The sequence below is a fragment of the Phyllostomus hastatus genome, unplaced genomic scaffold, assembly GCF_019186645.2.
Source record: "Phyllostomus hastatus isolate PE091 unplaced genomic scaffold, TTU_PhHast_1.1 phas_scaffold_1066, whole genome shotgun sequence".
Lineage (NCBI taxonomy): Eukaryota > Metazoa > Chordata > Mammalia > Chiroptera > Phyllostomidae > Phyllostomus > Phyllostomus hastatus.
The window spans coordinates 2,818,964-3,107,321 of NW_025334004.1; the positions used below are offsets into that span (position 1 = coordinate 2,818,964).

Here is a 288,358-nt window from a genome sequence, read left to right on the forward strand (position 1 = left end):
GCTGGGGACCATGCCAACAAGTCTGGCAGTTTGAAGCCTCCTTGTCCTTAACCAAATAACCTCTCAGGTCCCAGAGTCAGGAAGACTTCCTTGAAGAAGCACGGGGTGCAGTGGGAGGTGGGGGATGCTCTGGGACCAGCTGGAAGTGGGCAAGGAGAGGCCGAATTTGACCCCGGGCTGCACGCCGGGCCTGCGGGTCTGCCCTGCGGGCTTGCGGGGCGCAGCCTGGGACCCCGGCGGGCTGAGCCGCTCCCACGAACGGGAGCCGGGCTGGACCCCGCCCAGGCGGCGGCCGGGTCCCCTGGGCTGGGCGCCTCTGGCGGAGCCGACTGGGCGGAGAGGAGCGCTGCGGGAGGAGGAGTAGGAGGAGGGGGCTGGTCAAGGGAAGTGCGACGTGTCTGCGGAGCCCTTTTATACCTCCTTCTCGGGAGTCCGGCAGCCGCAGCCGCAGCCGCAGCCGCCGCCACCGTGCACCCCAGCGTCTTAGCTCCGGGAGCCGGCTCCGAGTTCCAGCGCGCCGGGCGCCGCCGCCGCCAGCCAGCATGTCGGGGGTCAAGAAGCAGAAGACGGTAGGCTTCCAGTCGCCTGCCTTCCTCCTCCCCGCCAACCGGGTGGCGCCGAGCCTCCCGGGGCACCGAGATCCCACCCGTCCCGGGAGGCGGCGAGCAGCCGAGGCTCGGAGGCTCGGGCGAACGCCGGGAGGAGGACGAGGGCGCGGAGGAGGGCGAGCCGGGGGCCGAGGCTCCGCCGGGATTCTCGGGGCAGCCCTCGCCCGCCGGTCCGCCTCCGCCTCCGCCTCCGCCTCGCGCTTCTAGGGACCTACGCTCCTTGCCGTGGTCGTCCCGGGCTAGACCTCCGGAGCTCGCAGAGTAGTTCCCAAGCAAAAGAAAGGACCACAACGAGGAAATTTCCTTTCTTCCCCGAGAGCTTTTCCAGACCCGCCTTTTCTTCTGTTCGGTACCCGAGTGGGTGGCGGGCTCAGCTGACTCTGGTTCTGCCAGGTCTGGTCGCCGGGTACACGTCAGCGACAGTCATTGGAATTTTGTCTATTGAACCTCCTCGTAGTGGACTTTAATGACAGACTTTCATAGAGGAAACTGCAATTATCAGGACTTACAGGAGGAAATTGCTTTTCTACCCTGGCAGGATTTAACCCTTAGCTCAATTCAGTTCCCTGTTGGCAGCTGGTGGCCCCTCAACTTCAGCCTTGGGAGGCTCCTCGCGGGGGGGTAGGATGAGGGGATTGTTTCGAGGAGGTTCAGTTTTATGCAGAATTAATCTGAGACATCCCCTTTATGGGAAATAGTGGGCTTGTCAAAGACAAAAGTTCCTTATCCACGTAGCAACAGAGGCTTCTACAAATTACCCATCCTTAAATATGTTAGCAGTGATCAGAGAGTCTTAAGAGTTGGAAGGAGCCTTGTAGACGGCACCTGGACCACAGAGGTGGCCTGCAACCCAACCAGCAGACCTGATTGCTCAGCACTCACCTTTACTGCACTGCAAGCCTCAGGTGTTTATGGTGTTTACTCAATGCATGCACCTCTCTTAAGTAGTTAAACTTGTGCTTGGCGCATAGTAGGTGATCAGTACATGTTTATTAGTGCGAGTAGTAGTAATGTGTTATTAATGCAACATATTAGTAATGTATCACAGTTTTATTATTATTATATAATGCTTATTACTGAAATATCTCTAGGTTGTATTTGTGGTGGGCCAGGGGAGACATGAAAAAGCAAGAACTGGGGAAGGAGAGTGACAGGGCCATGCAGGGGCTGGAAGTGTGGGCTTCAGCAGCAAGGGAAAGGGTGTGGGGGCTCTGTGGTTTCCGGGGGCCACAGGACCAGCAAAGGAAGGTCCAGTGGGGAGCTAGCATCAGTTTGAAAAGGGAGAATGGTCAGGATTTACCTGCCTTCTGTAGGAATGATTTTAAAGTGGGGAGACTCCCAGTATTGTAATGTATTGTCAAGTGAAAATCACTTGCGCTTTATGTCTATTTAAGTTGATTAAATTCTGTAAAATTCTAAAGAGTATCTTCTAAATAACAAGCTACTATGGCATTTAGTAGATTTTTATGTCAGCGGAGTTTTAATGCTTCCTCACTGCTTGAGTCAAGAATTCCTTCCCAGGCCTAGTTAAAGAACAAGTACAAATGACCCATGAACATGGACCAGAGGATGGGAATAGACTGTGGGAGTAGGGCAGAGGGTGGGGACAGGGGAGAACAATGGGGGGAAATTGGGACAACTGTAATAGAACAACAGTTTTTAAAAGTTTAAAAGAAATGAATTCCTTCCCAGTTGGGGGGCGGGGGGGGGGCGCTTTTTTCAAGCATTAGTATTGAAAGGGCAGGTGGTCTTTCCCCTTCCTGCCCCTGGTTAGCGTGAACTGGGAGGAGGAGGGCTTGCGAAGAGGGCTTTAAGAGCCGATCATGGGAACTGCACAGTCAGTTCTCAGTGAGAAATTTGAGGGCCAGAGGCTTTGGGTTTTGTATTTACACATTTTAAATCTTCTAGTTTTTTTGGGGGGTGGTGTTTGGGGATATGTTTGTTATAGGATTAAATTAACACATTCTTTGTAGGATTAAATTAACACCTGATATAGCTAACAGGACTTCTGAACTTTTGTTTTAGCCCGCACAGTTATAATCCAGGCATCATCACAAGTTCCCATAAGGGTCAGAGAGATACTAGTGGATAGAGCAAGCCAGCCATAAATGTATATGAAATCTCTGAAGCTTTAAATGTTCATTCAAAATGTATTTTAAAACCTTGCAGGCCAAAACAAAAACTGTCCACCTGCAGGACCTCTCAACTATTCAATTATTTGACAAGTGAATCTTGCTGAGCTAGGAAACTACCCCAGAAGGGAGGACAATGCTCTAGTTTCTTTGTGCATTGCCAAGAGAGGACACACTACAGTCACTGCAGTAGCTTCAAATATTTGTCGAGTCCCTACTGTGTGCCAGGGAGTATACTGGGGCAAATATATCTTTCCTGGGATTTTTCACCACACTGATGAATCCTTTCAATCCAGATCACTGTAAGAAGAGTAAGTAAGAGAAAGTGGGATGGTTGTGTCAAAAACCTGAGGGAAAATAAATGAAATGTTCTTTTATAAGGGAAGGTGGTACATTCCTTCTGTGTTAGGCATCTTTATCATGGAAACCCAGGACACCTAGGTGTCACATCCTTCCCTTGAGTTACTTCCAACACTAGCCACCCCCCACACCCCTTACTCACACACAAAGACACCTAGGAGAAGAGAGGAGGCATTGCCTCCAGAGGACTGGAAAGAAAGGAAAAGTCCTGGTCCTTTCTTGTTGCATAATTTCCTGGATTAGCATTTGTTAAGGCTGACAGTTATATTATGTCTTGAAGACAGCAAATCTAAAATGTCAACTAAGGTATTAAAGTCTTTTCCAAAGGATCAAACAGCCAATGGTTGGGAAGGAGGGAAGGGGTATTGAAAGGGTTAAACTCTTCGTAAATGTAAGAGATTGTCTACCTATTTGAAGATGCTGCCTAAAGCAAGACATGAATTTCATGATGAGTAACCGTTTCAAGAAAGAAGAAACAAGTACTTCCCAGAGGCCAGGACTCTGCCGCACTGCATTTCATTTCATTCACAGCAGCCTCCACCCGGAACACTGAGCCCCGTCTCTGAGCGGGGAGAAGGGACAAGAGCAGGGCAGGATTTGAGTACAGGTCTGTCCAACTTTGAGCACAAAGTTGGGGTAACAATGACTTCCCCTTATAACTGTGAGGAGTAAAAAGTGTTTTGCATAGTTCCAAACCCAGAGTAAGTAGCCATTGCTAGTATTAGTGCACTGGACTGTTGGGGTTTGGCAAACATGGAGAAGAAAGACCAAGTCATACCATTCTGCAGGCTCAGTAAGTGACAACCACCATAATATTTACATAACGTATAATAACAGCAAACAGATGCAGACGTGGACGGGTTGGCTATTTGAATCCTTACTCTGAAAAGTTAGAGGATAAAGGTTGATCATTAGTGTAAATGCACCAGAGTAACCCAAATTTCAGCAAGAGTTTGCCAACCACCTTGGTCAAGAAAGGCGATCTATATGTCTAAGTACATTTTGGACTAAACTCTTTCCACCCTTCCTATGGCTTCAGGTGTTTCCACATCTACCGTAAAATTAATGTCTGATTCATGCTATTCTCCTAAGATCATCTGTTTGGACTTTTACAGTTAAAGATAAATGTACTTAACTCTGAGTTTTATGTCTCCGATATGGCTCTCTTGGCCTTTCATCACTTTTCTGTTAATGCACGTGGCTCTGCGGTTTGCTTAGGGGATAATTAGGCTTAAACGTGGAACCTTTAGAGTCTGGGAAAGGAATCAATGATGTCAACCTTAGTCCTTGGAGATTATTGTTTATTTCAAAATCTGTCACTAAATAGTAATGGACACTCATCGGTCCTTGTGTTTGAAAGTCTTAGGAAAACACAGAAACTAAAGGTAAATAAACATAAATATAAAGGCAGTTCAACTAACCTTTCATCCCCTGTGTGATTTGTTCACATGACAGCTGACATGGCATATTTGCCCACAGCCTGGCATGGAGCCTGGCACAGGGTAGGTGCTCAGTAAATATTTGTTGCATAAATGGCTACAGAATTCATTAGCAGACAAATTTGCTTTTAGGATCTAGAGTTTTCTTTGCTTCTTCCCTCTCCTCTCTTATCTGCCTATTCTTGTGGGCTTGCTTATTTTTGCCGGGTCTTTGTCATCACCCCTGAAAAATTACTTTCAGGGATTCTTTGAAGCTTAAGTTGAATGGCCTTTCCCCCCACTAAAGATTTGCTTTTGTTTCTGCCAGGTGCCTAGCAGCATTACCAGTCTAGGACCGCTTTAACCTAAATGTACCATTTGAAGTTTTTTTAAACCACCCAGGTGATGTAAATTTGAGTTGCAATTTTGCACACAAGGGCCAGCCTGTGAGTACAACATCTCAGGGACCCCACAGCCCTAGCCCTGCATGTACTTTTGATGCTGAGGCAACTGTCCTTACAGCCTCTCACAGTGGGAGGTGGGGTCATTCTGGCTCACTCTTGATTTTCGTTTGAGACTCTTCAGCGCCTCAGTTTAATGTGAGAAGGCCTTTTTATTCACCCCTCTTGGGTGGGTTCTGGACCCTGATTTGTTTCACCTCCCCGGTAAGGCCGTCAAATTTTAGTTCAGATCTGCCGTTACCAGGATAAAAAGCAACTCCCTGTTTGCTTACCTCTTAGGCTCCTGCTTTCCTGAAGATTTTGTCCTGGCAGTTTCTTACTTACTGTCATGTCAGCTTTTTGACTTTTGAAGGAGATGATATTATAACTAGCCATTTCTTCTTTGTTTTCATAGAAGAATGGGTTTGTATAACCTAGGCCATCATTGCTGGAAACAAAAATTTCTGCCTCCTCTCGATTCCTATGACCCATTAATGTTTCCTATCACACCTATATCATCCTTATTAAGGAAGCACTTTAAGAACAAGTAAACTTAAGTCACATATATTAAATTATTTAATTTAATCCTCCCCTGCACCCAAAGTTGCTGAGGCCTGGAGTGGGGGATGCTCACCTTGCCCTGGTGGCCTCTGCCTGTGCAGGTACCCTTAGGGATGTACCCTGTCCTGTCTTGTCCTTAGTGTTGGTCCAGGACAAGCACAATACTGTTTAAAAGTCCCCTCCAGTTTCAGCACCTCTTCTTCTCCTGTGCTTTCCTTAGAGTCCCCAGGGTCACTGTGCTGCTCCAGCATGATACTTGGGAGAAACCCAGTGAGGCTAGACACTTCCTCCACACTCCCAGCATCATGCTGACTTCTGAAACCATGCTGGGACTTTTAGGGGCTGTGTGGGCTGTGGGGAATCTAATGCCTCCTTTCCTCTGGGGTCTATCTGAGATAAAAAAACACACCCAGTTCCCCTGCTTGCAGAGTCTCCGAAGCCCTTTGGCCCCTCTGTCCCCAAGCCCAGCAGCAGATGCAGGAGCAATCCCTTTCTCAGATTCATCGCGCATCTAAGCTCCCTTTGCTTCTCTTCTGATAACGATTAAATAAAGCTTTTCATGAAGGTTAATTGGTTGATCATAAAACATGGCATTTGTTAAAATTTGGTCTTTATTTTCTTCTCTTCTGCCTTTTTGATTACCAATGCTTGTTTTAAATTTAGAATAAATGGGTGCACAAGATGGAAATTTTTTTCTCTCTGCAAAAGAGCCACTGTATTAAAACTTGAAATATAACTTGCCTCTGATAGCACATGGTGTGTAAAATGACTTCCATCAGTTGGCTGGAGTGACTTCCTTTAAAATCTTATCAGCAACTCATTCTGCATTTTAGATTTACTCCTCAAGTTGATTTTGCTGTAACTGGCACCATGGAAACACAACTGTAACATAAACATGACAAACTCAATCTTTTGAGCACCAAATATTAAATTTTGGCAATAAAAGTATAGATAACCCATGCCTATTATAAAGCTTTTCTAAGGCATTTGCATATCAAAATGTGCATCATTAAAGATTATTTCTATGCTGGGTTAATGTTTGCTTTAATTATCTAGTTAACATTTGCCCTATATGTTTTGTTATTAAAAACAGTTTTTTATCCGCTAAACTTCTACATCCACTCTAATATTACTACAATTACTTTTTTTTAGTTTATTTATGCCCCATGTGTGCTGTAAAAATCATTTGCAGACTTTGTAGCGAGTTAAACTGCTTCAGTGAAGTCTGAAATGTATCCCCATTACCTCATTCATGTACACCTTTCCCCAGCCACTGCTATGGGTGATTCATGCCTTCCCAACTTCTAAGCAAAATCAGCAACTCAAGACATTGGTGATGATTTTTATTTGCATATTTTTTCTTCTGCTAAAATCCTGAATTAACTTTTTGGTCCCCTGCTGGTGGTCCCATTGTGTATTACTTTGTTTTCCTAACATCTCTAAAATCCTTTCCCTTTTTAGTTCCTGCCACATCTCACTTCTGTGTTTGTTCACTTCACCTGCTCAACGTCTGTTTACTGAATGACCCAACCAGGACCTCTGCTTGCCATAATCAACTATAGCTGCTGAAGCCTTATATTTTTTAATTATAGTTTTTTAGTTCTTTCAAACTCTGCCTTTAAGTCTATTTTAAACAAAGCACTTGCCTTTTCTAATTGTAACACCCCACCCAAAACCTTGATATTCTTTCAATCTTCTGCCCAGTCAGTCTCACAGTGCCCTTGGGCCCACCAATAAAATTTCCAACTGACTTTTTATGCATTTTTAATCCACTAAGTATAAAATTTTAAATTACTTGGTATTCAGGCTGTTCCCTCTTTGAAAATGTATTTTTAGCATTTAATATGTAGAAGGAAAATTAAGAGCTCATCTTCACGCTCTTCATATTACAGTTGATACCCAGCATTTACGAGCTTTGCTAAAGCTCATGGCCACCTTTCTGGCCACAAGCTGGTGATACAGCTGCTGAGCTGGAACTCCCATCAGCTAATTGCTCTCTCAGCACTCTCCTCTGCATCACATGCCCTCAGAGAGAGGCCCTGTACGTTTTACTACATCTGCTACAGCTTTGTTTCCTCTTTTTCTTTTCTTCTTTTTTTAACTGGGAAATATTTCCTATACAAAGAAAAAACACCCTAAACACACCCACTTCCAGGTTCATTGTCAGTGAGTCACAATTATATTCTGACTTAGCTTTAGCATTTGTTTTGACATTCTGGAGATAGAATATACAGGTCAAAGAACAGTGTTTGGAAAATGTAACTTTACCCTTTTGAAATATTGTGTAGTTGGCTAGCCTGTTTCTCTTTAGAAAATTCAAACCCTGTCCCCAGCTTCACTCAGTCTTCCTTAAGCCTTCTTGAACTGTTTAATCATTTTATCAAAAAAAAAAAGATGCCAGTGATTACAGAATGTGCAGTACAGATAGCACAGATAAAACTGTATTAGGTAAAAGTTAGACCACGTTCAATTACACACTAAAGCCTCTCAGTCCTGCCCTGACTGATGTGGCTCAGTGGGTTGGGTGTTGTCACACAGACTGAAAGGTTGCCAGTTCCTTTCCTCATCAGGGCGCATGCCTGGGTTGTGGGGCATGTCCCTGGTTGGAAGCAACTGATTGATGTTACTTTCCCATATCAATGTTTCTCTCCCATCCCCTCTTTCTAAAACTTAATAAATAAAATCTGAAAAATTTATTTAAATACATTAAATTCTAAACTAACTTTTTATTTCTAAAAAGTTATAAAAAGTGGCTACACTTTTTTTATTTATTTATAAATACATTATAATAATAATAAATGTATAAATACATTTATAAATACATTAAATAAATGTATTTAAATAAATGTATTAAAATACATTAAAATGTATTTTTTATTTAAAAAATAAAATAAGAAAATAAATAAAGCAAGCCTCTCAGTCTTTGTTGTAGGCCTCAGAATTCCCACTTTTATTTCTAAATCCATCCATTTCCATTGTTTCCTAAGTTCATGAAGTACCATAAAGTTGATGACAGTAACTTTGCGACCTTGCCAGATAAATCTGCCGAGATCGCTGAGTCCTAATAGACAGTCTTTTCCTAAATTATATGAGTAACTACTGTTCTTGGCCCATTGGGTCACTAATACAATGTTTTGAGTAGTTATTAAAATTTTTTAAAATGAGCGTTTTTCCATTGTGTTTAAGTTAGCCATACGAATAAGAAGAGAACTAATGAAACCCATACCTTAATATTGCAACTATGGAATTTGCATGTTTCTCATCAGTTTTGATTTTTAGAGTATGTTGTGTTAGAAAATTCCTACTCTGTTGTGACTTGTTTATCACCAGCACTGAGCATTTATGATGTGGCAGGCACTGTTCCAGGGGTTCCTGCACCTTCACTCATTTAGTCCTCACCCTCTCGTGAAGCAAGTTTATGAGCTGGGAAGGAAACTCATTTAACTGAAATGTCTTTAGAGAGTTACCCACAGGAGAAGCTAAAATCTTATCAGCTCCTCTGTAGTTAATAAGTTGTTTATTTCACAGAGGGAGTGAGATTTAATGCCAAGTAGCAAACACAGCTGGATTAGGTAACTAGTAAAGTATTACTGCTTCATTTGTAAAATATTTTGGCAGCTGCCTACTGGTAATATATCTCAAGATAATAATAATGAATTCTATTTAGAGACATTCCCCAACACTTTTTTTTTAAGAATAAATGGCATACACTGGGAAATGCATATTACCCTCACCATCACACACATTTTATTCCTTATGGTGACATAAAGTATGTAATTGGAAAATAAATATTTTTTTGTTCTCAGACTCAAAAAGTATGGGTAATAGTTTTTATTGCTTAGCCTTACAACCATGTCAGTGATTGCAATGATTTGTTTCCACCGAAGCTGCTAATACTGGAGCCAAGCGTAACTGTGATTTGTGGCTGATAAAAAGAAACTGGGCCACCCATGTATGTGTAATGTAATAAAAATTTGACCCAATTGGAAAACAAGGCTTAAGGATGTCGGCCACCGAATAATGCTTCCCTTTCATTAGTAACCAATGAGGAGTGCCTAGAAAGTGTGAGATTGTAAGAGGCACCTTCGTGCAGTTTGGAAGAAACATCATGGTGAATCGTCTGCTTCTGCCATCACAGGTCAGGCGGTCCGCCTTCTCAGCCATCCTGGGCCACAGCCTCAGTGTTGGGCACCTTGAAGGCCTGGATTCCCATTCTGAAGAGACCTCAGTGTAAGAGGCATGAGCACGGGCTGAATGTAAATGTAAGGCATGAGATTGAAGTCCTTTACTGGAAAGAGGTTGCATTATTTTTTTAAAGATTTTATTTATTTATTTTTAGAGAGGGAAGGGAGGGCGAAAGAGAGAGAGAAACATCAATGTGCGGTTGCTGGGGCTCATGGCCTGCAACCCAGGCATGTACCCTGACTGGGAATCGAACCTGCAACACTTTGGTTCGCAGCCCATGCTCAATCCACTGAGCTACGCCAGCCAGGGAGGGATGCCTTATTTAAATGAAGAGAGGATTGGTGACAATATAGAAATCAAATCACAGATCCCATGTGCAAAGGTGTCTTCACAGTGCAAGACCTTGCAAACAAAATCATGTCAAAAAGGAAATACTGTCTCGGCATTTAGCCACATTTATTGCATGGAAAAACCTGGGCCATCATAAATACCTGGTTTCTTCTATTTTCTTCTCAGTGTGGAGGTTGTTATTTAATAAACCTTTTAAACATCACACTGTGATATTCTTGATGACATTATAAGTCTGCGTTGGCATTCAGGAAGGTACCTTGTTGATCCTACTGGGTTCCCTAAACAGGGGAAAGGAGCAGGAATTTATTCAGGGACTGCCCATACAGTGTCTAATCTCATCCTCATAATAACCTATGAAGTAGTTGATGTTCTTATCCCCATTTTATATTTGGGGCCTGTAAGGCTTATGAAGGTTAAGTAACTTGCTTTAGGATACATAATCATTAGTGGCAGATTTGGAAGGGACTACTTCTTAAGTATGAATGCCATGTTTTCAATCATTCTGCTTTTTCTTCTGTTAATGTAAGGGCATATATATTGATATGAAGACTGCCAGAATAAATGAAGATTATTCTGATCATTTAAACATACATTCAAATTTTTCTTTGTGGATGCAGATTAATGCAGTGAAGAATCTAAAAAGATGATGTGGTTGATTTGCAAGTAATTTTCTTCAGGGGCTTTTTGGAATGTATAATCTTTAGAAGATGTAGGTTTTAGCAAATGCTGTTAAAAGGCAGTAAATGTTAGTTTGGATGAGGCTCTGTGGCCAGTTTTAGGAACAGTGGTGTTTGGAATAGAACCCAGCGTTTCACCTTAGTAATACAAAGCTTCAGTGTTCTTGTGGGTGAATGCATACACTCAAGAATAAGTGTCCTTAGAAATAATTTCAGTGACTTACATGTAACTCTAGACCTTGCCTTGTTCATTATGCAAGCACTGCACAGTCGAGCATTCATGAGTTACAAGTTTCCAAAGCCCCACAAGCTCCAGGCCTGTTCTCTCTGGATGTACTTACTAGAGGTTTCATTGGCATTTCCACAGCTCAGCACAGAATTTGAATCTTTCTGGGTTCGAGAAGCCTGTGTCATATGTAGCTTCGTTTGTGGAACCAATTGCAGAAGTGTAAGAAAATACACAGAGGTAACAAAATGCAGCCTCCACTGGACCACTTACAGGGCTAGCGTTTGGAAGGGTGCCTAAGACCTGTGTTGACGCTAGAATTGTGAGGTTTGGAGCATCTTTTGGAGGTAGTTACACGTTTCTAGGAAACTCAATTTGATACGTATGTGTTCCCTTGAGGGTAATTGCCACCTCCCTGAATTATAGCACAGTTCCTCTGGGTGTGCACAATACCTTTCTTTCATCATGCTCATCCAAGCTTATTCATAAATTCTTCTTAATTATCCTAGCAGCTCCCCAATATGGGTAGTTATAAGAATCTAAATCAGAGATGAGGACAGTAAAGTACAGATGAGGTAAATTTTCTAGGGCCTTCTTGTGAACTAACATAATAGCTGAGGCAACCCAAGTTTGCCAATTTCAGCGGCTTAGCACTGTGTTTTGTCTCGGAACAGACAGAAACTCAGGGACATCTGAATGATGTTTGGAATGAAGAGTTTCTTATCGGGATTTTATCACGTTAATTGCGTGCTGCAAAACACAACATGGCTTCACTGACATCAGGAGATCTAGTCCTGCAAATGCTGTAACACATGAATTAAGTGATTCAGCTAATTACACATATTTTTATATGCTTCCAAAAACAAACACTTGGGCTTTGAAATAGAAAAAGCTCTACATTCGACTTTCTCTCTCTTTTTTTTTTTGTGAGTGTACATTTATTTTAATGAGGAAACTGGGAACTAAACCATTTCTTTGCTGCTCATTCATCCTGATCACCTCCTTATTTCCGTGGAACAAAAAACTCTGAGGCCGTGTCTGCCTTCAAGATCTCATCCTGGTCAGCCTTGTGTATAGTTACATATGAAATGTAGAAACAGTTATTACCCTAAAAAGTTGGTATAGAAAGAGCTTGAGGCAAGAGAATGACACCAGAGTCAAAGAGATGTCTGAGTGGAACTTGATCCTGTAGACCCGCAGTTAAATTGCGTGCAGGGAGCCCAATTCAGGCCCCCGCCAGTTTTGGTATGGCCTGTAGGCTAAATATGGTTTTTACATTTTTTAAATAGTTAGGCTTAAAAACAATCAAAGGAAGAATTATATTTCATGACTTGTGAAAAGTATATAAAATTCAAATTTCAGTATCTATAAATAAAACTTATTAGAACACAGCGATGTCCCTTCATTTCCACATGTCCGTGGCTGCTTTCACAGCTGAGTGTTTGTGATAGACCCGATGGCCTAGAAAGCTGAAAATATTTACTATCTAGCCCTTTATGAAAACTTCGCCACCTCCTGTTGTTGACAGTGAGGGCCCAGTTGTCATTTCTGAGTTACTTGGGTGGCTGTCCTGTCCGCATGTCGCTCACATTTGAATTCAAAGAGCTGAGTACCTAGTTTTACTTCATGAGCCCCCATTGAATTGTGTTTGGTGTATGGCCATTGTTCTGTTTATAAAATGCATTTTTAAAAAAGTTTGATGGAACTCATTGTTATATCTCCTGTAATGATATTATTGAGGTTATTTTCATTGGTTACAAAACATGATATTCTCTTTATAAAGATCCATGGGGGCTCTGGCTGGTGTGGCTCAGTGTATTGAACACCGGCCTGTGAACCAAAGGGTCGCAGGTTCTATTCCCAGTCAAGGCACATGCCTGAGTTGCAGGCCAAGACCCTGGTGGGGGGCACATGAGAGGCAACCACACATTGACGTTTCTCTCCATCTCTTTCTCCCTCCCTTTCCTTCTCTCTAAAAATAAATAAATAAAATCTTTTAAAAAATCCATGGGAGAAATTTCTATCTGGGCTTTGAGCCAGAGGGTTATACTTTCTGAGTTTTGTTTTTGTTTTTATTTGCTTAGTATAATAGTCTGTAAATTGTGAACTCTTAGACTGCCCAGGTTTTCTGCTCCAAGATGCCTGCCAGAATGCTCAAAAGCAAATTTTGCAGCTTACTTTCCATTTATCACACCAGCATCATGCTCGATGCCATTTCACTTTATGTCCCTACATTGTTTTCTCTTTTATTTTTCTCTACTTCTAATTCGTGAACTTTTGCTATAGTGCATGACTCCTGTAAGTCACTGTACATTTTTCAGGAATGATGCAGAAATTAAGAAACATTAAGTTATTTTGTGACTGTCCAAGGGCCTGTGTCCACAGGGCCTTACAGAAACCAGCCCTCGAAAAGCCCGCTGAGTGCTCTCCTGGAGGCTTATAAACAAATGCCCCCGTGATGGATAAAGACACAGGTCAGAGGTTCTTCATGCGGAGTCCGGAGAACTCAGTAGGTTGTGAACATGGATGAGGAAAATATTTTTATAACCTATAACAGAAATTTATCACCTTCTTTCATGATGCACCTAGACAACAAACCACAGTAGTATTAGCAATAGTTGTGACTATGTCACCAAAGGAAATCACAGATTTTTTATATCACTTTGTTGTTGACATCACAAAAATATCTGTGCTCTTTAATACTACCAAATTAACGTAGCTATTATAGCTGTCTACCTAAGTTGCTAGACCCTGTTATTTAATATATTGATAAAGAAGCATATTTATTACTGTGCTATAATTTTTTAAAACTATTTTGATAACTGTAACTTGGTTGTTTTTCTTTACAGTCCCTTGTGCTTTATTTTATGCATTAAAAATGTTTTCTTCTGAGAAGGGGTTCACAGGCTCCCAAAGACCATTTTGACTCACAAAGGATAAGAAACCTCTGTGCATGGGCACGTCCACCCTCGCGCACACACAGTGTTTACATGCATGGGCACCCCACACACACACACAGTATTACATGCATGGGCACACCTCTGCACACACACAGTGTTTACATGCACTTTCAGAGGGTTCACACACTACCCCCAATCCACACCAAGTCCTGTGTCTAACATCTGCAGTTTAAGAACTCATGCCCTGTTGGCCACATGAGGGAGGATTTTTGTTTTGTTTTTTTAAATCCCCATCCAAATCAATCACTTATAGGAATTGACCTACGATTCCTTCTCAAGTTGTGCTATTGGTTCTGGCTGTCATGAATTAGTATTTATCTCTTTCTTCCGTAAATAAGGAGTGTATATATCCTCATAAAATAATTCTCTTGGCTTTTGCCATAGTCACTCTTGATATTTTTAGGTGAGAAAGACCCCAGCTTTTACACTCTTTGATTTGTGTTTGTGTTAGAGATTCGCATCTTTGAATTTTCAGAGCTTGATATGCATACATTTCCTAAATTTGGAATTGGATAACAAGTAAAAATGCCACCAGAGATTAATGATATAATACCTTACATATTACTCTGTTCCATGCATGGTTTTATTGTTGTTTTTACTAATCAAGAGTATTAATTATTCACGTGTAGGGAAGCCAAGGTTCATTTGAGAGTATCATTCACTGTTCATATCTTTGTGTTGTGAATCTCTAGTTAGGATTTGCTTTATACTTGTGTGGGTTTTATGCTCTCTTGTATTCCACACATCCCATAAGTTCTGAATGCTTCCCTCAATTTACTGAGGCCTTAGTGGGACCTTAGAGATTATTGAGCCTAGCTGTTCTCAACATTGCTAAGTTTCACAGAATGTTGGTGCCTACATCCCATTCCCAGAGAATCTGATTGAATTGGTGTATGTCATGTTCTTTAAAAGCTGTCTAGAAGTGCCTCAGATCAGTGTGGCTTGAGAACCATGGCCTAGCCTAATTCCTCCTCGTACAAAATATGTGCACTGCGATATGCCCAGGGTCTTCCAGCTAGCTAGTAACAGACAGGGCTTCTCTTCTTCGGGATGCCATTTGCTCTTTTCAGGTTTTTCCTCCCCAAAAATGTTAGGCCATTTACCAGTTACTGCAGACTTCAGTAATTGCTACATTCCTCATGGAATATTTAAAATTAAATATTCCAGCTGGAATGTTTTAAAGCTTGCCATTCTTGTCCTGTTTTACCATTACCTAATGAGCAGACAGCTTTCTGGAAAAATCTGGAGATCATTCTTTCTTAGTCAGCTGTTCTTGGCTGTGGTGACTATTTATTCCTGGAAATTTGCCCCATTCCCAATCGCAATCAAGAGAGTGGCCCAGTTTTTAAAAGTAGCTTATGCTTCTTGATAATATAAGTCTCCAGATGTCACTACTGAACCTGGTATGTTCCAATGGGAATAAATCTAAAATGATTCCCTTGTCCCATTGATGGAGTTGCGTGTTAAGAACCCACATTGGTGGAGCCCTCCAAAAATGGGCCTTTCTTTTCCTTGTAAGTTGTCGGTGTGGTTCTAGCATTTCTGAGGAAAATATGTAAGTACCTCACAAGCAGAAATGCTGTCCATTTATGTATTTCATAGCTATCATCTAAAGTTACTTACAATAAATCAAATTAAGTAATTATATCTTTTCTATCCAAACTAATAGATTTCTGATTATATATAATAGATTATCTGATTATAGGTTTTGATTATCTTATTAGGTTATAAAAATAATATGTTGTCTTATATTCACAGAGATTATTCAGCAGTAATGTAGTAAAAGCAAAAGACAGACATTTAATGATGATATTTAGACTTGAAAAGATTAGATGACTCAAGCCAATGACAGTTCTTGAATTAACAGCGGGCTTGCTGATTTACCATTGGTTTCTTTAGGACAGCAACTTTCTTTTTACTTTCTTTTTCCTTCTATCTTATTTTAGAGTGAATTTGGTTATAGCTATTTTGAAAACTATGTGACTGTATACATTAAATCTAAAATAAATAAATTTTTTTTCTTTTCCTATAATTCTCCTACCCAACTGTTAGGATGGGAAATAAATTTCACCTACAGCAGGTCAGGATAAGTAGGGACCAAAAATGTCACAGAGAAAATGGCTTGGCGTCTAGTAACCGGCGTAGGTAAGGAAAAGGAATCCGTGCCAAGCCCCCTCACCAGCCCTGTGCAGAACCGGACAGAGAACTGTCAAGTGAATTGCCTTCCCAGAGAAGCAATGTTTGCCTCCTTTGGACCATCTTCATCTTCCTAAGCAATTTAGTTTCAAACTTTTGGAGAGCAAAATCCCTATAGCAAGTTACTACTGAAAAGCTGGCTACTATCTCTATAGGATAACAACATTAACTATACAAGGTTCATGTTATGTGCTTACATGTGGACTGTACTTTGAACCACTCTATGTCTAAATCCATGTCTAGGTGTGCACCTGCCAAAGGATGGAGATTTAAAAAAATTATATGATTACAGACTTAAGAAAATCATCTTTTAAAAAAAGCTATGTTTAACCTTATGAATAAAGATAATCATTTTTTTTATTCTCACCCAAGGACATGCTTATTGACTTTAAAGAGAGAGGAAGGGAGGGAGGGAGAGAAACACTGATGCAAGAGAGAAACATGGATCAGTTGCCTCTCATACGCATCCCAGCCTAGGGGGTGAACCCACAACCTAGGTATATGCCCCGACTGGGAATCAAACCTGAGACCTTTTGGTTTATGGGATGATGCTCCAACCAACTGAGCCATTCCAGCCAGGGCAAAGATAAACATTTTAATGTATATTTTAATAATTGATTTTGAAAAGAAGAGATTTGATGGAGCAAAGAGTTAAGCAGTAAAAAAACAAAACAAAACCCCATAATACTACAAAAAGAAAACAAGGATCATTTATAAACTTAGAATTGGGAAGACTTTTTTAAGTATCTCACAAACTCAGATACCACAAAAAAATACTGTTGAATATAAAAACACTTCTTAAATTACATTCAAAATATCACTTTTAAAAATTAAAACAAAGTCAAAAGACAAACAGCAACAACAACCTGGGAGACATTTGTAACTTACAGAAGACACAGCGCTGCTTTCCAAATTACACAGAGCTCCCAAAACTCAGCGTCAAAAACAGTCAGCGGTCTGGCAAGAAAAAAATGTGGGGAGGGAATGTGAAATTCACAGAAAAGGAAATACAAATGGCTCTTCAACATAAGAAAAATGCTCAACCTCATTCATTTTAGGAAATTCAGCGCATGAGATTTAACTTTTCACCGCTCAGATTGGCGCAGGTAAAAACTCAGGACATCCTGTTGTGCTCAGCATGAGAGACCATGCACTCTCATGCATTGCCAGTGGAGGTGCACTTTAGTACAATCTCCATAGAGATCTTTTAAAATAGCAAAATTAAAATGAATATATTCAAATTCTAGGACTTTTTTTTCTGTGCAAGTCTTGCAAATGGTAAGATGATGTATGTACAAGGATACTCTTGGCAGCGTTTTTTTACAAAAAAGGATTGAAAACAACCTAAATATCAATCAGTAGGAGGATTGTTTAAGTACATATTCTGTACTATTTTATCATTCTAATGTTTCCATTGTAAGGACTAATTTGCAACTGTTTAAAAAGCATGAGCTATTTCCTAAATATACGAACATGGAAAGAACTCCAAGAATTTTGTTAATTAAGAAAAGACAAAGTGCAAAAAATTAAAATAAAAAAAATTAAAAAGACAAAGTGCAAACAGTATCTACAGCATGGTAACTTTTGGGAGGAAAAAGAAAAAATACATATATTCATTAATGCACAGACTATCTCTGGAACTATACTTGGTAAACTAAGAGAACTATGTGGCTGGGTAGATTTACTTTTTCTGTCTATCTATCTATCTATCTATCTATCTATCTATTAATTATAGATAGATAACTCTATCATCTATCTATCAATTATATAGTCAAGAACTCTAAAGGGTCTGTGATTTTTCACTTGCAATCTAATAAATTAGCTTGCTGTAGTTTCATGGGTGCTGGCAGAAAACACAAGGCTCCTGAGTCAGAGGTGAAGACTGCATTGCTCACAGCACAGCAAGCAGTAAGAACATAGTATGGGTGTTTGTTTCTCTTGCGCCGGATCTCCCCTGGGGGTGACATGGATGTGTTCAGATTACTGTCACACAAGCAGTGAGTTACAGAAAGAACTCTAAGCTGAGGGAACCTGAAACTTTTAAAAAAGGTTTTATGTATGTATTTTTAGAGAGAGGGGAAGGGAAGGAGAAAGAGAGGGAGAGAAACATCCAGGTGAGAGAGAAACATCAACCAGTTGCCTCTCGTATCTGTCCAACTGGGGACCAAACCTGCAAGCCAGGCATGTGCCTTGACCAGGAATCAGAATGGCAACCTTTCACTCTGCCAGGTGACACCAACCCAACTGAGCCACACCAATCAGGGTAGGAACATGAATCTTTTTTTTTATTTTTTTAAAGATTTTATTTATTTGTTTTTAGAGAGAAACGGGAGGGAGAGAGAGAGAGAGAGAGAAACATCAATGTGCGGTTGTTGGGGGGTTATGGCCTGTAACCCAGGCATGTACCCTGGCTGGAAATCAAACCTGCGACACTTTGGTTTGCAGCCCGTGCTCAATCCACTGAGCTACGCCAGCCAGGGCTGGAACCTGAGTCTTTTATAAAGGACAGTAGGAATCCTATACTCTGGAAGGAGACATTATCTCTTTTGTCCAATGTTGTTCACAATACAAAAATCCTTGAAAGTTCGTCTGGAATGAATGGCAGTTAGTAACCACCTCACAAGATGTGCAGAACATAAAGGACTCATGGAAGATTGTCTCTTATGTCTTTATCTATAAACACGCGCACATATGTGCACACACACACGCACACACACAAGGTTTGAAGGCTAACAGTAACTCCTGGTACTTCGAAGCTTTCAGCTAAATTGTTTGGAGCCTGGACTCATGAGTCATTGGGTGATTGGGCCTGGATCTGCAGTCATCTAACTCCACCTAGATCAAAGGTCATTATGGCAAGTACTGCACTCTTGAACCCAGTCCACTATCTGCAAGGGCACCTTATTGGTCACGAGGAGCCCCGTGAGACTGAAAACATGGCTGAGTTGGCACGATTCATTCTCCTCTATTGTACCTGACAACAGCAGTTGCCACCTTGGGCACTGGTAGTGTTCTCAGGTTCGGGGATGAGACCCATATTTTCCTTAGCACTGGTGTAAGCCTTAATTTGTTTGGCTTCATTTAGGTCAGTTTCATACTGAAATCAATTATCAGCATACATTTGGCAAGTGTGCATTGAAAATGGGCTGGGTGGGGGTTTCTCAGCTTTGGCACAGGGGTAACAAAGTTCCTCAGGAACAAGCTTTCATTCATCACTGGAACACACTGGATTTCTGTCCTACACTTCGGGTGGGTCTGTGGAGGGATGAATGAGCATCCTGTTAGAAAGGTGCTGGGCCAGTTCTGAATCACCTTGAATGTCCTCTTTTTGCAATAGCAGCAATTGTCCGTGTTTTTAAACTTTTTATTAAAGTATAATGTATACGTATAAAATTACATAAATCTTAAATGTTCTGCCTAATGAATTTTCATAAAGTTCACACACTTGTGGAACCACTACCTCACTTAAGAAACAGAATAGTCCCTGAGCCCCAGAAGCCCCTTCCAGTCACTAAGACTGTCTCCCAAGGTAACTGTGTGATGAGTTTTGCCTGGTTTTGAACTTCATGTAAATGGTATTGTACATTATACACTCTTCTTTTGCCCCAAGTTATATTGAGAGCCATCCATGCTATCCATAGTGTTTGTGTTTGGTTACAACTTGCTCATTCTCAATGCTGCACAGCAGTGATTGCCAACCAGGGGTCATTTTGCCCCTCAGGGGACATTTGGTAATCTTTAGAGACATTTTTTTGGTTGTCACAAGGAGGTGGGGGGAAAGTTGCTGCTAACCATCTTAACAATGCACTGGACAGCCCCACAGCAAGACCCAATATGTCAATAGTGCCGAGGTTCAGAAACTCTGCTATATAGTAGCATTCCATTGTGTGAATATGCCAAAATTTACATACTCACGCATTTCTTAGAGCCTCAACTTCAGCAATCATTAGCATTACCCAGCTCAGCCCTAGCTTTGAAATTCTTGAAATCATGCTCACCACAGTCTTATTGAAATAAAGGAACTACCAACCAGGGGGTGTTTTAACATGTATGATAAATGTTAGAATTAAAATGAATCAGTATGTATAGTTTTGGTCATAGACAAAAATTGTGTATTTTAGAACTGCTACAAGAATTTGAAGAGATTCTGAATGAGAAAATGAAATGGGCTAACTCAGGTTTTTCATCAAAGGATAAAAACTTGAAGGACTGTTCTTAAAATGGCTTTGTTGAAGTATACTTTGCATATTGTGAAATTTACCCAATTTAAGTGTGCCATTTAAAGATTCCTAGTGAGTTTAGAGGTATGCAACCATCACCAGAATTTAACTTTAGAACGTCTCCATCGCACCAGAAAGATTCCTTGTACATTCACTCCTGTTCCTACCCTGAGTCCCAAAAACCTGGCAGTTTACTTTCTGTCTCTAAATATTTTCCTTTTATGGATGTTTCCTACAAATAGAATCACAAAACATATGATCTTTTGTGTCTGACTTCTTTCAGTTAGCATAATGCTTTCAAGCTTCAGCCATGTTGCAACGGTCTCATTACCTCCTTCCTTTGAACAGCCGAATACTATTCCGTTGTATGGGTATTTCACAGTTTGTTCATCCATTCACAAGCTGATCCACGTCCGTTGTTTCCAGTTCGGGACTGTCGTGGAAATGGATATGGAGGATTTTGAAGCATGGCTGGGTAAATGGCTAACACAAGTAGGCTTTTGAAGAAGGGATATGATCCCGGACCAGATAGTCTATATCATTTTCAAGGATAATTTGAGTGATTAAAAAAAAGAATAAGAAAGGGAAAAGACTAGAGATGACATAAAGAACATTAGACTTACAAGGAAAGGAGACGTCTGGTACCTACCCATCCAGACCCTCACATTTTTTAAGGCATTTTATAACCACGAAGGCTAAACTACAGGGCAGCAAAGCTCTGCCTTAAAGGGAAGGATAATAGGTAATTGTTTGGTTGCACTAAGAGAAGTCATTAAACATGCCACATGTTGGTAACTTATGATAAAATAAATAACTCGAAAGGACAGATCGCTGCAAGAACAGACACATGTGGAGCCAATATACCCATCGCTGAAGGATGGGGGTAGCGGAAGCACCACCAGGGCTTGTTCCTCACAGGACTGTGGAGATCAGGTACAAGAGGGGTGTGGAAGTACATTCTCTTTAAATCATAAGGCATTCTGCACAGATAGAAGGGCTCGCTGTTACTGAACAAAATCAGGTCCTGGGCCTCTCCTGTGGAAAGTGGACACTGAGAGCCAAAGGAGTTACCTAACGGCAGAATTGCCTCCACAGGAGGTGAATTTGAGTCAAACACCAGTGGAATGGGCTGCTCCAAAAGTAGTGAACCCCAGACCCAACCTTCGCCACCTGTATAGTGAGGATGTTCAAACAGTGGGAACCTATTCTTTAACCTCGTAGGATCATGGGGCTTCATGGGATGAATGTATCTCATTTTATTAGACCCGAATAACTATGTTGTCATTGTGGGTATGAGGTGCTGGGGGAGAATGGAGAAGGTCAAAACACTTTATACTGACTACTTTGTCCTTTGCTCCTCTTTTCCTCACTTTTCCCTTCCAAGGGAAAACTTCTTATATAACTAAGCAAAAATCTTAACATAGTAACTAAATCTCTCTCTCTTTTTGTGATAGAGTAAACAAGGTAAAGAACTTTTCACATTGCAAAACGATATCATTTTCAAGAATTTGTTTATACAGCATATATAACATTCTCAATATTACATATATAACATTCTCAATATGACAAAATGAAGCCAAACTATTTTAAAAAATAAGATAAAGCAAATCTGCTGTTATAATAAGTTTTTTTTTCATTTTACTGGAAAGGAAACTTATCTGTACCAGAAGGTCAAGCCCACATTGTTGGCAACCCTCTTAGAGTTTCCCAAGTTTATTTAGCCATTGCCCCCACTTTTTTTTTTCCACAGAAAACCATATTATATCAAGGGACAGCCTGAGGACAGTTTTTGAAATGTCGATACAGCCAAATTTCATCACGTATGGTTAGCTCCTTATTCCCATTATAGAGTGACCTCTCAGATGAGTCAGACTGGTTAGTTTAGAAGAGAAATGGAGTGGCACCTCCCTCCCACTCAGCGAACTGTCGGATCTCTGCAGTGCCTCCAGTGCAGTGGGTTGCCCCTGCTGTTAGAGAGCCTAACGAATGTGGCATCTGGCACAATTCAACAGCCAACAGCACTGCACCCGAATGTGTTATATGTCGTAAAGTCTTATCTTCAACAGTTGAATTGCTTGATTTAGTTGAATATTTTTTTGTCTTTAGTGTGTCTATATTCAGACTTTATCTGGCACTCTGGCTGCCATAAAAAATGAAGTCCATTTAAGTAACAGAGAAAAAGTAAAGTGTAATATTGGAAAATGTAAATGACATCCATGTTTTTAAATCTTATTTTTATTGTGTCAATTCAAAGAAATTCAAGTTTACATTTCTATTCAAGTTCAACAAATGCCCTATACAAGAAAGAATGGGAAAAAAAGAAAAGGAAGGAAGAAAGGAAGAAGGAAGGAAGGAAGGAAGGAAGGAAGGAAGGAAGGAAGGAAGGGAGGGAGGGAGGGAGGGAGGGAGGGAGGGAGGGAGGGAAGGAGGAAGAAGAAAGAAAGAAAGAAAGAGAAAGAAAGAAAGAAAGAAAGAAAGAAAGAAAGAAAGAAAGAAAGAAAGAAAGAGAAAGAAAGAAAGAAAAAATGAAGGGAGGGAGGGGAGGGGAAGGGGAGGGGAGGGGAAGAGTGGGGAGAGGAATCCTGACCTGGTTTCCATTCTGATAGCCATGTCCATAACTGATCTCTGCGTAAGGTTTGCTAGGTTAGCTCTTCCTGCAGGCCTGCAGAAGAGCAAAGCAGGACCCTCCACCTCCCTCCCCTAGTCTTGCTGGCACAAGTCAACAAAGGGAGAGCTGTTAGGTAGGTCCACAGGATCCAATTGGCATAGCCTTGAGGCTTGTATTTCCAGTTGAACCAAGAAGACTCTTTATTTTATTTTCGGCAGATTTAATAACTAAATTCAAACAAGGCACTTTTACAGTGTACGCTCTGACAGGATTTCCTAGGGCCATAAAACAGCTTTAACTCAATGGGAGTTGTTCTCTGTTCTTGAGTTGGAGCTTTAAGACTGAGTCCTTAAGATGGAAAGCACATGTGTGATTGTCACACAGAATATTTGTGTTTGAAGAAAAGATATGAAATTTAAAAGATGTTAGAAAAAGAAAATTTCACTTAAAACAGGCAGGGAATGATAAAGAATAGCCCCACCATCAATGTCAAACCATCTGCACCAAATGGAGCTATCACTGACAGGGCACTAAAGTGGGGTGGCTGCCACGCTCGCTCCCCGTTTAGGGAGCTGGGTACCATCAGGAAGAGGAGCACAGAGGAAAATGTGGTCAGGTGGACAGGTTCAGATGTGGAGCCGACTGTGCTGAGGGGAAAGGTAAGGCATGTGGAAGCCTCTCTTCTCCATCCCAGGAATGGGGATAGAAGGTAAAGAGGGTTTTAAGCCCTGAGATGCAGTTGTGCTTTCCCCAGAGATTCCGAGGGCAGTGTGGATTATTTCAAATTGTGTAGCTTCTCACATGCAAACTAGGCTCAGAACCACATTAGAGCAACAGTGGAGACCCTTGCGGGTGGCTGAGGAGAGATGCCTGCATTCACCTTGCTACTGTCACCTGACAGGAACAGAGCTCTCTGGGTGTAAATTCGCGTTCGTGTGTCAGGTTGTTTCATGACCATCCTGCATAATTGCGTTCAGAAATATTTTGTCTGTGTGTGGATTCATGAAGGTTTAAACACGTGGTCTGAGAATCAGGCTCACTAATAACTATTTTAAACTTCTTCCATTTAATTAGATGAAGTGTCTTGCATATACTACATAGCTTTAAAAAAGATAGGCCTGGCAGGTGGTTCAGTTGGTTGGGAAATTGTCCTATAAACCTAAAGGTCACCAGTTTGATTCCCAGTCAGGGCACATGCCTGGGTTGTGGGCCAGGTCCCCAGCTGTGTCATGTGAGAGGCAACCTATCAATCTAGCTATCTCACATTAATGTTTCTCTCCCTGTTCCTCCCTCCCTTTGATGGATGGAAGGAAGGAAGGAAGGAAAGAAGGAAGGAAGGAAGGAAGGAAGGAAGGAAGGAAGGAAGGAAGGAAGGAAGGAAGGAATATGTCACCTGCACAGCTATTTTGAATCTATTTACAGCCCCTTTGTGTCAATTCATGTTAACAACAAAATACAGCAAATACAGAGTTGCACAGTAACATTAGTGTGTGATCAGTGAAGACTGAAGTCAGACCACCAGGTTAATTCTGTTTAAAAAAAGGTACAGAGAATAAGTGGCATAAATGGTAAGTAGAAAATAGACAGGGGGTGCTTAGGAATAGTATAGGAAATGGAGAAGCCAAAGAACTTACATGTATGACCCATGGACATGAACTAAAGGGGGGGAATGTGGGTAGGAGGGGGTATGCAGGGCAGAGGGGAATAAAAGGGGGAAAGGGACAACTGTAATAGCATAGTCAATAAAATATATTTAAAAAACAAAAAAACAAATCCTGCCTTTCCCAGCAGAACCCAGGGTTTTTACTTGACTAGATGAATAATTGGTGCAGGAGTCTCCTTGTGTTTGTGGGAAAGTCGCTATGGCTATGTGATTAAACGTAGACCATATTGCCATTCCAGTTGTAGTTCAAAGGTACGCCATGTTCGTCAGGCTCTCTCCCAGCCTTCAGAAGCTTGGTCTAAGTCCTCAGGAAGCGGTTCACATGTGCTCGTGACAGGGGCAGTTTATGGTGTGAGATGTCAGATGTTTGCCCTGCCTTTGAACACTATAGATTTTCTGCTTGCCTGTGTTTGAGTTTTCAATAAATGGGATCATACAGCATGTTCTCCTTTCATGTCTGGCCTCTTTCTGTCACCGAAAGCAGGTACGGCTGCCTGCCACTACGAAAGGCTACACCTGAGAGGCAGGTGCTGATGTGAAGGAAAGTGGTTTATTTTCAGGTGCTGGCCATCTGGAAGATGGGGGGTGGATTCCCATCTCAAAACCCATCTCACTGGGAAGATGGGGACTCATGTCTCAAAGCCCATCCCCGCATCTCAGTGGAGGCAGAGGTTTTTATAAGGAGGGAGAGGGGAACAGAACAAAGAGATCAAGGGGAGGGGTTGGAAAGTTCTCTATGTGCAGACGAGCACAGTCCATTCTGATAAAGACAGTGATGGTCCAATGTGCATCATGCTGGTTTAGTCATCCTGGATCCACAGCTGAAGGTCAGCAAATCTCCCGGAGCTGGGATGCCTGAGGGTCCCAGTCTGTATCTTTCGAAGTTAGTTCCTAAGATTCTTATACAAACATGCTGTCCATCTATAAGCTACATATTAGTCAGAGTCCCCACTTACAGAAACAATGTCAAAAGAATGGTGGGGTGGGTTACAATCCCCTGTTATAGTTTTCCAACGTTACATTTGGACATTGTGTCTGTAAGACCTGTTCTTGTTGTGTGTTGTAGTAATTTGTTCATTCTCATTGTCGTGTAGTATTCCTTTATGTAAAGACACTGATTTATCTGCCAGACTGCTATTGAATGGCAGTCAGGTGTCTTTCAACATTTGTAACAACCCCATGAGGTAGGTAGTGTTATTTTGTCCACTTGGGGATGGATAAAAAGCAGCTTTAAAATTCATTTACCTCAAGTCACGCAGGTCGTTGTGGTCTAGCCAGGCCTCGAGCCCAGGTAACCTAACTAAAGGGTGCGCTCTCTCTGCCTTACTCTATTATGCCTCAGTGCGGGACTGGGCTCTTTAGTGAGGTGGGTCTTTGATCTGTTTCTGTCTTTCTTCTCTCCCTTTAAAGGATTCAATAGTTGAGGCTGCAGGAGCTGGACCAGCAGACAAGCATCGCTGTCACCAGGCTATATACGGATTCATCCCTCCCCAGAGATTTGTTTCTAGGTCAAGTTTACTGTGCTGAGAGTGAGGGTTCTGCTGGGTGGTCCCATTAGCTCACCTGACTCGTCTAAATCCTGTGTAGGCTTAAGCGCTGCCCCTGCTCCATTTCGAAACATGTTTAAAAGCTAAATTGACTCTTGAGAGGAGAATTTAACATGTTATTTTGTTAGTGTATCTTCAGCTTTAACTGGTTAGGTGCTACTTTCATCACATGGAATGTGAAGAAAGCTAAAGACTATTTCGAGTTTTTTATTTTATTTTATTTTTGTTTTTCCTGTACTAGAAATTTTTTCCTATATTTGAGCATTAACTGGCTGTCTGTAAGAAATGAAATATCAACTCACTTTCTGTTTTTTAGAAAATATTAACGAATTCATTTTTCTGTCATTTGCTTCCTGAAAGCCATTCAAGTAGAGGCTACTGATTAACAGGAAAAAGAAAAATCAATTTCCTAGCCCTGAGTCAGCAACCCAATACCAAGAAGTTGATAGGAGGTCAGTGCTGGGTCTCTCCCTGCATGGAAGTGGAGGGCCGCCCACTCCCAAACCCCATTATCAGTAATATGAGGCATTCTGCTCCTGCATGCTTCCCTGACCTTCTTAGGACAGTGCCGGAGTTGCTGCGATCTTGGCTGTGATGCAGAGGGAGAGAGTGTGGAGGAAGCCTACATCTCCTCTCAGAAGCTAGGGAGTTTCTCCCCAGTAGGGTGCATCCTACACTGTGTTTCCTGCTCTGGATAATAAGTAATGTTAACAGTCTTCAAATCTGAATGGAAGATTTCTTTCCTTTTCTTTTTAAATGACAGAGTTGGTTGTGTACATGTGGGCAGAAAGGTTAAAAATTGTTTTCTAAAAGCATTTTAGAAAAGTTAAATGTGCAGACGGTCCTCTGTAGAACTTCATTCTTTTTTTCCAGACACTCCTTTCCACTGTGGAATCTGTGAGACTTGCCAGCCAGGAGAGTGGCAGTTTTCCAACAAAAAGGCTTTTTTGCTCATTGGTTGATAGGGGGGAGGGTGCAGCTAGCTATTTAGGAATGTCTGAGTTCAGTCTTCTTTGATTCTGAAACTGCCTTCTCTTCCTGCTCTGTCTTTATATCACCCTCACGCCCCATGGCACCAACCACCCACCCCCACACCCTGATTCTGTGTCCCGCCCCAGCCACTCCCTGGCCAGTGAACCAGCTCACTGCTAATTTCAAGGTAATGTGTGAAAACAGCATGTGCTTAATACAGGGTATTTGGTCTTGCTGGAAAAATTACATAAACTTTGAAAAGTTATTATGTCTGAACTTTTAGAACTTGCAAAACTTTTGTCTTTTGAGATGACTCCTACTATTCTCCTCTAATGTAGTTGTTTTTAGTTGTTCTGAGAAGTAAACACCTAGTAGGGTGCCAGATAAAATAAGATATCCAGTTAAGTTTGAATTTCAGATAAACAACCAATTAGTGGATATAAGTATATCCTAAATAGTGCATGGATACACTACTATATTTTTTATTGGTTGAACTGGGAAGCTTTAACAAGCTTTTCATTATGGCTTCAGATAATTCAAATCAATTACTATTTTCCGAGTGCTTTCTGTGTCACGATGAGGCCTGGGCCTGGCCTCGGGAGCCCCGGAGCTGGTCTGTGTGCATCGCTTTCCCCATGGTACCCAGAGCACAGTGTTTGGCAATGAATATTTTTTGAAAAAATTAAAAGAATTAAAAAAGTATAGAAAATAATGAACTTGTGATACTATAACCTAGATGGGAACATAAACTCACATATATAAAAAGATCATGTGACTAATGCTCTTATTTTGGACCTTAGTTAGTTAATTTCCTTACTAGACTAACCCGCTTAAGTAAAGGATCCAAATTCTAAATACATGAAAGCTTCTCCCCACTTTACAAAGAAGCGATCATTGAACAGGAAATTGAACATTAGTCTTATCAGAATTTTTTAAAAGTTCACTTATTTAATCTTATTGGAATTTGATGTCATCTTTTTAATTATCTGATTTACAATGGATCTGCGTGACCAGCTGTGTGACCTTGGCAAAACACTTAACATCTTTGAACCTCAGTTTTGCCATCTGTGAAATGGACGTGATGAAACATGCCATGCACAGCTGAGCTCTGTGAGGCCCAAGCATGGCTTTAGTTTCTGTGACAGGTAAGACACTGACCACTGCAGCTGCCTGTGCGCATGCTTTAGTTGGTAGACACAGCTGCGTGCTGTGCGTGTGGGCAGAGGGCCATAAGCTGTTTGCTCTGTGCGGAGCTAGAAATTGCCAGACATGAGCAGCTTTTACAGCTGCATGATAAAAAAGAATGCCCCTGAGTTTTGAGGGAAATCATGAGATTTCTTTCTATATTACACATTGCATGGCAGGAGAAGGCTGAGCAGAGGGAAGCACTGAGGATGTCAATAATTTTAACTATTACCTTCACTTAATTATTATTATTATTATTATTCTTTTATTAGTAATAACAAATATTTTAATGAGCATAAATAACCACCTTTTTTTACTCTAGCTAATGTTTAGTGATGGCTTTGGTGATGGTGCTGTTTTATGTGCATTTTTAAATTTAATCCTCCTAAGAGTTCAGTAAGGCAGCAACTGTCATAAAAATCATTTTACAGTTGAAGGAGCTAAGAGGTTAAATGCTTTGCTCGAGGGCACAAAGCCAGCAGTTGGAATAACCAGGATGCACAACCAGTCACGCTCACCCTGTTGCTCATGCCCTTTACTTGCTCTTCCTCACAGAGGGAGAAGCTTCTCAGGGTCCAGTCTTGCCGATGGAATGGAAAACTGTGTCTGCTAATCTCATTTTCATTTCCTGAGTTCTCCTAACTGAATAATCAAAATATTTTGCATAAAAGGAGGTCTTTGAACTAGGCAGGAATGTCCACACGATTCTGTTTATTCCAGAGCACGATGGCTTTAGTAACCTTTCTTACTTTAAGAATCTGCCTCACGGTGCATGGAGTCTCGGCTGCATAGCAGATAGGTTTTTAATTTAGTTGTACTTGAATAGAGAATAAGCAGTGTTTGTCGGCATTTTGATGTAAACTTTTCAGAATGGTGATTTCAGACTATTTCAAGCTGCAGGGCTCTCTTGGTTCACAATAACACATGTTTTAGTTGGCTATCTTTGGATTCTTTATGTCATATTTGTGGAGGAAAAAGCAATGGAATAATTCATGTAAGGATGTGCTCAGAGAGTATATGACTCATTTAACTGATGCAAGCCGTGTACTACATATGTCCAGTTTAATATATAAATGGTGACTTGAACTTCAGCACTAACTGAAATGCATTGGGGTCACATCAGTTTAATTAATTCTCAAAAAATATGGGAAATACCAGAAACTATAACCACAAATTATTATGCATAGTTCCTTCGTGCAGATTTCAAAGAATATTGTACAAATGCATTTGTGAATGGGAGCTGTGTTTATTTTAACGTTTGGACTGCTTTGGCTGTGTTCTGTCATGCCATCTGTGAGAAGACTTGGGACACAGCAGGTCTCGCTTTGAGAAGACTTTAGCACGTAACACAAAGGTGCCTATAACCAAAGTTGGGAAGATGCTATTCTACTGAGTACTGACACTAAAGCATATGTGCTGATGAGGACCAGAGGTTGTTTAAGGATATCCTAAGAATCAGGACTTTATTCTGTAGTTAAAGGAAGCCATTGAAAGGTTTTTTATATTTAATCTTTATTGTATTTCTTTCCATTACCATTTAGTCCCCTTATAATATTCTCCATGTCCATCCAAACTGTTGCAAAGGGTAAAATTTTCTTCTTTTTATGGTTGAGTACTATTCCATTGTGTAAATGGTGCAGTTGTTTATCCTCTCATCTACTGATGGACATTTGGGCAGCTTCCATATCTTGGCAATTGTAAATAATGCTGCAATGAACATAGGGGTACTTATATTCTTTCCAATTAGTGTTTTGGGTTCTTTTGGATAGATTCCCAAAAGTGGGATCTCTGAGTCAAAAAGCAGATCCATGGTTAACTTTTTGAGGTATCTCAATACTGCTTTCCACAGTGGCTGCCCCAGTCTGATTCCCACTAACAGTACAAAGGGATTCTCCTTTCTCCACATCCTCACCAGCACTTGTTTGTTGATTTATTGATGATAGTTGTCCTGACAGGTGTGAGATGATATCTAATTTTGGTTTTAATTTGCATTTCTCTGATGATTAGTGACATTGAGCATCTCTTCATATGTCTATTGGCCATCCGTATGTCCTCTTTGGAGAAGTGTCTATTCAGGGCCTTTGCCCATGTTTTAATCGGGTTGTTTGGTTTTTTGGTGTTGAGTTTTCTAAGTTCTTCATAAGTTTTGGATATTAACCCCTTATTAGATGTATCTGCAAATATTTTCTCCCATTCTGTGGGTTGTCTTTTTATTTTGTTGATGATATACTTTGCTGTGCAAAAACTTTATAGTTTGATGTAGTCCCGTTTGTTTATTTTTTTTCTTTTGTTTACCTTTCCTGGGGAGATATATCCAATAAAATATTGCTATGAGCCATGTCTGAGGTTATGAACATAAAAGTAACCTGATTATAGAGTGTTTCGGAAAGTTAATCTGATTGTCAGTTGAGGGAGGAAGTGATAGGACTGGAGATCACTAACGGAGTTCTGAGCTGAGGGAGAGATAACATTTGATGGATGCTTTACAACCCAGAGCAAGCTCAGGACAGGGGGTCATGGGGGCTGTGCTCAGGAATAGCAGCAAAGGACAGTGCAGCCAGGAGGAGCCTCCAAATCCTGGTCAAGAAGACAAAGTATCAGAAGGGTCTGAGTGGCGAGACGTGGCTCTAAGTGAAAAATGAACCGGGAGGACTCAGAACAAGCTCTGTTGGAGAGCGTGATACAGAGGAGGCACCTGGTGCTGGACCAAGACTGAGACCACTGGAGGCCTGCTCACCATATAATGTGGACATAGAACTGAATACGCAAGTGGAAATCACAAGAATCAAAACAGTATCCAGGTCAGGGTGTTAACAATGGGAACCGGGGAAAGATCTTTATGTGAGCGACACTATGAGGCAAAACAACACTTGTGGATCAATGATACATGATCAGAGAGGAATGAGGTCAGTGGGTTCTGTAAGCCCGCACAGCCATTTTAAGAGCAAATCATGTTCCAAACGTTGATTCAGAAATTAGTTATTGGGCCTTGGAAAGTTTAATTGTTAAAAACTTTTTTTCATAAGGGAACGTTTATAAAATATCAATCTAACACACCACGAATATTGCCTCTCCCAGTGTAACCATGAAATCTAGATTTCCCCTGTCCTTTCCTCACTGTCTTTCCACCCACTTCTCAGTGTGAGTGTGAGTGTGAGCTCTTCCCATCCACATCAGCAAAGGAGGCTTCTGGCTCCAGGGCTGAGATGGAGGAGCGCCTGTGGGTGTGTGCACACCCTTTAGATCCTAAGAAGTAACTCCACACACATGCACCCCCAACTTTTCCAGCCATGTAGTGTTCCATCCTGGGTGCACTGTAGGGCAGTGTGCAATTTTAGGATTATTTGATCCAAAAGTATTTCCTCCTTTACCCTTCAATAAACTTCATCCAGTAGCTTCTCTTCTACTTTCCTGTTTTTGAAACACAAAACAGCCCTGTTGAGGTTTTTTTCCGCTAAAGAGTTTCAGATCTCATTTTTCGGTCCTCCTCCTTTTTCCCTCTGTACTGAAATTTAAGAACCTCTCTCTGAGTCCTGGGTGATGAAGTCCCAGCTGGGCCAGACACAGACCCCTGACCAGCACGGTGCCCAAGAGCCGCAGTGTGCTGATGCTTTGGAAGCTCTGGGAGAGGCTGGGGTCTGGGTGTGTCGCCAACAGCATGGCAGAGGCTAGAGCCAGAGGAAGAGCCTGGTGGGCTTTCGAGTGAGTTCACCCAGAGGCTGCAGTCCAAGAAAAACCTGGCAGATCCTGGGGTACATAAACAGAAGCAAGAACGAAAGCACAGAAGTATTTCAATAGTCTCCCCGCCCCCACCTTTTATCAGCGGCTCTACATTCTGTGGTTTCAATTACTGCAGTCTGAAAATGTTAAATGAAAAATTCTAGAAATAAACAATTCATACAATTAAAAATTGCACACAGTTCTGAGTAGTACGTGGAAACCTCCCACCGTCCTGCTCCACAGGCACGGAATCTAGAGGACCTCCAACACCACGGACGGTGCCTGGCGGAGAGGGGCTGCTTCACTCACGGTGGCAAACGTTGAATGCTGCATGCACACTATCTGAATGTGCCACCCCGGGTTTTCCAACAATTTTCACGTTTTTAAGATGCTTCAAAACACAGTAAATACTGTAAATATTTTAATAAGCAAAGCCATGTGGAATTTTTTAAGGGTGTCTTAAGTACGCCCTGCTCTTATATTTTTTGTTGTCTTTTTTTCACAGCATTCACATTCTTGTCCATGTGACATCAGCCTGTGCTTTATTTCGTGGTGGTGACTTCCACAGTCAAATCAACTCAATTATTGGGTATATTTTGCCCTTAAGTTATTTGCTTACTTATAGTTTTAGCCTCTTCATTAAATCTTTCTGTGGTAGGAATTGGTGGAAAATGATCATTTTTGGTCTTAAAGAAATTTTATACCCATCCCAAAACTTTTTCATGATCTCACACTTTTCATTTATAAATTCCAGATTTGGTCATTTCTGTATTGTCCAATAACTGTTTTGACAAATGATTTAATTTGTTCTTTTCAGGAATCTGTCAACTCATTTGTCTCAGTTCTCACAACTGGTATTTTCTCACTGGCTACTTGATATGGTTCCTTCCCTTTTAACTCAAGAGTAGTTTAACACAAAGTATGTTCCCTTGAAGCTAGTGGTTTTTAGGGAGGAGTGGTTGGCATGATAAGAAGTATATACAGCTTATAATGAAAACTGTATTTGTGAAATTCGCTTTAGCTCTCTCAAATAATCTATAATCTCTCTTTATGTATAATACCTCAGAACCTCCTTTTCCTCAGCAGAAACCCATTTTTAAAAGTTTTCACTTCAATGACACTTCTTCAGTTAAAACTTCCATATCTACTGCCCTGGCTGGCGTAGCTCAGTGGATGGAGCGCAGGCTGCGAACCAAAGCATTACAGGTTCGATTCCCAGTCAGGGCACATGCCTGGGTTGTAGGCCATGTCCCTATTGGGGGCCACGTGAGAGACAACCACACATTGATATTTCTCTCTCTCTCCTTCCCTTCCCCTCTCTAAAAATAAATAAATAAAATCTTAAAAAAAAGTTAAAAAAACCTTCCATATCTACCAATAACCACAGGACTGGAGTTGAACCTCAAATGTCCAGTGGGTAGTGATTGCATCAAAGTTGAGTAAGATACCCTTCCTGCTGTTCAGCTGTTTACATATTTTACTAAGATTGGTAGAATATGTTTCCCTAAGAGGTTCTTTCCTATGAGGTGACTCCAGCCGACTCAGGCTCCGGCTTCCTAAACACACTGTGTGTAATTAGAGTGAACAGAGGTTCTCATTTATGATACCTACTTCCAAAAGCCACCAAAGCTTCTCCACAGGGCATTTCTGCTCTACATGAAATGACTAAGCACCAAAAACAACCACCACTGTGATCAAGTGGCATGGATTGTACTTTAAAGGTCATCTGCTAGAGTTCACTGTACTTCACTGTGTATTATAGAGGGACTAGCTGTCTCAAAGGTTTATTTCAAGATATAGAGTGAATGGTTTTTTAATTTGTTGCTGCGATCTGGTCGTTGTTCTCTTGGTGGCATTGTGCCTCACGACTCACTTCTGTTTGCGTATCTGTTACCCTTCGAGTCTCAGACCACTGGGCTCCTCATTTTCTGTTTGAGAAATTCTTCATATTTAAAAATATATATTTACTTTCAAGTTTAATACAGAAAAATCAGAATATAGAGACAGAAGAAAAATAATTACCTAGAATTACCTAACCCTCAAGATAATTGCTATTAGCATGCTGTCCTTTATTTTTCAGCTTCCTTTCTTTTTAGCCTTATACATAGAAATACACATATTTGTACATAAAAATACATATACTGAAGAATGGAGTTAACATTGATTTACTCTGTAACCTAGTTTCTATTTTCTCATCATGATATATTCAGGATATATTTTTACATCAATAATTATAGGCATGCATATTCATAAAATGGATGAGCCATAATCTATTTAATTAATGGACATTCTGATTGTTTCTGCTTTCACTATTTTAAATAATATTACCATGAACACCTTTAGTTAATGATTCCTTTTTCTGTATTATAATGTTGAGGTTCTTTGAGAATTAGCAAGACTAGCAGGGAAAAATCATAGTGAGGCATTGCATGTTCTCAACAAAACTTGAATAATTTTGCTTCCATGGGAGAATGAGTTTAAGAATAAACTAAAATTGGAAAAAATTATAAAAGAGCTTTTTATTTTCAGAATTTTAAAACATACTACAGAATAAGATCAGAACCATACATAAGAATTCTAGCCCTCACTGGTGTGGCCAGTGGGTTGAGCATGGTCCTGCGAATTGAAGGGTCACAGGTGGGTTTCCAGGTGTGGGCCAGGTCCCCAGCTGCAGGCATGCAAGAGGCAGACGGTCAATGTTTCCCTCACACAGCAGTGTTTTTGTCCTTCTCATTCTCCCTCCTTTCCCCTCTCTCTAAAAAAATGAATGAATAAATAAAACCTAAAAAAATAATTCTAGAAGTAGATCCAAACTATTAAAAAATTTTAAATAGGGAAATGAATTATAATATAACATATTTTGAAGTCACCGGATATAATGATGGAAAACAAATGAAGTTGATCTATATAACCACATGACTCATTATGAAAAGGTCAGATGTATCACAAAGTTAATAAAGTTTAATCATATCAAAACAGAAAGTTTGAGGAGCATATTTGGACCAGCTATATTGAATGATCAAATGGGGAGACATCAAAGACAACGGGAATATTTTATATATTCTTAAAATAACCTTTAATATGATATATATTGATATATAATAAAGTACATATCAAAAGAAAAGCAAGTGAACAAATATAATGAGTTAAAATTTTGCTATACAAAATACAGAAAAAGAATCAAAAGATATTTTTAAATAGTAGCTGAGGTAAAAAGAATACACACAAAAAAGAAACAAGTGTCTGAGGTCATTGTCCTCCTGGTTGCAGTTAGTTAATATCAAAAGAGACAAACACAAATTCATAAGTAACTTATTGCAGGGAAAATGCATATTCTTACTAGTAATTAAGTAAGTACAAAGTAATCTAGGGAGGAAACAGTAAAATTACAAATACAATAAATTAGTTGGAATGTTTAGAAACAGGTATATTACGGGAGCCTGGTAAGTTGGCTTTGTCCTTTGGAAAGAGAACTGGAGATGCATAGTGAGATCTCTTAAATAGTTTATAATTTTAAATACTTAATTATTTCACTTTAGGTTACACACCCCAAGGAAATACTCTGAAAGGAAAGAAAAATAAATAAAGATTGATAACTATAAAAGATTTGAAACTACTCACATTAATGAAAATGGAGAATGGTTTTTTGTTTACATGTTTACATAGTATCCAAAGCCTTAATGATCTCATTTGGTCCACAAGAGGAAGCTGTGACACAGAGGTCACACAGCAGGGCCTGGAAACTAGGAGTTGTGCCTAGGCAGGAGTAAGACCTGCACTTAAGAGCCAGGAAGCCTGGCTGCACATCCTCCGTCTTCCAGGTGTGGGACGTCAGCCAGCAGTGTTTGATCTGTATACAGGCCACCATGCCCAGCCTCCTGAGCTCCCAGGTTTTGAACAATAAGCAAGATAAAGCATCTGAAAGTGGAGCTTCTACTAGGAGCCCAAAAGAGCAATTACTGAAGTTGCTTCTTCCTGGAAATGCATCTTTAAATGAATTTTCAACCTGAACACTGAAGACATGGAGGTTTGGAACTCTTTTAATCAGCAGCAATCAGGGCCAAGCTCAAAGGAGACAGTGTCCCTGCATAGGAGCCAGCAGACTATAAATTCAAGTCAGCTTACTCAATTTTCATTGATTGGGAGCCCCACAGACTTGTCCGCAGGCTTGCCTTAGAGTGGACCCAAATCCCTAGAACACTTCAAAGTCTGGGTGGCTTAGAGTTCAAACTATCATGATTTCTCTAGAGCAGATTAAATGCCACCTGGGCCTCATCAGATTCAACCTCTTACTGTGTGTTACATTTTCTTTGATATTTCATACAGATCATTTTATTTCATCCTTATAGCAACCCTGTGAGGAAACTATTCTTAGCCCACTTGACATGAGAAACATCCAAACCTATAAAAAATTATGAGTTTATTTGGGCTAAACTGACAATAACTGCCAGGAAGTAAAATCTCAATGGAATGAGAAAATGATCTGGAGGATGATGGTTCTGCAGCTTATTTTATATGTTAAAATCAAAGGAGGGGACTAAAGGGTGTTGCATGGAATTCACTGGTGATAGATTAGGGAGGCAGAAGAAAGCAAAGCGGGGAAATCCCTGAGACTAGATAAAGAGTAAAATGGAGAGATAAATACTTTTACACTGGTGGGTATAGGATAGTTAACAATGAACATTTATAGCACAGAGAGGTGGCACTCAGGAAACGAGATAACAATGAGAGGCTGCTTTGATGCAGTGGGTGTATCCTGAGCAGTCTGAAAAAAAATTAATTACTCTGGCATTCTGAAGATATATGGCTTACTTAAGGTGAAGATTGACCTTTTTTGAGCTCCTACCCTTTCGACAGCCTAGATAGAACAGGAAAGCATTATGCTAAGCGAAATAAGCCAGGTGGTGAAAGACAAATACCATATGATCTCACCTTTAACAGGAACCTAATCAACAAAACAAACAAGCAAAATATAACCAATGATACAAATTGAGAACAGGCTGACAGTGACCAGAAGGGAGAGGAGAGGGAATTTCAGGGGAAAAGGGTGAAGGGTTTGTAGGAACAAGTATAAAGGACACATGGACAATAACAAGGGGGTGTGAAAATGGGAGGGAGGTGGGGAGGGCTGGGGGAGTGGGCTGGGATGGGGGGAGAGGGCAGAAAACTGTACTTGAACAACAATTAAAATTTTTAAAAAATTAGGCCCTGGCTGGAGTAGCTCAGTGGATTGAGCGCGGGCTGTGAACCAAAGTGTCGCAGATTCAATTCCCAGTCAGGGTACATACCTGGGTTGCAGGCCAGGACCCCCAGCAACCGCACATTGAAGTTTCTCTCTCTCTCTCTTTCTCCCTCCCTTCCCTCTCTAAAAATAAATAAAATCTTTAAAAAATTTTTAAATTAAAAATTAAAAAAAGATTGACCTTTTAAAAAAAGTTTATTTTTTAAAGATTTTATTTATTTTTTAGTGAGGTGAAGGGAGGGAGAAAGAGAGGGAGAGAAACATCAATGTGTGGTTGCCTCTTGTGCGCCCCTCAGCAGGCACCTGGCCCACAACCCAGGCATGTGCCCTGACTGGGAATCGAATCAGTGACCCTTTGTTTCATAGGCCAGCACTCAACTGCTGAGCCACACCAGCCAGGGCTAAAAAATTTTTTATTGTGTTTTTTCATTTATCCCCCTTATACCTCCCTTCCTCCAGCAATGACCACACTGATGTCAGTGTCCATGAGTCCTTTTTCCTTTTTGCTCCATCCTTCCACCCCCTAACTCCCACCCCCACAGAGCTGTCATCCTGCTCTCTATCTGTGAGTCTGTCTCTATTTTGCTTGTTAGTTTAGTTGGTTCATTAGATTCCAAAAATGAGTGAAACCATATGGTATTTTTCTTCCTCTGACTGGCTTATTTTACTTAACATAGTGTTCTCCAGGTCCATCCATGCTGTCACAAAGTCTAAAATTATCTTCTTTTTATGGCCAAGTAGTATTCCATTTTGCCAATGTCCCATAGTTGTTTTATCCACTCACCTACTGATGGACATTTGGGCTGCTTCCAAATCTTGGCAATTGTAAAAAATGCTGCAAATAACACAGGGGTGCTTATTGCTTATGTTCTCAGTTTTCAAACAGCAAAGGAAACCATCAACAAAATAAAAGACAACCCACTGAATGGGGAGCATATTCACCAATACACCTGATAAAGGGTTAATATGCAAAATTTATAAAGAACATATAAAACTCAACACCAAAAACAAACAATCCAGTTAAAAATAGGCAAAGGACCTGAATAGACACTTCTCCAAACAGGACATACAGATGGCCAACAGACATATGAAAAGATGCTCAACAGCACTATTCATCTAAGAAATGCAAATTAAGACCACAATGAGGTATCAGACACTATCAACAACTGAATCTAAAAAGCAAAAGCAAACTAAGCAAACAACCAGAACAGGAGCAGAATCATAGATATAGAGATCATTTGGAGAATTATCAGCTGTGAGAGGGAAAGGGGAGAATGGGGAAAAGGTATAAGGATTTAGAAGCATAACTGGTTAGGTACAAAATAGGCAGGGGGATGTTAGGAACAGTATGGGCAATGGAGAAACCAAAGAACTTATATGCAGGACCCATGGACATGAACTAAAGGGGGGCTCTCAGGAGGGAAAGGGGGAACCCAGTGAAGGGGGACAAAGGGAGAAAATTGGGACGACTGTAATAGCATAATCAATAAAATATACTTTAAACAAACAAACAAACAAATAACCAGTGCTGGCAAGGATGTGGACCAAGGGAAAGCACTGTGCACTGTTGATAGGAATGCAGATGGTGCAGCCACTGTGGAAAGCAGTATGGAGATACCTCAAAAAATTAAAAATGGATCTACCTTCTGACCCAGCAATTTCACTTCCTGGAATTTATCCAAAGAAACCCTAATTTAGAAGACTGACCTTTGTCAAGGATGATACATGCCTGGAATGTGACCACCTGCCATGTCTTGCTTTTAGTTGGGAATTTTTAAGTTCAGACCATCCTATGTGGTTACTGTAAGTCTCTGAGTTTGTAAGACCGCCATGCAGGCCTCCCCGAGTTGTCTGGTTTAGCATGTGGCCCCCTTTTCATCCACAGCCCCATTTCACAGAGCAGGAAACAGGGGTTCTGCAGTTTAATGATTTGCCCAGGGTCCCAGAGCAAGTAGGCTGCAAAGTAGTTTTAAACTCAGGTTTGCTTGACTGCAAGACCCATCTCATCCTGCTCCTGCACGTGCTGAAGGGAGTTTTTCTGAGCCAGTAAGCTGGGAAAAGGTAGGGATTTGCAAAATTGTCCTTAGGGACCTGGAATGGGAGTATAGCACCAACTTCGTGGTTTGGGGGCCACTTCCTGCTAAGTGACAGTTTTAGACGAGGTGCCTGGAAATGTCTGTGTGCTCTGTTTCGACACACAGGGAGGCAAGGATTTTTTCTTTAACATGTGTTGTGTTTTTCATAGATAGCATCCCTTTTCCACTTTCCTTTCAAAGCTTGGGAGACTGTATGCTCTTTCAAAGGGAGTAGAGGGCTCAGCAAGGAGAAATTTTCAGCTACCTGGTCCCTTGGCAGTTCAAATATCATTCAGAACATCTGCTTCTATTTTATCTGTTTGCCTTATGAAGTAAGTCAAGGGTAAATTTGACATAAGAAGCAAAATATCTTCCTGAACCAAAAATCCCAGTACTTGGCCATCTGAAAAAATTTCTTTAGTTGTTTACACATTGCAGGAATGACAGAAAATCTATACAAACCCCCATAATTAAGATTCAGCTAATAAGACCCCAAAATTGAGAAATTAACTACTGAATACTTTTAAAAATATTTATTTGTTTGTTTGTTCATTAGAGAGAGGGTAAGGAAGGGGGAAAGAGAGGGAGAGAAACATCAATCGTTTGCCCTTTGTACACGTCCCAGACCAGGGACCAAACCCCCAGCCTAGGCATGGACCCTGACCTGAAATCGAACTGGTGACCTCTCGCTTTTGTGGAACGATGCCCAGCCCACTGAGCCATGTTGTTCAGGGCTACTGTTAAATGCTTTTAGAGTAATTCCTTCCGGTCGTTTCTGAACTGTTTTTAAAAACCAAGCACTCGTTGGGGAGGTGATTAACAAGATCATAACAAAGTTTCCACAGAAGACTAACAAAGCTTGGAATTTATTCTAGATGTCTCCCTTTAGGGAGAAGATCTAGAACTTTTCCTCAACAGCCAAAGTTGAGGAAAATTAAGCTCTGGAGCACATGCATGTGCACAGGTGGGTAGCAGCCCCTTAAGTAAATATGCTGTGTTGCGCGTGGGTCACCGGCCAGCAGTGACCATGGAACGCTGTGGATGGCTCGATGAAAACACACGAGAAAAAACAACACATGCACAGAGACAAACTAGTTTCTGTAGAGAAGTAGGGACGAAATGGCCACCCCTTCTAGTGAGGAGCGCACCGATTTACAGTCCATACCTGCTTTTATTGGGCTCATGCTGCATAATAATTCAGGTAAAGTACAGTACTCATTAGGGGAAGTAAGGAACTATAGAAAACAAAGAACTCTGCCGGTCTATTGAGTTGGGGGTCAAAGAGCTGTAAGACTGAGGAACAAACTAACTTCCTCCTAAGACCCTTCTCATTCAACTGAGAGCATTCTAAACAAAGAAGGTTTCACGGTAATTTACATATTCTTTCTTAGGCCTGATCACCCTGGGGAATCCGCACTTCTCAGTACCGAGCTGCACCACCCTGTCATTGTTTCAGGCTTAGGTGGAGCAAGGGAACTAGGTAACCAAGAGATAAGGAGATTTTCTTCCAGACGCTGAGAACTCAGGCTATGTCAAAGCCGAGGAGTGAGGGTCCATCACCCCCCTTTTGCTGCAGCCCCCCAAGTCCTTCTTTTGGGGGGCCTCCCAAAGTGATCGTGCCTGGCTTAGGTCGCTTTCCCCCGTGGGGAATCTTACCCGTCTTTGGCTAACCGACCAAGCTTTTGGGGGTTCAGTCATGAATAAAGCAGCAGAAGCAGCATTCCTGCCAGGGAGATAAGCTTTTGTCTCCTTGCTGGCTCACGGTTCCAAGGGCGTTCCTTTAGCTTTAGCCTAGGCGGGGGTTTCAGCCTCTGATACCAGTCAGGGCGGTTCCCAACAATGCTGTGACTGGGGCCACAGCCCTTCTCCAGAAAAGCAACAATAGTGACCAGTATAGTTCCACCATGTGAATCTTATCTGTTTTCTGGTTTGCTTACTTTCTTAAGTGGCTCTTTTCTTTTTCCCATGTGTTGAAATTTACATACAAGGAAATGTCCCTCTGAAACGGAGTGTCTACACGGTGTTCTTTAAGCCCAGCATTGTCACCTCAAGGCGACTGCTGTTCTGACTTAGTAAATTAGTTTTCCCTTTTCAGGGACTTCACATAAATGGAATCATATGTAGGTTGTTTCTTTTTTTATGTAAGACTTCTTTGACTCAGCAAAATGTTTTTATTTATTAGCCATGGTGCATGTATCAGGAGTCCATTCCTTTATATTGCTGAGTATGTTCCATTATATAAGGATTCTACAGTTTTGGGTTTTGTAAGTTATTTTTGGTGTACATTTTATTTGTTTGTTTGTTATCTATTTTCTTGTTGATGGACACTTGGTTATTTTCAGTTTTTGTCCAAATACAGTTGCTAAGAATATTTTTCTACAAGTCTTTTTGTGGACACGTTTTCACTTCTCTTGAGTAAACATCTATGAATGCAATTGCTGAGTCATAGGGCTGGTAAATGTTTATTTTTATAAGAAACTGACGGGTTTTTTTTCCGAGATGGTTGGATCATTTTACACCCCCACTGCCAACATGTGAGAACTTTTAATGCCATTGGACATTATCAGTCACATCTGGTTTGGTCTTAATTTGCATTTCTCTCATGACTAAGAACGTTGAGTGCTTCTTCACATGCTTACTGACCCTTTGTGTATCTTGCTTTGTCAAGTGATTGTTGAAACCTTTTGCCCATTTTTAAAGATTGAATTGTATTTTTACTATTGAGTTGCAGGTGTTCCTTGCACTTGCATATCTTCATATGGTATACAGATGTATGTATGAGATCCTCCACCTCCTCCGAGGAGCGGGGGTCCAGTTACTTGATCTTTTTGGCTGTATTTGCCCTCAAAATGATGCCAGGGGTTCTGCTTTGTTTAGTAGTACTATATTCCCAGTGCCTACGATGCCCCCACCGACACATAGTAGTAGCTGTTAAAAGACTGGAATACTTTCAGAAAGAAAGGGTTTATTGAGCATCTGCTAGCCAGAAAAAGGACCAGGTCCTGGGACATGCGGTCTAAAGCACCATTAGCAGGGCTACATGGAGACTATGAATGTGTCCTTTGTCCCGGAGCGGATGGGCTCTTCTGTACAGTGGGTTTGGGGAAGAAAGATGTAAGTTGTTTTGAAAGAATTTAATTTGGCTGTGGGATGGCAGGTAAAGGTGAGGTGAGGGCAGTCCTAGGATACATGTGTAGTCCCTAAGGAAGAAATAGTTCCTACTTCTGATGGGCTGTGGCAACAGTCTGGAAAGTTCATACATAAGCAGGATGTGGTGGCATCTGGTGGTTGGCTTTTTTTTTTTTTAAAAAAAAGCAGCCTGGAAGTTGATTCAAAATTTCAACACATATTCAGGAATGTGAGCAGTCTTTTGTTGATTTTGGCCTGTGGCTCTTACCTGATTAGTTCCCATCCTCTGGCCTGCTGTGATTTAATTTAGGACATCTCAGAATTATTTTCTTGTTAGAGATCATTTACATAAACATTCCCTGAAGCAGTGAATGAATGAGCTGCTGAGCTGACTTTTGCGCCTGATATCCAGATTCAAAGTTCTTGAATTTAGTGGCAGTGATTAACAAGGAAATAGAGAAAAAGAAAGGAAAGCTTCCCTTGAGCTATAAAGTACACTTGACACAAAAGACTGAGATACCTTCAGGGGATTTGTTCACCAGGGGAAATACTGCTAGGATATCTTAAGAAATAGCCTATTTTGCCCCATTTATGTACCCACAAGTGAAAGCCACCTCTGCTGACTTGCTGTGTTCTGCGACTATATCCCACCTCTTCCTAGTCTTGGGATCTCATCCGGCTTGCTTGATGGATGATCAGAGAGCATCTAGCTTTGGAAGGTATTAGACAATCCAGCTGATCCCAGCTTTCAACATCTTCCTATTGGCTCCCTCTGACGCTGCCCATTCCGGGCCTGCCTGGCTCCGTCGCAGGACACAGGGAGCTCTGTGCCTCACCAGCAGGTCTGCCCCCACTGGTGTGCACTGCCTTTCTCAGCGCCTAGGGCCAGCAGTGGGCTCCTTCCCCTGCGGTCTGCAAGTGATTTTCCTGGTCCTGATCCAGCTGGCTCCAGCCTTTCCTGTTGGGGATACACATGCAATAATCATCGTCAGCATCCACATCTATAGAGAACTTCGCCATTTACAGAGCACATTCACACCCTTTATTCACAGACTCCAAAGAGTCCTATTTGTATCCCCTTTTGTTTGTTTGTTTGTTTGTTTTTCCCAAATGAGGTGGCATGAAGGTGATTTCATTTGCTCCAGAATGGAAAAGTTGCCATTACGCAGCCTAGAGTTCCCTAAGACTCTCTGGGGCTTGCTCAAAGAATATTGGTGCTTTCTTATCTCTGATGGGTGAACGAGTGTAGTGTTTAAAGGGTTCCATAGATTTTTATAGTTCAGCAGCTTGGATTACTTCTGTCATAAGAAATTCAGTTACCACAGCAAAAACATATGCGGGTAGTTCCCAACCTTTTTCTTGAACCACCATTATGGGTTCCCTGTACCCCACCCTCCCTGGATCACACGTCACCAAAAAAATTTTCACCAACAGCTGTACATTTTAAATGTCCCCCCAAATGTCATGGAACCAGAACTTTTACAGTGTATCAGTAATAGTCTCATTCAAATTATGCTTTCAAAGAGTCATGATGGGTATTCTAGTAGAATTAATGTTACTCCGTGTGCCAATTATACATACTATACATATTATGTTTATTATCTTATTAACTAGTGTACTCGATCTTGCATTTTCTGTAGGAGATCCAGCAGAAATCCACCAACGTCATCTATCAGGCCCACCATGTGAGCAGGAATAAGAGAGGGCAGGTTGTCGGAACAAGGGGCGGATTCCGAGGATGTACTGTGTGGCTGACAGGTATGCCATGTTGAGAGATTTTTTTTTTTTTTATCAAAAATTGATGTGTGGCCCTGGCTGGTGTGGCTCAGTACATTGAGTGCCGGCCTGCCAACCAAAGTGTCACTGGTTCCATTCCCAGTCAGGGCACATGCCTGGGTTGCGGGCCAGGTCCCCAGGAGGGCGTGCGTGAGAGGCAACCACCCATTGATGTCTCTCTCCCTCTCTCCCTCCTTTCCCCTCTCTCTAAAAATAAATAAATAAAATATTTTAAAAATCGTGTGACAAAAAATTTAAGGAAAAATGGATGTAACATAATTACGTGCTTAACATTAGAGGGAGGCTGAAAGCTGCCCAGGCGTTACTCCTGACTTGACCCTCGGTGAGAACTAGGACTTTGATCACGTCACGAAATGTCACGAGTTCTCAGTTTTCTCCTCTTCATCAGGAGAAGATAGGACAAGCTGATGATGACATTCCCTTTGGCCTAAGAAATTCCACAATACTCAACTTCATGCCTAAGCACAGTTACCGGAAGTTATGCACGGGGCTTTCCTTATTTGACATCAAGCATTTGGCATCAAGCATAACATTTTGGATGTTTAGAGATATTCCCTATTGTTTTCTGATACTTTAGCATTCTGAGAAACTCTTGTACTTAGTGTAAAAAAATTAAACCCCTTGTAAGAAGGAAAACTAGTGATTTCTATTTAGCTGAGGATTGCCCCTCGTGTATAGAAATAACTCACTCCCATTGAGGTAACCAAATGAATCTCCCTTTTCTTGTGTTTTTATAGCCACAGAATGTCAACGCTAAGGGTTAGTGACAGAACTGGAACCACTCATGGGCTGTGACCTTATACTTTGAGTACAATGTAGAAGTAGTTGATTCCTGGGAAAATTCTGAGATAGCCTGGATTCAAAAGAAAAAATTAGATTCATTTTATAGTTTTCAAATAGAGATGACTGCAGATGCAAAGATATGTTTATACAGGTTATGAAATCAACTTCTGTGTTACTGTCCATTCACAAATGCTGAAGTATTCTTACCTGAAGATAATTCTAAGGAATACGCCAGGCAGGGGCCTGCCTTGCCTCTTATCTTAATATCCCCTGTGTTTCCCATTTGTATCTAAATCGGCTTCGTTCTTCTTTTTCAAGTTTTTTTTCTAGTGACTTTGGCACTTGCTTTTGGTCTTCTGGTTTCGTTCATCCCTGGTCCACCAACTTTTCCCAGCTTCCAGGGGGAGGATAGACAGTGAGCAAGGGGCCTGCCCTTTTCCGAAAGGCAGCATTTGCCTGTCGTGATTCCTGAAATGTTTCCCCCGACTCCCTCTCGGAGACATAATGGGCAGCAGTAGATAAAACGCAGCTGTGTTCCCAATGTTTCTCTCTTGTTATGTACTTGTCTTCATGAGGTGTTTGCCTTCATGTATTTGCCCACTTTCGTGTTGGGACATCCACACGGTGCCCACTTTTTCTAATGTGGGACACCCTTGAAAAGGGAAAAGAACTGGTGGAAGAGGGGGAAAATTTTCAAGAGCATACTTCCTTTGGCTTTTCCTACTTTTAAAAAATAATCTTTTTGTACTTTATTTTTTTATTCTAATATTGCAGGTAAGATATTGACCAGGCTGTCCAGAAGAAATTAAATACTTCTAAAACAGAGACTTGAATGTGGGCCCCAGCTGCACCTCCACTGACTGTGTGACTTTGGCCAAGCCAATGAACCTCTCTCTGAGGAATAAACACAGTGCCTTTCTCATAGACGTGTAGGTAGAACTGAGTGAAACAGAGTAAATATGCACTTGGCACAGTGCCTAGTCCTTGGTAACTCTCTTGACAAATGTAATTAGTATTACTCAAGTTTTAAAAAAATAAATATGGCATTAATCTAGTTTTATACAGTTACTGTTATTTAGTTCTTAGTTTCCTGCATGCTGAAACAGAAACAAAGGAAACATCTATTATTTCTCTCATTTTCTGATGGGAGAGAATATCCCAGAGATTCAGGAGTCGCATTTCTCCTACCCCACAACCAGACAGAACTGCTAAGAGACACTGAGTTACATAATTAATAGACAAAGTTGCCTAACAGGCCGTGTTTTCAGCAATGATTTATAGAGATGGCCAACACACTCTTCATGTAAACACTTCTTCTAATGACCCTATGTTAAGGCCAGGGGCACGACTTTAAATTCTGAAATATGGAAAATATTTGTTTGCCTTTCATATGTCACCTTTGTTCCCAAGTCTCCTTTTCTCTCTGTCCTTGTCCCTGCTTTTCTCATATTTTTCTTTTTCCCTCTTTTCACCTGCTGTCTTCACTGTAGAAACCTCTCAACCTCCTTTTCTTTGCCCCCGACTCTTCCTCTTCTACACGCGGGTGCTGACAGCGGCTTGACCCAATGGAGCATTCTTCAGGTTCTGAGATCTTTAGGACAACTGAACTTTTAGAGTGCTACTTTTCCAGGGCAGTTTAGATTTTGAGCTCTTCAGTAATTTTGGAAGATAGCATTTCTTTCCCTTTCTCTTTATATTCTCCTACATAGAGACATTACAAAGCGTGCTCCCAACCATTGTGCTTTGAAACCACAGTGAAAGGTACTTGGTAAGTACCTTTCTTGGTACCTTACTTGGTAAGTCTGCTCTATGTAAAGACCCGAACACCGAAGGGTGCGTGGCAGTGCCGCACACGTCCACAGCCCAGCTCAAGACGCTTCTCTGCCTTCGTGTTTGAGAATCATTTTGGAAAAAGTTTGAAAACAAAGGGCAGGATCTGAGTTCTGTTGTAGATGATCGTGATGTGGGCCACCCAGCCTGGCTGTCCTCTCTACTAGAGCTGATCGTTGTCGCAAGAGGATATGAGAACCCTTTTACCAGATCTTCTGTGGGTTTTCTTTTTTCCAGTTTCAAGAGAACCAAAATCTGGATTTCTGTGTGCAACTTTCTAATGTCTAAAACACTCTGCAGGCAAAATAGCACGTAGCAGGGACCAAACGCAGCCCCACAAGGTTTCCCCATTTATGAACCTCTCTTGCTTTGAAGGCTATAGTCCCAATCAGGCACAAATAGTTATTTCAAGATCTGAAAGAAATGCAAGTACTTGACTTGTAGTAAACCATGGTTTTTCTAGATTGTAAGGGTTTTGATTTGAGATCAATCAAATGATTGTAATAAGGTGTAATTACACTTCAATTGGGTAAAAACTAGGATCAGGCCACAAATAGCATCAGGTTCCAATTTGTCGTGTCAGACAACCAGGGACGATGCCTGTCTTGTCCTGCCTGTCCTGAACAGGTCTCTCCGGTGCCGGGAAGACCACGATAAGCTTCGCTCTGGAAGAGTACCTGGTCTCCCACTCCATCCCTTGCTACTCCATGGACGGAGACAATGTGCGTCATGGCCTTAACAGAAACCTCGGATTCTCGCCCGGAGACAGAGAGGAAAACATCCGCCGGGTTGCCGAGGTGGCCAAGCTGTTTGCGGACGCCGGACTGGTCTGCATCACCAGCTTCATTTCTCCTTTCGCGAAGGTAAACTCACTCGGTGCCGCACTCGGTGTGTTCCCACACACACACCGCCTGGGCCCTCAGACTGTCAGGGAAGGGGTGGGGAAGGTGTGGAGGAATGTTAAACTTTCTGTTTCCCGCACTGTTTCTTCCTCCCCTCACTTGCTCCCTCATTTCCTCTATTTAATGTTAGTTATATAAAGAGAGTTCCTTCATTTCCAGATGCCAGGGCACCAGATGGCATAACCCCTTCCACATTCACAATTGTGAGGTACACTTGGCCAGAGCTGAAAGGAAGAACATGTTAAGCAAGAAAAACTCTAAAGCTCTATAATTTCATTTCTCCCAAAACTCAGAATGCTTGGATCACTTAAAGGAAACAGCAGTTCACTTCCAAAAGCCCCAGGTGCTGTGTGTTTAATACAGAAATCGCTGAGGTCGAGTGTCACTCTGTTTGTTTTACAACAGGGAATTTCTGGGAGCTTCAGATAAGATACCTATACTTTGAATATGTCTGTTGAATGACATGCTCCCAGGTTGCCAGCCCTGAACTTTAGCAGAGACTTCCTGCTGTGGTTTTTTCTGAGAGTTCTTGAGAGAGCTGCGTTTACTGGAGCAAAGTTTCTGGACTTTCTCTGGGGGAAAAGTTTCTTGCCTCTGCGAGCACAGACACCTGCTGTTATCTGCAGGTATCAGAGGACACAGTGTTTTCTGATAAAGAATTTAATTGTGAAACCTCTTCTTACATTCATTTTTATTTTTATTTTATTTATTGATTTTTAGAAAGTGAGAGGAAGGGGGAGTGGGGTAGAGAAAGAGAGGGAGAGAGAGAGAGAGAGAGAGAGAGAGAGAGACATCAGTTTGTTGTTACACTCATTTATCCATTCGTTGCGTGATTCTTGTGTGTGCCCTGACCAGGAATCAAACCTGCAACCTTGGCGTATAGGCAGGAGGGCCTAATCAACTGAGCAATCCGCCAGGGCCTCTTCTTACATCCTTAAGCATAACTTTTTTTTTCCAGGATCGTGAGAATGCCCGAAAAATCCATGAATCAGCTGGACTGCGGTTCTTTGAAATATTTGTAGACGCGCCTCTAAACATTTGCGAAAGCAGGGATGTAAAAGGCCTGTACAAACGAGCCCGAGCAGGGGAGATCAAAGGTAGGAGGGACAGCTCAGCAGCACCATTGCCATTTACTTTGGCCCCCGACCCTTCCTGTCTGTCCCCAGAAACCTGCTGGAAGTTTCAAAAGCTGTTTTACAAAATTGCATATAGCATACACAACTTTTTATCCCACCATAATACTTTCAGTATGTCCGTGGGCTTAATAAAACGTGGGCTCATATTTTTCAAGAATAAACAACAGAGTTCAGGGAACTAATATGGGTGAGTATACGTGAGCGTGTGAGTAGGAGGAGTATGTCTGAGTCTTTCCATATTCTTGTCTTCTTTTTTGATTCTAACCAGCTGCAGGGAGCTTGGACTTTGCTAGCCAGATTTTGTGGATAATTTGGGGCTTTCTCTATTGAAAATACAGCTGTATATTTTCTCATGTACGGCTAGAGGTCAAGGATGGCTGGTTGACCTTTTCTGTTATAATCCGAATTCTCAGTTTAACACATTATTCCAACATCTGTTTTGCCTTATTGATTTAAAAAGATGATTCTGTCAGAGCAGATGTGATTTTCACCCATCTGCCTTGCAGGGTTTACAGGCATCGATTCTGATTATGAGAAACCTGAAATGCCTGAGCTTGTGCTTAAAACCAACTTGTCCTCAGTGAGTGACTGTGTCCAGCAGGTAGTGGAACTTCTGCAAGAGCAGGTGGGTACACTGGTCATCTTTTCATTTTCTTTTTTTGTTTTAATTTAATAAGATTATGAAAGAACATATATTTGCTGAAGCATTCTTTTTTAAGTTTTCATTTTAAATTGTTACCAATTCTGCCTCATTGCAGAACATTGTACCCCACACTATAATCAATGGCATCCATGAGCTCTTCGTGCCAGAAAACAAACTGGACCAAGTCCGAGCCGAGGCTGAAACTCTCCCTTCACTGTCAATCACCAAGGTAATAGGGTGCAGACTGGCCAGTGGGTATTAGGCTTAATATTAGTTGTTATAATCCATTTATAATTGCTCTTAATAATATGGGTGGTATGAATAAGGGAAATGCAATGTTCATAAAGAAAAGTGCTTCATTTTGTCAGTTTTTAAAAACCTCTTCTGTAATCAGATTTGCCACCAAGAGTTGCCATAGGGCAAGTGATCACTGCTGGGTACAGAGGCAGACTGGGAAGGTAACATCTATATTCCCATAGGACAATTTTACAGGGCTGCCTTCACACCTTCAGGATGCCAAGTTGTAGGCAAGAGATGTTGGCAGCTGCTGGCAGACTGCTTGTCCTGAATATAAGAGCTTCTTGGGCAATGGAGAAAGAATTGGGAGAAAACAACAAGCAATGTTGAACTGAAGTGACATGAATGCCTCAATCTTTTTCCACTCTGCAAATCCTACTCTCCCACCATTGGGGAGTGTCTGGTCTGAGGAGAGAGGGAGACAGCTTTGGTTGTGTTTATTTTACTTCCTGGGAGATTCAGATCCAACCCCAGCGGACCTCTCTGCTCATGCCTTGGCCTTGTATGTTAGTTGGTCCATAGAAGTTGACCATGTTTTCATTGGTACCTTTATTATCTATTAAAGCCTTGGACATTTTTATAAGAGACAGAATGAACTGAGAACCTGCTTCAGCTCATGAAGTCCCTGCATTCTAATAAGTCATGACAAATTTGTACACAGAACCCCTGACTCTATAAAATAAAGTCTGAATGTTCCAATGTTCTAGACTGATTAGAAACATAATTATAATTACACTATGAAATCATAGTTCCATTAACAAAATAGGCTTTAAGGTTTTAAAAAAACCCTTCAAATAATCTAATAAGTATTTTTTAGTTCTAAGGATGATAGGAAAGGTTTCAGAGCAGTGACCCAAGAGCTGGGTTTTAAAGGATGAATAGGAGTTTTCAGATGGGAAGGAGGATAGGCCTAAAACCACGTGTGTGTTTAGACTTCCCATCGACTGGCATTGCTGGTGAATAGGCTCCCAAGTGGGGAATAGGGAGAGGTGGAAGTCCCTACATAAGCCCCCTGGCCCAGAGCTTGAAGGGCTTTTAGTATCACGCTAAGAATTTTGGAATTTTATCTTAGAGTCAATGGTTTGCCCAATCCAATCAACTAAAGACAAGGGGAGGGGGGTACCTAGAAAAGCCAGATTTATCTTCTAGAGTGCAGGCCCTTTGTAGTACAGGCTTCCCCCGCTAGGTGAGTGTTATGGGAACCCATCTGTATCAGTGTGACCACAGGTGTTGTGAGAGGCTGTGAGAGGCTTCTGTGAATGTTTTTTAAAATTTCTTTCAACGCGTTTGCCCATTTCGCGATGGGCCATATACGAGCATACCTGCCTACACCACAACACTGTGTGTTCAGCAGTTTTTGACCAAAAACAACGTGACACCCTTCCTATCCACCCCATCTGGCCCCAAGGACCTTTTTTTGGTTTGTTTCCCTGGATGCAAAACGTCCTTAATGGGAAACATTTTGCTGAGGTGGAAGAGTTAAAACAAAAAATGGCAGAAGCACTAAAAGGCATCAAAATCCACGAGTTCAAAAACTGGTTTGAGCAGTGGGAAAAACGTTTCAATAGGTATATTGCATCAAATAGAGAAGATTTTGAAGGTGACTGAAGTTTAAACATGTAAGAATAAATACATAATTTTTTTTAAATATTTTATTTATTTATTTTTTAGAGAAGGAAGGGAGGGAGATAGAGAGAGAGAGAGAAACATCAATGTGCGGTTGCTGGGGGTTATGGCCTGCAACCCAGGAATGTACCCTGGCTGGGAATCGAACCTGGGACACTTTGGTTCCCAGCCCGTGCTCAATCCACTGAGCTACGCCAGCCAGGGCTAGAATAAATACATAATTTAAAAAAATAAATTCCATTTTGGGCGGTCCCCTGTCACGTAGTATGTATGGTGAGAAAATGTAGCCAACCCAGAGTTTTTGTGGGAAAAAAGAGAATGAACAGTGAATGTTCAACACAGTTGCACACCATAAGGATAGATGTAGCCTAAAGCGTTCATATAAATCATCTCAATTTGAAATCTTTTCACCACTGCCCCTTAGGAAAGTTCTAGACTCCAATTCATCTAGCCCCCACATATGGGAACACTAAAAACATTAAAGGTTCTGCCTTCATGCTCCCGTCAACTGAATAAGAAAGGACTGCCCCGGAGCCAGATGGCTGAACAACGGAGCTCATGGAAATGTTCACCTGCTTTTCCTGTTTTGCAGCTGGATCTTCAGTGGGTCCAAGTTTTGAGTGAAGGCTGGGCCACTCCCCTCAAAGGTTTTATGCGAGAAAAGGAGTACTTGCAGGTTACACACTTCGCCACCCTGCTAGATGGTATGGGTTTTTCTTTGTTTCTTTATCTTTATTATTATTATTATTATTATTTTGTTATTTGGCCAATTCAGTAGAGTTTCCCAAATCATGACAGTTTCTGTTTCCTTCTCGATCGGGGCATTCATGACAACCGCTGAAGGACCGCTACCACGATGTCAGGGCAAGGGGACTTGCTTTGGACTCAGACGTCCTAGCATCCCTGACGTACTTTTGCCACGTACGCTTGGGGCTTTGGAAAAGTCACTTCACTTGTTAGAATTTTAGTTGTTATGTCATCATTAACCTACCTTGTGTAAGTAAAGATTGATTCACCCAGTGGATTTCTAGACACTGTACAATTCTGACCGTTGATTTTGCTCATTTCCTTTCTTTTCTGTCAACTTTGCATCTCCAAATGGTTCAGAGCTTGTTCAAGAACACATTACCCAACCTTGGAAGAACTTTCCTTTCTTGCTACTCTTTATTATTAAAGAGAAAAATCTTTCTCAGGTTCTTCATAGGAGCAAGAAATGCCAATCTTTGGTTTGTAAATCTTACTGTGAAAACATTTAAATCACTTATGGAATGTCTGATTCTATTACATATAAGCTTCCATTTGAAGAAATTTACTGGCTATCCTCAAAGGATGATCGATTATTTAAAACCAAGGAACTGAAGTTTCCCTTGCTGTGTGGCAGATACCGGCCAGCAGTATCCATCTTTGCTGTGGATGCTCATCAAAAACATGAGAAAAACATACACAGAGACAACTAGGTCCTGTGGGGAAATAGGGACAGAACGGCTACTCTCTCTAGTGGAGAGCGTGCCCCGTATCCATTCCCAAGCAGATTTTTATTGAGAATACAGACTTGGTTTGGCAGAAAAGATCAAAAGAAGTAAGTGACTTACAAAGGCACAGACAGAACCCCCGCTGAAATTCTGGGCAAAGTTTGGGGTTTTATTACTACAGGACCTAAAAGGCTAGTCTCGTTTCCTGCTTGTGCCTTCAAATTCTAATCTAATAACATCCTCCAGTAAACAGATCTTACAGGATCTTGCATATTCTATGTCCCAGGCCTGATTACCCTGGGGGTCTACCGTTTCTGGTCTGGGCTGTACCGCCCCTGCTATTTCCACAGGCCTGAGTTAACAGAAACAAAGGCAGCCAGGAGACTTGGATTTCTCACATCTAAGAACAAGGACTCAGGCTTTGACAAAGCCGAGGGGGCAGGGGTTAATGTCCATCACCCCTTCATTTCCACAGCCCCGAGTATCTTCCCAGAAACCTCCACATAATCATGCCTGTCTTAGGCGTTTCCCTCCTTGGGAAATCTTACCCATCATTGGCTAACTGATCAAGCTTAGGAGGTTTAGGCACAGAACAGGCAGCGTTCATGCCAGGGAAATAAGTTTCTGTCTCCTTAGTGGCTCCTGGTCTGGAGGTCTCTCACTCAGCCTAAGTCACGGGGGGTTACAGCTTCCTGAGACCAGGCAGGGCAGTCCCCAACACCTTGCACACAAAGCCAAGAGATGGTTAAGCCCATTTCACTTCCACCAGCCCTTCGTTGGCCCTGGATGCTTAGAAGGCAGCCGCAGACAGTCAGAAGCGTTGTTGCCAGATGCTAGGACCCTCTGAACAATGCGGTTGACTCCACACACGTTGCTGACCTGCAGGGCACCGCTCACCTTCTGGGTTGCTCAGTAAGCCATCATTGCAGCAGCTGCTTCCCTTGGTGGATCCTAGAGTGTCAACATTCATGCCCATCCATGCAATACAGGGTCTGGCAGAAGTAATGCCTGCTTGAGTGTGGTTGGTAGGGTAATGATATGGGTGTACTAATTTATAGTTTCAATTTGAACATTTCACCTAAGATGTCATATGGTGTGCTTGAGTGTGATATTGTTATGTTACAGAATTGCATGCTTATGATTTTGTAGTGAAAGATTTATAATAAAACAGGGGTGTTACTTGTGCCAGACCCTTTATATTAGAATATCTTCATCCATTACACTCTAACAAGGGAGCATTAAGGCAGCTTTCTGGGCACAAACTGAATTGGCTTTTAGAGTACTGATCTGGTCAAGGTCGGAAACATGTGTTATTCAGAAAGCTTCCGGGCCCTTCTATGATCATTTCCTTCCTCGAACTGCCTGAGCTTATCAAATGGAACTTGTCTGTTACAAGACTGTGGCGAGCGGCTGATACGTGGGAGGGATGGTGGTCAAGTCACCCTGGATTTGTAATGCCGAGCGGGGCTCGAAGCTTTTAGGGAGAAAAAAAAATCAAATCAGATGTTCCTTCTTGGGAAGGATGTTCCCATTTTGGGCCTGTGTCTCTGCCTGTGGAAGGGGGCATCGAGCCAGAATGAGAGCTCAAAAAAAGGCTCTGGTCAAAATGAGCCCTCTCCCCTCGTTCCCTTTATCAGCTGTTCCACTAATAGCTGTGGCTGATAATGCCCCCAAACCTGAGACCTTCACCTCTCAGAGTAAATTGCATTCCCAAAACACTTGATTTTCTTACAACTTACCTTAATAATTATAATGCATATCTGTATAACACGTCACTGTTTGCAAAGCAATTTCTCAGGTATTATTTCATTTGATTCTCATGGAAGCCCTGGAAGACAGGCAACTATTTTATCCACTTTACTGATGAGGAAACTGACCTCAGGTTAAGCACTTTGCTGAAGTTCATGCCACTGGTAGGTGAGGGGCCCAAGACCAGAGACCAGAGTCTCCTGACTGCTGGCCCAGGGCTCTTTCCGTATCTGGCTGCTCTCCAGATATCTTTTCCAATAGCAGTTAGTAGGTAGGGATATTTGTACAGCAGACATTTATAGGCTGACCTTTACCTCAATGTCTTAACTGCAACATATGCTGAGCACAAGCTGCATCACTCAGCAGCCAGCCTGGAACAAGAGGCTGACCACGAGCATATAAACCAGAGCTGTGGCCAAAAGAAATGTGAACCACCTTGAAAGCGAGGACCGTATTACAGACACAGGACTGTAACCTTTGACTAGTATTTGTTCTTTAAAGAAAGATACCAGGGAGGTGGGTGTGAGTGCAGAGGTCAATGTTAATAGAAACCAGGGTTTCTTAACTTGGGGTCTAGGACCTCAGCATGTGGGGACAACAAAAACCTACAGCAGGCAAATTGTGTTTTAAGAAAGGGAGAAGGAGGCATTTTTTTTTTTGGTCATCTAGATTTTGATGGATTCTAGAAGGAGTTTATGATCCAAAAAGATGAAGAATAGCTAATGCAGATAATCCATCTAGACAATTGAAACAAAATCTCTTGCCCTCCCTCTCACACCATTTCAGTTTCATTTTATGGTGTTCTTCAATTTGCAAAACATGTTGCTTAGCTTTTTCTCATTTGGTTCTTAACTGCCATGAGGTAGTTGAAGCACTTATTACTGCTCTCCCTTCCCATGTAATCCCAGTGTTTATCACGCCCTCCCCCAAGCCCACCTGTCTGAGGATACAAACAAGGTTACTTTCCCATTAACTGAATCCTCTAGTTCCCAGCCCCTCCCTGCTCATATAGAAATCCCGGTTCTTTCCAAAGCCTACCCCCAAGGGTTTGTGGGAATTCTTAAGAGGTATTCCCTGCATTCCAGAGTTAGGCCCATGGCCCTATGCCACTTGCCACGTGGATCTCAGTGTCTCTCTGCACCCACAGAGATGCAGATCTTGCCCAGTCACTCCAGTCACTACTGTTCATGTACCCAGAGGGTTGTGGCAGTTCACGTACTTTTTTCTCAAGTGGGAAGGACTCTCTTACTAGGTTGCTTGAGCCCCACACTGTTAGAGAATTGAGTGAAAAAACTCTTGCAATCTGTACTCTCGCCTCTTTATATATGCCAGTGGGGCTATGTGGGGGGCACAGTAAGACCAGATGTCTTACTATCTCCATAATCTTTACCCACTTCCAACTGATACGGCCTATGTCTGGGGCTCTGTGCAAGACTCCTTTCAGCCCTGTGGGAATTCTCTGCTGACTCCACCATCTACTGCTGCAGCCGGAGTCCGCTGGGCATGCCTGTGCAACCCCAGGTGTAGTCAGGGTTCAAAATTCCTCACACCCTTCAGAAGCCTCCTCAACTCCTATGGAAATCCATTAATAAAGACAGATACCAGAGATAATATACCATTTGTGCTCTTGATTGGTGGCCCCTGGGAGGGTCATATCATGGCAGTTTTATGAGACTTGATCATTTTATGCTAAGTCTTCTGTGGCTCTGAGTTTTCAGTGCAAGGCTTGAGGACTTTCCTTCTATACTGCCAGCATTTAGTTTGCACTTAATGTGGTCTGACTGTGGCTTGTGACATGGGGCATCACATTTAATCTGTGCAACACTACTGTGAAGATGTGCATATGAGAATAGAAAGGTTAAATAACTCGAGTGAAATATCGATTCAAACACAGGTTACCCTGGACCCAGCATTTGTGCTCATTCTACTGAGCATATTTTCACGCCCTCTAAACATCTAGGATTCTAAGATGTCCTAAAGAAGTTTGCTTCTGTATCTTCTCCCAAAGCCTGGTTTGGAACTGTTTGTAATACTTACACCATCACTGATGTGCAAGAGACAACTTCTTTCCAAAGTTGGAGGAGCCACTGACATATGTTAAAATTATTTTTAAAACATATAATCATCTGCAATAATGCTTTTGGATTTTGAATAATGTTCAGTGCAAATCTGCTTTCACCAGGTTTTTGCTCTCATATATTCTGTTTTCTAAAATAAGAGTAGCAAAGAGCACAGAGTTTTTGTTGTATGTGTGAAGTTTTATAATAGGAATCTATTCCTTGACATTACTTTAAGATTATTTTGTTAGAGAGCTGAAAACATGTTTCTTAATTGTGTTTGCATTTTTCTAGACATGGTCCTTTTTGGTATATACTTTAACTTTCCAAGTACCCCTTGGAAAGAGGTAGTTCGATTATTATAAGTAGATATTTTATATTAATTAGAAATGGTTGACAACCTAACTAAAAAAATCCAAATGAACTAGTTGAACTTGCTAACAGTTCATGATCCAACCAGTTATAATAGGATAATGCTATATTCTTCAGCTGACTGGAGTCCAAATAACAGGACATTTCTGGATCAGATGCAGCTGTTGTTTATAATGTTGTATTTGGCTGACAAAAGTAAATTTGTTTCTAAATTGTTGCATATTTTGTTCCTGAGATTTTAAAAAGTTTATGACATTCTCCACTACTTACTTCTACTGAGTGTTGGTCTTTGGGTAGTTTCACAAATCTGGAATTTTTTTCCATAGCATTTATTAAACATTTTTAATTGCAGTAGGACAAATCAATTTTAGATGCAATTTAAAGTGGATGCACCTGGGTAGGTTGTGAGTGATGTACTTGTTTGTGACGTGTGATTATACATGAATTTAATGTAGAGCTGTGATGACTGACAGTTACGAAACTAGGAATAAACACGTACTTGCTGTGACCATGAACTTCTGTGCTGTCCCAGGATGAAAAGCTTAAATTCTGAAGATATCATTTATCTTTGGTATTGTTTTCCCCATTGTTGTTTTTTTCTTTAAAAAGCCAAGATAAACAATAAAAAGTACTGTAGTTTCTTTCCTAGAAACAGCCCCAAACAGCTAGTAAGTGGATCTAAGAGGTTAAAACATAAGGCTTAAAATTATTTAAAGCAGAAGCAAAATTATTCACTTGAACATGAAGTTATGTGTTGGACTAACCATGGCTAAAAAATCACAGTACTCTTTTCTAAAATGAGATATATTGCAATAAAACAACCTAGGCAGTTCCCACCTGAGGTACAAGCTGGGAAAAGGCTAAAAGCCCGAGTCAGTTTAAAGGTATAGAAAATGTTTCAGCAGAGAGTTAAGTTGTTGGATACGTTTTGTATCAGAAAAGTGAGAAAGATAATAATGAGGATACCACAGTAAATCTGTGTATACCTGTGTGGAGTTGTAGCTACAGGTGGCATTATTATTCACTAGAACTTCTTTCCTCAACATCCCACAGCTTAGCTCTCTTGCCCTGCCACTCTTGTCAGGAAGTGCTGGCTCCTGGGTTTGGACTTCCACTGAAAGCCAAGACAAAGGTGGGTCACGTGCCGCCCTGGGCAGGAACCCGTGGGACTCAAGGAAGTGGCTACAACAAGAAAGCGGAGTATCCCTTGGATCCCAGCCCAGAATAATTGAGGGAAGACACCACTGAAAGCGTGCTGCAGGCAGAGCCAGGCTTCCTCCAACATCCTGCCCTTCTTTTGCTTTGCATTTTGCTTTACTTTATTTTGGTCATGTCGCTTTTTATAAGCAGTGTGGTCAGTAATCCACAATCAACAGAAAATATGATTTCTAACTAGATCATCAGTAGCCTTGAAGGTGTTGTTAAGCTCTCTCTTTTTTTCTCAAGGAGACTAGACAATTGGTTTAATTATCTTTCAACATAAAGCTGAACAAGGCTTTACCGTATGCTTCCTCCCAGCAACCCAGGGGAATACATATTATTTATTACACCAGTTTTCAAATGAGGAACTTGAGCAGAGAAAGTGAAGGACACAGGTAGCACAGGGAGAGCACCTGACTGAGTTCAGTGTTCTCTGCGCAGGGCCTGGCCTGCTCTATGGCCTATGAACTTTGAAACAAAGGAGTTATTAGAATGACAAAACCCATTACTTTCTGTGCACAATGTCTTCTTCCTGGCATATAAGGGCTCCCAGAGCAGGTTCCAGGGTTTTATGATAGGGTTTCTTTATTGCTGGCAGTTGCTTTCTGGATCTTGTGACATTCTTTGTGTCCTAGGAACTTCTAAAGAGAATTTAAAAGGTGTAAGTGAGAAGCCTGGAGACTTCGGCTTTAAAGCTACCAGAGAGGGCGTTTTGCCTCCAAAACAGAACTCAGATCTCAGATCTTTCATCCTACTGGAGGCATTCCAAATGTTGGGTTTTGAAAATTAGGTTGAAAATACTTCATTAATTTGTGGTACATTCCTCAAATCCAGACGTAACCGCATTTGTCCTCCCCGGAGTTCAGTGTTTTCTCGCTTCATCTTCCTGTCATTTCCTTCTGAGTCTCAAACCCTCGAACTCCCCAGAAACCTCCCTAATGTTCTGTAGTGCCTCCATTTTCTTACCTGTCAGTACGACTGAGGTATTTGTTAGACTCTTAGGGTGTCATTACAGAAGGGGAAGACAGTTGTGGGGTTTTCTTACGTTAATCGTCCGGCTCCGTTAAAAAATGAGATGTTTCCAGGGTGCCAAACTGCATCCTTTTAAGCCCCAAACTGAAAAACAACTACACCTTTTAACCATTTTATCTAGAAACATCTTAAAAAACGTTTTGTCTAAAAAAAACCAAGTAACTTGTTATTCACTTACTAAAGGAAAAAGGAAACTTTAAAAACTGACCCTGCCCACATTCGTTATACCTGTCGCTAAGCTGAGCTCTGACGTGACTGACGGGCCCTGAGGACTGGGAGGCCAGTCCGACTGTTGGCCTCACACTTAAGGAACCCTCATGAGTCTGTATTTTTAGTTACCATATTAATGTGTTTTGTTTTGTTTTGTTTTTTTTCAGAGAAATAGGACAGAGAGAGAGGAAGGGAAGGATGAGGGAAGAGAGAAAAATCCTTCCTTCCTTCCTTCCTTCCTTCCTTCCAAGGAATCAATTCAGGCAATTGCAGAGGCTTAACAAGTTCAAAATCTTCAGAGTAGGCTGACAGGCAATAGACCCAGGGAAGAGTCACAGTTCAAGTCCAAAGGCAGTCTGTATTACCAAATTGTACACCCGAAACCTCTGTAGTTTTATTAACCAATGTCACCCCAATAAAGCCAGTAAAAAAAGAAAAGAGGCGGTCTACTGGCAGAATTCCCTCTGCTTCCGGAGAGGTCAGACCTTCTCTATGACAGCCTTCCGCTGAGTGGATGAGGCCCACCATGGCATGGAGGATAATATGCTTTACTTAGAGTCTACTGACTTAAATGTTAATCTCATCTAGAAATACCTTCAGAGAAATGTTTGAAATTCAGAATAATGTTTGGCTAAACATCTGGGTACTGTGACACATAATTTTATGTTGACACATAAAATTAATGATTCTAGTTTGTTGTGTGGTGTGCTAAGAAGCCAGAACATCCGGTTTCCTCAGATACCTTTTAAAGTAAGAGACTCCGCATAAAGGTGAAAGGTGCTCCCTCTCCAGAGAAAGTGCCTGAGCTGTAGTCACTAAATGTTATGTCTGCTTTCACTCCACCCTGTTTCCCTGACTGATGCTTCTCAGCTGTGATTGAGCTAACACGACTCAGGATTCCCAGAGAAGTCTTTTCAAAAACATTTAAAGGTGATGCTGTGCCAGCACCACAGCAAACGAACAACATCAAGAGGGCTCCTTGTTTGGGGTTCTGTTGGTTATATTGTCTGGGGTTTTTTTTCTTTTTCAATTCAATTTATTAGCAGTGCAGTTAGAGACTTGCCAATGGTGTTACAAGGTTCATTTTCAAGAAGGACTGGAGGTTTTTGGATTGGTTTGGTTTGACAGCCTTTACTTTGTTTAATTGGAATCTTAAAGACTTTAAGCTTCCTAGTGCATTGAGGTCAGGACCAAGCTTTAAGAAGGGAGCCCAGAAGGGAGGCGCCCCAGGCTTGTCATCCGAATTACGGAAGCAACCTCTGTGATTTGAAACTGAGCCCATTTTTCACAAATGCCCCGTCTCCTGCTTTGAGATGCCCTGCAAGCGCTTCTCATCACAGACTCTCAGGAAACTTGGGTGGAGCAGGCCACCCAAACGTGCTGCATTGAGGTCTCGGGGCCTGCTGCAGGGACTGCTTGGAAGGGACACTGTACACATCTGAGTCACCCTTACAGGACAGCACACATATGGGTGCGTGTATCCCATATTCACGTACCATGTGGCTCTTTCTACAGACGGAGTGATCAACCTGAGCATTCCCATTGTGCTGCCAGTCTCTGCGGACGATAAGACGCGGCTGGAAGGGTGCAGCAAGGTTGTCCTCACACACAGTGGACGGAACGTGGCTATCTTGCAAGACCCTGAATTCTATGAACATAGGAAAGAGGAGCGGTGCTCTCGTGTGTGGGGGACCACATGTGCCAAACATCCCCACATCAAAGTAAGTTGCCAAACCTTTGGAAAGGTTTCCTTGATCTCTTCCAAGTTGGGACAAAAATAGTTCTTTTCAATTCCTTCATGAAGAACTTAAAAAACTGTGGCTAGATGGAAGAATACATTTCTAAGGGAGGTTTTGCGGGCTTTGCTTTGGAGATCTTTTTAGAAAGGGGCAAAGAAATGTCTTTATTTTGAAGGATGGCCTAAATGATCTCTTGTGTCCTTAGACCCAGTGATGTCTGGGTCTCTGAGCTAAATGGGAAACAACTGTGCCGGGTAGATAATTTAGTTTGGCATCATGAGTAACCGTAGCTATGCACAAAACCACAGCCAGACCTTGCAGTCCTGTCCATCTTGAAAATTCACAAAGGAAGTCAATTTCTTCATACAGAAGGGTCCAACCAACCACTGGAAAGAGACTCAGAGTTCACGTTCTGTGGCCAAGGCTGGGGTCAGTGACATCCTTTCAGGGAACAAAAATCAGTACAGATATTGGCAGAGTTTCCAGAGGGGAAAACACCACATTTTCATCAGTGGTTTTTTTTTTAGATTGAAAATGTATTCATCTGACTAGGATCATTTCAAGTCTGTCCTGCCTAAATGCAAAATAGGCTAAAACTCCTCAGATTCCTTTACAGTTTCTAATTGTTTTGGGTGGTGGGGTGGGAATGGCGGGTATTATGGGATTGCTGGAGGTAATTCATTTCCCATAAAGAAAAATGTGTGAAATTGATTCCAAAAATCATTTCTCATCTGAGATGAAAGCATTGGGGTTGCAATTTAAAGAGACATATACTGCTAATTTGATTTGTCAAATTCCCTAGCTGGGGTAACTAATTTTTAGAAAGGTCACAGGAGGGGGCCAGCCTGAGCCCCAGGAGACCCTTAAAAGAGCATCTTCTCTCTGGGTCTCAGTGTCCTCATTTATAAAAGTTGGGGTCCAGACTCAAAATAACATTCAAGATCTCTTTCAGCCCTGAGACCCTGTAAAATGGATGTTTAAATAAACCTGTCTGAATTTGTCAGGAAAACTTATGTCTTATTTTTTTCCCCAGTTGTGAAATGTTGCAATATAGGAAGGGCCTTTTCAAGGCCTCTGGACACAGCCCCTGATGCCAGAGGTCAGTTGGCCGCAAAGCAGCTTTTTGTTTATTGGACCCAACTGTCCACCCTGCAGATAAGCATCTTTAATCTTAACGCACATCCAGCTCCAAGCCATCTGAGCAGTTTCTCTCCCAGTGGCTGGCAGACTGTCCTGGAAACAGCTGTATATCTGGTGCTGTTGGAGGAACTATGTTCTGGGTCTTAGTCTATGGCTGCTTCATCCCTTTCCCGATAGTAATCACATAGGTTTGTGATTTCATCTTCGATCAGTGCCCTAAGGAATGGTTGTCTGTGTTCATGCCTGCTGACGTAGTTTCACCCATTGGGCCTGACATCCACGAACCAAACAGAACCTAAGGAAGCTCTTAAACAATTATTTCTCTTTATCTTGTCTTGCCACCTATGTTGGCAGTTGAGGCTTAGACTTTCTTAGAAGCCAGGGAGAATGGTGATGTGACTGTGACCTGGACAGTATAGTCAGTGACTCTCTGCCATAAGGTTATTAGAGGGACTCTGGAAACATTCCCAGTGAGCTGTCCGGTGGTGAGAAATGGGCCATGAGTGACCAGAGAGAGAAAGCCACTGACCCTGTACACACTGCACTTGGATGATGACTGTGTGTTTACCTGACTCGCAACATTTGGGTTTTATTGGGAAGGAAATTCTGCATTTTTTTAGTACCTTGAAATTCACATAATACTTACATACCTCTCTTTTTCAAAAATCCCAAACTTTCCGAAAGTAATTTCCATGTGGCACTGGGAGTGATTTTGCATGGAAAAATGGTCAGAGTCATTAGGGAAAGGATCTGCCCCTGTTGCATTGCTCCTCACTGATGTCACCTTGACCTTCCATTCAAGTCAACCCAACCCTCTTTCTTGTCTCTAATATGAAACCATGTGACATGATCGCAGATGAAAGCATGAGGAGCAGGTGAAACTTATTAAACTAATGTTGGAGGAGCCCTGTTGCCCTTCATCCATGGCTTGCAAGGCTTTTCCAAACAATAATTATTTCTCACAACGCTCTTGTGAAGTAGCTAAGAATCACCACTCCTGTTTTACAGATGTAGAAACCAAGAGAACAGGGTGTGACTTCCCTTCAGCCCTGCAGTGAAGACCATACGGTCACTTCCATCATCAGAGCCACCCAGGGAGCTTTAACAATTACCCGTGACTGGATCCTGTCCTCACAGGGTTTAACTGCCCTGGTCAGTTCTGGGTTTTGGGGGCGAAAGTTCCTTGGGACTCTACGGTACCGCACAGGCTGCGAACCACTGCATTGGACATTACCTGGGGTGCTCTCCTGTGTGGGTCCCCCTGGACATATCCTGCAAGTGCCTCACACTCCACAGGGGCAACCTCGCCCTCGGCCTGATTCCTTTTCTGTGTCCTCCAGCTCAGTGAGTGGCTCCCCCACCCCAGCGCTGGCCATGTCCCAAGCCTGGATGTCATTCTTACTTCTGTCGGCTCCCTTGTTCAGTCAGTTAGCCATCAATCCTAATGTTTCTTCCTCTTGCACTGCTTGAATCTGTCCACTTCTCTTCTGTTCCCGCTTGTGCCAGGACACTTTGTTTCTTCCCTGTCTCTTGCCTTTCTCCTCTCTGATCCTTTCTCCATCCTTTCTCTAGAGGGAACTATTGAAGCTTTATTTGGGAATTCTTTGTGAAGATATGACTCTATACTACCTCTTACCACCACCTCTGAACATATTCTCTCCTCCCCCATTCTCCCCACTCATCATCCTCTCTTACTTTGCACATGCTAGTCCCTCAACCTAGGACACTGTTCTATCACCCCTGCCTCCTCACCTTTCCCATTTAAGAAGTTGGTCTTACTCCCATGACCTATGAACCTGACTGGGTGTCCCTTCTTTGTCCTTTCAGAGTACTTTGCCTTTGTCCTGTCCACACCTGTCCCACAATATTGTTACCCATTTGCTCTTCTGTCAGCCCACAAAGACTGCCAAACCATGAGATCAAGGACCACATCTTGATCTGTCTTGATCACCATCAAATTCCCAGCAGCAAGGCTGGGGCGGAGCACATAGTAAGTGCTGCCTGGATGGAGCATGAGCAGAAGATGCCTCTGAAGGTAACACTGAAACATCAGTGTGGAGACAGCTGATGAGGGGCAGTGAGTGCAATGGGAAGAGAGCATTGTTTGGAGGAGTCAGCTATTTGCACTTGAATTCTGCCACCTCTCTTCTGCAAAGCTGCTTTCTCACCTGAAAATGAGGGTATTTGGTTCCCAAGTTCCGAATCCCATCACTATGAGAGAGATCACAGAAATGAATATTCTCCACTTATATAACATTAGTTTCTCTTCTCAACTCTGTTCTCTGAACTCTTTCATCACGACCTTCTTTCCTGAAGTCACCATTTCTCCCTTTCTTTTGCTTTTTTCTCTCTCCTCTGCTCTCCCCTTTTCATTTGACCTCTGGACCTTCCTGTCCTCAGGTGCTGCCCTCCTGATTAGCGTGTTCCTGTTTCCTCTCCAGGTTGTCTCTTTCAAGTCTTCCTCTCCTTGACCTTTGTGAGCCTATTCACCTCTTCACAGCCTTCCTCCTAGTGTTTGAAGTCATCCTCTCCTCCTTCCTGCATTCCTGCTGTCTGCAATTCTGGGCCCAGTTCCCCTGTTGCTCATTTCACTGTGTGTGTGTACAGTTCTGCAAACTCTCTAGCTGTGTGTGGTCCCTTGCCTCTCTTTGGCAGGAGATGGGGACTTCTAGGAAATTAGGCAAAGCCACAGTTCTGGGGACCATTTGATCACCTTGGGGAGAGAAATGCCCTTTATTCCTCTCTAACCTAGTAAAACCAAAAACATCATTTTAGCATTACCCTTGAGATAGGCACATTTTAGGCTACATAGTGCAGGAAATCGGTTCAATGTTGCCTTGCAGCTAGAACCAGTGTAGGGTGGACCCCTAGTGTCTAGAATGAGTTACTACACTCCCAGGGATTTGGGATCTACGGATTTGGGATCTTAAATCCTTCAAAAGTTTATCTATGGTCTAACTTAAGCAATGAGGAGAAAGTAAATGTGTGGGTATAGGTATTTGAAAATATTCTCGTTAAGGGGTTTTTCTGAGCACAGAGTTTCGAAAGGTGGCCATGAAAACATAACCAAATCCCTTGCACAATCACCCTTTCTCCACCCAGGGCTTCTCAGCCACAGCACTGCTGAGGTTGGGCTGGATAACTCCTTGTGGGAGGGGCTGTCCTGTGCAATGGCCTTTCCACACTAGATGCCAATAGCATACCCTCCCCACCCGTCATGACAATCAAAATTGTCTTCAGATATTGTCAAATGTCACCAGGAGAGGCAGACTCACCCACTATTGAGAACCGCATTCCCTGCACCCTTGTGGAATGCAAGTCATTGTGAACCCAGCATCTGACCATGACAGGTAGTGTGAACCAGAGCTACGCCCTCATCACCTTGGTGTCTTCTGACCAGCTGTTGGCGATCAGTCAGCTCTGCCCCCACTCTTGCCTCCCTCTCCTCCGTGACATTTCAGATGGCCACACTGTCCTTGGGCAGGGCAAAGAGCAGTTGTGGAATCCAACCACATGAAGGGTCGGACGACCATTATTTGACTGAGGAGTAAGATTTCTGTGTTTGTCCTGATGCTTGAGTACAGATGCTTGCTCTGAGTCATAGTTGATTGCACCGCAACATACTTAAGTTTATAGAAAAAAACGAGGGTTGTCATGTTTTTCTTTTGTGTGAGTTCATTGAGACACAATTGACATAATACGCTGTGTAAGTTTAAGGTGTAGACATAAAAACCATGGTTTCATGCCACCGAGTGGGTGGTGATGCCTGAACTGTGTGCTGTCAGGCCCGAGGGCGTGCTCCCGCCCTGCAAGGGGAGTGCTGACCCTCTCTCCCCGACCCGGGTTTCTTTTTCATGACTTTGACCATTCCTCACACCTCGTGTGGGTCCCACAGTAGAAATACAAACAGGGGCCCACATACTACCTTTAAAAGTTACATATATAACTAATAAACTTAAATTTAAAATTTTCTACCTTTCTACTTTGACAACTATGCTTTGGTAACAATCTGGAAGGCCAGGTACAAATTTAGGCATTTTGGTTCTGCACCAGAATATAGGAGTGTGCAGAGTCGGCTCTTGGTCTGCAGCGAACCTGTCCCTCCCTTTCTGTGCTTGGCCTTGACCCACTTCATGAAGGCCCCCTGGGTCTATTTTGTTTCTCTTTTAATTTCTAAATGGAAAATGATAGATATAACCTGCACAAACAAAAGCTCTTTGATGGTTCTCAATAAATTTTAAGAGTATAAAGGGGTTGAGGGACCACAAGTTTGATAACTACCATGCTAGAAACGCTGAAGGACTCCAGGCAGTTTTTCAACAGTAACCCAGGACTGGTCCAGAAGGAGAAAAATTTTCAGATAAATAGAAATCAATATTATTTACTAATTTTAATCATTGTTTTTTCTAGATGGTGATGGAAAGTGGGGATTGGCTGGTCGGTGGAGACCTTCAGGTGCTGGAGAGAATCAGGTGGAATGATGGGCTGGACCAGTACCGCCTGACCCCTCTGGAGCTTAAACAGAAATTTAAGGAAATGAAAGCTGGTATGTAGGCTGGCTCCAACGCCTTTGTTACTACTCCTTCCCACCCTCTGATTACAGAATTAAGAATGTCAGGAACAGCATGTTTATAGTATTAAAAAGACGGAAACATCTTCTATCGATATATTTGTTGATATGGAAACAGTTTATAAAGTTGAATTACAGCCATACACTGGAATACTATCCAGCAGTTAAAAATACACACCAACACAGAAGGATACCCAAAGTATATTTAGCAAATGAGAAAGCACCTTGAAGAACCTTATGTATAACGTAATTTTGGAAAACAAAATAAAATACAATAACTTTTTTTAAAAATCGCGATGCTATTTCTGTGTCTAGAAGCAGGAATGTCTCCTGCAGCACCTGCCTCTTGGGGGTGGAGCTGAATCAAGGGAAGAGGAAGATTCTCACTTCCCATATTTTGAAAAAGAGAGAGGAAAAGAGATAGGATTATGGATTTTTATATTCTGTTTTGGACTTTTTTATATTTCCCAAGTTTTCATAATGGCTATGTATTATGTTGTAAACAGAAATAAAAATTAAGGTTCTCAGGTATCCATCACTAAGTGGAGCAGGTTGTTGTTTTTTAAACTGATTTTAGAGAGAGGAAAGTCAAGAGAGAGAAAACTCAATTTGTTGTTCTTGTCTGTGCCCTGACCAGGAATCAAACCTGCAGCCTTGGCTGCATAGTGGGACAATGTCTAACCAACTGAGCCACCAGGCCAGGGCCATAAGTGAAGTAGTTTTGAAGATTTCCTTAAAGAGAAGATGAAACTTATTTTATATCTCTAGATTGTTGAGACCTTGCAGAGGCCCCAGAAAATGCCCCCCATCGTTATTCACCTCCTGGGGAAGGGGGGACTGGAGCAGGAAGCAAGAGGATGAGGCGGGTAGGCACCCACCTGAGCCTTGGTTTGCCGCAAAGGTCCTGGCAACCTTGTTTTCTTTTCCGAATCAGGCTCTCCCTCGGGAGCTTCCTGCCTCTGTGTCCTGTGTAAGCAGTCTGACATTAGCAGGTACCTTTGGAGTGACACCCCTAAAGACCCAGGTGGATTCTCCAGCTGATAATCAAAAACAACTGGATATAATGAATGCACTGAACAATACATATAGCTGTGTCTTTCCTTTCTGTTCCTGAAGACAAGTAACGCTGCATTTCTTTGACCTTGGCTTTTATGTTTCCCGTGCCCAGATGTGGTGTTTGCCTTCCAGTTGCGCAATCCTGTGCACAATGGCCACGCTCTGCTGATGCAGGACACCCGCCGCCGGCTCCTGGAGCGGGGCTACAAGAACCCAGTCCTCCTGCTCCACCCTCTGGGGGGCTGGACCAAGGATGACGACGTGCCCCTGGACTGGCGGATGAAGCAGCACGCAGCTGTGCTTGAAGAAGGGGTCCTGGATCCCAAGTCCACCATTGTTGCCATTTTCCCATCTCCCATGTTGTATGCTGGCCCCACAGAGGTGGGCAGTTCCCTGAGCTGGGTTATGGGCCTCAAAAGCACAGGCTCCAACTTTATATACAGAAGCCAATGAGTCTCTTGGCTCCTTCTTCATCATGAGCAGATTCTGAAATCTGGTCTCTCTTCTTTATCCAACTTAATTATGTTTCCACTTAGTGCTTATAAAAGTGCTAGGAACATCAAATCAAGCCTGTTATACACTGCCTTTGAGAATATAGAAGGTGGCATGTAAATGAGGTGAATAATGCAGGTTAACTGGTTTACAAGGCAAGTGGTATCTAACCTAATGTTGTGTCCAAACTTCCAGTTACTCTGATTCTCCATGATCTGTGAACTGCATTAGTAGCCCATGGAGACTGTGTCTGTAAAAGCTTAGCTATCTCCCTTTCGATCATGCAGTGAGCCTATCAAACAGAGACCTTCTTTGTCCCACCGTACCACCAGTGGAGGGGATTTGAACAAGTTTGCGGGAAGTATGATGATTAGAAAGGGTCTCAACCCTTTGGAATGCCCCAAACTGAGTTTAACAAATTAATTCTCTTCAACCAGATCAAAGCTTCAGGCCTCCTAGTCTCCTCTCCATCCTCTATATTTCTATTGGAGCTATAAAGAGGACAATTCATTTTGAAATTCCATTGCTGTGTTGAACTGGAGTCACCGCCTGCATATGAAAGGCAATTAGCTCATTCTTGGCAGTCAGATAAGAGACAGTGAAGTTTGTAATTTCCTTTAAACTGTGATTTATTTTGAATAGGGAAGTAAAACACACAGTTCTGTAAAACAGTAAGATCTGAGTGTTCCTGGTCTTGCAGGCCTGTTTGGGGAGATTAGGAAATATAACCTCAGGTTCTAAGAGGGGGTATTCTGACCTTCAAAGCCCGTTCTCCCCAGCATAACCAAGCACGTGGAGAAGAGAGCTTGGAGCCTTTAGACACCTCACTGAGTTTCTTGCAATTATTAGTTGATCCAAGTGACTGAATTACTTTTAAAAAAGAATAAAGGTGTAAACGGGGACCCCCAGAACTGGCCAGTGATGACCAGCATGTCTTTTATGTGCTGTTTTCTAGGTCCAGTGGCACTGCAGGTCCAGGATGATTGCGGGGGCCAATTTCTACATTGTGGGCCGGGACCCTGCAGGAATGCCCCACCCTGAGACCAAGAAAGACCTGTATGAACCCACTCATGGGGGCAAGGTCCTGAGCATGGCTCCTGGCCTCACCTCTGTGGAAATCATTCCATTCCGAGTGGCTGCCTACAACAAAGCCAAAAAAGCCATGGACTTCTATGACCCAGAAAGGTAGGTGTTCAAAGGAAACTTCTGTGATCTGTACACCTGGAACATCGAAGCAAAATTCTGGCCCTTTGGAGAACTCCAGTGCACCTCCACATGCTTCTAACTGGAATGGGCGTGCCTCGAAGGCCAAGACTTGGCCTTACACATTTTGTGTTCCATAAAATTGTAACACAGCCCCATAAATAGAGTAAATGGTCCATAAATATTTCTTTTTTAACATACACTTTTTGAGCATCAGGACTGCGTGCCTGGCATATTAAGTAAAAGGGTGTCCACACAGGAAGAGGTTTTAACATTACGGTGTACTCACCATGGTCAGAGCCCAGAGAAGAAGGCTGAGCAACAGGAGACACTCCCCATGAGCAGCGTGGACCCAGAGTAAACAGTGAGAGCACAGCTGCCATCATTTCCCCTTCTTCTGCAAGTTCCCTTACTGAGCTGAGGATTTAGCAATTTCCATTTTAGAAGACACAGCATTTTACAGAAGGAAAAAATGTGGCCTCAGAACCCATAACATAGTTCAGGAAGCTTTAAGGAAGACATTATTTACCTAAGAGGAGTTCTTTGTTCCCACCCTGTGACAGGCACAGCGAGTATGACTTCATCTCAGGAACCCGAATGAGGAAGCTGGCCCGGGAAGGAGAGAATCCCCCAGATGGCTTCATGGCCCCCAAAGCGTGGAAGGTCCTGACAGATTATTACAGGTCCCTGGAGAAGAACAGCTAAACAGCCCCGAGTTTCTCTCTCAAGTGCTCTTTGGTTCCCTTTTCTATTTTTGTGATCAGATGCTTCATATCCAATTGTTTCTCAATGCCTGATTTTAGAGTTTTATAATGAGGTAAAAATTGTGTCTAAACTTTAACATCAACTTCCATACACATAGAAAAAAGTGAAACTGAAGACCAAATCTTAGCAGAGGAAAGCAATATTGGTATCATTTTAGAATGAAATTAATTGTATTGTCTACTGTGTCTGAGCAGGTAGGCCCCACAGTTCTTAAAGCTCTGACCATGTGTCTTGTTTACTTGCCAAGAAGTAAAGCATATTTTCTAGCTTAAGTTTTGCCAACCTACACTCTCCCAGTGTTACACACCAGCAATTAAATAAATCAGAAGAGCAGCAGCCTCTTCTGCACAGCTGACAAAATTTCTTACCTGGAAGAGGTGTACTCATGTTAAGATTCTTCCTAATATTTCACCTCATGCTGTATACAGTCTTACTGCTTAATCTCTTATACACTGAAGGATGACCTGACTGGAGAAACCAAATGTGTGAAAATGTGAATTTAATCTCAGAGATCTATGCAACCTACTTATGGCACTGAAGTTATATTATCTAATAAGAGAAGTCTTACAGCACTTCTGTGAATAATGTAACTTCAATTAAATAGTGCCTTTTCATTAAACAGCGTAGAGTGCTTTGATGACAGATTTCCACCCAGGACTCAGTCTGGCAATATTGTGGAAAGTTAATTTTCCTCCTCTTTGCTGTGGGCATTGTGTCCTGTGGAGAGGCTGTGCCTACAGACTGCAGCAGCAGCAGCTATCACTGAAAACCATTCACACCACCAGGCTAGTGAGCTGCTAGAACTGGAAAAGACCTCAGAAAACACTGAATCCAACCCGTTCACCTGACAGGTGACCAGACTAAGATGATGTACAAGCATGTGCTTTGTGAGCTGCTGAGCACTGCAACAAAACATAAAACTGGCATTACTGGGAAATGCTGGTGGCACTGAACGGGCCATGTGACTCCAGTCTGGGACTCTGTCCACACAGAACAACGCAGGAGCCAGGTCTGACTCACCTCAGCTGCTTATCGAAGGTCCTTGAACAGAGGGCACTTACACAGCAGCCTTCTCGGATGCTGAAAGGTCCAGGGTTTTTAAATCCAGCGGATTTTATTCTAGTTGGGAAAAAAATCTTTTCAAAGACTTATTGCTGTTTTGAGACATCGAACCTCTGGTGGCTTTACCTCCTGGGAGGCAGTCTTTTGTACTTTATGCACAATTCCTGGTGCTAAGGGATACATGAAGAAGCAGTACCTTTTATACATAGGTCTCTCTGGAAGAGCCTTAAACAGGGAAAACTGTGAGTTTTAAAATATTCTGTTTTTAAAACATGCTAATCTTAGCTAATAAAAGTTCTTTTGAGAATAACATACAATGGCCACAGTGAAAGTGTAACTTTAATAATAAAGTGCCTATATTCATTTCATCAGGGGTACTCACAACTGCCTTTAACAAAATAGCATATTTATTGAAAACACAAACCAGGTAGTGCCTTAACCCATGTATTTTGTGATTTTTAAATATATTTAAAACTGTCCTCCTGCTCTAGTGCCATGTTGTACGAATGACTAGTTGTATGTATAACTGATGTTTATTCTTAGTTTAATAAATTTCTCAAAATGAAAGCTGAGCCTCTTCTGCCTGTAACAGAGTGTTGGCTGGCCACATGCCTGTTGAGGGCTTTGTGACTCCTCGTCACTGGAAACAGCAGCAGCTCTGTTCCAGACCGTAATGCCGGGGCTGTTGGACCTTATCCACGTCATTTCCAAAACTGCTCTGAGAGTGGCAGCGCTGCAGTGATATTTTCAGAGATGTCTGTGCTCCTCAGGAACCTCTCCCCAAATGTGTGGGTTCCCCGGGGACCTCTCCCCAGGATTTCATTGCATGAAGATCTGAATCGAAATTTTTTTCTTTTTTCTAATTTGCTCCCTTTTGCTCCAAGTGCCCCCACGAAGTATTACCAGCGGGGTGGGAAGCAGCTGTTTTTCTCACAGTAACTCCCACATCTTCACTGACCTCAGCAGTTGCTCCTTTTGTATGCAGAAAGGATGCCGGGTGCCACCCTTACTTTCAGTGTTCCTCAGGAAGGCCTGCGTTTTGGTTTTCTTCCTTCTTGAGTCCCCTCCTCCTTTCTGTCCTGAAGGCTTAGTGAAAATGACTGCTGCCATCCTCACTCCAAGTAAGACTGGTATGACAGCCAACTCAAAGCTACCACTTGTTGCCCCTCCCTTCTTCTCCCCAGACCGGTACCCACTGGCTGCTAGTGACAATTAGAAAGACAGAGTAGGGCAGGGAATGTGTAAGCCCATGAAGATGTGAGCGATGCTGACGGGGATGCCAAACTGTACAGGGCAGTGTGAGATCCTGGAAAGGCACATATGTAAATCCTTCAGTCAGATAATGGTGGACTTACAAATACATCAACACTGTATCAGGATGCAAAATTTCTCTCTAACCCATAGTCCCTGCAAAAAGAAACAATCTTGGTGACTTGAAAACAGCAAAGTTTGTTTTTTCCTCATCTCCCTCCTTTCTGTTATTATGTGACTTCAAGGTCAAGCATGGGTGGGTAATCAGGAAATCGGATGGTCAGTAAATCAATCAACTGTTCCCATGTCTATAACAGTGCTTTCCAACTTTTCATCTCATGCACACATACATTAATTACCAAAATTATGCAGCACACTAAAAAATACATTTTCGACAATCTGACAAAAAATATAGGTATAACTTTGGTTCATTCACACCAGATGGCTATGGTGGTGGCTGTTGTCAGTTTTTCACTTGACAAGCTAAGGGGAAAGAGGTCAGTGCCCCTGACTCAACAGTCAGGTAATGCATGTTTTAAAAATTATTGCAGCAAAATAAAATTTTTTATTTTTTCTTCCACCTAGCATTGACCATGCATTTCATTCCTTGGTCAGTATTAACTGTTATGTATTGGACCACTCATAATACATACTGACCAAATAATGAAAGTGATAGACAAGCAATTCTCCAAAGAACTACCTAATCTTTTGCCTTAATTGTATTGAAATTATTATTAAAAATAAATGGGTCAATGGCTAGAGTTTGGACATTTTAGTTTGACACAGAAAAACCAAGACAAAATAAAAATGCTTTTCCATGGGGCTAGCAAAGAACAATGGATGGAAGGAAGTCTTGAACTAAGAAACAAGCCTTCCGCAGGTGAGCCTTGGTAGTTGTTCAATGGCCTCTTCTGTAACTGAGGAAGCTTTCCCTATCTCTGCCCCGCCCCGCACCCCCCCCACCCCGCCCCACCGCAGCCCCCTTACCCTTTCCGTAGACCTCCTAATTTGGATTAACTGCAGGGAAAGCCAGTCTCAATTATAAGACATCTAAATTATAAAATGTTTTTTAGAAAAAAATAGTAGTTTTATTACCTCCAAAAATATAAGCAATTGATGGGCACAGCTCTTTCAATGTTATACTATGCATTTGTAATCACTAGCATCAATACTATACACTTTGTTCAGTAAACTTCTTAAATATAGTTGGTTTGTTTCAGAAGTTTCAACTTGCTCTAAACCTATTTTATTAAAATAACATGAAAGTTCTTATAAACTGCAAAATATTGTAAGAACTTATGAGTGAAGAAAGATCTTGATTTATACTTATGGCATAAATAGTTGAAAGGTAAAGTTCAGCTTAGCACAGGTTGAAATAATGAGACTATTTTCATGTAAACAACTCCAATATCAACCTCATATTTTAAACTAGTTAAAAGATTGGCCTCTGTAAGTGTATTCACCAAGAACCTACATTTATGGAAGGAATGAATTCCATCAACCACCTCAGAGGTATATTATATCCCCCATCCTATCCTCAAATCATAAAAATAATTATGGAACTACCAGATCTTTGGATATTCAAAGTTAATAACCAAGGAAAACTTACAGCTCCAAGAGAGCCAAGGAAATAAATGAGTTTAATAAACAGAAACCCCAGGCACATGGAATGTCTATGACTTACCTACCTAATGGCACGTTTCCTGATTTGCACCTATTAAACAAGTCCATTTACTATGGCTGATAACCATCAGTGGCTAAGAAAGCCATCCAGCTTAGAAGTCCTGAGGATCATGTCAGAATTGCCATGGGCCCCACATCTGTCTACCAAGATGGCCAGTGTGCTGTTTAGTGAAAAGCACATCTATCTCAGCACTTCCATTATCGCACAGATAAAGAAATGGAGCCCAGAATCAAAGATGACTTGTGTAAGGGCATGATAACCTACAGCCTTACCCACTTCCTAGCTTCTAAAACCTTTTCATATGACTTTTAAAACAATCCCAGAAGGTATACATTTTAATGGCTATTTACAGATAAGGGAACAGGTGTCCAACAGAAGAGATTTTGCCTAAGGCCACATTGCCATGTATAATAAAAATTCCACAGCTGGGAGTGAAACCTAGAAAGCTGAAAATGAACTTTACATGACATAAAATCCTGAACAGTTTCTTCTGCTAGAAATATAGAAGGGTACAAAAAACTTTCACTCCCATAGTAACAAGAAAAATCCAGCCCTGGCTGGCGTAGCTCAGTGGATTGAGTGCGGGCTGGGAACCAAAGTGTCCCAGGTTCGATTCCCAGCCAGGGTACATGCCTGGGTTGCAGGCCATAACCCCCAGCAACTGCACATTGATGTTTCTCTCTCTCTATCTCCCTCCCTTCCCTCTCTAAAAATAAGTAAATAAAATCTTTTAATTAAAAAAGAAAAATCCAGAAAAAATAAAAATAATACTTTCTATGAGGCTAGCAAAAAACAGTGGATATAAAGAATTTTTCACCAACTTCCTTCCAGGGAGAAATACGCCCTTCAGAGGCAAGCAGAGAACCTTGGTCCTTGTTTATATCAGGGTAGACTCCTAAGCTGGAGGCAGCCCTTGGAAGAACAGGCCTGACTAGATGGAGAAACTCTGCAGGGGTGAGAATTCAGCCAACACTCAGACAAGGGTGACTGAAAACTGGAAACATTCAAGAACAAACTGCCAGGCTAGACAGTCCCCCTTCCCTGGATTTTGCAGAGAAAATGACAGAAGAGGGGCTGGAAGTCTTGTGCATTCTTATGGTGACTGGATGCCAGAAACTTGTCAGAACAGAACAAAACATATAAACCTGCAACCCAAATTTCTCCCAGCTCAAACACTGTGAAGAACAAAAGGCAGCTGCATGGGAGGCTAAGGGTTGGATAAGACCAGTCAACTCAACCTCATTAAGGCTACAGCCCAGAGCCAGCCTGACCAGACCAGAAGGAAGGGGAATGGCCAGCCCTTCACTGTAACTGCTTATTAGAGGAAAGGAGTTACATTGCCTGGAAGTAAAACAAAAACCAGTGTTATGCTTCAGTCTCCACTGTTCTTTTTGATACCCACTACCTGGGAACATATATATTACAAGGTAAAAATTGATCACCTAGCTAAAGAGCTGGGCACACCAAATAGCACTCCACCATTATGAGCTTGTGGGATGGGATCAAACTGTCCCTGAAGCTGTCCACACAAACTGTGTGCATTGCTCATTCTTCCAGCATGGGCACTTGAGTTACAATACCATCCTTCATTTAGCATATGCTTAGGGCTCCATGTGACCAGCTGGTCATTTGTCATTTTTTGTGTCCAGCCACATTCCTCACAATATTCAAGTTTCCTTTGGATGAAAATATGGCTCCCCTTTTGCATTTAGTCTTGATGAGTCACTAAATCCAGATACTTGCTCTCAAACCTTTAAGCTAAAGGAGTTCATGGAGGGTCGTTCTCCCAAAGCTCCAGGACTGCCAGGGTGATTTCTGACCTGTATTTATACACTTACTTCCCAGATTTTCAATCTTGAATGAATAATTTAAAGATAAACAGTTGGGAGTTAATTTAATCCAGTGCAAGAATAAAAGCAAGATTCTTATGCAATTCCTCATTAAAAAAAAAAAAAAAAAAAACTTTCTGAGTTTCTAGCCTAAACCCAGTTCTTCAGCTTCCCTTTGATCTTATGAGCTCCAATATCCTTCAAATAAATTCTTTATTGCTTAGGTCAGCTGGAGGTGCCTGCTTGCAACAGAACCTCCCTGGTACTCTTTTCAACACTATGGCCCAGTAGACAACGCTCACCTCCCTCAGACATGACTGTAAAGGACTCTATTATACTGGGTGATGTAGTATCATCCTCTATTTGAGTACCTTGGCTATTCTTAGAATTTCTGGAAGCTAGAGGCACACTCATATTTCAAAGCACAAAAGCTTATATCTAAAATGTTCTCAGATTTATAACTACAAATATTAGACAATCACAAAAATATACTCCCAGTTCAGCATCTGAGTAATGAGTTTTATGAGCTGTTAAGTTATAATAGTATAAATTTTACACCAGTATTACTGAGAATATTTTGTTTTCAGTCTCATTGCTAAATGGTTTCTTTTACATTGGATCTCACTTGCATCTGGCACATACACTGTATATCTTCTCAATACAACTTCACGAACATGTTCTAGAATTTTCTCCTGTATATGTTAAGGAGAGCTTTAACTTTTGAGACAATAAGGAAACTCTACCTTTGATGACTAAATCAACAAATTTAATAATGAAGGCACTCTAAAGATTTCTGTCAGCTCTGAATGGAATGATTCAATGGCTTTATTTGAGGCTTCTAGATACTGCTGAAGTTTTAGTCATGCAGGATATATGCTCAGCATATCAGAATATTCAATATTCTGATACTGACCTTAAGAGAAGCTAAAAAGAGAATTCTAAAATATACATTATCCAATTTATTTTCTTTATCCCAAAGGAAGTTGTAACATTTGTCCACAAACAACACAAATGCAGTGAAATAAAACAAAACCAACCAAACAAAAAAACCCTTACCAATGAGGGATGCTGTTATATTTACACAGGTACACTCACAGCTTGAGACAGCCTCACCTAACACCAAACCTAGGAGTACTTATAGCTGCTAATGTTAGGCCATAATAATCCATATAGAGTATTTAGATGATCTAAACCCAGCTCTTGATAACATGGTGAATGCTGGGTCACTCTGCACATGTGTGTGTGTGTGTGGTGGGGGGAGTGGGAAGGGGGTTGAATGAGATAGAAAGAAATCATAAAGGAGACACTGAATTGATTCAAATATTGAGGTACTAAGCTCTGTTTTTAAAAGAGGTCTAGGCAAACTTTGACACATATCAGAAGTCTTCCAACAATGAGGCTTTTAAAGGACACTACACAAGTGTTCCATTGTAATCTTAAGTGTAGGCTTCAGGATCATAGAACTGATTTAAGCATGCATGGAGAACGCTCAACATGTGAGCCGGGTCACCAGATATGTACATCAGTATGTAAAAGTAATGATGTGGTAGCTAACATCTGGGCAGTTAAACTGTGCCAGGCCCTGTGCTGAGTGCTTTGTATGCCTCATTTTACTGCACAGCCCGGTAAGGTGGGTGCCACTGTCACTACAGTTTATAATGAGAAGCTGAGGCTCAAAGAAGTTAGATAACCAGTCCAAGGACACAGTTAATGGGGAGCTTGGATTCAAAGTCCAACTCCAGATCTGGTGTGCCTCACGATACCTAACAGGAAAGAACATAGACTCCACCTACATATGCCATGTGCATGCCTACATCAGAGTGAGAGATCATATAACACTAAATGTTCTTTAAAAGTATACAATAAAGTTTCCTCAGTTCCACTTCGAGCTATCTAAGGAAAACCAAAACACTAATTTGAAAAGAAATTTGCATCCCTATCTGTATTCACTGCAGCATTAGTCACAGTAAGCAAGATATAGAAGTGACCTAAGTATCCACTGACTGCTGAGTGGGATGAAGATGTGGCACACACACACACGCAACATGGAATATGGCTATTACTCAGCCATAAAAAAGAACGAAATTTTGCTGTTTACGGCAACATGGATAGGCTGCGAGGGTATTATGCTAAGTTGAAATAAGGCAAGGTAAAAACTCTACTATTTCACTTAATGTAGAACCTAAAAAACAAAATGGAAACAGATTCACTGAGATAGAAAACAAAATGATGATTGCGGGGGGCGGAGATGAAAGGGAATAAGAAGTACAAACTTCCAGTTATAAAATAAGTTACAAGGATGTGATGTACAACAGGAGGGAATACAGCCTGTAGTAGTAACTTGTACAGTGAAAGATGGTTACTAGATTTATTGTGGTGATCGATCATAAGATATATATTGAATAACTGTTGTGTATCTGAAACTCATATAATAATGCCCTCAAAAATATTTTAGTAAAAATAAATACATAAATAAGGCCTTTCGTAACACTGATCACCTAGGGAAGTGCACGTTCTCACTCAGAAACTATAAGCAAAATAATAATAATAATAATAAAGTTTCCTCAATTACTTTAAGGCATTAAGTTGCCTAGATGAATCATAATTGCTGGAATTAGTAGTGTATCTCTCTAACTTCATTTGATGATTAAAACCATGATAAATTTAATATAACTACTACTATTGGATATTCTGAATTTAAGAGAAACTAAAAAGTAGGGATATGGGAAGGAATATATCACCTCTTATTTTTTATTAATATGTCATCAGATTAAAATTAGTGATTACTGAAATTCATATTAAAACAAAAATAATGATTAAACACCAGTATGTATGTTATAAAGTGTGAAAGCTACACAGCAAGACACGAGCAGTCTGAGGGCAGGTTCTGTAAACCAAAACCGCCCCGGAATGTTTCCATAACTGACAAAGACACGGCATAAGGAGAGAAAAATCAATTAACAGGGACCTCTTTATTACACATTTATAAAATAATAGTATAATTATTAAAAATGGAGACTATATTTTTTTGGTATCTTGTGTTTTGCATTCAATTTATCACTCATCTTCACAGCTTTTCAAAACTTGATTTTTGTATCCAGAGCGTTCTCTCACAACCTCTACCCCACCCGCCATTCAAAGCACAAGTGAAGAGCGAACCATTCAATAGGGTTCTAGTGAGAGACTTACTATCAAAGACATTAATCCAATAACTCACAAATAGAGATTGAGAGTTTTCAAAGAAATACAATAAAAACAAAAATATATAAAGCATCATTTAATCTTTCTGATGATTCAGAACGTGCCTGAATATCACAGCGTGCCGTGTTCCTCCTGCTGTGTGTTTAAGGTGCCTGTGGCGGAGTTCTAATGCGCACAGCACCGGTGACTCCAGGCACAACATGAGGCTTTTTCTGTGTGTGTTTGCACTGGTTGGGGTGCAATTTATAATAGGCTAAGAAAACTTTTAAAATTTCAGTTACAAAAATGAGTATTTTTTAGCACATTTAATAAAAGCTACTTGTTTTAAATTACCATTTTATTTTTGATGACCAAATTATATTTGACCATAAATAAAGAACATACAACTTTAAAATAACATTAAAAAATCATGGTTACAACAGAACTATGTTACATTAAATGAAGAAAGGAAAAGTCACTTACATGTATTGTATGGCACTGAGGAGTTTCAAAGCCATTCTTCTGAATGACTTTCAATCCCCTTATGTCTATCAATTTGAAAATGTCTCTCAGTGTGCTCGCAGACCGGTGGAATCAGTGCTGATCATGCGACTGCCTGAAAACTATTCCACAGTATTATCCTGACCACCAAAATAACTGAGCCACATCTAAATATTCAGATGTGGTGGACTCCAACTATTCAACAGCAGAGAAACACTCAATTAAAAAAAAAGCTGAAACAAGTAACAACTGAAAGTGGCTGAATCACTGTACCTTTTAGATACAACATTCAATCTTATTTTTGCTATATAGTATTTGGTACTTTTTGATTCAGTAGTTGGGGTAAAAAAAAGTTTCTGTATTCAAACCTATCTACAGAATGTCAATATAAAATGTGTGAATATATACATTTAACACACACACACACACACTCTCACATATCTAGAAAGCAGCACTTAACCACATCCCCATTTCTCACTAATGACTCAATCTATGAACTGTTACTTTAAGACCAGCTTAGATGCTATAAGGCTGCAATGTATGGCTAAAAAGGTCAAACACAAGCACCTACACTCAGGCTGGATTAACTTGTTCCTCCTCATGATTTCTGACAAGTGGTAATACCGTTTATATAACAGCTATGTCTCAATAACTTAGAATTCAGAGTATAAAACCAGTGTCATTCCACTCCCTCACTGTTCAAAGAATACTCCCGCTTCCATTCTGTTTCCACTAATGATAACAGGGCACACCGACTGCTGACCTGTACAAATGACCTTTACTCTTAATCTAAACAAACATGTGTTAAAACATTCTGAAATGCCGCATCCTTTGATTTCTTCATCTTTTCAATTGCCCGATGCAGGTCCTGCTGTTGAACAGGTCGAATTTCATCTTCATCGTGGCTAAAATGCAAACAAAACCACCAAACATTCAAATAACTTTAGAACACACCTCCTTAAAATATCTTACCATGTATTAAAAATTAAAATATCCTTTCCATTTCAGACCCCAAAGACCACCCCAATTAAAAGCTTCTTGTGGACTCTGTCAGGAGTTACCTATGCACACCCAAGTCTTTAGGTTTTTAAAAAGCACAGACTGAGAAGAGGCAGGAAGCTGTGGTGGCTGCTGTAAACATGACAGCCGTGGTAACGAGAATCACCCACTTCCCACTGAGACTCTAAGGGCAGTGCAGAACCATGTGGTGACAATGTTACATAAAGGTGTGTCCGTTTGCCCAAGTAGAGATACTAACTCCAATCGAGTCAAAGGTTATTCCCATGAAAACTGGAATTAAAAAGTAGCTCTCCTACTTGTATATTATGTATATGTTTAGCTTTTGATGAACTGAAAATTCTTTACTATTAATAAAAACCAACTAATCTAAGTCCTCCCTCTTGCAATAATAATACTAAGAAAAACAAAACACAGTATATAATGTCTCCTTTGTAATTTATAGACACTAAGGAAAAAACACTTGGGGAAATAGTGACGATAATCCAATCTACTGGCTAGATTTTTCACAAAGAAATAAAGGGTCCAGAAGTAAGGCCACCTTGAGTGCGGTTGGTACAGTAATAACATGGGTGTAATAATTTATAGTTCTAATTTGAACATTTCACCTAAAATGTCATATGGTGTGCTCAAGTGTGATATTGTTATGTTATAGAATTACATACTTATGATTTTGTAATGAAAGATTTTATCATTAAAAAGGGGCATTATTTGTGCTGGACTGTATAAAATTTTCAGAGTTTTGATGACAGCAGAAAAACAGAACTCTCATTATTAACATAATTTTATTTAAGCATAAAAAAATTATACGTAAGTTGTTCTGCTGTTCTCCTATTAATCTTATATACAAGAATAAAGACCTTCAGCAGATAGGCTGGCTACAGAGGTAAAAGTATTCCCAACTTTTAGCGCCAGAGTAGTTGGATCAATCTGGCAATAAACTAATAAATGAGTTGCCCTCGCATGACAGGGCTCAAGGGAACATTAAGAAAAGGTCTAGAACTAGCGCATACCTAGCTACAGTTAAAAGGGTAGTTTTTATGCAAACCTTCCTATACCAAGGGAAGCGTTTTTTTCTACGGCAATACACTGTAATTAAACACAAGAATTTAACAAGTAAATCCAAGTCACTTGGAGTGAAAGCCTCAGGTGGATGAGGAAGGGAGACTGAGAAACAAAAGGGCAAGAGATGGAGAACTCATTCAACACAAGCTCCCAAAATACACTAGCTTGCCAGAGTCATAGAAATTCTTCATTAAGAAGGTTGATGCTTTGAACAGGGGTTTAGAACTGCAATGTTCGACTGACTCAGACAAGTAGCCTTTTGGAAAACTTCCTTACGGGACATGGTTCATCAGGGCTGAGTTATTACAGTTCAGTAGTATCTTTGCTGGAATAAGGCTGGTACAAAATTGGTTTCTCAAGCTCATCATACTTTGAAACTGGTTTCAAGTGAAATTTGCTGCATTGACAAACGGCTTCTTTGTTTAGTAAATACATTATTATTAACAAGTTGAAGTCTAGTCCGTATCAAGGCCCACCCACTTACATGTAACATTTCTGGAAGAAAAGGCACTCATTTCCATAAGAAATGAAACTTAGGAATTTAATATGCAAAGCAATCCAGAGGACCCTGTTTTCCCAGTAGAGATGGGCAAACCTAAGTTTCTGTCATCTTTCTGTGACTGAGTCCATAAATTTTCAGTAGAAATTTAGCTTTCATTTCTACCTCTTCATTCTAGATGCCCCTCAAGACTCCCCACAAAATCATTTTTAGAACTCACCTTTAAAAAAAGGACAATAAAGTTGAGGAGATTGTTAATTCAAACTTACCTTTTATTCCATAAGCAGGGTTGGTATTGTAAAGCAAAATAAAAGAAACTAACCTAAAAGCTCTAAAAGGATCTGATAAATATTAAGAGATCAACTCTGCATACACATACCTTTCTTCTGATGTAGAGTTAACATATTCCCTGACACAGAGGAGGGCAGCATCTCGACACATCTCTTTTAGGTCGCTTCCTGAAAATCCATCGGTTTCCTGGGCAACTTCTAGCAGGTCCACATGCCTATCCACCTTAAACAAACATGTAAAAAACACACTTAAACAACAAACATAAAATACACTGCAAAGGATATATCCAAACACTCTTCTTAGAATAAAAGAATGGTAAGCACACTGGAACACCATGGAAGAACAATCATTAAAGAGTATTTTCAGTTTATAGAAATTTTTATAACCACAGAAGCTTAAAATTTGAAATCTCATTTTTATTAATTATTATTATGACCAAAGAATGAAGTAATCTCAGTATATATATATTATGGAGTGATAGTGAAGAAATACTCAAACAACGTTGGATTCATTTCGGTAACTCTAGGAAGATCCCAAGTTAACACTTTTCTGTAAAATATTCAACACACTTGACAAATAGCCTACATCATTTGAGTCCTAAACCCATTACAAAAAACATATTCCATTGAAATACTCTAACATCCATTTTAACTGTAATGTTCTGGTATTCTACTACCTCAATATTAATTTAGCACTTACAGTCTTGCTCTTTAACCTAAGCTTATATAAATAGTCAAGCCAATTAAGTGATTATACTGGGAACATAATAGACTTGGGATAATATAATCATACCAAACTTATATGTAGATGAAGAGAAAAAAGGCAAGAAAAGAAAGTACTTATAATAATTACCATCTATTAAATTATTGTGTCATTCATTTTACATGTACTATTCTCATTTAATCCTGTCAGTTAAGTAATCCCATTTTCATTTTCAGAGAACAGTGAGGCCTGAAAAGGTTAAATAAATTGTCCACGGTCGCACCATTGCCAGATCTAGGATTTGAACACAATGTAGTAGAGGTCCAGCTACATTGCCCCCATATAGCTAACCATTTGTCCTAACATTTACTTTCCCCCACTGATTTGAAATGCCACCTTTATTAGTTACTAAATTCCCATTTGTCTTTGTGGAAGACCCACTGTCTCAGAAAGAAGAGAGACTTTACACAGGGACTAGGGACTTAGAGGTGAGAGGGCATGGGCTCTATTGTCAACTCTGCAACTGTGACCTCACATGACAATATTCTGATTCCTAAACATGGGGATTCAATAAAGAGAAATCACAGCCTTCGATAAAAAAGAACGTGAACTCAGAAAGGAGGTGTGAGAGGCAAACAGTAATGGAAAGCAAAGAAAATAGTAAACATACAGATAAATCTAAATAAGCTACAATATATGAACAGTATTAAGAATAATTTGGGGTAGAGAAACCATGTAGAACCAAAATGCTAGACAGTAAGAAAATGTAATAAACAGGGGACATGTATGTCAAGGCATTCTGAAGTCTTAAAATTATTGGAAAGAGGGCAGATCTATTATCAACTTGGACTTTAAGTATATACATCAAAACAATTAAGGGTACCACTGAATTTTAAGAGGACCAGTCAAAGAGCATGTTTCACTTCCAAACCAGGGGAGGAATAAAGAATACAGGAGCAACACCAAAGAACACAGGGCAGGGGTGCGTTATGTAGAGAGAAAGCAAAGCAAAGCAAAGCATAACACATGGAAAACACTAAAATAAAAAGGAATGAATCTAAATTCATGAGCAATCACAAATGCAAGCAGACTAAACTAGGCTGGTGAAAGACAAGATCATACTGTATAAAAACCAAAATGCAGCTCTTTGAGGTTTATAATAGCCACATCCTGTCAAAAGGTAAAAGAACAGGCTTAGTGTTACATTTGAAAGGAAAAAAGCCAAAATTGAAAGTAGAAGACTGGAAAATGATATGCAAGGCAAGTATTAATGAAAAGAAAGCTAATGTAGTTCTGTGTCCATCAGCTGAACAAATTTTTTTTTTTTTACTCTAAGTGCATGATTTGGAAATCATTACATAATGATAAAAAAATTCATCAGCAAAATATAACAATTCTGCACTGGTAAACACTAATAACATGGTCTCAAAACACAAACAGCAAAATTAACATAATTCCATAGAGAAATGAACAAGTACACAAAAACACTGGGAGATTTTAAACTCTTGTTTCATATACTGACATCAGACACCAAGTTCCTAGGAATGGTTATAGTTAGCACCTGTAATCCAATAGTGTACAAATGAAACCTGACAAACTGATTATAGTAATTTTGCATAATTTGGATATTGTCTTTTGTTAGTTATAAGGTTGCAAATGTTTTCCCAGTACCCTGTTCTTTCACATTTTTCTTTCTCTTTCAATTATAATTTATGCTTTTTGTATCTGAGGAATTCTCCTTACAAGCATACATTTGAAATCAGATACATACAGTGATCTAATTTCCCTACTGTTTGTAATAGTGTAATAGTGAACACGTAAAAGTAATCTACACCTGAATTAATGTATCTACCCACACCCATCACTGGAACTAATGCATACTACCAGCTTCAGGACAGTGGACCACCAGTGATGGTGATTAGGGGGATGCAAAGCAAAATACGTTAAGATTACCTGTTAAATCTGGGTGGTAGATATAAGGTTATTTGTGTATATGTTTCAAATCTTTCATAAGTTTAAAAAATTGCTTAGAAAGATCTTCCAAATTATGCCCTGAGATGTTACAAATAAGCACTCCTCCCTACAACAATCACTACTTCCACCCTATGCTGTGAAGCCTCTTTTGGGGTCACACTATGTTCTAACCACTCACAAATGTCATGCACAACACTGATAAAGTTACAAAGATGAACAAAACAAGGATGAGAAAAGAACGAAAAGGAGAAGACTCCAGACGCTGGGGAAGCAAGACTAACTAGCAGGTAGCATACCATAGTGGTTAAGAGAAAGGCTCCATCACTGCTTTGCTTTGTGAGCCTGGGCAATTTATATTCTAATGTAACTTATCTGGGTTTCACTTTCCTCAACTGTAGCACTAGTATGGACTCCTTCTATGAATTGAGCATTAAATAAAACAATGTACAGTTGACCCCTGAACAACATGGGGGTTTAAGGGACAATAGCCTCCATTTAGTCAAAAATCCTCATGTAACTTCTGACTCCCCAAAAACTTAACTACTAATAGCCCACTGTTGACCAGAAGCCTTACTGATAACATGAACAGTTCAGTGACATATATTTTGTATGTTATCTGTATTACATACATAAAAATAATAAAGCCAGCCAGAGAAAAGAAAATGTTATTAAGAAAACATAAGGAAGACAAAATATGTTTATAGCATTATATGTAATTACTTTTTAAAAATTCCACATATAAGTGGACAGGCACTGTTAAAACTCGTGTCGTTCAAGGGTCACCCTCACAATGCTTGGCACATAGCAAACACTCTTAAGAGAATCCCTTAACGTAACAGCTATTAGCCCTGGCCGGTTGCTCAGATGGTTGGAGCATCACCCTGTGCACCCAAAAGTTGCAGACTCAATACCCGATCAGGGCACACACGTACATTGGGGGTTCTGTCCCCAGTTGAGGGCACGTGGGAAGCAAATGATTAATGTTTCTCTCTAATGTCTCTCTCTCTCTCTTTCTCTCAAATCAATAAGCATATCCTGGGGTAAGGATTTTTTTAAAAAATTTTAAAAAATAACAGCTATTAGATAAACCACAAAGTAATGAGAACTATTTTCTATAGGCAACTATGAAGGCAATTCCCAAGTTAAAAAGAGGTTTTGAATACTGGGAACAATGCTGGAATAAGCTAACAAACTTCTAAAAGAGCATGAAAAAAGAGCACTTGTGTGCAGTTATTTACATTACATACCACTGGCTGCATGCTTACATGGTCCTATAAGCATCTCAAATACTGCATTTACTTTACATTCTCAAAATGATTATATTTGATTGTTGGCACTATCTTTAATTTCCAAGTGAGAAAAAGGTTTTAAAACTGATTAAAAACCTAAAACACAAACTACTGAAGATTTTGATTACCACATCTTTTAAAATCTAAATTCCAACTTCAAAAATATAATTAAATAAAAAACAAAACCCTCATACTTCTGTACAAAAAAAGAACATCTTATATAATTGAAAAACAGTCTGAAAAATGTCAAAGAAGATTTTAATCTGTAGATAGGAAAACACGTGGCTTTTTAAAAAGCAGATTAACTTTAATTGGGTCAAGTATACCATAGTTATTAAGTTACATGGACAGCCAAGAGTTTTATGATTTAAGTTCCAAGTTCCATTATTCTCAACTTTTTCATTTCTAAAATGATTTAATGAACATAAACATGGTATTTATAGGATGGGAAAAAATTATAATTTTCTACTTACATTTTCATTTTTCAAGATGAGTTTCAGGATTGCTTCTCTTTGTTTTAGAGCCTAAAACCAGGATAATTTCCAGTTAGTTTTAAATAAATAAATAAATAAATAAATAAATAAATAAATAAATAAATAAATAAATATCGACTAGGTTTCCTAATGTTTCTTCCTTCCCTGCGAACTACCTGACAATTGCTATAGGAAATGACAGAAACTCTGACAGAGGTTACGGAAACTAGTGACTACCGTAATTACCTGTGGTTGTCCTACTCAACTGTGTCTTCGTATTCTGACTCCCCAACGCCTAGAACAACATCTGGGCGATGATAACATGCCCTTCAATGTTTCTTCAGTGAGTAGATGAATACCTATGACCACCAATGTCATTCCTCTACTGCTCTGCAACCCCTTTCCTTCATTTAGGAAACTTCTGAAAACACCGCTGCCATAAAATTTCTACCAGTAATTGAAGAGATGGCAACAGTGCCCCTTCAGTTCCTCCGCTTTAACATGTAACTTCCATATTCACTAATTTACATAAGTGAATTTTTATTTAGAGTCAATGTATACTTGTTCATACGCTAGTATGCTTCCCCCAATGATGCTTCATATACTAGAGAATAAAAGCTGTTATAGAATGTTACATACAGTAAGTATAAATGCTTTTAAGAGCCATTATGGCTAAAGTCGTCCCTGTTCCCACAACCATTGAAAAAACAGCCAATTACAATGAATATCAAATCAAATGACCTGAAAAACAAAATCAAACTCCACTGTTTCTGTAACTTAAGTATATTACATATGAAGGTGAATTTGGTGTATTAGGTGATCATCAAAAACTATTTATTTAAAAATAAACATTTAACTTAGAGAGGAGTTTTAAGGTAAGGTTAATCATACAGTTTGACATCATACAGTTATGCAATTAAAAAAAATACCATCTTCTCTAAAAACAAAATGAAAAGAGGATTACAAAATCCCAGTTTCTACATCAACAGTACTCAGATTTACAACAAATCTGTTAAACCTTTTACAACTTGTTTTGATAGCTCACAATATTAAACTAAAACTTTAGTGAAATGTACTTTCCAGGCTGTGTGGCCTGTGTTCTACACTGCTGTAATCTACTTTGTTTTCTGTTGGACTACAGGCAAAGATTCTATCAATGTACTCTTCGTCTTTAAACAACTGAGGTAAACTAATTTTCCGTGAAAATGTTCTGATGTCTAATTAACAAAATAAAATCAAAATTTTTGCTTGAAGCATAACAAGTTCATCTAAATCTGGCAGAAGTCTACCTGTTCAGTCTCATCATCTACTTTCCTTGATGTCCTAACTGAACTACCCAGAATTGCAGCTAAACATGAGCTTCCACACCTTCTTGCCTTTATCCATTTTGGTAGGAAAGCCTTTTCTTGCCTCACTTCCTATTAATTTCCTACCATCCTTCAAAACTCAGCTGGATTCTGTAAATTTGATAAACTCCTCAGACAGAATTATTAGTTTTCATCATCATCTCAGGTTCTCACAGTTCTTTAAACATGCCTTTGTAAAATACATTTTACGTTACTTATTTACTCTGACTACACTGCAACACAGAGTTTTTTGAGGACAGGGACCATGTTCCAGTCATCAGAACTTCACTGGTGTCTGATAAATATTAATGCTCAATAAGTGTTAGTCATAAAAAATAAATTGTATAGTCTCCTACATCAAGTTTAAAAATTTATCTTCATTGATTTTTCAGGTTAACTTTCTAATGTAGTGGTTAAGTATCTGTGTACTCTCAGAGGAACCAGAGGTTGTAGCTATAGCAAATAGTAGACTGGAGTAATTTTATAGAGGCTGCAACCATGGATCTTCAGGGAACAGGTTTGCTTCCACAAACTGATTTCATAAGCTGCAGATTATAAGGTGGGAAAAATAATTTTTAGTGGGAGGTTGTATATAAATTGCAATATTTTTACTTCAAAATTTGAAGTAAATATATTTAATTCAAAATTTGACAGAAATAGTCCTAGAAGTTTATCTACGTAGCTATACATGTAACATGTTGATTGTACAGCACATCTCTTCTATTACTAACCATGTTTTCTTTCTTTCTTCTTCTATCTAAAGGCAGAGAAAATTCAAGTTCTGAGTATTCTGTACAAAGATCAGAGTATTAATAAACTATAACCATCTACTTGAAGGTAGTTTTTTACTAATAAAGGAATGCTTGAAAGAAGTTAGTACTAGTTCAGCATCACCCTCACATTCCTAGTAAGTTAAAGTGTAATAACTTAGCTACTGGCTAATCATTAATCCTGTCAAAGGAAAGCACCGATTACAACCATCAATAATTAATCAAATAAATACTAACTGTTTATCCTGTCAGGCTCCAAAGCCCCCAATCTCATCTTATGCTAAACCAAAACTATAATTTAGACTTTTGTATGTATCTTCCATAGATAACTTGCTACAGTCCAAAGAAAGCCACTGAAGTGGTCTAGGCAATCTTAACACAAGTATATACTTTGAGGAGAAGCAAATAATACTGATCTTAGGGGGAAAAAAGAATTAAGAAAAAGCAAGAAAGAAAGTAGAAGAAGCAATTATGTGGATTCTTGCCCCATTCCTTCCCTGCCCATCATAAATAAGTACTACTTTTTAAAAAATCATTCCCTTCTTGAAATCACAGGTAAAGACCTTAAAAAAGTGAATATTTCACTGTTCATAACATCCATCAAAACCACTTACAGGCTGGTTGATATGAAATCTTGTAGGCATTCTTCTCATGATAGCTGAGTCCAGATCCTGAGGACGATTAGTAGCTCCCATCACTATGACCTAAATAGATAAAGAAAACAAAGGTGTTAAGTCCAACAATAATATTCCTTTTAAGTTTCCTTAAAAGGAATTTCTATTCCTTCTAAGCCCTTTTATTAAAGGGCTTAGAAAATACAGAAAATTAAGTAGCATTTAATCTTCTATAGGAAATCTGATATTAATCCAGTATTTATTACTCAAATACTTGCAGATACAAATCAAAGTTAATCCTAAATAGATCAGGGGAGAACAAAGCTTGTCAGATTTTTCTTTTTTAAATTATTGTAGTTTGCAAAATATGGTTACTCAATGGCTACACACTGAACAATTGAAAGCCACTTATGTTATGGCTTAGGGATACATACAAGGGAATATTTCAAGCCCCTTGATGATGATATTAAGGAGAGAATCATTCCCCCTAAGTCTGAGGATGCTGGTAATAGTAACAGATATGTACTTTTTCCTCTACATTTCACGTCATCATCTCACGGCATATATTAGCACTACAGAGGACATCTTCTCAATGCTAATAAAACCTCAAGCAATACAACTTCAAACAAGAGCAAAGGAATGAAAGTAATAATCAAAATTCTGGTGACCCCGCCAACCTCTGGGTCAATATCACTTATTTATAAAGGATGTAGAAATGAAAAATCAATACAAAGACAAAGATATAAAAAACAAGTTTATTTCTGAAGGGCTTCAATATTACCATGACTGTTGATATTTCTATATGACCCAGTAACAGCACACATCATTAGCTATCCAAAATGAAACTTACTGGTATTCTAATGGAAAGTTTTATTTCTTTAATATGATTTTATTTTAGCCTAAGAGGTCTTAGGTTCTATTAAATCTTGTATTTTACTTGTACATTTAATAATATTGAGGAGCCAAATTACTTTCAATTAACTGTGACAGGTTGCCACCTAGGGGGGAAAAATATAATTACAAATACATATTTGACAAAATGTTAGTTTTACAATGCAATTTTGTGTTTGGGTTAACACGTATGCGAGAAACGTATTTATATGTTTTACGTTGACTGGTAGTAGAACACGTGATAAAAACTACCCACAATGTGTTAAGTGTTCATAAAAAAATCAAAATATTAATGCTCTTATCTGTTTTCTTTATTGACTATCTGCAACTCCATAAAATTAATAAGGAAACAGTCTACTAATGTAAAACCAAAAAAGTCTTAAAGTGATCAAATGAACTAACTGCATAAGATAAAGGCTAAATATAAGTACATTTTGAGATAGAGTGTGTTAGAAGAGATAATCGAAGTGACAGGGAGGCACACTGAAGACTGATTGTGTTAGGCAGTAGAGGCTCACAAAAGGCACTCTAGATGAGGCAGTACCTGACAAAAACTGGAACCAGCCTGTATTTTAAGAAACATTCTAACTAAACAAACAGCCTAAAACAACACAAAACACCCCCAGGATGGAAGATGGAATGCTTAAAATTAGGATCAAGAACTCCAAATAAATCTAGCATAACATGGTCTAATGAATACATATAGGATAATAACTGATATTCGTTATGAAAAATCAAGAGTGAAACTACTTGAAGTTTCACTTGAAACAATTTTTTTAAAGATTTTATTTATTTACTTTTAGAGGGAAGGGAAAGAAGGCAGGGAGGGAGAGAAACATCAATGTAAGAGAGATGTATCAATCTGTTTCCTTTTGCACGCCTCCAGCTGGGGACCTGGCCCACAACCAAGGCATGCGCGCTGACTGGGAATCAAAATAGCCACTTTTCAGTTTGTAGGCCAGCATTCAATCCACTGAACCATACCAGCCAGGGCAAGAAGCAAACTTTAATGAATGATTTTAAGAGGCAAAAAAAAGTTACCTTTACATATATATTATCTTTATCTAGTGTAAATGAACTAAAATTCAAAATGGGAAACCACCACATAATTTTTTAGTATTTAAGCAACAAAATTAATGTGCCTCATAGGTATTAGTTGAGACTTCTAAAAATCTTTATGATGAAATATCAAGATAAACATTTATTATTTCACATTTAAAATAATTGGATCTAAATTTATGCCTTAAAACTTTATGTCGATGACTATGTTAAAACACTATTATCTTTTATGTCTCATGTCTGTCAAGATGAAGAATATGTCATCAGCTAACTTAGACTTCCAGTAGCGGTGACAGGTTTAATGAACCATTCAACTCTATTTGTTTCCTTTGTGGCCTTAGCAGACATACAAGAAAGCTTGCTGGGGTACCAGGCTCCATCTACAGTAATAGAACAGATAATTTTAGAGAAAAACTAACTGGTTCATATCAAAGAAGAATATGTCTAAAACTGTTATTCAAATGCCAATTCTAACCCCCTTGACACAAAAAAATGGTAATAAAAATTGTTGCTGGAGTTTAATGAAAAAGTAACATCTTTACTTGTTCCAATAAAAACCTGTCATAATGAAAATAGTAAGTACTATTAGTGTGATGAGGAACTATGGTTCTGAAATTCAATTTCAGGTTGTTTTGTATCAGAACCATGCCACGGGGCTCTGAATATAGTGGCTCTGGAATATGAACTTCATCCAGTTGTCACTTTTTCCTTCGCTTTTAAAATTATAATCTGCCCTGACTGGTGTGGCTTAATGGGTTGGGTGTCGTCCCACAAACAGAAGGGTTGCCAGTTAAGATTCCTGGTCAGGGAACATGCTTGGCTGGGTCGCAGGCCAGGTCCCTGGTTGGGGTCATAAGAGAGGCAACTGATTGATGCTTCCTTCTCTTATCCATTGATGTTTCTGTCCCTCCTCTTCTTCCTCCCTTTCCCTGTCTCTAAAAATAAATAAAATCTAAAACATAAAAACAAAACTGTAATAGAATAGGATATAATATTAAACTATTCTCTCTTATATGTCCTAAACTATTCAATTTTCTAAGTACTTTAAATTCAGTTGCTTAGGAGGATGTTAGTTTTAGGAAACCTGTAAACTACTCCCAATGAAGAGACTTACTAGAACCAATTATTAATAAAAATAGTTTCTATTAATGTTGTATAAGTTTATCTGTTATACTTTCTTCTCTAATCATCCAACAAACACTAAGGCAACTTTCCTTTAATGAAATTATATTTTCATAAAGGTGATATAGAAAAAGGGCATGTGGCTTTATTTTCCTCTTGAAAATAATATGTTTACTACTTTTGATTTATGGTAATGTGGTGGATATAGAAGATCCTTTACCCCTCTGGCCCCAAACACACACATATAATGAAGTATTATTTTATTTACTTACTTACTTATTTATTTAGAGACAGAGGGGAAGGGACCTGGCTAGCAACCCAGGCATGTGCCCTGACTGGGAATACAACCATTGACCTTTCAGTTTATAAGCCAGCACTCAATCCACTGAGCCACACCAGCCAAGGCAAATAATAAAGTATTTTAAAAACTCATAAATTAATCAACAAATCTGCAAGAAACTAAAGGAATTAAGCTGAGGCCAGTAATGAAGCCTATGCATAAGGGAGGGAAGCAAGGGTAGAAGCTGACCACATTATGAAAATGTACAGATCTTAGAGAGTTGGGTGTGCACAGGCCAGAGAGCCTGATAAGAGCGCACCCTACATAAAGCTGTACTCATGAAGTACAACAGCTTGAGAAAAGTGGCAAAATATTAGAAAACCCATTCAGCAGAGTCAAGCCTTGATTCTGAGAAAGATATAAAAAAACATACACCCACATGAAATCCCAGAGATTTCATGGTTCTTGGTCAGCTCACACAGATCTACATGAAATCCCAGAGATTTCATGGTTCTTGGTCAGTTCACATGGATCTTGGGCCTAAATTTACCTATTTGTGTTGGGGAAAAAATCTGGCAAAAGACAAATACAAAATCCTCTTACAGCTACCAATCTTCAACGTAGGTTCCAAAAATTCACACACAAAGTTATTCTACCAAATACAGTTTTTCCCCCCATGAAATCACAAAACACTCTAGGACATAAACACCATAAACTCAAACAAATGACAGACACAGATACACAAAAAGTCACGTTAGAATTTTTTTTTAATTTTTTTTTATTGATTATGCTATTACAGTTGTCCCATTTGCCCCCTTCACTCCCCTCCCCCTGCCCACCCTCTCCCACCCACATTCCCCCCTTTAGTTCATGTCCATGTGTCATAAGTTTTTTCACTTCTACATTTCCCACACCATTCCTGCCCTCCCCCTATTTTCTACCTATTGTCTATGCTACTCATTCTCTGTGTCTTTCCCCCCCTCTCCTCCTCCCACTTCCCTGTTGCTAACCTTCCATGTGTTCTCTATTTCTGTGGTTCCGCTCCTGTTCTCCGTTTGCTTAGTTCGCTTTTGTTTTAGGTGTGGTTGTTACTAACTGTGAGTCTGATGTCTTTTTTTACTGTTCATATTTTTTATCTTCTTTTTCTTAGATAAGTCCCTTTAACATTTCATATAATAAGGGCTTAGTGATGATGAACTCCTTTAACTTGGCCTTATCTGAGAAGCACATTATCTCCCCTTCCATTCTAAATGAAGGCTTTACTGGATAGAGTATTCTTGGATGTAGGTCCTTGCCTTTCATGACTTGAAATACTTCTTTCCAGCCCCTTCTTGCCTGCAAGGTCTCTTTTGAAAAATCAGCTGACAGTCTGATGGGAACTCCTTTGTAGGTAACTGTCTCCTTATCTCTTGCTGCTTCTAGAATTCTCTCCTTCATTTTTATCTTGGGTAATGTAATTATGATGTGCCTTGGTATGTTCCTCCTTGGGTCCAACCTCTTTGGGACTCTCTGAGCTTCCTGGATTTCCTGGAAGTCTATTTCCCTTGCCGTATTGGGGAAGTTCTCCTTTATTATTTGTTCAAATAACTTTTCCACTTGTTGTGTTTCCTCTTCCCCTTCTGGTACCCCTATAATTTAGATATTGGAACGTTTAAAGGTGTCGTGGAGGTCCCTAAGCCTCTCCTCATTTTTTTGAATTCTTGTTTCTTCATTCTTTTCTGTTTGGTTGTTCCTTTCTTCCTTCTGGTCCCTTCCATTGATTTGAAACCCAGTTTTCTTTCCATCACTATTGGTTCCGTGTGCATTTTTCTTCATTTCACTTATTGTAGTCTGCATTTGTTCATCTAATTTATGACCAAAGTTCACCAATTCTGTGAGCATCCTGATCACCAGTGCTTTGAGCTGTGCATCTGATAGGTTGGCTATTTCTCGGTCGCTTAAAAAAATTGGCTCGGAGGCTTTTAACTCTGTTTGAGCCATCTTTTTTATTTTATCTTTTTCCTTTGGTCTGGTGGTGCCTGTTACGTATGAGGGGCGGAGCCTTAGGTGTTCACCAGGATGGGGCACCTCAGTCGCTGGGTTGTGATGTTGTATGTGGGGGCAGGGTCCGAGAGGGAACAATGGCACCCGCTCTGCTTTCACCAGGACTCCAGTCCCCCTTGCCACTTCCCACAAGCAAACTGGTCCCTCTGGTGCTGGCTCCTGGGTGGGTGGGCTTGTGCACTCTCTCGGACTCTGTGGGTTTCTCCAAGGAGCCTCCTGCGAGGCTGAGAGAATCTCGCGACCTCAACTCCCACAGGTATTTTCAGTCGGTGCCTTCAGGCTTTGTTTCCTGGCGCTGGGTCCCTGGGTTGTGCGTGTTGCGCTGCCCGTTTTCACTTAGTTTGTCTGCATGCGAATGTGCGGCTGCAGACAGCCAGCTGCCTTGCACCCCTCACTGGGTCTGCTTGTTGCCTCCCACGCCCAGGGTCTGCCACCAGTCCGTCAGCTGCCCCTGGGCTTCTGGGGTCCACCAACTGTGGTCTGCGTCTTGCCTGCACGCGTCTGCCAGCCACCCATTTTTCCTGCCAGTACCTATCAACCCCGCTCTGTAGGCCTCCGACTCCGCCCCTCCTTACTGGACTGGATGTATGGTATTCAGATTTCCGTTCGGTTCATTTCTCTCTGTTCTGGTTGTTTTTTGCTTGTAAATTTTTGTTCTCCTTAGTTTTGGTTGTGCAAGGAGGTACAGTGCGACCACCTATGCCTCCATCTTGGATCCTCCACATTAGAATTATTGAATATTGCCTTGGCTGCTGTGGCTCAGTAGATTGAGTGTTAGACTATGAACGGGAAGATCGCTGGTTCAATTCCCAGTTGGGACACATGCCTCGGTTATGGTCAGGGTCCCCAGTTGGGGGTATACAAGAGACAACCACACACTGACGTTTCTCTCCCTCTCTTTCCCTCTCCCTTTCCCTCTATCTAAAAAATAAATAAAATAAAAAAAAAAGCATTATTGAATATAGATTATAAAATATGTTAACATGTATAAAGGAATAAAGGAGTAATAAAAAATCACATTCAAATATTTTTATAGTAAATATATACAAGGTATTGTTATAAGCACCTTACTTCTATTAATTCCTTAAAAGCCTACAATAATACTGAGGTGGATAATATTTCCCCCTTTTTACAAATATTAACTCCTTCTACTGATAGAGTGAATTATACAATTTGGCCAAAGTCACACAGCTAGTTGATGCCAGGGCTCTGGATTTCTAATCCAAGAGGAAACATGAGTTTCATGAGGAGCTCATGAAAAAGAATATGACAATCTTGAAAAAGAATCTAAGGAGATTTTTAGAACTAAAAAAGTTAATGACTGAAATAATATACACAATGAAAGGGTTAAATAGCCGAAGAGATCCAAATGAATTTATAATTATCAAATTAGAAGAGGTAAAGAAATTCCCTAGATTGTAGTACAACAAAGGAAAGAAAACATGAAAAAGAAGTTAAAACACATGGATTGTAAAAAAGGTGCATCAATCCTTGTATAAAAACACAAGAATTATAAATAAACTGGTACTACATAGGAAGAACACACGAGGAATAGAAAAGAAACAATGTTTGAAGTAATCATCTTTTAGAAGTAACACAAATGTGATTCTAAATACTTTTTTTTAAATGGCAAAAACACATTACAAAGTAGAAAATACCAAATAAAGAAACAAAACAATATTGTTAACTTTTTCAAAACTTTTCCAAGAGATATAAAAAGAAAAAAAAAAAAACAGTTCTAGAGCTTCCATTTTCAGCAATATGGCAAAAAACTAAACATGCCAGATAGTTTTTTTTAATTTTCTTTTAAAATGAATTATTGATCCAGCAAGAAAGTATAAAATATTCACAGGTGAAGAATTAAGTGAAAACGAGAATCCAAAGAGGTAAACTGAGTAATAATAGCAGGTTTTCTCTGTGGGGGAACACCAGGGTGCCTTAATTTTGGCTTTCACGGCTCTGGAGCAAAGAGAGGCAAAGCCTAGGACAGAAGACTGTCTTAATATAAAACTGGACATCTACAGGAAAGTGCACATAACAGGAAGTGAGAAAGTGTGTATGTTTCAGGTAACTAATTAAGATAGTAAAATAAAAATAAGATAAGTAACTTAGGAACCGAGAGTAAAAACTGTAAGAACTTATGGCAAGAGTCAAAAGAAACATCCCAGAGCCACTGTCACTTCCTCTTCCTTGGCATAATGGTCCTAAAAATTCCAAGGACAGACTTCACTCTGGGTTTTTCTCCTCTGCTACATTTGTTTAAGGCACTGAGGTAGTCTCTTAACATTTTATTAAAGATGAAGCCCTCAAAATAAATGAAAAAAAATATATATATATATATAAACCATGTTTTTTCAAATAAATTTAATTATGAAGAAGACTTCTGTAAAAAAAGCCAAACATTGCCTATTACCACCACCACCACCACAGAACAGGTTTAAGGCACATTTCTTTCACGTACCTGACAGCTGTGATCCGTGTCCAAACCGTCCCAGAGACTCATAAACTGAGCTTTCATCATGGCTGTAGCTTCATGGTCAGAACTTGAACGGTTTCGTAGAAAGGAGTCTTAGAAGGAAAAAGTTTTTAGTGTTAAAAATTAATAAATTATTTACTCTTTATATAATTTGAAATCATTTAACCTAAAGCTGACAACTTCATGAAACATTACAAGGAAAAGGGTTCAACTATGCTTTTTTACACATTATTCTGATATAACAATCTTGACAAATTATTGGGCACATTTAAAAAACCTCAATTCACAATCATTTCTTTCCTAAAAATACATTTATGCCAACATATGTAATAGAAGTAAAGAATCTGGTACTGAGAGGTTGGAGAAGGGCCAAGCAGCATATCTTGGAGGAAAATCTATGTGCTGTGGACCTAACTTTCCAGATTATCTGCATTCTTTGTGCTCTTAATTATGTGGTGACATTATTTTCCTCACACTTTCCCTGGTAATAAATAAAATGACATTAGAATATGTCAAAACACTATTAAGTGGGAAAATGTAGGACAGAAAATGGTTTAAAACATACAAGATAGCATGCATGTATATAATGTTATACCTGGTAAAAAAATGCAGATTAATTTGGTTATTGCCCAGTGATAGACTTAGGAACAACTTTAATGTACTGTTTTGGATTATTTTGTCTTCAAAATTATCTACAATAAACATTAAATACTTTTAAGAAGTATGGAAACATTTTCCTCCTACAATGAAAAACCTCAAAAGTGGTACCTACTAAAAATAAAAAGATGGCAGAAATAAATCCTAGATTTTCTAATATAATCCCTATTTCAAATGTTTTGTCTTATATCCCTTGAAATTACTGGTGTTTCTAAGTAACTTTCACATTTCAGCCTTGAAAACTAGAACTTGAAGTGGCACCAAATACTTTGTAATGTTCTAGGTCCAAGCTTTAAAAAAATTAAAAAATAAAAAACACATTACCATGACATGACAGTCTTGTGATGGCAAACATATAATCTGGTTATTGTTATACAGTTCTTTGTAAAATCTGTCCATTGTTGGACTATGTATCAAATCAACTCATAAAAAAACCCAATCATTTAAAAATTGTTTAATTTCTAAAGATAAATTGTTTAAGTTCAACTGCCTACTTAACCACCTTTGTGTGCTGCTTACATGAGACATACTTAAATATAAGGACTCAAAAGGATGAAAAGGATGGAAAAAGACATATGTAAACATTATTTTAAAAGCTGAATAATTTATTTTTGTAGAAACGTAATGCATATCTAATGAATGGTGCTAGAACAACTAGACACCCATCCATATGCAAAAAAAAGTTCTCATACTTTTCACAAAAATTAATTCAAAATGGATCATAGAGCTAAATGTAAAACACAAAACTATAGAGTATAAGAAAATATCTAGGTGACCTAGGGTATGATGATGCATTTTTACATACAACACCAAAAGCACAATCTGTCAAAGACAAATTGGTGAAGTTAGAGTTTATTAAAATTAAAAATCCTTCTGGGAAAGATATTGTTTAGAGAAAAGGCAAGGCAAGACTGGGGAAAAATATTTAACAAAACACATGTTTGATAAAGAACTTATAACCAAAATATACAAAAAACTCTTAAAATTCAACAATAGAAGAAACACCCCCCAGAAGACCTGATCTCACCAAAGGAAATACAAATGACAAATAAGGGTATGAAAAGGTGTTCAACATACATCATTATGGAACAAATTAAAATAACAATAAGACACCACTACAAACTTATTAGGATAGCTAAAATCCAAAAAACTGATAAAACAACCCAATAAAATGCTAAAGAGGACACAGAGCAACAATACCTCTTATTTTTTGCTGGTGAAAATGCAAAATGGTATAGCCACACTGGAAGATAGTTTTGGTAGTTTGTTACAAAGCTAAATATAGTTTTACCACAAAATCCAGCAATTGTGCTAGGTATTTATCCAACTGAGTTCAAAACTTACGTCCGCACAAAAACATGCATGTTGTTGTTAGTTTTATTCATAATCACCCCAAACGGAAGCAACCAAGATGTGCTTCAACAGGTGAATGGATAAATTGTGGTACAATCATATAATGGAACATTATTTAGCCATAAAATGAGCCACCAAGCCATGAAAACATATGGAGGAACCTTAAGTGCATACTGCTGAGTGAAAGAGGTAAGTCAGAAATGACTCCATGATTTCAACTACATAACATTCTGTAAAAGGCAAAACTATAGACAATAAAAAGATCACTGGCGGCCCTGGATGGCGTAGCTCAGTGGATTGAGCACAGGCTGCGAACCCAAGTATCGCAGGTTCGATTCCCAGTCAGGGCACATGCCTAGGTTGCAGGCCACAGCTCCCAGCAACCGCACATTGATGTTTCTCTCTCTCTCTCTTTCTCCCTCCCTTCCCTCTCTAAAAATAAATAAATAAAAATATTTTAAAGAACCACAAAAAACTTAAAACAAAAAAAAAATCAGTGGCTACCAGGAGTTTAGGAAGAAGTGGAGGAGGAATGAATAGGTGGAACACAGAATTTTTAAGATGGTGAAACTATTCTGTATGATACAATGTTGGTAGACACATAACATAATGCATTTGTCAAAGCCCACAGAACTGTACAACACAAATAATAACACTTAATGTAAACTACAGACTTTAGTCATTAATTACTGATTCATTAATGGCAAAAAAAATCTCACACCAATGCAGAGTATTAACAGTAGGGCAAAAACTGTGGGGGCAGTATATTGAAATTCTCTGGACATTCTGCTCAATTCTTCTGTAAACTTAAAACTGTTCTAAAAAAATAAAATCTAATAATTGAAACAAGTTACAAAATGTTATAAAATGTCATGTTGCAAGAAAGCAAAGAAGAACTTCAGAGCTCAGGGGAAAAGGTAAGTGAAATAAGAGTCATAAGATCTCAAAAAAATTATGCCATTGTGTGTGTGTGTACACAACAGATATGCACATGTAGCACCAGAAGGTTCTGCTTTGTAGTTAATATCCATGCTAAAGCCAAGATGTACAGTCATAAGAAGTACAGTAAAAAAAATTCTGACCCTGACTGGTGTGGCTCAGTTGGTTGGGTGTTGTCCCATAAAGCAAAAGGTCACTGGTTTGACTCCTGGTCAAGGCACATGCGGTTCAGCGCCCCTCTGCCAGGATACTTATGAGAGGCAACCGATCTATATTTCTCTCTTGCATTGATGCTTCTCTCAATTTCTCTTTCCCTCTCTATCTCTCTCTCTAAAAATTGGTGCTTCTTTTAAAAGAAAAAAAAAAGAAAAAGAAAAAATTCTGCTCACCACTACAGAGAGTTAAAAAGACTTCACTTCTCTTCCTGGACTGGGCCCTGGGGAGGTGTAGGGTTCTCTAACAAGCTTGAAATCTAAGTCTGTACTGGCATTCAGTCTAGGAATATCCAAATTCAGAAGTTATCATAAAAACTAGTCCTGAGCAATCAGACCCCAGAGAGTCTATATGGATGACAGAAAAACCATCTGGGTCTTCTTAGGCAACACAGAATTCTCAAATAAAAACAAGCCATAAGCCATCTAATGTTAGAAATGACACAAGGAAACAAATTACTATAAAAAATAGCTAATAATATAAAGGAGAATTAGAATTTTTGACAAAAGAACAATCCAAAAAACTATACAAAATAGTACATTATGCTTAAAATTGTTAAGACAGCCCTGGATGGTGTGGCTCAGTGGACTGGGTGCCGGCCTGTGAATCAAAGGGTTGCAGGTTTGATTCCTGGTCGGGCACATGCCTGGGTTGTGGGCTGGGTCCCCGGTGGGGGGCTGTGTGAGAGGCAACCACATGTTGAGATTTCTCTCCCTCTCTTCCTCCCTCTCTTTTCCTCTCTCTAAAAATAAATAAAATCTTTGAAGTTTTGAAGACATAAAAGGGAATGAAATTCTAACAAAAGAGCAAGCTATAGTACAAAAAGATAAATTTGAAAAAGAACCGTATCTGAAGTTCAAATATAATCAACAGTATACAAACCTAATGGTTGTGATATTAAACACAAACAAGCAAAGATCTGCTTTTTATAACTCACTCAAAAATTGATTTTTGAGTTGCACTGTTATTTTATGTACCAATAAAAATTAAAATGCTGCCAACTAAATTATGATGCAAAAGAAAAAACTCTGCCTATTAAATTTTAACATGATATCCGAATTTCAGGGATATTAAATGTAGAAAACAGTATGTTTTGGAATTGATGAAATACGTAGAGAACTAGATGATAAAACTGTGAAAATGACTCAAAATTAAGCAGCGTTGAAGAATATACTTTATATAAAACAAAAGCCTTGCAATATACAAAGATACACAGATAGTGGTTAAGAATTTTCCAGAACTAATTAAAGTCACACATTCTCAAATTAAAAACCACAATAAGTCTTAAAAGAATAACAATAAATATAGGCCTACATAAATCACAAAGAGCAGAACAAGAGCAAAACCTAATAGCAATGAAGAGAAAAGACAGATTTCTTACAAAGAAATACTAAGCTACAAACAGAATTCTCAAAAGCAACCAGAAAGACTGGAAGACAATGAACTTACAGCTGCAAAATGCTAAAGGAAAATAATTCTCTATCATTTAATAGTGAGAGCAGAATTGACAGACTGTTTACAGAAAGACAGGATTCACAATCTTTGCTGAAGAACTTCAACAGACTTCTGTAAGAAGAAAAATAAATCCACAGAAAAGGCAGGTGCCAAGAAGCAATAGTGAGCAAAAAACCTGGCCAAGATGGGTCTCTAAATAAGCAATGCCAATATAAAAATAATAACAAATATGGAGAGTATAAGACAAAATGTTAGTTAACAACAACATGTTAGAGATGAGAAGACTGATTAGTATTCAAGAGTTCTAAGGTCCCTGTGTTATTTGGGAAGAAGACAAAAGTGACTAGCCTAGACTTTGAAGACAAGTAGGTATGCTAAATACTTCACTAAAAGAAAATGAATATATAACTTTTAAACCTGCAGCAGGGAAAGGGGAAATAAAGAAAGCAAACCAGTCCACTAGATTGGTAAATAAAGAGCACATAGTAATGTGGTAGAAATAAATCTAAATATGTCAGCTATCAAAATGAAGGCAAACTAATCATACCTCCCGGTTCAAGAGTCTTAGATTAAAATTTCAAAAAACCCAGCTATATGCTCTTTTGTGCAAAATGTATACCAAAAACCCAAAATAGTTGGAGTTAGACTGATGAGAAAGATACAAAACACAAACAAGTAATCAAAGTACTATATTATCTAGATCTTTCTGTGATTTCTATACAGCATATTGTATTTTAATAGTATAATTAAACACAAAGTAAGTAAACACAAAGTTTTAATAGTATAATTAAACACAAAGCTATAGTTTTATTACATATGCAATAATTTTATATATCATATATGTAACTTATTATATATTATATTTTTATTATATATAACTTATGCCAGGAACAGAACAAAATATTGATGATCTATAAAATACAGAAAAAGTCCAATAATAATAAAGTCATGAAATACATGAAAAGATGATCTATATTGTAAGTTCATACGGAAAAGAATGAAATTAGATTCCTACTTCAGGCTATGTATTTTTTAAAGGAGAACATTTAAGGGGATAGTGGAGGGATTTGAAGAATCCCAGACACAACAAGCATAAATCATAAAGAAAAAAGACTTACAAATATAACATTCATTTTTTAAAATCCTCACCTGAGCACATTTTTTCATTCCTTTATTTATTTTTTTAAAGATTTCATTTTTATTTATTTTTAGAGAGAGTGGAAAGGAGAGAGAAAGAGAAGGAGATAAAAATGGATTGGCTGTGTCTTGCAGGTGCCCCAATGGGGACCTGGCCTGTAAGCCAGGAAGTGAAGCAAGCTGGTTACCTTTTGGTTGTGTGGGGGGATCTCACATAAGTCAGGGCTTCTCACTGCTTTGAGAGGGGGGGAGAGAGAGAGAGAGAGAGAGAGAGAGAGAGAGAGAGAGAGAGAGAGAGAAATATCGACTGGTTGCCTTCTCATACAGTGACCTGATCCAGGAACCCAATCCACAACCTGGTTATGTGCCCTGACTGGGAATCAAACCTGTGTAACCTTTTGGTCCATTGGATGACGATCCAACCAACTGAGCCACACCAGCCAAGGCCTACATTAAAATTGAAATCTCTGTAAAAGAAGTTATCATAAAAGTGAAAAAACAAGGCAGTCTAGAAAATATTGGCAATCATAATGAACATCAACAAAGAACTTCCAAGAAAAATCGCCCCCCAAAAAATAACAATTTACATGCAAGGATCACAAATGACTAATCAACATGTTAAAAGACACCCAAATTTAATAGTAAGCAGTAAAATCCAAATTAAAACAATGAGATAATTCATGCTATTTAAATTGGCAAATAATAACATCTGAAAAAACAAATTTTAGCAAATATCTGGGCATACAAACTACACAGTAATCAAAGTGAAAACATGTATAACCATATGAAGAACTGGTAGTCCTAGTGAGGTTGAAGATGAACACAACACACAGGCTAATGGTTCAACTCCCAGGTGTCTACCCTGGACACACATGCGCATGAGGAAATGTGTGCATGGATGTCTTGTGCTTTCCGTTTGAAAGATGGAAAACAGAACAAACTATATCAAGCAGGATAGTGAACAGACTCATTCTGCAACACAGAAATTACACATAGCATATCAGGATGCTGGCTATCTCTTTTGTTTTAGTAATTTGGTCTAAAAAATTTTTTAAAACTCCACCTGGTCATCTAAATGTCACCCTTAAAAATGGTGTTTTAAAATATTCTCATAGAAAACACAGCATACCTATTTCATCTATAAAGATGATGGAAGGCTGTAGCTTGATGGCAAGGGAAAAAACCGCAGCAGCTAATTTCTGGGATTCTCCATACCACTTATCTGTCAGTGTTGAAGGCTGAAGGTTAATAAATCGACAGCCTGCTTCTTTGGCTGTAGCCTTGGCAATCAACGTTTTACCACAGCCTGGAGGCCCATAGAGAAGAACACCTGGAAATCAACATGTTATTTTATTATTTCCTATGTTGATTATCACATAATCAACATAACATTAGTCTGTCCACATTAAACTTTTTCCCAATATTCACTTGTTTTCATTAAATCTTTTTTAATAGTAAAAAAAGAATGACCCATATTCTACATTCAGTGTCCGTGATGACAAATATTTGGGATTACAGCACCTTATGCCTCCTGCCTTCATGAAAAGGTCTGGTTCAGGATGTTAAAGGCAATCATCTTGACATCTAAACTCACAACACTCAATCAACGGTTGACAAATAAAATCATCTAACACCCTCTATAAAGATAACAGAGCTAATAGAGCACTCTTGCACGCTAACAACAGCCCAGAGAAAATCTTCTTCAAAACACATTGTAGCAAACACTGTTTTGCTATTGCTCAGAGACAAGTTTTACCCAAAAGGCCATGTGCCTTTTTCCAAACAGATAATGACCTCTTCCTAAAGAAATAGAAATGACCAGTCACTCCTATTTTAATTCCCAAGGAATAAAACTGTATTATTAATCTACAGTCTCCATTGACATCAGTTTGCTCTAAGTACAATTTAGGATACTTATAAACAGGTCGGTGTCTTGAGCATTTTGGGCATCATCAACAACTGTTTTTCAAATAAAATAAGGTAGCATTTTCTAAGCTAATAAAATAATAAAATTATGGCCTTGTCTACAGATCAGCTATTGACAGGCCTGACACAAATTGTAAACTGCAGGCTTCTTTAAATATTTGCTTAATTCAGCTTCTCAACTTTCAGCATCTAATAGCACTTAAAGAATGATAATATATTTATAGGTAGCATGCTAGGGTAAGATGAAGAGGATTTGAAGATGTCCAAATATTCCTATGTAATATAAATACATACAAAATATGACAGAAGGAAAATAAATATTGCATAAAATCCCCCCTTAAGTTTTCATTTTTTAAATAATAAACTTGAGCTTGTTTCCATGTAGCTAACAATTTTTTTTCACATTAAGCACTTCAAATGTTCAAATTTTTCCTCAAACACACAGAATTTTCTAGTGCTCTTCATAAGAATTCTTTAAGTTTCAACTAACACAAGTTTTAATATTTTAAACCAAACTTTTAAAAGCTTATTTTAAAATTTAAATCCATAACCTTTACCAATACATGTTAATGTTTTCAAGCAGTCTTTGCAATTTTTAATTAAATTCATTGAGCTAAGTGCTAAAAATTTCATTTATTAAGTCAGTTATAATTTGAAGCATCTACTAATACTCTTCTTTTGGATGTCTCATTCGAACAATACAGATTAGCAGTCTAATGCCATTTAATTCAAAGCTGGAAACAGAATGACTGCAGAAGCTTGAAATTATTATCACATTTACCATTTTGATCACAACAATTTAATACTGAATGAAGACCTACTAGCAAACTTTTAGTTACATATTACTTGAATCTCAGGGTTTTTAGAACTAACTATCGATGCAACAATCCTCATATTTTGATTGTACAGCTACACATCACTTCATAAATTTATCTAATTCAGAAATAGGTGTGGTACAAGTGTAGAACAGAACTAATTTTATACTCTGCTTCTGTATACTAAATATTCTATTTATATTGTGAGTCAAAACAATCAATGATTTTTCAAACTTTTGTTTGTGATAAAAAAAAATTTATTTTCCAAAAATGCAAAGCTGAAAAAGCTCAAATAGTAAAACTTTAGATTATATAATCCGGAGATACTCGTGTAAACTTTAAAAAAATTTAAAATACACATAGGAACCACCTCTAATTTTGGATAATGCTTTCAAATAAGCAGCAGATTTACACAAAACTGTTAAAGTATCTTTTTCATAATTTTGAAATTTTGCTGTGCTTGGGGCTCTAAACGAAGTTCAACTGGTGAAATCACCCAATTACCTAGATTAAAACATTGCTCATGAGAAAAGGAGCTTTCTCTAACAACATATAAAAAGCACTTGTCTGTCCTAAATTTGCTAATATTGTGAAACTGAGTAAGTAATTACCTTAGCCTTTTAATCTGGGCTCAAAGCATTAGACATTTTTTTTGGCAGGGGGGTGATCACATAAACTAAATGCTTTTTGTTAAGGGAATAAAAGTAGCTTTGTCGTTTCAGAAAATAAAAATACCTAATAAACAACTTTGTTGTTTTAGTTAATGAAAAGAACATGACATTTTTGGTGATAATTTGTCATCCTCTATTTACTGGAAACAAAAATTATCTACTTCATTAAAATGTATAGGTATCAGCTTTAATTACCTTTGAAATATGAATTAACACACTTTTTGATATAGCTGCAAAATAAGATTATAAGCAACTACAACTTACACAAAGTTGTAGTTGTGATACTTACACAAAGTGCTATTGTGATACTTCTAAAGATTCTGTTTTTTTGAAAAATGCACTTGCCTAATAATTTGAGTTCAGTCTTGATTATCAACATAAATCAAACTTGTATAGTTTTGGCACCCAAAAAAGAGAAGGTTCAACTAGGTGAAACTAAATAAGCTACACAATAGCATTGGTATCTGAAAGCCATGGTTACACACCTCCATCTCACTGTCAAGTATTATTTAAGCTTCATTTAAGACACCTTTAACAAGGTTTAAACATGATTACTATTTGAGTGAACAAGAATCAAAATATTACATTTAAGAGTGCAGTTATAAACTCAATTTTTGAGTTCCAAGGTTTTAAAGTGATTACTAACTAGGAACAAGAAAAAATTTCCTTTACAAATAAGGTGTATTTAATTTCTAATTCATTTGTAGTTCAATATTTTGTTTAAAAAAATCACTGCACTAAAAATAATTAAGTGGAATCATTAAGAGGGGGAAAACTCACTAAAATCGTGAAACAACAAAAAGTCTTATGGTGTACCTGAAACCTATATAATCTTACCAACCAATGTCATGCCAATAAATTTAATTTTTTAAAAAGATTTTATTTATTTATTTTCAGAGAGGGAAGGGAGGGAGAAAGAGAGAGACAGAGAAACATCAATGTGTGGTTGCTGGGGGCCGTGGCCTGCAACCCAAGCATGTGCCCTGATTGGGAATCGAACCTGTGACACTTTGATTCACAGCCCGCGCTCAATCCACTGAGCTACGACAGCCAGGGCTATAAATTTAAATTTAAAAAAAGTCTTATCTTGAAAACAAAACCAGAAAAATCCCAATATTGTGACTCTGAATTCTTTTTTAACCTTGACTTCCCCAATTTGCATTTACTTGGAAGTAATAAAAGAGTTTAAAAGAATGGGATTATTTTGCAATGTAACTGTTGGAGTAAAAATCTAAACTTGGGAAGCTGAAGCATGAACAATTATATCAAAACTATTATTTTAAAAAGTTTACTGGATCTTGGCATTCTCTTGAAAATCTAACTTCAAAACCACCCGTTGGATAATAACAGGAAGTTTCAATGTTCCCAAAATTTTTAATGCTGTGGTAAATATAAACTTTCACGTTACCTTTTGGAGGCTGCAAAAGCCTGGAATTTTCAAATAAATGCTTCTTTTTGATAGGTAAGATGACTGTGTCCTTCAGATCCGTAATGACATCATCTAAGCCTGCTATATCACTCCAAGTAACCTGGTAAAAGGTCAACATGAATTTTACAGGTGATGTACACTCACTAAAATTTTAAAAAATCCCCCTAAAATGGCAACATTTAATCTAATTAGATATTAATAATAAAAGATTAAAGGTATATTAATGTGAGTAAAGACTTTTAATAGTAATAACAAAATTAAACTACCATAACACACACACACAAATTTAATAGTCAACTATCTAGTATTTATTTAAAAAAAGTACTAGGTCTGACATTTAAAGCTCTGCGGGGACTTAATAAGCTAAATTCATTCATCTAAAAGGAGGAAGTATAGTACCCTGCCAAGAAGATAGAGAACCGGCTCAGTTAATTCAGCACTGGTGATCGGGAAGAGATCACCAGAAGTGTACCTAATTCCTAAATGAGGCCGCCAAACATAACAGGAATGGACTTTAGGAAAAAAGTCTATACCTACCAAACTGGATTTCTGAATTAAAAATAAACTTGTCTATATAAATAATAAGTACGGGATGAGTACTTTCAAAATAGACCCAGCCTGTGTATTTTAAAGCCTTCTTATTCAACCTTAAAAAAACTTTTTTGGAAAAATAACTGAAAAGACCTTAAAAGAAAATCGACATAACTCTAATATGGCTAAGCAATGGGCTGAATGTAGAGCCAGGCAGAAGCACAATTTACAGCAGATTTACTTTCTTCACAACTTAAAAAAAGAGTGAAAAACTGCAGCCAAATCCAAAAAAGTCATCACCTATTTTCACTGTAGCTCTTACAAAAAACTGATCTGTCAGTACACTTTACTCAAAAGTGAACAGAAGTAAGACCTCAAAAAGGTACCCCTGTAAATTTATAAATCAAATTAAAATGGAGGATTAATTCTGGGGGTATTTATCTTTGTGCATACAGATAACAGACATTGTAGATTTTTATTTTCTAGTTTTTGGAAAAGGGTATTATTGTATTTCATTTATACTTCTTCTCACAAAATATTCTAATAGGATTTTAGAGTTTAGAAATTACACTAGTCTGATCCTCAGAATAACCCTTCTTAAGCAGACACAGCAGATATTCTACTGGATTATACATGAGGGAACTGACACTCAAAGAGGAAATAATTTGCCAAGGCCATGAATGGAAAACCAGGATTCAGAAGTTTGTGTTGCCTACCATAACTCCTTATGAAAACCTAGAATTAAACTCCAAATCAAATATCCATGACTTCAAGCACTACATTTTATATGTCAAAAAGGTAAATATAAAAAAGCACAAGTTTAACTAAACAAATGTGCACAGAATTAAGTTAACATAGCAGGACTGAGATTATCATCCTCAGAAAGCCCTGCTTACAAGGCAGGCCCTTGGCTGGAGTGTGGGAACTTAGGTGTTAGAAGGGCTCCCATCTTCCCTGATAAAAAGAGCTCACTGTGTGTGCCTCAACTGTGCAAACTACATGGTTTGTGGTGAATACTTGTTTTCTATCAGAATTTTGGTAGATGTTAGATAAACAAAGTCTACATGACCAACGCCTACGAAAACCCTGGGCATGAAGTCTCTAGTGAGCTTCTCTGATGGAGAACATTTTACATGTATTCTTAAAACTTGTTGCTGGAGGAATCAAGTGCATCCTGTGTGACTTCACTGGAAAAAGATTCTTGGAAGCTTGTGCCTGATTTCCTTCAGACTTTATCACTTTATCCCATGACCCCCTTTCCTTGCTGATTTTGCCTGGTATCCTTTTGCTGTAATGAATCGTATGTAGTGTGAGGGAAGTGAAGGTGGAAGAGGGTATACAGGGATTAAATGGCAATGGGAGAATACACAATAAAAAATAAACTATGAAAAATCAATCAATCATATCCACGAGTACCACTATGCTGAGTCATGTGATTCCTAGAGAATAATCAAACCTGGTTGTAGCCTGTGAGACCACTGATACAAAATTCTAGAAAAAAAATCTTAAATAAGATTAAAGATACATACATGCATATTAAGAGGGTCTACAAGATGAGCAGCAATACTCATTTCATATTCTGAAAGCTTCACATTTTTCACACCAATTTGCTTCATTAATTTCTCCGCCTAGAAAGAAAAAACAAACAACCTTCTTTAGTTTGATATTTATATACTGGCATTTCAAAACAGGCATCTGTGAAACCTAAAAAGCAATGAACAAACATACAAGAATTTTTCAAGAATATCCTAGTCCTTTTGATCTCCTCCTTTCCCATTCTAAATCCTTAGATAAAGAAAAATTTGAGGGTCAACTCCACAGAACGAGGGAAATTTAAACCAGCTCCTGGGAAATGAGAAAATAGGAACATGACTGGAGATATTATAAAGGGCCTCCCATTGCTCCAAAGAGATTCTAAGATCCAAACTGATTTCTCTTTCCCAGTAGAAGGATCATACAGGTATAGATTAAATCTCAAGATGTTAAGACTGACGGATTAAAGATACTGAGAAATGGACAGGTGTTCTTACCTACCTACTCTCAAGTTGTTCTGAGATGCTGTCACTTTCAGTTAAATTCCTTCAGATATAATAAAAACGATTCTGAATTAGAAGTATACTTACATATATTTTTAGAGCTGGGAAAAACTAATCTGAAACCTATGAGTTCTATCAATGCAACAAAGCTTTCAATTAAAATAAGAATCATGATAATAATGATAAATATTTACTGGGTGTGCCAAATATGTCAAAATACTAAAAACAGATTAACTCATTGAATTCCCAGAATGAGCCTATGAGAGAGGCACATATTTCCCCACCATGGAAAAAGAAACAGAAGTTTAGCTCAGATTAAATAATGCATTAGTTTAAAAGTGAGCCAATGAAACAGGCAATAGGTGAACCCAGTCAATCCAATACTCAAGCCCATACTCTAACCACTGCACGAGTTACCCTGGTTTCCCCAGCTATATGAAGGAAGTTTGTGACCACAAGAGAGTCTTTAATGATCTATAAATAACATTCAAATTTCAAATAAGAGAATATTTTGAGAAATGAAAGTGCTCTGCTAAATCATGTATTTACCTAAATTTTTGTTACCTTTTCCTAAAATACTTGCGATTATGTAAGATCTTGCTGTTTGTCAGAGGAATGTATTGTTCCAAAGGGAAATTTCAAATCACACAGCATTATAGTAACAGACTAATTAGAAGATCCTAGTCTTAATAAATGTGTGGACCATATCCTAGTACTAATAACATTTTTAAAACTGCTATGACCCACATGATTATTCCTATTCAGCCATGCCCCTATAAAATTACTCAATGGATAAAGTTGCCTCACCCAGGTCCTTTTATCTCTTTCTTGTAAATATCTTCTCTTTCACTGCCTTTAAATCTTTTATGTGTCAGCTATGAAAGGTGTCCTATTTTAGTATCTGTAATAACATTAACTCTTCTTTTTCATTATGATTCTATAAATGTGAAGCCATCCCACATGTGTTCCTTTTTAGGCAATCAAATGGGTGTGATTTTTGCACCCAAGGAGACATTTGGCAAAGTCTGGAAACACTTTTGGTTGTGACAACTTGGATGAGGGGAGGAATGCTACTGGTATCTAGTCAGCAGAGACAGGGGTGCTGCTAAACATTCTAGAAGGCATAGGATAGCCTGTCGCCAACCTACCCAACGAAGTTATCTGGCCCCAAATGACATTACTGCCAAGTTGAGAAAACTTGCCTCTTTCCCCATTAAGTAGTTGGCCTCAAAAGTTTACTCCAGGCCATAGTTACCTCTTGCTTTAAATAATAACAGCCCTCATCTGGGGTTTCCTTAAAAATCAGCCCTGGCTGGCGTAGCTCAGTGGATTGAGCTCAGGCTGCGGACCAAAGTGTCACAGGTTCGATTCGCAGTCAGGGCACATGCCTGGGTTGCAGGCCACAGCCCCCAGCAACCGCACAGTGATGTTTCTCTCTCTCTCTCTCTCCCTCTCTCTCCCTCTCCCTCTCTCCCTCCTTTCCCTCTCTGAAAATAAATAAATAAATAAATAAAATCTTTAAAAAAAAATCAATTATGTTTTTACCCTACAGAAATAGAAATTGTCCTAGTCAAGTATGTTTACTCAGTACCTTTCTCCCACAATAGCCATCCCATTTAACAATGTCTTCGGTTGCATTAGTAACATTGAGAAAAGAAATTAACGTTTATTGAGCATTCACCACATGCCTGGTACTGGGCTGGGTATTTTATAATTGACCCGTTAAACCATCCTGAGAATAGCTATTATTATTCTCATTTCTCAGATGAGGAGCTCAAGGGCCAAAGAAATTAAAACTCCAAGACTCCACAGCTAGAAACTGGCATTACCGGAACTCGAACCCTAATTTGTCTAAATTCAAAGCTGACATTCAGCTGAGACACTAATATTCCTCATTTGGGAGAGCAGAACATGGTTTAAAAAATAAGTGAAAAGCACCCCAAAACACCATACCATTACCAAACTGTTTTCCAAGAATGAGTTATCCAATTGTCTAGCTTCAACACATTTGATGGAGCCCCTATTTCTAAAATGTTTTAACTAGAAAAACAAAATTATGATTGGATTATTCTAAAAATGGCTCATGTCCATACGCTGGTTTATCACCTACAGCTTAATGACAATTACATTTTCTAATCACTAACATTTGCTTAGTTTTTTTCTAATGTTTCATTAGCAAGTTTTTTTTTTAAGATTTTTTTAAGGGAGGGAGAAAGAGAGAAAGAGGGAAACATCAATGTGCGGTTGCTGGGGGCTGTGGCCTGCAACCCAGGCATGTGCCCTGACTGCGAATCAAACCTGCGATGCTTTGGTTCGCAGCCTGCGCTCAATCCACCGAGCTACACCAGCCAGGGCGACATTTGCTTAGTTTTTAAGTAGGTCTCTCCAAGTAGTTGTCTTACAGAGGGAAAATAAACTAGCTTGTGAAGGAAGTCAGAGGTAGGAGTGAAGCTTACTTTTTACTATATACACATCTTTTAACTGTTTCATAGTATATTTTATCCTTCCATGCTATTTCTTTTTTTCTCCACAGGAAGTATGATTTAACAAATCAAGAAGTGGGAGGAAATAGTAAACTAATATTTTTGCCTAAGCTAGGGAAAGAGGAAGTGGAGAAAAGGCACAAAATAAAACAAACATTTCATTCAGGTTCTAAAAGATTACTAAAATTAGTTGTTCTTTTTGAAGAATAATTTTAGAAAGTTAGAGATGGCATTAATGAATGAAGAATAAAGGGAGAGAGATGAACTAGTTAAATGTAGGTTAAAAACCTTTTTACTGAGGTCACAGCTACAGTACTCCCAATGTAAGTATAGACAAAGGAAATCACTGATACAAAGCTTTTAAAAATGCACATATAAGAATCAACCAATAAATAAATAAATGCAACAACAAACTGATGTTTCTCTCTCTTCCTTCCAATCTCTCTAAAATCAAGCAATCAATATATAAACATCTTATCAATAATGTGAACTCAGACTTAAATTGACCTTCACGATTCAGGTTGGGGTAGGGGGGAAGCTGCACTTATGCTGACATGTGGATATACTCAAAATCATTTTTTAAAAAATCTACACTGGTCAGACTCCTAGAGAAGTATGAATTGACTGATAGGATGATATAACCTAGACCCCGAGTTTATTATTTTATAATCGAATTCAGGGAATAAACTGACTACTGTCCAAATTGGTTTTCAGACATACATACAGTAAACAGTATTTATGAAACTACCGTTTTCACTGAGTTAAGAGCTAAGCATAGCACGGTAAAGCACTCATTTCTTTACATCCCAGTTTCTCACACCAGCCTACAGGGTTTTTTTTTAAAGATTTTATTTATTTATTTTTAGAGAGAGGGGAAGGGGGGGAGAAAGGGAGGGAGAGAAACATCAATGTGTGGTGCTTCTCCCACAGCTCCTACTGGGAACCTGGTCTGCCACCCAAGCATGTGCCCCAACTGGGAATCCAACTGGCAACCCTTTGGTTCGCAGTCTGGCACTCAATCCACTGAGCCACACCAGCCAGGACAGCCTACAGCTTTTGAAAGAACAAGATCTATTCATCTTTTATTCTGGCACCAAGTATTTGTAGGAGCTTAATAAAGGTTTTTTGAATACATCAGTCAGAAGTCACAGAAGAAATCTAAAAATCCATGAATAAAACATCTTGCCTTCAAACAGCAAGAGAAATTTGAACGACTCCTTGAAGGCTTTCGTTTTTAAAAGAGAAATAGAAACCAAAACAAATGGATCATCCTAATGAGGAAAACATCACAACAGGCAGTATCTGCAAAATAAAATTACAACTTATATTAACAATAATTTTTTATAAATTCCTTAGTTGGATATTAGTATAATTTCTAAGTCTAAGACTGACAGCCTGTATTATGCACATTTTATATGTCATACAAAGCAAAATGTATACTTACTAAAGACAAATTTTAAGTTGTTCAAAAATTTTACCTAGATTCCTTCAGGTAACAAATAGCTGACAAAAATAATCTAATGAAAGTGTTCACAACCAAATACTCTAATATTTTCATTCTTCATAATTTTCTCTTCCAAGTTGCTGATATATCAAAAAGGACTTGAGAAATTAAATATGACATAACATTTTAATGTGAATCTTACAGAACTTCTCATTAACTTATAATCCTACTATATCCTTAGTTTTATGGAAAAATATTTGCTAGTTACAAGGAAAAATGATCCTCAAATACTTTAATCATACCTGTTTCTGAGCTTCTACCTTTTGCTTTCTGGTTGGATCAATTGCATCTACCATCCATTTGATTGTAAAGTATGTTACAGCACCAAATATTGTCAAACGGAAAATTAACCCAACAACTTCATTCCGACTCAATGGACGAGAAAAGGCTTCAGCATGTACCATCTTGACAGTACCTTTAAAAAACAAACAGAGATGTCACTAGGTAATATTTCGTCATTAAAATTGGGAGGCTGATAAGTACCTTACATTAAGCAACAAAAACTACTATTCAAAGTCATTATCACCTACCTTAAAAAAGTATTTTTAGGAGAAATGGATTTTCAAATTTAGGTAAACAGGCACATTTTAAGCTCCCCTTAGAAACTGAAGGGACAGATTAGAAACTGAATTTATTAGAGATTTTAATGAACTTTCCTAAAAGCTCATATAATTTAAGTAGAAAATAATTCTATTTGAAAAAGGTCTTCAAACAGCTGTAATTAACTATTTTAAAGTCTAGAAATATACTGACTATAACACTAACCTAACTGAAGAAAAGTAGCCCAACAATGAAATACTTTACTAATGTGAAGGTAAAAATTTCTTTTATTAAATGTAATGTAAACCAGATAATTTTTAAGTGAAATTCAAATTGTGAAGTATTTCCTCATACTTACTTTTAAAGGTGTTCAAAGCCTGCTTAAATTTAAACATTGATTTCCTTAATAAGTGACATCAATTTGTTTGAGCCATACTTGTTTCCAAAAACCCAGCTACATCTGTACAGGATCTTCACACATTTTTGAACTACAAAAATATGGCACACACCCAACATAGAAAGGACAAAGAAGGCAATGTGCCTACTTTTTACATTTATCTCTGAGCAGCTACATCAGTCACAGCTAGGCTTACAGGAGGCATGCATAACCCTATCAAAAGCAATGACTACCCAGAAGAATAAGCTTGTTGGGGACAATGTAACTATCATATTTTGGGAAATGAGATCTCAGCTTCAAATAATGTTTTGTACTCTCCTAGCACAGGCAAGTGCTCAGTGTTACGTGACAAGGAAAAAACCCAAAGAGTATGTATTTTGCACCCATGTGAAAGGGAATAAATCAGAATTTATACAAATGGCTCAACAACAGGTAAAAACTAGGTACTGCACAGAGTAATAACTATGGTTTTTCTAGCTCTGAATTTATTTCCCTTCTCACTACCACTATCCAATTAAAAATCCTTTTCATGTGCTTCCCTCTAAAATAGTGCTAACAAGTTTGAAATTCCTTTTGGACACCTCCTCTCCATTCAAGAATACAAACTCCTTCCCCTCCCCCCAAAAAGACCCCAAATCTTTCCTTTTATTTACAGGAACCCCAACCATTCAAGCCTATTCTAGTCCAGCCTGAAAGAGTAACTTAAGCATTTTAGTTCTCATCACTTTTCAATAGGAATTCTCAATAGATGATGTCACTAGGACCTGAAAATGCCACCTGTATTTTCCCTCTAGCCTATTTGCCTGATACTCTGGACGGGCCATTTTTCCCCATTTATCTAGGGATCAGTCAAATTCTACCCAAACTTCGAAACTTAACATGCTCTATCAAGGCTTTCAAATCACATTAATCTTCTATATTATTCATTTGGTCTTACTATTGAACTTATGCAATACTGATTCTACTCAACTAGAGTTTAAATCCTTATAAACAGGAATTGTATCTTACCCATTTTTATAATTGTCACATATAAAAAAAGAGACTCTTTAATAATTATCTGTTCAACAGATAAACTGCAACTACAGAAAAACCTCACATTCAATCATTCGAAAACAACTACTGCCAGACTTTTGAACAATTTCCAAAAAAAAGTCAAGGGTTCCATTGACTTTATGTCTCCATTACTAGAAACCATTCACTTTACAACAGGACATTATTTAATTTTTAAATGGAAAGATATACCATTTTAGTTTTTTAAATTTTTTAAATCATTTATTTTTCAACTAGAGTTGACTAATTTAAACTTAACTAAATAATTGAAAGCCTTCATTTTGGGGGAAGAAACATTGGCCTTAAGTGATTTAACTCCTACAATAAAACACTGATCAAACCTGTATATGTATTGCCTACTATATATTGGATATACAATAATGGCTAAGATACAATTACTTTACTCAAGGAATGCACAATGTGGTTATTAAATTAATTGTATTTTTTTAACTGGAGCTAGGGAAGAGAAGCCATCTAACTAAAATCTCTCCTCATCTAACAAATCAAAGTGTGCTTTCTTTCATATCAGGAATTCCTAAAAATACATTAATAATATTCTACTTCTTACAAGATGTGAAAAGTTGACTTCCCTAGCCTTTATCCCAAGTGTAAATTTGAAAATGCAATTGGAATACATGGTATCATGATGTGGGGCCATTATTCATTGATGAACACAAACCAATAGGGAAAACAAGGATTTTAACCTAACAATGTGTGAAAACTAGAGATAATCTGAATTTTAAAAAAGGTTTTCATTTAAAGTTTGATTTAGTAGTGGCAAAACTGCCATCTACTGGATGTTCGAATGAACTACATGAACAACTAGAGTTGTTATCAGTACATCTCAGTCATCCAGATAGTAGCAATTTTAATCCTGTAAAAATATCAAGATACAAAACCTCTGTTAACTATGCATTTCCAATAATTAAATTATTAAATGTGATACAGTAGTCTAGACCTATGGCCACTTCTAAAATAGTCCATCTTTTAAAATGACCTAAAAATCCTGAAATGAAACTGAAACTTCTACTTGTAGGTTGTAACTGTATATACTTTATTGTACACTCATCTATCATTCATATGACATTGATATACCTACAATATAAGGTCGATACAGTAACGATACCATTATAGCAGAATATACAATAAAAGCTGCATGTGCACAGTAGGGAATGTATTTCAACCTTGTGTAAAACATTAGGATCAACAAAAGGCACACATTTAAACTGGTAAGAACAGATACTACACTTGATCTTAGCCAAAAGGCCGAGAAGCGATAAAACGCACACATTTACGTACATAAACATAAATGGTGCTGTACACAACTAAGAAATATCACAGAACACTGAAACTCAGTTATTTATTAGGAAAACATGAAACCAGGTAGTTTCATTTTAAAGAGTTCTCCATGTCAGAGTAGATAACTTTGAAATCGAAATACCTTGTCAATCAGCAATTTACTGACAGATTTAGGGCTGAGAGTATAGTGTTCACACTTTAGTTTTTCTCTCTTGTATCACTGCAGTGTTTTACAAAGTTTTTCTCAATCCCAAAGTCCCCAGTTCGCAAACATCAAGGTCCTATGAACACAGACTATGTCAATGAAAGACTGCCAACCTTCACATAAAGGACACGCTGTAATTAACATCATCCTCTGCGAAAGTGTGCCCGGACCTTAAAAACTACCTCTGCTTTTGCACTAGGTGGTAGCGGTGCCAGTTCAACACTCAGACCCGGCTCATTCCGACCGCCTTTGCCTACGACCCCGGTTCTGTGGTCGCCCTGGACGACCCCAAGCCCAAACAGTAACCCCGCTGCCTACAGAGATTCCCTGTAGGAAATAGTGTTAAGTCTTGAAAACATCGCTAACAGAGACCTAAGGGCCTAGGCCGGGCGGGAAGCCAAGGGGAGGCCCGGGACGCCCTTGGAGGTTAATCCACTAAATACCAAGGGTTGGGGGAAGTGGGGGGCAACATTGAGGTGGCACAAGGGAGGAAGGAAAGGTGACCTTTCCTGCCCGGTTCCTCAGTTCAGACCAGGTGCCTAAAGGAGCTCAGCGGGACCCCGCGTCCCTCCCACGAGGCCCCGCGGGAACCCGCTACTCACCTCCGTGCAAATGCAGCAGGAGCAGGAGCCCTTAACTAGTATCACACAGGAAGGAAACGCCGCCTGGGAGAGAACGCTTCCGGCCCGGGCCGCGGCCCGCCCCCTCGCACGGAGCATGCGCAACCCGCTCCGTTGTCAATTTCCGCGTTCCAGAACTGGTCCCGGAATTGGGCCGGAACGAGGTCGAGTACCAACTGCTAAATCTGTTATCTGCTGGGCTGAGGCTTTCCGCGAAGCCGGTATATCTGCCCGCAGCATTCGCCAAGGATCTCAGTTTAGCTGTTGAGTCTCAGGTACGGAATTGGGGAACGCGCTTGTCACACCAAGTCCCTGCCCTGCTCTTGGGCTCTCGGCGCAACACTGACAAGTAGGGGAGCCTTCTTGAGAGTGCCAAGAAGTGGTCTGTGTCTCCGAAAAGAAGTTCTCTTACTTCTGGTTCAGCCATACTCCCGTTCTTCATTCTCCTACCCCTCCTGCAAACCGTCACGCTGCTGTTCTGTCCCTCAGCCAAAATACTGATGCGCATGGCCAACCCTCACCACCTGCCTTTCAGTATCAAGGGTGAGCTTACTTATCCACCCCCCCCCCCCCCATCTGCTCTGACAAACACCTGGGAGTGGCGCCTGAAAATCTCGTAGCGAAACGTTTGTGCAGCCCACCCAAGCAGGCCTGGCAGTCGGAACTGAATAAGGCATCTGGTGACAGGTTTTGCATTTCGGTGACTTCCTTTTTTCTTTACCCCTTCCCCTTTCTAGAATGAGAGACGTGACACCAGAAGTCCCAAGAGAGCAAACTTGAAAGCCAGCGCCTCCCGAACACACTGCCAGGGGGCGAAACGACATTAGACACAGTCCGCAAATATAAGAACCATCACTTCTTCAGATAGAGGCCGTGAAACAGAAGTGATGAGAGTTCCTCCTCTATCCTCCTAGAAAAGGCAGCTTGCGCCTCTCTGGTTTAGGCGGCAACTTGGATAGCTAAAATTCGGCAGCCTGATCGTTGAATACAGTGAATGCTGCTATTGTTGCAAGCTTGTGATACTGTTGTGAGGGTAATAGTTACAGTTTATTGAATGTCAGTATTAGGTGTTAGGCAATATGCTTCGCATCCATAATCTACATTCCTTAAAAAAATCAATCCTCTAAAATAGCCTTTATTTTCTTCCTTTTTATAGATGGGCACGTTTTAAAACAGGTAAACTTCTTAAATTTATACACCTAGTAAGGGGCAAAATTTCATTGGCACCTAGATCTAAGTGAAAAACCCTACACTTTACATATTCTCTTTGAGATAGTAATTTAATACCGGTTAAATATTAAAATCTAGGTGAAAGAGGTAAGACCATGAAATAACAGAATCATAAGGTTTTAAAGGGTAAGGATGGAATGAAAGAGATATGTGAATGTTTAAAAACTGATTGGAGTCATTGACAAGAGTCAGAATGGAATTTACTGTAAGTGATTCATGTTTTACAAGCAGGCCTTTTTGTCTATATGTGTGTCTATATTTGTAGTATAATATTTTTAAAAATAATATGATACAATCAGACTGATTACTTAGAGATGAAGATACAGCTTTGGAAAAAACAGGGTGGTTATGAGACCTGCACAATGTTTACAAAAAACACAAGCCACCTGTAAGGCCATCTCAGAAGTCTTGGAAGCTACTCTCTCCTGCATCCCTGGGATTATCCTCAATCTGAGTCATTGCTTGGGATGCTCATGGCAATCTGCCTTGACAGAGCTAAAAGGTAGAAATCACTGAAGGAAAAAAACATTATGTTTTGTGGCCTGCCAGGGTAATCTAGTAAGGAAACTGAGCTGAGAAATTCAAGGTGGTTGTGGATTTTCATCATTCACTGAGTGAAGCTGGGTCAACTGAGAACCTCAGCTGCTTTGCTCTAAGGACCACGGTGACCAAACTTCCCAGTTTGTCTGACATTACTGTGGTTTCTGGAACATAGGACTTTCAATGCTAAAACAGAAAAAGTCTCAGGCAAACCTACCAAGGACATCCTAAATGAGTTTTGGAATGAGGTGGAACTCCCAGTATGGTCACAGCTAGTCTCAATTCATCTGCTCAGTGCTGGGGTATAATTGCATAGGAAAGGCAATTGTTGGATAAAGTAATCAACACTGACCATAAAGAATCCAAATAAATGCTGCTGCTCATTCCTTTTCCAGTGGTTTGGCTATAAACCAAACTCCTATCTATACCTTTTGGACCTAATTTTCATTTAGCAAGCCCTTAGGAATCCTCCTATGTCTGAGCCCTAAAGCATCAAATTACTGCCTTTCCATATACCATTCATATTCATTTCTAGCAATCACTAAATCAAGTAGATTCTTTTAGAATAGAGCAGAGTGAACATATGCTTTTCATCCCAGGATAGCTTTATATAATCCCTGGCAGCACAAAACACCATATTTGGCTCACAGTAGGGGCTTAATAAATAATTCATTATGTGTAATATTAATCAGAAAATTTTAACAATAGGTTTTTTTTGTAGGCTTTTGGGCCTTCCCTCCGTGATTGTTAGAATCAAGATATTAAAGATAATTATATTTTTAACCAATGCCCTCCCCCCAGCCCATAGAACTAAATTCTCCTTCGTTTGTGCTAGTTTACTCTACAGCCAGTGTCATTCAATGCACTGGACCCTGAAGAGGAAAGGATTTTTTAAATTTAGGAGTTTTCAAATACCACTGTGGGTCTACACAGACTTGGACAACTTGGCAAAATTCAGATTCCAAGTCCCCACCTTAGAGGTTCCCATTTAACTGCTCTAGGTTTTGACCTAGGGACTTGCATTTTGAATGAGCATCTGAGGTGTTTTAGGTAAAGACAGTTTGGGACCATACTTTGACAAATCCTACCCTAATCAGTGATCATTTCAGATGTGTTTTTACGAAAATCTCTGTTGACTCAGGCCCCAAAGCCTATCTGGTCAGTGGAACCATCAAGCCAGCTGGGATACATCTGGAAATGAAAGCAAGGAAGCCTCATGATGAGATTTGAAATAAAATCTATTTGGAAGGAAAAGCAAATCTGAAATTTTTGGACCCTATTCATTACTCATTAGAAATGATTCACTTGACAGTAATTTATAAAGAGTAGAACTTCAACAAATAGGTAAAATTCTATAGCAGTAATTATGCAAGTATAATACGCACTTGGTAACCTTGGTTCTTTCTTAAAATATTTCATCAGAAAAGAATAATCTTAATTAGTATTTCAACAAGTTAAATTGAATGGGAAGAAGAAGGAAGTAAAGCAAGAATATGAAGCTGTACCTGAAGCCATGAAAGCACTGAAAAAGAGCAAGATTAAATGTTGGAAGCTCCAATTGAAGGAATAAAATGAAATTAAGTCCAAAATAATGGAAAATTAAAATTTCAACAGAGTAATAAAAGTAGAAAGATGAATTATAGCTCCATTCTATAAAAAGCACAGAGCTAAAAGATAATAGCAAAGTTCAAAGAACATATTGTTATAAATACATTTCAAGCTCTTGTCTTTAAACTTCACACGTAACAAAATGAATGTATGTAAAAATGAACATATATGTAACTTTCTTGTGTTATCAGCATAGCACTAATTCAAATCTTACATTGCTGTATAATTCTTTTTTTCAAGTCCTACTGCCAACTGTATATTTTTTACAGTTTATGCTATCAATAAACATTTTCTAGAACTTAGATATTTATTTAAGTCTGCAATATTTTGTTGTTTTGCTTTAATACAGTACTGAAAGTACACTGTTCAAATGATACCATCTGTGGAAAGTCAGCATTGATCACAACAGGGAATTGCTTGGGAAGCTGTCTAACCTTATTATAGTATAGCCTTATTAGCAAAAGTTTTAAGGAGTAGATGAAAAAATAATTGCTTCAAAAATAAATTTTTTTAATGGGAAAGGAGATGGGAGGGAGTAAGAATAACAAAGATGTAAATTCATCAGCCAAAATAGAAGAAACACTACTGTAGCTGAAACATTAATTCTGAATTCCTGTAACAGCAGATTGATAGATGAAGCATAAAACAAGACCAGATGCTATGGTTTCCAGGATGCACTTGGCTTCCCATCCTTATAACCTGGAGCATTTTTGTTGTAAGTAGGTCACTTGCTTGCTCTCATTTACCTGATTCTAGAAAAATGCCCTTGAAAGTATTTGGAAAATAATGTGTGCTAATGCTTCACATTTAAAAAATTAAGATGCACAAAACCTTTTTCCCCCTGTTTCTTTATTAGCCAGAATAACTTGTAACCTTGAAACATAAGTAAAACTAAAATGGGCAAGATAAATTTGAGATCTCTTATTTTCAAAGCCCACTAAAATACTTTAAAAGCTGTGTCTCTTCCGTTAGCCCCCATAATTCACTGTACTTAGCAATGGCATAGTACTCCTCTCACAGAATTATAATTGGGGTTTAATTTTCTCTATTCTGTCGGATGTGAACTGCTAGGAAGGACTTAACAAATGTTTTAATTAAATGATTTACCCCCAGATCTGACATATCTAATGGGGTCTTTCAGGACCAATTCCTACATACCTAATGTGAATAGGGAGGAGGGAAACACATGACTGTTATAACATCAGAAGTGAAGTTCATCATATAAAATTTAATTCATTTGAGCACAACATATTTTTTAAAATATTTACTATGTGCAACTCGTGGAAATGCTCCCAAAATTGGGGGAGTTCTGCTGAGCAAAAGAAATGATGTATCTGCTTCAAAGAGTGAGCATGTAACTTCCAAAGGCACAGGCAAGGGCAAAACTTGCTGTTTTTAGACGTTTAAGAATGAAATATCTCCTAGAACTTCTCTTACCCTTAGAGAGGCCCAGCAGTAGCGCATTAACAAGCTAACATTAAAATCACTCTCCCTACCTTTTCATTGTTAGTGTTTCTGGAACCAGAGAAACAAAAGGGTTAAAAAAGAAAAGAAAGAATGAATGAAAGCAAAGAAAAAACAAAGCCCGTAATTTGAGTTACAAAAGTGCAGGAAACAAATCAAGAATACTGAGTTGGCAGTACTGCAAAGTCCCATTGAACTTCACAATAGTATGTGTGATAGAGTTTCACAAACCTTTCCACTTTCTAGTCTGCTGCTTATTACTTTAAATAGCAGAACCATTTTGAGAGCTTTCAATGCCAAATAAGGTCCAGTGACAGAGGCATGCCCCACACCCATTTCTTTATGTCCTCTGAGTTCTTAAGTAAAGGAGGGATCAGAAAAGGGGATGGTAAAGGAAAGGAGACTAAGAGGTTGACTGTCCAAGGGTGTTTTCTTTCCCTATGGTATTTTGCAAAAAGCTGAAGAGATGCTAATGATTCTTAAGGAGCTAAAAGCGATGTTAGAATTCTCTCAGGATATTCTTGAACCTCTGGCTGGACAGCGTTTCACCTTCCACATTTCAATCTATCTATCATTCAATCCTACTTATGCTAGTGGCTTTGTATAGTTCATTATCATGTTTTCACAGGTTAAAGGAGCCTTCCCCTACCGTTTCCTTGGAAATTTTGGAAGTAAAAGGGAGACTGTTTAAGTAAACGGTGTTTAAAGTCATGAAATACAGTGATTGTTTTGGAGTTGTTTGTTCTTTTTTTGAGGGGGCTAAGGGAAGAGAGTGAACAAGCATATATCTTCAGTTGAGTGAATCATAAAGATTTCCAGCACATGAGCTCACACTCATAGGCCAACAACAGAAGACAACGAAAAATATTTGCAGGGGGCCAGGATCTCCTCCTCATTCCATAGGAGGGTGGGGTCTCTGATACTCTATTTTAATGATTATCCTCAAATTCTGATTCTGTACCCAACATAGAAAAGTGTTGCCAAGTACAGAATGTCAGGTAAGTGAAGAAAAACACAGAATCTCTCAAACTAGTTTGAAGTATGCAAGATTCAGATTATTGAGGATAGCATTTGAGAAATTCTAGATTTCTACAGCACTAAATGAGAGGGCCCACTCTGTGACCCGTCACATGTTAGGTAGCCTTTCTGGGTTTCCTCCTCTGAAATTGGCATAGTTCTACCAACTTCATAATTCATGATTGTTTGATTTGTTCCTTCTGACCTGAGCATGGGAGAACTTTGATTTGTTTTCCCCTTCTGGAATCCAACAAATGAATGTTAAATTTAAACTCTAGGTTTGGGAGTATACAGTATTAAAAAGTTATGAACATTTCTAGGAAGATATATGTCACAGGCGGCAAACACAAGGCCTGTGGGCTGAATCTGGCCCTCCACCTAGTTGTATCCTGCCCAGCACCCTGTTTCTACCTGGTGGCAGTGCCGAGCTCACGCTTAACTGTTAAGGGTAGTTACTTTTATACAGCCCTAAAATTACATTCGGCCCTTTGAGGCAACCTCGAGGCTGAGGTGGCCCCCATGAAAATGAGTTTGACACCCCTGATATATGTAGTAATTCTTTGTCAACTAGCGTTTTGCCAGTTATAGTTTTGTTACAATGTGGTTTAATATTTATATGCCTAAAATTTAAAAGTTGTCATCTCAAAGAATTTAACTACAGTTATCTCTACCTCATCTCCACTCCTACCCAAATCTTATGGTCAGATGGTAGAGAGAGGAGGTCTGCTACTCTCTGCCTGAGCAGTGTAACAGTAGGAGATCAGGCCTAGAAAAACCATGCCCTTCTTTTCTGGAAAGACCAGATGGCTACTAAGAATGTTGCCAAGGCTTCCAAAAATGATACAAATGAGAAAGCAAATGCATGAAAGCATTAAATATCAGTACAGAAAGGGATGCATCAAGAACTTTACAAAAAGAAGTGTGGTTAATATAAAATAAACCCTGTCTTCCACTGCAGATCATGACTTTCAGGACATGATTGCATGAATAACAGGGAAATGGTTCTTTTCTGCTTAATTTGCACTTTTTATTGTCGTACACTCTTGTAAATTACCTATTTTCTGTAAAACCTTGAACTTGCCAATGAAGGTTTTATCTAAAATTGCACTTTTCTGGAATGTAACACTAACCATTCCCAGTTAGTGAGAGATTACTGTAACAAATTCTGAAGACACTCACATGGATTCTCATGAATCATGTTTTAATTGTGAATTAGCCAAAGAAAAGTGGGGAGGTAAGGATATGGCTTTATCTCTACTACTTGTATGTTCATTTGCTACTTTTATTAAAAGAGAAAAAAACATTTTACCTCTTTTTTAAAAATCTCACTCTCCAGGAAATAAATTCAGGAGTAAGAAACTCCTTATCTGTTCTGCATAGTTCAATTTATTGTTAATTTCATTGTCTATTGACATCCCAGTTGGTATGTTAGTTTGGAACTCATCTCTCACAGACCAACATTAATAAAGGAGAGGCACATGCATTTTCCCCTCAATATAGATGGCTGCTCCAGTGTTATAGAAATGGGTAGGGAAGATCTAGATATGTTTATGAAGAGATAATTTCATAGAGCCACACCTTTTAGGGATTGAAAGGAATATTAAATGTCATGGAATCTTCAACCAGAGGCAGTGTGCAATTGTAGAAAGAATATATGCACATTATGGAGTTAAAAGATGTAGATCAAATCCCAGCTTTGCCACTTAGTAGCTGTGGATTTTGTGGCAATATATTTAACCTTTCTGAGGCTTAGTTTCCTCACCTATAAAGAGGGTGGTAGTGGCTACATTGTAGTATTGATAAGGGGTTTGAAGATAATGTATGTATAGAACCTGGGACAAATATAATAAGCATTTAGTAAATGATCGTGGTTGCTGTCATCATAATTGTCCCACTACCTAACAGGTCAATAAGTGCATTAGAACATTCCTGTTCACTTGAACAATGTCAATGCTGACATTGAATTTACCAACTGCTCAGGTAGCCCATCTCATGTTTGGGGAGCTCTTCAGTGTTAACTCTTCCTTTTACTGAGCCTAAATCTTTCCCCTAGAACTGTTACCTACTGTTTTCATTCTTGCCAATGGGGCTGCACAGATTAAGTCTGTATAACTCAATTAACTATGTAACCTAGAATGAAATACATGCTGTAAGACTGGTGTGATCAGCGTGGATACCATAGGTTAGCAACACAAGTGAGGGTCTAGCTGGCTTTCTTTTCCTGGCACCCACTCTTTGATACTTATTAAAATTGTTAAATTAATTAAAGCCTGTTTATCTTTACTGGAGCTACAGCTGAAGTCCTGCATGCTATAATTTTCACAGTTTTCAGGGAGAGACACAAATGCAGAAACTTGCCATTATATCTTTATCATATTAATTAGTAAACTAGTGAAATTCCATTTGAGTCATGCAAATATAATTTGATTATTTAATCAGTTATAGTGTCACATGGCATACCTGTAAGGTGACATAACTGATAATGGACAAGGACTCAGTGCAGTTTTAGTTAACATTTGCATAGTGTTTAGTATGTGCCACTCACTGTTCTAAGTACTTTACATATATTAACTCATTCAGTTCTCTCTGATAATAACCTTGTGTAGTAAGTACCATTATTATCCTCAGATAAGAAAACTGAGGCACAGAGAGACTAAGTAACTTGTTCAAAGTCTAATAAATAGTAAGTGGCAGAGCTAGGATTCAAATCAGGCTGTCTTATTCCAGAGCCTGTGACTCATTATGCCCTGTTCCCAAATTTGTCAAAAATTTTAAAAATTCTGTTACATGGACCATTAGGGATCCTTAAAAGTGAGAAAAGCATGATTAATTAGCACTTTTGGATACACAACCTTTAAACCTTATGAAATCACCATTGAAGAGTATCCTCTGAGTTGCTATGGGTTTGATTTATGAGAATACAAAATGTTGACTAGAAGCAATATGTAGCTCCATTCTAATCAAGACTAGTCTAATAATGTTTCATTTTATATTTCGACTATGCAGTTGAGAAGGAATTGGCGAATGCCTCTGAAATTTGACCTTCTGATATATACTTATCTGATAAAAATTGTTTTCAAATATTAAAACATATACATCATATTTTAGTTTTACTTTTAAATTAACATATGGTAAAATCATATGTGCATGTGTGAATTTTAATGCAAAACATTCACATAACCACCACCACAATCAAAATATATAACAGTTCCATTACCCCAAATAATTCCCTTGTGTTACTTCTTTGTAGTTACCTCCTCAACCCCTGCAACCATAAACCTACTCTCCATCACCATAGTTTTGTCTTTATTAGAATCTTATACAAATTAAATCATACAGTATGTAAACTTCTCAGACTGGCTCCTTTTACTTAGCGTGCCTTTGAGATTCATCCAAGATGTTATATATGTCAATAGTTAATTAATTTTGTTGCTGAATAGTATTCCATTGTACAAATATACCACAACTAGTCTATTCACAGACATTTAGGTTGTTTCCAGTTTTTGATAATTATGCATAGAGCTGCTATAAGTATTTATGTGTAGGTTTTTGTGTGAATAGAAGTTTTTATTTCCTTAGAATAAATACCCAGGGGGTGAGATTGCTAGGTCATACTATAAGAGCATTTTTTACTTTATGAGAAACTGCTGAACAGTTTACCACAATGGCTGTGACATTTTGCATTTCCATGAGAATACATGAGCATTCTATTTGTTCTGCATGCTCACCAGAACTTGATTATTAACAAGATTTTTTATTTTAGGTATTCTAATAGGTATTTTATTGTGGTTTTAATTGGCATTTCCCTAATAACTAATGATATTAACATCTTTTCATGAGCTTATTTGTCATCCATTTATCTACTTTGGTGAAATGTCTGTTAAGTCTTTAGCTCATTTTAAAACTGGGTTGTTTACAGTATGATCATTATCAAAGGGAAAGAGAGGGAAAGGGGACTGGGAGGAGATAGAAGAGTGGAAAGGTGAGAGAAATGGTGAGGGAAGGAGATGACTTGGGGAGGTGAACACACAATACAATATACAGATGCTGTATTATAGAATTGTACACTTGAAACCTAGATCATTTTATGAACCAATGTCACCCCAAGAAATTCAATAAAAAATAAAACAAACAAACAAACTTAGATGCTGAATTTATAATAAGCTTTTTCTGACACATGGCACTGCATATGTGTTGTTGCAACTTGTTGCTGGAGGAATTAAGTTTGTCCTATGTGACTCCTTCGGGAGAGAACTCGTGGACATTTGTGATTTGTTTCCTCTGGACTTCTTCCTGTGCACCTTTTCCCTTTGTTGATTTTGCTCTGCATCCTTTGCTGTAATAAATCATAGCCGTGAGTGCAACTGTAGCAAACCCAAACCAAAACTGTGTTGTTTTCTTACTGCTGACTTTTGAGAATTCTTTATATATTTTAGATATGAGGCATTTGTCAGTATGCAATTTGCAAATATATTCTTAGAGTCTATAACTTATCTTTTTATTCTCTTGCTGGTTTCTTTTGTGTAGTTTTAAATTATGATCAAGTCCAATTTCTCAATTTTTTTCTTTTATGGATCATGTCTTTGGTGGTGTCATGTGCAAGAACTTTCTGCCTAACCCCAGGTCATGAAGATTTTCTCTAAAGTTTCCTTCTGAAAGTTTTATAGATTCCTATCTTAGATTTAGATCTATGACATATTTTGAATTAATTGAGGCAGGTGTGAGATTTAGGTTGAGTTTTGTTTTTAAGTATATAAATGCTCAATGTGTCTAACATCATTTGTTGAAAAGACTATTCTTTGGGTCTTTCTTTTTTAAAAAAATTTTTGATCAAATTAATTGGGGTGACATTTGTTAATTAAACTACATAGGTTTCAAGTGTACAATTGTATATAACACATCATATGTATATTGCATTTTGAGTCTACCACCCAAAGTCAAATCTCCTTCCATCACCATTTATATTTGATCCCCTTTACCCATTACCACTTCCCCCTAACCTCCCATTCTCTCTGGTAACCACCATACAGTTGTATCTGTGAGTTTTCATTTGTTTATCTTATTTGTTAATTTGTTGCTTTCCATTTTATATCCTATGTATGAATGGAATCATATGGTTCTTGACTTTTTCCATCTGACTTATTTTGCTTAGCATGATATTCTCAAGATCCATCCATGTTGGACTGGATACAAGAAGATGAAGGGTTTAGTCAAAGATCATATATGCTTAACTCATAGACACAGACAACAGTGTGGTGATGGCCAAAGGGAAGAAGGATGGGGGGTGAGGGATGAGTAGAGGTGGGCAAAGGGAGAGAAAGGGGGACATCTGTAATAGTGTCAAAAAAAAAGATCCATCCATGTTGCCACAAATGGCAGCATTTCATCTTTTCTTACGGCTGAATAGGATGCTATTGTATATATATACCACATCTTCCTTATCCAATTATCTATCCAAGGACACTGGTTTTTTCCATGTCTTGGCCACTATGACTAATGCTGCAATGAACACAAGGATATATATGAGCTTTTATATATCTCTATAAATAAATGTTTTCAAAATTTTCAGGTAGATATCCGAAGAGGGTTTGCTGGGTCATATAGTAATTCTCTTCTTAATCTTTTGAGGAACTTCTATACTATTTTCTATACTGGCTGAACCAGTTTTCATTCCCATCAGCATAAAGAGGGTTCCTTTTTTCACATAACCTCTTCAATACTTGTTATTACTTGTCTTGTTGATAATAGCCATTTTGACAGGTGTGATATGGTACCTCATTGTAGTTTTAATTTGTATTTTCTTGATAGCTAGTAAAGTTAACCATCTTTTCATATATCTGTTGACCATTTGTTAAGTCTTATTGGGAGAAGTGTCCAGTCTTCGGGCCTTTCTTAAAAATCAATTGGCCGTATTTGTATGGATCTGTTTCTGAGCTGTCTGTTCAGTTCCACTGATCTATGTGACTATCCCTTCACCAATAACACACTGTTTTGGTTAATCTAGGTTTTGTAGTACAACTTAAAAATCTGCTTCTCGTCAAGATGGAGGCATAGTTAAACATGGCTCAACTCCTCACACAACCACAGCAAAAATTACAACTAAACTACAAAACAAATATCACCCAGAAACATCAGAAAACTGAGCTATGTGGAGTCCGACAACCAAGGAATTAAAGAAGTCATATTCATTCAGATGGGTAGGAGAGGCAGAGAGGCAGAACAGGCTGGTCCTACACCAATGTGTGGTATATAAAATTTGGGAGGTTTATCTTGGGAACAAGGGGTCCCAGCCCCATACCAGACGACCTAGCCTAGGGTTTCAGTGCCAGGAAGAAAAGCCCCCATATCTTCTAGCTATAAAAACCAGGGACAGTTGGGGCAATGGAAGAAACTGCGGGATTCTTAGCCACCTTCTCTTAAAGGGTCCACAACAGACTCAGGAATTTTTCAGATTCATTCCCTCTGGGATCCAGCACTGGGGCAGTAGCTTGATGGGCACCAGTGGAATATGGGGAGAGACTGAAGTGTCTGGTATCAGGGTGACAACCAGGAGACAGCTTCCTCTGGGACAAAACCCCAGAAGCCAGGCAGAGTGGCCATTGTTCCTTTTCTGAGCCCTCTGCCACACAGAGCTACAAAGAGGCGACACCATATTTAATATTCCATCAACCTGGTTCACACAGAGTTGCCCCACCCTGGCAATTACCTAAGGCTCCACCCCATCCAATTTATGGGTGTGCTTTTCTACATTAGGGCACACTACTAAGACAGGTAGTCAAAGTAGCTCTACCTAATACATAGAAACAAACATAGGGAGGTTGCCAAAATGAGGAGACAAAGAAATATGGCCCAAATGAAAGAACAGGACAAAACTCCAGAAAAATAACTAAATGAAATGGAGAAAAGCAATCTATCAGAGGCAGAGTTCAAAACACTGGTTATTAGGATGATCAAGGAACTCATTGGGTATTCCAACAGCATAAAAATGATCCAATCACATGAAGGATACCCTAATTGAAGTAAAGAATAATTTATAGGGAAACAACAATAGAGCAGATGAAGCTGAGAATCAAATTAATAATTTGGAACATAAGAAAGCAAAACACAAACAATTAGAACAATGAGAAGAAAAGACAATCCCAAAAAAAAAATGAGGATAGGGTAAGGAGCTTCTGGAACAACTTAAAATGTACCAACATTCAAATCATAGGGGTGCCAGAAGGAGAAGAGAAAGAGCAAGAAATTGAAAACTTACTTGAAAACAATAATGAAAGTAAACTTCCCTAATTTGGCAAAGGAAAGTAAACTTCCCTAATTTAAGTTCAGGAAGCACAGAAAGTCCCAAACAAGATGGATGCAAAGAGGGCCACACCAAGACACATCATAATTAAAATGTCAAACGTTAAAGATAGAAAACCTTAAAAGCAGAAAGAGAAAAGCAGACAGTTACTTACAAAAGAGTTTCCATAAGACAGTCGGCTGATTTCTAAGATGAAACTTTGTAGGCAAGAAGGGACTGGTAAGAAATACTTAAAGCAATGAAAAGCAAGGACCTACAACCAAGATTACTTTATCCAGCAAAGCTATCATTTAGAATCAAAGGGCTGATAAACTACTTCCCAGACAAAGTAAAGCTAAAGGAGTCATCATACCAGACCATTATAATATGAAATGAAACTATTTAAGAAAAAGAAGATTAAAACTATGAACAATAAAATGGCAATAAATCCACAACTATCAACAACTGAATCTAAAAAACAAACAAACAGAACAGAAACAGAATCACTGATATGGAGATCATTTTGATCTTTACCAGTTGGGAGGGGGAAGGGAGAGAATGAGGGAAAAGGTGCAGGGATTAAGAAGCACAAATTAGTAGGTACAGAATAGGCATGGGGATGTTAACAGTATAAGAAATGGAGTAGCCAAAGAACATATATGCATGACCCATGGATATGAACTAAGGGGGATGGGGATTACCAGAGGGAATGTGGGGTGCTAGGTGGAGGCGGGCAAAGGAGGAAAAATTGGGACAACTGTAAAAGCATAATCAATAAAATGTATTAAAAAAATAAAAACCTAGTAGTGTAAACCCTCCAATTTTAATCTTATTTTTTAAATATTTTGCCTTTTCTAGTTCCTTTGAATTTCTTTTTTTTTCTTTTTTTTAAAGATTTATTTATTTATTTTTAGAGACGGAAAGGAGGGAGAAAGAGAGAGAGAGAAACATCAATGAGCAGTTGCTGGGGGCTGTGGCCTGCAACCCAGGCATGTGCCCTGGCTGGGAATCGAACCTGTGATACTTTGGTTTGCAGCCCACACTCAATCCACTGAGCTACACCAGCCAGGGCTGAATTTCTATATTAATTTTAGAATTAGTTTGCTTATATCTACAAAAATTCTGCTGGGATATTTAATGGAACTAAGTTAAATCTATATATCAGTTTGGAGAGTTAAGTCTTTCCATTCCTGAACACAAAATGTTTTTCTATTTATTTGGGTCTTCTTTGATTTTTTCCATTGGTGTTTTGTGATTTTCAGCATATACATCTTATGTATGTTTTGTTAAATTTATTCCTAAGAATTTCAGTATTTTGGGAGCTATTGTAAATGGTAATATTTTAAAAATATCAGTTTCGGTTGTTCATTGCTGGTATACAGATATAAAACTCTTTTTTGTGTTTCTACCTTATGTCCTATGACTTAACTCAGTTCAAGGATGAGGTTTTTCCAGTCACTTCTTTTGGTTTTAATCATGTCATCTGCAAATATGGGTATTTTTATTTCTTCCTTTCTAATCTATGTAACTTTTATTTCATTCTTTGTTTATTGTACTGGCTAGAAATTCTAGTACAATGTCAAGTAACAATGAAAGAGGTTATCCTTGCCTTGTTCCTTATCTGAAGGGGAAAGCTTTCAGTCATTGACTACTCAGTATGATACCAGATTTTGGCTTTTTGTTCATGACCTTTCTGAGGTTGAGGAAGTTCCCGTCTCTCTTAGTTATCTGATAATTTTTTTTAAGATTCTATTTATTTATTCTTGGAGAGAGGGGAAGGGAAGGAGAAATAGAGGGAAAAACAAATGGATGTGTGAGAGAAATGGAACAGTTGCCTCTTGCACACACCCTGACCAGGGATTGGCCTGCAACCCAGGCATGTGCCCTGACAGGGAATTGAACTGGAGACCCTTTTGCTTTGTGGGCCAATGCTCAACCGAGATACACTGGTCAGAGGGTTTTTTTTTTCTTTCTTTAAAATTTTATCTTAGTTATTTGAGAGTTTTAAAATTTTTAATGGATGTAGAATTTTTCAAATACTACTTCTGTATTAATTGATATGATTATGTTGTTTTTCTTCTTTAGTCTATTAATATGGTGGATTACATTGACTAATTTTTCAAATATTGAAGTAGCCTTGCTTTCTTCATGATAAGCCCCACTTGGTTATAGTGGATAGTGTTTTTCAAATACATTTGGATTCAATTTGCTAAGACATTTTTTGATTTAAAACATTTTTTTTCTTTTGTTGATTGATTTTAGAGAGAGAAGAAAGGAGAAAGATCTGTTTTCCACTTATTTCTACATTCACTGATTCATTGTTGTCTGTGCCCTAACCCATGATTGAACCCAAACCTTGGCATATTGGGATGGTGCTGCAACCAACTGAACTACTCAGCCAGGATATTGATTTTTATATCAATGTCTATGAGAAATATTAACATATAGTTTTCTTATACTGTCTTTTAATGGCTTTGGTATCAGGGTTTTAGAAAAGTAAGTTGGTAAATGTTACTGTTTCTTTTCTTTTCTGGAAGAGTTTGTGTAGAATTGGTATCATTTCATCTTTATTTTTATTTTTTAATATACATAATTTTATTACAACACTTTTTGATAAAACAAAATGCAACATTCTTAAAAACCCAAAATTTACTATTGATACTAATTCCTGTGAGTTTGCTGTGCTACCATACACAAGTCAAGAAATTAAAGAAACCAGTAAATATTTAGAAACATTTAACATCCAAAGCCTTAAAATCTAACTCTATGTAGCAGCCCCTCAAAAAGCTACAACCTGCATTTTGAAAAAAGTGTTTTCTCTACAAAGAATCTTACCAGCTATACAAAAATCTGTACGGTTTTTATATGGAAGCTAATACTGAGCTGCACTTGAATTCACATTCTTAGCAAAACAATTGCCTGAGCGCAAAATACTCAAGCATCATTACAGGATAGCCTTTTATTCTTCATCTTCATCCTCTTCCTCCTCCTCTTCCTTTCCCTCCTCCTGGTTCATTCTTCTCTGTTGAGCCTGTTGGCCTGCCAGGTCCCTTCTTTCCCACTTCACTTTTGCCTTTGGCACGGAATGCAGCAATATCCTTTTCATACTTCTCCTTTAGCTTAGCTGCTTTTTGTTCATATGGTTGCTTATCTTTGGCTGACTGTTCAGACCACATTTCACCCAATTCTTTTGCAGTATCCCCAATGGATAAACCAGGGTGTTCACTTTTGATCTTTAGGCGATGTTCAGAGCAAAACAGAAAAAGGCTGATGGAGGTCTTTTAGGAGAATTGGGATCTTTTTTCTTTCCTTTCTTATCACCTTTGGGAGGAACACAATTTTTCATCTCCCTGTTATAGCGAGCTTTGTCACTCTTTGTCATATCTTCAAACTTTGACTTTTCTTTTGCAGACATGGTCTTCCACCTCTCTGAATATTTCTTGGAGAATTCGGAAAAGTTGATGGACGAGCCTGGGTGTTTCTTCTTGTGCTCTTCCCAGTAGGTTTGCACAAAGAAGGCATATAAGGACACCTTGCCCCTCTGGCTTGTTGGGGTCTCCTTTAGTCATGGTGATAGATGGCATCTACCAAGACGATTCCCTCGCTGGGCTCCTTCATGAACTGGTTTATCACTTACCCAATCCTCAGGCTGTTTTGCAGAGTTCTCCAGCGCCAAGGCAACTTCCATTTCATCTTTAAATGTTTACTGCAGTGTAACTATATAGGCCTTTAAAGAATTTAAAAATTCTGTAACTAGAAGTTAATGAACTATTAATTCAATCTCCTTATAGTTATAAGATTCTTCAGGCCATTCACTTACTTTTTAATGAGCGTTGGTATTTTATTCTCAAGTAATTAGTTCATGTCACCTAGGTTATCATATTTATTCATGTAGAGTTCATAGTATTTAAGTAAATTCATATGAGAAAGCAATAAAAAACCATGCTAGTAATTCTTGACCATCAAAAATGAAAAACAGCCCTGGTGATGTGGCTCAGGGGATCAAGTGCTGACCTGTGAACCAAAGGGCCGCTGGTTGATTCCCAGTCAGGGCCTGTGCCTGGGTTGCAGTCTAGTCGGGGATGTGCGAGAGGACACCACACATTAATGTTTCTCTCCCTCTCTTTATCCCTCCCTTCTCCTCTCTCTAAAAATAAATAAATAAAATCTTTTAAAAATGAAAAACAGGTTCTCATCATTGGAGTGGAATTAAGCTAGAACTTGGCTATTGTCTCAAGTGGGCCAAAGACTCTAGAATAGATCAGTGAGCTTTGGTATCTAAGGCAATTTCACAGTATGCATTATTGCTCTCTACTAAATGGACTTCTAGTTCTCTTTTTCACCCAATATTCTTTTTCATCTCATCCTTTCATTTTACTTTTTCCATTCTTCACATTTTCTTTTTTTTTTTTTTTTTACATCTATGAATGGGTTAATCAGCAGAGCAGGATTTAAAGAAGCTGCTGATCCTTGAGGGGAATTCCTGCCCTTTATCCACCTCTGTCTCCCATCTTTTCCTAGTGCGCTTGCTCCATTCCTTTTTCTATTCCACCTTTCTGTAATGTCCTCCTGGGAGCCATGCCCTACCTTTGCTACTGTAGACCAGAAGACAAGGCTTAATGCTGCTTGGCTCACTTAAGAATAATAAGGTTATTACTAATTCCAGAATGAATAATTCCCCCCCACACACTAGAGTTTTATTACAGCGTCACATTGTTTCAGAATTAATAAGGTTAATTTGTAAAATTAAAACTCAGTTGTGATTTGTCTACTTCCACCTTAGAGAAAATTAAAAGAGAAATATTACAAAATGACAATTCTATCAAAACTTGTTTGAAAAACAAAAGTTCATCTCAACTAAAATTAAGAGTTCACATTCTGGGGACTTTTGGTTATTTATGCTGCTACTGAGGAAAAGGTGCATTACTGTGTTTACTTTGTAATTAAAAGGGCCTCAGAGACCTTTTCCTCTCCCCTTCGGGGCACAAAGTACTAACTAAGCCTGACATTTCATCTGTTAATGTTTTCTTTGGGAAACAAAAGATGGAAATTGTGTTTAAAGTCTTTCCAGATAATATCCCAGAACAAAGTATAGAAAGAAAAGGATTATATAACATGACATGTTAATGTAATGTAATGTATGCGTGGTATTATCTAAGGATCACATTATATCCAACTGGTAGGTTATCTTTGTGTATTTAAGAATATATTTTAAAAAGCGTGTAGCTTTTTAGTCATTGAGTTTATAAATACTTGACTGAATGTCTATCTGACATGTGGAAAAATTGCTGGGTGTTATGAGAAGGACAAAGATTTTTTGTTGTTTTACCTCCAAGACTTCAGTGTGAAGTGAGAGTGGCTTCACTGCAGCAAAGAATAAGATATAGTTAGGAGTTGTTCTGGGCTTAAACTAGACAGTCTAGATGAAGTTTTGGTTCCAAGTGTTACTGTACCTTCTGACAACAATGAATGAGGCTGGTTCTTGGGAAGCCGACGGTTTCCTATCTGCAGAGTTCAGCTGGGACTAGCATCCTTCTAGTTTGTCAGTGGCATTATCCAGGAAGCTATCTAGTCCATGGGGAAGGTGACATCTCCTGAACCTGGCCCCCACAGAGAACTTTGAATAGGTGGAAAGAGAAGGTTGTGTGCATTCTTGCTCATGTCACAATGTTGAACATGTGACTTAAGAGAAGCATGTGGCAGGTCAATGTGATTGGACTGATTCACTACCAAGCCCTGACTCTAGAGGGACTCAAGGGTAATGCGGCTTATTTATACTCTTAAGCATTCATATGAATGAGATTATATCCATAAAAGACATAATATTATTTGAAAAGTACTGTTTATTGGGGACATCTAGCAGGACTAGGAGAATACTTATCATCTTATCATCTCCTATCTTGTACTTGTTGACAGTTCTTCAGCATTCACAGCACTTACTAAAAGCTTACCATATGTCAAAAATATGCAAGGTGTCAGAGATGGCAATGAGCAAAGTACAATGGAATAAGATTTAGTAACTGCACTCAAAACAGCCAACAGCTAGCACTTATGCAGTGTTTACTATGTGTCAGGCTTGTTCTAAGTGGTACAATCCTCATTAAATCCTCATAATAACTCCATGAGGTAGGTATGAATATTATCCCCATTCTACAGATGGGGACACTGGTATACAGAAAGATGAAATAACTTGCTAAAGATTTCACAACTGGTAAGTGGCAGGGCAAAGTTTGAAAGTAGACAATCTCGCTCCAGAAATGGTGTTTTTAGCCTTCATGCTAAATAAGCTCTCTCGAACTTATGATCTGAATACACATAGTTCAGTACCTTTCTTTCAGGGTAAGCTAGTGGGGGAATAGTGTGTAGAGAAGCAAAAGTAACTCAGATGAAATGTTTTGTAAAAACTACCTCAAGAAATGCTTTAGTCTGTGCTCCAAAGAGAAGAATGGAGCAATAGGAAAGTATTTAATGTAGCAAAAAGTTGGAAATATTTATAACAGATAGCAATCCAGTTTCATTTGATGTCCAGGGTTATCACCTTGCATCTTCCTTTGACATATACATTATGAGAGAGTTAATAAAATCAAATTGATAGCATTTCCTTTCTCTTTTTGGTAGAGGTACTTGCATGAGATGAGGTCAGTGCATTCAGGGCAATATGGCCTTAGGCTGGTAGAGGAACTTGTATGAAGGGTATTTCACTAGGGAGCTTTGGATGTGTGTGGGCATGTCTGCTAGACAGATGGGATGGATCTGCTGGGAGAGTACTTGCAGAATACCAGGAACCTTAGGGAGAAAATTCCTGAAGGTAGAAGATTGCAGAAATGACAATGCTTCAACTGTTATAGGAGAGGGGTGTTTTCAGTTCCTATGGTAGAGAAGCAGGCTAGGGTCAAATTGTAAGGACTACATGAGATGTATTTCTGTAGATCATTTAAAATGCAGTATATATGTAATCAATAATTATTCATTATTATATGAGTCTCAATGCTCACCCAGGCTGTCATTATAGAAACATATTTGCAGAGACCAAGGAGAGAAAATATAAACATGTCAGGAGTCCTCATAAGATCTTAGATATGCCCTTTAATGACCCTACACTTCTAAGTGTTATCAACAAATGTTAGTGATACTAAGCATCAGCAGTTATCACTTGCTCTTACTATCTACTCATTTTATGTTATCACTAATTTTAAATTGGGGTCAGTGAGAAAACAGAATTTAATTTTCAAAATATTCAAATATTTAAGTAGATTTCTCTAAACAGAAAGAGAAAAATGAAATTCATACATATGGGCAACAAACTTCTTGTCATTACTGAACATTATGGACTTTGCTCTCCTGTAGGAATAAACTCCTGAACACTGATTTTATTATAGACTTAATTTCTTGCTAAGAGTTCACTTTCTGCTTATCTCAGCATTGGATGTTTGCTAGATTACTATTTCCTCTATCCATTCTTCTTATAAAAGTAAATAAATACTTTACTTCCTCTTTCTAGACAGGTAGGAATTTCAAATAAATAAGGAAATCTTTTTCCTTCTCATTGGACCTTTGACCTTTTAAATCTCCTTCCACTCCCAGCTGAGGTAGTCATTAAAATGCCCCAGGCAGCCGTGGAGTGTTCGTGATCATGACTGTATGTGATATGGTCGAATTACACACCCATTCAAAGTTCTGTGCTTCAGGGCCAAAGTTTGGGTGATGTCACACAGCCGATGGACTTCCTGCTTCCTGGACTGGTTTCCTTGTTGTGAGAGGTTAGGATATGAGAAAAAGATGAACCCACTGTAATTCTAAGGATCAGATTTAACTAGGGTCTGGTAAATCTTGAGATGTTTCTGTGTTGATAAACTGATCTAATTTATTCCTTTCAAACTGGTATATAATATTCCATCTTATGAAAATATTACATTTTCTTTATCCGTATGGATGGACAATAAGTTCTTTCTAACTTTTTGCTGTGGCAAATAATGTCGCCATGAACATTTCTATGTATGTTTTTGTATGCACATGTATGAAAGTTCAGTTAGAGTAGGGGTATTTAAACATTTCATTAGCAAACAATTTAGAAAAACATTTTCTCCTGGCTGGCGCAGCTCAGTGGATTGAGCGCGGGCTGGGAACCAAAGTGTCCCAGGTTCGATTCCCAGCCAAGGTACATTCCTGGGTTGCAGGTCATAACCCCCAGCAACCGCACATTGATGTTTCTCTCTCTCTCTCTCTATCTCCCTCCCTTCCCTCTCTAAAAAAAAAACAAAAAAAAAACAAAAAAAAAAAAACAAAAAAAACACACACACAAAAAACATTTTCTTCTTACATATTTTAGAACTAGAATTCAATGTTTTCAGCATAAATTTAAGTAGTTATCAATGAAATAATGTCCTTGTAATGTAAACATTAACATTTAAAAGTAGAATTCTTAAATGTATCCAATAGAATATAAATACCATAGGGATTTGAAACTCCCCATTATCCATCAAAACATTGACGACGTGAACAAGCTCTTATCTTATCATGGGAAATTAATTCTACATCACTCCTTTTTTTTTTTTTGGACCTGAATTTTCTTTCTACTTCTGCCACAGATTATCTAAATGTAATTAATATACATTATGAGAGAATATCTTTTGTCAATCACTCTATCATATATCTCTGCAACAAATTTTATTTAGAAATTTAAATTATGTAAAATTCCTTAGACCATGCTACTCCTAACTCAATTTTTCTCAATTGAGTTGTCATTAATTATTCCTAGTTTATAATTGATCAATTAAATACTTGTAAATATTGACAAATATTTAATATAAAAAGAAATCAATGGGACTTTGAAGAAATTGGTTTGTATATCATAAATGAATTTCACTTATTTCTTGGAGATAGATTCAACATTAGTCTCTACTTTTTACTTTATACTGTAAACACTGAGAGATATCATTTACATAAGTAGGTAACAATTGGAAGGAATTGTTTTAGTGATGTCAGTTATTTATTTGAAAGCTTTCCAAATTATATGCTATATATCACTTGGTGGTCTTATTTTTAATGATTTATCAATGGACTATTTAAATAGATCTTCTTTCAGTTTACTAAAAAGCTGGTATGTTAAAGTTATTTTTAAGGATATATCATGGACTATTTGAATAGGTTTTCCTTCAATTTACAAGAAAACTAGTAATATCAAACATCATAACTTTCAAAAGAGTTTGTTACTCAGTAGCATCACTCAGCTTTTCAACACTAACATCATTAATTCAGATCGTGTCTTTAGCTCCTTGCAGGTTTTTACACTTCGGGGCAGTGCTTCTTCATTTTAGCATTCAGATAGAGACAGGCACACCTTTCACTTTTAAAGTGGGAGAAGGGGGAGATGTGGACTAGGAATTATGGGGGCCACTCAACTACACTGCTTCTCAGGTAAATCAGATTTAGGAGGGAGTAGGTATAAATGTTAAAAGTCTGGAATTGGTTTCCTTAACACTGAGTGACTCAGTTCTCTAGTTTGAAGACCACTACTCTGAGGTTTATACTCAAGTAGAAGAGCTGTTACTGTTGAGTCTCCTGAGCTGGGTGACTCACTGAACCACATCACTGATGGACTCTCAAGGACTTGGGAGAAATCCCTCTGAGTCTTTGTCTATGTCATTGCAGTTTTCTAACTTTGGGAAAAGACCATGGTCACTTTATTTAAATAACTGGTGACCAATGAGTAGTAACCCATAGGAGTTCTATGAGATGCTTAATTTCTTTCTGTAATTTACTTTGCAACAACCTCTGGAAATATATTTATTCATGACTTTCTTTAATGGGCATCCTTAGTCTACATCAACCAAGATGGTACAAAGCACTGTACTTGGGTTGTATTCTGTGACCTGAGGCAAGAATGCCCTTAAGGCCTCCTATACCCTCTGTTAATTGTAAAATAAACAGATGCCCAGTGGAGAAAGTTATTAGAAAAAGTTTGTACAGTTTGAGAGAACTAGAAGTCAGAATTGCTGGACCTAGATTTTGATAGCAAACTGAAGCCAAATAAGCTACCAAGGTAAGTAAAATACTAAGGTAGCTTACTCTTAGGACAAAAGTTTTCCAGTTTGCAAATTTCTGGATGTAGTTGAAAAGGGCAGTACATTTCAAAGACAGTGTAATAGACATTCTCAGGCAGGAGAATTCTACTCTAAAGACTGAGAAGGTTTAATATGCTAAATTTAAATAAAGAAAAGTTAACTGGTGAATAGGTCAAATGCCTCAACATTATAAAATAAACAAGATTTGAAACATAGACAATCCTATATTACAGTTACAAGTTATTTTAAAAATCATTATAAAGGTCTAATAATAGAATACAGTATCTGACAGCAAGTCCATAAGAACACATTAACAATAGGTCACATCTTACTTAAGGCTTTCCTCCTGCTTGCTTCAACAGGTGATACAGGAAAAGGATAGTCTTATGAGCTGTAATAGCTAATGAATAGCCTGGGGTGCACTCTGGGAAGCAGCCAGGACAAAGGTACTGTGTCCAGAAAAGAAATTTTAGATAAGACTGCTTATGGCTCAGAGTTGGGTAGATGAGGTGGGTTTCTCCTCTTAGAAAGTACACTGTACATATCCATTAGCTTCCTCCCGGTTCCCTGGCTTCATGAAATTTATGTTAAAGATTTGATATATTCCCAAATTTATTTTTAAGTACCATGATCTTTGTTTAAAGACATCCTTTTTCTCTAGGATTTCCTGAAATGTAAAACTTGTAAATCTTGTAAGAAATGAAAAACATTGAAGTATAATTAAGTAGCAAAAACCCACAAAAGGGAACTCTTCATCTATTGTATTTAGAAGAGATAAAATTCTCTTCTAAGCTAGGTCTGACAATATTGGGTTTTTCTGTGGTGTTTTTTTCTGATATTCCTAAAAGACAGAAAAACTAAATCACAATGACAGTATCTTTTGAACCTATTTTATTAACACTAAGACATTGTTAATGAGAAACATAAGTGGGCAGGGTCTATCACTGCTTTATTGTATTATTAAACAGAACCATGGAATTAAATATTGGCCTACCACTGAGCCACTAAGGATAGGTTTTAAAAAATTAAATATAAATTAAAGATACTACATTCATGTAGTTGAAAAATAAAAAAGCATGAAAGAGCATCACATGTGATGTGAATTGTGGCCCTTGAAGCTTCACACAATTTGTGTGAAACACAAGTTACACACAATTTGTGTAACTTGGCTGTATTGTAAACGTCAGCTTCCCACTTGGTTTCCTAGCCATATCGGTTTCTTGTATATTGATAAGGAGATTCTTGAAACATAGAGGTGAGGAAGAGGAAAATGAGGACAGGAAGAAAGAGAATGGCAAGAAAAGACAGGGAAAAGGTGAGTAGAAAGATGGATGGAAGGAAAATGTCTTAGTGTGTTCTGGTTGCTATCACAAAATACCACGTACCGGGTGGCATATAAACAACTGAAACTTATTTCTCACAGTTTTTGAGGGTGAATATCTGAGATCAGGGTGCCTGTGTCACCAGTTTCTGTCTAGTGGGGCCTCCTATGGTATGGGGGAAGGGAAAGCAAGCTTCACCAGCCTCTTCTTTAGGGACGCTAATCCCATTCTGGAAGGCTCTTCCCTGATGACTTAATCACCTCCTAAAGTCTCCATCTCCTAATACCATCACCTTGGGGGTTTAGTTTCAACATAAGAATTGGGGGAGGAGGCGAACACAAACATTCAGACCATACCAGAGGGGAAAGACTGAGGTTTTATACAAAGGATCAGCAACATTCTCCCAGCCCTCTTTTGCAATTGCTTTTTGTTTGTTTGTATGTATTTTGTATATGAATAGAAGAGGAAGAAATGGGAAAAGGAAAAAGAAAAAAGATTTTAATCTGGGAAAAAGTTGTTTTAGACCACTGGGCATTTTGAACCACTTGTATATATTACATGAATAAACTTCTTTGTATTGCTTTTTCTTCTCATATCACTTTTATCTTGTCTTATCTAGGTATATTTTATTATTCTGAGATTTAGGTTTAGAAAAAACAGTTCAGAGCCCACAGGCACAATTATACATGGAAGGAAGGGAAGCAGGGATGCAGACCTCTACTCGCATCATGCCAGAGACAAATGAACTTTTCTCCAGCACAAATTGGCCTGTTGGATTCTAGAATTAAACTTTCTGCACTGATCTGCTCAGAATGCAAATAGATGAGCTGATTTTGAACCCTGATGGAGATACTGTATCTATGCATGGCACAATTTTTATTGACTTCAACTCTTCAGCAGGTGGCAGTGTTCCTCTCTATTCCCAGTGGCTTTGGCGTTTCCTCCTTTCCAAAAGAGTAATGGTCCCTTTTCTTTTATCCAGGACTGGCTGCCTCCCTGACATCCTTGCTTGGAAGATTCTCTCCAAATGATTGTAGGAACTGAGGAAGAGAAGCAAATTTGCAACATGCAGCAATTTGTGTTTTCATTTTTGATCTTTGAGGCCCTAATCCTCATGGTCTAATTTCAGGACAGTTAAGGACAGAGAGTGTGCACCAGTAAATGTATTGCCTACTTGTCCCCATCTTTCCCTATTCCAAACCCTATTTATTTTCTCTACTTAGGCAGTCTTCTTGTCCCCTTCAATTATCTCTGTCCAAGTCCAAGTCTTGAAAATACCCTTAAAAGCCATTTCTAGTCAATTTTTTTCTCTAACTTGTTTAGGTACTATAAAAGTAATTCTTTCTTCCCATCTTTATTCACTGAAGAGGTATCAGGAAATTTCCCAGGTTCCAATTCAGGATCCTTACTGGGTAGCTGCGTAGTCTGAGAACACTTTAGCCTTCAGTTTCCTCATCTATAAAATGAAATTGATGAACTAAGGGATCTTTGAAGTTTCTTGGATCATAAAGTAATCTGCCACTGATTTGAATGGTGGTGGTACTGTGTGGTTCTATATGATTATTTCTGGAAGAAAATTTCTTTAAGCAACAAAAGTTATCAAACAGTACAAAGAGTGAAGAGTAGACTAGTGAGGATAGTTGATTTAGGGGGAGAGGGTACTCAGGGTAAGATATAACCTGCCTACTATACAGCATCTATATTAGCTATCATTTAGGCCAGATATTCTCATGTGTTTCTATGGTGAAACAGATACCAAACAGACCTTTAGTCTTAAATGCTGGAAGTTCCTTAGTATGCTCATTTATTTTAAAATGGTATTAGAGCTGACTCTTGCCCTGGTTTCCTTAACATTATTTTGATAATTGCCATTTGTTTATTTTTATTGTTAGTTCTATTGGATGAAGTCAGTTTTTTACCTTAAGAAAATAAGACATGATCATAAACCTTCAAACCATATAAACAGCAATACATAAAAGAGAAATTTCTCTTTCTGAAGTGCCCCCTCCCCACTCTGAGGTAATCAATGCTATCTTCTCTCATGTTTATTCTTCCAGATATTTTCCATGTATTTGTGCAAACAAATACACCTATGAGGTCTGTCCAGAAAGTATACAGCCATGTGCTATGAAAAATAGAGACATTTATTGAAGAAGATACAAGATAAAAGAGACATTGTACACAGGACAGTGATGTCTCAGTCCCCTTCAAGGTAGGCACCTTCTGATATCACACAGTTTGCCCAATTGCCATCAGCTGCTCCGTCATATTTTCTTGAATCTCATCAATGATCTGAAATCTCTTCCCTTTCAAAGGTGATTTTAGTTTTGGGAAAAGCCAGAAGTCACAGAGCACCAAATCTGGGCTGTACAGGGTCTGAGTCACCTGGGTGATTTGATGTTTTGCCAAAAAACTCTGCACAAGATGTGATACCTGAGTGGGTGCATTGTCGTGATGAAGCTGCCAATCATCAGCTGTCCATAGCTGTGCCTTTCTGAATCATCTGAATAGTTTCTATGGAGGAATGAATGTTTAAACTTAATGCAAAATTTGATGCACATTTGTTGCTCTACTCAGTCAGTCATTTTGAATGCGATGGCCACACAGTACACATGCTCACTCAACGGTGTCTACTGCTCCCACTGACTAGTACAGTAATTATTAAAGTCATTATTATTCATGCATCTGCATTCTAATCCACTCTCTTTGGCTGCCAGTGATGCCATACAAGTCATTCTTGTTATACTAACAATGGATGGACTTTTTTCCAGACAGAGCTTGGTATACATATTATCACTTTTAACTTTTTTTATTTCTCGATTTTGGAGAAAGTGAGGGAGAGAGAGAGAGAGGGAGAGAGAGAGAGAGAGAGAGAGAGCATACATCAATTTGTTGTTCCACTTTTTTATGCATTCATTGGCTACTTGTTGTATGTGCCATGACCAGGGATAGAACCCACAACCTTGGCATATGGGGATGATGCTTTAACCATTTGAGCTACCCAGCCAACTCTCACTTTTGTTTTATTTCACTATTTTTATGAACCCTTTTGTGACATATACTAATCCTAGAATATAATCATGCATGTATAATAGTTGAGTAAGCAAATGAATAAATTATAGGATAAGGAACAAAATAAAGAATAAACTGAAAACATTCTGTTGCTAATCAAGTTCTCATGTCAGCTGATAGTGATGGTTCTTAAATTATAGAGAGTCTAGGCAGAATTGACCATGGAAAATTATGTTTTGATTAGTCATAGATAAGGGGAGGGTCAGAGTCATTGTTGTAGATGACCACCATGTGGCAGATGACGCCCAGTAGATAACAGAAATTGATGTCTGAAAGTTGGGCACTGTCATAACAAAAATGCAACACATGTGACACTGGTTTTTGACTGGGCATTGGTTGAAAAGGTGAAGAGGGAACTCTAACTTCTTTTCTTAAAAAAAATTAACTTTTAAAAATTTTATTTTGAAACAATTTCAGACTTACAGAAAAGTTGCAAATATGATCCAGAGTTGATGCATATTCTTCACCCAGCTGGCCTAATCTTAATAAATTACATATCCATGGACTCATTATCAAGTGCAGGAAATTAACATAAGGTACAGACCTTATATGAAATTCACCAGTTTTGCTAGTGCTGTTCTTTTTCTGTTCCAGGGACCAAATGGGAGTCCACAGCATGTGGATTTAGTTGATATGTCTTTTGGTCTGGGGAGGAGACTCTTAGTGGAGGCTGTAAGAAGTGAGGCAATTGCTATTGGACCACTGGAGGAAGTGAGGCTGTAAGACATGGTGTTATGCAGTGGTAAAATTAAGGTCGGCAACACTTATGTGCAGTAAAACACAGAAGGTAGAAAATGTACCTAATTCAAGATGAATTGCCAAATTTTCAGTTGGCTTCTTTTAGTGATGTTAGATGGTATCACAAGAGAGATGTCATAAGAAAGGAACTATTTAGTTTTCCAGAGGATCGTAGAGGAAATATACAGGGCCTCTGAGGGCCCTGTCTCGTAGGGCCAGTCTCTTTAGCCAGCAAGAGCCTCAAAGTAAGAAATGGCCTCAGGGGCCTGCTTGTAAAATGTGGCCTCAATGTGAAGATATAATCAGAATTCTATGTTAAGACCTCTAAAAAAGTTAAGATATTGCCTTACAGACCATCTTATCTAGAATAAAGAGTTTCTAGGAATCTTCAGGGTCCAACAGGGCTCAAAGTGAAAGAATTAAAGATGTGGCTTTGGTGCATAAGGAGTAAACTCCAATAAGAGTGATAGAAAACCCACAAAATTTTAAACAGAATTGTATTGAGAAGAGCACCAGCAGCTTGGATCAAAGAAGGAGGAGATAGTTCAAATGGGGAAAATAAAAACCTCTAGGCCCCCAAAGCTGTATGGGTAGGAAGGAACCTGAGGGAGATATTCAACTATAAAGGGCAGGCAGTTTCTTATGGAAAAGGAAGATGAACTCAGAGAGGATAGCTTGGACCCCAGAGCAGGAGCCAAGAACACTGGATTAGGGAACTACTCTGAGGGAGAAGAAGCAGGCTGTACTGGAGAACTAGATCCTCAGTCAGGATGACAGTGTTTGGCTGGCTTTCAGAATGCTACAGGCTAGTGACTGCTATGTGCCTTCCATCACCCCTCTCCCTTGAACAGGAGCGTCTAGTATAGGAGTGTCTATTGTAGGGGTTCTATCCCTGTATGTTGTGTATGTAACTTGTATTTTTAGTGCAGAGGACTCAAGAAGAAGAGGAGCAGCATCTGAAATGCCTCATCCACATCCAGGCCTACTGTAAATGACCAGATCCTAGACCTTAGAGCCAATGTGGTACAGAATGATCATTTTGGGAGAGAAAGGAAGTATATTTTGCATGTCTTTGTGGGTGTGTATGTCTGAATTTTTGTGGCCACAAGGTGGATAATGGCGGAGTGTTTCCAAATAAGACTGCTAATTATTCCTCCCATCACAGCCACTGCTTCCATTAAGAAGTAGTCTGTTTCCTCTGGCTGGCCTTCTGACTTGCTTTGGCCAAAAGAATGCAATGAAAGTGATGTTCTGGGACTTCTAAACTTTCAGCTTCAAGAGATTTTGTAGTTTTTGTTTTTTCCTTCTTGGATCCAGTCATTGTGCAAAAGAAGCTTGGGCTGGACCTCAAAATGATGAGCAATTACAGGATGAGAGGGAAGGCTGTAGCCATTTTAGCTCCTCATGTCAAGCCGAGGTGCTAGACATGTGGGTGAAGCCATCTTGGGCATTCCAGCCCCAGACAAACTCACAGCTGAAGGCAACCACATGTCTGACCCCAGCTGACATCCTGGAGAAGAAGAACTATTTTCCTTCTCCAAACTGCTGAAGTCTGAAAAACTAAATGATTTTTTTAAGCCATCGAGTTTATGATGGTTTGTTATATAGCAATAATTAATTGAAACAGTTTTCAAATTTCAGGGTGTTTTCTGTTGCTTTAACTTTTCTCCAAGGAGACTAAATTTCATAAAAGCTGAACCGTACATGCCATATCATTGGTCTATCTACAGAGCTTAACACAGTACTGGCACATAATAGACACCTAAATATTTGTTGGTAGAATCATTAAATGAATGAATGAAGACCACAAACCACAAAGCCCTTGGACAGACAAAAAGAGATACTTTAAATTGAGTTTATCCCATGCATTTACTCTTTGAAAAAGGTATTCTTTGTTATCAGAAAAAGTGATGTCTCAGAAGCCAGCAAGAAGTTCTGAAGGAAAAGACAGGAGTGAGGGAAGGGTCAAACTTGACTTCTTCTAAATGTACCTCCTATACCTAGACAAGTGAGGGCTACTCTGTAAGGTAGCTGGTTAAATGCCCCAATACCTGCTGGTATATAAAAATTATTATATTTTCTATTATTGGAAGAGCTTAAAAGCAGAATGTGTGTTCCATAAATCTAGAGTTAGAATTAATATTAAGGGGACCAAAGTAGAATATCCAACAGCCAACGTCAGACTGAAGATGAAAACAGTCAAAGCTGTCTTGCCATGTTGAGTCTTTTCTTTTCATCACTCTCTAGTCCAAATCACAATTTCTGAATGCCACTTGGGCACAGTGGAGGCCTGATCTACTTTGTTGTTCTCCCGGGAGTATCTAGACCAATCTTTATTTCTCAGAGTGATAATTTCATACAGCAAACCTCTCTACTGAGATGTGAAAGAAAAATAAGGGCCATTTGAAATAGCTCCAGGAGAGATTTAGGACATGGAGTTCATAGACAATCATGGAAACTTCTTTTAGGACATGGTTACTTGTATAATCCATAGTAGAGCTTTCTGCTGAAATGCCTTTGGAAAATATATTTATTTCAAAGAACAGCAATATTTGTAATCAAGATAAATGAAATAAGGGGAAAGCCTTCGGACCATTGGAAGGATGGGATGGTTCAGATTCAAACCTATAACTATTATATTTTCCTATTTTGCATTACATCGAAAACAGTCGTTAAACAATACAAATAGAGAAACTTGCTTTAAAATTAAAGCCATTGATTTACGTCTCTATTTGAAAGGTCAATGTGTGAGGTATGAGAGGTGAGAAAGGCACTACAGCATGCATTGTTCAACAAAAGACATGTTTGTAGCAGGACCTACAAAGATCAGATCAACCATTTATATCATCCACATCAAGTTGCTGGTCATTTCATTTATCAAGATATTTTCTTTGGATATTCTTTGGGTGTACTAACAATACAGTTTTGTAATTAGTTGTTAGAAACTATAATTAAAGCTCGTTTGTCATGTTCACTGATTATTCTATATAGTCTCCCTGAAGCTTTATATAATTCTCCCTTTGTTATAAGCTTCTGTTTCTCCCTAGGGTGTTCTGAATCCCAACAGGTAAAGAACTGAAGTGTTTGGAAACCAATATGTATTGTGTTATCTGTACTGTCAAGTACATGTTTGCCATTGAATTTTTTAAATTATTTAAAAAACCTTTCTATACATTAGATAGGGTCAGCTATTTAGAGGATTCAGCTCTACTACCTAGGTAAGGAAATTTCTTGGGTAGAAGAAAAAAGTGAAGAAAAACAAAATTGGAAAAGGATACATCACTGTTTCCTTCAGTAATCTGCTTAAAAGTGGGAAGAGGAGGAGGTTTTTATTCAGCAATTTCTAGTAACTGCCTAATACTGCTGTCAGGCTGGCCAAATATCTGCCAATATTGGTGATCCTTTCCTTCATCACTAGAGAAAAGTACAGGAACCTGTTGTTTAAAGTAGCAGCACAACTACTTCCCACTTTCTCCCTTTAGCCGATGGAAGTGCTTGTGGGCCAGTCTCATATTCCCACACTTTAGTGCTGGTGATGTGTACTCTCTCGGCTGCACAGTAACTCTGTGTCATGGGAATTGAAAAGAATCCTCTCTCCTCATGCCTAACTCCAGCAGGGCAGAAATGAACGAACACATGTTTTTCCCAGGAGTGGATTTCAGAACTTCTCAGATGCTGTAAAAATAATTCTCACATAGGGTAGCCTTCAGGGATCTTGGGACAAGCTCAGCAACCTGAGAAGCAAACATGGGACATTCTACCCCTCCCCAATATACTTCCCCTCTTTCCATTTCATCTTCACTTTGCCTTGCCCACTTCAAGCAGTAGTTGATATTCATCTGAGCACAGCTCAGGTTCTTACCATAAAATCTAGTGGAACACCTAGAAATCAGCAACTCTTTGTCCTTTGTAGAATAAAGAAATCTCTAGCTCCCGCTAGGCTGTGTGGACAGAACTTTCATCTTTGGAAACCAAAGTAGGAGCAGGCTTTTCTCCTGCTCTTTCCAGGCTGCTCTTCATTGCCCTTTCCACATTGGCCCCTGTTTTCCCCAAGCTGGCCAGGGCCCGTGTGCAAAATCAGCTTCCAGTAAATACCAACACTTAAGTTTCAGCAGGATGCTAACTCTTGTAGATCTATCTTAAAAGGGTGTTAGATATAAATGCAAGATTTATGGAGCATAAGAGATCGCTAAGAACGTTTTAAGTATCCCTTGGTTTAATTAGCAGTCTTGGAGTTAGGTAATGGCCTGTGGCTTCTAAGCTAGGTCTCCTGGGGTTTCTAGTCTTCAGGGGTTGCCTACAATTATAATGCACTCACATACAATCTTTTTCATATACAAAATAAGTCTTCTTTAGACCTTCTTAGGCAACTACTCCCAATTACTGCAATACTCATGCAAATTGATCTCTATTCTTTCAGTGCCTAAACCGACCCAGCACCTCTCAGCCTAGGTCTCAACACAGACTACTTGGGGATTCCAATTGTGTCCTTGAGTCTTACGTCCCAGGGGAAAGAAAAGAAATTCTTATATTGGTGTTGTTGATGCCTATTTTCTCCAAGCCGAAGGTGGATAGCTCTCACTGTAGCTGATCAGTGTCTAGGTAAATGTGCTCCAGTTCTCAGCATTTCTGAACTAGCTGCCTCACAGGGATGGATCAACTAATGGGGCTGTAAGCAGACATGACAGGTTTGTTTTGGGCTGACGGCCATTGATTAGGTTCTTGGACCAGATAAGTCACTTGGCCAAGTTTACAGTAGGTGGGGCGCGCTCACTAGCTCAGGGTTAGTGACTTAGTGACTGGAAGTTAGTTGCAACATCGGTGTATTTAAGCAGCGGGCTGCGGCAAGAGATACCCTCTTGCCCTGAGACCACAGCACCAGAAAGTTTCGCCCTAAGGGCCAGGGCACTAGCGAGGGAGACACAGCCCTCCATGGCACAGCCCCTTCTCCCAAGGAAGGAAAAATGCAGTGTTAGGTGATCCAGAGGTAGGAGTCTCAGGTCTCGCACATTTGGTGTGCTCTGTGGGTAGCAGGCGAAGGGTGGGACTAGCTTGAGAACTCTCGTTCCTAGGTCTGCAAAAAGCAGCGGCGGCAGCCAACGGTGCAGAAAGGCTGGGGCACGTGCTTGGATGTGGGTGCTTGTGTAACCAGCTCCCCAGGCGTCAGCCTCGACAGCGCTCTGGAAGGTGGTTTTTCTGAGCTAGTGTTTCTGCCGTGAACTGGGAGACTCTGGGGTCCCACTGCTGCACCCTGGGCGAAGGAAGCGAACCACTCGTCTCTGCAGATATCAAAAGCGAGTGGGAATTTGGAAAGTTCCCCAACTAAGAACACACGTGACCTCCTCCTGAATGTAGTTCCGACTGTGGCCCGTGTATCCCTCCACCTCCTTTGAACCCTCCTTGGTCCCTTCAGCCCCGCCCACTCGGAGAGGTTGCAGCTTCCTACCGTCGCGTACTTCACAAACGCGCCCAGCAACGCCGGCCTTCCTCGTGCACTGCACTGCTAGGGGAGCGCGGAACCTGGCCCGAAGGCGATCCACCCATCCGGGTTTTCTCAGCGGCCCAAAAGAGGCGGGGCGATATAGCCACTGAGGACAGAGCTTGAGTTCGACGCGAAGAACCAAACCAGATCCTCAACTGGGGGGAAAGGCTCGGCCCTCCATTTCCCCCCAGGGGGCAATGCAGGGGCCGTGGGTTGCATCCACCCAGGGGGTCCGGCTTTCAGTCCACTTAGACAGTTGTTTTTTGGGTCCAAGAAATACAGGAACGATGTTTGCACACTCAGCGTGCTCGACTTTCATTTTTAGGGCAAAAGGGCCGGGTTGCCGGGGAAGCGGGAGGTGGGGCGGTGAAAGGGGGCCGGATGAAGTGATACACAATGGAGACACAATGGGGGGGGGTGTTATTTGTGCTAAGACTGACACCTTGAGGACAAGGGAGTAGGGGTGGGGGTGAGGTGAAATTTCGTGGCAAGGGCTGCCGCAGTCAAATCTTTGACGATTGTACTCAGACAGCGGTGTAAAAGAGGGAGGCTGCAGGCCTTGGCCAGGGAAATTTAGGAGCGGTGCAAGGGGCGGGTTGTCCTCGCTGTAAGGACCGTACCTGCATTTCCCTTTACACTGACCAGCGCGGTCATCCGGTCCTTTGCACCTGTGCACAGGTAGCCTCAGACTCGCGTCAGTGACACCACTCAACGCACCCGCCTCAGCTTTCACCATTAGCACTCCGCAACAGCCTACCCTGCATCCGGCTGCGTTTCTGGGCACAGGCCGAGGCTTAGCTCGTCCTCCCCGCCCTGCGTTGCACCAGAAACAGCCGCGGCAAGTGCAGCTAGCTACTGGCCAGCGTCTCAGAACAAGCCCGAACGAGCCTGGATGGCCACACTGGGCATGCTCAGTGGCGGAGGCAGGTTGGGGCTCGGGGTTCGCACCTGGAGCTACCTGCCCCTCCTACCACCCCTGCTCTACCCCGTCCTTCCCTCCCCCAGCGCGCTCCCGTACACCTCCTGCCCTTCTCCGGACTCCCGAGGCGCTCGGGTTCCCCGCGCGGCAGCGGAGGGGGCGGGACGACCAGCGGACGGTGATGTGGCGGAACTCTTTGTGCACTGCGGCAGGGTACACGTTCGGCCTCTGGGACGCGGCTGTGCTGCGGCTGCGCTTAGTTCTCTCCTCTCGGAAGCTGCAGCCATGATGGAAGTTTGAGAGTTGAGCCGCTGAGAGGCGAGGCCGCGCTCAGGCGAGGGAGATGAGAGACTGCAGCGGCCGCGGCCCAGAGCCCCTCTCAGCGCCTGTGAGCAGCCGCGGGGGCAGCGCCCTCGGAGAGCCGGCCGGCCAGCGGCGGTGGCGGCAGCGGCGGCGTTCCTCGCCTCCTCTTCTTTTCTAACCGTGCAGCAGCAGCCTCGTCCTCGGCTTCTGAAGGGGAAGGTGGAAGCCTTGGGCTCGGGCGGGAGCCGGCTGAGGCGCGGCGGCGGCACCTCCCGCTCCTGGAGCGGGGGGGAGAAGCGGCGGCAGCCGCAGCGGCTACAGCTCCGAGAAGGGGGTCGGAGCCGCCTGTCACCATTTCCAGGGCTGGGAACGCCGGAGAGTTGGTCTCTCCCCTCCTACTGCCTCCAACACGGCGGCGGCGGCGGCGGCACGTCCAGGGACCGGGGCCGGTTTTAAACCTCCCCTCCGCCGCCGCCGCACCCCCCCTGGTCCGGGCTCCGGAGGCCGCCGGAGGAAGCACTCGTTCCGAGGATTATTCGTGTTTTCCCCATTCCGCTGCCGCCGCTTCCAGGCTTCTGGTTGCTGAGGAGAAGCAGGCCCAGTCGTTGCAACCATCCAACAGCCGCCGCAGCAGCCATTACCCGGCTGCGGTCCAGAGCCCAGCGGCAGCAGAGCGGGGGGCATCAGCGACCGCCAAGTCCAAAGCCATTTCCATCCTGCAGAAGAAGCCCCGCCACCAGCAGCTTCTGCCATCTCTCTCCTCCTTTTTCTTCAGCCACAGGCTCCCAGACATGACAGCCATCATCAAAGAGATCGTTAGCAGAAACAAAAGGAGATATCAAGAGGATGGATTCGACTTAGACTTGACCTGTATCCATTTCTGCGTCTGCTGTTCTTTGCCTTTTTCTGTCACTCTCTCTCAGAACGTGGGAGTAGACGAATGCGAAAAATTTCCATAGTTTGGGTGACTATAACGTTTAACCCTGGTTGAATTTCGTGTGTGTGTGTGTGTGTGTGTGTGTGTGTGTGTGTGTGTGTCTGTCTTTGAATTCATTCAACCTAGGTAGGGTGTGTTCAGCTAGACGGAACTCTTGGCCTGGTTGCAAGTGTCAAGGCACCGATTGGTTTCTTGATCTATCTATGGGGTCTCTTCCTAAAGGCTATTGTCCGTTAATACAGAATACAGTACGCTATTAGAGATTAGTGAGTTTGGTAATCTGGTCTAGTTAATGAACAGAAAAGTAGACGCTTTGAGGTTGAGCATATTTTGATTAAATCTTGGCTTTAGGCCCTAGATCAAGGGTATAGATCAGATTAAATGAAAATTAGTGCTGCACGTACGCATATTGCATCAGAAATCTTGCAGTGATTGTTCTTAGTTTCCTGGGTTGCATCGATAAATTCTTTTAAAATGTGAATTGTAAGCTGGTTTGCATAATTTTAGTAGCAAAGTCATTTTCAGTATATATGGTGCTTATTTGAGGGCAAAAGTGAGGTTGGTATATTTAAACTAAGTTAATTACAACTTTGGCATTTAGAAGTTTTGTTTTTTGAGATCAATAGTGCCATAATATGCCTCATACGGCACTCTTATTAGATCTTTGTTAAATTTGCCTTTTTCTCTGGTGTTGGGGTGGTGTAGGATAGGGCATGAAATTTGCAGTTCCAGTAGCATTTAATATTCGGTGCTCTTGTTACACCTAATAGAATGGAGATGAAGTGGTTTTTGATCCCAGATAATAATGTTGTGTCGGTTCAAGGGATTGTGTGCAGCAAATGGTGATTGCAAAGATTAAACCTAAGTTCTCACTTGAAATTTAAGTATTGTGATGCTAGAATTGCTACTCAACCTTATTTAGGTTTCAGGCCCCCTGACACCTTTAGGCATCCCTTAAATTTACTCTGGCTCGTGTAACATGTCAAGTATAATTGACCACCTAATAGCCAGAAATACTGGTGAGAGTGGATTACTCCAGCTTCAGATGGTAGTAGGTATGTTAGCTTTCTCATAGTGTTAAATTTACTGAGTCAGCTTGTTTAATAAGGCAGAAACCCAGAAAATTTTAACGGTGCATAGTTTTGGTTGTCTAAAAGTTAGGCCTCTGTACTTCAAAAGATAGCGATTATCAAAAGGCATTAATCTTTGCAGTTTCAGATACCAGAAACTGGTTTTGATCAAGGATGGGGATAGAGCCCCTCCTTTTGCAGAATGGAAAATACCACAGGAATTGAGAGTTATTGGTAGGCCACTGTACAAAGCATAAAAAACAGAATTAAATTACTGTTTCGAGGTGACTGAACTAGTCTATTAAGGCCAAAAATTTGGTGCGAATTGTAGCAGTGGGCAATATATAGTTAAAATTATGTAATTGCATAAGTGTTAATAGAGTATTCTTAGTAAAAATTATTCTGGCAAATATCAGTAAACATTTTGCTTAAAGGTAGAGTGACACTAATGTGTGTAAGTCCTGCTAAATACTGTGAGAAAGGGAAAGGTTTTTTTTTTTAAACATTTTCTGAAGAGGTTATATTTCTTTGGATATGTAGCTTCACATAAATGTGCACAGCTGATTTTTGTTTTGAAATGATAGAAGTTCTTAAAGAAATAGCTTTACACCACACAAAATGTTAACAGTTTTCTAAGTTAAAAATAGTATTGAAGAAAAAGAATTGGAAATTTTGGAGATTGCATTAATTGAAAAATTTCAGTAAGGCTGAATGAACTTGACCTGCTTGCCTAGGAGATAATTAATTATGAAGAAACTCTTCTGATTTGTAACATTTCAAAAGTAGTGCACTGGTGGTAGTTGTCTAGGTATACAAGAACAAATTAAATGTTTATTTAAGTTTTTTAAAAAAATTAGAGTGACATTTGGTGAACAGATTACTTTCAGTAGTCAAAATTTGTTTATGCTATTTGTACTTTACCCATTGAATTAAAAGAATCGGGGTTATAAAACTAAAATTATTCTTCCAGTTGCTTATATATGAGAAATGAGGTGGGTGGCCATTTCTTTTTTCATTTCAGAGTATGTGTGCCTTTATATGTGAAACGTCACTTAAAACTTTCTCTAAAACTGTTTTTAGTTATGGTATGCATAGAAAGCAGTGCCAAATATTGCATCAAATGACTAACAACACTTAATTTCTAGAGTTGTGGTTTTATTGAGCCAAATGTTCATATGAAAAAAATTAGGAAAAAGTCAGTGAAGAGCTTACTTTTTAATGATGGTTACACTTCCAATAATTTTGATACACTAAAACACTTTGATTTGGTTGGTTTCGCTTTAGCGTTTTGTTAGTGGTTTGTGTTTATTGTGGGGGGGATTAAAATAGCCATAGAAGACTTTTCTCTGGCAGGTTGTATAGCTAGCCTGTTGAAAGTTAAATTATTTTATGAAAGTAGTGGTTGGAGTTTTTTATATGATAAAGGAAGATTAATAATGAAGTGATTTCTTAAAGGAAAATTGAGGACCATAATCCAGTTGTAAAAGATTTTTACAAAATTGAATTACTCCAAAAAATAATTTGTTGGTAGTGCCAAACCTGGGTCTGTAAAATATTTAGTATCTTTAGATTTCATGGAAACTTTAGACTTCTGTCGTATTTTTATTGTTTGATAAGTTTGTGTCTTTTCAAATATTAACCCTCATAGGAATTATTTTTAACTTGTACAGAATACAGTGATTATTGAAATCTCTTAAAATTAATGGTTACTGAAATGACCATATTGTGAGGTTTTTTTTTAAAGAGTCTATTCATGGTTTTAATTTTACACTGTTAGATGTATCTGCTAAGTTGTATTTCCTAAACATAACTAGGCCACCTAATTGCCATAAGATAATTTAAAAACTTCATTTTCATAAAGCTTATTCAAGCTTTATTATTATTCAGATGTGCTTCAAGAATAAAGCACATCTGAATGGAGAGTAATTTACAGGTTATATGACCCAATATAAGGAAAAAGGAATTTTATTGCTGTCCATTGTAAATGTTTGCACTGTAGTACAGTCATCAATGCAGATTTACATTACTTATACTAAGATACAAAATTAATAAATATAAAGCATGGTGAGATATAATCACCTTAACTTTAAATTTAGTTTTAGAAAGACAGTAGAAAAAGATGCATTTGTGTGTATTACCGTTTAGAATTTTATTTCAACATCAGAATTGTAGCTTGCAATATTATTTTAATTTTTGTGTGGAACAGTTTATCTGCTTTTTCCTAATAACCATATATAACATGTAAACCTTAATGTTACAAAATTGCTTACTTGAAAGTGAAGTCTTCAGTTCTTATTTTCAAGAGTTCTCATTTAGAGATTTGCCTCATTTGCTACTTGTTCATTCGATGATAGCTTAATACTTTTTTAATAATTTTTAAGGCATTTAAGTAATCACTTAAGGGACTTTTGATAAAGGAGTATTTATTATGGGAAAATCAATTCATAAAGTTTCAACATTAATTGACACTCAGTAAACATTCTATTTTAAAATTTTCACCTCAGCCTTTTTAGTAAAACAAATTATAAGAAATGGTTTTATATTAGTATCATACTGTTAAAACAAAACTATAGGAAATGTTTTTATATTAATATTGTGTGTGAAATCAGAGTTTGTAAAGACAGAAGTGTACATGCATATAACAATTTTTGACTTACTTGAAATGTTAGGCCTTGGCTGTGGTGTATATATAAGGATTTACCTTCCAGAACATATGTTATTAAGCTAGTATAAGTAGTTTATTTAGTATCAAATTTTTACCTATAGAGGCCATTAGTTCTGAATTTTTATCCTCAGCTTGTTTGTGTATGTTAGATAAACTTGATTTTAAGTATTGTCAGTATTGGGGAATTCTTTTGTGGCCTGAATTCATTAAGTAAAGGTATTAGGATTTGTTCTAAGGATAGTGATTTAAGGCGTTTGTATCAACTTGTGAGATTGGGGTCAATAATGATTTCAGTAATTATCCAGTTCTGTTTTACAGTTCCTTTCTGTCTGGTAGCTTAGAAATTAGTTCAGTTGCTATCAGAGGTATCAGCAATGTTAAAGTTAAACTGAATAACCTTAGGTTGGTAAGGATTTATTGAGCAAACTGATACCCTAATTCTTTTATATGGGCCATATGCTTCACAGGCATTCTTTGCTAGGTGGTCTAAAGTGTTTTGATCTGAATAATGAGTCTCTTTGGAAGTATTGATTATATACACTAACTAATGTAAAATACTTTCATTTGTCAAGAAAGGTGAAATTAGTATATTGAATTTGACTGTTCACCTATCCCATAATTTTTTGAATGTTTGTCATTGGTTACAGATATTAGCAATTTGGTTCTTTTAATGTAAGTTGCACTGGAATAGAAAATGGCTGTTGGAAAATATTAATGTAGGAAGAATAAACAATTTAGTGGTAAAATAATTTTGGATGGGAAGTTTTAATTTAGTTCAAATATAGTTAAGGCAGATAGTCTTCATTTTCTACTTTTGGCATTTAAGAGATGTGTCAGTATCTTTAGATTATTAGTTATATAGTTGGTGGTGGTGGTGAGAATATTGACAGATGGATACTGTGGCTTGAACCTGTCAGCAGAAGAAAACTCTTAACCTATACATAGTGTGGAAAAGACAACTGTAAATACAAAATGTTCATATACTTATAAGTTAGATTCATTGTCCATAAGAATGAACAAGGAATCTGTGTGGACAGTGAATCTTATAAGTGTATGAATGTTCTGTGTATACAGGTAAAATGAATATAGTTAGCAAACTACCATAATATTTCTTAAAAGAGAACTTATTTTCTCTTTAAAGAAGAGACTATCTTAGTGGATATTGTTTTAGAATTTTCAAACTCGGTTAAATCTGTTTAAAATTGCATTAAAATACTGAGTATTAGTTTTACTTATACATTATATGTACATTGTGTCATTTTCGATTTTAGGGTGGCAGTGTACACTCTGGAGCCAGCCTGCCTTGTGTTGGAATGAATCCTAGCTCTGCCCCTTAGTAGCCAGATGATTTGAGTAGGTTACTTAACCCTTTTAACCTGTTTTATCTGTAAAATGAGGATAATAGTAACTATCCACATAAGGTTTTTCTTGAAGAATAAATGAGATAATACAAATAATTCACTTAACATAGTACTTGAGAGATTGTAAATACTTAAATGGTAGCTGCTGCTTCTCTTAAAAATCATAATTTCAGATTACCCATGTGTGAGAAGTTACTTGTCTTTTCACTTACGGGACAAGCAGTGAATATGACAGAATTTCCTCAATTTTGGATATGTTAGAATGTTAATTGGTTTAACCTCTGAGTATTTTTTAAAATACGAGACATTTCTTTAGGAGCTCTTAGTATGTATATAATATGCCTGTGATTTTGGTATTTCATCACAAATAGAATGTAAAGCCCTGCTTTGACCAAACAAGTTAACTAGATTAATCAAAAAGTATTTGCTTTAAAATACGAAGGTAAGATTAAAAGTTCCTATTATTATGGCATACTAAAGTAGAAGTTTTAGGAAAAAATTTGTTACATTTAATTTTCTTTAGTGTTAAAGATAGGTCAACATAAGTATATTTTTACTTATAAAGAGTGATCTCTGCCTCAAATGAAAGAAAAGTTTTAATGTACGATACAAGAGTTGTGTAAACTATCAAAAAAGGTATATTTCTTAGCACTTGTGTATGTGTGTGTTAAGATTTTGGGTGAGTCATGCAACTTTGTATGCCAGTTACATTTATTACAGTGTAATTTACACTTAATCTGGCAGTGCATAAATATAATATAGGATTTAAATTTAGTGTTAAACCATTGTATTATTGTGTCCCATTTTCACATTTACTCAAGATTGTCAATATAATTTTAGGCCCTAGAAGTGGGAAGAAAGAGCTAAAGGATTTTTCTCTTTGTTTATTTTTATCAGGTATGGAGAAGTATGGAATCAGCTTGAGACCTGCGTAGTAAAGACCGTTTTGTGTGCATAGGGATCTTTTTTTTTCCTTTTGCCTATTCTGGTCTCCCATTGTACTCTCAGTATGAAGCACTTCATTTTCAGGGTTTTTTGCCTGCTTTTTTAGCATTGTAGATGGTTTCCTGTTTAATTATATATGTGACTATCTGATTATGTGGTTTCTTAAAAAACATTTTATTATATTCCATAGAGTGGGGAAGGAAGGGAGAGACATTGATGCAGGAGAAACATCAGTCAATTGCCTCTCACATGCCCCCCAACTGGGGATGTGACCCGCAACCCGAGTGGATGTCCTGACTAGGAATCAAACCAGCAACCTTTTGACTTGTAGGCGGGTGCTCACCAGCCAGGGCTCATTATGTGATTTTAGACATATTTTAGGTGTTATAAAAACTGGCTATATTTTGGTCCAAATATAGGTTGTAGAATTGGACTGTGCATTTTGACATCTGGGAAAATTGAGTAGTCTAAAACACTTTCTTGCTTTCTCTCTCATGCTACATGGATCTGTGGTTTGCTTTAATCTCTACCCAAAACTTAGTTGATTTACTATTATTAAAGCCATTCAGAATAATTCTGAATTTTATTTTCTTTGATTTTTATAGATTTTCAAGCTAAAATACAATAGCAATAAAAATTGCTATTTCATATGTTTAATGTTTCCAGTCTTTTAAAGAGGATGTAATTATTTAAAGTATTATGAAATGCATTGTGATTTGAACAAGGTACTCTTCAAATCAGATGTATTCTTAAAGTTATTTGTAAATATAGCATACATGTTCAAAGTTGCAAACAACTGCTTTAAAATGTATGCAATTTTTTTTTCATTTAAAATTCTGTTGCTCTCATGAATAAATGGAACTCTTCCCTTAGTGTATTCTAGTTACTATGAAATGATTAAAGATTTTGGAGATTAAATAAGTAGAATTCAAAACTTTCTACTTTTAAAATGAAATTTGGGGGAGATGTAACTAAGGTTAATTGTTAATGTATTTTAAAAATGTGTATTTATGAATTACATTACTCGAAAGTAATTGAGTCAGAAACACAATGGGATGCCAGGGCTTTTATTTTATTTTTTTCATAATGTGAAAACTGCTTTGTCAGGCTTAATTTAGCCATGTTGTAAAATTTAACATTTTTATCTAATATTTATGAAACATGAAAAAATGAGGACTTGAGTCAGAAGGATTTTTCTTTTTAATTAATGCAGTAGAATTAGTATGTACCCTGACAGTCTTATATTTGTTTAGTATATATATATTTTTATTATTAGGAAGGCCTTTTCTTAACCATTAGCTTGTTTGATTTGGCAAAGAGGTTATCTAAGACGTAGGGCCACTTCCATATCTTGGCAGTTATAAATAAAGTGGCAGTGAACATAGAGGTGTTTATGTTCTTTTGAATTAGTATTTTGGGCGAACATCTATGGGATATTTACACAATGGAATACTACTTGGATGTAAAAAAGATGACAATTTTATTTTTTGTGACAGTATGGGTGGACCTGGAGAATGTTATGCTAAGTGAAATAAGCTAATCAGAGAAAGACAAATACCATGTGATTTCAATTATAATGTGGAATCTATGAACAAACAACTAACAAGCAAAATAGAGACAGGTTTGATAGAGAGCAAGTTGACATCAAAGGGGTAGGGTAGGGGTGGAGGGATTGAGCAAAAAGGACTCATGGATATGGACAACAGTATGGTAATTGCTGGTGGCAGTGAGGGAGTATAAGGGGACTAAATGGTAGTGGGCAAAAAATACAATAAAAAAATTTAAGGAGATTAAAAAAACCCCATAGGGCCAGCATTACTTTCCTCTCTTCTTCTGTAGTACAGGAATTGTGGCTCCAGTAGAATCAGTAACTTCTTAAAAGTTGGTAGATTGAGTCCAAAGAAGGACACAGGGTTTTGGGGCATCTGGTGTAGTATTTTTCTGATTCTATCAGTGGTTCTCAAACTTTAAGGATATCAGAATAACCTGGAGGGCTTGTTAAACCACAGACACTTGCACCACCTCCAGAGTTTGTGATTCATTAGGTCTGGGTTGGGATCTGAGAATTTGTTTCTAACAAGTTCCTAAGTGATGATGCTGGTGGTGTGGGGATCATACTTTGTGAACCACTTTATTTTATGATCTCCCATCAAGCAAATCCTTATAATGTGTTAATCTTCTATAGTTTAATAGTATTTACACATACATTGTCTCATTAAATCTCTAAACCCAAATAATTCAGCATGGCAAGTATCCTGGTTTTGTAGATGAGGCAATGAGTTTAAGAACAGCACTAAAGTGTAATGGAAGAAGAATGGATTTGGGAATCAGTTGCACTAAAACTAGTTTAAATCCTTAGCCACTTCATCAGTTGTGTACTAACAGGTACACTAAGCCTTACTGAACCCTAGTTCCCACATCTCTAATGTGTTAGTAAAAATCCTTAGCATGTGGGGTGGGTTTTTAGTTTGTTGAAGTGTAGTTTAGACATTTTCAGAATATTGGCTGCCAAGTAGGGGTGATCCCTCCTGCCTTGTCTGGGCATTTGGCAATGTCCAGACATTTATGGTGGTCACAGCTGAGAGGGAGTGAGGTGGCAGGGATGCAATTAGCATCTAGTGAGTAGAGAGTGGGCCTGTTGCCTTAACATCTTAAAATGCGCAGGACAGCCCCTCCCACAACAAAGAATTATCTGGCTCCAAATTGCTGTGGTTGAGAAACTCGGGTTTAAAGGTATAAAATGTCTGGTCTGTAATAAGTATAATATTTAATAAAAATGTGTGTCTTTGCCTTAGGTTGTGGTCTTTAAGGTCAAATTGCTAATAAATGATAGAGCCAGGCTTTCAACATCGAGGTTTTCTTACGCTTCTAGGCCAGTATTCTTTATAATAAGAACTTTATCCACCTAAGATCCCTGCTAATAAGAAGTCTCTTAGGCTGATTGTGAATTTGTTGCTTTCAGATTGTCAGAAAACCCTAACAATGCTTTCAGTAAATGTGTAAGTGTAATGCACTGCATGAGGATTTTATATAGAACTGCTCTAACAGGATGGGTATGCTTTATTAAAAGAAAGCATTAAAATTTTTTTATATTGCTAGTAATTTTTAAAGTAATCTTAACTGTTTCCTTTAATTATGTATTTGTTGGGAATTATTTTGCTCCTAGTATACTTGTTTTTTGTTGTTTAATGCATTCCTTAATCTTAAACATTTTTTATTCTAAAGTTGCTTCTGTTATAGCCAGGTATGGTGAAGTTAAATGCATTGATGCAAAATGGCAAATTGTGATATTTTATAAAAACCTCTCAAATCTGTCTGAGTAAAGAAAAGAAAGTAAGATGGGCTCTAAGGCTTTCTGATGCATGTATTACATTCTTTTCTAGATCCTAAATTGCACTCTCAACCTGTTGAATTAAAGTGCTCTATCTAAATTAAAAATTTGAAGTAATGTGAAGTTTTTGGAAAAGTTTGGAACAGAGTCTTAGATTAGTTCAGATATGAGAATGTGCCAAGGGAGTAGCTTAGTGGGTTCAGAGTTTTTTTGTTTTGTTTTGTTTTTAGGGTAGAAAAACATAATTATGAAAGTGTTCTAGGAATAGATTGTTTCCTTTTTTTTTTCTGTTTGCTTGACTGTACAATTTATTTTGCCTCTCACTTTGCACAAGCAGAATAAAATGTTGAGGCATATTTTAAAAATTTTTATGAAATTTAAGTTTTAACTGAGTTATTCTTTTTGAAATTATGAGGTTCAGAGATACTGATCAATATTTTATTTTTTATTTTTTAATTTCTATGATACTTAATGGTGTATTGCATTGTGTGTTCACCACTCAAAGTCATATCATCTTCCCTGACCATATATTTGTTCTCCTTCACCTTTTACTACCCTCTCTACCACTTTTCCCTCTCGGAAGCACCATAACTGTTGTCTGTGTCTGAGTTTCAGTTTTATATCCCATATATGAGTGAAATTATATGGTTCTTAGCTTTTTCTGACTGACTTATGTAACTTTTATTAGCATAATATTCTCCAGGTCCATGCATGTTGTTGCAAATGGCAATATTTTATCTCTCCTTATGGCTGAGTAGTATTCCGCTGTATATATGTATTACATCTTCTTTAATATTTTAAGTATTAAAAATTTTAAAAATATCAGTATTTTAAAACTAGTACTACTAATCACAGATAACTTTCAAAAGTGTTAAGAAAACAGCACCCTGACTGGGTGGCTCGGTTGGGTCCTGCAAAGTGAAAGGTTGCCATTTCCATCTCCATCAGGACACATGCTTACGTTGCAAGTAGAGTCCCCAATCACAGTGCATAGGAGAGGAGGCCTATCGATGTTTCTCTCCCTATCTTTAAAAATAAATAAATAAAAATCTTTAAAGAAAATGTACCTAGTATAAATGAAAAACTGAGGAAAAAAGAAGAAAACAGCATTTATTGGTGTTTATTTCAGTATGTGAGTAAAAAACTCCATTTGCTTTACTGTACTTAGAACATTTCTATCAGAAAAATGTGATTATAAAGAATTAAAAAATTTACTTGTACTTATCTGAAAGTTCATTTTCCACATTAGCTGCTGCTTTTGCTCATATGCATCTGTTTTAAAATGTAATTTATCATAGTGAACTTAAAGGGGTGTGTGTGTTTGAACAATTTCCAAAGCACCTCATAATTGCCTAAAGTAATGATTTTTAAATACTGAAGTCATCAAAATTATTTATTTCCCTGTAGTTACACATTGTATCCAGTATTTGGCATGTATAAATATATATGTGCATATGCACACACACACAGCTATTCTCTGATTTTTTCTTGAGAGTGAATTTAAGATGGCCTAAATATAGGAAAGATTTTCATAATTTTAATTCACAAAATCATAATCTTAAAAAGTAGCCGAAGCATTTGAGTCTTGAAGCTTTCTTATTCTTTCTTACTTATAGGGAAACTATTACATAGTAACCATATTTTACTTAAGTGAGATGAAGTAAAATTTGCTTATATACTTTGATCTGTCAGATTTCTTTTACCTGTTGTAGAATTACTGTGTTGAAATTAGAATGGATGTAGAAGTGATTTGAATAAACTATCACATCATTTTATACTAAAGTAATATACTAAAAACCTGTTGCTTTCCAGTCTTTAATGAGAAAGGGTATGGCTGGTCATGATTTTACTGTTCCCTGAGGCATCATATTTAGAGTGATATAATTTATATTTAATAGTTGCCTCAGTAATTGGTGATATTGTTGAAGATTTACTGTATATTTGTATTTGTGATCAGTATTAATTTTTGTGGTCAAAATTGCATGTTAGTTTATGTCAGGTACTATTTTTAAGTGTCAGATGTGAAAAAAGGGCAATAATTTTAACCTTTTAGTAGAGTGATAATTCTTTCTCAATGAGTTAATTTATTTATGTAGTTAGAATAAAAAATACTGACAAAGAAGCAAATCCTCCTCCTTTCTAAACAAAATTAATGAGGAAAAGTTGTTTCAATTCTTAAACAAGGAAATTTTGATGTAGGTGTGGTATATACCTTCTTAGGCGCTAATGAAAACATTGTGAAAGCAAAAATATTTTGTTTATGCATGTATGTTTTTTGAAAACTGGAGAAGCAATCTAACATCTGAATAGTTTTCATAGATTAGTTATAGGAAATCTATATAAAAAGAATGATTACTACACAAAAAGTGTACAATTTTCCGTATCTAGGTTTTGTCCAAGATGATCAGATTATATATAATACTGTAAAATAGTTAAGGTTATTAAGGCTATTTTGGATTCTTTTTAATACTGAAAAGGACACACAGATTGTGATTATTGTGTAGTGTCCAGAGACTAAGGCTTGCCATCTGTTACTTAAATATAGGAAAAAGTTAAGAAAATTTAGGATATAATTGGTTTTGACACTTATGTTTTGGGAATTTTCTATTAATTATGACTTTTAAACACCAATGTCAACATTTTAAGCTTTTACAAAAGTGAAACTTAATGGTTATTCTGCTGTTTGTATTTTTCTACTAAAATATTGTACAAAGATACCGATTGAGAACTAATGATTATGTAATGCAAGTCTGGCCTTTATTCAAGACTGTTTAGATATTTAGAAACATCATTTCCTAACCTGATAATAAGTTATTCAAGATTTGGCTAAATTTTAAAATTTAGTGTTCTTAACTTGATATTTTTAGGAATTCATTATAGTAAAACTTAACCAGGCAACTGACTTAAGAATTCCTTAAAAGATTTCCTTTAAATATTTTTCAGATTCTCTTCTTTTTTCTCTTACAACTCAATTCTTGTCTGTATGCTAGCAAATGAATTTCTCCATTGAAAATTTTGCTGTTGCATTTTGAGCCACTACAAAAGTTTCTTGCCACGTTGCATGAACTCTTTAAAATTGCATAATTTTAATAAATCTGATTAATTTTAATGTACTTTGTTTTGTTAACATTGTTTTTCATTGAGAAGTTTGTTTTCATGCCAAATGCTTAATATAATGAGATATAATATTTCAGTTTAGATATGGTTTTGAATTTATGGTCTCAAATGCAACTTTGTGTCTGGGCCTCTATTTTTTTAACAAGAAGCATCTTGCCAATTTCAAATTAATGTCAGATGAAAGTGGATTGTTTTACCAACACCCGTTTATAGAATTTATTCAGGTCTGAATTGTAGGCTGGGAAAAAAATGATACCTTTTGGACAGACAGATAATGTGTACTGCTTAAATTAAGTGGGGCACACATGTAGCTGAGATTTTTATCCAAATATTAAAAGTTTAGAAGGCTTTACTTTTTTTTTTACTTTATAGGATTTAAAGGGTGTGGTATTAAAGAGCGACTTTTCCTTGTTTTTATTTATATTCCTCCCACCTATCTATTGATATTTTTGTCTTTCTATATGTTAAAGATGTTTTTCCAATTTCTTTAGAGGTTGAGGAAGTTAACTCCTGAATTATTTTCTTTTACATTTCAGCTTAATTATTTTTCAATATTTTTAGTATGTTCTTTGAATATGAAGATTCGATAACTACCCATGATTAGTAATTGTGTTTTTTCCCCCTAGTTGCAATAATTGGATTCATACTAAAATGATATCTCTTCAGGAACAAGCATTTATAGGTGGCTGACTAAAATTAAGTGTTCTCTGTTCAAACCAAGCAATGCAGAGACTTACTCTCATATCTGTTAGTGTATTTTAATACTGCATATTATAAGGTTTTTTAATTAGGCACTTTAACTAGTATTTTAGTATATAATTTTAAATATTTCTAAAAGAAATTTTATTTATTGTTTTAGAGAATGTGGAAGGGAGGGAGAGAGGGAGAAAAACTTCCGATTGGTTGCCTCTTGCTCATCCCCAACCTGGGACCTGGCCTCTAATTCCTGTATGTGCCCTGTTTGGGAATTGAACCAGTGACCTTTGCAGGCAGGGAGTCACTGGTTCAATCTGTGACCAACCCACTGAGCCATACCAGTTAGGGCTAATTTCAGATATTTTGATAAACCACTTATTCAAGTGATTGTAAAGCTGATATAATGGTTACAACAGTTTCAGTGGGGATATGAATCAATTTTTGCAATATTTGAACAAGGGAGTTACAAAATCATTAATTTGATTTTACCAATATAGTAATAAATGCCATTATGTATGCATCCACATGTATTTCTAGTTCATACTGTTCTTACACAGATTAAAATCATGCATTTAGGCAAAACTATTTTTGCCAATTGGAAAAAAAGAAGTCCTTTCCAAATAATTTCCTGGCTTAAGATACAGAATAAAGAGACTTGATTTTATTTTATTAAAGCCATATATTAAAGGAGGTTATGTAATACATATTTGGAGGTTTTTCTCCTTTAAAATGATTCGAATTCATAGGGTTTTCTTTGAAACATAAATCTGCTTGCTAGAATTAAATTTAAAATTTTTGCAGTTTTGGCTTACTAAAGAAAACCAACTTGCCAGAGACACATTCGTATTAGAACCTTGTTTTCTTAGTACCTCGTGTGTGTCGTATTTTTTGAATATTAGGAAATTAGTTCATGATTGCATGTAAAAGATCAGTACAGTTGGAAGTCTTGGAATTATTTTTTCCACAGAGCAGTTTGCTAATACTGAGTAATTTTGGCATTAAATATTACTAGGCCTTTGTTGTGAAATTACTGACACATCCCTCAGCATCTTCTGTACCTTAACTGTTCAATCTTTTTTCTGTAAAAGTTAATGCTTTTGCATTTTGCGTAACTATAGACTACCTAAATGTTTTAGGTAGTCACTTATGGTAAAATCATAAGAGCATGGCTTTCATAATATGATATTACAGAAGTAACATAAATCTAATATTGAATATAAAGATTGGAATATGAAGATACCTTATGTACTGCATAGTAATACTGGGTCAATATTATAATTTTAACTTTTATAATCTTTCATATGCTTTATTCTGATTTTGCTGTAGAAAATTAGAGTTAGCATTTAGCTTGGTTCAAGTACATAATGTTGAGAAGCATGTCTAATGCATGTTGTTGAACTGATAATCTTTTTGGAAGTTGTTATGTAAGTTATAGCCATATTTTTGATTTGTTATTGAAGTCATTCTTAGATGTTTTTAGTGGGAGCAAAAGGGTAGAGAGGGATGTGTGTGTATTTTAACAGCAGCAGAGTTCTGAAACAGGAAATCAGTCTTATCGTATTCATCCAGAGACCTAGGAAGAAGGTAATTGTTTCGTATACTCGTTAAAACCAGTTAGTTGGGCAACCTAAATTTTTAGAGGTTCTCAGAGGTAGGCTTGAAGAGCTGTGGATATAGTTGTATTATTTCAGAATAAACGACTACTCTCAAGAAAAACTGATTAAATTAGTGGAGGTGGCTAATAGTGCCTCAGCTAATACACTAAAAAAAAACTGTACTTTTTTCAGTGGAAATATTTTTCTCTGCTTGTTAGTGTACACATATACACATAATTACACTTGTAATCAGTGTTTTCCTATTGTCTGTGAGCTCTTTTTTTTTTTACAAATTTTTATCTGTCAGTTACATGTCATTTTTAAAGCTATGGGTAATACTTCTTCATCAGGGTAGTTACTCTGCTTACTTGGGGCACTGTGTTAGGGTTCTTTTCATTTTTTTGTTTTGTAAACAGTCCTATTGTGCATATCTTTGTATAATTTAGTTTTTTCGTTGTTGTGTTGTTTTAGAGTATACTATTCGAGTGAGATTGCTGGAATAAAAGGTACAACATTATTATAGATCTTTGTTACCTGTTACCAGTTGTAGGTTTCTTGCCTAATGAACCAATTTATAGTATTGCTAAGTAGAATTACTAGAAATTTTTTATGTTACCTTTGTAAATGTGATGTTTTCATTTAGAAAGTGAGATACATAAACTTCTATTTCAAAGCAAAAATGTGTAAACTTTTTAGTGTTGGTTACATAAAAATGTGAAAGTCGTGAGATTCGAATTGTTTGGAGAAGTAGACAGCTTCTGTAGAGTTCATATATTATTTGACAGTCAGTTTTCCTTTCTGGTTTGGCACTACTAGCAAATAATAAAAAGTGTTAAAAAGAAATTAAAATTTATGCTAAAGTGATTTTAAGTGAATATATTAGAATTCTTTTATAATTTGTTTATATACATACTGTATTGTGTTGCCTTGTAATGAGGCATTTAAAATAGCAGGACATTTCTTACATAACCTCAAATAATAGCCTCTTATTTACAGTTTGAGAGCCTTTTCAAGTTTATAGATTTAAAGTTATTTCCAGATATCTCATTTGCTTCATGAAACAGCCAGTGAAGGTTACAGCAGGTGTTACTATCATTATTTTACACAAAACAAAAATAGTTGAGGCCCAGAGATACTGAATTATTTAACCTAAAGTCATAGGCTTTTAAGTTACAAAGCTGAGAATGAAATTTTAGTTTTCTATGTTTTTTTTTTTAATTTAAAAACTTTTGAAAAAGAGTTTATTGATTTAAGACAGGAGGGAGTGAGGGGGGTGCAGGGAGAGAAACATCTATTTTGTTGTTCCACTTATTTATGCATTCATTAGTTGCTTCTTGTACTTGCCCTGACCAGGGATGGAACCTGCAACCTAGGTATAGTGGATGACACTTTAACCAACGAAGCTACCTGGCCAGGGCTCAAGTCTTCTTTATTAATGACAATATGCATTAAGTGCTAAATATTTACTAGGCCTGACATCTAGTAAATATTTAAATGTTCCTGTGTCATGTCTGGCCATTCCTTTATTCTTAAAATCCCCATTTTTGGAAGCATTCTTTCTCAATATTTTTGTAGTTCAGACTTTCAATTTAGAAAATAAGATTTTAGGTTGCATAAATTTGGTATGTACAGGAGTGATTATATGCCTTATATATTAGGACAAATTGTTTTTAAATAATGAACAATTAGTACTTTATTAACTGGGAACTTAAAAGAACTCCCTATTTCTGCTGTTCTGATCATCTTCAAGTTAGAAATCAGATTCCAACATTTAACACACTTAATAGGGAAAAATTAAATTTCTTAAAAAATAAAATCTTTCATTAAACGAGAAAGTTGTACAAGTCCATGAGAGTGGCTAGTATTTAAAGCATAATTTGATTAGAAGAGATAATATGGATGTAACTGTGACATACTTGGAAAGTATTTGTTAAATTTAAACTTAGTAAAATTTTTTGAGAGAAATGTATGTCTGATGCAGCATATGAATCAGTGATTTTATTTCATTTCCTTTCACCTGGCCTAAAGTGTTTGTTGGTTGAAAGCACTGACAGAAAGCAGGGGGAAAAGCTCCAGAAACTCCTAGAAAGTAAAATTCAGTGGCGAAGTATTGATATTTGCTAACTTACTTCAATTCCTGTTTTCTCTTGGTACTCTGACTTTATTCACGCTTACTACTGTTTTAGTTCAGTGTTCCTCTTGTGAACCAGGAAACTTCAGATTTGCTCTTGATGCTTTTTGATTACTACCTCTCAAAATCTGTTTATCACTTTCTGTTCGGTCAGTCATGTTCCATGTATGTTATAGCTTCATGTTGTTACTTTACCTTTCCCTTAACTAGAATTTTAGAAATAGTTTGCTATGTGATCTGTGGGAATAATTTTCTTCAAAATAATTATGGCAGGGAAAAAAGTAGTTACTTGTTTGTATACTAGCATGAATTTTAGTTTATAACTTGTTTAGGGATAAGAGATCCATATATAGAGTATGAAAAAGGAACTTCAGAACTGCTTTCAGTAATCATACTTAAAATAAGGTTCAGCCAGGAACACATTTGTATAAAATAAGGTTAGGGAGCTATTTTTGGCTGTTATACTATAAATTTAGAATTTTTAAATAGACGATAAGTCCCTTTAATTTAAGCTCAAATATCAGCTCAAGTTCTTTTCTCCCCTCCAAGTACTAACCAGGCCTGACCCTGCTTAGCTTCTGAGATCAGACAAGATCAGATGCATTCAGGGTGATATGTCTGTAGACTCAGGTGGTTTTCTAAAAGATGTTTTGTTAATTAGGTGTAATTTGGAACATATATTTGGTGCTTTATTTTATGATTAGTTGCTGAGAACAGCCAATAAAAATGAATTTAGCTCAAATGGTAGCCATGTTATTTTATTTATTTTTTAAGATTTTATTTTTAGCAAGTGGGGAAGGTAGGGAGAGAGGGAGAGAAACACTAATGTGAGGGAGAAACAGATCAGTCACCTCTGGTATGCGCTCTGACCAGAGACTGAACCCGCAATCCAGGCATGTGCACTGAGTAGGAATCAAGCTGGTGACCTTTCGCTTTGTGAATGATGCCCAACCTGGTGAGCCACATTATTTTTTAATCATCCAGTTATTTTATCAGTTACATTTACTTCTCTTAGAAAAGTTAATATGACTACAGAATTTAGATATCATTTATTAATTTTTTGGAGGGGCCGTGTTCTGGGATATGAGAAGGGATTTTGTAGCACTTGAATCCAGACTATCCAAATGATACATAATGATCAGAACTCATCAACTAATCACTTAAGATCTGTGTATTTTATTGTATGTAAATTATACCTCAATTAAAACAAAACACATTGAACATTCAACTTAAGCAAGATAGAAGATACCATGTATGCATTTCTTTTACCTCTCTTCTTGAATGTAGAGTAATCACTGATATGGGGAAAGGTGGCTCCCCCTCTCCCCGACCTTTTAGATAATATTTTGTGTATGTTCTTAGGTTAAATATTTAAGAGGCAAATTAATATAGTAAAGATTTCAAAGAATTAAAGTTTCTATTAGGCTTTGATGCTCTTTAAGATGATTAGGTTATTTAACAAGTCATAGTCATTGGAAAAAAGCCAAATAGTTATGGTGGACTCTTATGGTCTGGGACTGTACCATTTGTTCAATTGATAAACAACTCACTGTGTTCTAGGCATTGTTTATACATTAACTCGTTTAATGTATAAGGTTAAGACTGTTCTGTATTAGAAATTGTATATGTATGTGTGTGTTTTTTCTGTCTTACTTGGTTTAAAGTGTAAAAATTTTAATGAGCGGGGAAGCAAAACAGTTATATTAGAGATTTTATTTATTAGTATAATACTTGGTGTAAGAAATATTCACCTCAAAATTCAGCACTCACTAGTTGCTGACATCAGTTTTGGAAATGCCAGTAGATTTTTGTATTGCTTTTAATGATTTTAGGTTTTAACATTTGATTAGTGGATTGCTCTCATTTGGCCCTGCTTTCTTGAAAATTTTATTTTTTCATTAATGACTTGGAGATACAAAAAGATAATCTTTTGTGAGGCAGCATGGCTTAAAAAGTTTGGGCTTTGGAGTTACATGCATAACAGGTTTGATCATAATTTAACTACTTACTGGCTTTGGAGTTACACTCATAACAGGTTTGATCGTAACAGCTACTTACTGGCTTTGGGACCCTGGGCAAATTACCCCATCTTTTTGACCCTCAATTTTTCCATCTATGAAATGGTAATGTTATTTTGTAGAATTGTTAGGATTAAATGAGAATGTATTTTCCATACTGGCACATGGTCTTTTTAATAGGAGATGGATGCCAAAGTCTTGAGTAAAATCTTAAACTCTGGGAATAAGGAAGGTGAGAATCTGAGGAAAATGAAACCTTAATTAAGACTGAATTCCTAAATTCTATTTAAAGGAAAGATTTCATAGTTGCTCTACAAGACATTATAGAGCAATGGATTGCTTCTCTGAAAGAGATTCCCATGTTGATTCCGGCCTTTGACTCCTTATTTGCCTGATTAAATTGAACTCCCTGCCATGGCATTCGTAAAACTAGACCTGATAATCTGCCTGTCCTACTCCTTATCTTCTGCCAGTTCTGCTGCTTTCTCCATAAAACTTTGTGTGTGAGCTGCACTAGACTGCTCACTTTTTTTTTTTTTTTTGAAAATTGTATGCATTTCCATGTCTGCACTAAGCTCTGCTTGGAATGTTGTAATTGCTCGTTTGTTCTGTCTACTTATATCTGACTTCTTAAGGATTATTTAACATGTTACCTACTTTGTGAAGTTTTATCTCTGACCCTACAGAATTAATCCTTCTTTCTCTAGCTCATAAAACATCTTGATATATTCTCAATAGAGCCTTTGGCACAGTTGTAGGTCTGTGTGTCTGTCTTCCCTGATAGAATAATTAATTCCTTGAGTGCAATAGTTTTCACTTAGCCTTAAATTCTCAGTGCCCCTTCTACAGAATGTTCCATGTGTTTCAGTGTTAAAGTGAATGAAGGAGGATGCCAACTGAGTTACTTTAATGAGTATTTAACATTCCCATTTATGTAGTCATAGACAAATAGTTCCTTTAAGTTAACCAAATTTTTTGCAAACTTACTTTATTAGTGTTCCTAATGCAACAATAGATTTGAGTTTTCTCTCGGTTTAAATGATTTCATTTAAAGGGGTTTTATACAGTACTTCTGTGCTTTTATTTTTTTATTTTTTTATTTTTAAGATTTTATTTATTTTTTAGGGAGGGGGGAGAGAGACAGAGAGAGAGAGAGAGAGAGAGAGAGAGATCAATGTGCGATTGCTGGGGGCCGTGGCCTGCAACCCAGGAATGTACCCTAGCTGGGAATCAAACCTGGGACACTTTGGTTCCCAGCCCGCGCTCAATCCACTGAGCTACGCCAGCCAGGGCTGTGCTTTTCTATAAAGATAAAATCTTACTAGTATTCTCACAAATTAAAGATTATGTTAGGTAAGCTTGTTAGTGGTAATTATTTAATAAAAAATATTTATCTTGCATTGCTCAGGAAAACTTGCATGATTTGAATTGGTACTTCTCACTAAAATGTATTTACAATTTTTTAGCTAGGAATTCCAGATTGGTGGTAGCTGCCACTGCTTTGGGTTCCCTACTGCTGCCTCATTTTTTCCTGACTGTTGACGCCACATTTTCTTATGCTTGTGCTCCAAGACAGAGTTAAAAAAGTAAAGATTATTCATGTTCAAGGAATGGTACTGCTGGAGGCTTGATTTAAGCCTCTGTTGCCGCCTTCTTTTTTTTTAAATCCTCACCCAAGGACATGTTTATTGATTTTTAGCGGGGAAGGAGGAGAGAGAGATAGAGGGAGGGAGGGAGGGAGGGAGCGAGGGAGGGAGGGAGAAAGAGAAAGAAACATCGACATGATGGAAAGGTAGCGACCCTTTGCCTCCTATATGTACCTGGACCACACCCTGACCAGGGATTGAACCCTCAACCTGGGTATATGTCCTGACCTGCCATTGATCCCACAACGTTCCAACCAATTGAGCCACCCAGCTAGAGCTATTCCACTTTATTCCTCTCATGAATGAACATAATACTCTGAAACATTTCAGTAACTGACCAAGAGCTACATTTTTTGGTGGGTCTACTTTCTTATAGATGATAGTTAATATTTGTGATGTTAGCTAATAATAGATGATAGCTAATATTTGTGATCTTAAAAATTACCATCCTAATAGTTTTCTTTCGGAATCTTCATAGTAGAAGAACCCTTTGAGATTTGGGTGAATTTATGTATCTTAAAGTGACAAAAACTGTTCCTGGCACATAGTAAATGCTACTTATGCCTTAGATACTGTTATAATAATTTTGGGTGGTATAAATTCAGCATTTTAAAAAACTATATACAGAGCTGATTCTGAGTCATCGGAACAGGACAGGACACGGTTTTCTCATGATCCTTAGTAAATAGACTTGGAGATAATTAGAAAACAACAGTTTAAAAATCCGTTATAGAAACAATGCAGGTGCATTGTGTCCAAGACAAAATACAAAACAAAAAATGAGAAAAAATATATTTCCACCACCTAGAGATTATTACTTAGCTTATACCTTAGTTTGTAATCTTTTTATCTGCATGTGACTCTTTGGAGACACACACACACACATATATATATATACATATATATTTATATATATTTTTTCCTTTTACCAAATGGTACCTCACTGTACATTCTCTTTTGCAACCCTCTTTATTCATTAATTTCTACTTACCCATTTCAGTAAATTTTCATCTTGTCCAATACCCAGATCATATTAAAATTTATCTAGTTGGCTCAAAAATGTCCTTAATGGCTGGTTTGTCTAAAACAGTATCCAGAACAGCATTTGTGCCTGTGAACTTGGCTGTTAGACCCTTTAAGTCTTTTTTAGATATATATATGTAAATATTATTTCTTTTATCCAAGATGAAATGTTATTCTTTAATGAAATATTTCTTTTATCCAAAAAGTAGCATGATGTATATACACTATTATGCCTGTCTTTTTTTCTTAAAATATTCTGTAAATCTATCCAATCAATACATAGTAATCTTATGAATAGATTATATAACAACCCTTTCTTAAATTATGAAAATAAAAGCTTTCAGTAATTTAATAATTATTTTTGGATCAAAAAGAATAGTGAAATCAGCTCACTAATGTGAATACAGCAGAAAGTAAAGAAAAAGATGTAGGAAAGGGCACTGGGTTTGGTGAATTTTGAATTGTATTTTGGAAAATGAATGTGTCTTGAAGTAGGTGAGTGGATGACTTTAGAGATGATCTTGAAGGGAGGTTTTAGGCAGACAAGCTTGGTTTGTCTGAAAGATTCCAGTCAGAAGACCATGAGATTAGAGAAGATGGATGGAGCTCAAGAAGAACTGAGAGCTGGTATGATGGACATAATACATTGAAATGTAGATTATTGGTCATTTTTTATAGTTAATTTGATATAAATTCTTATAAATGTAGAAGTTTGTTTTTATGCCAACTGGAGTGTGTAACAAGGGAATAGAATGGGTATTCTAAGTATTGATTACCTTGATAGGAAATGAGAGTAAGTTTCTACCCTAGTTTGTTGTTATCAAGTCTTAAATACTAAGGGTTAGTAGAGATCTTAATGGTTGTCTTAATGTAGTAATCGTGTGGAATAGGAAATTGAAATCTAAGTGTCTTGTCCAAATTGGTACAAGTGGTTAGAGGCATAGCCAGCTCTTAAATCTGATGTCCTAATTTTTAATGTATCTACTTACCTCTATCCCATGGTGCCTTCTATAATCAGAAAAATTAGAAGTTATAAAGCTTTTGTTTTGTTTTTAATTTGATTTTTGGGTTTTGTCCTAAGATACTTAGTACTTGTGATTTATAAAGTCCGAGGTTTTCATTTGTCATATATACCTAAATACTATAAATATAGAAGCTACTTTTTACCTTAGGTATGTTTTTAATGTACTTAGTAGAGGGATTTGAAAATTATTTTGCCAAGAAATCATTTAGAGGATTTTTTTTTGAAAGAATGACTGTGTTTGCCTGTATTAATTACACATGATGGTTTATAAATAAATTTGACAATTTTTAGTAGCATAGCTGTAGTGGGGAAAGCTTTTTAAAAATAATGTTTTAAAAATGTGTGCATGTAGTTTGCATTGTTGCATATTTTAGATGTTTTCTTAACTTAAATACTCAGATATTTATCCCAACATTATTGCTATGGGGTTTCCAGCAGAAAGACTTGAAGGTGTATACAGGAACAATATTGATGATGTAGTAAGGTAAGAACTCCTAATTTTCTTTTTTGAATATTTACATATTAATGCTGTATTTTAATTTAGAAGAGATTTCTAAACCATTGAAAAAGATGTAGTTTGTAAGAAGGAATTTCAGGGGACAATGGGAAGGGTTCATGGGAACAAATTTAAAGGACACATGGACAAAAACTAGGGGGAAGGTGGTAATGGGAGGGAAGTGGGGAGGGTTGGGAGGGTTGGCTGGATTGGGAGTAAAAGGGAGAAAACTGTACTTGAACAATGATTAAAATAAAATTAAAAAAAAGAAAAGAAAAAGATGTAGTTTGTCATGTAAACTTGATTTTTGTTACATTGGTGCTCTACAACTGCTTGCTTTTTTTTTTCCTATTGTATCTAATGGGCTTCAATAGGCTACAACTCATTTGATAAGAACAAACTTTTTAAATAATTAGATGTCTGCGATATGCTTTCATGGACTCTGTGATCCTCAGTAGATTAATGCCTAGATTTTGTTACACTGTGTGTGAGTTTTGTTTTTTATTTCACAATTGGGGATTAGGTGTAAAATGCAATCCTTGAGTGCATTTATTCACTTAAATGTATTTATCTTATGATACAGATAACTGATACCATGTATTTTTACATAGAGAAATTTAGAATGGATCATAAGTTTACCAAGCACCTAAGAAAGTATTTGGTACAAGGGATCTAGAAAGACATTGCTGGGCATGCCAAAGCCTAACTTTGTGCATTTTATAATTTTGCATAATTTTCTTACAGTAATTATCATTTATTTCAGAACAAGACCCATTGAAAAGGCCCATTTCAATAATTGTTAATGTGTTTTATGACCTTACTACCTAAATGTACCTGACCTAAATGTACATGATACATTTTGTGTTTGCTGTGTAAATAGTCTTACATATTTTCTTATTTCAGAGCAGAAATATATATGAAAAAATTAACTGTAAAATATCATTAGGAACTTTAATGGCTTTTTAAAAGTTATAATTTTGGATTATTTTTTCTTGAAGAGTTTCAGTTTAAATGTTTGCTGGTTATGAGAATTAAGTGTTATAATGCGTGGTAAAGCTTTTAAAGTATTATGCAATGTAGAATTCTTTTTACAATAGTCATCTAACTATATAAGCTTACATATACCCTTATATGAGCTAGCCATAAGTTGTTAATTTTTAGCAATTTGCTTTGAACCAAAGTATATTTAGGGTTTTGCAGCACTGAATTGTGTCCAGTTGGATTTTTGTAGCATTCACGTTGTATTCAGAATTAAATTTGTTTTTACAAAAACTACAAAAGAACCCCAAACTACTTCATTGTGGTTTCTGTTACAATTATAGGTAGTATACACGAGGCTATCAGGAGTACTATTTAAGAAATTGAAAATAGGGAAATGGATTTGCCCTTGTCATAGGCAGAAACGCAGTGGAAGGAGGCTTAACATTGAAGATCCATGGGAGTCACAGGCTTAATTAGTAATATCAACAGGAAATGGAATGGGTGATAGAAAAGAGAATGAGCAAAGTTATCTTTGAATGGAAAGATGAAGAATCTGAGAAATGAGCAGTACAGTCACCAGACATGTATTCTTCTATGTGGTGCAGGAGTGTTTATCACGCCTGTGTGGCCTAAATGAACTATCTCATAAGATGATCTCCTTCACATCATTGTAATTCTATATTCAACCAAGTACTGATTTAACCAAGTCAGATTAGTATTCATACTGAGAAAGAGTAAGGATAAGTTTTGTGATCACTGTGATTATATTTATATGGTAAATTGATCTGGTGTGCTAGTTTTTTCATTGTTCTCTACTGAATGCAAATTAATTAATCTCTTCTGACTGTGAGTTAGTCACTGAGGCTGAATGATCATCTTTTAGGTTACTGATGAAGTCCAGTTTTTGGAATTACACATTTGATTATCAGACCTTAAATTGTAATAACTTCACCAGAAAATACTTTGCTGGGAAGTATTATTTTTATGTGTCATTTCCTGACCTTATAACCACTGCTTTTATGCTTCTGAATTGATTCACACATTTAGTTTGTAATCAGTAACCAAAGTTGAAGTTAAGTCTGTCTGCTTTAATGTATGTAATGTATTTTATCTAGTTTTTAAGTTTTCCAAATCTGTTATTCCTAAAAATGTTTTGTGTGTATAGTTTGTTATGTAGCCAATGGTTGCTTTAGCTGACTGATCTTGTCACCTTGTAGTAATGGTAATGGTAATAGCATATAAAAATGAATTATCAGCTGAATATAATAGCTTTGCTTGTTTTTGTTTTATTCTCTTCTCTTTCTGACTTGGAGGATAAATGGTCAGTAAGGCTTTGTTGACTTCAGTTGCTTACCCCACTTCCCCATCTTTTTAAGAGAAAGACTGAACAGAGACAGGGAAGGGAGATACAGTTTTTCCTGTGAGCTAAAATGAAAATAAATAATTTCTAATTGTCTATTGGGATTGACTTTGACATCCTGGATTAGTTCACACTATATTGGAGACAGTAGTTATAATCAGTAGTGGTTTCTTTGTGTTCCAAAGATGATAATATCTCAGTAAAAAAGTCTATTTTCTTACTATCTTTTCTGTTAATGAAACTATTTTCAGTTGGATTGTCCTTTACCCTCTGCATTGGGGTGTATAATGAATATTATCTTTTTCAAAATCCATATTTTTTCTTATTATTTTCCTCCAAACAGGAAATATTATGCAGAGTTCAGACTTTGTTGTATCAGTGCCTTGAGTAAAAGAAAGTACGTTTGTAAATACCTTCATGCTGAAATTATCCAGTATTTAACTGTTTTGGGATATGATGTAGCAGTGTGAATTTTATACTTAAGATATTCAAAGTACATTTGTGACAAATATTTAACTTCCCATTATTAGGTTACCTCCTATGATCAGTAATAAATGTAAAAAATAAACAAAAAGGGAGAGGATGGGCAAAGTGAACCAAAGTGAACTTTTTTTACCATCCTAATTGCAAATGTTTTATTATTAAGCAATCAGAATTGACAGGGCAGAACAAGGACCCCTCATAGAAATGATGTTGAAGAGCTAACTTTCCAGATTTTTCTTCTTTTTGTCTTATCCATCCCCCCCCCCCCCCAGTCCCCACCTTCTTTCTTACCACTAAACTCTTGCTCTTACTAGCTGGTAATGAAACAATGTTTTTTCAGATAATTGATTATTTTTTTATATGTATGTTAATCTTATTCCTCAGGCTAATATTTAAGTTATCTAATGTATATATTATCTGGTATAAATCTAAGCAGTCTTTAACAAATTGATACTTCATGTGTTTAACAGACATAGCCTGAGAACTGTTCTGTACCTAATAAATCAGGGAAATGTTGGTTTAATAGAGGTGAACTAGCTTTCTTACTGCTGCTATGCACTGAAATAAAATTCTAATAAGCTGCTTTCCTTTTTCCCCCTTCTCTTTCCCTCCCTTCCTCCCCCTTTGTCTTGTGCTTTTCTTTTGTATATTAAATAACATGTTTTTGAACAGTGTTTTATGGAGCACAATTGGGAAATGTTGAAAATGAAAAAAGATGCATGTAACAGTATTTTCCCCTAGTCTGAATTAGTGGTAAATAATTTATTTCTTCCTCTTCTAGTGGAAAGATTTCAGATGTGGGAAGAGTCCCATATTTTTTGTAAGGATATGCTTAGAGTTTACTCTTCTGATAAATAGTGATTTTTTTTTTAAAGACACCCATTATCTTGTATAGTATCACTTTTTTACCTATATATAAACAGCTATACTACAGATTCAGGAGTCCTTTTTTCCTGTTTTGTGAATTTTCTTATTGAAGAAATTTTCCAGATTTTTAAAAATTATATGTTGATCTTTCAGTCAACCATTAAATTATATGTTAATTTGCAGTGAAAAAAGAAGTGTTATCCTAACATTACCATTATTGGCTATTCGGTTAAAAAGAATTGAAAGGAGATTATTTAGAGGTTTTAATGTCTAGAGATTATTCAAAATAATTTTGAGGCAAGTATCAATTCCACTCTCCATTTCCAACAATTTTTGACCTCTTCCTTCATATTGCCTCTGTTTCCTGCTTTTTTTTCTTTATTGAGGTGGAAACCATATAACACAAATTAACCATTAAAAAAAGTTTTTTTTCCCTCTCAACTGCCACAGGTAGCAAGTAATAAGGTTGAGGGTTGAGTCCAGGTCTGTCAGATTCCGAAGCTCATTTCCCTAATAACCACATAATCCTGTATATTAGAGGACAAAAATTGAAACTATTAGGCTAATCTAGCCTGTTGTCATCCTTTGTTTGCCCTAACACAGCATTGGTCCATGCAGTGTGGGAAATCATCAAGGAAGGTCTTTGCTGGTATTATACCAAACAACTTCTTTATGATTTGAGTCTGCAGATTGAAAAGACCTATGTAGTGCAGAACATAATAAATGCAAATAGGCCAATACCAGGCAAATTATTATTATTTTTTGAGATACTATCAAATTATTTATTCACTATACACAGAACATGTCCCCTATAAAATGTACATGTCAATCACTAAAAAGTATAACTTGGTGAACATTTTCTCCAATTAATTATAGCACCCAGTGTTCTTCATATCTAATGTAAAATGAAATACTTGCAGGGGTTTTTCTCCTAATGTGTTTGAGGAAGCAGAGTTAACAATATAATTCTAGTATATTATAGTCACTGCACAATAAATCAGTTTATTACAGATTAAACATCATTTTTTCATTATTTATATTAATGGGATGCAAACAGAAATAAATACCAGATACTTTTAAATGGCAGGTAACCACAAAAATTACTTATCTTTGATAGTATATTGGGTTTTATAATTACATTGGATATGAATGGTGTAAAATATTGCCACAAACAATACACCTCAAACAAAAACAATGAGGCAATACTATAATGTTATTCACTAGATTGTGCTCAGTGGACATTTATTGAATAAGTGAATTTTTAATCTATTTTCCCCCAATTACCCAGTACAATTTTTGCTCACAGTAAGGGCTCAGTAAATGTTTGCTGAATATACTGACTAGGAAAGAGGTGAGAAGAGATGGAATCTCTTAGCTGGATGTCAACTATCATAATTGGAATTTACCTGGGAATGAGTGTGGAAGGAAACTGTAAACCACACATGGCATACAGGTAAATAAACTCAGATATCAACAAAGCAAACCATTAAGCAGCAAACCAATACCAGGCAAATTATTATGAAATTTCTCTGAGAACACCAGAAATAATGATAGTATTTCAAAAGTTTTCAGGATCAATTAGGAAGAATTAGGAATATAAATGGCATCTCAATTTTCAGCAGTACAATTAAAGATAGAAGATGGAGAGAAGGCATGCCAAAAGTTGTATGTTCAGTATAGAATGCTGTATCTATCCAAACTGTCAATTAAGTACAAAAGGACTAAAAAAATAAGTCCTTGTAATATTTCTTAGGAATAAAAACAAAAGAATAAACCATGAAAAAAAAGCGCTTCAGTAAAGAGAAAATACAACTCAAGTGGAAAAGCAGCCCCAGGATGACAACAAAGGTGCTACAAGCTGAAGAGCAACAGTTCTGAATGGAGCAGTGTAGGACAGAAGGACTCAGAAAGCAAAAACAAAAACCGATAGGTGGATGTTGAAAATTTGGGGGGAAAGATGCAATACAGTTTTAGAAAAATAGGTGAATTAGAAACAGGGAGCAATTATTATCTGTTGATGGATTTAACCCCATATTGTGATATTAACATTTAAGGGGAATTAAGAAACGTGAAACTGTGTGTGTGTGTGTGTGTATACTACTGGTTTTATAAGCATCCTCTACCATAGCAGAAAATATATAGGTAATTAATAAATCTATGAAGAGCCATATTATAGTATATTATATAGAAATGCTGAATTAAATACAAGGAAAAATAATCCATGTAGGTGGATGCAGTTGCTTTTAGGAGAGAAGCAGGGATGTGGGTTTGAGGATGAATAGAGCTGGTGATGAGTATTTTTTTTGTGTGGTAAAATATATATATAACAAAATTTACCATTTTAACCACTTTTGACACTTCAGTGCGTTAAGCACATTCATACTGTTGTACAACCATCACCACTACTCCATCTATAAAACTTTTTTATTATCTCATACTGAAATGTTGTATTCATTAAACATTTGTATTCATAAAGTTACTGTTTAGTAACTTCCTTTCCCCTAGTCCCAGCCCCTGGTAACCACTGTTCTGTTTTCTGTCACTATGTATTTGACTATTTTAGGTACAACATGTATAAGTGGAATCATACAATATTTGTCTTTTTGTGACTGACTTAGTTTACTTGATATATAATGTCTTAAAGGTTTTTTTGTGCTGTGGTATGTGTCAAGAATTTCCTTCCACTTTATGTATATACCACATTCTGTTTATATATTCATATGTCAATGGACACTTGGACTGCTTCCATTTTTAGACTGTCATAAATGATGCTGGTATGAACATGGGTGTAACAGTATCTGTTCGAGTCCCTGCTTTCAATTTCTTTCGATATATCTGCAGCAGTGGAATTGCTGGATCAAATAATTTTGTTTAATTTTTTGTGGAACTACCATATTGTTTTCTATAGTGGCTGTACCATTTTACATTCCTACCAGCAATACACAACTGTTATAGTTTGTCCACATCCTCATCAATACTTGTTACTTTCTGAGCTTTTTGTTTTTTTAATAGCCTTCCTAGTGAGTATGAAATGGTACCTCGTTATGGTTTTGATTTATGTTTCCCTAATGATAAATAACATCGAGCATCTTTTTGTGTGCTTATCGACCATGTGTATATCTTTGTAGAAATGTCTGTTGTAGTCCCCTGCCTGTTTATGAATTGGATGGTTTTTTTTGTTGTTGAATTTTAGGAGTTCTTTCTATATTTTGGAAATAAATACCTTTTCAGATATGTGATTTGCAAATATTTTGTCCCATTTCTCTGGGCTGTTTTTTCACTTTATTGGTAGTATCCTTTGGTGCACAAAAGCTTTAAATTTTGATGCTGTTCAGTTTATCTGTTTTCTCACTTCCTGTGCCTTTGCTGTCACATCATTGCTAAATGCAGTGTCATGAAACTTTCCCTCTATATTGCCTTTTTAAAGTTTTATAATTTTTTAGGTCTTTGAGCCACTTTGAGTTAATTTTTGTATATGGTATAAAGTAAGGGTCCAACCTAATGCTTTGCATGTGGATATCCACTTTTCCCAGCACCATTAAAGACTGTCCTTTCCCATTGAATGGTTTTGTTACATTGGTCAAAAATCATTTGACCATATATATATAACGGTTTATTTCTAGGCTCTCTATTCTGTTCCATTGGTCTATGTCTGTCTGTATGCCAGTACCATACTTTGTAGCTATGTAGCATATTTTGAAATCAGGAATTGTGAGCCATACAACTTTGTTCTTCTATTTCAAGATTTTATTTTGCCATTTAGGGTCCTTTGAGAGTCCATATGAATTTTAAGATGGACTTTTTATTTCTGCAAAAAAAAAAAATTGGGGGATTTTGATTGCATTAATCTGTAGATTATGTTGAGTGGTATTGAAATCTTAACAATAGCAGGTTTTCCAGTCCATGAATCTGGAATGTTTTTCCATTTATTTAGGTCTTCTTTAATTTTTTCCCCAATAGTGTTTTGTAGTTTTCTGTGTACAAGTATTTCACCTCCTTGGTTAATTCCTAGATATTATATTCTTGTTGATGCTATTCTAAATATAATTGTTTTCTTAACTTTTTTATTAACTTTTGTTCTTTGTTAGTATGTAAAAAAGCAACTGATTTTGTATGTTAATATTGTATGTTGGTATTTTGTCAGATTTGTTTATTCTGACATATTTTTATGTGTGTGTAATCTTTAAAAATAGATTATTTTAAAAGCCATTTTGCAATCACAACTATAATGAGCAGAAGGTACAGAGATTTCCCATATACCTCCTGCCCCACACATGCATAGCCTCCCTCTATTATCAGTGTACTCCACCTGAATGGTATATTTGTTATATTTGTTATACATCTGGGTTCACTGTTGGTGTTGCACATTCTGGGGGTTTTGGACAAATTTATAATCACATGTATCCACCATTACAGTATCATACACAGTCATTTCACTGCCCTAAAAGTGCTATAAGCTTCATCTTTTCATCTTTCCCTCTAGCCTCTGGCAACTACTGACACTTTTCCTACCTCCATAATTTTGACTTTTTTAAAGAATGTCATGTAGGTGGAATTATCCAGTGTATAGCATAGAGAAAGTCTGCTTCTATATATTATGTCGGTGTATAAAAAACCCATAGTATGTAAAATGTTACAGCCACCTTGGTATACAGTTGGTGGTTTCTTACAAAACTAAACAGACTTCATACAGTCAAGAAATTGCATCCCTTTGGCCACTTACCCAAAGGAGTTGAAAACCTATATTCTAACAAACACCTGTACATGGACATTATACTTCTTAAGGTAAGCGTCTGTCTCTCAAAAGGAGAAGGAAAAAATTTAAGAAAAGAATAGGCTGTGGATCTAAAATCTGCTGGATGCTGTTTTAGTTCATGAGATAATCATAGTCTGCTTCTGTGTCTGCACTTCTTTAATCAGAAGCAGAAGTCAAGGATAGCAATACATATCTCTGGTGTTTGGGGAAAAAGTTCCCACAAGCTGGTACAAACTGCTCTAGGAATATGGCATGGCTACCTGCCGGGTGGGGGAGATGGTTAGAAGCAGGTGTTCTGGTGGGGAGCTGCTACCATACTAAGATTTGAAATTGACCAAAATTAACTGATTTACTGTCGAAGCCTTCCCTTGGAAGCTGCAAGCTTTGAAATAGACTTCAGAGTTCTAAAATAGTTAATCAGCTACGTTGTGCCAGTACAATTTTTATCTAGGTGGGAAGATGGATTCCTAGTGCTTCCTCCTCCGCCATTTCCCTTGACTAATTTTCTTATTACAGACCTTTTATATCTTTTGAAATATATATGTATTATTTTGACAATAGTCAGCTTCTTTAGAACTGTATCATTAAAAATTCTTTGAGGAAAGGAAAAGCTAAAAAATATGAAAGCAGTGTTTATTCTCACAACTGTCTTTAATGAATCAAGGTTTTACTACGTTGAATTTAAGTAAGGTATAGTTGTATTATAAAGATCTGTATCTTTTATTTTCCAAGTTTTGTGGAAATTAACCTGTCTGCTCTTGTCTAAGTTTTTGTCTATTTTCCAAATATCTACAGTGAATTTTCCCATTTCCCTTTGGAAATGCTGTTTTCTTGCTTTTTTCCGCCTTTCTATTGTATCAAACTTATAAGGCAGTGAGCCAGATGTGAGCATGAAATCCTTGGGAGGAAAGAGGAGGAAGTGGGAGGGGCAGCCATAGTGAATGTTTTCCTAAGCAGTGTTCAAGTTCTTTGAGAGAACTTACCCTCCTTCCTTTTTAAAAATGCTGTGATATTTTCTTTTAAATAGATTGTTTATTCTTCTGCTAGTCTCACTGTTGCCAAAAGTGCTAGATAAGAAATTGTAAAGTTTAAATATTAAAGGGAGCAGACAAAAAAATATTTCACCAACCCTCACTTAAATAAAAAACTGTAGGAAAATACTGTAAAAGAAAGAAGTCAGAGTTCTTGGTTGCACATGACTGAAAGTAATTCTAAATCAGAAAAGAATCTTTTGAAAAATATTAGATGACTCATAGTCTGTAATTAGTGAACCAGACTGAAGGTTGCAGAAGCTAAGGGAAGCAAGACATGGTCAAGAGGTTACAGTAACCTTATAGTCTCTGCTTATGACATTATTGCTTGGATACATGCTGTTCCAGGTACTGCTGCCATGACTGGATATTGGTGATGGCTATAAAGTTTCAGCTTCTCTGGAGATCTCTCTGAATTATCTCTGACTCCTCTGTACCTCATTCTCAGTGCCTAAAATTCAGTGTCTAGAGTAGGAAGACCTAATTGTTCTAGGCCTGTGCACTTGAAAGATGGGGAAGAGAGTATTTGCTTCTCACCTCTTTAAATTAGAATTGTTTTGAATGCTTAGCAGCCCAAAGATCACAATGTCCCTTACAAATTTCTCATACTTGACTCTTCCTATCCTGAGATCCTCTCCCCAAAGATGTCTATAGTTAAAAGTTTCATATATTCCTCATTTTTTTAAAAAGATTGTATTTATTTATTTTTAGAGAGGGGTAGGAAGGGAGAAAGAGAGGGAAACACCAGTGTGTGGTTGCCTTTCATGCTTCCCAGTTGGGGACCCAGCCGGCCACCCAGGCATGTGCCCTAGACTGGGAATTGAACCGATCACTCTGATTCGCAGGTTGGCACTCAATTCACTGAGCCCCAGGGCTTGTATATTCCTTAAAAAAGTCGTTTTTATCTTATACCCACTCTTTGAGAAAAATAAGCGGGAATGAACATACTGCATACTCTTCTGCATCTTGCTTTTTTTCATTTAACATACTTAGGAAAGGAGATACAATTGGTTCTTATATTGGCTCTTTTTTATTCCATTTTATGATCATACTATAATAAACAGTCTTCTGATGTATATATTTTAGTTGTTTCCAGTTTATGGCTATTAAAAAACAGTGGTTTAATAAACATTTCACCTGTGTATCTTGGTGTCTTTTTGCAAATTTATCTTTTTTTTTTTTTAATTTTTTTTTTAAAGATTTTATTTATTTATTTTTAGAGAGGGAAGGGAAGGAGAGAGAGAGGGAGAGAGAAACATCAATGTGCGGTTGCTGGGGGTTATGGCCTGCAACCCAGGCATGTACCCTGGCTGGGAATCGAACCTGGGACACTTTGGTTCCCAGCCCGCGCTCCATCCAACTGAGCTACGCTAGCCAGGGCTTGCAAATTTATCTTTAAGGTAAATGCTTAGCAGTGGAGTTTCTGGGACCAGTGGATCCATGGTTTAAACTTTTACCCTAAAAATGTTATAATTTTATATTCTCATCAACATGTAACAGTATATTGTTCCCCTCTTACAACCTTGGCAAACTGAATTCTGTCAGACTTAAACTTTGCAGTTTGTTGTGCTTTGATTTTTTATTACATTTCTTTAATTGAGGGATAAGCAACTTTGTGATGTTTTATTGGCCTTGCCTATTTTTTTTTCCTTTGGTTTGTAGGTGTGTACTGACCCTATTTTCAACTGAGGGTTTTTGTTTTTTTTTTTTTAGTTTTTTTTCTTTAATGAGTTTTATGAACTTTTTGAAAAATAATTAGTGGTACTCTTTCTTCAAACAATTTTATATTGCCTTGCCTCTCTTGCCATTTTAATTTTATGAGATTCAGATGAAGCAGAGATATAGAGCGTGGTGGATTATCTGTGTTTTGAGTTATTGACTGCTTACTATGTACCTTACAAATAAGTAAAATCGTGGAATATCAAAGATTTTTCTGTTGATGTTAAGTATTTTTAAGAAATAACGTTGCTGAAGTAGCAAATTAGAAAATACTTCTAATCTAGAGAAATGTTGTGCACTCACCACTCTTCAGTTACTCAACAGCATTATCTTGGACTGCGAAGGTGGAAGTGAAAGGGAATTTAGGAGTTCCTGCTTTTTTTCCGCCTCTAGCATTATACAGCTGTTTAACTTGTGAAATTCAGCCTTATTTATTGTTCCTTTTGTTACAAACATTTACCCCACTCCAGTCCCTTTCTTTTGTATTTACAATTTTCATGTGATTATTTACACCTGGTTGTTATATATACCTTTTAAAATCTGAACTTAGAGGGTAAGTTCTCTTTTTAGATAATTTTTGTTTTGCCTCCTTTGTGGATCATTTGTAATTGTTTATATAGTCTTAGTCTTTCCTTTTTGATTTTCGAGTTATGAATTCATAGCCTGTTATTTAAATGAAGCTTTTGAAATCCGTTTTACTGATCTGTATCATATCTAACTACTCCAGTATTTCCTCCTTGTTCTGACATGAACTCTAAAATTATATGAGCACTTTCTCTGTTTCCTGGCATTTCCACTCAAACTTGTTCTTTATTCTTAGTTAGCAAAAGAGTTGTAGTTGGACAGCACAGATATACAACATTTTTATTATTGTGGAAAGTTCTATTGGACGGTGGTATTCTAGATAATACTGTTTTTCTTCTCATTCTAAAAAGTTAATAATTTCCAAAGATGATGTGCTCTTTCTACTATGTCTGGTATTAATCAGAAGAAATTTGAGATGTTTTTGAGGTCAGTTGCATTTTGCACATTGATAGTTATAATCAAATTGTTCTTAATTTTTACTGAGTTATAATTTATATGCAATAAAGTGTATGCATTTTAAACATACAGTTCAGTGAGTTTTAACATACAGAGGGTTCAGTACACATAACGCCCCTTTTTTATTACAGAATGTTTTATTACAACATCATAAGCATGTAATTCTATAACATAACAGTATCACACTTAAGCACACTTTAGGTGAAATGTTCAAATTAAAACTAAAAATTATTAAGCCCTGGCTGACGTAGCTCAGTGGATTGAGCATGGGCTGTGAACCAAAGTGTTGCAGGTTCGATTCCCAGCCAGGCCACATAACTGGGTTGCAGGCCACAGCCCCCAGCAACCGCACATTGATGTCTGTCTCTGTCTCTCTCTCCCTCCTTCCCTCTCTCTCTCCTCTTCCTCTCTCTCTTTCTCTCTCCCTCTCTCTCTCTCTTTCTCTCCCTCCCTTCCTCCCTCCCTCCCTCTCTAAAAATAAATAAATAAAATCTTTAAAAAAATAAAAAATTAAAAAAAAAACAAAACAAAACCCAAAACTAAAAAATTATTAAACCCATATTATTACCCTACCAACCACACTCCAGCAGGCCTTACCTCTGCCAGATCCTGTATGTTCACCCCATGTAAACATTACCACAATCAAGATTTAGAAAACTTCTGTTACAGTAAAAAGTTTCCTCTTGTCCCTTTGTTATGAGGCACTAACTCTAGTTCCAGGCAATATCTAAATTTTTTCTCTCTCACTGTAGATAAGTTTTGCCTATACTAGAATTTCATATAAATGCAGTTACACAGTGTGTACTCTTTTGTGTCTGACTTCTTTCTCTTTGCACAATTTTTTGTAATTCATCCCTATTTTATCAATAATTTTTTTTATTGCTGAGGTGTATTCCATTGTATGGATATGATATAATTTATTCATTCACTTCTGATGGACATTTGGGCTGTCTTCAGTTTGGATCTGTTCTGAACAAAGCTGTTATGAACATACACATCAGGATTTTTGTGGACATACATTTTTATTTCCGTAGGCTAAATACCTATGAGTAGAATTGCTGGACCATATGATACAGATTAGTGGAACAGAATAGAGATTCTAGAAAAGCTCACATATACAGTTTTTGGTGATAAGCTAAATTTACTGGGGAAGGGATATTCTTTTTAACACATTATGCTGACACAACTGGATGTCAGTATGAAAAATTAAATGTACTTTCTCATAATAGACAAAAACTAACTTAAAATAGATAATATATATAAATAAAATGTAAAACTAAAAAATTTTTAGATAAAAACACAGAGGGAAATCTTCATGACCTTTGATTTAGTCAAAGATTTCTTAGGCAATCCATGCAAAATTTAGCATATAAGAAAAAAATTGACAGATTGGATTTCATCAACATTTAGAACCTCTCTTTGAAAGATGCCACTAGTAAAATAAAAGGTAATCACAATGCATTTGGCAAAGGACTTGAATTTCACCCACTATAAAGATGCTCTTAAAGATTTGTGGGAACAATTCCATAAAGCAGAAGTGTCCAACCTTTTGGCATCTCTGGGCCACACTGGAAGAAGAAGAGTTGTCTGGGTCACATTAAATATATTGCAAAACATAATTACAAAAAAAGTCTTATACTGTTTTAAGTAAATTTACAGTTTCGTGTTGGCTCACATTCATAGCCATCCTAGGGCAAGCCACAGGTTGAACATCCCTGCAAAGAAAAGGGCAAAATGTGAACAGAAGTGTTACAAAAGAAGATTTTTAAATGATCGATAAGCATATGAAAATATATTCAAAATGAGTCATCAAAGAAATTAAAATTAAAACACAATGAGATGCTCTCCTCATATTTACTGGGATGGCTAAAGGTCTGGTGGATTGGCAAAAATGAGGATCAGCTGGAACTCTCATCCATTTCTGTTGGTAAAAGTCCAAAATGATACAACTTCTTTGGAGAAATGTTTGGCAGTTTCTTATTTATATTATTTTTAATAGCCTTCTGCATTTTTTCAGTGAGTTATAAGTCACTTGCTTTATTGTTCATTTCTTTTCCCTCTAGTTTTATGCCTCATTAAAGAGAGTAGATTTTCTTTAGTACTGAGGACCATTGTCTTTGAGCAGAAGTTAATATACAACTCTTAGTTTTGCTTTTCTATTTAACTCAGGGTAGTGTAGGAGAAAGCAAGCAGTACTGTGCAGGCAAGAGTTAAAAGTACATTTTTCAGCAAGATAGTTATTTTCCTTGTATTGGATATATAATTAATTTTAATTTTGAAACCTGAAGATGACTGAGAGAAAATAGTTAAGGTCTAGAATGTTTGGAGCTTATCTATTTTAATGGGATTAAGGCAGAGATTATTTGAGTTTTGAAAAGAAAAATAGCAATTCAATTTCATGTTTTTGTAGTAGCAGTAGCAACTATAGGTATATTAGGATTCTAAGAGCAAATGCTGATTTAACATGAATACAGCCAAGGAAATAAATATGGTTACCAAACAGTGAGTTAGCTATAGAAAAAGGTAGCAAATAAGTAACTATTCTGCATTTTTCTTTTCAGATGCTAATTTTCCTTTTTTTCTTTAAACTTATTTTTGGATTTGTAGGAGCTGTCCAGTGTTCGTAGGCTGTTTTCTGAACTGGATTCCTTGGAGGGGGGTTTGCTCCAGGGTTTCTCTCTAGCTGCTAGGAGTATTTGTTATTAGGATGTGGTTGTCAGTGCTTGGATTTTTGTTACCACTGTGTCTAGCAGTGGTGCTTGTCACATAGCAGGTGCTCAATAAATTTTTATTAGATGAATTTTTACTAGTTCCTCATGTACTTGAAAATTATATATTGTTCTAATTATATAAACTTTAATATCAATGTATACTGTTGCCAAACAAAGATATATCAATTGACTTTTAAGAAACAGAATAACTCTTGGGCCTTAGAGAAACACTTGAATTTAATCCATTGAAATATATCTAGTTTGTCTACTAAAGCCTTTCAGTGGAAAGAAGGATTGATTAGCTATTATTGAGCATGAGAAAAGCATGACCAAGGGAAAGGAAGCCTTAGCCAGTGAATTTCAGATATTTTTGGCAAGAGCATTATTACTGTTGTGAATATGGAAACATTATAATGTCTTAGTCTGTTAAAAGTTGCTCCATTTAACTAAGTACTCTTATTTGAATCCACATTTTTAACCAGCAGCATTCTGATTTCATTTCTCAAAGATGAAAGGCTTGTGATGAGCTGTTGGACTAGTCATAAAGATAGGAAAAATTTAGTTCTTGTGGAAGTTGGGTTTTTAAATTAATATATTTCCTTTACAGTCATTATGATATTAATATGTATCAGTCATATGGCATGAATTTGAATTTGCCCCTGATAAAAAGTGCCACTTAGTATGCTGACAGGATTAGATCTGAGAGGTAGATCAGACCCTGAACAACCATTAGTAACTTCACCAAAGTAATAACTGAATTTCTGAAGCCTTTTCAGAGTGAGTATAAAGCTTATCTTGCAACCCATACTCCTTTCCTTCTATTGGTGTGAGTTCAGAAATGTGGTGTTATAGAAAGCCAGCATTTGATTTATCTAATCTTACTTCTTCCCAGTTGAATACTGCACAGTATATTAATTTGCCTGGAGCATGCTCCAACTTATATACCAAGTAGTGTAAATGTATGTAGTACATTTCATAAAGAAATATTAAGAAGATCAATTTTTAAGTTGTTCCATAATCACTGACTTTCTTAATTGGAGTGTTTAGTCCATTTATATTTTAATATAATTATTGATATGTTTTCTTTACATCTACCATCTTTCTATTTGTGTTTGTCTGATTCACTCTCATTCTCTCTTATTTCTCTTTTCCTTTCCTCTTTGGAGTTAATTGAGTATTTTTAGGTATTCCATTTTAATTTTTCTATTGAATTTTTAGCTGTACCTCTTTGTGTGTGTATATTTTATTTTTTAAGTATATTTTATTGATTATGCTACTACAGTTGTCCCATTTTTTTCTCCCTTTTACCCCCTCTGCCCTGCACCCGCTCTGCCTCTGCATCTCCCCCTGGCGTCTCCCCCTGCCACACTTAGTTCATGTCCATGGGTTGTACATACAGCTTCTTTGGTTTCTCCATTTCCCATACTGTTCTTAACTTTCCCCTGTCTGTGTTGTATCTACCAATTATGTTTCTTATTCCCTGTACCTTTTCCTCCATTTTTCCCCTTCGCCCTCCCCACTGATAACCCTCTATGTGATCTCCATATCTGTGATTTTGTTCCTGTTCTAGTTGTTTGCTTAGTTTGTTTTTGTTTTTTTGTTTTTTTTTAGGTTCTGTTGTTGATAGTTGTGAATTTGTTGTCATTGTAGTGTTCATAGTTTTTTATTTTCTTCTTTTTCCTAGATAAGTCCCATTAACATTTCATATAATAAGGGCTTGGAGATGATGAACTCCTGAACTTGATCTCATCTGGGAAGCACTTTATGTGCACTTCCATTCTAAATGATAACTTTGCTGGATAGAGTAGTCTTGGATGTAGGTTCTTGCCTTTCATGACTTCCAGTACTTCTATCCAGCCCCTTCTAGCCTAAAAAGTTTCCTTTGAGAAACAGCTTATACTCTTATGGGCATTCCTTTGTAGGTAACTGTCTCCTTTCCTCTTGCTGCTTTTATGATTCTCTCCTTATCTTTAAACTTGGGTAACTTAATTATTATGTGTCTTGGTGCATGTCTTCTTGGATCCAACTTTGGGACTCTCTGAGCATCTGGGAGTTGCGTGTCTAGTTCCTTCACAAGATATGGGAAGTTTTCCTTCATTTAAGTATTTAAGTGTTCAAATAAGTTTTTAGTTTCTTGCTCTTCCTCTTCTCCTTCTGGCACCCCTATGATTTGGATGTTGGAATGTTTAAAGTTGTCCTGGAGGTTCCTGAGCCTCTCCTCATTATGAATTCTTGTTTTCTTCATTCTGTTGTAGCTGAATGTTTATTTCTTCCTCCTGGTCCAAACTGTTGATTTGAGTCCCTGTTTCCTTCCCTTCATTGTTGGTTCCCTGTACATTTTTATTTATTTCACTTTGTATAGCTTTCACTTTTTCCTTCATTTTGTGACTGAGCTCAATCATTTCTTTGAGCATCCTGATTACCAGTGTTTAGAACTCTGCACCTGATAGGTTGGCTATCTCCTTGTCACTTACCCATATTTTTTGGACCATAAGAATGCATCTAGGTTTTAGAGGAGGAAAATAGGAAAAACAATTTTGAAACAAAAGATGTGATAAAATATTTAATAACATAAATAACATAATATTTCACTGATGTAAATGTAAACAGAACTCAACAGCAGCATTAACAACCATTATTCCTCCCAAATTGGGGGGGGGGGGAGAAAAGTGTGTCTTATAGTCCAAAAAATACAGTATATTACATGAAATTCAAGACCAGATTAATGTGTGGTAATATTGGTAGCTGCCTGGGAGCTTAGTGCAGTTTGAGTGCAAATGGTCATGAAGGAATTTTTCTTGGGTGCTGGAAGTGTACTTTATCTTAATTGAGGTGGTGGTTGACAAAACTCATAGAATTGTACACTTAAGGTATATGTATTTTACTGTATGTAAATTTTGCCTCAGTTTAAAGAAAAACCCAAAAGTACAATTTGGAAAAGGTACAGGAATGTAGAAGATAAAGAGGGTAAAAGAGACAGTGAAAGGATGTGTAACATACCACTTTCAGTATAGTATTTTATAGTTCAGTGTAAGTCTCGTTAACATAATTTAGCATTAGTGCTTCCTTGGTTGGTTGAAGTAGTAGGTTAAAACAAAGAATTGTAATTTCTAGTCAAGATGGAGGAGTAGGTAAATGCTGTTTGTGTGCGCCGCCTCCCATGACCACATCAAAATTACAACTAAATGGTACGGCCATCATTGAGAACCTCCTAAAGACTAGCTGAACAGAAGTTCTATAACTAGGGATGTACAGTAGATGCCGTGTTGGACTGGTAGGAGGAATGGAGTTGTGGACTGGAGAGGTGTGGTGGTTAAAGAAATAGGAGGGATGTCTCAACTGAGGATGTCCCCTCTGAGGAATTAGGAGTCATAACCTCACACTGCGCTCCTCAGCCCAGGGTTTCAGTTCCAGGAAGAGAAGTTTCCATAATTTCTGTCGGTGAAAACCAGAGGTGATTGTTGCTGAGTGAGCTGGAGGCCTGTTTGAGTCCCATGCATTGCTCTATATTTTTCCTTTTTTAAAAAAGATTTTATTTATTTATTTTTAGAGAGAGGGAGAGAGACATCGAGGTGTGGTTGTCTCTTGTGTGCCCTGTACTGAGGACCTGGCCCACAACCCAGGCATGTGCCCTGTCTGGGAATCAAACCAGCATCCCTTTGGTTTGCAGGCTGGCACTCAATCCACTGAACCACCCCATGCATTGTTCTTAAAGGACCAGAACCCATATTTACTGTTTCCAGACCTACTCACTCTGAACTCCAATGCTGGGGCAGCACCCAGAGGCATATGAAGAGGAACTGACTTGTATTGAGCTTTTGGGCCAGGACTGGAGGGACAACTTTTTTTCCAGACAGAAGTGCTGGTAGACACAGTTCCCTTGTTGAGCCTTTCTTCTAATCCTGCCTATAGGCACTGTAGGCACCAAGTCTGAGTCTCCATTAACCTGGCTAACAACCTGGCCTCACACTGGCGTTTCCTTGGAACCCCATCTCACCAAACTTGTACACCCACCCAAGCCACTTCAAGCAGCTTTTTTATAAAAATGGCCTGTCTCAGCCCTTGTTAGGGATTTTCCTAAAATCTCTCAAAGGTTCACAAACCCCAAACAAGCAGTGGCTGTCCTCAGCATGCCCAGTTTTCTTGCTTATCAGCCTTAAACCTTGCACTAGTGACAGCTGGCCTTGGTTCATAGCTTAGTCTCTCCCAGTTACTTTCAAGCCCAGCACAAGTGGCAGCCATCTGCAGATTATGTTGTAGCTCATACCAGGTGTCCCTAGACCAGGCACAGGCAACAGCTGATGTTTCCCTGAACCAAGGCTTTTCTAAGAGGCCCCAGAACTAGCATGTATTGGCCAGCTTCAGACCATACCAGAGCACCGCCCAAACACATACACAGAAGATACACCCAAAGGGTGGACTTGACAGACACTACAGCACCACTAAAGCAAATCCTGCTTCATGGGGTCAGCCCCTTCACAACAGCTCCTCAGATGTAATCATGGCCATTTGTCACAGCCAGTCAGCCTGAGGGTCAGTCCCTCCCATTGAAGTGCCAACAGCCATCAAGGCTCAACTACAACAGGAAGACACACACAACCAACACAAGGGACACACCTGAAGCACTCAGCTCAGGTGACCAGGGAGATTTCATGACTAGGTCCCCATAGAATTCCTACTGCATAGGGTCACTCTACCAAGACCAGGAGATGTAGTGACTCAACCTAATACATAGAAACAAACACAGGGAAACAGCCAAAATGAGGAGATAAAGAAACATCCCAAATGAAAGAACAGAACAAAATTCCAGAAAAAGAACCAACGGTGTGATGATTGAGGTGGGGCAAGGGATATACAGGGGATAAATGGTAATGGGGAAAAAATACAATAAAACTATTATCACACACAAGAAAGAAAGAAAAAATAAATTGTTTTTACTTCTTTTTGAAACAAAGAAGTTTCAAAAAGACAAGGTAGAGACAAGCAATCTGTTAGATGCAGAGTTTAAAACACTGATTATAAGGATGCTTAATTAGGGTTATAATAGATGAGCTCAGTGAGAACTTGAACAGAGACAGGAAACATAAAAATGAAGGTAGAAAACATAAAGAACCAGTCAAAAATGAATAGTATAATTGAAATGAATACATTAGAGGGAAGCAACAGATTAGATGAAGCATTGGATCAAATTAGCAAATTAGAAGACAAGGTAGCAGAAAATACCCAATCAGAAGAGCATAAAGAAAAGGTTTTTAAAATTTACAATAGTTCCAAGGGGCCTCTGGGACACCATCAAATGTACTAACCTTCACATCACAGGGGAACCAGGAGAAGAGAGAGAGCAAGGAATTGAAAACCCATTTGAAAAAAATAATGAAAGAAAACTTCCCTAACATGGTGAAGGAAATAGACACACAAGCCCAGGAAGTACAGAGAGTCCTATCCTAAACAAGATGAATCCACAGAGGCCCACACCAAGACACAGCATAATTAAAATGGCAAAGGTCAAAGACAGAATCTTAAAAGCAGCAAGAGAAAGTTACCTACAAGGGAGCTCCCATCAAACTGTATACAGGCTGGTTTCTCAGCAGAAACTTGCAGGCCATAAAATATTCAAAGTGGTAAAAAAACAGGGACCTACAACCAAGATTTACTTTACCTAATAAGGCTATCATTTAGAATCAAAGGACAGATAAAGAGTTTCCCAGACAAAAAATAGCTAGAGTTTATCACCACCAAACTAGTATGAGACATGTCAAAGGGTCTTCCTTGAGAAGAAGAAAAGTAAAATAAAAAATATGAGTAGCCCTGGCTAGTGTGGCTTAGTTGATTGGAGCATCATCCTTGAACCAAAGGGTTCTGGGTTCAATTCCCAGACGGGGTACATGCCTAGGTTGCATACTCGGTCCCTAGTCGAGGTGCAAACAAGAGGCAATCAGTTAATGTTTCTCTCTTGCATGGATGTTTCTCTCCTTCCCACTCCCTTCCACTTTCTCTAAAATCAGTAAGTATGTCATCCGGTGAGGATTAAAAAAAGCACGAATAATAAAATGGCAATAACTATGTACCTAGTGGTAGTTAAATTTAAATGTAAATGAAGTAAACATTTTAATTAAAAGACAGGGTATCTGAATGGGTAAGTAAATAAGGCCCATACACATGGGTCTTACTTCTACAAGAGACCCACTTCAGAATGAAAGACACAAAGAGACTGAAAGTAAAGGGTGGAAGAAGATATTTAATGCAAATAGAAACAAAAAAAAAGTTTGGTTAGCAGTATGTACATCAGACAAAATAGACTTTAAAACAAAGGCTATATAACAAGGGATAAAGGACCCAGCAATTCCACTTCTGAGTATTTATCTGAAGAAACCCAAAACACTAATTCAAAAAGACATATTTGTTTGTATGTTCACTGCAGCATTATTTATAGTAGCCAAGACAGGGAAGTAACCTAAGTGTTCATTGATAGACGAATGGATAAAGTGGTACATATATGTAATGGAATATTACTTGGCCATAAAGAAGAAGGAAAACTTGCCATTTGTGACAACATGGAGGGACCCTGAGCGCATTATGCTAAGTGAAATAAGTCATACAGGAAAGATAAATACCATATAATTTTACTTGTATGTGGAATCTAAAAAAATGAATGAACAAAACAAACTCATGGGTACAGAGGACATTTTGATGGTTGCCAGATGGAAGGGGAGCTTGGGGAGATGGGTGAAAAATGGGAGGTGATTAAGATGTGCAAATTGCCCTGGGTGGATAGCTCAGTTGGTGAGAGTGTTGTCCCGATATGCCAAGGTCATGACTTACATTTCTGGTCAGGGCACATATAATAATCAACCAATGAATGCATCAACAAGTAGAACAACAAATCTCAATCTCTCTCTCTCTCTCTCTCTCTCTCTCTCTCTCTCTCTCTCTCTCTCTCTTTCAAATTAGTAAGTAAAAAAAAAAGATACTCAAATTGCTAGTTGCAAAAATTGGGGAACGTATAGTATAATATAGGGAATAAAGTTAGTAATATTATAGTGACTACATATGGTGTCAAATGTGCACTAGATTTATTTGGGTGATCATTTTGAAAGTTATGAATGTCAAATCGCTGTGTTGTACACCTGAAACTAATATAATACTGTATGCCAACTATAACTGAAAATAAGAAATATTATTTAAAAAAATAATCATAAAAAGTGACACATACCTGAAATATTTACCTTAAAAAAGAGTTGTACACATGAAGTATTAAAACCAAATAGCTCTACAGGGTTTATTAGCAATCACCACCATAACCAAGAAGGTGGCTACTTTACTTTGTTTCTTCCTACCCTTTGGTATCTTTTTGGTAATCTGGTAAGGCTTATGGACCCCTTCTTAGAGCGACTTTAAATCCATAAAATAAAATTCATGGTATTACAAATAATACTCATTAGTTTTGATTATAGTAGTTATGAAAATATTTAAAAGCCAATTCTCTGATATAATGATGTAATTATTAATGGACTAAGCAATTCCACTGCTGGGATTATACCCTAAGAGTCCTGAAACACCAATTCAAAAGAATTTATGCACCCTTATGTTCATAGCAGTGTTATTTACAATGGCCAAGTTCAGGAAACAGCTTAAGTGCCTGTCAGTAAATGAGTAGATCAAAAATTGTGGTACGTTTACACAATGGAACATTATTACACAGTAGAAAGAAGGAGTTCCTACCTTTTGCTACAGCATGGATGGGACTGGAGAATATTACAGTAAGTGAAATAAGACAGGTGGTGAAAGACAAACACCATATGATTACACCTATAAGAGGAACCTAATGAACAAAACAAACGAGCAAAATAGAAACAGTGACTGACAGGAATAGATTGACAGTGACCAGAGAGGAGGTGAGAGGGAGATAAGGGTGGAAAGAAGGGAAAGGGTCTATTTAAGGAACATGTATGAATGACCCATGGACATGGACAACAGGGTAGGGATTGACTTTGGGGGCAGGGCTGGGTAGAGGAGAGCAAAGGGGGAAAAATTGGGACATCTATATTAGAACAACAATAAAATATTAAAAAATACTGGCATGTCTAGTGACTTAATTTTGAATTGTTGATTGTAAATATTTTGATATCTGCAACAACTAGTATGACATGAAAAATATTTTAATTCCTGACAAAGTTAAAAGTACTGCTTTTATTACTGCTGTAGCATAATTGTTCACATCCAAGTTTATGGTCGCTTTTTTCCCCCTACAACAACAATACATATTTTCAGACTTTCTCTCCATTCTCCTTCTTTCTAATAGTTATATTGTAATTCTTTTGTTATATCAGTTTTGTTTTTTTTAATGTGAATATGACTAAATACCAGCCACGGTAAATGATATAGTATATTATGACCATTTTTTCCTGCATATTTTGTTTTCCCTGGAATTAAAATTAATTTTCCTCCTTCCCTCTCTTTTTAATTTCTGTGTTCTTAACTTTAATTCACTCTAAATTTGCAACCCCTGCCAGTTGTATAAATCTCATAGCGTGTTTGAGCACATTTGATATTATATGGCTTTTATTTTTTCTAAAAGTCTTCTGGTCTGTCCTACCTAATCCAAATTAGTTGTTCTTGAGGCTTGTTGTAATGCTGTGTGCTTGGGATATTCCTTCACTGTCATTCTTTTTTCTTCTCATGAGTTTGACTCTTCAGGTCCTGGAACATCATCTTTTATGGTTTCCTACCCATTTTGGTGGAATGCATCCTCTAGTTACTCCCTGAGATAGAATATATGGAAAGCAGAATTATTTGAGACTTTGCTTATTTAAAAATGCCTTTTTAATATATTCACATTTGATTTATAGTTTCTCTTGGTATGGAGTAATTTTCCCTCAGAGTCTGAAAGTTTTACCTTATTTTTTCCTAGCTGCTAGTGTTGACATTAAAAAGGGTGATGTCATTATGATTCCAGATTCTTTTTATGAAATCTGTTTCCTCTCAGGCAGCTTCTAGGGTCCGTTTATCTCGTCAATATTCAGAAATTTCACTGAGATATGCATGCCTTTATTTGGGTATATTTTCATCATTTTTTGCTGGGTACTCTTTGTGTCTTTCAGTAGGAAATTCGTGTCTTTAAGCTTTGTCTATTTTTCTTGAATTTTCTTCTGTGTTTTCTATTCTTTTCTCTGGAACTCTTACTCCTGTGTTGAACCTCTTGCACTTTAAATCTTACCTTCTGTTTTCTATTTGTTTTTTTTTTTTTATTATTCCGTTTATTTTGATAGTTCCCTAGCCTTATACTTTTCTAATTCCTTATAGGGTTAAACAAATTTATATACATAAAGTACTTAATTTACTTAGTGCCTGGCATATAGTAAGTTCTTGTGTTGGGTGTAATTGTTGTTAGTTTCTTAAGTAATTGTTTAGAGGGAGGGGGATCTTTGGTCTCGATTTTTTTGACTTATTAGCTGTATGACCTTGCGTGAGTCCTACAGTTTCTTTGATACCTACTTTCCTCATCTGTAAAATGTGAATAAGCTCTGTTTTGCCTGTGAACATGAAATGAGAATATATATGTGAAAATTCTTAATAAACTTTGTACAGAGTTAATAGTTACTACTTACATCTTTCAGATATCAAAAGTTCTTAGTTAGAAAGAAAATGATGGCTTTTAGGGTTATTTTTAAGATTATTTGATTGCATGTGACTATTTCTCCCAAATCTATATGAACTAGGTAACGTAAGTTAAATGTTAGTGCTACCATTTAAAGAAATTATTTCTTAATACTCAACCTATGTTAGGTTGAAGAGAGAAGATTATGAAAATATTCATCCTATGAAAAGCTCTAACTTTACTTCAGATTGTATAGATCTGTGTAATGTAATAATTATTTAAGAATGACCTGGTTACTAATTTTAACCCATGGGAGGAATATTTATTGGAGTTTGTTTATTTATTTTTTATAATGGTATTTGAGACTAGGAAAATAGAAAAAATAGAGTCTGTCTTGGTTTTTCTAATAGTAATGTAAGTTCAAATGTTAACTCATTTTTGTTAATGGTGGCATTTTGTTTGTTTTGTTTTAAGGTTTTTGGATTCAAAGCATAAAAACCATTACAAGATATACAATCTGTAAGTATATTTTCTTATTTGTATGCTTCCAAATACTTCTAAAATAACTGTTAAGTAAAAGTTATTTCCTTGTTAGAATAAGGTCAAGTTAAAGATGTATTTGAATAGAACTGTATTCCTAAAACACTTAGTTCAAGAAGTCTGTTTGAGAGCATTGTTAGGTCATTTAGAAAGTGTAGTGATGAGGTAAAACAATGTTGGCACAGATTTATGTTACTTGATCTGCTTTAAATGACTGGGCATCTAGCCCATCTTTGAGTGCATAACCATGTGGTAACTTGAAGTGTAAAATATAGCGGAGCTTCTGTTAAAGCATTAGTGACATCTTCCATGGAGGTATGCTCCACAGTGAATATAATTTTGCTTATTCTGTGTCTCTAGGTCACTTGGTTGATGCAGCTCTTGGGGTATTCTCTAACTGCATATAACATTTAAGTTAACTAAAATTGTTGTTTTCTTGGGGCAGAGTTGGAAGGATTGCCCAATTGGTATGGCTAGCTGACCTTATCTTTAACCTTTTTTTTCCCTCTTGATTTTGTAACTGAGATGTGAAAAAGAAGAAACAAAAGTGGGCATGGAGTAAAAGGGGGACTAAATGGTAATGGAAAAAAACATAATAAAAATAAATAAAATAAAATAAAATTCACCTGGGAAAAAAAAGAAATGTCATTAATATTTAAAAAAAGAAGAAGAAAGAAACAAAAGTAGATATTTAACCATTTCTGCTCTGGAAGACTATTTTTCTTTCCCAAAATAGTGAACCTTTTTTATTTTTAAACAAGGGTATGTAAAAATAAAATGTATGATTTTTATCCCTAGATTTTATTTTCCTTATGTGATGTGTGTGTGTGTATATATACATAATGCAGCAGGAAATTTTTTAATCTAAATTTATTTATACTAATTCACTGTTAGTTTTTGTAGTTTATTTGTCAAATGTAAACAAGATTCTTTTCTACATTCAATGGGCATTTATATCTTCAGCAAGAAGTACCTTCTGTGTCTTATTGGCTTGTGAGATACTGCTTTCTTATCTTTAATTTAGTGATCTTTCTTTTCTGATAAGACCTGAGAGTGAAATAGACTCCCATATTGTTTCTTTTAGTGAGTTTTCAACTAATTTCTTCAGATTTACAGAAAAGCAAACATTGTGGACTGCCATTATGAAATGGCATCATAAAATAGACATATAGACATCATAAGATATGTTGTCCGTCTAGAGGTAAGATGTAGTTGTGGTCTTTAGGTAATTTATAATATAATGCGAAAGGTAAATAAAGTATTATAGGAGAGATAACTCTTGTATGAAAGAGAACTAAAAGAAAAAGATGTTTGAGCGGGGATGAAAAGAATCAGTAGAGATTGACCCACAGGCCTAGTAGGAGGGGAAGTGGTACTGCAGGCAGAGAGAATGGCGTGTAAGAAACTCGTTGGCATACTGTGACAGACAATTCATTATGGTCAGATTATGGTGTGTGTAGTGGGGAGTTGGCTGTGGTAGAAATAGATGACAAGATAAAAGAAAGTAAAAGGCACTATAGAAACAAGTTTAGGTGGGTCCCAGCTTACAAATGGTCTGTGTGGGTGTTACCCTCTTTTCCTAATTAACTTCTACAGAGCCTTGTTTCAGATGCCAGAGAGTTTCTGTGGAGGAAAATAAAAACCACGAAGCTTTGCACTTTTTGAACAACTGGGTCTAGAAGTTAAGTGAAAAAAAGAAAGAAAAAACAAGACAAGAACTGTCAAAAACTGGAGTCCATTAAATAAGTCACTTTAGGTTTAGATTCTCAGGATTGTGCATTTAGAGTCCCAGAAGGAAGGTAGAGAGATACTAAAGAAAGATTATGCCTTTTTCAAAATTTTATTCAAGTTTAGCATTATATTCAAAGATAGGGAAGGAAATTCTTTTCATTCCTGTATGCAGTGGCTTCCTGCTTCCAGAATTTAGGACCTAGGCTTGTACTGTCAGTATCATGGGTCACTTAACATTATTATGATTAAAGTTGGCATTGGGATCTAGCCTGGGAACGTGACTGCCTGTTTGTTTTTGTATTTCCAAACTGTGGACTCCCAAATTAATGAAATGTCTTGTTATTAGTTGAGAATAGCTTTTGGTGCTTTTATTTTAACTCCCTTTCTCCACTCCATTTAATGGAATCATAGACTTTCAGAACTGGAAAGTGCCTGAAAGAGATCATTTAGTCCAACCTTCTCATTTTACAGATGGGGAATCTGAGGCCTAGAGAAGTTAAGTGAGTTGAACAAGGTCACACAGGTACATACGGTAGCAGACCATCCATTGTTTATGCCATATTTCCTTCCTGGGATTTTTGTTTGTTTGTTTGTTTGTTTTTTAACCTTCCCAGATTTTACTTACTTGAGAAGTTTGTAGAACCACTAGTTGTAGCATGTTTTGATTTCTTGATGTCACTGTTCAATCTTTTTTACTTTCTTTTTACCCGTTTATATTTCTGGCTCTGGGTAAGTGAGTCTGGCAAGTAGCAGATGTTTCTAATTAATTTCTTTTATATTTAGGGTATTAATTATATGTGATATATATCTTTGCAAACATAAATAGAAATATTAAAATATTTGTACTAGACATATCTGTATTTACTAGTATATTGAACTTTATGGCACTTAATGACATATGGATGAAAGAGTTCTTACTGTAGAATTGAGTTCTTAATATATAAACAGACTTTATATCTCTGTTAGTCATTCATTAGGTTATTCTAAGAAAAGACAAAATTAACCTGTCATTAACAAATTTGGGTGTACTAATATTTAGTAAAGTAGCTTTTTTGTACAAGTGTTTGTATTTTATTTTTGTATGTTCCTCTGTATTACCTGTACTCTGGTGGGAGTAAGGGGAGCAGTAGGGGAGATAGGGAATAAAAGCATAATATAGTTCTTGCCTTTGAGGAACCTAAATGTTCACTGGATACTATGTTTTATTATATTAGGTTGGCCAAAAAGGCTGTTTAGTTTTGTCCGTAAAATAAAAGACACATTTTTTATTTTCAACAATAACTTTATTGATTTGGGTATTTTGAGTATGTCGGCTGTTTCCTGCATGGTAGAACATTGATTGTTCTCAATGTCTTGATTTGATTGCTATCAACTTCAACTGGTCTTCCTGAACATGGAGTATTGTCCAGCGAGAAATCTCCAGCATGAAACTTTGCAAGCCACTTTTATTTTTTTATAAAATAAATATAAAATATTAAAAATATAAAAAATTTTTTATAAAATAAAGCTTTTTTAAAGCTTTTATGTACTCATTTTTTGAGAGGGAGAAGGAGAGAGAAACATCCCCCAACTGGGTACCTGGCCCACAACCCAGGCATGTATCCTGACCAAGAACTGAACCAGCAACTTTTTAGTCTGCAGGCTGGTGCTTAATCCACTGAGCCACACCAGCAAGGGCTGCAAACCACTTTTAACACATTCAGTCAGTCACAGCACCTTCTTCATACACTGCACAAATTATTTTTGCATTTCAGTTGCATTTTTACTTTCTTGAAATAATAAAGCATAAGATGCCAAAAATGTTACTTATTTACTTCCATCTTCAGTATTAAAATGGGCACACAAAAATTCACCAATTTTGATAAGATTTTTTAAATGCATGCTGATAGGACAACTGTTGTCATACAGTCTTACAAAATTGCTTTGAATGAAGTTAAAGACAACTATAAATGCTACTAGAGCCATCTTACGGAAAAAACGAAATGAATGAAATGAACATCCCAGTATATTCTATTTTGTTGTAAACATTTAGCTTTTATTAATGTTTATCAATTTTCTTCTGTAAGATAGGGTTAGCCTCATTAAAAGGAGTAAAGAAGGTGCCCTAACTTGTGGCTCAGTGGATTGACTACCAGCCTGTGGACCAAAAGGTCACTAGTTCAATTCCCAGTCTGGGCACATCCTGGGATTGCAGGCCAGATCCCCAGCTGAGGGAGTGTTTGAGAAGTAGCTGATCTATGTATGTCTCATACACATCAATACATCAGTGGTTTTTTTTTTTCTTTCTTTCTCTCTCCCTAAAAAAAATAATGTAAATTTTTCGGACTATAAGACGCACACCCCAAATTTGGGACAAAAGAGGGGGTGTATCTTATAGTCCGAATGTGGCTTACCTGGCTCACTGTGTGTGTGGCAGTGGGGCAGGGTCACAGGTTATTAAATATTTTACCACATTTTTTGCTTCAAAAAATTTTTTTTTCCTATTTTCCTCCTCTAAAACCTAGGTGCATCTTATGATATGATACATCTTATAGTCCTAAAAATACAGTAAATAAGATCTTTAAAAAAGAGAGTAAAGAGGAGATGTACATGCCTAGCTGATTCCATGGCAAATCTCACTTCATGGAAGCTTTTCCTATTAATTAATCTTATCCCTTTTTTTTACTTTTTGTCTACTACTTCGTAAAAACTCTCTTCTTCAAAGCCCCTTTATTTTTCTTGTGTCATGTAAGTAAGTCAATATGAGGTGATGATAAGAAAATACCTTTTGAATTTTCATTCTAAAGAAGTACAAATGATTAATTCTAACAGTCAAGTCCTATTTGCTTTATTGCTTTATTTTTGTAACTTCAGTTTAAGTTTGTTGAGAGACTTAATAACATTAAAAAATTTTACAAGAAACTTTAAGTTTTTTTGTGTGTGTGCATGAAGTTATAACGGAAGGTTTTAATTAAGAAGAAAGTCTTTATTCTTCCCCTACCAATCTATCCGCAGTTCACTTTCATCACTCCCAGTCCTGGTATGCGTTCTCACAAACTCCCTATCCATACCTATAGAGATTTTCATAGTGTTTTCATTATCACTGTTAATTGTTTTTTTGTTCTAAATACTGCTCTTGTTGGAAGACTGTCTTTGACAAAATTTTGTTACTGCTCTTTTTTAAAACCTATTTTCAATTTTTTTTATTATAAGTAGCAGTATGGAGCAGAACTGGAAAAACTCTGATTTTTATAATCAGAGGTACTGAACTTGAGTCCTGCCTCTTCCATTTACATAGTGTGGTTTGAGGCAAGTTTTTTAGTATGCTTCTAAATCTTAGCTTTTTCATGTATAAAATGGAGATAACTATTAACTGTTATCATATGGTTGTGAGGATGAACCAAAAAACATGGAAACTCCTTTGTAAGTTGCGTGCATTTAGTAGACGTTTAGTAACTCAGTATTTCCACTTTCCCTTCATTGCTTCCTCTTAATAGTAATATTTGAGAGTCAGTTTATGAAGTTAGTCTTATGCACTGTTTGTCAAGCAAACATTTTGAGCTCTTGAGAAAGCATGGGAATTTTAGAGAACTGAATCTGCATGAAACTCAAAATGTTTATTTTTTGTTGTGCTATCACAAGACCAGCTTCTTAGAGTTGTTTTCTAGCTTATACCTCCCACCTTACCTCCTGAGCCCTATGATTTTTCACTGTTGACCATGTGGCTGTTTTCATGGTCAGTCCTCTTCTTTCCACCTGTCATGTTTTTTAATGTTCGTGAGTATGAAATTATTTAATAAGGATGCATATGTGTGCACATGCCATTACTGAATAAATTTTCTTTTTAGCAAAACTCAACATAATAAATTATAATATGCTAAAATGGAAAAGCTTTGTTTTGAGCAGTACTATGACAGTTTATTTCAGGTCTGATACAAATTTGTGAATTGTAGTTTTTTTCTAATCAGTTCCACCTTCATATGGATTTAGGTTTAAAACTGTTTAAAGTAGAGGAACTATACAGATACTTGAAGGATTTCTAAATGTAAAATATAGGTCTACAATTGCTTATTTGAAACTCTTAGGGCCAGTTGTGTTTCAGCATTCAAAATTTTTTTCAGTTTCCAGAAAGAGAACAAACTTGGAAACATACAGTTTCTTATAACACCCTCAGTGGGATTTGAAATGGTACCTAGAATGAAATGTTTGCCTCTTCACTAAGGACTACATACAGCCTCATAAATTAATATCAGGTTCTGCAGCATTTGAGTTTGCCATAAAATTTTTAAAAAGTTAGGTATTTCAAACTTTGGAGACTTTGGAATTGTGGATTAAGGATTTATGGATCTTTATTTGTTTTAAAATGCTAAGTTTTTATTTTAAATAATTTTTTAAAAATCTGATTTGGTTAGTAGTTGGAGTTACCAGGATGCTCCTGACCAAAAACTAATATATGGAATCCCTTTCTGAGCCTATTGATGTTTATAAATATGTCTTATTAATCATGAGTAAGCCAGTGCGTGATAACAAATGTGTCACTACTATTGAAAAGATGAATTTTAGCATGCTCCAAGGTAGTGCTAAGTCAGCATTTTACTATTTTGTATTTATTTTACTTATTACTTGAAGACTTCAATTAAAATTTGTAACTTCAGAGGGTATTGAAAAAGATGATGACTTATCTAAAGAGGGAAAGTTCTGGTTTAAAAAAAGTTTAGTAAGTGTTGTGTCTGAGTAGATTAGCATCATTAGTTTCTTTACTTTTCCTTTGTACTTAACAGTTTCACTATTTAACATACATTTTTAAAAATAGTTTGAGAAAACTGTATGTGCTCAACTGAAGTAAAGACGTTATGAAAACTAGTTATTTTAAAAACTCCATTAGCATGCAAAATTTTCATAGGAAATTTGAAGGTATAAATGCAGCTGAATTTACATTGTTGTTTATTGATGACTTCACAAGTTTTGTAAGCAAATGTATAAGCTCTAATTGCATATACTTCACATTTTAGTCTTGGTTTCCTTAATTGTAAAATGGGGATAATAACAGAACCTACTTCAGGATTAAAAGAAATAGTTAATATAAAATACTTATCATATCCTGGCTGGTGTGGCTCATTGGATTGAGTGCCAGCCTGTGAATCAAGGGGTTGCTGGTTCAATTCCCAGTCTAGGACACATGCCTGGGTTGTGAGCCAAGTCCTTAGTGGGAGGCATACGAGAGGCAACCACACACTGATGTTTCTCTCCCTTTTTCTCCCTCCCTTCCCCTATCTAAAAATAAATAAATCTTTTTAAAAAAATACTTAGCATAATGCCGGGTACACCTTATAAAGGTTCAGAAAGTGTTTGTTCTACTTTTTTTCTTAATTGTAAAAGATAACTTTATATCACATTTAAACTTCTCTTTTAGATGTGCTGAAAGACATTATGATACCGCCAAATTTAACTGCAGAGGTAGGTGTAAATGCACTTTATTATGCTAAATAACTTAAAACCAATAGACCAAGTCTTACTGTCATAGCAATAGTAAGTAATCTCTATTAGTAAGTGAGATAAGTACTTGCCTTAAAGGTGGTCTTTGAAAATTATAATTTTGTTAATGTGTTTTAGGAAACAAGTACCATATAAATGTGCAAGAAATATTAGAAAACTAAATTGCAGAATGGACTATAAATTAGAAATTTCTAGACTAATAATAAAATAAGGAGGAGGTTATATCTGCTTTGTGAGGCGTTTGGTGTCATAGTAAGATGTTATACAGTGAAAGCAGAACAACTTAACTCTATCAAGGAGCGTGACCTAAAAGGTGGAAAAGGATATTAACAAATATGGGTAAGGGGAGCGTGATAGGTGAGAGCAGGGAACTGCTTTCAATGTTGTTCTTCAGGTAAGATCAGTTCTATCTCAAAGCCCACAAAAACTTTCACTTGTATTTGTGGACCCCCTTGAGCCATGAGAGAACTGGAGAGTTGAGAAGTTTGGCAGATGCTGTTAAAAGAAAGTGAGTACCATGAGCTACAAATTGATGTATTTGCCATTGATGCCTCCTGAAAACCTAGAATGGACTTTCAAACAGTTGGTTTGAGGATTCAAAAGCACTAATGGTGAGAGTTGGTATAATCACTAAGAATGTTTCTCTTTTGGTGAATTTAGGCTACTGCTTAGTAGGCATAGCTTGTTCTGGTCGAGGTTTATCTGCCTTTAAATTGATGTTTAACAGGTTTTCCTAGATGTTTTTGTGTGCCATGGGGGAAATGAAGATAGAATGATAGCAGTTAGGCAGATGACTAAGTGAAAGCTCTCCCGATAACTCCTTGTAATGGTAGTCATTGTCTACCAGAAGAGTTATCCTATCACAGCAAAGGACTTAATTGATTTTATCCTGTGCCACACTATGCCTTGGTTGAAGATACAAGACATACATTTTACATATTTAGATGATACAGGATAATGAGGTAACATTAGATGTCAGAATTTTTAAGGGTCTTAATAGAGTGGAGTTAAGGCAGATTACAAAATAAGATGAAATTTAATAGTGATATATTTAAAATCCCATTTTTTTTTAAGTTTGTAGACAAATTTTTAAAAACTTTACTCTGACTGTAGGGTACAGAGAAGTTTTGGGTTCTTAATAAGCCGTGTGAAAAGACCTGAAACTATTTTATAAAATTTACTACAACTGTATAATTTTTATAAGTACTTTTTTCATTTTCTTTTGTAAATGATTTTGAAGTCAGTGTATACAACACTAACATTTGCAAGAAGTAACACTTAATATTTTTATTATATGAAATTTAAAGTGCAGTCCTTTATGCAGTCCTTTCTATTATTGATTTATTAATAGTTTTTCTTTTGAATATGTTTTGTGGTGATGCAATATTACAAGTATTACTACTCTTTTTATTAGAAAATGTATTCACAGTCCGGACAAGATGCTTACGTGACATTTCACTTTGAGTTCACTTCCACCTCTGATACGTTGTGACCTGTGCTACCTTTTCATAGCAAAATTTCATTCTTCATCAAGTGGGGAAAATAATACTTGGCCTCCCTGTCTATAGTGGATAAGTTTAATAGTTAACAAGAGACTATTTCTATTCAAAAATTAGAAAATTATCAGACAAATTATTTTTCTTTGGATTTAAGTTTTTATTTTAAACATCTGTTGATCTTATATGCAGCATTTCTAAAGTTAACTTACTTTTAATAAACAATTCAGAAGAGATTTTTCTCTCAGTCTGAAGTTATCTTTCTTTTTATCACAGTTGCACAGTATCCTTTTGAAGACCATAACCCACCACAGCTAGAACTTATCAAACCCTTTTGTGAAGATCTTGACCAATGGCTAAGTGAAGATGACAATCATGTTGCAGCAATTCACTGTAAAGCTGGAAAGGGACGAACTGGTGTAATGATTTGTGCATATTTGTTACATCGGGGCAAATTTTTAAAGGCACAAGAGGCCCTAGATTTCTATGGGGAAGTAAGGACCAGAGACAAAAAGGTAAGTTACTTTGATGTTTTTCTTTCCTTTTCTTAGATCTAAGAATTTATTTGAAAATAGATTTTTAAAAGGAAAGTTGGTAACCTCATGTTTTTCTCCTGAACATTTAAATCAGTTACTACCTTAAGTTTTTTTAATCCTTACCCAAGGATATGTCCATTAATTTGAGATAGAGACCAGAGACAGGGAGAGACAGAGAAAGACAGAGAAACACCAACTGGTTGCCTCCCATTCATACCTTGACTGAGGATCAAACCTGCAACCTTTTGGTGCATGGGACACTAACCGACTGAGCCACCCAGCCAGGGCCTACTCTAACTTTTATATGAGCAAATGACACTTAATTTTCCTGTGTATGCTAGCATTTTTGTGTCATGCTAGCAAATCTTACCCATTAACTCTAGTGCATATTCAGTTTCAGAATACTTAAAAAGCCTTTTAAACAGCAGCAGCATGATCAAAAGTAAGCTTGATATTTCTCAAGCTTGGTTGGGAATAAAATGTTTGGATAATAGCTTGAATGCCATCATTACCTAGTAAAGTATGATCTTTACTCTTAAAATATGTAAAATTATTCTTTAAATACATATTAATGTAAGTAGTTAAGAATAGTCAGAAGTTCTTCTCTTATTCAGAAGAATAAAGTGTATCCTTGGGTTGATACCACTGGAATGAATTCCAGAGCAGACAACCTAAGATGTTTACCTCTGTTCATCCTTTCATCTAGCAGGCGTGTCCAGCCTGTGGCCCAGGATGGCTGTGAATGTGGCCCAACACAAAATCATAAATTTACTTAAAACATTGAGATTTTTTTTTGATGAGTATGTGTCGCAGAGTATTTGAAATGTGCCCCAAGACAACTCTTCTTCCATCGTGGTGCAGAGACACCAAAAGTTTAGACACCCCTGAGAGGGAAACTATTGCTTCTGCTGATTAAAACTATAGAAGGTAAATTGTTTTTACTGAAGTAAATAAATGCAGGACACAGGAAAAGAGACTTAATTGGAAGAAAACCATATAGAAATAGATCAAATTAAAATTGACAGTTACAGAAGCAGTGGTAGAAATTTAAAACAGGGTTTATGAGCAGCAAACATTTTGGTAGTTAAAAGGAAATCAGGTAAAAAGAATTTAATATAAAAAATAGAAGAGTTGTGTTATGCAGAACCAGAGCACTAGATTTAAGCTAGGGGCTCTTAAACTATTTATGTATGTTATATACCTTTTAAAAATATGGTGAAAGCTATAAATAGTCTCTCCAAAAGTGTGCATGATATACATGAACATAAAATTGTTCCTAGCAGTTTTTAATTGCACTGAACACTATTTTTAAAGAAAGAATGTAAAAGAAATCTTCATAACAATTATGTCTCTTTTTGTTGTGCAAAAGTCTGTGGCCACTCCTTGAGAATGACTAAATCTAAGAGGAGCAAATGAACCAAAATTAAGCTTTAGTTCTGCTCAATAGTAAATTTTAATGAAAGGGCTTCTATTACATAGCTTTTAAATAACACATTCAAACTATTCCATTGTCTTTGACTTGGCAGTCTTTCAGTCATATTTGATATCCAATCAGTTTTGACTTTGTTTTTGGTCAAAATGAGTACTGAAAATCCTATATCGTGAAAGAATGAGAGAGCAAGTGGAGTCCATAGGTTCTCTTGTCAGATGAGAAAGTAGTATTGTGTCAGGTAGTTGGTTGGGCATTGTCCCTTAAAGGGAAAGGTCCCTGGTTCATTTTTTGGTCAGGATACATGCCCGGGTTGTGGGCCCCATCCCAGGTAGGTTGGGGCATGTGCAAGAGTCAACCAATCGATGTTTCTCTTTTCTCCCTCCCTTCTCCACTCTCTAAGAATAAATAAATAAAATCTAAAAAGTAAAAATAAAAAAGAAGAAGAAAAAGAATTTTCTAAGATTCTTCAGATAAATTCATGTTGAATCATTGTCTTTGTCTTCTAGTTAATAAGATCATTTTTGGCAGACCCCAACATAATGCTGTGTTGGAACTGTAAATGAGTTTATACTGTATTTTACCCAGTTAATGGCAGTTAAAATTCTGGCTGTAGATTTGTCTTCTGAAAGCCAGTGTTATGGGTAGCAGAGAATTTCATACTTCCACTTCTTGACAAACCTCTTGAGAAGCCCTTGATTGAAAGTCTTGGCTTTTATGACTTTGGCAACTTTCACAACAGTAGATTTTTCATGACAAATCCTCTTGCATAGGCTAGGCTATGATTCAAGGCTTGGCACTCTTGAGGCAGTGGAATACTTTGACAGCAACAGATAAGATTTCTCTTAGAATTGATTGTGGAGTCTTTCACCGCCGTACATAGTGATGAACAAAGTGGTGAGTCACAGTGACATGCAGAACTCCTCTACCAAAGCAGCAAAACCAGATGTTTTGCCAGGCATTAAGGTGTACTATCTGTCTGAAGGATACTGAGATTTCTTCAGGAGAAAGTATTTTTTTGTTTCTGTTTTTGTTTTTGGCAAAGAAACTTCACCATTTTGAAACTGTTTATGTCCCTTGAAGTTTCCAAAAAGGACTCTAAAGAATTGTTCTTTGATTGTGTCACCATGAATTTATTTGATGAAAATTAGTAGCTGGCTAAGCTGAGAAGTCATATGGTGAAGGAAAGTGATATTTCCAGTCCTTTCATGACCTGCTTAATAGTTTTAGGGGGAAAAATGTCTTTTGTTTTGAAATGGATGAAAATTGTTTAACACAGAGACTGCAACAGTTTTAGTTTTCTATTGCAAGCTACAAATATTTGTTACTATTTCTGAGGTATTTGCCTTCACCACATTGAGGTATGTGACTTTTTTGTTTGTTTGGCATTGTAGCCAACAGCCTGGTAGAGGATGCTGAAGGATTTTGAATTGAGAGCAAATAAAAATTTTGTAATGGTCTGGCCTTTTCTAACTGAGCTGTGCTCTCATACTTTCAATCTTTATTCCTCTCCTTCCTGTTACACCGTTCCCACCCACCCCCCACCACAACACACATATGCGTATACACACTTTCTGATGGAGGTGCTTCATGATAGATGACTGCATGCTTCTAATACTGAGAAATAACCACAGAAAAAGCATGTGGGATATTCCACAGGAAAAGCAAGTCTCCATAATCAAAAAGTGAGGACATATTTTAATTTCTCAGTTGGAAGATAGATACTTTAGTCATCCCAATCTGGTAATATTGGCAATTCTGTTACTCCATGGAGGTGAGGAGAGACTTGATATGGCAAGCCCTATGGGACAGTGTTATGACATTAGGGGCAAGAGTGAAAAGATAGCAGAGAAATATTTATGGAAAGAAAATGTAAAGTTTTTAGTGTTATGTGGAAGAAGGTAATAGTACCTGCATCAGCAGCAAAGCTGCTTTAGGCACAGCATATTCTTATAGGTTGTACTCTCCCCAGAGTATAAGGTGCTGGACTTAGAAAATGAGGTTTGTATACACTGTTAAGGATATATGCAGTAAAATTGTTATGTTTAGCTGTTACGTGATATTAGGATTCAGAGTTGAGTAATTTACCAAAATTGATCACTCTTAGCATCTTGTAATCAGATCATTGAGATCTGCTGTGCTTAGCTCATTGTTAATTAATATACCTAGACCATTTTTTAAATGAATTATTCATGTGCTCTAAAGGAATATCTTAATGTGCTTTTACCTTTATCCCTGTGTATACTATAAAAGCTAAAGTGAAATGTATAAGTAGACATTGTTGTCAAAGCTATATTTTTCTGAACAGTGCCATTTGCATTTTAGGTTGAAACAGCATTAGAAAACTAATACAGTGGATAAAAGTCATAGGGCTTTTTTGTTTTGGGTTTTTTGTTTGTTTGTTTTTCTTTTGCAGGAATGTTTCTTATTGTATAGATGATAAAACTTGAGGCCTAGGAAGATGAAGTGCTTTAAGATTATCCAGTTAATGATAGCATTTAGAGTGAAATTTGAGTTCCCTGGCACACTGCTGATCCTCTTTCTACACTATTAAGCCCACAAATCCTGGAACTGCAAAAGAATTTTGAGACTTCAAAATTAATCTCTGTACAGGCTCAAGCTCTCCTGAGAGGTCAATGTAATGCTGATGAAATTGGCCAGTTTTGAAAGGCTTCTCAATTTATATTCTTCTTTATAGATGCTAGGGCATTTAATCCCTTATTTAAGTAATTAATAATTAAAAACATTTAAATATATTACATGTTTACCTACTAGTTGGAATACTAATGAAATACTATATTTTTAAACTTTAAAGACTAACTAATTTCATTGTAAGAAAACTTAGCTGAGCATAAGCTGTGATACAGCTGTGGAGTTATTCCAGAGAAGAGTCTTATAATTAATATAATTGATTATCCCAAGTAGTTTTATTCTTGAAACATCTGCTAATAGATGTATTCTCTTGACAGTATTTCCTTTTAGGTTGAGTCTTTAAGTTTGCATTTTTGTAATAGTGAACTACTGTTATAGGAGACACATACATTTTACCAATTTTTAGTTTATGTTTGATTAATTTTATTAGGACTATTTTTAAAGTTGTTTTGCTTATGTCCTTAATTTTAATTATAGAGAAACATTAGGAAGCTGAAGAAGATTGTGTTCTGACATTTATATAGGAGTACAGTTTCTTCTTCTCTTCCTCCTCTTCTCCCTCCTGCCTCTACTCTGTCTGCCCCAGCCCCCTGCCACCTCTATTTTCTCTCTTCCCCTTCTTCCCTCTTCCTCTCCCCCTCCCCCTTGTTTCAAGGAAAGAGGATCCAGTTTTCATGTTTTGGTGAAGGATTTGTAGACTGCAGAGACTTTCCCCAGAATAATGTGGTACAGAGTCTTAACATTTCCTCAGCACACAGAATGCAAATTAGATGGCAGAGTGGTGGGTGCCAGCTTGCCTACCATAAGATGTGTTGTTGTGTTAGTAATGCCCAATTAATATTTCAGGTTTTGAATGTTTGGTAGAAGTAAAAGTACAACTGATACCTCCTATAAAAAATGTTTTCTGAAAGTGGGATAACTTCTTGAGGAAGGGAAGACTCCTGTCTTTCTCATTCAATAGTTGATAAAGAGGCAATTATGGCCCTGGCTGGCGTAGCTCAGTGGATTGAGCACAGGCTGTGAACCAAGGTGTCACAGGTTCGATTCCCAGCCAGGGTACATGCCTGGGTTGCAGGCCATGACCCCCAGCAACCGCACATTGATGTTTCTCTCTCTCTCTCTATCTCTATCTCCCTCCCTTGCCTCTCTAAAAATAAATAAATAATAAAAAATAAATAAATAAAAAGTAAGAAAATTATTTTTAAAAAAAGAAGGCACTTGTACACAGAGTGTTTCCTTAATTTTTTTTTTTTTAAAGAGGCAATTATGTTCCACTTCCATAAGGTAATTCCTAGGGTTGTTTCCAGCCAAATCCTATGCCTCACACTGCTTGCATTTGCACTAATGTTTCAGAATTGTAATCAGTAACTCACAGTATTTGTTGTAAGCTATGAATAAAGAGTTAAAACATCTTACAAGTACTGGTTAAGTATATATTTTGGAAAGATTTCCAAATTTTCTGAATTTAAAGAGACAAACTTTTAAAATATGACAAATTTACCCAGAATCTCTGCTACACTCTCTTTCCCTTGCCTTCTGCCTTTCAGGTGGTAGTAGTATTGGAGCTTTTGATGTTTTCCCAAAGCAATTATTAGAATAAAATTCCTATATGTTATGATCTCTGTAAGAGAGCTTATTAACTTATCTGTAATGAAAGCTTAACTATTCTATTAATAATAAATGCTAACTTTATTCTAAGTGATACTAAGAAGATGGAATTTTCTCATTTCTCTAAAGAAAGAATTTTTATGTCCTATGACATTTAATCAGGTTACTTTTTTCTAGTCTATTTATTAAATTTCCCCATATAGTAACTTAATGAAATTTTTATTATTTTCTCTTCGTTTAAAACAAAATAAGCTATAATTATCCTCTTTTTCAGCTTTTAAAAAACTCAACATAACATTTTTATTTTTTCCAATATGTTCTTCTGGGCTAAACTGTGTTCTTCTGATATACAATATGTAAACCTGTGATCTACTCTGTATATTCATAAAATTGTAAGGTTTAAAAAAATTAAAAAAAAATCTCACTCAAGGACATGCTCATTGATTTTTAGAGAGAGAGGTAGGGAGGGAAAGAGGGAGAGAAATATTGATGCGAGAGAAAAACATGGATCAGTTGCTTTTCCTATGTGCCCTTAGTGAGGACCTAACCCACAATCTAGGCATGTACCCTGACTGGGAATTGAACCTGTAACCCTTTGGTTTATGAGATGGCACTCCAACCAACTGAGCCACCCTGGCCAGGGCTAAAATTGTAAGATTTTTATACCTTGAAGGACCTTAGTAATTATTTAATTCAGTCTTATTCTAATGTAAATGATAAAACAGATCTGCAAATATTAATCTGTCCTGGGTCATTTAATCTGTCTGCATAATAATTCAAAACTATACCTACCTCCCAAATACAAATCTAGTATTTTTTCTACTGTACTATGTTTTCTTGTTTAAATTATTTTTCTTTATTATTTTTATTCCAAAAAAGACATATAAACTCAAAAGAGGGGGAAAGCAGTGGTATGATGTGTAAGAACTCTATCAATTTCAACTCAACTGAAAATAGCTTAAACAGAAGGAGATGCTTACTGGCTTGTATTACCCTAAAAATGCTCTGGCCTGGATCTAGGTGCTTAACAAATGTCAGGAATCTCTCTCACCTCTCTCCTTTCCTCTGTTTATATTATGTTTAGGCAGGCTCTCTGTAATACATTGGCAGGGGGTGGCTCCCAGTTGGTCCAGCTTTACAATCTGCCTGCTTTAGCAACTACAATGGGAGGAGAGCTACAATTTGAGCAGAAATTCATAGATCAGGTTCTAATTTAACTGGATTAGGGCATGCACCCATTCCGTAACTAAACATTCTTGCCAGAGGCTTGGAGCATATATATGGAGCTGAAGAATAAGGTCCACCTCTGATGCCCCCAAACCACAGGGAGAATGATAGCTTCCCAAAGGGAAAAGGATGCTGTGCCAAGAGGAGAATGACAGTTGTCTGCTTCATATTAATCTCAAGGATTCTGTGGTTCATGCACCACTGTTTAATACATTAGACTTAAATTAGTTGCATAGAATTGAAGCACTATGATACTCCAAACTTTGGAGATTCTTCATAGATAGGAAAAATACGAGCTCAAAGAGGTATTCTTTTTTTTTATCACATAGTTAGTAGGCATGCTGTCAGTAAAACCAGGACATGGGAATAAAAAGTTTGAGAATCAGATTCACATTTAGGTTCAGATGCAGGCTTTGAACAAGATAATTAGTGTGTACTGGGAAATAAGAGGTGATAAATCTCTTATAAAGTTGTAGTAGGGTTAGAGATACATGTAAAATGTTTGGCATGTAGTTTAATATACAATAACTACTATTATACATTGTCACATTTCTTCCTTTGTTGAATTACTTTCCTATAATAATCTTATTGTAATCAGTCTGAGCTATAAACAAATACTATATATTAAAATATCTACATTATTTTTGAGTTTAGAAGTGCCAGTGAAAAGTTTACTGAAGTAGAAAATTACTTTTTTAACTGAGGAGTCTAGGTTGTGAATTCATCATAGAGAAGATGATCTGAGAGTATTGATACACAGTATAAACAAAACATTACATATCTTCTGATATCTAGGTGGTATTCTGGTCTGGTAGTATTCTAGGTTTGGAAGATATACATAACCTATACTTTCAAGTTTCTCTTTCTTAGGAGATTAATCATACACAGATTTACATAAAACAACTCAGGTTAAAAATAGTTTGTTAAAGATAAATCAAGCAAATGTAAATTTCAAAAGCAGATGATAGGATATCAGTACATTTATACCTAAAACGCATACAACTGGATCAAGAATGTCATTTTATATCAACACAGGGTACACTCCACAATGAAGACTTAGAAGTTAAAGACTCGTGTTAAACATAACATCAAAATGTATTAAGTAAAAGTTAAAAGAAGAAAAGAAAAAATTGATAGAAAAGCAACTATAGTAGGAATCTTCAATATACTTTAGGATCAAGAAGGTACAAAGTAAGATATGTAAATAGGTTGATTAACATAATGAAACTAGCCCCTAAGAATGTATTTTTGTGATCCTTTAAACAGTTACCAAGATTAATAATTCATTATGCCAACTACAAAGAAAATTTCACCTCCCAGTAGAAATATGTAAATCCCAGTCCTTGATTACAGTTTAATAGAATTAGAGATTTTTTAAAAGTTAAATCCAACTAAATCAATCACTTAAAAATTTAAAACCACTTAAAATAATTTTTAGTCAATGAGGAAATACAAATTCTTATTAGAGATTACTATAACAAGTAGGAAAGAAGAAATAATAAATATGAAAATATAAATGTGTGAGTTAGTAAACAAACCAAGTAAACCCTTTCAAATAATAAATCTAAACTTATCGTATGAAAATGCCAATAAAATCAATATACTTTTTATTAAAAATATAAAGGACAACCAGAAGAATTTTGAATTTAAAAATAATTCCAAACATTTTCCTTCATATTATCAATGCTGTGGCATATTCTTAGAATACCAAAAGGATGAAGACTTTGTATTTTTGTCCACTTCTATTAAATCCATTTATATAGTGTTATGGAATGTTTTAATATTCAGTGTTCATCAAAGTGTGTTTTGGATGTGGTGCCGTTTCTCAAGGGAAGTGGGGATATTTTGTACAATAGCCATGCAGAATAAAAAGTGTACCATGGGGGAAAAAAAAATATATATATATATATATAAAGGAAAGTTAAAGGAAAAAGTAAAGAGGAAGAAAAAAAAATTAGATTGAGAAAGGAGATATTACTACAGTGTAAAGGTGAAATTAAAATTCATATTAAAGCCCATGTGAATGAATTTGAAATTTTCAGTGGAAAACAGGCAATTTTCAATAAAAACATTAATCATAAATCCTTCATGATGAAATAAAAAAAGTCTAAACAGATCAGTGAAAGTGTGCAGGAGCCTTCAAGTACTCGGTCTGAATTGCATTTCAGGTGTCTGCTATCTAACCTGGAAGCTTCAAATAATTACTTGGTCGAGGTGTTAGAAAATATATAAAACATCCCAGTTGTATAGTCCTTAATCTGATAGATTAGCATATTACAAAGGCCAGAAAGTACAATATGGGGACATTAAATACTTTAGTTTGGCCAAAAGTAAGAGTACATGCAAGAGGGTGGTGAGAGGTAGGTATTCTTACTGAATAGTTTCCTCTTACTGTTACCACTTTCTACACAACTGTACTTAAAACACAGCTAAAGGCTACAGTAGTATTAGTGACAACATGGTAAATTTTTTTTAAGTCACATTGTGTAATAGGTAAGGAAACTACATAAAAATCTAATATCTCAATTTATTCAGCATCATTAATGAATGCATTGCTGCACACATAAGATATTTTTTCTTTAGATAAATCAAGATCACCTTTTAAATAACACAAATTATATATTTATCATTTGTAATATTTAAATTTTCTAAAACAATACATATTTTCTCTTTTAACAAAGAGAGATAGTGTAGATCAGGAACATCTCTGATTATTGTACACATTTGTGTTGGTTACACACTCCTGTTTTTTTCTGGGGCTTTAAGGCCAGCATCACTTTTTGCTGCTGCTATTTTTGCCTTCTAAAGGCTGTCTACCTTCATCTAGTTTGTTGATTCTAATACGCTTTTGCTTGGAAATTAAGTAACCAAGTTGGTGAGGAATTTTGTGTTTAATAAGAGTCCATAAATTGTTGTGGGGAGCCCTGTGTATAAAGAGCGCAGCTGTAGGCAGAGGCTCTGATAGTTATTTTGGATATGTAGTGGCCTTCACTTATTGGGCTCATGGGTCAGAGCATTGTTTGACCATTGAATAAATGGGGGTGTTGTGATGTTACAGTAATTGTCCTTTAAGGGAAAAAAGGTATTCTGATAATATTCTTTTGTATGGATGTTGCCCTGATTTACTCTATTATTGAGCAGGATTTAAATATTAATCAGGTCAGATTTCTAATATATATATATATATATATGTTCTTCAGTGGGTACAACCCAGTTACCACAACAATTTTTAAATGAAATAACTATAATGGAACTTTTCTTTTGAATTCGGCTTTTTTCTTTTTTCTGTCCACAGGGAGTAACTATTCCCAGTCAGAGGCGCTATGTGTATTATTATAGCTACCTGTTAAAGAATCACCTGGATTATAGACCAGTGGCACTGTTATTTCACAAGATGATGTTTGAAACTATTCCAATGTTCAGTGGTGGAACTTGCAGTAAGTGCTTTAGATTTTCATTCTTCCATGTATTGAAACAGTTTTCTTAATATATATATATATAGAAGTTAATATAAAAATCTAGAAAGAAATTTACCATACTGAAAATTTTTGCAGTAGTGTATATATTTTTAAGTACTCATTAATTTGCTCAGTTGTTTAGTGCCTTGGGCCAAGGAAGCCAAGAGCAATGTGTTTTAATGTCTTTGAAGCTGAATTATATTTATGAAAGAAGTATTCTGAGAGGCAACTACCACATGCAGCCTAAATTCTGATTAGATGGTTAAAAAATCTGTCCCATCACATCAGCATGAGAGTCCAAGTAGGATTCATAGTTTCCTGGGGTTGAGCAGGGACCGATTTCTTTATATCTTAGGGAAGACTAGATATTGATAGTAATGGTGACAGGGACAATAAAGAGGAAAAAAAGTGACAAGACATGGAAACAAGCTAAAGTATATTGACTGAGTAGGGTTGAGTCAGATTGTGTGGAATATTAGAGAAAACCTGGATTTAGATTCTAGTATTTAGAATGCATTTTATAGTTTCTAGATAAGATACTACCACATTATTTCTTTTAATACTTCTAATTTCAGTGATGTTTTGCAGTTCATTAGTGGTTTTAGATTTTAGTTTTAAGTTTTGCTTGTTGAAAATATGTAATTTAAAATAATTTCTATCCCAAAATTTATATCTAGAAAATTAATTTCCTGATGTTATTTATTTTTGTCATTACGTGTGATCAGATATTTTCTGTATTCTTAGAGCAAGGCAACTCTATCAAAGACTACAGTTTTGGTAATATAGCACGTTAAGGTTTTTAAGGGACCCCTCTCATGCTTTTATCATCTCAGTACAATTTAAAAAACTGCCGATTGCAAAGCACTAAACTGTCAGGTGATTGACATAGGAGCTTCAGATAGAGGAGAAGGAAAAAGGAAGAAAAAAATCTCATGATTTTCCTATAGTATAAATATCAGTATAAGAGCCAACAGAAAGGAATAAACTATTAGAGAAATAATAAGGGAAAGAGAACATTCAGTTCAGCAATCTTACCTTGTGTATATTTTCACATTGGCCTTAAAAATCTCATCAGTTCTGTTCTGCTTGCCTATGTTCAAATATTGTTTTGTGTTGTTTTATTTTTTGTTTTGGTCTCAGTATTACATTTATACTGACTACTGAAATCTTTTCATCTTTATTAATTTTGTATGCATTCTGATTTAATACTATGTAGTGAAGTTGTATATAAATAATATATACTTAAATAGGAGGTTGTATGTATAAATTACAAAGGGCATATTGAGTAAAAGACAATGTTTCGGAGGGCTTGTCAGATAGTTTGGTGAAGGAAGTCCAGCTCTTCATTGAACACTGGGGAAAGTGTACAGTTCGGATTGGCATTAAAACTGAAGGAAGTATTAACAGGCAATAGGAAATAGCTTGAATTGAAGCACAGCAGAAGGAAAGGAGCTGGACAAGAAATGTAGAGACAGAAAATAAAATAGGAACGGAATGTGTGACGGATTCTTAGAGGACCTTGAATGGGGATGTCGAACTTGGTATGATAAATGCTACAGTGTCAGTGATAATACTGGAGGCTTAAACTGTGTTTTAAGCACACTTGTATAGAAAGTGATGATAGCAAGAGGGGAAAAAAATGGTGGAAAGGAAACCAGTTATGTGACTTGCTATAAGCCAGATGTGCTTTGCTAGGGAAATCCAATGAAATTAGTTGTTTTTTTTTTTTAATCCTTAACCCGAAGATATGTTTTTACTGACTTCAGAGAGAGAGGAAGGGAAAGAGACATTGATGTGAGAGGAAACATCAATGGATTGCCTCCTGTCCATGTCCTGACCAGGGATCGAACCTGCAACCTTTTGATGCATGGGATGATGCTCCAACCAACTGAGCCACTCTGGCAAGGCAGATTAGTTTTTCTTTTGCCATTTATATTTAAAGATTTTGTCAGAGTTTTGATGCTGGTCAGGTGAATAATTCCCTTTAGAAGATGGAAGAAAGAAAAGTGAATCTGAGACTTTGGAGACATGGATGCTGATATGGTTTTAAACATGTTTTAATTCAGGTGAAGGTGAGCTGTTTACAAGAAGATAGATATTCAGTGAGTACTTGAAAGAATTGGTTTGAATCTTTACATGAGAGAATTGTCAGATGTTTTGGGAAGCATCAGGAAAGTTGAGCATTTCATGTAAAGGTGGCGTGGGGCTATAGAGGATGGGAACAGTCAGGGAAATGCTGAGGACTGGCTGGAACAAGGGGAGTTACAACAATTTGTTTTCAGGAAGAATAAGAGGAATCAGTGAAGAAAACAAAACTTGTGGTGAAAGTAAAGTGTCTTCTGCAAAATTGTCAGGGATTAACAACTTTTTAAAAATTTTATTTTTGTCTTTATATTTCTAAATAAAGGAAAATTTACTATATTCTGTGTATCTTAAATGGTTAAAATGTTAATGAAAGATCATCACTTTGTTTTTTCTCTCAATACGATTCTCACTCTGCATATATCTGAGAAAATTTAATTCTGATGTTTTTTACTAGGTACCAGTCTAGAACAGTCATACAAAGGATATATCAGAATTGTGTCTTAGAAGTCAACAGAACCATACTAATGTTGGACTTGTATTTAAAATGTGAAATTCATATTATAAAGAAAATTAGTTTCTTTAGTGTTTTGAGGAAATATTTTCCACTTTTATTATGATGTTTTAGCTTAGTTTTTGAGAGAATTTCTTTTTTAAAAATATATTTTATTGATTATGCTATTACAGTTGTCTCATTTTTTTCCTCCCCTTTATTCTCCTCCACCCTGCACCTCCCTTCCCACTAGCATTCCCCTGCTTAAATGGCCATGGGTCGGGCATATAAGTTCTTTAGCTTCTCCATTTCCTATATTATTCTTAACTTCCCCTTGTCTATTTTGTACCTATCCTTTATGCTTCTTACTCCCTGTACCTTTTCCCTCATTCTTCCCCCCACCTGCTCCCTGCTGAAAACCCTTCATGTGATCTCCATTTCTGTGACTCTGTTCCTCTTCTAGTTAAAGGAGTTAGTTCATCATCACCAAGCCCTGATTATATGAAATGTTAAAGGGACTTATCTAAGAAAAAGATGATGATCAAAAATATGAACAGTAAAATAACAAACTGAAAATTAACAACTGAACCTAAAAAACAAACAAACAAACAAAGCAAACAACTAGATGAGGGGATTTCTAAGTAACACATTTTAGATGCAGTATGACTTAAATAGTTAATTTGCTTTTTAAAGTTTTGAAATCAGGATTATCAGATTTTGAATTAGTGGAGTTTGAACTAATATTGAATTAATAAGGTTACAAGGCATTTTCATTCTGGTTGCTTTTTATTCACAGCTTTGAGATCTTACCTGTTTGTTTCTTCAAGCTAGACTTCCCAGTAAAATTTATCGTGTAAAATGGCTTATTGTACTTTGAATTGTTAGTCAAGGAAGTGAAAATTATTGGCTATTAGTGTAATATTTCTCCTTTTTAGGGAGCCTTTTTCTCATGATAAATATCTTACAAATACGCATGTATCCGAGAAAATTTAATCCACAGTCCAAACTAGAATAACCCCATATGCTTTGATCAATCCTGTTTATTATATGATTGCCTATATTGCTTTGGATACTGTATAGATGAGCTAGTAGATATTTATTAAATTGGAACATTCATTTAGCCGGGATAAGGTTTTTACCTTGTTCTTAGTTGTTGGGTACATTGATAAAGAATGTGATACTTTTTTCTTTCATCTTTAAGGGTAATGCCTTTTGGTGCTGAGAATTTGATGTCTCTGTGTATATATACATACATATATTTCTCATGCACTGTATGCAAGCTTGCCTTTATTTCTTGATTGTCTTGCCATGTTTCCTTCCAAACCCATTTCTAGCCCTCCTAAGGTTAATCACTTTCTTTTTAATGAGCTTGTTTTTGAACTCAGTGTACTACAAATGAATTATATACTTTGTCAAATTACTTAGATAATTTAAAGTTCTTATAAAATCCTAGGATTTTAATATTCATATCTTTAATTTCCATCATTAATGTCATTAGGTATATTTATGAGATATAAAAATGTAAAACATGATTCTTCACTTTTAACACCTTACTACCTTTTAGTTGCACTGCTAATACATAAGCATGATACATTTTGAGAGGCCATATTTTATCAGTTTTTTTAAAACAGATGTAGGCCAAAGCCAAAATAATTGTTAATGAATATGATATGTGTTTTAGAGGGAGGGGATGCCCTAAAATTTATACTTGATGTCTGTTACAGTTCTTTGCAGACATTTCAAATCTCTTTCTCCATGTTTCTCATCATGGTGACTTTATATACCTTTAAAAATAAAATGTGAACTATAGGTAAATGAATGATGTTTAATATTTTCATAAATACTGAGATTATGGAATTTAGTATAGACTTTTTATAGATTATACTTTGTGGATTTTGTTACATGGTAGAGACTTTAAAATAACTTTTAAAAGCTACCTTTTATATAGTTCATAGGTGCCAGGAAATCATTTTAGCATTTTTAATGCTTAAAATAATTTATATTAGATTTTTAACATCATTTTAATATTAAAGTTTTTATGTTACTATAGTGCTAGAAATCTAGTGTTTGGATTTAAAATTTATGAAATAAATTGACTTTCATACCAATAATAGAACCTTATGTTGAAGGTTGAGATTAGGGAAAATCTTGTATTGATTATATTTTTTACCTAATTTATTTTCATTGATTTGTTTTAGATCAGGGTTATAAAAGCCACATTACTATTTTTGTATGATTGCTAATATTAATCATTAAGATAGTTTTTGACAGTTTGATAGTTAAAGGCATTTTCTGTGAAATGATACTTACGTGTATTTAACCGTGCAGATCCTCATTTTGTGGTCTGCCAGCTAAAGGTGAAGATATATTCCTCCAATTCAGGACCCACACGGCGGGAAGACAAGTTCATGTACTTTGAGTTCCCTCAGCCATTGCCTGTGTGTGGTGACATCAAAGTAGAGTTCTTCCACAAACAGAACAAGCTAAAAAAGGTTTGTACTTTACTTTTCTTGGGGAAAATATTCAAAATAACCGTATCTTAAATAATAACCTTAGATCTTTTGCCTAAACTATTTGCTTAGGCAGAAGTCAGTCTGTAGCCCTGACTGGTGTGGCTTACTTGGTTAGGTGTTCTCATGCAAAGCAAAGGAACACCAGTTCGATTCCCAGTCAGGGCACATGCCTGGGTTGCAGTTCGGTCCCACATATGGGAAGTAACCCAGTCGATGTTTCACATCAATGTTTCTCTCCCTGTCATTCTCCCTCCCTTCCCCTGTGTCTAAAAATAAATAAAATCTTACCAAAAAAGGAATCTGTAAGAGATAAAAGGTATATTTTATTTTATGACTGATATCTAATGAATTATAACTTGTTTTCTATTAGGTTTGCATATGCATTGCTTATTATGGTATTGATTAGCCATTATAATGATAAATAATCCTATTAGAAGTAAAAGGCCATATGGTCTTTTAAAAGTCGTAATTTGAGATTGATTTTCTTTAATTTGGGTTATGCAAAGAAATTTTGTAAACATATTAAAAAATGTATACATACTCCATGAAATCAGTTAAAATTTTCTTAGACCTGAGAAGTTAGCATACATATGGTTATGAGTTTCAAAAAGGTGTATGTATGTGAATGATCTGTTTCATGGTCTTGTGTAATGACACAAACCACTTTCTCCAGGTTATGTTTCTTACAGTTAGATCGTTCTATCTTTAGCTTCTACAGATTTACTGAATATTTTGATTTTTAGCTAGGAGAGAAATAGGTATGAAGAGGAAGTAATAAGGAATGAAAAATGAGGCATTATTTAAATATACGGTTTTAGAAAATTGAGGTTTGCATCTTATTGAGCTATATTTAGAAAATGTGAGAGCTTATTTTAAAACAATCTTGTTTTATTTTAAAACAATCTTGTTTTAAAATAGTATAAGTGAATATTGAAAATGAAGATAAGGCACAAAATTTTTAAGTGGTAATGAACAAAAATTCTAGCTTTGTATATTATTAATGCTTCATTAGACATACTAGATAACATATAGCCAATGTTTAGATGTTCTTAGAAATAGGATTGACTTAGTTTTCCTGATTTTTAGCTTTTTTTTGAAAGAAAATAGAGGCAGTTGCATTTACTACTAAAATTTTAAACTCTACTTTGATTTACTAGAATAAATATAATTTCCTTTACTTAGAATCCAACTAGTTAGAAAAATAAAAAAATGCTAAACTGATTCTTTTCACCAGAAACTCATTTCTTGCTTGTTCTGTATAAATATATCTCAGTAACTTTGAATAATTATTTTTTAATAATCCAAGGTGTGTTAGCAAATGTTCTAAAATTAAGGTAGTATTTTCTCTTATGTTCATTGTAAGACAAGTACACTTAAAATGTTATATTTTGCTTTTGGAAGCAGGCACTTAAATCACCATTTTCCATTTCTTATTATTTCAGTTATTACCACCTATGCGTTACATTAACACATGTAAAATTGAAGATTACATATTTATAATATATTTGTATCTTGTATTCTTTCACATACATTTCCATTTTATGTGATTTACCTTTCCTGTTATAAATGTTTACACTGATTTAAACAAAAACAGATTTAGTATAATCGATGGGTATATATATGGAATCCACATTTCTGAAAATTTAAATATTACCAGCTTATTTTCTTCTGACTCTAAGTAAAATTATGTGTGTACTTAACTAATTCAGAGACTTTGCTAAAATAATTAAAATTAACAAATATTTTTAAAAAGACATGAGATTGCTTTGCTAGGTACTGTTAGAAGATACAAAGACCTTTAAGATATGATACTTAAGGGCGTAACATCTTCCTGGGGGGGGAAATAACTTGAAAATAAATTAGAAAAAATATTTAAATGGTATCAGATAAGGTGTCATAGGCCATGCATCATTAATTGTCAGATGATCCATGCAGACCAAATTCCAGTAATTAAGAGAGAGAGCATTCAAGAAAGGTTTGAAGTGATGAACTTCTGATGTTATTTTTGACTAACAGGACCCCATGTTATTAGTAAGAAGTGATTCCTTAAAAATAGGCATTTTAGAGATCATCTAGTACCCTCAGCCAGGGAATGGACCAGGGCACTGCTGCAGGACGCCATGCCTTTCTTTGATATACAGAAAAGGCTCAGCATCGACTTAGACCACTAAGTGACAACCCAGAGTGCTGAGCAGCCTCACGAAATTCCATCTTGGTGCCATGCTTTTGAAAGAGAAGGATTAGAATGTGCACATAGAATTGTTGGTATCTGCGCAAAGAAAGAGTGCAACATAGAATATGATGATTTCATAGAATATCTGATTCAGCAGAAGAAGAGAAACGACTAAGTACCATCATGAGGCTGTGGGATAAGCTAATAAAGGAGAGGAAGTACATGCCTCCACCCTGTCACTTGGGTAAAGAGGATCCTAGGCCCTGAGGAGAACAGCTGCCCATGGCTGGAGGCTGATTTTTGTGTTTGTTCTTCTCTACTAGAAAGTTTATGTACTGACAACATCTTTGTAAAAGTATCTCAAAATAAAAGATTGCTCCATTAAAAGACAAAACAAAACGTGTTTTATAACATAAAAAAGTCAGAAGTACTTAACCTCTTTCCCCCTACTCCACGTTTTATTATGAATTTTTTCAAACATTCATTGTCATTTAAGAAACTAGAGCCACTTAATGTTTGTATTGTTGTAGCAGTAAAAATGTATCTGCCTTGCTTCTTTGGGAGGTTGTACTGGCATTTCAAGAACTTTTGTTAAAATAAATTTTGTAAAAGATAACTTACTGAGACAAAGAGAATGTTAAATCAATTTCTGAATTTTTAAATACATACATATAAGCTCAAAATATTTATAAAGCTAATACTAAAATAGAAAGGAGATATTTTACTTAAGGTTTTAAAGTAAAAGTTACCTTAGAACTTGTGGGACTACATTATCAGTTTAAAATTTGAGTAAAAGAAAAATCATATACAAATTAGATGCAACAAATAACCCACAGGTTGCTAAGTATTAATCTTAGTGTTGACCTTTATTCAAAATATCAAATGACGAATGGCTTATTTTGATGACTTCTCATGGCAAAGACTGAAAATGAATATAGGTAACATTTTCTTTTTAAAAATATTTAAAAATGACATGTTTTTATTTTTTAGGACAAAATGTTTCATTTTTGGGTAAATACATTCTTCATACCAGGACCAGAGGAAACCTCAGAAAAAGTAGAAAATGGAAGTCTATGTGATCAAGAAATTGATAGTATTTGCAGTATAGAGCGGGCAGATAATGACAAAGAATATCTAGTACTCACCTTAACAAAAAATGATCTCGACAAAGCAAATAAAGACAAGGCCAACCGATACTTTTCTCCAAATTTTAAGGTCAGTTAAAAATCATTTTGAGTTGATGGGTGGCTTTGTGTGTGTTTGTTTCATTCTTGGTGTATAACTAGTGAAGAATTTATTTGACCAATTTTTAATTTAAATATTACTTAGAAGTAATATTTATGTAGAAGCAGTCTGAAATCCAGGATGTGTAAAAAGTCATGATTGCTGCACTTCCCTTACTTTATTGTTTGGTGAAATTTGGGGCAGACATTGGGAAGGGGAGTTAAGTAAGTGGGATATGAAGGAGAAACGGGGGGAAGAAAGGTAGGGGAGAACTCGGAATCAATTGGGGAATGATTTGTATGGAATGTTCTCAATGGTTTTATTCTTGTACCCTTCCAATTTACATTTAGTGCCCTCAGAGTGATCTTAAAAATAATAGACTTGATTATGTCGCTCTTGTTTACACTTTTTGAAGATAATGTGGTCTTTGTCTACCTCCTACATCAACTCGAGACACATTCTTACCTTGTTCCCTGAGATTCACCCATAACTGGTTTCTCTTCATTTCTTCAAAATGCTAAGCTCTTCTGCTTTTGGTCTTTCCAATTCTTTTCTTTCTCCCTGTACCTCTCCACTGTCAGCCTTTCCCCTACCCTTCACATGAATACCTTTCTCGTATTATAGTCTTAGCTTAAATTTCATATGGCCTGAAAGTTTATACTCTTTATCCTTTCCTATTTTTGGCTTTCTAAAACTGTTTCCTTTTATTATGGAATTGTTTGGTTTGTTTTAATTTCAGCTATATGTGATGTGGCGCTTGCGCATGTGTGTGTGTGTGTGTGTGTGTGTGTGTGTGTGTGTGTGTGTGTGTTTCTGTTTCTGTTTCTATGTATAGGTAAGGATTCTCCAGGCTCCTAAATGGAGGTTTGCCATTTTTCTCTTTCCCTTTTCCACTTTGGACTCTACTTGACTTCTTCCCCTTACTTTCACCATACCCTCCTCCTTTCTCTTTTTAAAAATTCTCTTAACTTTTTCTGCTTCGTTCCATTTTTATAATTAACAAAACTAACCATAGCTTTATAAGAATATTGCTAGTAATATAAAAAGGAAAGGGGGGACTACATGTTTTAAATGAAAATAGATCCAATATTAGTTATCTTTAGATCTTTATTTCTTATAAATGTTTAGGAGTGCCTTTTAGAATCCACAGGTTTCTGTTTTCTTTCTTTTCTTGAATTTTACATTTTCCTCAATCACTAGCTTTTAAAGTAGGACTTCCTCCAGTTTTATTATTTTGTTTTAATACTATAAGAGATCTTATATTTATGATTATGCATAAAATTATTTTAATTATCAGTAAACAAATATATCACATAACAGTAAGTGCTATGGAAAAAATGGGCTAGAGAATGATGTTGGTGTGTTTTTTAGCTGAATGGTTAGAGAAGGCCCCCCCACCCCCAAGTAGGTGACATTTAATTAGAGGCCTACATGAATCAAGTGAGCCGTCCAAATATCTGAGAAAAGAGGGAAATGCAGGTACAGAAGCCCTGACACAGGAGTGAGCGTGGTGTATTTGAGGATGGATTGATAAGAAATAATTTTCACTAAATCACACTAGTCCATGTGTTGAAGACATTAGAGTGTTTTCAGCACAGGAAAGATGAAATGTGTCTTTTTTAAAAGTTCACTCTGTCCACTTATTTAATGTGTAGACTGGAGAGAAAAGTAGGGAGTGGAGATAAGAATGGAAGCTGAGAAATTAGTTAAAAGGCTGTTGCAGTGGTTTAGTTCAGATGAGAAATGGTGGTTGTTTGGACTAGAGTAGTGGCAGCAAGGGGTAATGAGAGGCTGTCAGATTAGGCCTATAATTAATTCCTCAGTGACATGGGTTTGAACTGTGTGGATCCATTTATATTTGGATCTTTTTCAGTAAATATACATTTGGCTGTCCATGTCCCTGAGTTCTGCATCCACAGATTCAACCAACAGAGGACCACTGTATACATTATTCTGTGCTATTTTGTATAAGGTACTTGAGCATCCACAAATTTTGCTGTCCAGGAGCCAGTTCCTCATGGGTAGTGGGAGACAGCTGTAAAGTTTTTGAGGAGTCAGAAGTTGTACATGGATTTTCTATTGCACAGGGTTGGTGCTCCTAACCCTTGCATTGTTCCAGGATGAACTAACTGTTCATAGTATTTTGAAAGTAGAACTAAAAGGATTACTGGTGGAGTGAATGTTGGGTGTAAAAGAAGAAGAACTGATAAGGACTCTTAGACGATGTCGGGGAGAGGCTGTAGATATAATGGAAGGAGCAAGGGATTCTAAGTCAAATCTAATTTAAATCCCATATCCACTGTCTACTAGATAAGTGGTCTTCAGCAGGTTACCTAACCTTTCTGAGTTTACCATCCTTTCCTTTAAAATGGAACTGCCTGCCTTGTAGAGCCATTTTGGCAATTATTTTAGCTTAAGTGTGTAAGGGCCCTTAGTTATCTGTTTAGACCACTGTATAATATTAACATTCTTCTTCTTCCTTCAGGTTTTAGGGCTATTGGGATCCTAAACAACATTGTCAATCAATATTTTATATAGTATAATATTTGTATTTGTTTAATATTGTTTGTATCAAAAAATACATTGAGCTTCAGATAGGTGGTTAATGAAACATTCTTTTGGAACTCAACTATTAGTAAATTGAATTTTGTGATTGAAAATCTGTTATGTGAGTTATTGATGAACTTCAGTCTCAGTGTATTTCTTTTGTATATTTAGTTAATGCTTGCACTTAACGCTTATTAAAAACATATTTAATAAATAAAATCTTTATAAAATATATGTATATATTAACATCCCAGTTTATCTTTTCACCATATAACAAGAAAGACAATGCAGGAAATTTTACGAGGGTCATTTAGAAGGCAGCTCTGCCTTTTAAAAATGATGTTTGTCATGGTACTTAAAAATGAATCTGCTAAAAATATATATTTATACTGAGTAATTTAAGATTAGTCAGATTTAAGGATTTTCCATTTAAACTTTCTCTTTTTTTCTCTAGGTGAAGCTGTACTTCACAAAAACAGTAGAGGAGCCATCAAATCCAGAGGCTAGCAGTTCAACTTCTGTAACACCAGATGTTAGTGACAATGAACCTGATCATTATAGGTATTCTGACACCACTGACTCTGATCCAGAGAATGAACCTTTTGATGAAGATCAGCATACACAAATTACAAAAGTCTGAATTTTTTTTTATCAAGAGGGATAAAACACCATGAAAACAAACTTGAATAAACTGAAAATGGACCTTTTTTTTTAATGGCAATAGGACATTGTGTCAGATTACCAGTTATAGGAACAATTCTCTTTTCCTGACCAATCTTGTTTTACCCTATACATCCACAGGGTTTTGACACTTGTTGTCCAGTTGAAAAAAGGTTGTGTAGCTGTGTCATGTATATACCTTTTTGTGTCAAAAAGACATTTAAAATTCAATTAGGATAAATAAAGATGGCACTTTCCCATTTTATTCCAGTTTTATAAAAAGTGGAGACAGACTGATGCGTATACGTAGGAATTTCTCATTTTGTGTTCTGTCACCAACTGAAGTGGCTAAAGAGCTTTGTGATGATATTCAGGTTCACATCCTACCCCTTTGCACTTGTGGCAACAGATAAGTTTGCAGTTGGCTGGAGGAGTTTCTAAAGGGTTGTGCTACATTCTAATGCATGTATTTGGGTTAGGGGAATGGAAGGAATGCTCAGAAAGGAATATATTTTGTGCTGGACTCTGAACCATCTACCATCTTCAGCTATTTACATGCACCTTTCTTTAGCATGCTACAGTTATTAATCTGGATATTTGAGTAATTGGCCGCTGTCACTGCTTGTTGTTTGTGCATTTTATTTTATTTTTCTTTAAGCATATTGGTGCTAGAAAAGGCAGCTAGAGGGAGTGAATGTGTATTGGGGTAGAGGAATGAACCTTTCACAACAACATCTTGAGAATCCACAAATGAAGGGATATAAAAATAATGTGGTTGTAGTAGAAACACAGCAACAATGACTTAACCATATAAATGTGGAGGCTATCAACAAAGAATGGGCTTGAAACATTATAAAAATTGACAATGATTTATTAAATATGTTTTCTCAATTGTAATGACTGCTCCATCTCCTGTGTAATCAAGGCCAGTGCTAAAAGTCAGATGCTATTATTACCTACATCAGTCAACAACTTAACACATATTTTATTAGTTTTCAATCATATACCTGCTGTGGATGCTTCATGTGCTGCCTGCAAGCTTCTTTTTTCTCATTAAGTATAAACTATTTTGTAATGCTGCACAGGAAATTTCAATTTGAGAGTCTACAGTTTTAGGCAGATTTTTTTCCTTTGAGGATTTACGATGCACTTACTCGATCCAATAGCTGTCAGCCGTTCCACCCTTTTGACCATACACATTCTATTACAATGAGTTTTGCAGTTTTGCACATATTTTAAATGTCATTAACTGTTAGGGAATTTTACTTGAATACTGAATACATATAATGTTTATATTTAAAAGGACATTATTTGTGTTAAAAAGGAAATTAGAGTTGCAGTAAAATTTCAGCACTGCACAAGTAATAAGGCATTTACTTTTTCAGTAGAAATTGTCCCACATAATGCTTTTAACGATTTGCTATTGAAAGAATAGATTTTTTTTTATGTGCAGTGTTGAATTATTTCTTCATAGTGCTAGAGTTAGGACTAGGGCTTTGTTTTCACTTCTTAAATATCATATATTTGATATGCCCAGACTGCATACGGTTTTAAGCAGAGTACAACTACTATTGTAAAGCTAATGTGAAGATATTATTAAAAGAATTTTTCCCCAGAAATTTGGTGTCTTTCAAATTATACCTTGATTTTGAAACATTTGACTATCCAGGCAATTTATTTCTTAATGGTGTAAAATCTCATTTTCAATAACTTATTGGTGCTGAAATTGTTCACTAGCTGTGGTCTGACCTAGTTAATTTACAAATACAGATTGCATAGGACCTATTACAGCAGCATTTATAGAGTTTGATGGTAAGTAGATTAGGCAAAACTTCATCTAAAATATTCTTAGTAAATAACGTTGACATGTTTTCCATACCTAGTCAGTTTCATTCAACAAATAAAATTTTTAAATTTTTAACAAAGCTCTTAGGATTTACACATTTATATTTAAACATTGATATATAGAAAATTGATTGACTTCTCATAAGTTAAATTGGTAAGATAGAGACAATTATTCCTAAGGCCTCACCATTGAAATTTATATGCCATCTTGTCTTTCAGAAAAGCTGAAAATTGTTGACTAAGTTGAAAATCAACCATTGATGTTTTGAAGATAGTTGTTAATACTGTTATTTGTTACAGTTTTGGGCACAGTATATTAAAACATAACTTGTATTGTTCCAATATGTAACATGGAAGGCCAGGTCATAAATAATGACATTATAATGGGCTTTTGCACTGTTATTATTTTTCCTTTGGAATGTGAAGGTCTGAATGAGGGTTTTGATTTTGAATGTTTCAATGTTTTTGAGAAGCCTTGCTTACATTTTATGGTGTAGTCATTGGAAATGGAAAAATGGCATTTTATATATATTATATATAAATATATATTATACATATTACTCTCCTTTATTTCAGTTACCATCCCCATAGAATTTGACAAGAATTGCTATGACTGAAAGTTTTTGAGTCCTTATTAAAACTTTATTTATGACAGTATTCATAATTAGCCTGAAATGCATTCTGTAGGTAATCTCTGAGTTTCTGGAATGTTTTCATAGACATTTTGGATGTGCAGCCGCTTACATGTCTGAAGTTACTTGAAGGCATCACTTTTAAGAAAGCTTACAATTGGGCCATGTACCATCACAAGTCCTCTGTAGCTCCTCTTGAACATTTTTTGCCATAATTATTAAAGGTAGTTGAATAAATAGCATCACCATTTTTGCTGTGGCACAGGTTATAAACTTAAGTGGAGTTTACTGGCAGCATCAAATGTTTCAGCTTTAAAAAATAAAAGGGTACAAGTTAAATGTTTAGTTCTAGAAAATTTGTGCAATATGTTAATAACGATGGCTGTGGTTGCCACAAAGTGCCTCGTTTACCTTTAAATACTGTTAATGTGTCATGCATGCAGGTGGAAGGGGTGGAACTGTGCACTAAAGTGGGGGCTTTAACTGCGGTATTTGGCAAAGTTGCCTTCTACCCTGCCAGTTCAAAAGTTCAATCAGTTTTCATATAGAATATATATACTAAGAAATTTCAGTCTGTTAAACAGCCTTACTCTGATTCAGCCTCTTCAGATACTCTTGTGCTGTGCAGCAGTGGCTCTGTGTGTAAATGCTATGCACTGAGGATACACAAAAAAAAACATGTGTACAGGATAATGCCTCATACCAATCAGATGTCCATTTGTTATTGTGTTGTTAACAACCCTTTATCTCTTAGTGTTATAAACTCCACTTAAAACTGATTAAAGTCTCATTCTTGTCATTGTGTGGGTGTTTTATTAAATCAGAGTATAATTTAAAATGGCTTAAATTTGTTGAAACTTTAAATAATGGACAGCCAAATGTAATTAATAAGTTTTCTGTACGTTTTTTCCCTGCTGTCCTTCACAATCTGCAGTAATTAAAACATGGGCTTTGTTAGCTTGGGAGTAGAGTGTCAGTCTACTCATGTTTGAGAAAGGCACTTTTTAGGGCCTTAGGTAACGCTTAAATTGTTTTGAGCACATTATATAACATTCTAATCTTGAAAAACCAAGATCCTTGAAAAATTGTGCTTTTGGGGTGAGGGGGAACTAAGCCAGAGGTCTGCAGATAACTGCCCAGAACAGATTTGATACTTCAGGTTTCAGTTTGTGGCTTTTTCATTCTTTATGGTTCTGGTCTGCCATCAACCTATGGAAAGCTTCATCTACTCATTGTGACTAGTGCCGTTTAAAAATTGATATTCCAGAAGAGTTTAAAGAACTTGGTATACTTGAATTCTATCTTGTATTTTAATATTCTTAAAAGCTTAAAGACTTAGGCATATTCTTTCACCAAAGCATAGTAAGGTAATAAGTGAAAGCGTGGCTATACAAATGTTTTGAAAATAAAGCAGACCATTTATGTAACAGTGGAATTTAATGTTATTTCAAGTTTACATTTTTTTCATGTGACTTTTTAAAAGTAAATGAACAATGTATAATAACCTAAAGAAGTATGAAAAATATGTGGATACACACTTTTTAAATATGATTGAAAACTATACTATAGTTAAAAATGATTTATAGGATCATGGTGATTTCTGAAAAATAGGAGGTTACTGGCAATTTTGTCTTTATTCATGCTCTTACTACACTGTAATTTGAGCTAGCTTAGTTAAGTGAATGCCATCACCATTTCCATTGAGAATTTAAAAATCACCAGTGTTTAACATGCAGGCTTCCAAAGGCTTCCAAAAAATCAAGACCCTTAAATCTAGTTGATTTGCTGCTAACATGAAACATGTTGTGTCCTTTTATTGTTGCCAGACAATTAACTACACATCTAAAACTTAAATAACTTAAGTAACATTTTGATTAGGAGCGCTGTTACTAGTACAGAGAGAATTGCTTATGAATGGGAATAATAATAAATATTCCATCTGAACTGGTATAAGTACAGTACCTAAAAAGTAGCAAAAAAGATAAAAAAATATTTTGAAACTTTTAAAGATGAAATGTTAGAGACTGATTTTCCTATAATTCTATAGCTATAGGAAGCCTAATGATCGATTTCCTTGTTGGTTGTTTTCAATTTTAGAGAAAATGTATTCTTTTATGGCCATGATGTTGCTATTTTTCCATCTTTCAAGAGATCTTACAACTATGTCAGAATGTAGTAGATGCTCTGAAAAATTCATATTGGTTAGTAGCTTTAAAAGTTTGTTGTGTGAAAACAGGAAAGGACAACATTTTATTGATGGTAAAACCTTTGATTATTAAAGGTTGTTATTTCGAGAAGACTTTTCCATAACAACAAAATAATCACTCATAATCCCACCACCTGGAGATATAGCCATTATTAATGCTTTAGTGACTATACAATCATTTTTTCTGTATATTCATGTATATTTTCTTTAAAAATGAAATCTGTACTCTGCATACTCAGAACCTTTCAGCTTAGTATTTCTGTTACGGATTTGTAGAGTGTTCACTAACATCAGGAAATGGACAGTGGATTGAGTCTTTCTAATGCTTCAGGTGCAGGTTATATGCAATTGTTGAGAGCCCTTCCCGGTAAAGTAGGTTAATCATGAGTGTTTAAATACTGTTGGCATCAGGATGATACGTGTCTAAGTAAATAAAAGTCACATTTACTTAGCATACACAAGATTGACATTGTAGATATTTCTCTTCAAACACCATTTTAAATACTTGCATTTTGGAATTATATGTCAAATAGATCAACAAGAATATGTGAAACACTATTAGTTATCTTCATCACCTTTCTATTTCTCTTACAGGTGGGAAAAGGATGAGATTTTCAGTTTTGGGGATTCCCAAGTAGTTGCTTAATTTAGAGTGGTTATGTTAACACCTTAAAAAGAAAGCAGATCTGGTTTATCACTTCGTTGTCTTTAAATCTGTGTGCTCATGTGATTCCTGTCACATCAAAAACAATATTTCATAAATGTTTCACCTTTGGCTCTAGAATTTACCTTGTTTAGTACAATGGTGGGCTTATCCCAGAACATAGAACTCTTGACAGTTATTTGAGAATTTAGCTGGAGGGCAGTACTTAACTTACAAGCCAATGTATTGATATTTTAAGGACATTTTAACACACGTGAGTGAAGTCAACTGCCATCTTCAAGCATTACCACATTTTAAAATAAAGCTGCATATTTTTTAATGAAGTGTTTAACAAGGATATATATTTTTCTTTTTTTTAAATTAAAAGTAATTTATATCTCCTTTATTGCATGTGGATTTTCATTTGTCCTTAAAACGGTCAGAGATTTGTTTGTGTGGAATGGAGCGAGGCTTGCGGTCATGGCGCCAGTGTTTCACTTGGTGAAGTCTGTTTACTGTAGTGAAATTCTTAAAATGTTTAGTTGTGGCTTTCTGTAGCATATCATTTATTGACTTTAATTTACGTGCGCATTGAGGATTTTCTGCCTACTCTATACAGTTGTCCAAATGATATCCCATGTTTACAAATCACCTTTCAGTGTCCTCCCTCCCTCCCTCTTTTCTTTCCTTCCTTCCCTATTTAAATTGTTCTAATGCCCTAATGGGCTGTGTGTGTGTGTGTGTGTGTGTGTGTGTGTGTGTCAGAGGTTGTGCACACTGGACTCCAACTTTAGAAATTAAAATAGTTTGATTCAGGCAAAACAGTTCTCACTGAAAGTTCATGGTTCGTTGTAATGAAAATGTTAATCCTGGATGACCTTTGTCATACTTTAATGAATCTTGCATATTAATGGGTTTGTTAGTAGTGTCTTGATGTGTACATAATGAGTTATTTTCAGAGTTATGCATTTAACCAAAGTTGGTGTATTGGAAATGTTTATATCAAGTTCCATTTGGCTACTGATGGATATAAGAAATAGAAATGCTTTCCTATGGAGAGTATTTTTTTCTTTAACAAATTAAAAGGATAAATATTTTTGAATAGTTGGTTTTAAACTTTTTATTCAGCAAGTATTTATCAAGTCACCGCTATACATAACAGATGTTTGGAATATATTGGTGATCAAAACAGACACCCTCTCTTGCCCTTGAGGAGTTTCCACTCTAGTAGAGAAAATAAACTTTATTAAAATAATTATAAATTGTGATACATGCTGTGAAATATGAGATGCATATGTTACAGTAATTATCACCAAACATTCCATATGCTTTCTTAATTTCCATCCTCTTGAAGTTAGATGGGACCATTATAACTACTTTATTGCAATGAAATAGTACTGAAAGTTATGTGACATTTCTGAGGAAAGGCATTAAAAATAAAATCTCTTGTACAATCCTCCTCTAGCTTTTCTCTTTCCTTAATGCGATGACCAGAAATGACATGTTCCTGGTCAGTGTGGGTGTTGAATGACCATTTAGAAAAGAATTTACTAAAATCTTTCCTCTACATTTAATGTGTTAGATTTTAGCATGAGCCAGAAATAATTAGTTTGCACTGATAAGGAATAATTTGTTGCCATAGCGTAATTAATTATGTTGTAACTAGTGTTTTGAAAGGATCAAAGAGAGATTTCTTGAGCAACCAATCGGGACGTAAAAATGAAGCAAAACAAGTGACATCTGTAAACGTGATGCAATAAGAAACTAAATTACAAGTCACTCAACAGTTGACATGCTTGGGATATGAGTGGATGAATAGCAAGATCCCTGCCCTCATGGAGCTTGCATTCTAATAAGGGATAATAGGTGATAACATACCATATGTACAGTATTTAGTGCTGTGGGGGAGAAAATGTGGAAGAGCATTTGCAGCAGTGGAGAGATTGCAGTGTTGAATAGGGCAGTCTGGAGTAGGCCTCCCTGGAAAGGTGAGAACTGAACAGACCCATTCAACCATGGTGGCAGATTTTTTCATCTTTTCAAACTGCAGGAAGCACTCATTATCCTTTATAAAATTTATCCTTACCTTTTACAACTTGATATTAATTCCTGATTTAAGATTATTATTGGTATATCTGTGGAGAATTTTTAAGAGTATCACCCAAAATAGTCAAATATTTTAAGTCATTTTTTCTAAATCAATTGGGGACAATCTATAAAAATTTGTACTTCCTCATTCTCAGTTCATTTAAAAATTTTTTTAACAATACTGAATGAATGTGGTTATATTTGAAAATATTTGATATTACTTCAGTAGAAGTTGAAGTTCTGTTATGGCCTTAAACATTTCTTAAAGCTGAAAGGAATGTCATTTATGATTTATTGATGGGAAACAAGTTATAAATTTTGAGTTACTTGAAAAACAAGATGGGCAAAGTTTATGGCCTAAGCCTATATGTTTTCATTCTTAGTCCACAAGCAGAAACCTTTGGAAAAGTATCAATATCTAAATAGTAAAAGAAATATTTTCACAAAGAGAGAAACCTCCCTTTTCTACTCTATTTTAAGATCCAAAAAGTTTAACTTTGTGGCCAAGGGGAAAATAGTATAATTGGATTAATTTGATAGGAAAGAAATTTACAACTTTATCAGAGCATTGTTTTTATTTTAAAATTTTTAAAAAGATTTTATTTATTTCTAGAGGAGAAAGAGAGGGAGAGAAACATCAATGTGCAGTTGCTTCTTGCAGGGCCCCTCCTTGGGGACCTGGCCCACAATCCAGGCATCTGCCTTTACTGAGAATTGAACCTGTGACCTTTGGGTTTGCAGACCAATGCTCAATCCACTGAGCCATACCAGTCTGGATTGTCAGAGAATTATTAACTGATATCTACTAGTAATCAGTTTCTTCCTCTCATCAGGACAGGTACACATAATTAGGCATGATATTTTGAAAGAAAATGTTAACTATTAGCTTTTAATTCTTAATCTTTAGGATTCTAAGTGATTTTAAAGACGTTTTCCTTGGCAATTTTGCATCTTGTTCTTACTCTAATGAAGTTTTGGGTTTTTGTTTTATTTTTTGCTGTTTAGGAAACATTTAAGGTATACAGCTAAGTGGGTTTCCCTAATGTGAGAAAACTTGTTATGTAAATTTATTTTATTTTTAGATTTTATTCATTTTAGAGAGGGGAGGGAGAAAGAGAGGGAGAGAAACATCAGTGTGTGGTTGCCTCTCACACTCGCCCACTGGGGACCCAGCCTGCAGCCCATGCATGTGCCCTGACTGGGAATTGAACCAGAGACCCTTTGGTTTACAGACCAGAGGCACTCAATCCATTGAGCCACACCAACTAGGGCTTGTCATGTAAATTTAGGAAAAAAATACTGCGTATATTCTTTGGTTTTAGCATAAGCGTTAAACTTCACTTACTAGGAATGTCTCCTGAACCTACCTCATTGAATTTGAGAGTATTTTCCAATAGTATTGTGATTGTATTTTTAAACATTGATAAATAAGCCTCAAACCCAATTTACAAGGAAATATGCCATGTTTTTACAGTAGTGTGTATGCTTCTTGAAATAACTTTTTTTCTTGAGACTTGGAAAAATGTAGTTATGTTTTTCCATTTAATAATATTCTCTAAGTATGACAATACTATCTATGTGGTAGAACTTTCAGAGAGCTAAAGTAGTTTAATTAACTGACATTAAAACACTTCATGACATGCAAATTAGGAGGAATGTTAGCAAATTAGAGTTATGTTTATGTTCTCTTTCCAATTTCAATCATGTTTTTGAAATTAAAGATCTAATTTTCCAATTCCTATTCTCTATAAGGAAAAGAAATGTATTTAAATTTCAGAAGTAGATGTGAAAATTAGGAAACTTCTTAATTTCAATATTTTCATGAAGATGTCATTGTTAAGAAAGCCCAACATTTTATATCATTAATTCTCAACAAGGGAACTCTGTTTTTTAAGTAATTAATGAGCTAATACTTTGTTCACTGTGTCCAATCAGCACAATTCATATGAATAACACATGAGCTTTGACTTCTTGGTACTGTGTATTATATACATGTTTGAAGGAGAAAATAATTTTTAGTCTCTAGTAAGAAAGTAGGCATAAGGTAAAACTTCCCTTTGCTAGACTCAGCAGACACCACTAACTGTTTGGCTGTCCTTGGAAAAGACTGAGCCATTGTTTTTATTACAAAATACAATAAGGTTAAAGCAAATATATCACATGAACATTTACTGAGGTAACATCTTGGCTAGGAGTTACTTGAAAACCTCAAGCAACTTGACTCTCAAGAAATTAAACACAGTCCTACCTCAGAACACCTGAAGACCCATACGTGATTATTCAGTTACTTAAGAGACCAAGATAAAGGAGCACAGAGGGAAAGGAAGCTGAAGTAAGGGAAGAAGCATAACATAGGAAAAGCTCAAACTAACTCTGAGTACTAGAAGGCTGATAGGGGGCTAGGCAAATAATACTTCAAGCCTGCAGTTGACTGTGATAGACATTTCACCTGTTTTAACTACCCCTTTGAGGTAGGGGCTTTATCTCATTCTGTGCACAAAAATTGAAAGATAAATTACCAAGGTCTCACAACTAGTAAGTAGTAAACGATTTGAACCCCAGGCAGTCGGCTACCTCTTAAACAGAATCAGATTTACAAACCAAACAAAAACAAAAGCCTAAACAATTACTGGGTCATGAAGTCCTGCCAATATTCTTTATTACTGATGGAAGAAAAACAAATTTTAGTGCAAGGTGTAAGTCCTACAAAATAAGTATTTAGCAATTGTTTGAGTCATAAAAGAGAAAACAAACAACTCTATCTTGCAAAGTTCTTGACAGGTAAGATGGTAAGATGTTGGCACATTTTTATATCAAGGCAGCTTGAGACCGCTTTTAAATCCATTGAATAAACTTGCACTTTATTTTTGCTTGAACTAGTATACCCAGTTTTAAGTCATTGGTTCTCAGTTAAACAGGCCAACCAGCCACCCAACAAGTATGTCGCTGCTTGCCTACTGTGTCCAATTGGAATCACCGTAGTATACAAAGCAGAAAAGATCATACAGTGCTTACATTTTAGAGTGGGGAACCAAATTTTACTCAGGAGGGAGCAAGTGCAATGGTTTGGTGTAGGAACAAACATGCCATTTAGGAAATCAGAAGCAGAGAGGCTAATAAGTGATGGGGGAGAGTGGTGGAAGATAAAATTTGGAGGAGTAGGGAGGGTAACTCTGGTTCCAGCCAATGTGGAATAAAACTACTCAAGGCCATCTTTTTTGTTGATGCAATTAAAAATCTTTGGACCAAAGACAGAAAGCACGTACCAAAGCACTGGAAAATAAACAAAAGCAGGCAGATTGTAAAGCAGAGTCAAGAGTTGGGAAAACAACCTATACGAGGATGTTCCTCATCTTTTTCTCTTTTTTGACTTTTCCCCAAAAGTGGCCCCACTTGTGGAGCTACACAACAGTGGAGAGCATGAGTAGCTGAAACTCAGAGAAATCCAGCTTTCTGTCCAAGAAGAACCAGAAAAAGAGTTTCCTATGGACCAGAGAACAGGGTGTTAGGGGTTGGGGGAAATCCTGAAGAGGAGAGAGCTGGAGAGTGGATCTTCTAATTCTGTGTGTGAATTTCCACAAGTCCTGGGCTCACTCCTAAGCAGGAATACACAGAACAGACCTAGGAAACCCCAGCAAAGTCCTGGAAAATGAAAGAGATCAAAATCACCACTCACAGAAGATGAGACAGAACTTGCAGCCTAATCCTAGCTGTTGATTGCTTAACCAAACAAACCTTAATAAGATAATCCAAGTACATTTATGTGGCTCCCTCAGATACATGTGAAGAAGTTTCTGCTGTTTGTCAATTACACTGAGTAAAGAATTAGCATTATTATAGGGCCAATCATGATTAGGGAGTTTTCTATTACAGTGTTTTATACAGGCTAGATACGTAAGAACATGTTTCAAATGCTCCATGACTTGCAGAGTCCAAGATGAAATATACATTTGCAAAGAAAAGTTTTCTGATTGGGTCCATTAAATTGTGTCTGTAATAAAAGTAATTTTGAAACATGACAGACTTATTACTAGATATTTCCCAAGCTCATCCTGAGTTGGTGTCTAGTAATTGCTTTGCTCACCTGCTCATGTTGACTCTCTGATTCAGCCTTGGCAATCGGGCCCAAATATAAATGTTATTACGAAGATGCCACAGGAAAGTCAACCTACCATTGTAAGCACAATATGTGCTTTTCAATTTTGTAATAGAAAAAGATTCAATGTTTAATGCTGCTAGTACCTAGAAATCTGTTATGAGAAATCATTGAAGTGAGTTTGGAGAAAAACTGAAGTGGTATTATGTTTGGAGAAATGACTTTCTGATGAAAGAAGAGAAATTCAAAACTTTGGAATGCTTCCCCCATGAGTTGCTAGCACCAGATGACTCTTAAAATGTAATACAAGTCCTTGTAATGGCAATGATAATTCTGGATTTAAGAGTTTAACAGTGTTGCCATTTAATTCTCATAATGTAAGACGTAACAATTACACCCATCTGATACATGAGGAATCGAGGTGCAGAAAGGTTCAAGAACTTGCTGAACACAGTAAAACTAGTAAGTGGTAGAGCCAGGGCTTAAATCCAAGTCAATCTGCTTACCACACCTAGGTCATTGACTCCTGTGTTACATGTCACCAACTTTAATACTCAGTAAGACCTTATTTTCTTTAAAGAGCATAATCTTCAAACTGGAGAGGGGAAAAACTGTGTAAGAAGCAGTTCTCAACGTTTTTGGCCTTGGGATTTCTTTATGCTCTTAAAATTTATTGAGGACCTCAAAGAGCTATTGTTTGTGTTGGTTATACCATATCAGAAATAATAGATACTTCTTATTACCTGATATTTGTTAATTAAAAGTAGCAATAATAAACGTATTACATAGTAACATAAATAACATTTTAATAAAAAAACTAAACTTTCCAAAACAACAATTTTAGTGCTAAGAATGGCTTTTTGAAAAATCTTTCTTACCTGTTACTTGGCTTAATAGAAAATGGTGGGTTCTCATATATGCTTCTGCATTTGATGTGTTGTGACATGTTTTGGTTGTAGCATATGAAGAAAATGTGGGCTTGTACAGATATGTAGTTAGGAAAGGGAGATGTATTTTAATAGCCCTTTCAGATAACTGTAGATAATTGTATTTGACACTACCAAACTCAGTAAGTTATAATTTCTTAAAGGTTAGTTGCAATATGGAATTGGAAATCTTCAATGAATTTTTTGTACTCTGTTAAATTCAAATCCATTGGTATTGTTGTTCTGTGAATGAATTTTTTTTTTTTTGCTTATGTATGATTTTGCAATGTCAAGCATGTGTTATTTGGGAAACATTGGTCCATGGACTTGTGTAGAGCTTCCAAATGTTGACATACTTCATTATACAATGCAAAAAACACCCCCCCACATTTGTTAATATCATCCTGAGCACAGCAGAAAAGTTTTTAAATATCTAGAAGCTACCCAGTTCAAGGTGGCAAATAACAAGTTTTTTTAAATATTAATTTTTACTTAAAAGCTAGAATTTTATTACTAATAACAAATACTGCTAGTTGTTTTCCTGAAAGGGTCTCGCTGTGCCGCCAGGGCTGTGGGCCACGCTGTGAGGGTCACTGGTACAAGAATTTCTATGGGGAAGAAGCAAGTAGAAGAACATTGACCTAAAAGGCTCAAGCAAATGAATTTTTAGGGTGCGGAAGGAACTTGAGAATGAGGTCTCAGAATCACTAGCAATCTATGATAAATTAGGGGAAATGGGAGAGAGTTCAGACACACAGAAATGCGAAAAGATTGCCTTAATTCTCCAGAGGCATATATTCTGGGTAACAAAGGCCAGCGTGTTTAACACTGATTCCTAGAAAAAGGACTATATTATGTTCTGTAGCAGGTAGTTTAAGAACATTAGAAAATAATTCAGCAATAACCAGATGTCATGAGGGCTAGGCAGGTGCTCTCAAAGTTCATTTTTCCTTCATGATTATGTGACTCAGTGCTTTCCATGGTATACATACCAAAATGCTTAAAAAACTACAGAAAGACAATTGAACAATACTTTGTACAGGTACTGTTTTTACAAACTGCACAAATCTCATTTTATTAAAAGCCATTTATAGAATATCTGCCATATGCAAAATGCTGTGACAGGCAAAGGGTGGGTCTGGGAGGCACATGAGAAAAACTGAAAGGATTTGCCTTGAAAACAGGAGCCCAAGAATACTTCCAAATGGAAGAAGTCTGCCTTGTGAGAGAAAGTAGCATGACATTTTGGGAAGAGCATGGACAGCACAGGAGTTAGAACATCTGCGAGCTCATCCTGGCTTGCACACCAGCTCAGTGCATGGCCTTGGGCATTTAGTTCAATGCTAGACCTGTGTTCCATGCCTGTAGCATTAAAAGAGGTAGAGGCCCCTGAAAGAGATGGAGTTATACTTTCTCACTTCACAGAACATAACCAGAGTTGTGAGTGGAATTTTAGTGAGGCCAAGTTTGCCTCTCAATAAGGAGCTTCCTAAGTCTGAGCTGTCGAATACTAGCCCCATGTGGCTACTGAGCTCTGAAGATGTGACCAGTCCAAACTGAGATCTGCTGAAAGCATAAACTACACACCAGATTTTAAGGACTTAGTATCGAAGAAAAAAGTGAAATATCTAATCAATAACTTTTTAATATTGATTACATGTTAAAATGATAATTTGGGGGTATATTGGGTTAAATTATTAAGTTAACTTCTGTGTCTTTGCACTTTTTAAATTATTAAGTTAATTTCTGTGTCTGTACTTTTTAAACATACTTTTAAAACATGGTTACTGGATAATTAAAAATATATATATATGACTTGCATTATATTTCTACTGGACAGTGCTGCTCTAGCTAACAGTTTCCAAAAAAGAATAATGAGTGAAAATCTAATTTTACCTTTTGATGTACATCAGTCACAGTTCTGACAAGAGAACCTCACAGAAGCTCCATTTGCTACACATTTGGTCTTTATCGTGTTCTCAGTCTGTGGTCAGATGAATGCTAGGGCTCCACCAGCTCTGCTCCCAGGATTTGTCAGTGGTGGGTGGGGGCAAGTACCATGAGGGATGATACCTAGTATAGGGTATGGGGGCTTTCTGTCCTCCCTTTACTCAAGCAGAAAGTTGTTCAATGTGTATTAAGTGAATGAATGAGTGTACCAAATGTATGTGCGTGTTTCAGGGAAAATGAATGATGGTTTAGGGTTCAGGCTTTGGACCAGGTCAGGCACCAGTCTGATTCTCAGTGCTACTGTTTAGTAACTCTTTGACCTTACACATCTACTCTGTGCCTCCATCTCTCCATGTGTAAAACATGGGGTTTGTGTGGGTAGTTTGAATAGAGTACAGTAGACTTCCCTAGAAGCATGGCATGCTACTAAACACATTTGGCAACGCTACTGCATAAATCACATCTTGCAAGAGAAAACTACACACAACAACCCTTTCAAAGGTACCTTGCCTGTAAACAAGTAGTTAAACATGTTCTCACTTCCTTGCCTCTGTCACCACCTGTGCAGCACATTTTGAAGCAATTCCACACTGTGTGATTAAAGCAGATTTGTACAGTGCCTGGACACCCTTAGGAACTTGATCTTCTGGTGGGAGGACCATCTGTGGGGAAGTGGAAACTTCATCAGTAAAGACCTATTGGGTGCAAAGCAATCCAAGGCACTCTCTGTCTCTGCTTTCCCCATCCAAACCTGACCCTGACCATCCTGGCTGCATGGAAGGGGGAAGTGACTGTTTATCTCATGTGCCAGTTACTATCTGACTCGATTCTAAAATTTAGGACTGGATTATTTTTGTAACTCAGAACTTCTTGGCATTCTTATTATGCTCCTCTGTCCAGCTCTCTCCCATTCCCCAGAACTTTACTGCCCTGTTGGGTTTATCCCTCCCACCACCTCTATTCTCTGTCTCTCAGAACCTATTCTTGCCTTCAACTAAACAGAGAAAATAAAGGTTATCATATGCACAGATTGCCTCAACTTCGTGTCCCTCTCATGTCTACTGTCAGTGAAGCCTCCCCCTCCTTCAATCTACCTGTTGCTAATATTGAATAAAAAATATTACCCTCTTGTATAAGACTAACTTTTCTACTAATTCCTCTCTTTTCTAGGACCAAGATCATATTCAATTGAATTATCTCTTTTTATTTGCATTTTAGTCTCTGTTAGATCATTTCTTGAAGCCTATAAATATTCCAAATCCTTTTTTTTTTTTTAGTAAAGGGAGAAAAAAAGGAAGTCCTCTCTCTGGCATTCTATTTAGTTATTTCCCTCTCTTTTTTCAAAATCAAGTTCAAAAAGACAATTTACACTTGTCTCTACTGCCTCGTATCTCACTCACTCATTTTTCTATGAATATTTACTATATTAATTTAGTTACAAGTGTACATTCACATATCACATATGTAAAATACCAATTTAGAAATATTCTAGACTTCATCAAATTACCAATCAAGTATAAAGGTAGAGTATACAAACTTTCAGATATTTAGGGATGCTGAAACTTTATCTCCTATGCAACCTTTCTTGGGAAGGTATGGGAGAATACGTTCCACCAAAATGCAGAAGTAAACTAAGAAAGAGGAAGACATGGGATCTGGGAAAGGGGAGGGAGAGCAGCAAAGGGAAGTCCTAAAAATAAAAACTATCAGCAGGCCTAAGAAAAACCTGTCTAGATTGAAGCAGAAACATGAAGTCATCAGGTAGAAAGATACCTAGGAGGGAAAATGGAACCAATGTGTTTGAGTGTGTGCAAAAAGTTATCAAAAGGTAGGTGACAGAGATGTTGGAGCATTTTAGGGAAAAAAAATTTAATAGAGATTAGAGGTATATTGAGAATCAAATGAAAAGATGGGGTAATTATCAACTCTAGGAAAAATGAAGGGTTGAACAAGACATGATATATGGTCCCAAAGGACAATTTGGGTCCTCAGAAGCATTATGATACATTAATATAATGTAAACTCTGATTAATGATTTTACCGAAAACTGTTGAACTGTTGGTTGTGGGGGGGGTGGGGTTCGGAGGGAGGTGATGTTGTAGAAGAGCTAAGACCTCATCCACCACAGTAGGAAGTCAGTAGCTAACACCTAAAACCTAAAATTGATGAGTAAAAACAAGCATAATCTTCAGTTAAATATAAAAAGGCAAATACCAAGGAAAATAAGAACAGTGGAGAATGGATTTCAGACTTTGCCTTTGGAGTTAGTTTTTTGGCCAGAGCATGGAGGTGGGTACATTATACACCTTTTAGTATTATTTGAAGTTTAAAATTAGGTACATGTATTGTTCTGATATCAAATAATTGTAAGTTAGGCATAAGATTTTGATGTCCGTGTTCTCCAGGATTCTAAGCTTCTCTCTCTTTCCTTCTTTTATACCAACAACCTTCTGGGGTGATTTCTTCTATTTTATGATATGCTATTATTAGTACTCTGTAACTGATATCTGGCTGCCCCCAGAATTCACTGCTTCCCCTGTAGCCCTCTCCAGTGGAAGCTGATTTTACATTATGTTTCAGATAAATCAAGATTTGGTAGAGATGTGGTGATGGAATAGATACAAATCTTGCTCCTCATTGTTATCTCTTTTGTCCAACAAACAAAAGTCACACACACACACACACACACGCACACACGCACACACGCACACACGCACACACACACAAATACTGCATCTCCGTCTCTGAAGTTTATGCCCTTAGACTTGACAGTCCAAGACTCCTCTTGTTGCAGTTTCCTCTGCACTTCACTGATGACTTTAGTGTCTGGCTCCCTGTTTTCTTACCCACCTTTTAATTCTGCTGGAATTCCCAAATTACTACGGGACCAAGTGGTGTGATCTAGGATACATTAAAACGTAAATCCTTGCCCTGGCTGTGTATGGCTCAGTGGATTCAACGACGGCCTGTGAGCCAGGGGGTCACTGGTTTGATTCCCAGTCTAGGGCACATGCCTGGGTTGTGGGCCAGGTACCCAGCGGGGAGTGCGCGGGAGGTGACCCCTCATTGATGTTTCTCTCCCTCTCTTTCTCCCTTCTCTCTCTAAAAATAAATAAAGAAAATATTTTTAAAAACACACAAAAAGCACATAAATCCTTTTCAGGTTGTGAATTTGAAAAGGTCTATTTTAGATACATTTTACAAGAATATTTCTATATTATTTATTTATTAATAATATAAATTATTATAATTTATTACTTACATTAAGCACATTTAGGAGAATCAAGAAAGTTTACCAATTGCCACAGACTTCTGGGAAAAATGGTAGCTTATGTGCAAGTTTCTGAAGTTTTTCTCAGAATTGGAAATGGTTAAGAGACGTTAAAGGAACAAAAACAAAACACCCACCACTCATTTGTTTTGAAAGCAGGGAATACTGCCAACCACATTCCAGAAGATTCAAAGAATTTCTTTTAGGAATGGCGCAATGGGGTCGGACTGAAGTGACAGAAAAAAGGAAGCCCAGGAGGCCCTGGAAGCCCTATCGGCACCTCTTAGGTTAAAGGGATCAAGCCTAAGAGTGAGGAAAGAGACGTAGCTAATATGAGAACGCGCTGCACAACTTACAAGAATGAAAAGCAAGTTGGGGATTTCCTCGGATCCATGCTCTCAGTAACTCAGGCAGGTAAGGACTCTCCCGAACAGGAGTGGTCTCAATGCCTGCTTTGCAAACGATGTACCAAGAGTGGCTCTCAAGCCAAATAGTGATCTAGACATGAAAAACTGCCTTCCTATGACAGAGAATGGAATCCGGGGGTCAAACAACAAAGAATTCCCCCACTCTGGTCACCCCAGCACAGGCTCAGGCCTCAATTCTCTCCAGCCTCCTGCACACTTCTTTTGGAGTGGCTGTGAGGACATGTGCCGTCAGCCTTCCAGCGGGATCTAAGAGGAAGCACAAGGGGTGCCCAGGGTCAGTGCGGGGACTCAAGGAGAACGCAGGTACCCCGTTCGGGGCTACATCTGATCTCGCATTGAACACCATGTTTCTGAATAGTATGTCAATACTCAATCTCTTGTTTTTTGTTGGTGTTGTTCTTTAAATTTTTTCTTTTTTTCTTGTTCATTTACAGTTGACCCAATTTTCCCCGTTGCTCTCCCTCGCCCCACCCACCCCTCAATCTCTTTATTTTTTAATTTTAGAGATGATATTGACTTCCTATTTTAGTACATGCCATTTAGTTCACATTTCTCCCAATCCCCAACTCTTATCCTTTTCCAATCCTCCTGGTACAATTACATCACAGTTTGTGGTTAAATTACTGTTAAGTGTTTGCATCACTGGATTAAATAAACATTGCTCTCTGCTTCGCCAAGCTGTGTACTAATTGTTTCTTATAGAACTTTTGGGTTTTCCTGTAGTTAGTAATTGCACGATTTATTTTCATTTGTCCATTTCCTTGTACCTTGTATTCTTTGGTGACGTTTCTCCTTCCTTTCAGTACAGTGTCCTGCGTGGCCAAGTCTGGATGTAAACTATCCACTCCGTGGACTTCCCTGGAGACACTCCCTTGATCTGCTAGGCCTGCTACACTGCTTTGATCTTGGGGCCTTTCTCCTGTGTTAGATTCCCTGTTTCCTGGATACTGCGTCTTCCTCTTTCTTGCTCTAATTCCTGTTTTAGTGATGCTTATAATTTTGGAGCTTCCTAAGAAAAAGGTGCTGAGGAGGTAACAGTTTTTGAGATTTTGCATGTCTGAAAAGATATTTTTTTCTAATTCTCATACTTGTTCAAGAGGTTAGTTAGGTATATATTCACTTCTAGGTTTCAACTCGCTTTCCCTTCAAAGTTTGTAGTCTTGTTCAATTTATCCTGTTTAAATTTATTTAGAGGATGCTTAAGTAGAAAATACTAGGTGCCGGACACTATTCTTAGCGCTTGTACAAACATTTTAACTCATTGAATCCTCATCACACCCAGATGAGGTAGCTAGTGTTATTAATGCCATTCTTCAGATGAGAAAACTGAGGCCCAGAGATATTAACTGTGCAAGGTCACACTGCCAGTAAAGAGTAGAGTCAGGACTCAAGCCCAGCCATCAGGTTCCCAACTTTTACATTCTGCCGCCACCTCGATGGAACTGTTATCAAGTCCAACAGCATCTGGATTTCTGTTCCTTTTTGGGGATCTATTTTTTTCTCTCTGGAAGCTTTTAGGAACTTCTTATTTTGGTGTTCCAAAATTTCATGATTATGTGTCCTAGGAATCTGTTTTATTTGTTTTGTGCAATAGTAGCCCTTTTGATTTATAGTTTTGGTCTTTTAATCCTAGGAATTTTGTGTGTGCACGTATGTGTGTTTGATCATTTCCCTCTCGCTGTTTTCTGTGTTCTCCCTTTCTGAAACTCCTCTTAGCCATATGTGAATTCTTAGGTTAATACTTTAATTTTTAAAAAATTGTTCTCTCCTTATTCTACTTTTGGGGGTATTTTCTTGACTTTACCTTCTAATCCTTCCATTGATTTTTAAAAAGAATTTTAGTTTTATTTTCACTTTCAGGATCTCTTTCTCATTCTCTCAACTTTTCCTTTGTGTGACTTCCTATTGTGGGTTTATAAACACAAACAGATTTTCATCACCCTGAGGAAAATAATTACAGTCGAAATAATTTTAAGGTTTCTTCTGCTCTTTGCATTGTTTTTGTTATTCGTCAAGATCCTTTTTACAGTTTGTTTGTTTGTTTGGATATCTTTTTGACATTCATGGAGATGTCTTTCTGGATATTGCTTGGTTGCCCATTCATGTGGAGGAGCAAGAGAACCCAGATCCCAAAGCTCTGTTTTCAGTTTTGCCCCTACCTCTTCTGCAGCACCGGACAACTAACTCTGCTTCCGGCAGCTTTTCAGGGTCCGATGGAATAAGTTCACTATCTTCTTCTCATCAGTGTGTCAGACTGTAAGCAGGTAAGTTTCACTTTCTGCTATCCTGATAGGTGATCACTATTCTTCTATACCTCTTCCATTCTTCCTGTTTTTGTGGTTTACAATGTCCTCAGGATTCATTCAAGTTGGAGTTTGTGTTTTCGTTCTCTTTCTCCTTGTTGTTTGAAGGAGATTTCTGAGAGAAAGTACACAGAAGTACCTTTACCATGCTCAGTGGAAGTCAACCACTCCTTTCGAAACATCTCCCTTCCTGGGCTTCTGTGATGCCACAGGCTTCATGTTCTCTTCTCAGCTCCTTCTTCTCTGTGACATGTCTAACTTTTGGCATTCCCTCAGGCTGTAGGTGTTTGACTACCTCCTTACCCCTTCCCTATGCTTTTACCCAAGGTGCTCCAGTCCACTCACATGATGTTAAATGTCTTCTGTACCCTGGCAACTCATGGTTTACATTTCCTTCCCAGATTTCTCCCTAGAGTGTCGATCTTGTCTATTTTCTCAAATGCATCTCAAACTTAATGGATTTATTTAAATATATAGTAAATTTTATTCTTTGCCGAAAACTCTTCTCTTTAATGTCCATGGAACACTAAATGATACATTTTTAGTTAAAAATAACTTGTGTGTAAAATTTTATTTTTAAAAAATCTATATACACATATACAAATATAGTCACATAGATTAAAAAAACTAGAGACTGCACTAATAATAGTATTTTGGGGGGTCATAGGATTTCTAATTATTATTATTATTATTTTTTATCCTCACCTGAGGATATATTTATTGATTTTAAAAAGATAGGGAGAGAGAAAGAGACAAGAGAGAGCGAGCCACAGTGAGAGTGAGAGAGAAACATCTATATGAAAGAGAAACATTGAGTGGTTGCCTCCTGTGTGCACCACAGCCAGGAGTCGAACCCAGAACTTAGGTATGTGTCCTGACTAAGAATCGAACCTGCAGCCTCTTGGTGTATGGGATGACGATGCTCCAGACAACTTAGCCACCTGGCCAGGGCAAATTTCTAGTTATTAATATTTTTATATATATTTCCTGACATCTCTACAGTGAAGTTGTATTCCTTATATAATCAAAAAGTGAAGGGAACAGCTAGCTAATTTATGCTAAAATAAAGTGTTATTAGAAAAAAGATAGACCATTATAAAAGAGAAGTGAACAGTAGGAACAAGAAAGTGTGCAAACACAAAAAACAAACAGCAACAACTAAAAAGAGTGTGTTTTGGGAAGCTTCATTAAACTATAAGAATTGAGAGAATTCCAAGAAAAATACATTATTCATTCATATAGAGAAAACGAAGCCATGGCAGCACAAAACTAGAATGAAAGCCCTAATCACAGGCAGAAGTAAAGAACAGAAAGAGAAATAGATCTCAAAGGAATATAGATATTAAAATTAATGCTAACCTTGGAAGGATTATATGACTATACTGTTGATTTTGGAAAGTGAAGAAAATTTCAAGCCTCATGAAATGATAAGAGACACTGTGGTGTAGTAAAAAGAACCCTGTGGAATTAAGCATGTTCAAATTGGAATTCAAGGTCCAACACTCAACCAGTTTGTAATCCGATTTCTTAAACAGTACTCCCACAGTATTCTCATCTATTGAAAGGGAATAATGCTTTCTTTGGATGCTTGTTATATTGAATTATTCAGAGGAAGAATATATACATAAATGTATACCTACAGGGTGGGGAAAACATAGGTTTGCAGTTGTTTGGAAAATAATACAATAATTAGTAAAGAACAATACAAGAGTAATATCTGTTTCATGCACTCACAACTAAACCCACTTTTGCCCCACCCTGTTTATACACACATATATGTTTATGCATGTATGTATATCACACATATTTAGGTAGCATCAGGCATGAACGAATCTGGTCTTCGTTGAGTTGAGTTAGACCTTGAAGAGTTAATTTGGTAGGCGTGTGCTGAATACTTATTACATGCCAGGCACAGGGGCACGGAGGGAAACAATAGACCTTTGTCTCTGCCTTCGTGCAGCTCATTCTCGTAAAGACTAAGAGTTTTCTGGGCAGACGAGGTGAATTTCTGAGCGAAAGAATAGTGGATCTTAGATTACATCACATACATCAAATACTGTTCAAATAATTATGAAAACCTTGTCCTAGATTTCTCTTAATTATTCACTAAAATCTCTAGAGCAACAATTTACCTATGATAGCAGTTTATATTCAAGAAAAATGTATTCATTCAACAAACTCTATAAGTTCAATACTCAGGTAAGTCCTGTAAAGATAACATAGTAAGAACATGTGTATTTTTTTTTCCTTAAGGACTTTGTAATGCAGTAGGAGAGTTAAGACTATACAGTAATACCTACAAATGCAATGGGAGGTAGTAGAGAAGGGACTACACTGAGGGCAGGTAAACGACATTGGGCCGCAGAGTGCCACGGAAGTTTCACAGAGGAGGTGTGGGCACGTGGACTGAACCTTACAGGAAAGCTAGAGTCTGGACATACTAACCCATGGGCAGGAGGAAGTGTGATAAAGGGATATGAGAAAAGATGACAAAAGGCCAGAGAAGAAAAATAACAAGTTGTCAATAAAGAGTAATTTGATTTGATTAGAACAACAATAATTGCAGCATCATTTTTTTCTGTACAATTTAAAAGATTGTGTGCTTGCAATGACAATGCAGGCATGTGGAGTTGAGCAGGTTCATTATGGGAAGTTGGTAGGAATAAAATTCTCAAATGTTTAGTTCTGTCTGCCTGTGACCAGTATTTCTCAGAATAAGTGAAAGATTAGCACCCACATGCTGAGTAAGATGTTCATGAGAATGTCAGAGCTCGTTTGTCAACCTTAATTGACAACTGGTGTTTAAAAGACAATAGAGTAATTCTCATAATTTATGGGAACATCTTGCTATTGAATGCCAGAGCAAGAAGAACTAATATATGCAAAAGCCTGTAGAAATGAGAAATATGGACAAAATAATCCCCTTTTTGTTTCATGAAAATGTAAAGCAGTGCCCCAGGGATTGTTGGCAAATATTATCCTCTTTGAAAGCTACTACTTAACACAGATTCTGGGAAACCAGAGGCTTCTGGGTAATGTGAATCACAAGGAAAGAATGCCCCATTTTGTGGCTGAAACTTTTTAACGGAATACTGGTTGATTTTAATGAAGAAGGCCAGAGGTCAGGGTCAGTTTGGGAGAATTTTCTGCCTTTTCCTGTGGAGGCCCCCCACTAGGGTCCTTCTTTCTTGGCTTGTCTTATGGGAGTGTTTCATATGATCACCTGCCTGTGGGAACCACTCACATCTGTATGGACTTTGTTCTTTCTTTGTCTCTAATATATAGAGAAATAGTGTATGGTGTATGGATACTGCTTAACTTTAGACAGAACTTTATAGGGCTGTACTCATTCTTTAAATGAACATTTATTATGCACTGGTTGAATACATGACTCCTGCTGATGAGGATCCTGATTTAAAGGTGATATATATGAGTCGAGATCCACTCAATAAAACAGAATCACTCAACATGTCAAACCAAATTCTATATAGAATTTCATATAGAGAACTGGTTACATGGTGAGGGAATAACAGATGCCAAAGAGGATGGTGAGGCAACCCAGGGGTTTACATGAGCAGGACACTGCTGCTGCCCTAGAACGAAGCCCAGGAGGCAGGGCATGGAAGTATGGCGGAGCTGGTCCTCCAGAGAAGGGGGACCAAGTTCATTGCCAGGACCATCACAGGAAGTTGAAGGGAAGGGAAGAGAGAACCTGACTCCTATCAGTCTCCAGCTTTCTCATCTTTCACCAGTGTCTTCTGGTGGCCAGAGCTATCCAGAACTAGAAGAAAAGTAACCTGGGAATAAAATTCAGGGAAATATGGAGTAGAGCAGGGGAAAAGTGAGGCCACTGATGGGCACTGGGAGAGAGATGCATGAACAATGATTATAATGTGTTCAGTGCTGAAGTAGCCCTTTATAGTAAATCCTATAGGAATAGATTGTACGAACCTCTGTGTGCTAGGACTGGCTTCAGAAAAGATATTATTTAAGCCACTTTATGATGAATAGTTTTAGCATAGGAAAGTGCAGGGAGTAGGAGGAAGGACACCTTGATGAAAGGGTAAAAGACTTAGAAGGGCAACTCTTATATCAGAATCAAGGAATTGTACCAGTTCTGTGGTGTTGGAGCATCAGTGGATGGGAATAGTGCAGGGAATGAGGCTGGAAAGAATTTGGGACCTGACCAGGACCTGCTAATGCTTAGGATGAGGAGTTTGCAACCAGCTACTACTGGTGAGAGTATCATTGAAAGTTCCTGCCCAGATGGGGACCAGTGTGAAAACGCGTAGAGCAAAAGAGAGGAAGGTCAGTGAGGTGGAAGAGGGAGTGAAGGGCTGAACTTGCCAGTTCTGAGCACACAGAGAGGCAGGGTACCTAGCGACTTGAAGGATGCAGAATTCTCAGGATTTAGGACTTAATTGTAAATGATGAGAGAAGATAAGGCAATCCCCATTGTACTGTGTGTGTGTGTGTGTGTGTGTGTGTGTGTGTGTGTGTGTGTGTGTACAGGTCTGTCCAGAAGGGACCCAATATGTAATACGAAAAATAGAAACATTTATTGAAGAAGTTACAAGATATAAGAAACATTGTACATAGGACAATGACGCCTCAGTCCCCTTCAAAGTAGGCACTTTGGGACCTCACATGCTTCTCCCAATTGCCATCAGCGGCCCCATCATATTTTCCTGAATCTCACTGATGTTCTGGAATCTCTTCCCTTTCAAAGGTGATACTAGTTTTGGGAAAAGCCAGAGTCGCAGGGAGCCAAATCTGGGCTGCAGGGGGTCTGAATCACCGGGTGATTTGATGTTCTGCCATAAAACTCTGCTTAAGACATGATGAGTGAGTGGGTATGTTGTTGTAATGAAACGCCCATCACCAGTTGCCCATAGCTGTAGCTTTCTGATTCATCGAAATAGTTTCCATGGAGGAATGTTCAAGCTTAATGCAAAATTTGATGCAGATTCATTGTTCTACTCACTCAGTCATTTTGAATGTGAAGGCCACACAGTACCCGTGCTCACTCAACAGCATCTGCGGTCCCCATTGACTAGTACAGTGAAGTCGTCATTGTGCACGCATGTGCATCCCAGTCCACTCTCTTTGGCTGCCAGGTTACATCAATGTGATGCAAACCGTTCTCATTATATTAACAATGGCTGGACTTTTTCCAGACAGACTAAAATACATATATTTATATATATATTAATACATATATGTGGCTAGGGTAATGGAGGTGATGGTGATGGTGCCATTTATCCAACTGGAGGACTAGAGGAGGAAACTTGTACTTACATTTCTGATGTTTTCTCTGTGTGTTGATTTTTATTTTTGGCTACAGTGCTACGAACTAGAGGCATAGGAAATGCAGAATGCTAAAGCTGCCTCAATGGCTGCTGCCCCATTCATAACAGGGAGAGAAGAGATAGCTTATGAATAGGGTTACATGTATTTGATAAAGAAAATAGGTTATTTGTTTTGTCCCCTAGTTTGCTTTTTCAGTATTGTAGTGTTACTTAACATTTTTCTTTCTTGTCTTTATTTCTCAAAGAGACATCAATATTTAATGAGTCATCAGAGAAACAGGGATTATAAATAGTTTTGTGGAATGGTCTAGTGTCATAATTAGTATTTGACCAAAACTAATCATACACTGTCACAGAATGAAATTTTGGCATATAAAAAATAAATTCTTATTTTTAAATGTAATTATTGATGATGTGTGTAGAATTGTGCACCTCAAGCCTGTATAATTTTGTTAACCAGTGTCACTCCAATAAATTCAATAAAAAGCACAAATGTATCTATGATTCATGAATGCTAGTATACTTGGAAATGCCACAAAGACTAAAGTCATGTTATCTTATCTTTACTATTTTGACCTGTATTACCATTATTTAAAATTTTATAAACATTTATTGATTCAAAGGATATCATGTTATTGCAAAAGATACTTAGCAAATATACTGTATGTTTATATAATAAATTTCTATTTAACTATTTGAAAGCCTTTACTTGTTTTTGTTCATAAAATAGACATCTTTAACAATTATGGCTAATTATTTCAGCATTTTATTCTTGTAGTTATTTATGTATTTTAAGTAACTGGTAGAGTTTTTGCATATATGGCACTCAAGATTTTCACTCTAAATTATATACAGAATGTTATTTATATTTGAAAGTGAATATTTTAATATTAACAATAAATCTGAACAACATCCTTTTTCTGTATTACATTGGTACATGGTCAGATACAATGGATACCTGTGCTGTCATGATTTCTGGTAGGCTCAAGTTCAAGGATGCCAGAAATAATAATGACATTGGCATTCAGAACTGAAGCTGAATATCAGCTGAATACTGAGGTGAAAAGACATTGAGAAAGTCCAGATAAGCAGGAGGAGAACCAGGGAAGAACAATGAATTCAACAAGTATTTATTTAGAGTTTTTTATAGGCCATGCCTTGTCCTAGGCATTCGAGGCACATTATTGCAAAACAGACCCCTGTCTTTACGTGTTGGAGTCAAGGAAACAGCAGTTTTAAGGATCAACAGTTTGTCTAGACCAATAAAAATAAGAGCTAAAAAATGTCCATTGGGTTCGGCAATTAAAGAGTTAAGCGGGCCTCCATGCTGACAACAGTTCTGGAGGAATTGTTGGGTTGGTGGCCAGATTATGCTGGCCCAGTAGTGAAGGGGTAGAGACTATTGTGTAGGATGCCTTTAGAAGCTTAGTTGTCAAAGGAAAGAGAAAAGGCAGGAGCTAGTGGGGAGGCTGAGCGAAAGAAAGGATTTTCCTTTTAAACTAGGGAAAGCTTGTGCATGTTCTGCTCATGGTACAAATGAGTGTCAACATTTGGAAGAATAAGGAAAGTTAGTGAGAGGTCAGTGGTCCGGGGTAAGTGAGGCAGAGACTGAGAATTCTCTGAACACGCCACCACAGCAGGGAGCCTCCTTAGGCCCCATAGAAATAACCTCAGCAATATGCTTTCCCTTCTCAGTAAAGGGGCACAGTGATAGACTTTCAAGAGCCATGCAGGAGGTGCCCTTCAACTCCTGCTTCCTTATTAGTCTGCAACCAACCTAAGTGCAGGGCTTCCTTAGGAACCACAGAAGAGACAACCAGAAGCGGTGAGACCAACCTCAAACCTAGAGCCACCATGTAAGAAGCTTGGGCTAGCCCTGGCTGGCGTAGCTCAGTGGATTGAGCACAGGCTGTGAACTAAAGTGTCGCAGGTTCGATTCCCAGTCAGGGTACATGCCTGGGTTGCAGGCCATGACCCCAAACAACCGCACATTGATGTTTCTCTCTCTCTCTCTCTCTCTCTCTCTCTCTCTCTCTCTCTCTCTCTCTCTCTCTCTCTCTCTCTCTCCCTCCTCTCTCCCCTACTTCCCTCTCTAAAAATAAATAAATAAAATTTAAAAAAAAGAAGCTTAGGCCATAGGAATGTGGAAATGGCAGGCAGGAATCCTCTCCCTTCATTCCATTTTTCAAAAACTCAGGTGTTCTCTTTAGGAACTGGGAGTGACCAACTCAGGGCAGTAGCATAAGGTCAAACAGATTTATTGTTTCCCGGTCTAGGGAGAGACTGGAGAACAGAACTCTCTGTTTGAGCCCCATGCCTGGGACGAGGGAGGGTCACCCCAAGAAGAGATTTCCCCTTCTCATTCACACGGACTCCATATGGGCTAGCAGCAGCCCTGGAAAAACTCAGGAAGTTGTTGAGTGTTATAGAAGCTTTACCACGGGCTCAGGTGAGGGGTTTCTTATCTTGTAGATGCTTAATCCCACCTTCTCATACACTTGGAACATATCCAGAACACAATTGTGTTTCCAGAATCTAGTAGGAACTTCTTGAGTATTTTCTAAAGTGATATTTCTGAAAACCAAGAAATCATCCACAGATGAGTCACATGAGAGGCAATGTGAATATTAAAGAAACACATGGGAAAATTGGACGATCTCATTAGAAAACAAAGGAAGTAGAATGGAACAGCCTAGGGGCAACATTTTAAACACATAAAAATGGAATGATTATGCCCTGTGTGGGGAAGTTGGTGATGAAACTTGCATTCACAGGACAGCTGGCATCATTTGAGGACAAATCCATCTGGCAAGCAGCATGGCAACATGCATCAAGAACTACAAAGATGTTTCTAATTTTTATTACCCATCCAGTTATCCTTTGCTTAGAAATCTATCCCATGGATTTAATTCACAGGGATAAAAGCTATCTGCACGAACTCGTTCATTGCAATGTCACCGTGTCAGATAGATACTAGGAGCTCAGGAAACAATCATGTATCGATCTAGCAGTGAAGGAACATGCTTTTGCTACAGGAACGTTACATATAGGATAATTCTATGATAATGGGATGTTTCCAAAAGTCATATGTGTAAAATGTGTCCCACCACTTTATAATCAAAGAGCATATACAAATCATACAGCAGCTTCATTTGTATTTATAAGTGATCTTAAGCAAAATTTTTACAAGAAAAATAACGTAGGCATTGTTTAGCACTTAATATAGAGCAGTGATTGATGGTTTTCAAACTTAAGTGTAGATCAGAATTACATGAAGAACCCCACACCCAGAGAGTCTGATTCAGTACCTTTGGAGTGGGGCCTGAGAATGTGCATTTTCGATAAGTTTCTAGGAGATGCTGCTGCTGCTCCCAGGACCTCACATTGAGAACCACTAATTTAGAGTAACTAGCCTTTGCCCATGGGATCATAATTATCACTAAGTATCTGGACTAGAAAATGAAAACCAAGACCTAAATTCCTAGAGGACACAAACTGTGTCTTACTCATCCACATGACCCCATGTAGGGTCTAGGGAAATGCTTGTTGAATTGAGTTGCATCCATAGCAGCAATTTCAGTAAACAGTGAAGAACTTCACTAAACTTTCCAGTTTCTTGCCATCCCCCGGAGGCAGACTGACAAGGCCACCCAGTCACGGTAGTGTTGATTTGGGGCCATCTGGTTGGTATAGGCCCTCTGATCTGACCCTTGGAATATTTAAACTGCTGCTAACTCTGGGCAGTGGAGCGGGTGGTGAGTTCTGCTGTTACCCTTTTCTGTGCTTCTTAGATCCTGGACTCTCAGCAATGGAAGCTGAAAAATTGACTTCCTGGGCTGGGCTGAACTCCATTCATTTCCAACAGTGAAGAATGGGAAGGAGCAGCGCCCATGAAGTCAAGAGGCTTGAGTCTATTGAATGGATGAACTACAATTGAAAAAATACTTCAATTAATTAATATATTTAAGCTTCTTTGTGTTTTCACAAATTGTGGGAATGCTACCCACATGTGTCCAAATTGCTCTGCAAAAGGGTTTTGTCATGGTTTTAAATTTTTTACTTCCTGTCATAAGGTTTCTTTACAGCTTTGCTGGTATTGGATGCTATTAATCTTTTTAGTGCTTTCTAGCTTGGGAAAACTATATTCAACGTTTTAAGTTGCATCGTTCTGACTCTTAGCGTGGTTGAACAGATCTCATGTATTTCTTGTCTATTGGTATTTCTTCTTATGCATGTGCTTGTTCTAATATTTTACTTATTTTCTAGTGAGTTGCCTATCTTTCCCTTACTTATTCATAACTGTTTTTTCTGAACTATGAAAAGTAATTTATTATTGGTTGTATGTTCTCTCCATCTTTTAACATTTTTATGTTGTCCATGAGTATTCACATATTTAAAATTTTTTGAAGTAGATTTTATTGATTATGCTGTTACAGTTGTCCCAATTTTCTCCCTTTGACTCTCTCCACCTGGTTCCCTCCTTCCCTCCTGTGATCCACTCCCGTAGTTCATGTTCATGGGTTGTTCATGTAAGCTCTTCGGCTTCTCCATTGCCAATACTGCTCTTAACATCCCCCTGTCTATTCTGTACCTACCAAATGATGCTTCTAAATCCCTATACCTTTTTCCCCATCCTTCCCCTTCCTCTTCCCAGCTGGTAACCCTCCAAATGACCTCCATGTCTATGCTTCTATTCCTGTTCTAGTTGCTCACTTAGTTAGTTTTAGTTTTGGTTTTTAAATTCAGTTGTTGATAGCTGTGAGTTTGTTGTAATTTTACTGTTCATAGTTTTGTTTTCCTAAATAAGTCCCCTTAACATTTCATATAATAACAGCTTGGTGTTGATGAACTCCTTTAGCTTTACCTTATCTGGGAAGCTCTTATCTGTCCTTCAATTCTAATTGATAGCTTTGCTGGATAGAGTACTCTTGGTTATAGGTCCTTGGTTCTCATCACTGTGACTATTTTCTGCCAATCCCTTCTAGCCTGAAAAGTTTCCTTTGAGAATAAACTGATAGTCTTATGGGAACCCCTTTGTAGGTAACTCTCTGCCTTTCTCCTGCTGCTCTTAAGATTCTCTCCTTATCGCTAACCTTTGGCATTTCAGTTATGAAGTGTTTTGATGTGGACATTTTTGTCCCAACTTGTTTGGGACTCTCTGTGCTTCCTGGACTTATATGTCTATTTTCTTTGCCAAATTAAGAAATTTTTCTTTCATTATTTTTTCAAATAAGTTTTCAATTTCTTGCTCTGCCTCTTCTCCTTCTGGCAACCCTGTGATTCAGATGTTGGCGCTTTTGGAGATGTCTCAGAGTCTTCTTAAACTCTCCCCATTTTTTAAATTCTTGTTTCTTCTTTTTGTTCTGGTTGAATGTTTATTTCTTTCTTATGTTCCAAATCATTGATTTGAATCCCGACTTGGAGACCAACAGTAAGGGAAGACTGTAGACTTTTCTTTATTTCCCTTAGTAGAGCCTTCATTTCTTCCCTTATGCTTTTGCTGTACTCAATGAGATCTTTGAGCCACCTGACCAGCAGTCGTTTGAACTCTGCATCTTACAGGTTAACTGTTTCCCCCTTGCTTAGTTCTTTTTCTGGGATTCTGTTCTGTTCCTTCCTTTGGGCCATATTTCTTTGTCTCCTGATTTTATGTCTGTGTACTAGGTAGAGCCACTTTGATTCCATTTTAGCACACCTGTAAAATCATATGGGGCATAGCCTTAGGCATTTGCAGGGGCAGGGCAACCATGGCTCTGGGGATCAAAGAGAGGACAGTGCCACAGCTGGCTGACTTCTGGGAGCTTGCCTGGCCCTCGCCCCATTTCCAGCCACTTCATCCACTCCCTGTTTGTGACTGGCGCCCCTTGGGCCGCTGTCCTGGCTGCGGTTCCCAGGGTGAGTGGGTTTGTGCACAATCCCGGCTCTCCTGAAAAACCGGCAGATTCCTCCGCTGCCCCAGCCCCCACTGGGTCCACAGCCAGAAGTTCTGAGGTTTTTTTTTTCCTGGCATTGGAGCCCTGGGTTGCGTGTTCTCGCCTGGGGCTGGGCTCGCTCGCTCACAAGGTATCTCCCTGATCCTTAATCACCACCGGTGAATGTGGGGCTGCCTGTTTTGCCGGCCACCACCGCCTCTGCCTCGCGGCCACTCCGCCTCTGGCCACCAACTGCTGCCACATGGAGTCCCCTCCACCCTGACTGCCCATCTCCGACCCTTCTACCCATCTGGATGAATATAGCTTCTTTGAATCCTTGGTTATTGGACTTATGTATGATTCTGGGTATTATTTTATTTTTAAGTTAGTTGCGTTGCTTCTTATGGTTGTGCAATGAGGTGTGGCGTGTCTACACCTCAATCTTGACCGGAAGCCCTTACATTTTTAAAATTCTTATACGGTCAAAGCTATTGCTTTTGTTTTTAGCTGCTGGGTTTTCTGTCCTACCCTAAACATTCATAGATTATATAAAGATACTTTGTTTTCTAACCTTAAATTTTATTTTTATATATGTTATTCTTGAATCTATTCTATCTGCAATGTATTTTTGTATGTTATAAGGTAGTAATCTAATGAATACCCATTTTCTACAATATCATGACTGTTCCCATTGATCTGAAATGCTACTTTTATAGTATTTTAAATTCCAATATACACATAACATTTTTGAATATTTTATTTTAGTGAGCCATATCTCTATTCATCAGTGTACACTAACATATTTTTCCCTTAGCTTTTTCGCATTCATCAAGTTACCCCTTATTGCTATTTTAAAAAAAAGTTTTGGCTCCTTTCATTCATTTTCTTTCATATGAAATTTAGAATTAGTCTGTCATGGTCAAGAACAGTTTTTGTTAGAATCTTGATTAACTTTAAAAAATGTTGTATACTTCCACTTGAAATGATTTTATATCTTCCTTTAATTAGGTTTTCTTTATTTTCTTCATACAGTTCTTCAATGTTTCTTGTTGGATTTTTCACTGTTTGGTGCTATTATAAATAGTGTCTTTTTTTTAACTTTCTAAATGATTATTACAGATGATTAGAGATAAAGTTAAATTTTGAGTGTTGATCTTATATAAGCCATATCTACTCTCATATGATTTCAGAAATTTCTTAATTTATTCCCCTAGGTTTTATGTAAACAATTATATTATCTGGAAATAATGATTATATATCTTTTCCTTTCCCATATATATGTTTCTTTAAATTTTTTTCTTATTTGTTAGTACTGCTAGTAAAATATTTAATAACTGTAGTGATGGAATGTTTTCTGGTCTTTTTCTATTTAATAGGAATTGTTTTAGTATTTTATATCAATATAGTACTTTCTATAGGCTTCTACTATATATCCTTATAACCTTTGTTAAATTAAAGAAATCTCTGAGGGAAGAGTGATTTTTTTGGAAGGCAAGTTAGCCATGCGGGGGACTCTGGGTAGCCAGAGGTCAGCAAGAAGGCACTGGGCATTTCAACTCCAAGGCAGTTGTCTCAACTCTGGCTGCGGATTAGAACTATGGTACCTGGGGCTCTTTTGAAGTTACCATTGCCAAGGGTCTACTACACATCTTTTAATCAGAATACCTGAGGGGTAGAGCTTGGGTATAAATACTGTTCACAAAGCTCCTGAAATGACTCTCATGTGCGATCAGTGTTGAGTACCCCACCAGGTACGGGGGAAGGAATGCCATGGAATGAGAAAACAGTGCAGGCACATGTGGAATATGTGGCCCCAGCTTGCTGTGTGTGATAAGCACACACTGCAGAGAACAGGGGTCGAAGAGCAGAGTCTTTGCCCTTAAAGAAGGGCATGAGTCTCGTGCCTAAAGACAGGCATGATTCCTGTGGGTGGGGTGTTGCCTAGAGAAGGTAAAATGTATAAAGACTGGCAAAAAGTGGAAAGTCCATTAATGGCGAGTGTGGTAGAAGTGTAGATCATCGTGGTCTTAAAAAAAATAAAGAAATTTCCTCTTCTTCCTTTCCTAAGGTTTTTTTCCTTTTTAACTTGGGATACATATGGAAATTTACTAAATCCTTTTAAAAGTCTATTAAAACTCTTATTTTTCCTTTGATCAGTTATTGTAGAGAATTTTGTGAATATATTCTACATAGAATATAGAATGAATTCTACTTGGTCATAACATTATTCTCCTAATATTCTGCTGGATTCGATTTTCAGATACTCTTTATATCACTTTATAAGTGAAATTGGCCTTTGAACTATTAATCACACATTGATTGGTCCAAGCCCACCCCCCCCATGCAATTTGTGTTCATTCAGTCTGCGTAGAGGTTCTTGTGTTCTGTTCTCTTTACAGTTTTTTTCTCTTATTTTCAAAGGATTACTCAAAATTTCTAGTCACTAATGAGACTTCCCTCTATTTTCCAGTGCTCATCGGGTTTATCCTTGTTATATTAAAAAAAACATTGGGGTGGGAGGTTCCACAGTCATCTGTGTTCAGTCTATCATCTTGCCCCACTTCCAATGTACTGTATTTTGCCGCGTATAATGTGCTCCCTTGTATAGTGCACACCCATGTTTTGGGTCCAAACTTTCAGAAAAAAATCTTTTGTTTTAATAGTTTGATTCAATTATTTACTTATTTATATTTAGAAACAAAACTGATGATCATATACCAGGGTGTTATTTTGCATATGGGTATCATGATTGCTTCCTAGAGTTACACTTTTAATGCATAAATGTAAATGAAAGAATATAAAACATTTATATAGATACAGAATTACTATTACCATGTATAATGCACATCCTTATTGTTCCCTCAATTTGGGCAAAAATGTATGTGTTATACATGGCAAACATGGTTGCTGCTGTAAGTATGAAAAAACTGAATGCCTATTTTGTAACTTTCTGCTGTATTAAATTCTCTTTTTCAGACTAATAGACTCTTATTAATTGTTTCAAGTTTTTTAGGTAAACAATGATATTATATGCAAACAAGAATTTTATCTCCTTAGCAAAAGCTACATGTTACTTTTCTTTTCTTTGTCTTATTTCATTGACCAGCAATTCCCGACTATATCAAATGCTCATGGTAAGAGAGGACATCTTTATCTAATTTCTGATGTTGCTAAGACCCATATTTTCACCGTGCACATAAATATTTGCTATTGGTTTCATATAGACATTTTTTATCTTATTTGGGTTATATATCTTTGTTTCTTCTATTTCTAGATTACTAAGCTATTTTTTTTAAATTAAACATTGATGTTGAATTTTAATCAAATTCTTTTTGACCATTTTTCAGAAGGTCAATGTTTTCCCCCTTGAGTTGATGAAATAAATACATTTCCTAATTGAGAGCAGTCACTGTCATTCTTTTCTCCTGGGTATTCCGTATTGCGGAGCAGGCTGGTCATCAAGACCCTGACGAGTGATAGGTCAGATGTCTCCTTTCAGTGGAGATGGCAAGATGGATGGACCGAAGTATGCTTTGCTAGTCATGTGTGTGTGTGTGTTTTCTTTTTGTCATGGCAATAAATTATCATCACTCTCCCCAAACCTAACCCATCCCCAAAGAGAACAAGAGAACAAGGACCTGCAGAGTCAGCTTCCTGGCCAGGGTGTGGGTACATGCTGTAGCCATTGAGCAAGATGAAGCCAGCAGGCTAGAAAATTATGAACCTGGCTGTCTACCAACGAAGTAACCAGGTGCAGACATCACAGGTTTTCTCCTTGCTATTTCAACCTGCCAAAAGGGCATGTAAGGACTGAGTTCATTAAGATTCTCTCTAATGCTGCTTCTGTTTCCCCCTCCTCATTTTGTTTGGTTTTTGATTAGGGGATTTAATTCTGCAACACTTCATATTTTGCAGTTTTCTGTAATGCCAAACTTTTAGAACTAAGTCTTGGGATTTCTAACGGCTATGCGTAAATGCTGTTCTTGTGAACCATGTTCAGCAACTGTGCCCAATTATCTCCTGTGCTCACAATTATTTCCACAAGGTACACCCTGAACCTCTCTAAATACAAAGCTAATGAATTATGTGTGGGGGGAAATTTTTTTAAAGTATTCCATAAAGTCATGAAAAGTGAGCCATCTTTCCATGAGAATGTGATTGTAAAGACCTTTCTTTGTGTTTAATTATAGGGTAAGAAGACAGATGAAACATTTTAAGGTCTTAATGATGAGCCTGTAGGCTAGATTCCCAAACTGTGAGAGTATTTAAGGTGCTCTCACTACCCAAAAATATGCTCAGTGAAGGGAGATCTAGGAAAGTCTAAGATGCCCCCTAGGCTGCAGCACCTGTGCTAACCAAACCAGTGAAGGGTCTCGTTGCCTGCTCTGCCACAGCTCCTTTCTCGGAGGAGAAGCTTTGCATAGGCAGTGGTCACAGCTACTATGTTATTGTCCTCATTACCATGGCCTTGTCACACATACACATGACAGGCTGGACGGGCACCTAAGGTAACCTTTGCTGGAAGTGTTTTGGGATGAATCACATTGCCCTCTCAGTAAGGCCGAATTGGTTGCACAGAGACTGTGCCAGTTAGGGACTGGACGTGAAGATCGCAGGTTAAATTAGGGCAAGGGAGGTCTTCAGAAGCCAAGTACAAGTTAAAATTATGAGGGAGGAAAGACTGAGGAAACAGGGGACAGTGAATGGCAAAAGGAGAAGGAGAGAAGAGGAGTGCTAAGGAAAGCAGATAAGCCCTAAGAAATGAAGTGACCTTGGCTCCTGATAGTTCCTTAGCTCTAGTTCTCACCAAAGCACCAGGATATAGCACAATTTCCTGTTCTTGGGTTTTTGTAAGATCCTGGTGAATTCTCATCCTACCTGCCCTTTCTGTGTATTAGCTTGAGAGTTCTTGCTATCGAAGGACCTGGCCCAAAACACTGCCAATATGGGAAGTCCATCTTTAGGTAGACAGTGGAATCTAATTTGTCTACCTCATAGAAAATCTGTAGGATTGGAGAATGAAGTTTTTAGTGCAGGCCAGGAATGCCCAGGGCCTGAGGACGTAAGGTTCACTGGCAGGTCTGGGATTTCATTGCACTCCAACTCACAAGGCCTAGTGATCTGCCCCCTCAGGGATGGCTCATCTGATGCTTTCAAGTCATGAGGGAGTATTTGCAAACCACGGTGGGTGGACTATTGACCCACTTTCACCATTTACACCCCCAGGGTTGTTCATGGTGACAATGCCACTCTTCGTGTTGATGAACAAAAAGCAAAAGAACAAAAAGTGAAAATTAATTGTAGGGAGTGAACATATTAGGAGAATATGTCTAATTTCAGCTTCATGGAGAAAGAGAAGGCTTGAATGTAATACAAGTTTGAGTCAGGAATTGTCCAAGCACTCCAGGACTTCTACGGAGTCGGAGCCATCCTTCAAGGCCCAATTCACAGAGCAGCATTGCTTGGAGCTGGAGCTTGAGGGATGACTAGGATTGTGCAGACTTGAGAGGAATGGCATCCTTTCTGGAGAAAATAGTGTAATGGAGGATGTGGACAGGGTCAAGTATGCTGTGTATACAGAAAACTAAGGACTACTCATTTCGACTGGGGTGCTAAGCATACAGGAAGATAAATGGAGACTAAATCCCACAATGCCCCCTACACAGGCAAAGTGAGTTTCATTAATGAGAGGGTGAGTCATCACCTGTACTTAGGAATATTAACTTGGACGCAATGTGTTGTGAAAATTGGAGTAAGGGGAGAGCAAAAGTCAGGAAACCTAGTGAAAGATGATAAGGGACAGTGTCATTTTTAAAAAAGGTGAACAAGAAGAGAGCAAATGAGAAAAAGTTACAGATGAATGGCTCAAATGGGCCCTGAAATGAAGCAGTCTGAGTCACTCTTGGATGCTGCTTGCTTGTGTTTTTGTAAGGATGCAGAGCCTCCTAGGAAAGTGGGGAATGCTAGAGGAGGGGGAGGGGCTGGGGAAGAGGGGAAAATAATGGGGGAGGGGAGGCCATTCTTGAATCACTCTAAGAAGCTTCAAAGACTCAGCTGATGAGTTAACACACCCTGTCTCACTTAGGGAAAGACTCAGAAAGACACACTTATGTCATGGCAAAATTAGACTGAACATTTCATGTCTGCACTGCGGGAAGTGTGTCGGTCTATGTCTGCAACGTATATGTCACTAAATTCTTCAATGTGTTTGTAATTTGATGAAAATGTTAAAAAAAACAGTCTTCCCCCCACCCCCAAGAGAATTAAGCTCTGCTGTGATCTATGGCCTTAGCTTTTTATTTCATTGTGGTAGTTTTCAAATCACTTAAAAGTTTCCCACGTATAATCAATTTATGATTCCAAATTAGAAAAATTGAAGACCTTAGCACATTGCTTTTCTGATAAGACATTTTTTCCACAATGACATTTGAAGGATCTCTGGAGATGACCAGTGGGACAGTAATATTGAGTGAATGTAGAGTTTTAATTAAAGTTTTATTTCATTGCAAGTGGGTAATGTGGAAAAAAAAAGCCATCAACAAAGGAAATAATTGTTCTGAAGAATTACATCTGCACTGCATTCTCTGTTAAAAATTTCTTATTAAAAATGTGTTTCTTAAAAGTAACTCAAAGCAGCTGATGAAATAAAGAGCACGGAAAGTTTCAAATCCCAGTGCAAATTTAGATTCACCAAGGGTCATTTGCCAGAGACTTGACTCAATGGCAAAAGAGCTTTTCACCATTTCTCACATCCCTTAACTGGGCTTCAGACTTAAGTCCTGATGCCTGCAGTTTTATTTCCAATGCTGGGTATTTTCCACTTAAATACTTCCTTTTCATAATACTTCTAGTGTCTCTGGAGTATTATTACTGTTTGATTTTTCCGTTTAATAATGACTCTGGCTGTTGTGTTTCTTTATTTTAAGAGAGTGGATAAAGAAAAATTAAGCCACAGACAGCATTCCTAAAAAGGAGACCATCCTGGAAACCATCCTGGGGTATTTGAGCAGCCATCGAAGACTAGTGTGTGAGAAATGGTAGTTATCCAGATTATTCCCAAACATCCGCCAGCTTTGTTCAAACCACGAAGATCAGACCTGCTGAGAGGCCACTGGGGCAAATCTTACATGAGATCATTGAAATATGTGCCCATGTCCTTGAAGCTGATGCTGCTGGTGAAAGGGAAAGGAATGAATAGCCAGAAGAAAAGAGGCCAAAACTCAGAATCAGGCTCACACTCACTAGAAGAGGAAAAGGCTCATCGATGAATTTAATGAGCACCTATTATGCATGAGGACATTGTCAAATACTATGGGAATTCCCCCATCTCGAAGGCACTTACAGTCTGTTGAAGAGACCAAGCAAATATCATCTCCCCATAATCTCTCTAAATGGAGAGATTCTTTCCCATTAGGGAACATCATGGTTTCCTTTTGTTCTTTTCTTTTTTTCACTTTTAGAACATTTTCTATATGTGTAATCATTCATTTTTTTGTTTACCTATTTCTTTCTATTCCTGCGCACCCCCCCCCACCCCCAACCCCTTCACTGAGCTGTAAGAACAATAAATGTAGGGGCTGTAGTAGTTTTGCTATTGGGGTATATCCAGTAGCTAACATGGTACCTGGCAGAGTAGGTACTTGATAAATATTTCTTGAGTGAATGAATAAACGAATGAATGAATGAATAAAAAGTTGACAAGATGGACTGGGGAGAGTCTGAAATGATAGCTGAATTGCACACACAGCTAGAGAGAGCTTGTCAAAGCCGTGTTTGACAGGGAGGAGCCACTTTATTTGCCGGAATCGACTCCGAATTGCAGGTGGGGGTGGGTTCCCGAAAGGTCTTCTAGTTGAGCACCTCGGAAACAGTAAAGGAATCAACGAGGATGACTGACATGCTATTAAAAAAGAACTTCCTATATTTTAGTCTACATTAACATTACCATTATATATTCAGAGGCTGAAATTTCGATGATGAAGACCACTTCCTCCTCTCTGAGGAAGCGCTGAGAAGCATTGTCCAGTGAGGCTCCCCCAGATTCCTCCACTTTTGGCTTCTGCTGACCTCCTCTGAGTCTGACGCTGGTCCTTCACATACTCTTCCTGCCTGGGAATCAGTCACTTCCCTGTTTCAGGGTCTTTATTACTATTTGCAGATTATTCTCAGTCTCTGAAACTGTGTTTGCTCAAATTTCACTTTAAATACAGCCTGTATCATTTGGTATTTATAGAAATTTTACTTCCCTCTACTATCCATTGCAAAAAGAGCCTCCTGCCTATTACAATTCTCTATCTGCATTCGTGGCCTCAGCAATGATAAGAACAATATCAACGATAAAAATAACATGGCTACTACTTATTTAGTACTTCATGTGTGGCAGGCATTGTGCTAATTTGTTTGACTCATTTAATCTTTGCCATTGACAAGGAAGCTCGGGCATACAGAATGTACTAAATAAAGTGGTACTAAATGTACTAAATCAAGTGGTGTAACTGCTGCAATATGCAAAGCCTTCTTTTTTGCTCATGTTACTGTCCATGTAGTTTGGTCGTCAAGGGTGTTGACTGCACACAGCTGCTTAGGGATTCAGGCTCCTTCCTCTAGGGAGTCAGAATCCTACCTTAGGGCCTCTGAATCTGGTGGCAGCTGATAAGAGAAAGGAGAGAAGATGTGGAGGCTCAAACAGAAGGGTTTAGAGTCCAGACCTAGAAGTGGCAGATCCCTTCTGCTCAAATTCCATGGGCTAGAAATCAATGACATGGCCCCATCTGAATGCAAAGGGGCTGGGAAATGTGGTGTTGTTATAGACCCAAGAAGAAGAGAAAATGGTTTGAGCAAGTATCTTGCTAGCTTCTGGCATATGGAGCTTAAGTGACTTACTGTCTTAAGTGATTTATAAGACAATAAATAAGTATAGATCTGGGACTCAAAGCCATGTCGGTTGGGCATGATGGCCAAGCTGTTAACCATATGTTTCTATTTTATTCTTTCTACCCATCAATTTTTGTTTCTGTTTATGTATATTGCCCTATAGCCGCACCATGAAGGGAAGGTGATTACCTGCTCTTTGTTAGCAAGGCTCAACCACCTGATTAAGGACTAGGCTGAAAATCAATTATTCCAAGCGAAAATGGATGCTAAGTCACTTTCTCCGTGAAGGCTAAAACCTCCCTGTTTATGTCAGTAGCTCAGGGGTGCTGTTCCTGCTTAACCAATCCCTGACAGATATCATGAGGCCACGTTAGACTAGGGTCCTGGGAGCTTGCCTGGTGGCCAGCCTGCTTATGCACTTGGCTGAAGCACAGGTGTAGTCTCCCGTTGCCACACAGGGAGGGCCTTACACCTGTGTGATGGGTATGACTTTACTTTCCAAGCTCATGTGTGCGGCATATCTACTTTAAAGTATTTCTTTAGCTCTGGCTGGTGTAGCTCAGTGGTTTGAGGGGCGGCCTGAGAATTTAAAGACCGCTGGTTCAATTCCTGGTCAGGGCACATGCCTGGGTTGTGGGCCAGGTCCCCAGTTGGGGGCATATAAGAGGCAACCAGTTAATATTTCTCTCATCAATGTTTCTCTCCCTCTTTTTCTTCCTCCCTTCTCTCTCTCTAGAAATAAAGAAATAAAATCTTTAACAAATAAAAATAAAATAATAAAATAATTCTTTAACTCGAATCAATGTACTTCATTAATCCTAACACATACCTTTTCGTACATTAACATGTCTGAAATTGGTATCTTATAATGGATGGCATCTTGGAATTGCTATTGGCCAGGAGACAGAGTTGATATGGTCAGCGTTGCCTGTGCATGTTCTGACTTGGTCACAGGTATTTATATGACTGTCCCTTCAGTTGATTATATGCATTGTTGGCATCACCCAAGTCGAGTTGAGTGGCTGTTTGAAATATTTTTCGAAAAGATCACCCTGAGTTTCAGTGTTGAAATTAAACAAAAAGTTAACAAAAAGGTTGGAAACAGAACAGTGGGATGTAAATACGATATTAGTGAAGCAAATATATTTTTTGAGAAGTGACTGCAAAGTAACTACCTCATATAGGGTCATAGAGGTTGATTACCAGTATATGAAAATGATACATTTTGTTACTGAATTGTATAAAAAGATGTTGCCTTTTAGTATGTGCCAAGGAAGAATGCACTCACATTAAACTCTTTAGAATGGGTGGCAATATCTTGGAAGAAAACCTAGAGCCATTAGTGGGGACTCTTGTAAGAAATGTTCCATCATCAGTACAGCTTACAACCCTGTGCAGAAAAATACGAACATTGATTCAGAAGAGTTAGACTCTGAAAAGTGAAGATAATTTCAGGACTTTCTTAACCAATTCATTTCCCTTTTGCACATACACAAGACTGATATATAAAAGTCTAGAAGAGCTTTTTCAGCAAGTATAAAATAAAAATTCCACGTGATGAGAAAGCATTGTTTCATAGATTAATTCACATTTTTCCTTCTTAGTGGCTCTAGAAGTTGATGCATTTTACAATTGATGGCTTCTTAGTATCAGTGAAATAGCTACTTTCTCATCTGAGCTCCCATTCCTTTGGGTAATAACATCCCTCCTCCCGGCCTTGTCCCCATGATTACATTGCATTTCCTGGGACTTACCTGTGGTCACCATTTAGACTGTGGGCAGTGCATTGCTGAGCTTCATTTCCTATCTGTGCTGGCAGCCGCCGAGATGTCCATTCCATTGGATCCTTGTCATCAGGCCACACAGATCATTGCTGTGTCCTTTTTGTTTGCATTTTAAGGCTCTTTCAGAGCTGGATGGCTCTTTTTGCGAGTTCAGGAGGGCTTGGGGTGCACCACACTTTCCTGGGTGTAAAAGCTCTTTGAGGCTGGTAAGGCCCTGGGCTATTCAGCGGGCTCTCTGGAGTGAACGGTATTCTACCCTCACACATTTTGCTGGGTGGCTGGGTACTGGGTAGAATTCACTCCTCCTGAGCTAGTCTTAGGCATGAAGGAACCCAAAGTCTCTTCTGTTACCACTTTGGAATGGGAAACCCAGGAGCTGCTTTAAGCTGGTTGCGTCTGCGATGCACTTTATTTGCTCTGGCATCTTGCAGCCGCCCCGCCTGTACTTGGGAAAGGGGCACATATACCCTGAAGTCTGTGTAGGGCTTGTGGCCTTTCCCTTCCCATTCCTTCAGAGACAGGGCAGGTGGCCAGACTGCAGGACCCACTGCTGGGGAGCCACCAGCATCCAAGCTCTCCTGACTTCCTCTCCAACTCTGCCCTTCATCCTAGTCTGGGCAACACTCTCTAATCCTGACAGCCAGCAAGCCTCTCTCTTACTTCATGCTCCCAATTCTCTCAGCTCCTCAGAAGCTCTGGGTTCTAAAACTGAGGCCAAGAACATTACCCTAGTTTCCGAACACGTGCCTCAGAGCACACAGCTGACCGAATGGCAGAAAAGTTTGGTGAACAGAAAGACAAGAAAATTCCATTGTCTAGCATTTCAAAATATTATCCTAATGCAAGTTCCCACTGTGGTTACACTTGCACTCTTATTTCACCGTATTCTCTGAGGTGCATTTCTTACATTTCTGGGTTTCTTCTCGGCCATCATAGTAGCCTGGTGCCTGATATGTATGATCCCTCAGCTTTATTTTTCTCAATCACCTCTGAAACCAAGGTGAAGTGATAGTCAACTCTCTTTCTCTCCCTTTATTTTTATTTATAATGAAAATTTACAATTTTGTTGCATTATAGAAAGCCAGTAACATGCAGGCAGATTAGAAGGGAAAAAGAATGTGTAATCTCATTACTTTGAGATTGCCATTGGTTGGTGAAAGAGTTAGTTTTCTTCTGGTTGATTTTTACTGCTTACTTAGCACGTGTATATTTTTGGTAGTTAACATTGCATCAGACATAAGACCATATATCTTGCTTCGTTCATTCCACACTATGACTAGTATTTTTCCTTATTATTATAAAGTCTTCAGAAACATTAGTTAAATGTTCCCTTAGTGTTTAGCATTTAGCTTATTCCCATTGCTATTATAAATAAATAATAGCATGGTATCTTCATAAATGAAGATTTTCCTACATTTCTGATTATTTTCTTGAGATAGACTCCCAGAATTGGAATCACTAGACTGAATTGGAATCAAAGACTCCAAGATTCCCAGAATTGGAATCAAAGACTCCAATTTTAAAAACAATCTGTTTTTTTAGACCTCACATAGTATCTTCTCTCTGAAGATAGAAAGTCTTTTTTACCTGGATGCCCTATATTATATCAGGCTGTACTTGAGGTTTCTGGTAGAAAAAAAATCAGGTTGCTACTGTTGCAAGAACATTGTATATCTTCATGATAGTCAAATGGATGGTACAAAAAAATGTAAAGCCAAAAGCTTTTTCTGTTCTTTTTCCACATATCAGCCGTTACATTAACGCTTATCTGTGGGCAGTATATCCTGTTTGGCAGGGAGTTTTCCAAGCTGTTTTCTGTCATCTCCAGCTTCTATGGATCTTGATGGCTTTTTCTGGCCTCATTACAACAACTTGGCATTTACGTGTAGGAGGAGATGTACTGTGCCTACAAGTGCAAAGTCTGGCTTAGTTACTTTTAAAGTTTTACTATTTTTGTTATCCTGAACTGTTGATAGACAACCCATGGCATTAGAACCAGAGGATTATGTTGAACATAAAAGTGACACTAGAAGTTATGTGGTGGATTTACTTTTAAACAGACGCCCAAAGCTGATATATTCAACGCATTGTCCTCTCCAGGGAGCTACTGCAGGCGGCTGAGCACTTGCTCCAACGATGTATCATCACCTCCTGATGCTTCAAGGCCTCCTCTTTTGAAACTGCTATCAGAGTCTCTGGTGCATCTTTTTGGATATCCTCAATAAAAAAAAATCTTAGCCCTCCGAGAAAGAATTGGATCTTTTGAGCTTTTCAGTGGTTTTCAGAATCCCATTTGAGCAGACAGAGGGGTGAGTGGGCAAAATGGACAAGATTAACAAAAATAAAACACCAATGTCCTATTATAAAGCAGTGAGGCTTGCTTTATAATAGGACAATTTTTTTTCTATGACTAGTAAACAGCACAGTATGTGAAGACAATTCTTCAAGAGAAAGGAGATACATTTTAAGCCTCAGTAGCATCCTTGGGACACATGAATGAACTGTGTTGATGGCCAGGTTGAGGCACTATGTATGTGAATGTGTGCGCGTGCATTCTTAACCTAGCTCATTTTTACTAGTGATATCCTTTCAAAATATGTACATACTTTTTCAGAAAAGTCAAGTCTGAGATAAAGAAGAAAAATAAAATCTATTCATTGAAAAGTCAAGATTAATTCCAACACTCTAGGAAGGACTCTGCCTCTTTTAAAACAATGTCATCTTATTCACTTAAAATAAGCAGTACAGACTCGTTATAGAGAATTTGGGAAATCCAGGAATTTCATTACCTGGAGATATCCCCTCCTCCTATTTTGATGTAAAATATCTGAGATTGGGTTCCTAGAAACAGACTCTGAGAGCAGAGCTGCAGGCCGAATGTTCGTGGGGTGAGTTCTGGCTGGAGAGACCCTTTAGGACAGCGAGGGGGACGTGCCAGGGAGAATCTGGCTGTAAATGCGGCTGCCACTGAAAGTTCGCTGATGGCCGGGGAGGGGGGGGGGGGGGGCGCTGGAATGGGGGTGGCTTTCACAGTGGTTCCAAATGAGAGTAAGTGGGTAGGCCTTTGTATCCCTTCATCAGCAAGTCACTGGCTCCCTGGAGGGGGCTAATTTTGGATGAGTCTGTTTCCTGGGCCGAAAACAATTCCCAGTGAGGGGTGCAGCTGTGAGCTATCAACGGCGATATTCACAGCAGCTGGGGGAGGGATACGCGTTCCAAAGGCGGGATTTGGGTAAAGACTGCGTTATCCATTACAATGTCGTGTCAAAATTGGGATCACACACACAAATTCACAGCCTATCTTTTCACTTAACATTATTTGCTGAATTTCCCCCACTTCATCAACTTCTTTTTGAAAACATTTTAAATAGCTCCCTATTTTATCATATGAAAATATCATTTATTTAACCATCCTTATTACTGAACATTTTACTTTTGACAAATTTTCGCTATCATAAATAATATTGTGATGAACATCTTTGTTTTCATCATACATGTGGTATAATAAAAAAGCCTACAATTGAGTGCTTATTATCGACGAGCTCAGGTTAACATTTTTCTTGCCTTCCTTATGGAGTTTTTATGAGGAATGAATGAGAAAGTGTTTGTAAAGAATGCTTCATTTAATAGCTCATTCAGTCCTCTTAACAACTCCATGATGCAAAGACTATCATCATCTCTATTTTGCAGATGAAAAACCCCAAGACCCAGAGAGGTTAAGTGGCTCATGTTCCACAATTGGTGAGCATTGGAACATGGGTGCTATAAATCCAGAAATTAAACAATATATTATACTCCTCCTCTCAGCCTGCTTTTCTGGAGATTTAGGAAAATTCAGAGGTCAAAGGGCTGGGCTTACTCTAAAGCTCATGGTAAGAACTGCCAGATTATTTCACAGAAGCAGTGAGCATTTCTACCAGCAGAGTATGAGGTTTTCATTTACCACAGCCAACTATGGAGAACCCATATGCTTAATTAGAACCATGATAAAGAACAAGTAATCTATTTCCTTGTCTTCCATCAGGCATTATGAACATTGATTGTTCTTAGGCCAAAGGCTCTCCTTTTGTTTTTTAGCATGCTCCATTCTTTCAAGATTATCTTTTGTGTTGACTAAAATGTACCACCTGCATTTCAGAGAAGGATTTTTTTTGTTTGTGGAATGAATGCATGAATGAGGGCAGGGAAAGGGCGGGGACCAGCAGCCTTGTACTGACTGTATTGGGAGCTGTGTAAAGGAGGTCAGTAAAAACCTTACAGAATGAAGTCCTCCAAGAAACAGGGAAGTAATGATTGATTGATTGATTTTTAGAGAGAGAGAAAGGAAAGGAGGGAGAAAAATCAATTTGTTGTTCCACTTATTTATGTATTCCTTTGTTGATTCTTGTATGTGCTCCCGACCTGGGATCGGACCCATAACTTTGGCGTATCAAGATGATGCTCTAACCATCTGAGTTATGGCCAGGGCTGGGAAGCAATTTTTGACAATTGGAAGGCTTTTCAAAAATTCTTTAGTAGGGTCTTTCTTACCCTCGGTTAAATAGCATATTTAATAAACAATTATTGAACAACTGCCTTACCTGCCAGACTCTGTAATCTGCCTGGAAACATTGACTTTCAGTGTGGGAATGAACCTTCCAGTCATCTGGGCCCATGGTGCATTTCAAGGAGGAGGAGTTTGAAGCCACTGTTGCCCCTTCAAGGACATTTCTGGCTTCTGGAGGTGGGGCTGCTGCAGCTGGAGTTTCTGTTATTCTTCACTCGTAGTCAGAAGAGCCCTCCAGAAATGTCTTTGAAGGCACCCAAAGTTATTTTGAATTATTTTAGCATTAACTTAGAGTGTCCTTAGCTTCAAATTGCTCAATGTATAATTTATTTCTGAATACTGAAGGACTTTTTTTGAAAAACAAGGTTTTCACTCAATTTTGACCTTTGGCACTATATTGAACCTCTCCAAGTTCATGTTCTTACCATCCCCTCTCCCACATAATTTGTTGGGAGGTTTAAATGAGCCAAAGAATGTAACATTCTTAAATACTTCCACAGAGTAAGCAATCAATAAATGTTGGCCTCAATAACCTCATCTAAAAAATACACATTATTCTTTACTGTATACTCACTACATAGCATGTTAGTGGAGGTCAAATGAGGTAATTGGTGTGAAGCAACTAGCACAGCACCTGGCACAGAGCTATGATCACCTTCATAACTGTTAACATGCTTAAGCCAGTAGTTTAATTGCTTGGCTCTCTAAAGGAATGGATCCTACAGCATGGAGAGCATCATGCTAAGTGAAATAAGCAAGTCAGACAAAGACAACTACCATATGATTTCACTCATGTGGAATCTAATGAGCAAAGTGAACCAACAAGCAAAGCAGTGACAGATCAGAGATAGTAAGCAGGCTGATAGCTGTGTGTGTGTGTGGGGGGGGGGGGGAATGAGGTGGGGAGGGTGGAAGGATTGAGCAAAAAATAAAAAGAAAGAAGAAAAACTCACAGACAGGGACAGTAATGTGGTGACTGCTGGGTGGAGGGTAGAGGAAGGAGGGGGAGGGGATAGAGGGGATAATGGTGATGGCCAGAGACTTGACTTGGGGTGGTGAACACACAGTACAGTGCACAGATGATGTGTTGTAGAATTATGCTACTGAAACCTGTATGATTTTGCTAACTAGTGTCACCCCAATACATTTAATAAAAAAGGGAATGGATCCTATGCACTTGATTAACATCCAGTCCTTTGGAATGTAGGTAAAGGATAGACTCTATACAGAAAGAGTATAACATTTAGATTTATGGCTGAAGTATTAATTTCAGCCCAGTTATCTTTAATTTGATGTTTTTCTCAAGTTTTTTTTTTTTTTAATTTCTTCTTTGTCGTCCTGGCTGGCATAGCTCAGTGGATTGAGCGTGGGCTGCGAACCAAAGTGTTGCAGGTTCGATTCCCAGCCAGGGTACATGCCTGGGTTGCAGGCCATGACCCCCAGCAACCACACATTGATGTTTCTCTCTCTCTCTCTCTCTCTGTCTCTCTCCCTCCCTCCCTCCCTCCCCTCTCTAAAAAATAAATAAATAAAATCTTTAAAATTTCTTCTTTGTCTTTCTCACACTCTGCATTATTTTCTCTTGACAATAACTAAAGTGTGCTCTTCTTAATCACTTAGTTTGAAGTATAATTTGTGCCAATGTTGAGTAGTTGAAATTACCGTCAGTAGGCCACATGGTCTTCTAGTTGTTAAATCTGACGGGTCTGTCCTCCTGGCAGCCTTTGGCCGAGTTCCCAGGGCCTTAGGGACAGACACTACTCCCTCCTATTTTCCTGTTTTCCTTGTGCTCAAATCCTTCAGGGTCTCTTCCTCTTCCTTTGCCTACCACCTAAGTTCTGATGTTCCCATGAGTTTCTTGTGCCATCATCTTTCATCACTTCCCATTCTTTCTGAGTGGTCCTCTCTCCTCCTATGATGGCTTCATCATTATTGTATTGAGTCCCAAATGCGTGTCTCTGACCTAGATTGCTCGTCAGTGTCCAGAGGCTGAACACCTGTCCTTGGAGAGGCCGCCAGTGAGTCAAGCTCAGTGTGCATAAAACAGGACCCGCCATCACTTTCCCCCACACCAGCTCCAGCTAACCCTTGACCACTGTGTGACCACTGTGCAAAAAGTATCAGTCAAAGTGGCACAGCAGAGTGGATAAATTAAGTATTTTGCCTTTTCTAAGTAAAACTTGTCTCACTTTTCAAATGGCACCTTCCTATGAAGATTTTCAACCCATCATTCCCTTTTCTGTACTATCTGTGCATTATTATAATTTATTATAATTATAATCTGTGCATATATTACATTTTATTCCATTGCTATGCTCATTTATTTATGTATTTTTACATTTAATTTTAATCATTGTTCAAGTACAGTTTTCTGCCTTTTACTCCCATCCCAGTCCTTGCACCCACCCGTCCCCACCTCCCTCCCATTTCTACCCCCCCATGCTCATTTATGTTTCTTTTCTTCTAGACCAGGGGTCAGTAAAATTTTTTGGTAAAAAGCTAGAAAGTAAATATTTTAGACTCTGCCGGCCATATGGTCTCTGCTATAACCATTCAACTCTGTGGTCACAGTGTGAAATTGGCCACAGACAAAACATCAGTGAGTGAGTGTGGCTGCATCTCAATAAAACTTTATTGACCAAAATGGACAGTGGGCTAGATTTGTCTCACCAGCCACGGTTTGCTGCCTTGATAAAGACTATGGATTCTTACAAAGGTTATGTAATTAGAATTTAGAGTTCAGGGACACTTTTACCTGCCGCGTGCTGTAAGAGGCCTCAGGATTCGAAGTCGAACGAGACTCAGTCCCTGACTGTAAGGAGCACGCACGGAAATTGAACACACGCTGCCGCGGAGGTACGGACTGGTCCCCTGGGGCTGCCATAACAAACGGGGGGGGGGGGATTTATTGTTTCACCGTTTCGGAGGCTGGAATTAAAGACTCAACATGTCAGCAGGGCTGGTTCCTTCTGAGGGCTGTGAGGGAGAATCTGTTCCATGCCTCTCTCCGAGCTCCTGGGTATTTGCTGGCAACCTTTGGCATTCCTTGGCTTGTAGATGCATCACTTCAACGTCGGCTTGCTCCCTGTGTCTCTTCACATAATTTTCCTTCTCTGCGTGTCTGTCTCTGTGCGCAAATTTTCCCTTTTGATCAGGACATCAGTAATATTGGTTAGAGCCCAATAGCTTGATCACCTCTATAAAGACCCTATTTCTAAATGAGGTTCGGTGGGTTAGGATTTCAACATATCATCTTTAGGAAACACAATTTGACCCATAACAAGGTATAGTGTTTCCCGTGTGTATAACCAGGGTGCTGAGGTGAGAGAGATTCATCCTGTTGGACAGTGAGGTGAACAGAGGGCACAGAACCCCTCACAACATTTTGCCTGGAAGAATGACTAGTGTCTTGCTAGACTGAAGAAAAAGGAAAAGAGAAGTCCAGGCTGAGCAAACAGCTTGAGCAAATGCAAGGGGGCAGGATTGTAAGAAATGTATATTGGATCATTATCCTGGTGCAGCTAAAAGATAGTGAGGTTAGTGGAAGGGGCTCATGTTGACATGTTTGAAAGATTAGCTGGGTTAAGATAAAATGTGTGCAGGCCTAGAGAGCTGCCTGGACAATGTTTGTTTAGTGAATGAACTAGTGAAGTCAGAAAGAACAGTCGTAAGTAATTGGGAGCTATGAAACCCTTCTTTTTCAATGTCGGGACCTTCTTCATTGTTCCAAGTACTCGTTAGCACCCGGGCTGCTGTCCTGCAGCTGCTCCTCCCACCCACACTTGCTGGGGCTCAGGCCTCCCTCATAATTTGTGTGCTCCCATGTGTGCTGGAAGAATTCAAAGACAAGATAACCGGGAGTTTAACTCATAAGCAAATGTTCTCTGATGGAAATATACAACATGTTCATCTTTTGACAATAAAAGTAGCCAACATTTGTGAAATGTTTACTCAGCACGAGGTACTATTGTAAGCATCATGTATATTAACTCATGGAATCTGCATGTCTTCATAAGATCCCATCATCTCCATTTAATACGTGAAGTAACTGAGGCTCAGAGTGATGGCTGGCCCAAGGTAAACTAGCTGGTAAATCACTGACCTTTAACTATTTGGCACTTCCGCTTCCCTCTCCCATTCCCATCCCCTCTCTTTGGCCGTGCTTGTCTCCCATGTTCCAACTTGGATCAGTCAACCTGCTTCTTTCTATTCGCCATCACCCACCGCCAATTAACGTTCAACATTCTTATTCTTCTCCGTCTTCTACTTCCTCTTATCCTCCTTATTCACACGAAATTCCCCATTCCTCGGCCTCTCCTATACTCTCTCTACATAGGCTTACTGGTCTTTCCTACTTTTGGTGTCAGCAGTAGATCATTGTTTTAAAGGATTTTTCATTTTTCTCGACAGTAACCAAATGCTTACCAGCTGCACATAAAAACATAGCCCTGGCAGAGCTTGTAGTTAACCCACTCCCCGCTCAGGAGGGGCTGGAGGATGTACGATGGGTTGTATGTGCAAATGTAAACACAGGAAACGTTGTTGTAGCCATGTTAGCTCCATTAAAGAGGATTATAGAAATGCTGAGAAAAACAAACTTTCAGCAAAACAGTCCCATATTTTGTGCTCGTAGCATAATTTTCTGGATTACTGTTACTCTGACATTTTACCCAGCTCTGACTTGACCTGTGCACACAGCTCAGTATGGAAGCTTGAGATTTTCCTAATTTGCCACTCCTGTTTCTATTGTAGGAATAACCTTAGAGAGAGCTCCGGGCTAGTCATCCGACAGTGGCTCACTGGAGTAAAGGCTGTGAACTTTGTACTGAGGGAAGCTTTGGAATTTCAGAGGAGTAAGTTGAGAGAGGAATTCTGGGATGGTGGTGGGCAGGAGGTGGGTGGACAATAGGGCCATTTTTAAACTCATTACACTAGATTGTTAGAGTTCTCTTACAAAACGTCCTTGAGGTGCCCTAGCACTCTTTTCTGGTAACTTTCTTGAATAGAAAACAAACAGAAGGCTCTTGGCTCTTGACCGCCACTCTACCTACAGAAAGCAGCTTTTTAGAACTTGCAAGTGGCTGATGTGTGTACACATGTGCGTGTTTGGCAGGAATTTTCTAGAGAGGCATGAAGCACTACTTTAATTCCCATGGATGCTTCTTGTTCCTCAGAATGGAAAAATGTTCTATTTTTGGCCACATGACTATTTCTAAGGAAAAAGTGGTTGAACAAAGCACTGGTAATAAGTTCATGTGTGTAGTTTTCTGTGCTTGAAGAAATTTTAAGTTTAATGCGTTTGTGGGAAGAAGAACAGGTTCTCGGAATGCACTGGCCTTGAAGTGATAAGAGGTACTATTTAATTTGGATTCTTGGGTGAGGACATGAGGGCTCTGGGCAGAGAAGCTGCAGGAGTGTGTGTGAGGGGGTGGGGTGGAGGGCGAGTAGGGGTGCTTCCTGGCTGTGAAGGCTGCCGCTTGGCCTTGGAGGACAGGCAGATTGGCTGGTATGGAGAAAAATGCCTTTCCCACCCCAAAAGGAAAACCTTCAAAGGTATGTGTTCTCTGCTCATCATACACCTATCTCAGATTGTAAGGTAACTCGCACTCCCGCCTCAGTTGTTACACTTGGCCACACCCCTTTTAGGAGGACTTTTTCAGGGGCCGATTTTCAGCAGAGTGTGATCACAGGGCAAATCTGTGGGGGTCAAATCAGAGTGTGCCTGGTAAACACAATTTTTTCGGGCCCTTTCCCCACCAGACACCTTTCCAGGAAATAGCATTTTGCTGCCGTGACCCGCTTTGCTGCTGCTTGGTATCCTTGACATGAAAAATGAGAAAGCAGGCACACACTCACTCCATCAACCAGCAACTTGTAAAGATTGTGGCCTGTTGAAGGCATCTTTTCACAGGAGGCCTTGAAGGTGACCAGGGCATTCTGCTCAAGTCGTTGGAGTGCCTGGGAAGAGCAATCGCAGAATTTGTCAAACCCTAAGCCCCAGGAAATGGAACTGTATCCTTAGGCTCTGATGAAGAAACACAGGCGAGTTCAGAGGGAGCCTTGTAATCTGATGCCCTGAATCCAGGGGGTGGGCAGTTTGCTCGGCCTCTGGGAGTTTTCGCTCCCCAGGCTGTTGAAATATTCCTGAATTCCAATTGGTTGTTTCTTTCATCTGCTTCAAACCTAGCCCTCGGGCACAGATGCAGTAGTGTTTCTGGGTAACATTTAGTTCTTGGAAGGAAGGAATGTTCTTCCCTTCTCCTGAAAAAATTCCATATCTTCGGAGTTAAGACACCAAGTGCCTGGTGAGGAGACCTGTTATTACTAGTTCCTGCGGCAAAGCGTTTCTGGCGAGGGCTGTTCTCGAAAGTGGCTCTGAGTCAATGCCTTGTGAGCTTGGAAATTTTTCTTCTTGGCTACCGTCTTTTGAAACTTTTGCTCAAGATTGAGGGACTGGCACTGCATTCATTCAGAAATGTATACAGACGGTGCTGGGCAGCTTTTACTTGGTACCAGCTGCATTCCCATGTCTTTACCATCATTTATTCAACAAATAATGTACCAAGCACCTACTATGTGCCAGGCATGAGGGCAAACAGAAGAGACACAGTCTCTGCTGATGTAGTACTTATGGTCTGGATGGGGAGCCAGACAATACATAAGTATATTTACATTCAGGGGTGTGCTGTAAAGGAACAGAACAGGGCAGAAAGAGAGAAGAATGGTAGGTACACTTTGGAAAGGACGGGCAGGGATGGTCTCTCTGCGAGGGTGAAATTTAAGTTAATGTCAAAAGAAGAAGCCAGTCATGTAGAGAAACTGAGGTGGGGCTGGGAA

At 37.7% G+C, this 288,358-nt stretch overlaps 4 protein-coding genes and 3 pseudogenes across 5 annotated transcripts; 2 read left to right on the plus strand and 5 right to left on the minus strand.

Moving 5' to 3' along the window:
- The first annotated feature begins 250 nt into the window (after positions 1–250).
- PAPSS2 (3'-phosphoadenosine 5'-phosphosulfate synthase 2) lies at positions 251–72,175 on the plus strand. The gene is made up of 12 exons (XM_045854489.1): positions 251–569; positions 44,116–44,233; positions 47,513–47,748; positions 48,746–48,884; positions 49,430–49,548; positions 49,682–49,795; positions 52,082–52,193; positions 61,097–61,302; positions 66,871–67,006; positions 68,199–68,467; positions 69,534–69,763; positions 70,345–72,175. Exons 1-12 carry the CDS (start codon positions 543–545, stop codon positions 70,484–70,486), a joined length of 1,848 nt encoding a protein of 615 aa, XP_045710445.1. The 5' UTR covers positions 251–542; the 3' UTR covers positions 70,487–72,175.
- On the minus strand, positions 66,187–66,301 carry LOC123829191 (annotated as a pseudogene).
- A 7,150-nt stretch (positions 72,176–79,325) lies between the features above and the next one.
- On the minus strand, positions 79,326–119,326 carry ATAD1 (ATPase family AAA domain containing 1). Of its 2 annotated transcripts, none has more exons than XM_045853835.1 (10): positions 119,207–119,326; positions 115,356–115,528; positions 110,620–110,718; positions 108,539–108,659; positions 104,848–105,048; positions 97,950–98,056; positions 90,094–90,183; positions 87,364–87,414; positions 83,014–83,147; positions 79,326–80,958 (listed from the first exon to the last, which is right to left on the minus strand). In XM_045853835.1, the coding sequence occupies exons 2-10, from the start codon at positions 115,515–115,517 to the stop codon at positions 80,838–80,840; spliced, it is 1,086 nt and encodes a 361-aa protein (XP_045709791.1). In that variant the 5' UTR covers positions 115,518–115,528; positions 119,207–119,326; the 3' UTR covers positions 79,326–80,837. The 2 variants fall into 2 exon arrangements, with proteins under 2 accessions (XP_045709791.1, XP_045709792.1); XM_045853836.1 differs by lacking the exon at positions 119,207–119,326 and adding an exon at positions 118,542–118,692.
- LOC123829160 lies at positions 118,248–118,378 on the minus strand (annotated as a pseudogene).
- Positions 119,327–135,321: 15,995 nt separating the features above from the next.
- Positions 135,322–135,931, minus strand: LOC123828721 (annotated as a pseudogene).
- Positions 135,932–152,342: 16,411 nt separating this feature from the next.
- Positions 152,343–153,694, minus strand: KLLN (killin, p53 regulated DNA replication inhibitor). The gene is given in 5 exon segments (XM_045854496.1): positions 152,343–152,660; positions 152,662–152,803; positions 152,805–152,986; positions 152,988–153,190; positions 153,661–153,694. Coding segments are annotated over 5 exon segments (879 nt in total).
- Positions 153,695–153,932: 238 nt separating this feature from the next.
- On the plus strand, positions 153,933–237,984 carry PTEN (phosphatase and tensin homolog). Its single transcript, XM_045854497.1, has 10 exons — positions 153,933–154,200; positions 154,356–155,132; positions 178,221–178,305; positions 203,339–203,383; positions 210,528–210,571; positions 212,383–212,621; positions 222,854–222,995; positions 227,920–228,083; positions 231,268–231,492; positions 234,503–237,984. Exons 1-10 carry the CDS (start codon positions 153,933–153,935, stop codon positions 234,686–234,688), a joined length of 2,175 nt encoding a protein of 724 aa, XP_045710453.1. The 3' UTR covers positions 234,689–237,984.
- Positions 237,985–288,358: the final 50,374 nt, after the last annotated feature.

What these genes read in the sequence shown, in the direction of transcription:
- PAPSS2 (XM_045854489.1), top strand. Translation starts at nt 543, where the DNA reads ATGTCGGGGGTCAAGAAGCAGAAGACG. An exon ending in CTTCACTGTCAATCACCAAG is followed by an intron (nt 49,796 to 52,081) that starts GTAATAGGGTGC and finishes CCTGTTTTGCAG; the next exon opens with CTGGATCTTCAGTGGGTCCA. An exon ending in ATTTAAGGAAATGAAAGCTG is followed by an intron (nt 67,007 to 68,198) that starts GTATGTAGGCTG and finishes TCCCGTGCCCAG; the next exon opens with ATGTGGTGTTTGCCTTCCAG.
- PTEN (XM_045854497.1), top strand. Translation starts at nt 153,933, where the DNA reads ATGGCCACACTGGGCATGCTCAGTGGCGGAGGCAGGTTGGGGCTCGGG. An exon ending in ATTCGACTTAGACTTGACCT is followed by an intron (nt 155,133 to 178,220) that starts GTATCCATTTCT and finishes TTAAATACTCAG; the next exon opens with ATATTTATCCCAACATTATT. An exon ending in CATTACAAGATATACAATCT is followed by an intron (nt 203,384 to 210,527) that starts GTAAGTATATTT and finishes CTTCTCTTTTAG; the next exon opens with ATGTGCTGAAAGACATTATG.
- ATAD1 (XM_045853835.1), bottom strand. Translation starts at nt 115,517, where the DNA reads ATGGTACATGCTGAAGCCTTTTCTCGTCCATTGAGTCGGAATGAAGTT. An exon ending in CATCTTTATAGATGAAATAG is followed by an intron (nt 98,057 to 104,847) that starts GTATGCTGTGTT and finishes TTTCCTTCTAAG; the next exon opens with ACTCCTTTCTACGAAACCGT. An exon ending in TCATCTTGAAAAATGAAAAT is followed by an intron (nt 83,148 to 87,363) that starts GTAAGTAGAAAA and finishes TGTTTGTTTAAG; the next exon opens with GTGGATAGGCATGTGGACCT.